The 288358-nt window shown below is 45.9% G+C and overlaps 1 protein-coding gene across 1 annotated transcript; it reads right to left on the minus strand.

The window, feature by feature from the left end:
* Positions 1 to 98435: 98435 nt before the first annotated feature.
* LOC147729445 (fish-egg lectin-like) lies at positions 98436 to 192708 on the minus strand. The gene is made up of 4 exons (XM_086959056.1): positions 192603 to 192708; positions 145437 to 145679; positions 119164 to 119503; positions 98436 to 98580 (listed from the first exon to the last, which is right to left on the minus strand). Exons 1-4 carry the CDS (start codon positions 192706 to 192708, stop codon positions 98436 to 98438), a joined length of 834 nt encoding a protein of 277 aa, XP_086815182.1.
* Positions 192709 to 288358: the final 95650 nt, after the last annotated feature.

Below are 288358 nucleotides of genomic sequence, written 5' to 3' on the forward strand. Positions count from 1 at the left end.
CATCTGCAGAGGGCAGGCCTCACGATCAAGGCCAGTAAGTGCCAGATCGGGCTGGGCTCTATGGTGTAATTGGGACACTCGGTAGGAAGTGACCAGGTGGTAAAGAAAACAACAAACCTTCTCATAGGTCCCACTGATACTTGTTCCTTTTAAACCAACAAAGAAGAAATAAGCACAGAAGCAGGTATATAAAAGAGCATCTTTATTAACCTCAAATGAGTGAGACTACGTCACACAGAAGCCTTAGCTACTGAATGAGGCAGTCTAAGGAGTACAGAAAACAGAGGCCTTATATATGCTTAGGGTTACATAGTCATCATAAGACCAAGGGGCAGTCCTGGCACATGTAAGCATGCAAAAATGACTAATATGGGCATACAAGATCCGCTTGCTCAACAAAGTGGGAGGAGAGTTACTTCTCCATACAGCAGCAAAAATAGCCTGACAGTTATACTAGAGAAGCAGGTGCATTCTACTAGCTAGGCTCTTCTGGGCATGTGCGAAGGTGGACGATGCTAAATATCATTTGTTTCTAGGCAGATTACAAGAGCAGTCAACACTGAGGGAGGACAGAGCACATGACGAGCATGTGGCAGCACATTGCTAACTAAAATGGCTGCCAGAAATACAAAATGGCTTTCAGCTCATGTTAACAAATCCGTCCAACATTTAAAAGTGGCGTCCCTACAGCCCAAGATTGACACCATTCTGGCTTAGGAGCCCCCCAAGACCCAGACGGAAGTGAGAAGCTTCTTAGGTCTCACCGGTTACTCCAGGAGATTTGTTAAGGGCTATGGCACCATTGTTGCCCCCTTAACAGAGCTGAGTTCCACAAAACAGCCCAAGAAGGTCATCTGGACTAGTCCTGCCAGAAAGCTTTTGATGCCCTGAAGGCAGCCATGTGCACGGCACCCGTGCTCAAGGCACCCAACTTCTCCAAGTAATTTGTAGTGCAGGCTGACGCCTCAGAGCATGGTGTGGGAGCGGTGCCCTTACAACTGAATGAAGAGGGCCTAGACCAGGCGGTGTTGTTCTTTAGCGGGAGACTACTCCCCAGGGAACAGAGGTAAAGTGCCATAGAAAGAGACGCTTTTGCTTTGGTCTGGGTGCTGAAGAAGCTAAGACCCTACAGATTTGTTACTCACTTCTGAGTTCAGATGGACCACAGGCCTCTCAGATGGTTGATGCAAATGAGGGGTAAGAACCCAAAACTGTTGAGGTGGTCTATTTCCCTACAGGGTACGGACTTTACGGTGGAACAGGTAGTACTTAGCTGCAGGAGACATGTGTTAGACCTGGCATTTTTTGGCATGTTTTCACTGTCATTTTGCTTTCTGACCACCCGGTTTTAACTCTGTTTATGCTTGTTCAGTGTCTATGTACACTTTCTCACTGCTGTTCAGTGTTGCAGTGGAAGTGCTCCTGTTGTAAATTGTGTAAATTGTGTAATGGATTGGTGTTTCCATGTCTGGCATATTTGATTTACTTGTTAGTCCCTAGTACAGTGCCAGGGCATGTAAATGCTACTAGTGGGCCTGCTAAGAAACAAGGGGGGGGTCCTAGCCATCACATTAGAATGCTGATAAACCAATTAAGCAGACAAAAGGCCATCAATTCAATTGATATGGGCTTGAAGCATTTATTTGCTCCTTAATTCTGTGCACTTTATTCCACATTCAATCAAGGGTCAGTTAAGTGCGGATACGTTTCAGTCAAGAGCAAATTATACATATTAAGGCAACAAAGAAAGGGAAGACATACAGGCGTTGTGATGAAGTAATGTGATGTAACAAACAATACATGAAGTGTGATACATAACAACAGTTATCTAACATTATAGCACCAGTCTTAGTTCATAAACAAAGCAGCTCCTAGGACAACCTTTATCATCAACATTGTGCACCAAATTCAAAAAGCTGCTACCCACGGGGAAAAGAGACATTAGGCACAGGAGTGAGACAATTCAAATAACATTACTGAGGGAAACCTAATAAAAAGCGAAAGTGCCTTTGTTGTGTAAAGCCGATGCGTTTCGATTCCCAAGGTGGTTTATGGGATTCTCTTTGGGGCGTGGACCTGTTTATCTAAGAAACAAAAAGAGAGAATGAATTGTACACAAGGAGGGACTCTAAACTTCCCAATTACTCAAGTTATGTAACGTGTGTATTTGGGAAGTTTAGAGTCCCTCCTCGTTCACTTTCAATTAGGTTTCACCAAGTAAAACTTTTATTTGAATGGTCTCACTGCTGGGGCTAATGTCTCTTTTCCACGTGAGTAGCAGCTTCTTGAATGTGTTACACAATGTGGATGCTCTTACCTGACCCTCCATTAAATGTGGAGTAAATTGTGCAGAACAAAGTAGCAAATACATGCTTCAAGCCGTTATCAATTGAATTGATGGCCTTTAGTCCATTACATTGGTTTAGCAGCATTTGAATGTGATGGCTAGGACACCCCTCCCCTTTTTTCTAAGTTCAGTACGGCCCGGTCCAGCCGCCTAGGTCTAAACCCCTTATTGCTAAGACACTAGTGGGCCTGCAGCACTGATTGTGCCACCCACAGTAGTAGCTCGGAAATATGTACCTCAGACCTGCCACTGCAGAGTCTGCACACAATGTATAAACTGCCATGTTGACCTGGCAAGTGCACCCCCTTGCCAGGCCCTAATCTTCCCTTTTCTTTCATGTAAGTCACCCCTAGGGTAGGTCCAAGGTGCCTCTGTGGACAGGGTGTTGTGCATGTTATAGGCGGGACATGTACTAGTGTGTGTGACACGTCCTGGTGGTGAATTACAGTGTATTTTGTTTTTCACCACAGCAAGGCTATCTGTCCCATAGGAAGGAATCAGAGTTCTTATAAGCATAAATTTCTATTGGGACAAGACATGGAAATGGAGGTTAGTATGCCTGGACTCAGAATGTAAATGTAAAAATACATCTTTTAGCAAAGATGATTTTTATGTTCTGTGTTTGAAAATAACACTTTTAGAAAGTAGGTATTTTCTTGCTTAGCTATCCTGTGTGCCTCTGCTGGGCTTGTGGATTGACTGTCTGTTTTGGAGTGACAGGGGCTGGGGATGTGCAGTGCTCCTGAGAGTCTCGATGAGTCAGGGCTGGGCTGAATAGACCTGGGTTGCATTTAGGGAACTGGGATTAGATTCCCTTGCACCTGAATGGGCCTGCTCTGCCTTGGACAATGCTGTCTCTGCTCCTTCGGGGACGCTGGGCCAAAGAGGACCAAACTGGTTTGGACTAAGCACAGACACTCTCTGCCTGAGGGCTGCAGGCACGTGAGGGTAGCAGGCACGTAAGAGCAGCAGGGCATGTGAGGGCAGCATGGCATGTGAGGGCAGCAGGAACATGAGGGCATCAGGCACATGAGGGCAGCAGGCATGTGAGGGCTGCACGGACTTGAGGGCAGCAGGGGCATGAGGGCAGCTGGGATGTGAAGACAGCAGGGTACGTGAGGGCAACAGGGATGTGAGGGCTGAAAACATGTCAGGGCAGTAGGGCATGTGAGGGCTGCATGGCAAGTGAAGGCAGCAGGCACGTGAGGGCAGCAGGCACATGAGGGCGGCAGGGCATGTGAGGGCAGCAGGGCATGTGAGGGCTGCAGGGCATGTGAGGGCTGTAGGCATGTGGGGGCTGCAGGCATGTGGGGGCTGCAGGCATGTGAGGGCAGCAGGCACGTGAGGCTTGCAGGCACAGGGGGCATCAGGCATGTGAGGTCAGCAGGCATGTGAGGGCTACAGGCACATGAGGGCTGCAGGCACGATAAGGCTGCAGGGCACTTGAGGGCAGTAGTCATGTGAGGGCAGCAGGGCACGTGAGGGCAGCAGGCCACATGAGGGCAGCAGGCAGATGAGGGCAGCAGGCAAATGAGGGCAGCAGGGCATGTGAGGGCAGCAGGGACGTGAGGGCAGCAGGGCACCTGAGGGCAGCAGGGCACGTGAGGGCAGCAGGGAATGTGAGGGCTGCAGGCATGTGAGGGCTACAATGCATGTGAGGGCTGCAGGCATGTGAGGGCAGCAGGCATGTGAGGGTTGCAGGGCACGTGAGGGCAGTAGGCACTAGAGGGCAGCAGGGATGTGAGGGCAGCAGGGCACGTCAGGGCAGCAGGGCACCTGAGGGCAGAAGGCACATGAGGGCAGCAGGCACGGGGGGCGTCAGGCATGTGAGGGAAGAGGCATGTGAGGGCTACAGGCACATGAGGGCTGCAGGCACCTGAGAGCTGCAGCGCACGTGAGGGCAGCAGTCACATGAGGGCAGCAGGGCACATGAGGGCAGCAGGCAGATGAGGGCAGCAGGCAAATGAGGGCAGCAGGGCATGTGAGGGCAGCAGGGACGTGAGGGCAGCAGGGCACCTGCGGACAGCAGGGCACCTGAGGGCAGCAGGGCATGTGAGAGCAGGAGGCATGTGAGGGCAGCAGGGCATGTGAGGGATACAGGCATGTGAGGGCTTCAGGCATGTGAGAGCAGCAGGCATGTGAGGGCAACAGGCACGTGAGGTCTATAGGCACATGAGGGCTGCAGGCACATGAGGGCTGCAGGGCACGTGAGGGCAGCAGGCACCTGAGGGCAGAAGGCACATGATGGCAGCAGGCAAGTGAGGGCTGCAGTGAGGTTCCGTGACGGTTCCGTGATGACTTGAACCCGTGTTTTCAAGTTTGTCGGAAATACATAACATTAGTATCAGCGAACCGCAAATGATCCATTTAGCATATCCTGGTGTTTTCGCTACGTTACGAGCAAGAGCACTCCTGTTATGAACACATTTCTGATCTACCCATGGCATACATCTTAGATCATGGCCGCCATTTTGTGTTTCCTTGCCCTCACATATGCAATAGCCTCTGATCACTTCATTCACTCCACTTTGATTAAGGACACGTAGTCCTAACCGGAGATTCACCTCTTACATGACACGTACACCTTAAACCAGATCACACTGAAGCTGCATGACTCGACAAAGGCTGCCTCCTCTGCCCGAGGCCAGCCCACCTGAACTGGTTCTCGTGTCCATTGTCCCGATCATGATTAGGCGGCCGAAGCCGGTAGCCTTGCCCATTTACAACCCACAAACATCTCTTATCCCGCTTTCCTATCTTTTGCACCTGGCTCTGCTCCTTTCCTTCTGGGCCTTTATTAGGGGGAGGTAACGAACTTTACGATGAGGCGGTCCGGCTCTTGAATGCAATATTGACAAGGGATTGTGATGGACTAGTGGGAACCCCTCTTCGTGATGTTTGGTATCAGATATTATCGACAGTTCCTGTGTAACGCCAAATATTTATTGTTTAGAGACACAAAGGTTTGGGAGTGTACCGACATGTGAAATATTTGCCTAGAGCATAAATTTTGGTATATAAGGAGCAACCCTCAATGTACAAATCGAACAGGCTCCTGGGTACTGACCGTGTGTAGTATCTATGACTTCTGTGTCCCTGCAGTAATAAACCTTTGGTCTTTGACGCCACCATCGAGAAGCCCGTGTTTCTGTTCATTTGCGCACCAAGGCAGGTGGAACTCCGGGGTCTTTGGGTGTTGTTCCCTGACACCTCTGGACGGAACCAAAAAGTCCAGAACTCCAATTGGCGCCCAACGTGGGGCGACGTCATTCGGTACCGGTCCAAAAGCCTGAAGAGTTCGAGAAGCTTCGTGTGAAGATTCCTGAGGGAGGCGCCCCACTTCATCGATCCCGGCATATCGCAAAAGTGGCCCTGAAGTTCTCTTCCACGAGGGTTCCCGTTCAGGACGGCTGCAGTGGGCCGTTGCCTTGACCGTCGCCCTGTCTTGGACCCGAGGTGCAGTCTTAGTACAGCGAAACGTGACGGGTTTCTCCTTGGTGACGTCTTCAGTGACTCAGTTAAGTATTTAGTGATAGCTAGCTGGTTACTTTTGTGAGGATTGTTAAAAATCCTTGATCGGTTCTTGGTTTGGTTTGGTTTCGTAAGATTATCACTAGTTGTTCTGGTTACGATAATCTATTTGGTTCAGTTTTGGGTATCGATACATTAGTTTGTTTTTGGTAGGCCTAAGTTCTTGGTTCAAGTGCACAATTTGTTCCGTGTTTGTTTGTTTTGTGTTCCAGACTGAAAATGGTAAGTCGGAAAATGTTGTCTTGTTTTAGTTGCAACAGTGACTCACAATTAGAGGATTCTTGTCTGGTTCCTCCGATTGGGACTCCCCTTTATGATTTATACTGTAAGTATGGTGTGGGTCCTATAACTTATAATGAAATATGGGTCCGTTATTGTAAGAAGGATGGTGTCCTTAGTTGGCCACTACATGGTAGTTTTGAACCCGAGATCCTTGATAATTTAGAAGCGAAATTGTTTAGGAAGAAAGCCCGGCCGGCAATGTTTGACTCTTTTCGTTATTGGCGGAAAGAATCCAAACAGAGAGAAATGAAAAGGTTGAAGAAAGAACAAAAAGAACTAGAGGAGTTAACTCTAGAGCAAGCAACTAAACAACTGCAAAATAATGAGTGCGAAAAGGCTATAGATGTAGCAATTAGAGAGCATAACTTAGCGATTGACAAGTGCTACCCTGCCTTGCCATCGAAAATGGCTAAGATACTGGAGGATTCCGAAAACGATCCTCTGCTATCTTATCTGTTACGGTCGCCTCCACCGTATGCACAAGGTGCTACGGCTCCACTGATCCCGAATGTTCAATTGCCGGTTGCTGGACAACCTGGTGTTCTTGTTCCTCAGAATCAAGTTCCTATACCTCCTGTGGTGAATGTAAATGTTCCTACAGCTCCTCCTCTTCCCGCACTGCCCGCTCCTATACCTACCACTGTACCTACTGATCCTCAAACTATTTTTTCCGATACTCCTACTGTTTCGTCATCTATTCCTACCTCGACTGCATTCTCTATGTCTGCGAGTGTACTAACTCCACTTTCTGTTCGTCGAAGAATCACTGATTCTGTTACTAATATGCTGTCTCCTATATATAAAACCTTGATTAAGACTCCTACTCCTGACTCTGTTCAGAGACGGAGTCAGCTTCCAAGTACTGAAGAACGGGGAGTTTTAGACTCCACGGCTCTCAGATGGATTTCGAAGGGTAGAAGATATAGTACGAGAGATGTATTAGATACATTTATGCAGTGGAAAGAACCAACGCAACGATACGTTTTTGATGAGATGTGCTCGTTGTTACGTGAGGAAATAGAGGAAGATGATGTTGAATCAGACTTGGAGGATTTAATTAAAGTGCAGAAAGAGTTTGCTGCAGGAATGATAGTGGGCGATAATATAAAGGAAGCGATGGAACTCATTTTGAGTTTTAGGAATGATCCATCTCTTCGTTCCCCGAGAGATTTAGAGAAAGGTAGAATGAAGCCAAGTCGCCAATATCCTATGAGGGAAGTTCCTCCAATTTGGCGCGAGGCAGTACAACGTGATGATAATGCGGGTATTGCAGCTGCTCCAGCACAGTTCCAACGAGTGTGGATACACATTCCATGGAAGCGAGCTGAAGTACTAGCAGTGAAACAGGCCTTGCCAGATCCACGTAAGAATCCAGCCGGATATTACAAGGAATTGACACAGACAGTTGAGGCTTGTATAATGAACTTAGCCGACATTGATATGTTGTTTGGTAATGTAGTTCCACAACCAGTGTGGGCTAAAATTCGTAGAGAGGATCATCAGGCTGCTTTAGGTGGTGATTGGGCAGCTATCACTGCAGCAGATGCTCAACAAATAGGTGGTGCGAAACCCGAACCTTTGATTGCTAATCTGCCAGGTAGAATAATAGATTTAATGAAGACTCTGATGCCAGCATTGCGTGTTAATTGGGATAAATTATCCGCATGCAAGCAGAAGAAAGACGAAAGTGTCTCCGACTTCTTCACGAGGTTCGAAGAGACTTTTGTAGACCATAGTGGTCAGGATATGAGCACTGAAGGAGGACAGAGATTGTTTGTCGATAAATTTGTGCATAATTTGTTACCTGAATTATGCAATAAATTGAAAGACTCAGAAAGTGCGTGGGCTGTATCTACGACAGCGCAAATACTTGCGACTGCACAGTACTACGAAAATAGGGATAAAGAGGAAAAGGAAAAATCAGAGAAGAAAACGAAAGATTTAAAAACTAAAGTTCTTTTACAGCAGGCATATCCGCCTCGCACGAATCAGGCTAATATGCAACAGAATTCGTATCAAAAAACAGATTATAATTCGACCAGGCCTCAATATCAGTGGAATCAGTGCGCGTATTGTAAGAAAGAGGGTCACTATAAAAATGATTGTCAAATTTTAGCGCAAAATAATGCGGCAGCAGCTCAGAGAGGTCGTGGTGGTTATGCACAAAATTCTAGAGGACGAGGACGAGGTGCTATGCCTCCGCAAACGAATGATCGTCCTTCTAATCACTTTGATCAACGAAATGTACAGTCAGCTCAACAGAATAGATCTCAGCAATATCTTGTTGAGGATTATTGTGAAGTTGAAGAGGGATTTCAACAAAATGGGTACTAGGACAGCCATGGACAGAGAGAGGGAGTAGTATCAGTTCCAGTGGATCAGAGTGGGCCTTATGTCGCAGTAGCAACATCAGGTGTAGTCGAACCGTTTCTGTTGGATACTGGTGCCGCGAAAAGTTCTATAATTCATGCGAAACTCCCTGGCGCACCTTTGTCTGGCTCAACAAATGTTTCCGTAGGTTTTTCAGGCGCCCCTGTGTACAACCCGATATCTGGTCCTTTGTCTATTTCTGTTGGACCGTGTCAATTGAAAGCACCCTTGATTTTGACGACAGGTTGTAATGAAAATCTGCTTGGTTTAGATTTGTTAAAACGACTATATGCGACATTGTACTGTTCTCCGGAAGGAGTACAGCTTACTTTGGGTAAAAGACTCACCTCTCCGATGTACTTGTCAATGGACGCACTCCCGCCGGAGCTACGTTCACTCCCAGATTCTCTTTGGGCGACTGGTCCCAATGATGTAGGCCTTTTGGAAATTCCACCATATGTAGTAACTTTGAAAGCGAATGTAAAATTTCCAAGAATTCCCCAATATAAAATATCGAGTGAAGGAGAACGTGCACTTTTACTGATTGTGCAAGATTTGATTAAGAAAGGTGTGGTTGAAGAAACGCGAGGAAATGTTTGTAATAGTCCTGTATTGCCGATCTTGAAACGAACAGATCCTACAAAGCCTCCAGTCTATAGGTTTGTCATAGACCTTAGAGAAGTTAATAAGATTGTAATTCCGCAGTTTCCTGTAGTGCCAGACATTACTGCCTTGCTAACATTGATTCCCGCTACAGCCAATTGGTTCTCAGTCATCGACTTGAAGAATGCCTTTTTCAGCATTCCGATAGCCGAGGAAAGCAGAGATATTTTTGGCTTCTGTCTAGGAGGTCGAAGCTTCAGATTTAAACGCGCTCCACAAGGCTATTGTGAAAGTCCATCCATTTACAGTCAAGCTTTAAAAAGTCAGTTGGATTCTTTTGTCCTTCCTCCAGGTTCTGCCCTAGTACAGTACGTAGACGATCTTTTGGTGGCTGCCGATGGCAAGGAAACTTGCAAAGCGGCTACGATTTCACTATTGCATCATTTGTCTAATTTGAATCATAAGGTGTCACCTTCCAAAATGCAATACTGCTGCCAAGAAGTAACCTACCTAGGTCACCTCTTATCAAAGGAGGGAAGGAAGTTGACCCCAGAAAGAATAAAAGCAATTACGCAAATGAGTGTTCCACGCACACAGAAGGAAGTACGTGCCTTTCTAGGTATTACCTCCTACTGTAGGCAATGGATCCCAAATTTTTCACTTTTGGCAAAGCCACTGGTAGCTTTGACTGGGAAAAATGTTCCGAGTCCGGTGCCATGGTCTGATGAATGTCAAGAGAGTTTTACTGAATTACGAAAAGCATTGTGTTCAGCTCCTGTATTGGGCACACCTGATTACAGTAAGCCATTCACGCTCTACGTTCACGAAAGAGAAGGTTGCGCGTTGAGTGTCCTGACACAGAAGTTTGGTGATAAACAACGCCCTTGTGCGTATTTCTCATCAACATTAGATCCGGTAGCTAGAGCATTGCCTAGTTGTTTGAGGGCTACAGCGGCAGCTGCAGCTTCCATTCGACAATCTGCTGGTTTGGTGATGAACAATATGCTAGTGGTCATGGTTCCTCATGCAGTGGATACACTCATGAACCGAACGAAGACACAACACCTTACTAGTGCGAGATTATCTGGTTACGAGCTGACGTTATTAGCGAGTCATATTCAGATCAAAAGATGCAATGTATTGAATCCAGCGACACTGTTGCCGACTGATCTAGAGTCGAGTGATTCCGAGCCACATGACTGTTATTTTAAAACGGAAGAAGAGACAAAAGGACGAATTGACCTTAAAGATACTCCCCTATCCGACCCGGATGGTACGCTGTATGTGGACGGGTCATGTTTTAAATTGGAGAATGGTGATGTGACTGCTGCTTACGCGGTGACGACTTTGAAGACGATTGTGGAGACTGCAAGAGTGAGTCAGAATTCTGCCCAAGCTGCAGAATTAATAGCTCTTACGAGAGCGTGTGTTTTAGCTGAGGGAAAGAGAGTGAATGTGTTCACAGATAGTCAGTACGCATTTGGCGTGGCCCATAGTTTTGGCCGGTTGTGGAGAGAAAGAGGTTTCATTACGTCCCATGGGACTAAGATTCAACATGGTCAGCTAGTTAACGACTTGTTAGAATCTTTAACCTTGCCGACTGAAGTTGCGATTGTGAAGTGCAGTGCTCATAAAGCAATCACGGATGATGTTGGTCGGGGAAATGCCTTTGCTGATGAAACAGCTAAACAGACAGCTAGAGACATGATGAGTAGAATGTATGTTGCTACGTCTGCAAGATGGATTGCTGAGTCTGGGATGTGTGAAGACACTATGGAAAGTGTGAAAGAGATTCAGAAAGAAGCGACTGAGGAAGAGAAACGCGTATGGAGAGAAAGTACGGGCAAATTGGACTCGAATGGATGTTGGATCGATTTGACAGAACAGCAGCGTTGGATGTTACCTGATGCGTATGTGCTTGCAGTAGTGACGATGGCGCATGGAGTGGCGCACATAAGTTCTAAAGGGATATGTAAGATGTTAGCTCCGGTTTGGAAGAATGAGGGAATCAGTAAGTGTGCAGAGAGAGTAGTGAAAAACTGTATGGTGTGCTTGATGCATAATCCTGGCAAGGGAACTCCAACTCCAGCTGGTCATTTCGCTCCTCCTTCCTGTCCATTTGAAGTGATTCAGTTAGACTTCATTCACATGGAACGCTGCAACAATTTAAAATACGTCTTAGTGGTGGTTTGTGCTTTTTCCAGGTGGATAGAAGCATACCCACTAAAGGACAATACTGCTCTATCCACTGCCAAAATTCTTCTCAAGGAATATTTCCCTAGATTTGGAATGCCACGGATTGTATGGTCAGATAACGGAAGTGAGTTTATAGGGAAAGTTATGCAGAGTGTGTGTGCTGGTCTAGGATTGAAACAAAAATTTCATAGTGCGAACCATCCCCAGTCAGCTGGTCTAGTGGAGGGTTATAATGGCACCCTCAAGCTTAAAATAGCCAAAATACAAGCATCCACAGGTTTGGCTTGGCCAGACGCACTTCCTTTGGCCTTGTTATCAACGAGAGCAACAGTGCATTCTAGAATAGGGCTTTCTCCATATGAGATTGTTTTTGGCCGCCCGGCAAATGTCTGGGGTGTGCCAAGGCCTAAACAATTTTGCTCCATTGAGTATCCTATGTTGATAGACTACCTTTACGACTTGACTGCTAAATTAAGTCTTATTCATCAACAGGTTTTTGATGCTTTGCCAAAGCCTCCGGAGAGTCCAGGGCATCAACTGAAACCGGGTGACTTCATAGTGGTCCGGAACTTCGCGAGGACAAAGAATCTTCAGCCTCGCTACATCGGCCCCTTCCAGATCCTGCTGGCAACGAGAACAGCTGTACGTGTTGCTGGCCGGAAGAACTGGATCCACGCTTCTCACGTAAAGCGTGTTCCACTGCCGCTGCCCTACGACGACTGGGTGAAGAAGGGAATTGGTGCCTCCGAATCTGAATTAACTCCAAAATTTGTCCCTTTCAGCGATGCCAATTTGATTTCTGACACTTTGAAACGTGATTCTCCTCCTGAAAAGACTGTTTTGAACATTGAACATTTGTCTCCAGCATCAAAAGAAACTTTGCCATCTGCGAGCGTAAACTCTGCAACAGCTGCTAGTGATACACTATTTTCCGATCCAACAGTACCAGCAAAGAAAAGATACAATCTTAGAAGCTATAAAACGAACTAATAAAGCAGGCAACTGCATATTGTGCTTTGGATACACATATACATTGAACTTTTTGCTTTTCAGCCAGGAAGTTTGCTATTGTTTATTGTTTTTTTAAATTGCCTTGCCGTCTGGGTAGCCGTAGGGTCGTGGCTGTGTGCCTAGTTTGAATTTGCAGGGGTCTGACACAAGGTCGATCTTTCTGTTAGTTTTGGGAACTCCCAGGGCTGACAGAGGCATTTTCATCTACGTACACATCATCAGTGGTCGCGAGCGGATTGTAGAAGATGGAACTTCCTGCGCTGCAACGAAAGAATGTGATTTACGTTCGCAGAAACAGACTTAATAGAATTCTTCACAGCAAATGTTTCTTGATGCAGTGTGCCATTACATTTTTGATTGTTTTAACAACATTGGTGGGTGGAATTGTCTTTAGCATAAACTTGATTTTTGTGCCAGTTTCTACAGTGCCTCCCCTTGATCCAGCCATTTCTACTGTTTCTTCTATACACTCTTTTCACTCATTTCCAGAACATGAGCAAGCTCGACGCTCAGAATTCATCAACAACACTTTTGTACAGCTCTTACACCAACACCAACTGGTAGTTAACACTACAGACTGCTGGGTGTGTGGCTTAATACCTCACACCATGGATAAAGGTATTCCCTATCTGGTTTTACCTTTTAGCTACAATGGATCATTTCAGGCCCTTCAAACCATTTTTGCTTATGCCCTTGAAACCTATCCTCCACGTCCACCACGCTCCACTAAATATAACTCTGCCAACAAAGCTTTAGTCCAGGGAATTATTGACATGATCAAGGACGTCAATAATACTCCATCATACCCTAGAGACGAATTGCGAGTATATTTAAGTTGGAATACTTCAGAGTATCGCCTTAGTTTAGGAGAAAGCAAGCGTAAAAGCTCAACTCCAATCTGGGTCGTACCTCACCGAGGTCAGGTCTGTTTGCAAGGTAACGGGAGAAATCCGAGAGCTCAGCTAGGGAGAAGTGAGTGCGTAGAGACTTATGTGTTTCCGGCTAACTCTTCCCCTGCCTTCCTTACTGCTAGGGGTACCTACTTCATCTGTCAAGACAGAGCTTATACATGGTTGCCTGCTGACTTCTCAGGTTCATGCTATATTGCTCGATTGTTGCCTCCAACATACACTGCTTCACCGGATTATTACAGAACAAGAGTAGCTAGAGGTGTTTTTAGTGAGAAAGATACCGCTGGTCAGGAAGCTGGAGACTTCTTCAAAGGCTTCCTTCCGTTCTGGGGGCCTATGGCCAATAGTAGAAACATACGTCAGCTAACACGGGTAGTTGAATCTACTATTACCGAAACTACTGGTGCCCTTAGCAATCTGACAGCTGAGCTTCAGGCGGATAGACTCATGACATTGCAGAACCGTATGGTTCTAGATGTTATCCTTGCAGACCGAGGTGGGGTATGCAGAATGATCCAATCGAGCTGCTGTGTCTTCATTCCTAATAATGCTCCAACAGTTTACGAGGCGATCTCTAAGTTGCACAAAATTTCGGATTCCATACATGTAGATGAGGGAAACTGGTCCTTTATGGAGTGGGTTTGGACTCTGATCTCAGCGTGGGGATGGAAGGTTCTACTGGTCATTGGTATCATCTTAGTATTCCTATTCTCATGTTGTCTGATTATCCAGTGTGGTCCTGCTCTGTGTAGTCTTTGTGCTGCAACCTGTTTTAGGAAACCACCTGCATTTGGAGAAAAGGCACGAGAAAGGATGATGATACAACAGCATGTCACTGACCTGATGAGCATAGAACTAGATTCAGACATAGATTGAGTAATTGCCTATGTAAGGGCAAAAGGAGGGTCTGAGGTTCCGTGACGGTTCCGTGATGACTTGAACCCGTGTTTTCAAGTTTGTCGGAAATACATAACATTAGTATCAGCGAACCGCAAATGATCCATTTAGCATATCCTGGTGTTTTCGCTACGTTACGAGCAAGAGCACTCCTGTTATGAACACATTTCTGATCTACCCATGGCATACATCTTAGATCATGGCCGCCATTTTGTGTTTCCTTGCCCTCACATATGCAATAGCCTCTGATCACTTCATTCACTCCACTTTGATTAAGGACACGTAGTCCTAACCGGAGATTCACCTCTTACATGACACGTACACCTTAAACCAGATCACACTGAAGCTGCATGACTCGACAAAGGCTGCCTCCTCTGCCCGAGGCCAGCCCACCTGAACTGGTTCTCGTGTCCATTGTCCCGATCATGATTAGGCGGCCGAAGCCGGTAGCCTTGCCCATTTACAACCCACAAACATCTCTTATCCCGCTTTCCTATCTTTTGCACCTGGCTCTGCTCCTTTCCTTCTGGGCCTTTATTAGGGGGAGGTAACGAACTTTACGATGAGGCGGTCCGGCTCTTGAATGCAATATTGACAAGGGATTGTGATGGACTAGTGGGAACCCCTCTTCGTGATGTTTGGTATCAGATATTATCGACAGTTCCTGTGTAACGCCAAATATTTATTGTTTAGAGACACAAAGGTTTGGGAGTGTACCGACATGTGAAATATTTGCCTAGAGCATAAATTTTGGTATATAAGGAGCAACCCTCAATGTACAAATCGAACAGGCTCCTGGGTACTGACCGTGTGTAGTATCTATGACTTCTGTGTCCCTGCAGTAATAAACCTTTGGTCTTTGACGCCACCATCGAGAAGCCCGTGTTTCTGTTCATTTGCGCACCAAGGCAGGTGGAACTCCGGGGTCTTTGGGTGTTGTTCCCTGACACCTCTGGACGGAACCAAAAAGTCCAGAACTCCAGCAGGGCACAAGAGGGAGGCCGGCAAATGAGAGCAGCAGGCACGTGAAGGCTGCAGGGCACGTGAGGGCAGCAGGGACATGAGGGTAGCAGGGCACTTGAGAGCAGCAGGGCACGTGAGGGCTGCAAGGCACGTGAGGGCAGCAGGGACGTGAGGGCAGCAGGGCACGTGAGAGCAGCAGGGCACATGAGGGAAGCACCTCACTTGAAGCACGTGGTCGTAAAAGGCTTAAACTCCAGGTAACATGTCCATGTCATATCAACGCATCGAACTGATATTCAAACACCCTCCCTTTACGTGCAGCATGTGCATGAGGGTTTTATCACTTTAATAGTACTATTTCATTGGTTTGACTTTTTGATCCCACAATGCCTGGGCCATCCCCCGGCCTCTGGTCCTCTTTGTGCTGCTTAGGTGACGTCACAAACAGCATAGGGGATGACATCACTTGAGCCAGAGAGACATATTAGATCTTTTCCATATAAGACACCCCGAGGTCCCAAAGCATTGCTATGGATGTGCCGGGACCCCTGATGCTGCAATCACCAGTGCTCTGAGGGGTCACAGAGCCCCTGGAAGTCTCCAACATCCATGGGACGTAGTTTTAGCCGCTGAATCCTGGGGGCCACTCCAGGCTTTTCAAAGGTGATTCCACACAGAACCATCTACAACCATCCCATTAAACCACATCAGTGGTGTAACACTACATGAAGGGCCCCCTGCAGAATGTGATGATCCGGCGTCTTGCAGATCGCTCAATGTGGGCCCCCTAAATATTTGGGACCCGGAAAGTTTTGAGCCACGCTGCTTTACCGAGCAGTGGCCTGCTCGGTAGAGCAGATTGGCTTTCACCTGCGTTTAACTACTTCTTAACCACAGACATCCCTGGGGAGTTGGGGTGCTGCATGAGGTGCTAGGGGGGTGCAAGCGTGAGGTGCTGGGGGATGCATGTGTGAGGTGCTGGGGGGATGCAAGTGGGAGGCACTGGGGGTGCAAGCGTGAGGCGCTGGTGGATTGCAAGCATTAGGCGCTAGGGGGGATGCAAGCGTGAGCCGCTAAAGGGGTGCGTGAGGTTCTGAGGGGGTGCAAGCATGAGGCACTAGGAGGAGGGTGCAAGCATGAGGTGCTGGGGGTGCAAGTGTGAGGCACTGGGGGTTGCAAGCGTGAGGCGCTGGGGGCATGCAAGCATGTGGTGCTGGGGGTCCAAGCGTGAGGTGCTGGGGGGTGCAAGCGTGAGGCGTGAGGGGGTGCAAGCATGAAGAGCTGGGGGTGCTGAATGAGGCACTGGGGGCAAAGCATGAGGCACTGGAGGGGTGCAAGTGTGAGCCGCTGAAGGGGTGCAAGAGAGAGGTACTGAGGTGGTGCAAGCGTGAGGCGCTGGGGGGTGCAGTGTGAGCCGCTGAGGGGGTGCAAGCGTGAGGCGCTGGGGGGCTGCAAGTGTGAGCTGCTGAAGGGGTGCAAGCATGAGGCATTGAGGGGGTACAAGCATGAGGTGCTGAGGAGGGGGGTGCAAGCATGAGGCATGTGGGGATGCAAGTGTGAGGTGCTGGGGGGGTGCAGCATGAGGCGGTGGAGGAATGCAAGTGTGAGCCGCTGAAGTGGTGCAAGTGTGAGGCGCTGAGGGGGTGCAAGTGTGAGGTGCTGGGGGGTACAGCATGAGGAGCTGAGGAGGGGGGTGCAAGCATGAGGCGCTGAGGGGGTGCAAGCATGAGGTGCTGGGGAGGGGGGTGCAAGAGTGAGGGGCTGGGGAGAGGTAAGCAAGAGTGAGGTGCTGGGGAGGGGGTGCAAGCATGTGACACTGGTGAGGGGGTGTAAGCATGAGGAGCTGGTGAGGGGGTGCAAGAGTGAGGCACTGGGGAAGGGGGGTGTAAGTGTGAGGCACTGGGCAGTTGCTAATGTGGGGCACTGGGGAGGGGCATGCAAGAGTGAGGCGCTGGGGAGGGAGTGCAAGAGTGAGGTACTGGGGAGGGGTTTGCAAGAGTGAGGCACGGGGAGGGGGGTGCAAGTGTGAGGCACGGGGGGTAGAAATATGAGGCGCTGGGGACAGGGGTGCAACAGTGAGGCACTGGGGAGGAGGGTGCAAGAGTATGGTGCTGGGGAGGGGGTGCAAGAGTGAGGCACTGGGGATGGGGGTGCAAGTGTGAGGTGCTGGAGGGGTGCAAACGTGAGGAGCTGAGGAGGGGGTTCAGGCATGAGGTGCAGGGGACGGGGTGCAAGTATGAGGTGCTGCGGGGTGCAAGTGTAAGGCACAGGGGAGGGGGGTGCAAGTGTAAGGCACTGAGGAGGGGGATGCAAGAGTGAGGCACTGGGGATGGGGGTGCCAGTGTGAGGTGCTGGGGGGTGTAAACATGAGGCACTGGGGAGGGGGTGCAAGTGTGCGGCGCTGAGGAGGGGTGCAAGAGTGAGGCGCTGGGCACTGCAAGCATTAGTCGCTGGGGAGGGGGGTGCAAGCATGAGACACTGGGCAGGGGTGCAAGCGTGAGGCACTAGGGAGGGGTGCAAGCATGAGGCACTAGGATGGTGCAAGCGTGAAGCACTGGGGAGGGGTGTGCAAGCATGAGGTGCTGGGGAGGGGTGCAAGCACGAGGCACTGGGGAGGGGGGTGCAAGCGTGAGGCATTAGGGAGCGGGGTGCAAGCGCGAGGTGCTGGGGTGTGCAAGTGTGAAGCGCTGGAGAGGGGGTGCAAGCATGAGGTGCTGGACAGGGGTGTGCAAGCGTGAGGCACTGTGAAGGGGGGTACAAGCATGCAGCACTGGGGATGGCGATGCAAGCTTGAGGCTCTGGGGAGGGGGGTACAAGCTTGAGGTGCTGGGGAGGGTGGTGCAAGCGTGTGGCTCTGGGGAGGGGGGGTGCAAGCGTGAGGCGCTGGAGAGGGTGGTGCAAGCGTGAGACACTGGGGAGGTGCAAGCATGAAGCACTGGGGAGGGGGGAGCAAGCATGTGGCGCTGGGAAGGGGGTCATGTCAAGTCAAGTCAGAGAATTTATATAGCGCACTACATACCCAGAGGGTCTCAAGGCGCTTAGGAAGACAGGAGATTACTTGTCAAATATCCACGTTTTAAGTTTCTTTCTGAATGCAAGGTGGTTCTGGGTAAGGCGAAGGTAAGCGGGGAGTGAGTTCCATGTTTTAGCAGCCAGGTATGAGAAGGATCTGCCTCCCATGGTAGTCCTGTTGATGCGAGGTACAGTGGCGAGGGCTTGGCTGGAAGAACGTAGTTGGCGGGAGGGGGTGTAGAAGGACAGTCGTGAGTTGAGGCATTCTGGTCCGATGTCGTAGAGTGATTTGTGTGCGTGTGTTAGCAGTCGGAAAGTGATTCTCTTATTGACGGGTAGCCAGTGGAGGTCTTTCAGGTGACCAGAGATGTGTTTGTTGCGCGGGATGTTTAATATGATCCTGGCTGAGGCGTTTTGGATTCGTTGGAGTTTCTTCTGGAGTTTAGCGGTAGTACCTGCGTAGAGGGTGTTTCCGTAGTCCAGTCGGCTCGTGACCAGAGCATGGGTGACTGTTTTCCTGGTTTTGGTGGGGATCCAGCGGAATGTTTTTTTGAGCATACGAAGAATGTTGAAGCAGGATGAGGATACGGCGCTGACTTGTCTGTTCATTGAGAGTGAAGAATCCAGGATGACGCCTAGGTTCCGTGCGTGGTCTGTCGGGATGGGTGCTTTTCCAAGGGCTTCCGGCCACCAAGAGTCGTCCCATGCAGAGGGGGATGTACCTAAGATGAGGACTTCTGTTTTGTCTGAGTTCAGTTTCAGACGGCTTTGTTTCATCCATTCGGCAACTTCTTTCATTCCTTCGTGTAGGTTAGATTTGGCGGTGCTGGGGTCATTGGTGAGAGAAAGGATTAGTTGAGTGTCATCCGCGTAAGAGATGATGTTGAGGTTGTGTTGGCGGGCGATGGCCGCGAGGGGGCTCATGTATACGTTGAAGAGGGTGGGGCTGAGTGAGGATCCTTGTGGTACGCCACAGATGACTTCAGTGGCCTTGGATTTGAATGGTGGAAGGCGGACTCTCTGGGTTCTTCCGGTGAGGAACGAGGTGATCCATTCAAGTGCTTTTCCTTGTATTCCGATGTTATTGAGGCGTTGTAAAAGGGTGCTGTGGCAGACTGTGTCGAAGGCTGCAGAGAGGTCGAGGAGGATGAGGGCGACTGTGTCTCCATTGTCCAGTAGAGTTTGAATGTCGTCTGTTGCTGCGATGAGGGCGGTCTCAGTGCTGTGTTTTGCTCGGAAGCCGGATTGAGGTTCCGTGACGATTTGAACCCGTGTTTTCAAGTTTGTCGGAAATACATAATATTAGTATCAGCGAACCGCAAATGATCCATTTAGCATATCCTGGTGTTTTCGCTACGATACGAGCAAGAGCACTCCTGTTATGAACACATTTCTGATCTACCCATGGCATCCATCTTAGATCATGGCAGCCATTTTGTGTTTCTTGCCCTCACATATGCAATAACCTCTGATCACTTCATTTCGATTAAGGACACGTAGCCTTAGCCGGAGATTCACCTCTTTCATGACACGTACACCTTAAACCAGATCACGCTGAAGCTGCATGACTCGACAAAGGCTGCCTCCTCTGCCCGAGGCCAGCCCACCTGAACTGGTTTTCCTGTCCATTGTCCTGATCATGATTAGGCGGCCGAAGCTGGTAGCCTTGCCCATTTACAACCCACAAACAACTCTTATCCCGTTTTTCTATCTTCTGCACCTGGCTCTGCTCCTTTCCTTCTGGGCCTTTATTAGGGGGAGGTAACGAACTTTACGATGAGGCGGTCCGGCTCTTGAATGCAATATTGACAAGGGATTGTGATGGACTAGTGGGAACCCCTCTTCGTGATGTTTGGCATCAGATATTATCGACAGTTCCTGTGTAACGCCAAATATTTATTGTTTAAGACACAAAGGTTTGAGAATGTACTGACATGTGAAATATTTGCCTGAAGCACAATTTTTGGTATATAAGGAGCAACCCTCAATGTACAAATCGAACAGGCTCCTAGTCTCTGCCCGTGTGTAGATTCTGTGACTTCTGTGTCCCTGCAGTAATAAACCTTTGGTCTTTGACGCCACCATCGAGAAGCCCGTGTTTCTGTTCATTTGCGCACCAAGGCAGGTGGAACTCCGGGGTCTTTGGGTGTTGTTCCCTGACACCTCTGGACGGAACCAAAAAGTCCAGAACTCCAATTGGCGCCCAACGTGGGGCGACGTCATTCGGTACCGGTCCAAAAGCCTGAAGAGTTCGAGAAGCTTCGTGTGAAGATTCCTGAGGGAGGCGCCCCACTTCATCGATCCCGGCATATCGCAAAAGTGGCCCTGAAGTTCTCTTCCACGAGGGTTCCCGTTCAGGACGGCTGCAGTGGGCCGTTGCCTTGACCGTCGCCCTGTCTTGGACCCAAGGTGCAGCCTTAGTACAGCGAAACGTGACGGGTTTCTCCTTGGTGACGTCTTCAGTGCCTCAGTTAAGTATTTAGTGATAGCTAGCTGGTTACTTTGTGAGGATTGTTGAAAATCCTTGATCGGTTCTTGGTTTGGTTTGGTTTCGTAAGATTATCACTAGTTGTTCTGGTTACGATAATCTATTTGGTTCAGTTTGGGTATCGATACATTAGTTTGGTTTTGGTAGGCCTAAGTTCTTGGTTCAAGTGCACATATCTGTTTCGTGTTTTGTTTGTTTTGTGTTCCAGACTGAAAATGGTAAGTCGGAAAATGTTGTCTTGTTTCGGTTGCAACCATGACTCACGATTGGAGGATTCTTGTCTGGTTCCTCCAATTGGGACTCCCCTTTATGACCTATATTGCAAATTTGGAGTGGGTCCTATATCCTATAACGAGGTGTGGGTCCGTTACTGTAAGAAGGATGGTGTCCTTAGTTGGCCACTACATGGTAGTTTTGAACCTGAGATCCTTGATAATTTAGAAGCGAAATTGTTTAGTAAGAAAGCCCGGCCGGCAATGTTTGATTCTTTCCGTTATTGGCGAAAAGAATCTAAACAGAGAGAAATGAAAAGGTTGAAGAAAGAACAAAAAGAGAAAGAAGAGTTAACTCTAGAGCAAGCAACTAAACAACTGCAAGATAATGAGTGCGAAAAGGCTATAGATGTAGCAATTAGAGAGCATAATTTAGCGATTGACAAGTGCTACCCTGCCTTGCCATCGAAAACAGCTAAGATACTGGAGGATCCCGAAAACGATCCTCTGTTGTCTTATCTGTTACGTTCACCTCCACCGTACGCACAAGGTGCTACGGCTCAACCTGTACCGAATGTTCAATTGCCGGTTGCTGGACAACCTGGTGTTCTTGTTCCTCAGAATCTAGTTCCTGTACCTCCTGTGGTTAATGTGAATATTCCTACGGCTCCTCCTCTTCCTGGGTTGCCGACTTCTATACCTGTATCTGTCTCGCTTACACCTACTACTTCACAAACTATTTTCATCGATACTCCTACTGCTTCGCAATCTGTTCCTACCTCTACTGTGTTCTCTACGTCTGCAAGTGTATTAACTCCACTTTCTGTACGTCGAAAAATAACTGATTCTGTCGCTAATATTCTGTCTCCTTTATATAAATCTTTAATTAAGACTCCTACTTCTGATTCAGTTCAGAGACGTAGTCAGCTACCAAGTACTGAAGAACGGGGAGTTTTAGATTCCACGGCTCTCAGATGGATTACGAAAGTTAGAAGATATAATACGAGAGATGTATTAGATACGTTTATGCAGTGGAAGGAACCAACGCAACGATACGTCTTTGATGAGATGTGCTCGTTGTTACGTGAGGAAATAGAGGAAGATGATGTTGAATCAGACTTGGAAGATTTAATTAAGGTGCAAAAAGAGTTTGCTGCAGGAATGATAGTGGGTGATAATATAAAAGAAGCGATGGAACTTATTTTGAGTTTTAGGAATGATCCATCTCTTCGTTCGCCGAGAGATTTAGAGAAAGGTAAAATGAAGCTAAGTCGCCAATATCCTATGAGGGAGGTTCCTCCAATCTGGCGCGAAGCAATACAACGTGATGATAATGCAGGTATTGCAGCTGCTCCAGCACAGTTCCAACGAGTGTGGATACACATTCCATGGAAGCGAGCTGAAGTGCTAGCAGTGAAACAGGCCTTACCAGATCCGCGTAAGAATCCAGCCGGATATTACAAGGAATTGACACAGACAGTTGAAGCTTGTATAATGAACTTAGCAGACATCGATATGTTATTTGGCAATGTAGTTCCACAACCAGTGTGGGCTAAAATTCGTAGAGAGGATCATCAAGCAGCCTTAGGTGGTGATTGGGCAGCTATCACTGCAGCGGATGGTCAGCAAACAGGTGGTGCAAAACCCGAACCCCTAATTGCTAATCTTCCAGGTAGAATAATTGACTTAATGAAGACTCTGATGCCTGCGTTGCGTGTTAATTGGGATAAATTATCCGCATGCAAGCAAAAGAAAGATGAAAGTGTCTCCGACTTCTTCACGAGGTTCGAAGAGACTTTTGTAGACCATAGTGGTCAGGATATGAGCACTGAAGGAGGACAGAGATTGTTTGTCGATAAATTTGTGCATAATTTGTTACCTGAATTATGCAATAAATTAAAGGATTCAGAGAGTGCGTGGGCTGTTTCCACAACTGCGCAAATACTTGCGACTGCGCAGTACTACGAAAATAGGGATAAAGAGGAAAAGGAGAAATCAGAGAAGAAAACGAAAGATTTAAAGACTAAAGTTCTTTTACAGCAGGCGTATCCGCCTCGCACGAACCAGACTAATATGCAACAGAATTCGTATCAAAGGACAGATTATAGTTCAACCAGGCCTCAATATCAGTGGAATCAGTGTGCGTACTGTAAGAAAGAGGGTCACTACAAGAATGAATGTCCGATCTTAGCGCAAAATAATGCAGCAGCAGCTCAGAGAGGTCGTGGTGGTTTTGCGCAGAATTCTAGAGGTCGAGGGCGAGGTGCTATGCCTCCGCAAATGAATGATCGTCCCTCTAATCACTTTGATCAACGAAACGTACAGTCAGCTCAACAGAATAGATCTCAGCAATATCTTGTTGAGGATTATTGTGAAGTTGATGAGGGATTTCAACAAAATGGGTACTAGGACAGCCATGGACAGAGAGAGGGAGTAGTATCAGTTCCAGTGGATCAGAGTGGGCCTTATGTCGCAGTAGCAACATCAGGTGTAGTCGAACCGTTTCTGTTGGATACTGGTGCCGCAAAAAGTTCTATAATTCATGCGAAACTCCCTGGCGCACCTTTGTCTGGCTCAACAAATGTTTCCGTAGGTTTTTCAGGCGCCCCTGTTTACAACCCGATATCTAATCCTTTGTCTATTTCTGTTGGACCATGCCAATTGAAAGCACCCTTGATTTTGACGACAGGTTGTAATGAAAATCTGCTTGGTTTAGATTTGTTAAAACGACTATATGCAACATTGTACTGTTCTCCGGAAGGGGTACAGCTTACTTTGGGTAAAAGACTCACTTCTCCGATGTACTTGTCAATGGACGCACTCCCGCCAGAGCTGCGCTCACTCCCTGATTCTCTTTGGGCGACTGGTCCTAATGATGTAGGCCTTTTAGAAATACCACCGTATGTAGTAACTTTGAAAGCAAATGTAAAATTTCCCAGAATTCCTCAATATAAAATATCGAGTGAAGGAGAACGTGCACTTTTATTGATTGTGCAAGATTTGATTAAGAAAGGTGTGGTTGAAGAAACTCGAGGAAATGTTTGTAATAGTCCTGTATTGCCAATTCTGAAACGAACCGACCCTACGAAGCCTCCAGTATATAGGTTTGTCATAGACCTTAGAGAAGTTAATAAGATTGTGGTTCCGCAGTTTCCTGTGGTTCCAGACATTACTGCCTTGTTAACATTGATTCCTGCTACAGCCAATTGGTTCTCAGTCATCGACTTGAAGAATGCCTTTTTCAGCATTCCGATAGCCGAGGAAAGCAGGGATATTTTTGGCTTCTGTCTAGGAGGTCGAAGCTTCAGATTTAAACGCGCTCCACAAGGCTAGTGTGAGAGTCCATCTATTTACAGTCAAGCATTAAAAAGCCAGCTAGATTCTTTTGTCCTTCCTCCAGGTTCTGCCCTAGTACAATATGTAGACGATCTTTTAGTGGCTGCCAATGACAAGGAAACTTGCAAAGCAGCTACAGTATCGTTGTTGCATCATTTGTCTGATTTGAATCACAAGGTGTCACCTTCCAAGATGCAATACTGCTGCCAAGAAGTGACCTACTTAGGTCATCTCTTGTCAAAGGAGGGAAGGAAGTTAACCCCAGAAAGAATAAAAGCAATTACGCAAATGAGTGTTCCACGCACACAGAGAGAAGTACGTGCCTTTTTAGGTATTACCTCCTACTGTAGGCAGTGGATTCCAAATTTTTCTCTTTTAGCGAAACCATTGGTAGCTTTGACTGGGAAAAATGTTCCGAGTCCGGTGCCATGGTCTGATGAATGTCAAGAGAGTTTTACTGAATTACGAAAAGCCTTGTGTTCAGCTCCTGTATTGGGTACACCCGATTACAGTAAACCATTCACGCTCTACGTTCACGAGAGAGAAGGTTGCGCGTTGAGTGTCCTGACACAGAAGTTTGGTGATAAACAACGCCCTTGTGCGTATTTCTCATCAACATTAGATCCGGTAGCTAGAGCGTTGCCTAGTTGTTTGAGGGCTACAGCGGCAGCTGCGGCTTCCATTCGGCAATCTGCTGGTTTGGTGATGAACAACATGCTAGTGGTCATGGTTCCTCATGCAGTGGATGCACTCATGAACCGAACGAAGACACAACACCTTACCAGTGCGAGATTATCTGGTTACGAACTGACACTACTAGCGAGTCATATTCAGATCAAAAGGTGTAATGTATTGAATCCAGCAACGCTGTTGCCGACTGATCAAGAGTCGAGTGATTCTGAGCCACATGACTGCTGTTTTAAAACGGAGGAAGAGACAAAAGGACGCATCGATTTGAAAGATACTCCGTTACCTGATCCGGATGGTACGCTGTATGTGGACGGGTCATGTTTTAAATTGGAGAATGGTGATGTGACTGCTGCTTACGCGGTGACGACGTTGAAGACGATTGTGGAGACTGCAAGAGTGAGTCAGAATTCTGCCCAAGCTGCAGAATTAATAGCTCTAACGAGAGCATGTGTTTTAGCTGAGGGAAAGAGAGTGAATGTGTTCACCGATAGTCAGTACGCATTTGGCGTGGCCCATAGTTTTGGCCGGTTGTGGAGAGAAAGAGGTTTCATTACGTCCCATGGGACTAAGATTCAACATGGTCAGCTAGTTAACGACTTGTTGGAATCTCTAACCTTGCCAACTGAAGTTGCAATTGTAAAGTGCAGTGCTCATAAAGCAATCACGGATGATGTTGGACGTGGGAATGCTTTTGCTGATGAAATTGCTAAACAGACAGCTAGAGACGTGATGAGTAGAATGTATGTTGCAACGTCTGCAAGATGGATCGCTGAGTCTGGGATGTGTGAAGATACAATGGAAAGTGTGAAGGAGATTCAGAGAGAAGCAACTGAGGAAGAGAAACGTGTATGGAGAGAGAGTACGGGCAAGTTGGACTCGAATGGATGTTGGATTGATTTGACAGAGCAGCAACGTTGGATGTTGCCGGATGCGTATGTGCTTGCAGTAGTGACAATGGCGCACGGAGTAGCGCATATAAGTTCTAAAGGTATCTGTAAGATGTTGGCTCCGGTCTGGAAGAATGATGGGATCAGTAAGTGTGCAGAGAGAGTGGTGAAAAATTGTATGGTGTGCTTGATGCATAACCCTGGCAAGGGAACTCCAACTCCAGCTGGTCATTTCGCTCCTCCTTCCTGTCCCTTTGAAGTGATTCAGTTAGATTTCATTCACATGGGACGCTGTAATAATTTGAAATACGTCTTGGTGGTGGTTTGTGCTTTTTCCAGGTGGATAGAAGCATACCCACTGAAGGACAATACTGCCTTATCAACTGCCAAAATTCTTCTCAAAGAATATTTCCCTAGATTCGGTATGCCACGGATTGTATGGTCAGATAACGGAAGTGAGTTTATAGGGAAAGTTATGCAGAGTGTATGTGCAGGCCTAGGTTTGAAACAAAAATTTCATAGTGCGAACCATCCCCAGTCAGCTGGTCTAGTGGAGGGTTATAATGGCACCCTCAAGCTGAAGATAGCTAAGATACAAGCATCCACAGGTTTGGCTTGGCCAGACGCACTTCCTTTGGCTCTGTTATCCACAAGAGCGACTGTACATTCTCGAGTGGGGCTTAGCCCTTACGAGATTGTATTTGGTCGTCCTGCCAATATTTGGGGGGTGCCAAGTCCAAGGGAGTTTAGACAGCTGGAATATCCTATGTTGATAGACTACCTTTACGACTTGACTGCTAAATTGAGTCTTATTCATCAACAGGTTTTCGATGCACTACCAAAGCCTCCGGAGAGTCCAGGGCATCAACTGAAACCCGGCGACCAAGTGGTGGTCAGAAATTTTGCGAGGACAAAGAATCTTCAGCCCCGCTACGTCGGCCCCTTCCAGGTCCTACTGACAACGAGGACAGCAGTCCGTGTAGCTGGCCGCAAACACTGGGTACACGCGTCACACGTAAAGCGTGTACCCTTGCCGCTACCTTACGACGACTGGGTGAAAAAGGGAATTGGTGCCTCCGAAACTGACAGCACACCAAAGTTTATTCCTTTCAGCGATGCCGAATTGATTACTGATACTCCAAAATCTGACTCTCCTCCTGAAAAGACTCTTTTTAACACTGAACATTTGTCTCCAGCATCAGAAGACACTTTGCTATCTGCGAACTTAAACTCTACAACAGCTGCTAATGATACACTATTTTCCGATCAGACGATACCTGCGAAACAGAAATACAATTTGAGAAAACGTAAAACGGACAAATAAAGCAGGCAACTGCATATTGTGATTTTTGATATATTGAACATTTGATATTGAACATTTGCCTTCAGCCAGGAAGTTTGCTATTGTTTGTTTTATTAATTGCCTTGCCGTCTGGGTAGCCGTAGGGTCGTGGCTGTGTGCCTAGTTTGAATTTGCAGGGGTCTGACACAAGGTCGATCTTTCTGTTGGTTCTGGGAACTCCCAGGGCTGACAGAGGCATTTTCATCTACGTACACATCATCAGTGGTCGCGAGCGGATTGTAGAAGATGGAGCTTCCTGCGCTGCAACGAGAAAATGTGATTTATGTTCGCAGAAACAGACTGTACAGAATTCTTCGTAGCAAATGCTTTTTGATGCAATGTACCGTTACATTTTTGATTATTTTAGCAACACTGGTGGGTGGAATCGTCTTTAGTATAAATCTGATTTTTGTGCCAGTTACTACAGTACCTCCCCTTGATCCTGCTACTTCTACTGTTTCTTCTATACACTCTTTTCACTCGTTTCCTGAACATGAGCAAGCCCGACGTACAGAGTTCATTAACAACACTTTTGTACAGCTCTTGCACCAACACCAACTGGTAGTTAACACTACAGACTGCTGGGTGTGTGGCTTGATACCCCACACTATGGATAAAGGTATTCCTTATCTGGTTTTGCCTTTCAGCTACAATGGATCATTTCAGGCCCTTCAAACCATCTTTGCTTATGCCCTTGAGACCTATCCTCCGCGTCCACCACGTTCCACTAAATATAACTCTGCCAACAAAGCTTTAGTCCAGGGAATTATTGACATGATCAAGGATGTCAATAATACTCCATCATACCCTAGAGACGAACTACGAGTGTATTTGAGTTGGAATACTTCAGAGTATCGCCTTAGTTTAGGAGAAAGCAAACGTAAAAGCTCAACTCCAATCTGGGTCGTACCTCACCGAGGTCAGGTCTGTTTGCAAGGTAATGGGAGAAATCCGAGAGCTCAGCTAGGGAGGAGTGAGTGCGTTGAGACTTATGTGTTTCCGGCTAACTCTTCCCCTGCCTTCCTTACTGCTAGGGGTACCTATTTCATTTGTCGAGACCGAGCTTATACATGGTTGCCTGCTGACTTTTCAGGTTCATGCTATATTGCTCGATTGCTGCCTCCAGCATACACTGCTTCACCTGATTACCACAGAACCAGATTAGCGAGAGGTGTCTTCAGCAAGGAAGATACTGCTGGTCAGGAAGCTGGAGACTTCTTCAAAGGCTTCCTTCCGTTTTGGGGGCCTATGGCCAATAGTAGAAACATACATCAGCTAACACGGGTAGTTGAATCTACTATTACCGAAACTGCTGGTGCCCTTAGCAATCTGACAGCTGAGCTTCAAGCGGACAGACTCATGACGTTGCAAAACCGTATGGTTTTAGACGTTATCCTTGCAGACCGAGGTGGGGTATGCAGAATGATCCAATCGAGCTGCTGTGTCTTTATTCCTAATAATGCTCCAACAGTCTATGAGGCGATCTCTAAGCTACACAAGATTTCCGACTCTATACACATAGAGAAGGGAAACTGGTCCTTTATGGAGTGGTTTTGGACTATGATCTCAGCGTGGGGATGGAAGGTTCTAATGGTCATCGGTGTCATCTTAGTATTCCTGTTTTCATGCTGCCTGATTATCCAGTGTGGTCCTGCTCTGTGTAGTCTTTGCGCTGCAACTTGTCTCAGAAAACCACCTGCGTTTGGAGAAAAGGCACGAGAAAGGATGATGATACAACAACATGTCACTGACCTGATGAGTATAGAACTAGACTCTGATATAGACTGAGTAATTGCCTATGTAAGGGCAAAAGGAGGGTCTGAGGTTCCGTGACGATTTGAACCTGTGTTTTCAAGTTTGTCGGAAATACATAATATTAGTATCAGCGAACCGCAAATGATCCATTTAGCATATCCTGGTGTTTTCGCTACGATACGAGCAAGAGCACTCCTGTTATGAACACATTTCTGATCTACCCATGGCATCCATCTTAGATCATGGCAGCCATTTTGTGTTTCTTGCCCTCACATATGCAATAACCTCTGATCACTTCATTTCGATTAAGGACACGTAGCCTTAGCCGGAGATTCACCTCTTTCATGACACGTACACCTTAAACCAGATCACGCTGAAGCTGCATGACTCGACAAAGGCTGCCTCCTCTGCCCGAGGCCAGCCCACCTGAACTGGTTTTCCTGTCCATTGTCCTGATCATGATTAGGCGGCCGAAGCTGGTAGCCTTGCCCATTTACAACCCACAAACATCTCTTATCCCGTTTTTCTATCGTCTGCACCTGGCTCTGCTCCTTTCCTTCTGGGCCTTTATTAGGGGGAGGTAACGAACTTTACGATGAGGCGGTCCGGCTCTTGAATGCAATATTGACAAGGGATTGTGATGGACTAGTGGGAACCCCTCTTCGTGATGTTTGGCATCAGATATTATCGACAGTTCCTGTGTAACGCCAAATATTTATTGTTTAAGACACAAAGGTTTGAGAATGTACTGACATGTGAAATATTTGTCTGAAGCACAATTTTTGGTATATAAGGAGCAACCCTCAATGTACAAATCGAACAGGCTCCTAGTCTCTGCCCGTGTGTAGATTCTGTGACTTCTGTGTCCCTGCAGTAATAAACCTTTGGTCTTTGACGCCACCATCGAGAAGCCCGTGTTTCTGTTCATTTGCGCACCAAGGCAGGTGGAACTCCGGGGTCTTTGGGTGTTGTTCCCTGACACCTCTGGACGGAACCAAAAAGTCCAGAACTCCAGGATTGTGAGGAGTCGAGGGATTTGTTGGCTTCGAGGAAAGCGGCGAGCTGGTTGTTGACAGCTTTCTCGATGACTTTGGCCGGGAATGGAAGGAGCGAAATGGGGCGGTAATTTTTGAGTTCGGTGGGGTCCGCTGTGGGTTTTTTCAGAAGGGCGGTGAGTTCAGCGTGTTTCCAGTCTTCCGGGACGGTGGCGGAGTTGAAGGAGCAGTTGATGACGTCTCGGAGGTGCGGTGCTATGACGGAGTCTGCTTTGTTGAAGATGTGGTGAGGACATGGGTCTGTGGGGGATCCTGAGTGGATGGAATTCATCAGGCGGACGGTGTCCTCAGTGGAGATTGGGTTCCAGTAGTTAAGGGTGTTCACGGGGGGAGAATGTTCAGCAAATGGTTGGGTGGGTTGTTCTCCGGGTTGGTTGTCGAAGCTGTTGTGGATGTCTGCAATCTTGTTGTGGAAGAATGAGGCTAGGGAGTCGCAGAGGGCTTGAGAGGGGGTGATGTCATTGGAGTTGGCCGAGGGATTGGAAAATTCCTTGACGATGTTGAAAAGTTCCTTGCTGTTGTGGGCGTTGTTGTCAAGTCGATCCTTGAATGCTGTTTTCTTGGCCTTTCGGATTAGTTGGTGGTGAGTGCGGGTGGCGTTTTTGAAGGCGTCCTTGGTGCTGGTGGTTGGGTCTTTTTTCCAGGCCTTTTCAAGGGAGCGGCAGAGTTTCTTGGACTTCTTAAGATCATCGTTGAACCATGAGGCCTTCTTGCTGGCAGGTTTGCTTTGACATTTTTTCAGAGGTGCTAAGGTGTCGGCGGTGTTGGATAACCATAGGGTGAGGTTGGCGGCGGCTTGGTTTGGGTTAGAAGAGTGGGCTGGGGTGTTTAGAAGGAGCGATGCGGAGATCTGGTCGGTGGTGATTTTGTTCCAGTTTCTTTGCAGAGTTGGTTGGAGGTGGTTGGTGGGTTTTGGCTTGTTGTAGGTGAAGTGAACGCAGCTGTGGTCAGTCCAGAGGAGATCCGTAGTGTGGCTGAAGGAGACATGATTGCTGGAGGTGAAGATGGGGTCGAGTGTGTGACCTGCGATGTGGGTGGGGGATGTGTCTAGTTGTTTAAGTCCAAGGTTGGCGAGGTTGTCCAAGAGGGTGGTGGTGTTGCGGTCGTTGATCTTTTCAAGGTGAAAGTTGAGGTCTCCCAGAAGGATGTAGTCTTTGGAGGGGAGCGCGTGTGGAGTGATGAAGTCCGTGATGTCTTCACTGAATTTTGCGCGGGGTCCTGGTGGTCTGTAGAGGAGGGTGCCTCTGAGTGTGGTCTTGGGGTCGATGTGGATCTGGAAGTGAAGGTGTTCGGAGTTGGCGAGGTTGGCGTCAGAGCTGGTTGAGATGCGGATTGATTTCTTATGGACGATCGCGATTCCTCCTCCTGTGTGGCCGGTACGGTCCTTGCGTGTGATCTTGTAGTCTTCAGGGATGGCAATGGTGATGTCTGGGGCGGAGGAAGCGTTCATCCATGTTTCTGTTAGGAAGGCTACGTCTGGAGAGATGGTGTCTAGTAGATTCCATAGGTCAATGGCGTGTCTGTGGACCGATCGGGTGTTGAGAAGGATGCATTGTAGGTGGTTGGGGTCGGGAGTCTGTGGAGTGGTAGTAGCGGAGTAATTGTCGGAGCCGCTGAATTTGCAGGAGTAGCAGGAGAAAGGTCCATGGGTGTGTCCAGGAGCTGCTTGGACGCAGTTGGGGGCGCGACCGAAGGTGCGCCAAAGGTAAGCCCGTCTACGCCCATCCGCGCCTGGACCGCGCCCAGCGCCAGACCCCCTGCCCCTCGCGCTCCACAGCCCTCCCGCATTACCTATGATGCCGCCACCCTCCTAGCCCTTGACCCCGGTCGCGCCCCCAACTGCGTCCAAGCCGCTCCTGGACGCACCCATGGACCGTTCTCCTGCTTCTCCTGCAAATTTAGCGGCACCGACAACATCTCCGCTACGACCACACCACAGATTCCCGACCCCAACCACCTAGAATGCATCCTTCTCAACACCCGCTCGGTCCACAGGCACGCCATTGACCTTTGGAACCTACTTGACACCATCTCTCCTGACGTCGCCTTCCTAACGGAAACATGGATGAACGCTTCCTCCGCCCCTGACATCGCCATCGCTATCCCTGATGACTATAAGATCACACGCAAGGACCGCACCGACCATACAGGAGGTGGAATCGCTATCGTCCATAAGAAAACAATCCGCATCTCAACCAGCTCTGATGCCAACCTCGCCAACTCCGAACACCTTCACTTCCAGATCCACATCGACCCCAAGACCACACTCAGAGGCACCCTCCTCTACAGACCACCTGGACCACGCGCTAAGTTCAGTGAAGACATCACGGACTTCATCACTCCACACGCGCTCCCCTCAAAAGACTACATCCTTCTGGGAGACCTCAACTTCCACCTTGAAAAGATCAACGACCGCAACACCGCCACCCTCTTGGACAACCTCGCCAACCTCGGACTTAAACAACTGGTCACTTCCCCCACCCACATCGCAGGTCACACTCTCGACCCCATCTTCACCTCCAGCAACCATGTCTCCTTCAGCCACACTACGGATCTCCTCTGGACTGACCACAGCTGCGTTCACTTCATCTACAACAAGCCGAAACCCATCAACCACCCCCAACCAACTCTGCAAAGAAACTGGAACAAAATCACCACAGAGCAGATCTCCACATCACTCCTTCAATCCTCCCCAGCCCTCTCTTCTAACGCCAACGAAGCCGCCTCCAACCTCACCGTTTGGTTATCCAACACCGCCGACACCTTAGCACCACTGAAAAAACGTCAACACAAACTTGGCTTCAAGAAGGCCTCATGGTTCAACGACGACCTCAAGAAATCCAAGAAACTGTGCCGCTCCCTTGAAAAGGCCTGGAAAAAAGACCCATCCACCAGCAACAAGGACGCCTTCAAAAGCGCCATCCGTACTCATCACCAACTGATCCGAAAAGCCAAGAAAACAGCATTCAAAGATCGACTTGACAACAACGCCCACAACAGCAAAGAACTTTTCAACATCGTCAAGGAATTTTCCAACCCCTCGGCCAACTCCAACGACATCACCCCCTCTCAAACCCTCTGCGATTCCCTAGCCTCTTTTTTCCACAACAAGATTGCTGACATCCACAACAGCTTTGACAACCAACCCGGAAGGCAACCCACCCTACCATCAGCTGACCATCCTCCCCCCGTTAACACCCTTAACGCCTGGAACCCAATCTCCACTGAGGACACCATCCGCCTGATGAATTCCATCCACTCTGGATCCCCCACAGACCCATGCCCCCACCACATCTTCAACAAAGCAGACTCCGTCATAGCTCCGCACCTCCGAGACGTCATCAACTGCTCCTTCAACTCCGCTACCTTCCCAGAAGACTGGAAACACGCTGAACTCACCGCCCTTCTGAAAAAACCAACAGCAGACCCCACCGAACTCAAAAACTACCGCCCCATCTCACTTCTTCCATTCCCGGCCAAAGTCATCGAAAAAGCTGTCAACAACCAGCTCTCCGCCTTCCTCGAAGCCAACAAATCACTCGACCTATCACAATCCGGCTTCCGAGCCAAACACAGCACTGAGACCGCACTCATCGCAGCAACAGACGACATTCGAACTCTACTGGACAATGGAGACACAGTCGCCCTCATCCTCCTCGACCTCTCTGCAGCCTTCGACACAGTCTGCCACAGCACCCTTTTACAACGCCTCAGAAACATCGGTATCCAAGGAAAGGCACTGGAATGGATCACCTCGTTCCTCACCGGAAGAACCCAGAGAGTCCGCCTCCCACCATTCAAGTCCGAGGCCTCTGAAATCATCTGCGGCGTACCACAAGGATCCTCACTCAGTCCCACCCTCTTCAACGTATACATGAGCCCCCTCGCGGCCATCGCCCGCCAACACAACCTCAACATCATCTCTTACGCGGATGACACTCAACTGATCCTATCTCTCACCAAGGACCCCAGCACCGCCAAAACTAACCTACACGAAGGAATGAAAGAAGTCGCCGAATGGATGAAAGAAAGCCGTCTGAAACTGAACTCAGACAAAACAGAAGTCCTCATCTTAGGTAAATCCCCCTCTGCATGGGACGACTCGTGGTGGCCGGAAGACCTCGGAAATGCACCCATCCCGACAGACCACGCACGGAACCTTGGCGTCATCCTGGATTCTTCACTCTCAATGAACAGACAAGTCAACGCCGTATCCTCTTCCTGCTTTAACATTCTTCGCATGCTCAGAAAAACATTTCGCTGGATCCCCTCCGAAACAAGGAAAACAGTCACCCACGCGCTAGTCACGAGCCGACTGGACTACGGAAACACCCTCTACGCAGGTACCACCGCTAAACTCCAGAAGAAATTACAACGAATCCAAAACGCCTCAGCCAGGCTCATATTAGACATCCCACGCAACGAACACATCTCTGGTCACCTTAAAGACCTCCACTGGCTACCCGTCAATAAGAGGATTACTTTCCGACTGCTTACCCACGCACACAAATCACTCTACGACATCGGACCAGATTGCCTCAACTCTCGACTGTCCTTCTACACCCCCTCCCGCCAACTGCGCTCTTCCAGCCAAGCCTTCGCCACTGTACCTCGCATCAACAAGACCACCATGGGAGGCAGATCCTTCTCATACCTGGCTGCCAAAACATGGAACTCACTCCCCGCTTACCTTCGCCTCACCCAGAATCACCTAGCGTTCAGAAAGCAGCTTAAAACGTGGATATTTGACAAATAATCCACCTCCCCTTCCTAAGTGCCTTGAAACCCTCTGGGTATGTAGTGCGCTATATAAGTGTTTTGACTTGACTTGACTTGACTTGACCGGGGTTAAGGGCTAGGAGGGTTGCGGCATCGTAGGTAATGCGGGAGGGCTGGGAGGGACGGGGGCCAGGGGGTCTGGCGCTGGGCGCGGTCCAGGCGCGGACGGGCGTAGACGGGCTTACCTTTGGCGCACCTTCGGCGCGGATTGGGCGCGGTCGCTGCGCGTAAACGCTGCACGCGGGAACTCCTGTCATATATGGAGAGTGGAGGGGGAGGGGCGAGGGCGTCTCAGCTGGGAGGCGGGGCGGGCACACGAGGACGACGACAACAACAAACAAAATGGAGGCGGAGGGGGGAAGCACAGCGGAGCGCTACAGGCAAACGCGCTGATAACGTTATGAAAGCAGTCACAAAAACACAGAGCGCAAATGAGGCAAATCGCTAAAATGGCACAAAGCAGGCGAAATGAAATGGCAAAATTCGAGCATATACACAGAGCGCCAATGCAGTTCACAATTCAGGCAGATAAACAGAGCGCAGATGAAGCAAAGCGCTACTTCAGTACACAGCAGGCGAAATGAAATGGCTAATTCAGGCAAACGAAGCAATGCAGCGCTGAGGCAAACGAAGCAATGCAGCGCTGAGATACCAGATGTCTGCAGGGACACTGGGAGCGACCCCTCAGCCCGTGAGAGAGGAGCGAGTCATGGCGCTTGCAGGGGGAGAAGATCTATTTGTGGACAGTGGGAGGGCGTCTCAGCTGGGAGGCGGGGCGGGCACACGAGGACGACGACAACAACAAACAAAATGGAGGTGGAGGGGGAAGCACAGCGGAGCGCTACAGGCAAACGCGCTGATAACGTTATGAAAGCAGTCACAAAAACACAGAGCGCAAATGAGGCAAATCGCTAAAATGGCACAAAGCAGGCGAAATGAAATGGCAAAATTCGAGCATATACACAGAGCGCCAATGCAGTTCACAATTCAGGCAGATAAACAGAGCGCAGATGAAGCAAAGCGCTACTTCAGTACACAGCAGGCAAAATGAAATGGCTAATTCAGGCAAACGAAGCAATGCAGCGCTGAGGCAAACGAAGCAATGCAGCGCTGAGATACCAGATGTCTGCAGGGACACTGGGAGCGACCCCTCGGCCCGTGAGAGAGGAGCGAGTCAAGCATGAGGTGCTGGGGAGAGGGGTGCAAGCGCGAAGGAACTGGGGAGGGGGTTCAAGCGAGAGGCACTGGGGAGGGGGGTGCAAACACGAGGTGCTGGGGGGTGCAAGTGTGAAGCACTGGGGAGGGGGTGCACGCATGAGGTGCAGGGCAGGGGTGTGCAAGCGTGAGACACTGGGGAGGAGGGTACAAGCATGCAGCACTGGGGATGGGGGTGCAAGCATGAGGTGCTGGGGAGGGGGGTGCAAGCATGAGGTGCTGGGGAGGGGGTGGAAGCGTGAGGCGCTGTGGAGTGGGGTGCAAGTCTGAGGCACTGGGGATGGGTGTGCAAGCATGAGGTGCTGAGGAGGGGGATGTGGAAGCATGAGGCGCTAGGGAGGGGGGTGCAAGCCTGAGGCAATTGGGGAGGGTGGTGCAAGCATGAGGCACTGGGGAGGGTGGTTCAAGTGTGAGGTGCTGGGGAGGGTGGTGCAAGCATGAGGCACTGGGGAGGGTGGTGCAAGCCTGAGGCGCTGTGAAGGGTGGTGCAAGTGTGAGGTGCTGGGGAGGGTGGTGCCAGCATGAGGCACTGGGGAGGTTGCAAACCTGAGACAAGGGGGAGGGTGGTACAAGACTGAGGCGCTGGGGAGGGGGGTGCAAGCGTGAGGCACTGGGGAGGGGTGTGCAGGCAGGAGGCGCTGGGGAGGGTGGTGCAAGCATGTGGCACTGGGGAGGGTGGTGCAAGCGTGAGGCACTGGAGAGGGTGGTGCAAACGTGAGGCACTGGGGAGGGTGGTGCAAGTGTGAGGTGCTGGGGAGGGTGGTGCAAGTGTGAGATTCTGGTGAGGGTCCAAGCCTGAGGCACTGGGGAGGGTGGTGCAAGTCTCAGGCACTGGGGAGGATGGTGCAAGCCTGAGGCGCTGGGGAGGGGGGTACGAGAGTGAGGCACTGTCAAGGGTGGTGCAAGCCTGAGGCGCTGGGAAGGGGGTTGCAAGTCTGAGGCGCTGGGAAGGGGGTTGCAAGTCTGAGGCGCTGGGGAGGTTGCAAGCCTGAGGCACTGGGGAGGGTGGTGCAAGCCTGAGTTGCTGGGGAGGGGGGTGCAAGCGTGAGAAACTCAGGAGGAGGGTGGAAGCGTGAGGCGCTAAGGAGGGGGCTGCAAGCATGAGGCACTGGGAAGGGTGGTGCAAACGTGAGGTGCTGGGGAGGGAGTGCAAGCCTGAGACACTGGGGTGGGGGTGCATGTGTGAGGCATTTGGAGGGGTGGTGCAAGCATGAGGTGCTGGGGGGCTGCAAGCGTGAGGCGTTGGGATGGGTGCAAGCGTGAGGCCCTGGGAGATGCCGCATGAGGCGCTGAGGAGGGGGGTGCAAGCATCAGGAGCTGTGAGATGCTGTGTAAGGCCCTGAGGAGGGGGGTGCAAGCCTGAGGTGCTAGGGAGGGGGGTGCAACCATGAAGCACTGCAGCTTTTGTTCCTGGGGTCCAAATGTACCGAGACTGACTCCCAGCACTGCAAACCCTTCCAGCCTCCGAGGAAAATGCCTGATGACCGGAACGGCCAGTCGGACTGTGGTGGAAGAGGCCCCTCCAAATCAGAATAAACCTGCGGCCTGCGACCCCCCACTCCCTTATGCTGCTGTTGCAGTCATTTTTTAATCCAGTTTTTAAAAACCGATTTAGATGATACTACCTCGCAGGAGCAGCTGGGAGCTGAGCCGGAGAAGCAGGAAGAGACTCGGGCCGGTACAATATGTTACACATTAACACCAACAGAAGCTCAGCCCTTGGGAGAGCTTGTGGAGGGAAAGAAAGGATGGAATGGATCAACCTCTGGGGTGGATCTCTGTTCTGGGGTGGATCATAGCCCTGGGATGGATCATAGCCCTGGGGTGGATCACTGCCCTGGGGTAGATCATAGCCCTGGGGTGGATGATAGCACTGGGGTGGATCACTGCCCTGCGGTGGAACTCGGCCCTGGGGTGGATCGCTGCCCTGTGGTGGATCATAGCCCTGGGGTGGATCATAGCCCTGTGGTGGATCATAGCCCTGTGGTGGATCATAGCTCAGGGATGAAACAAAGGTCTGAGGTGGATTCCTGCCCTGGGGAGGGTCACTCCCTGGGATGGATCAATGCACTGGGGAGGGTCACCCCCTGGAATGGATTTTTATACCCTGGGGTGGATCACTGCTCTGCGGATGGTCACCCCCTGGATGGATCACAGCCCTGGGGTGGATCCCTGCCCTGCCAAGGGTAACCCCCCTGGATAGATCACAGCCCTGGGGTGGATCACTGCCCTGTGGAAGGTCACCCCCATGGGGTTGATTGCTGCTGTGGAGATGGTCTCCCCCCTGGGGTGGATCACTGCCCTGGGGAAAGTCACCCCCCTGGATAGATCACAGCCATGGGGTGGATTCCTACCCAGGTGAGGGTCACCCCCCTGGGATGGATTATACCCTGGGATGGATTATAGCCCTGGGGTGGATTGCTGCCCTGGGGACAATCAGAACCCTAGGATGGATCAAAGTCCCACTGGTAGATGGCAGCCTGGCATAAACCACTGCCATGGAGTAGATGACAGTCCCTAGGGTGACCCACTCACTTCCCCAGAGGTGGACTGCATCGCTGAGCTGGGTCACAGCCCTGGAAGAGACCTCCTTTCACTGGATGGATCACAGACCTTGGCGGATCACAGCCCTGGAGGAGGCCTCCATTCACTGGGTGGATCACAGACCTTGGTGGGTCGCTGCCGGTAGGGTGGACTGAAAGGGATGTCATGGTGAGCTGACAAAGGCACACACAGGGTAACATTTTACAATCGAAAAACATTCAAATTTGTGCAGAATAGTCCAGCACACCTCCATCATGCACTGCCTACGACCTCACATATCACATCACTTATGTCATGCTGACTGAAATCATTGTGATGTAATCTCAGATTACATCATTAGACTAAGTGATTAGTTTATTTTCTGAAGCCTACTTTCTGGCTTCAGTTGACATGATTCCATGTGAAAGTCACAAACTATTGCACACAACATTCTTAGATACAAAACAGTTGTTCAGACTTATTTTCAAGCTGTACGTGTCTACATTTCTCACACTTAGGACTTGGTGTACGGCAGCGATGCAAGTCTTCTTGCTCCACTGCCATGCACCAATGTGAAAGGGCAGGAATGCACCGTACTTATGAAATACCGTGCATTTGCAGCGTTTTCACCTGCGCACACACTGCGCTGCATCGCGTCAACATACCAACCCCAGAACAATCTTACAATCTTTGCTGCATCATTTCTCCTCACTACACCTGCTTCGGGGAGGCATACATTTTTGCGGCTGCCCCATATTTACTTGATTAATGAACTCTAAGGCAGCTTCAAAATCCATGGGTGTTGCATGGGAAACCCCCCGTAACGCCCATAGAATGGCTCCCTGGCACAGAGTAAAACAAAGCAGAGACTTGTGCCGGCCTACTTTGCTGTACTTATATGAGGCCGTGCAATGCCACGTACAGCGCCTCAGCGTCACCTCATATATATGATTGGGAGGTTTGCACCGCCAGAGCATTAAAAAGAGTGACACAAGCCGTTCATAAATAAGCCCCTTAATTTTGAAATTAACTCATCAGCTCATTTCCTGAACTCAATGCACCACTGCGGTCGGCACACAATAACCCATTTCTTTCCATGCTGTCTGAAATATGTTTCTAGGAGTTTTCACATGAGTTTCATTGAAGTCCATTTTTCAGGATTTATGAAAGAAACTAAAAATCTATTTAAATAGAGAATGTTGCAAGTGTGTTACACTCAAATTCAAACTCTGCTTACCTGCTACCACATTAACTTCATATGTTTCTTCCCTGTGGCCCTCGGGTGCGCTTCATTAACAGGTTTAAGAAATCTGTGTAAGAACGCAGGGCAAACAGCTCCACTTTTAGAGTACATTCTGATGTTTCTCCTATAGTAAGCATCATGCAAGTCATTACAGATTAATGACTTGCATCATTTTTGGGCCTTATTTCAGCCTTTGCTTTGCATCATTTCGTAGGATAGTTGTACCCAGATAGTTGTACCCAGATAGTTGTACCCAGATCGTTGTACCCAGATAGTTATACCCAGATAGTTGTACCCAGATAGTTGCAGTTGAGCTGCTCTTTTTGTCCTTTTGAGGGTCCGGTGACATAAAGTACATGACGAGGAAGGGTGTGGACTCTTGTTCACTGATGTCCACAGCTGGTGTCTCTCTGATTATCTCTCCACCTATCCTGGAGAGCCAGGGGAGGAGAGAGGTGGAGACTGTGGACATGCATACAGCAATGTAGAAACCCTTGGAAGTATCAGGATGCACAGTCTGCTGCCGGTCCACTGTCTTCAATGGAGCGCTCAACATTCCAACCTTCTTCCATAGGTTTGCAGCTCGTCATACCCGATTGTATCAGACATTAAAAGACCACATCAAGGGTCGACCCTTGCATCAGAAGTGAAAGCCTACGGTGAGTGAGTAGGGCTTCGGTGAGTATAAAGGACCTGCCTACCCTGGAATAGAACATTACTAGAAGTTTGCAGCCCATGAGGTGGGCTTCCTTGTAAACACTTCTCACCTCCTGCAGTGATTGTAGCAGCAAGAAAAGGACTGCTCCAGTGTTAGATGACCGAGCCGAAGACCAAGATCTGTACACACGGAGTAGGACCGTAATGAGGAGCAAAACCTCCTGGAGCAAAGTATGAGATACTAACAAGACAATAAGTGTACAGTGTCCTAATTAAAATCAGAGGGGGTAAGTGGAGGTTCAGCAGACAGGGTGCCGCATCTGAGGTTCCGTGACAATTTGAACCCGTGTTTTCAATATTGTCGGAAATACATAATATTGGTATCAGCGAACCGCAAATGATCCATTTAGCATATCCTGGTGTTTTCGCTATGCTACGAGCAAGAGTACTCCTGTTACAAACACATTTCTGATCTACCCATGGCATCCATCTTAGATCATGGCAGCCATTTTGTGTTTCTTGCCCTCACATACGCAATAACCTCTGATCACTTCATTTCAATTAAGGACACGTAGGCTTAGCCGGCGATTCACCTCTTTAGTGACACGTGCACCTTGGAACAGAACACGCTGTAACTGCATGACTCGTCAAAGGCTGCCTCCTCTGCCCGAGGCTAGTCCTGCTATACTGGTTCTCGTGGTCGTTGGCCTGATCATGATTAGGCGGCCGAAGCTGGTAGCCTTGCCCATTTACAACCCACAAACATCCCTTATCCTGCTTTTCTATCTTCTGCACCTGGCTCTACTCCTTTCCTTCTGGGCCTTTATTAGGGGGAGGTAACGAACTTTACGATGAGGCGGTCCGGGTCTTGAATGAAAACTTGACATGAGATTATGATGGAAAAGTGGGAACCCCTCGTTCGTAATGTTTTGACATCAGATATTGTCGACGATTCCTGTGCAACGCCAAATATTTATTGTTTAGGACACAAAGGTTTGGGAATGTACTAACATGTGAAGAATTTGCCTGAAGCCCAATTTTTAGTATATAAGGAGCAACCCTCTTTGTACAAATCGAACAGGCTCCTAGACACTGCCCATGTGTGGTTTCTGTGACTTCTGTGTCCCTGCAGTAATAAACCTTTGGTCCTTGACGCCACCATCGAGAAGCCCGTGTTTCTGTTTATTTGTGCACCAAGACAGGTGGAACTCCGGGGTCTTCGGGTGTTGTTCCCTGACACCTCTGGACGGAACCAAAAAGTCCAGAACTCCAATTGGCGCCCAACGTGGGGCGACGTCATTCGGTACCGGTCCAAAAGCCTGAAGAGTTCGAGAAGCTTCGTGTGAAGATTCCTGAGGGAGGCGCCCCACTTCATCGATCCCGGCATATCGCAAAAGTGGCCCGAAGTTCTCTTCCACGAGGGTTCCCGTTCAGGACGGCTGCAGTGGGCCGTTGCCTTGACCGTCGCCCTGTCTTGGACCCGAGGTGCAGTCCTTAGTACGGCGAAACGTGGCGGGTTTCTCCTTGGTGACGTCTTCAGTGCCTCAGTTAAGTATTTAGTGGTTGCTAGTTGGTTACTTCGTGAGGGTTAAAAAAAATCTCTTTTTTTTTGGTTCTTGGTTTGGTTTGGTTTTGTAAGATTATCACTGGTTGTTCTAGTTACGATAATCTATTTGGTTCAGTTTGGGTATCCAGTTTGCTTTTGGTAGGCCTAAGTTCTTGGTTCAGGTGCACATATCTGTTTCTTGTTTTGTTTGTTCTGTGTTCCGGATTGCAAAATGGTAAGTCGGAGAAATTGTATGTTGTCGTGTTTCGGTTGCAACAGTGATTCACGATTGGAGGACTCATGTCTGGTTCCTCCGATTGGGACTCCCCTATATGATTTGTACTGTAAGCATGGTGTGGGTCCTATATCTTATAATGAGGTGTGGGTCCGATACACTAAAAAGGATGGTGTCCTTAGTTGGCCACTACATGGTAGTTTCGAACCAGAAATCCTTGACAATTTAGAAGCGAAATTGTTTAGGAAGAAAGCCCGGCCGGCAATGTTTGATTCTTTCCGTTACTGGCGAAAAGAATCCAAACAGAGAGAAATTAAGAGGTTGAAGAAAGAACAGAAAGAGCAAGAGTTGACTTTAGAGCAGGCGGCTAAACAACTGCAAGTCAACGAATCTGAAAAGGCCGTAGAGGTGGCCATTAGAGAGCATAATTTAGCGATCGACAAGTGCTATCCTGCCTTGCCATCAAGTACAACTAAGATACTAGAGGATCCCGAAAACGATCCTCTGTTGTCTTACTTGTTACAGTCACCCCCACCGTATGCACAGGGTATTGTGGCTCCACCCGTACAGAATGTTCAATTGCCGGTTGCTGGACAACCTGGTATTCCTGCTCCTGCCCCTCAGAATCAAGTTCCTGTACCTCCTGTGGTTAATGTGAATATTCCTTCGGCACCTCCTCTTCCTGGGTTGCCGACTTCTCTACCTATACCTGTGTCGCTTACACCTACAATTCCACAAACTATCTTCCTCGATACTCCTACTATCCCGCTATCTATTCCAACTACCACTGTGTTCTCCGCATCTGCCAGTATGTTGACTCCGCTTTCTCTTCGTCGAAAAATTACTGATTCTGTTTCCAGCATTCTGTCTCCTCTCTATAAAACTTTAATTAAGACTCCTACTTCTGACTCTGTACAAAGACGCAGTCAGCTTCCAAGTACTGAGGAACGGGGAATCTTGGATTCCACGGCTCTCAGATGGACTTTTATGCAGTGGAAGGAACCAACGCAACGATATGTTTTTGACGAGATGTGCTCCCTGTTGCGTGATGAGTTAGAAGAAAATGATTCTGAATCGAACCTAGAAGAATTAATTAATGTTCAAAAAGAGTTTGCTGCAGGAATGATTGTAGGCCAAAATATAAAAGAAGCGATGGAACTGATTTTAAGTTATAGGAATGATCCATCACTTCGTTCTCCGAGAGACTTAGAGAAAAGTAGTACGAAGCTAAATCGCCAATATCCAATGAGGGAGGTTCCTCCAATTTGGCGCGAAGCTGTGGAAGCTGATGCACCGAATGGTATTTTAGCCGCTCCGGCGCAATTCCAGAGAGTGTGGATACACATTCCATGGAAGCGAGCCGAAGTGCTAGCAGTGAAGCAGGCCTTGCCAGACCCACGTAAAAATCCTGCCGGATACTATAAGGAATTAACACAGACAGTTGAGGCTTGCATAATGAATTTGGCAGACATTGACATGTTATTTGGTAATGTAGTTCCACAGCCAATTTGGGCTAAAATACGTAAAGAGAATCATCCAGTTGCCCTAGGTGGAGATTGGGCAGCTATCATTGCCGCAGATGGTCAGCAAATAGGTGGTTCCAAACCCGAACCTCTAATTGCTGATCTTCCAGGTAGAATAATCGACTTGATGAAGACTCTGATGCCCGCATTGCGTGTTAATTGGGACAAGTTGTCCGCATGCAGGCAGAAGAAAGACGAAAGTGTCTCCGACTTCTTCACGAGGTTCGAAGAGACTTTTGTAGATCATAGTGGTCAGGATATGAGCACAGAAGGAGGACAGAGATTGTTTGTCGATAAATTCGTACATAATTTGTTACCTGAACTATGCAATAAATTAAAAGATTCTGAAAGTGCGTGGGCTGTCTCTACAACTGCGCAAATACTTGCAACTGCCCAGTATTATGAAAATAGAGATAAAGAGGAGAAAGAGAAATCAGACAAGAAAACGAAAGATTTAAAGACTAAAGTTCTTTTGCAGCAGGCGTATCCGCCTCGCACGAATCAGACTAATACGCAGCAAGGTTCGTATCAGAGGACAGATTATAGCTCACCCAGGCCTCAGTATCAATGGAATCAGTGTGCATACTGTAAGAAAGAAGGTCACTACAAAAATGAGTGTCCGATCTTAGCGCAAAATAATGCAGCAGCAGCTCAGAGAGGTTGTGGTGGTTTTGTGCAAAATTCTAGAGGTCGAGGGCGAGGTGCTATGCCTCCACAGACGAATGATCGCCCTTCCAATCACTTTGATCAGCGAAGTGGACAGTCTTCCCAACAAAATAGAACTCAACAGTATCATGTTGAAGACTATTGTGAAGTAGATGAGGGATTTCAACAAAATGGGTACTAGGACAGCCATGGACAAAGAGAGGGAGTAGTATCAGTTCCAGTGGATCAGAGTGGGCCTTATGTCGCAGTAGCAACATCAGGTGTAGTCGAACCGTTTCTGTTGGATACTGGTGCCGCAAAAAGTTCTATCATTCATGCGAAACTCCCTGGCGCACCTTTGTCCGGCTTAACAAATGTTTCTGTAGGTTTTTCAGGCGCCCCTGTTTACAACCCCGTATCTGGTCCTTTGTCTATCTCTGTTGGACCGTGTCAATTGAAAGCACCCTTGATTTTGACGACGGGATGTAATGAAAATCTGCTTGGTTTAGACTTGTTAAAACGCCTATATGCGACATTGTACTGTTCTCCGGAAGGAGTACAGCTTACATTGGGCAAAAGAATCACCTCTCCGATGTACTTGTCAATGGATGCACTCCCGCCAGAGCTGCGTTCACTCCCTGATACTCTTTGGGCGACTGGTCCTAACGATGTAGGCCTTTTGGAAATACCACCATATGTAGTCACTTTGAAAGCAAATGTAAAATTTCCACGAATTCCCCAATACAAAATTTCTAGTGAAGGTGAACGTGCACTTTTACTGATTGTGCAAGATTTGCTTAAGAAAGGTGTGGTCGAAGAAACTAGAGGAAATGTTTGTAACAGTCTTGTATTACCAATTTTGAAACGAACTGATCCTACGAAACCTCCAGTATATAGGTTTGTCATTGATCTCAGGGAGGTTAACAAGATTGTGGTCCCGCAGTTTCCTGTGGTACCAGACATCACTGCCTTGTTAACATTGATTCCTGCTACAGCCACATGGTTTTCAGTCATTGACTTGAAAAATGCCTTTTTCAGCATTCCGATAGCCGAGGAAAGCAGAGACATTTTCGGCTTCTGTCTAGGAGGTCGAAGTTTCAGATTTAAACGCGCTCCACAAGGCTATTGTGAGAGCCCATCTATTTACAGTCAAGCATTAAAAAGTCAGTTGGATTCCTTTGTCCTTCCTCAAGGTTCTGCTTTAGTGCAGTATGCAGACGATCTTCTAGTGGCTGCTGATGACAAGGAAACTTGCAAAGCAGCTACGATTTCGTTATTGCATCATTTGTCCAACTTGAATCACAAGGTATCACCTTCGAAAATGCAATACTGCTGCCAAGAAGTGACCTACCTAGGTCATCTCTTGTCAAAGGAGGGAAGGAAGTTGACCCCAGAGAGAATAAAAGCAATTACGCAGATGAGTGTTCCCCGCACACAGAGAGAAGTACGTGCCTTTTGGGGTATTACCTCTTACTGTAGGCAATGGATCCCAAATTTTTCTCTTTTAGCGAAACCATTGGTAGCTTTGACTGGGAAAAATGTTCCGAGTCCGGTGCCATGGTCTGATGAATGTCAGGAGAATTTTACTGAGTTACGAAAAGCATTATGTTCAGCTCCTGTATTGGGTACACCTGATTACAGCAAGCCATTCACGCTCTACGTTCACGAGAGAGAAGGTTGCGCGTTGAGTGTTCTGACACAGAAATTTGGTGATAAACAACGCCCTTGTGCGTATTTTTCATCAACATTGGATCCAGTAGCTAGAGCGCTACCTAGTTGTTTGAGAGCTACAGCGGCAGCTGCGGCTTCCATTCGACAATCTGCTGGTTTGGTGATGAACAACATGCTGGTGGTTATGGTTCCTCATGCTGTTGATACACTCATGAATCGAACCAAGACACAACACCTTACCAGTGCGAGATTATCTGGTTACGAGCTGACATTACTAGCGAGTCATATTCAGATCAAAAGATGTAATGTATTGAATCCAGCAACGCTGTTGCCGGCTAATCAAGAGTCGAGTGATTCCGAGCCCCATGATTGTTGTTTTAGAACAGAGGAAGAGACAAAAGGACGAATTGATTTAAAAGACATCCCATTGTTAGATCCAGATGGCACGTTGTATGTGGATGGGTCATGTTTTAAATTGGAAAATGGTGATGTGACTGCTGCTTATGCGGTAACGACTTTGAAGACGATTGTGGAGACTGCAAGAGTGAGTCAGAATTCTGCCCAAGCTGCAGAATTAATAGCTCTAACAAGAGCGTGTGTTTTAGCTAAGGGAAAGAGAGTGAATGTGTTCACAGATAGTCAGTATGCGTTTGGCGTGGCCCATAGTTTTGGCCGTTTGTGGAAAGAAAGAGGTTTCATTACGTCCCATGGGACTAAGATTCAACATGGTCAGCTAGTTAACGACTTGTTGGAATCTCTAACCTTGCCGACAGAAGTTGCAATTGTAAAATGCAGTGCTCATAAAGCAATCACGGATGATGTTGGTCGTGGGAATGCTTTTGCTGATGAAACTGCTAAACAGACAGCTAGAGATATGATGAGTAGAATGTATGTTGCTACGTCTGCAAGATGGATTTCTGAGTCTGGAATGTGTGAGGATACAGTGGAAAGTGTGAAAGAGATTCAGAAAGAGGCAACTGAGGAAGAGAAACGTGTATGGAGAGAAAGTACGGGCAAGTTGGATTCGAGTGGGTGTTGGATTGACTTGTCGGAACAACAGCGTTGGATGTTGCCTGATGCGTATGTGCTTGCAGTGGTGACAATGGCGCATGGAGTAGCGCATATAAGTTCTAAAGGAATCTGTAAAATGTTGGCTTCAGTCTGGAAGAATGATGGGATTAGTAAATGTGCAGAGAGAGTGGTGAAAAATTGTATGGTATGCCTGATGCATAATCCTGGCAAGGGAACTCCAACTCCTGCTGGTCACTTCGCTCCACCTTCTTGCCCCTTTGAAGTGATTCAGTTAGACTTCATTCACATGGACCGGTGCAATAATTTAAAATACGACCTGGTGGTAGTCTGTGCTTTTTCCCGATGGATCGAAGCATATCCACTAAAGGACAATACTGCCCTATCAACTGCCAAAATTCTTCTCAAAGAATATTTCCCTAGGTTTGGAATGCCACGGATTGTATGGTCAGATAACGGAAGTGAGTTTATAGGGAAAGTTATGCAGAGTGTGTGTGCCGGTCTGGGCATCAAACAGAAGTTCCACAGTGCAAACCATTCCCAGTCTGCTGGTTTAGTTGAGGGTTACAATGGCACCCTCAAACTAAAACTTGCTAAAATACAGGCATCCACGGGTTTATCCTGGCCAGACGCACTACCTTTGGCTTTGTTATCTACAAGAGCAACTGTACATTCTAGGGTAGGGCTTAGTCCTTACGAAATTGTTTTTGGCCGTCCGGCAAATGTGTGGGGTGTGCCTAGGCCGAAGGAGTTTTGTTTTCTGGAATATCCTATGTTGATCGATTACCTTTACGACTTGACTGCTAAATTGAGTCTTATTCACCAACAGGTTTTCGATGCATTGCCAAAGCCTCCGGAAAGTCCAGGGCATCAGCTGAAACCCGGCGACCACGTTGTGGTCAGAAACTTCGCGAGGACAAAGAACCTTCAACCGAAGTTTGTTGGCCCCTTCCAGGTATTGCTTGCGACAAGAACCGCTGTTCGTGTAGCTGGTCGCAAGCATTGGATACATGCGTCCCATGTCAAACGTGTGCCTCTACCACTTCCTTACGACGACTGGGTGAAGAAGGGAATTGGTGCCTCCGAATCTGAACAAACGCCAAAGTTCATCCCTTTCAGCGATGCCGAATTGATTACCGACACTCCGAACTCTGACTCTCCTCCTGAAAAGACTCCTTTGAACTCTGAACATTTGTCCTCTGCATCAGAAAAAACTCTGTCATCTGCGAACCTGAACACTGCAACAGCTACTAGTGATACGTTATTTGCCGATCAAACAGTTCCTGCAAAATTAAGATACAACTTACGATCTCGTCATATGGACAAATAAAGCAGGAAACTGCCTATTGTGATATTTGAAATCTTGAACTTTTGCCTTCAGCCAGGAAGTTTGCTATTGTTTTATGGTTTTTTTAATATTGCCTTGCCGTCTGGGTAGCCGTAGGGTCGTGGCTGTGTGCCTAGTTGAATCTGCGGGGGTCTGACACAAGGTCGATCCTTCTGTTGGTTCTGGGAACTCCCAGGGCTGATAGAGGCATTTTCATCTACGTACACATCATCAGTGGTCGCGAGCGGATTGTAGAAGATGGAGCTTCCTGCGCTGCAACGAGAAAATGTGATTTATGTTCGCAGAAACAGACTTTACAGAATACTTCATAGTAAATGTTTCCTGATGCAATGTGCTATTACATTTCTAATTGTTTTGATAACGTTGGTGGGTGGAATCGTCTTTGGTATGAGTTTGATTTTTATGCCAGTAGCTACAGTACCTCCCCTTGATCCTGCTACTTCTACTATTTCTTCTATACACTCTTTTCACTCGTTTCCGGAACATGAGCAAGCTCTTACACCAACACCAACTGGTAGTTAACACTACAGACTGCTGGGTGTGTGGCTTGATACCCCACACTATGGATAAAGGTATCCCCTATCTGGTTTTGCCTTTCAGCTATAATGGATCATTTCAGGCCTTTCAAACCATCTTTGCTTATGCCCTTGAAACCTATCCTCCGCGTCCACCACGTTCCACTAAATATAACTCTGCCAACAAAGCTTTAGTCCAGGGAATTATTGACATGATCAAGGACGTTAATAATACTCCATCTTACCCTAGAGACGAATTGCTAGTATATTTGAGTTGGAACTCTTCAGAGTATCGCCTTAGTTTGGGAGAAAGCAAGCGTAAAAGCCCAACTCCAATCTGGGTCGTACCTCACCGAGGTCAGGTCTGTTTGCAAGGTAATGGGAGAAATCCGAGAGCTCAGCTAGGGAGGAGTGAGTGCGTAGAGACTTACGTGTTTCCGGCTAACTCTTCCCCTGCTTTTCTTACTGCTAGGGGTACTTACTTCATCTGTCTAGACAGAGCGTATACATGGTTGCCTGCCGACTTTTCAGGTTCATGTTATATTGCTCGACTGTTGCCTCCAACATACACTGCTTCATCCGATTATCACAAGACCAGAGTAGCAAGAGGTGTCTTCAGCAAGGAAGATACCGCTGGTCAGGAAGCTGGAGACTTCTTCAAAGGTTTCCTTCCATTCTGGGGGCCTATGGCCAATAGTAGAAACATACGTCAGCTAACACGGGTAGTTGAATCTACTATCACCGAAACTGCTGGTGCCCTTAGCAATTTGACAGCTGAGCTTCAGGCGGATAGACTCATGACGTTGCAGAACCGTATGGTTCTAGACGTAATACTTGCAGACCGAGGTGGGGTATGCAGAATGATCCAATCGAGCTGCTGTGTCTTTATTCCTAATAATGCTCCAACAGTCTACGAGGCGATCTCGAAGCTACACAAGATTTCCGACTCTATTCATGTAGACAAGGGAAACTGGTCCTTCATGAAGTGGTTTTGGACTCTGATATCAGCATGGGGATGGAAGGTTCTAATGGTCATTTGTGTCATCTTAGTAGTCCTATTCTCATGCTGCCTGATTATCCAGTGTGGTCCTGCTCTGTGTAGTCTTTGTGCTGCAACTTGTTTTAGAAAACCACCTGCGTTTGGAGAAAAGGCGCGAGAGAGGATGATGATACAACAACATGTCACTGACCTGATGAGCATAGAACTAGATTCTGACATAGACTGAGTAATTGCCTATGTAAGGGCAAAAGGAGGGTCTGAGGTTCCGTGACAATTTGAACCCGTGTTTTCAATATTGTCGGAAATACATAATATTGGTATCAGCGAACCGCAAATGATCCATTTAGCATATCCTGGTGTTTTCGCTATGCTACGAGCAAGAGTACTCCTGTTACAAACACATTTCTGATCTACCCATGGCATCCATCTTAGATCATGGCAGCCATTTTGTGTTTCTTGCCCTCACATACGCAATAACCTCTGATCACTTCATTTCAATTAAGGACACGTAGGCTTAGCCGGTGATTCACCTCTTTAGTGACACGTGCACCTTGGAACAGAACACGCTGTAACTGCATGACTCGACAAAGGCTGCCTCCTCTGCCCGAGGCTAGTCCTGCTATACTGGTTCTCGTGGTCGTTGGCCTGATCATGATTAGGCGGCCGAAGCTGGTAGCCTTGCCCATTTACAACCCACAAACATCCCTTATCCTGCTTTTCTATCTTCTGCACCTGGCTCTACTCCTTTCCTTCTGGGCCTTTATTAGGGGGAGGTAACGAACTTTACGATGAGGCGGTCCGGGTCTTGAATGAAAACTTGACATGAGATTATGATGGAAAAGTGGGAACCCCTCCCTCGTAATGTTTTGACATCAGATATTGTCGACGATTCCTGTGCAACGCCAAATATTTATTGTTTAGGACACAAAGGTTTGGGAATGTACTAACATGTGAAGAATTTGCCTGAAGCCCAATTTTTTGTATATAAGGAGCAACCCTCTTTGTACAAATCGAACAGGCTCCTAGACACTGCCCATGTGTGGTTTCTGTGACTTTTGTGTCCCTGCAGTAATAAACCTTTGGTCCTTGACGCCACCATCGAGAAGCCCGTGTTTCTGTTTATTTGTGCACCAAGACAGGTGGAACTCCGGGGTCTTCGGGTGTTGTTCCCTGACACCTCTGGACGGAACCAAAAAGTCCAGAACTCCACATCATAAGTATATCTTGCCGTCCAGACCCTTGGTGTGCCCACCTCGTTGCAAGCCAGAGAATACTTCAGCGGTCCAAGCCGAAGACATGGCCCGCTGACCTGAGGGTGTATCAAGAAGATGGGCATCAGACGGGCACAATCAAGAGTCCCACTGCTGTGACGGCATGACACCCTACACCAGGAAACTGAGTGTCACATCCCATGGTAGCCGAGTCTCCCTCATGAGTGGGAAGAATATGTCCTTCCTCTTCCTGTCGACGGTACCTTTGTAAAGTCTTCCAAAGTGACATTTTAAGTGGTATTTATTGTCATAAACACATGCTACTGGTATATGTCATGCTCGGGCCTCAGCACACATTTGATATTTTTCTGTACATAGGTTTGCTGACTCAATATCATGCAACCAGAAGTCCCTACTGATAAACTGTAACATTTTCCCGTGTCCTGTATGTCCTGATGCTAATTAATCGTGACTCCACTGTAAAGGAAAACAGGCACTTGTTGTAGCTCCTGGGGGTTTTAGATGTATCACGCATGTTTAATGACAAAAGAGCCTGTATCATTTAGATAGTGAGAACGTGTATTAGCAAGTTTATTGTGTACCTGTGCATTTTCAAAATGATGTAAACTGTATATATTCAATGTAGGGTTAAAAGGTTTTATGACTGAACTTCAATGTAATTTCCATATTAGTTTGCACTCATCTTTTATATAAATATACAGGCTAAATGTCAGGCCTCTCAAAGGGTAATATTTACAAGCCCCTTTTACAAACACAGTGTCACTTTTTCAGATGTAGTGATGGCGATAGGGGCTTTGCCTTAGTCAAAAGGCAGTGTTAAGCCAATTATTTTGGTTTAACGCCACTTTGTGAATAAGCCCCCCTTTCTTGCTGTACTTGGCGTAAAAAGGGTGGTCGATGGGTGTTACAGTGGGTGTTCCACTGCACCACCCATTGATTTGGATGCTGCCCCATATTTACAAGGGCAGAGGAAATATGAAACAGATGCAAAATTAAGACCAGGGAAAACATTGTCTTAAACAGGCTCATTGAGGAGAAATTGTCATTTCTCCACACTTTTGCTGTTTCTATGTGTCCTGCACCTAACATAGAAACAGCAAAAGGCCATTGATTACATAAACAAGCAAATTCTATGTGTGCTGCAATAAGCTAGTTTAGTGCATTCCATCATTCCTAAAAATTCCATGCATGCCCAAAACACAGATTATTGTTACAGATACAGCCCATGTGATGGTCTCTGATGGATGCAGAAACCATTTTATTAACATGTTTCCTGGCTTTGTTAATCTCTGGACAAACTTGACTTGACCACTTTCATTTCTGTCTTTGGCATATATTAGAGTACACCAAAACAGTGTGAGGGAAAAGCGATTTCAATTCTTCATAGTTATCTTTCATTAGAATTTCCATCACTACCTCTGGCGTGTGCATAGGTTGTTGCCACCACAGTGCACAATCATGAGGTGAGGAGCTCAGCAATCTATAATGAATTTAACCAAAGCCAGCAACTGATGAAACTTTAACCCTCTCTGGCCAAACCAAGTAATCTCCACATTTGGCAAACCCAGGTCTCTGTCAATACCTCTCTTTTTTGCAGCCTCTTTAGCCTAATAGACATAGCTGTGGCCAATAATCCACACTCTAAGCATTGTGAAATAAGGAGCAGTAGCAGTCAGTAGAAGGCTGGAGCTAAATGAGGTAGTTTTCTAAATGAAAAGCAGTTAAAATGGCGGTGTTTAAAAAAATATATATTTAACTGGCTGCTGTCAGCATGAATGTGAAAAGAATTAGGTAGAGTATTGGATGCCTTAGCAAGAACTCCTATTATTGGCTGTTGTTTAAAAAAAGAAATGTAATACAGACATGGATATGGTTTTGAATCTGTGGAGTAAACTGCACCTGCTGTATCTCATTTGGAAGTAGCTTATTCCTTCTGGACTGTGCTGTGAGCTTGTGACCTACTGGTTCCACTGGGTTACTAGGTACGCTGAGCTTAGAGTGTATTGGAGGGGAAGGGTGTCAAATAGACAGGCTTTTTTTAAAGAGTTGCAAACCTTAATTTCCAATGCAGGACTATGTAATAAACAGTTGTTCAGTATTTAGTTAAACAAAACTGAAGGTAAATATTGCTGTGTACTCTCGTCGTATTTACAATTATACATAAAAGCATTGTGAACATGCTGATACAGGAACCTCATTTTGAAACAGAGGGAAAGGGTTAACAGATGCTAACTATTCACAAGTGGAGATGCAGTAGTCTAAAATGAAAGACCTCCACTCTGTACATGAGAAGCTAGGCCCCTGCATGTCAAAAATAGCTGATGTAAATGCTCCCTGAATTTAAATGGGGATAAAACGGAGCTTATGTTCCTGGGAAACCAGACAGTACCCAGGAACACTATCAGCTGGCCAATCCACCAGGGTGAACCCCCAATCCCCAAGACAGCCATCAAAAATCTGGAAGTCTGGCTAGATGATAATATATTTACAACAAGGGGTGGTGAGGGACAGAGTCTCTGAATTAAGCAGAAAGCTCTCACCCAGTCAAGAGATCAGGGCTAGATCCAACACCGTTTTTTAGCTCACTGCACCATCCCAGTTTCAGAACCTGGCTGTATGCAAATTAGTCTGTTCCTGTCCCCGTGCATGATGGGAACAGGGCAAACCAAACTACAAAAGCCAATTCTTACACTGGGAAGGAAACAAGCTCCCGGGGACCGGTTTCTGGCATTACAGCCGTCTTCGGCCCGGTTTGCTTGAATCCTGATGGTGCAATGAGCAAGGGTCTCACATCTGAGAATACCCTTCCACGCTTAGGGTGGACAAAAATATTTACAACAAGGGGTGGTGAGGGACAGAGTCTCTGAATTAAGCAGAAAGCTCTCACCCAGTCAAGAGATCAGGGCTAGATCCAACACCGTTTTTTAGCTCACTGCACCATCCCAGTTTCAGAACCTGGCTGTATGCAAATTAGTCTGTTCCTGTCCCCGTGCATGATGGGAACAGGGCAAACCAAACTACAAAAGCCAATTCTTACACTGGGAAGGAAACAAGCTCCCGGGGACCGGTTTCTGGCATTACAGCCGTCTTCGGCCCGGTTTGCTTGAATCCTGATGGTGCAATGAGCAAGGGTCTCACATCTGAGAATACCCTTCCACGCTTAGGGTGGACAAAAATATTTACAACAAGGGGTGGTGAGGGACAGAGTCTCTGAATTAAGCAGAAAGCTCTCACCCAGTCAAGAGATCAGGGCTAGATCCAACACCGTTTTTTAGCTCACTGCACCATCCCAGTTTCAGAACCTGGCTGTATGCAAATTAGTCTGTTCCTGTCCCCTGGTGAAGAATTGGCTTGGTAGTTTGGTCTGCCCTGTTCCCATGATGCACTGGGCCAGGGACAGACTAATTTGCATATAGCCAGGTTCTGAGCTGGGATGGGGCAGTGAGATAAATAACGGTGATGGATCAAGCCCTGATCTTTGGACTGGGTAAGAGTGGTCTGCTCAATTCAGACACTCTGTTCATCACCACCCCCTTTTCTAAATCGTTTTTGGCCACTATAAGTGTGGCAGGGTATACTCAGACATGAGTCCCTTTCTCACTGCTCCATCAGGATTCAAGCAAGCCGGGCCGAAGAGGCTGAAATGCCAGAAACCGGTCCCCGGTAGCTTGTCTCCTTTCTGGTGAAGAATTGGCTTGGTAGTTTGGTCTGCCCTGTTCCCATGATGCACTGGGCCAGGGACAGACTAATTTGCATATAGCCAGGTTCTGAGCTGGGATGGGGCAGTGAGATAAATAACGGTGATGGATCAAGCCCTGATCTTTGGACTGGGTAAGAGTGGTCTGCTCAATTCAGACACTCTGTTCATCACCACCCCCTTTTCTAAATCGTTTTTGGCCACTATAAGTGTGGCAGGGTATACTCAGACATGAGTCCCTTTCTCACTGCTCCATCAGGATTCAAGCAAGCCGGGCCGAAGAGGCTGAAATGCCAGAAACCGGTCCCCGGTAGCTTGTCTCCTTTCTGGTGAAGAATTGGCTTGGTAGTTTGGTCTGCCCTGTTCCCATGATGCACTGGGCCAGGGACAGACTAATTTGCATATAGCCAGGTTCTGAGCTGGGATGGGGCAGTGAGATAAATAACGGTGATGGATCAAGCCCTGATCTTTGGACTGGGTAAGAGTGGTCTGCTCAATTCAGACACTCTGTTCATCACCACCCCCTTTTCTAAATCGTTTTTGGCCACTATAAGTGTGGCAGGGTATACTCAGACATGAGTCCCTTTCTCACTGCTCCATCAGGATTCAAGCAAGCCGGGCCGAAGAGGCTGAAATGCCAGAAACCGGTCCCCGGTAGCTTGTCTCCTTTCTGGTGAAGAATTGGCTTGGTAGTTTGGTCTGCCCTGTTCCCATGATGCACTGGGCCAGGGACAGACTAATTTGCATATAGCCAGGTTCTGAGCTGGGATGGGGCAGTGAGATAAATAACGGTGATGGATCAAGCCCTGATCTTTGGACTGGGTAAGAGTGGTCTGCTCAATTCAGACACTCTGTTCATCACCACCCCCTTTTCTAAATCGTAGATGATAATATAGGCATGGAAACCCAAGCAAAGAAACTCTCAGGTAAATGTTTTGGATTACTACATATGCTCCGAATTACGGGAATTCCTTATACCTGGGCACCCCAAAATATCTCATCCATCGGCTCCTGGTGGTTCAGAATGCTGCAGCACGGAACTTGCTTCAGATTCCGAGAAAACATTCAGCCAAAACCACTCTAAAGACTTTACTTTGGCTCCCAGTTCAGGCAAGGCTCCCCTTTAAAGCACTCTGTATCACCCACAGAGCCATGAATAATAGAGGACCTGTGTAACTAAGAAAACTGGTTTCCCACTACTTCCCAATCAGGGACTTAAGATCCTCAAAAGATCTTCTCATGCATCAAGGCAGAATAAAAAAGGGCGGATGGGGAGGAAGATCTTTCGTTCACCTGGTTCCCAAAATCTGGAACTCGCTGCCCAGAGAGACTGGTGAATTAACCTTCAGGAAGTGACTTAAAACACTCTCCTTTCCCTACAAACTCTACCTGGTGAACTGAACAAGACCACCGTTGTCATGCCCTCCTAGCGCTTGGAAGCTAACGGGCAGCCATGCGCTTTATAAATCCATAAACATAACCATAATTTCTTTGCTGCCTTTTTCATGATAATAGAGTGGAAAGTTGAAGAGGTTGTGTACCATTTGTGGGCTTAGTTTTTATAAATCTTACCAGTGTCAAAACTATCCAGCAAGAGCTAAAACAATAATATAATCTACACACTCACTTCCCTGGTATGTATATAACTTTTTATTTAAAAAATATACATTCAAAATGAAGATGTATATGGAAGTTCAATTAAAAAGAGTATCACAGTGACGTGAACAACAATATATCAGATGAACTGTACCTGGCAGCAGGTATGTGTTTAAGATTTTAGTACAGTTAAAAATTAACATGAGCAATGCCTTTAAAAATGACCACTTCTAAATGTCTAAGAATTATTTGCAGAACAGTTATATCTATATCGTTTGCATTCTGTGAGTTGTGGTAGTTTTATTCAATCAATCAATCAAAGCAACTTTATTTGATTCACAGAATCATCAAAGCGTAAATAAAATACTAAAAACATTGTTAAAAGCAGGTACAGTACATTACTTAATATTTACAGTTATCACCAACAAAAATGTTGTAACGGTACACTATATTTACACAATTCAGGTTTTCAGTTAATTCTGTCGCGAAGACTTGAATCCCAATTTACAATTTTGTTGTGATATATTCCATAAAGTGAGAATTGCAAATTCATTGAGGCTTCTTTAACCATCCATGATTCAAAAATAAAAAACTGCTTCAATGATATTGAAGAATACATTATAACAGGGAGTCTAAACAATGTGTATCCAAGAATGCACATTTTAAGCAACCTACTACCTTATCACTAAAATCAAGCGTCAACCCCAATAAAAGCAGTATACGAAAGTTTAAGCCCTTTCTTCCTACTCATAAAATTAATAGTCAGTAAAAATCTACTGACACCAAACACAATGAGCTTGGAGCTATCAGTTTTTAGCACACACAACACATTGATGTATTTTCTGACACTAAAACTCCTGCCCAAATGTTTTATCCATTTTCTTCTGGCATTTACATATGCAGGCAGAAGAATAAGACATGTGCGATATCCTCCTTGGTTCCTAAATGGCATAAGGTACCATTACAATCTTTTTCCTCATCCTGTGATTTTCCCCATTTGGATGTGAAAGCCTTTATCTTGAGAAAGCCATATCTAAATTTCAGATATATCATCTTTGCCAGTTGGGGTTCAATTTCCTCTAAAAATGGCTCAAAACAAGGAGTCATTTTAAACATCAGGAATTGGGTCGTGAGGGTTCCAGATGTGCAATTTAAAGTGACTCTGTGCCAAATAAAATTTCAATAAATGGTTTTAATTTTCCGCTTTAAGTAATGTAAATGTAATGTAAATTGATACTTGTATAGCGCTCTACTCACCCGGAAGGGTCTCAAGGCCCTTGTACGAATACCGCTGTGGAACCCATCCTGGCTTTCCCTGTGAGGCGTCCACTCCGGGACACCTCCAAGGTAGAGGCCAGGCATCCTTTAGCGTTGTGGGGGCTGTGGTGGGGATTAAGCAAGCTATTGCCCAGAGTTGCAGAGTGGGACTCCGTGATTGGAAAAGGCAACAAGGCGAGAATAATCAGGTCCGTGGAATTTTGACCCCAAGACCCGCCGAGGCGGGGAATTGAACCCTGGTCTTGGGCTAGACCTCTGCATCAGGGTCCGGCGTCAGCATTCTTGGGTTTTTCCAGAATCTTCTCAGGCATAAATCAAAAAGCCATTCACGGATATGAGCTAGCCAAGGAAAAGTAACATGAATGTCAAGTGTCAATAGTTCGCACAATGTTTGTCTGAAATGAAATGAAATTAGATTTATAAAGCGCATGGCTGCCCAAAAGCGTCCCAGCGCTAACAGAAAATAGAACAAAAAGCAGACTGAGGAAGAAACCAATGATTAGGGGTCCTTGGGAAAAAGAATAGTTTTAAGTGCCTTTCGAAACTTCAGATGACAAGGTTCTGCACGGATCCAGTTGGGGAGAGAATTCCAATTTTTTGCTGCATTTAAAGAAAAACGGCGACCCCCTGTACGTTCCTTCCTAGCTCTGGGGACCCTTGCAAGATTGCCACACTCCGACCGGAGAGCCCGGGATGGTTTATAAGGGCATATCAGGCTCCTGAGAATCGGAGGTCCTTTGCCCTGCAGAGCCCTGTGGGTGACGCATAGCGCTTTAAAGATGACTCTTTCGCGAATTGGCAGCCAATGGAGTGCCCTCCGGGCCGGTCTGGCCGAGGATCTTCTCGATGTGCCTGCAAGCATCCTGGCTGCTGCATTCTGCACCCGTTGAAGAATGTTAAGGGTGGCTTCCGGGGATGCCAGAAACAGGGCGTTACTATAATCAAGTCTCAATAGTATTAACCCCTGAATCAGAAGTGTCCTGGACTGGGGAGGCAGGAGAGGGAGAACTTTCCGCACTGAACGGAGCAGTCCGAAGCAGGTCCCTGCAACTTTCTGTGCATGGGCCTTAAAAGTCAGATCGGGCTCAAGCCACACCCCTAGGCTTTTGATTTTTTCTTTTGGAGTGGGCAGCTCACCTAGGCAGGAAGGCCAGGCAGCTTTAGGGAAAGATGTAAGATGATGACCGAGGAGCATAATCTCAGTTTTCGCTCCATTGAGTTTAAGCCGCGAACTGGACATCCAAGAGAATATCTCAACAAGGCAGGCGGAGAGGTTATCCAAACATCCTTCTTGTTGGGTTAGCGAGACGACTAATTGGGTGTCGTCCGCATAGGTGACTGTTTTAATCCCAAAGGGGGCGACTACTTCCTCCAGTGGGGCCATATAAACGTTGAACAGAGTAGGGCTCAATGAAGAGCCCTGAGGGACACCACACTGGAGGGGGGTGGATTTGGACAGCAGACCACCTTCCCAAACTCTGAAAGATCGGTTATTCAGAAAGGATGTGAGCCACTTAAGGGCCATTCCTGCAACACCCACCTTGGCGAGATGGTGCGTTAGAATTTTATGATCCACCGTGTCAAATGCAGCGCTTAGATCCAGGAGGATCATAACAGCGGATCCTCCTGAATCTAAGATGCACCTTGCCTCTTCTGCTACCACTAAAAGGGCTGTGTCTGTCCCTTGCCCCGGTCGAAAGCCAGTTTGAGAATTGTTCAGCAGTTGATTATTTTCCAGGAATCCAGAAAGCTGCTGATTTACCATTCTTTCCGCGATCTTACTAAGACCGGGTAGCAGTGAGATCGGGCGGAAGTTGGCCAGGTCCATGGGGTCGAGCCCTGGTTTTTTTAAAAGGGTTTTAACCCTTGCCTGTTTCCAGCTGGGTGGCACGACCCCACAGGAGAAGGAGGCATTTAGGAGCTCTGTTGCCACTGGGGCAATCGTGTCTGCAATCTTCTTAAGTACATACATGGGCGCAGGATCGGCCGGGGAGACACTTTTCATGGAGGATAGGGCTTTACAAAAATCTTCCCTAGTAATACTGCTCAGAAAATCAAGCCGGGGGCCAGAGACGGCTGCCAAATCTGAGTCAACATCCGGCGTAGAGAGATTCTGTGGAAGACTCTCAAGGATGTTAACTATCTTGGAGTCAAAAAAGTCTGCAAGTTGATTGCATATTTCTTCTGAGCAATCTAGGGTGTTAATAGGGGAGGGCACCTTAAGTAGTTGTTTAACTATCTTAAAGGTTTCTCTCGCAGAGTTGGAGGCCGAATTGATTTTAGTCTCAAAAAAAGCCATCTGTGCTTTTTTCAGGGAGGTTTTATATAGTCTTAGAGCAGAGCGATATGCCTCTTTGTTGTTAACTGCCCAATCTTTCCTCCATCTACGTTCTAATTTTCTGCAGATTTTTCTAAGGTCTCTGAGCTCTGGATTATACCATGGAGACTTAAAAGTGCAACTTTTCTTTATTAGTGTTTTCAGCGGTAATACCTGATCAAGGGAGTTGTTCAGCCAGTTACAGAAACTGATATCTGCGGCCAATGGGTCTGGTTCGATATTAGGGGCAGTTTGTTCAAGTGCTCGAGTCAGCTCTTCCAAAGATAGTTTGGGCCATGCCCTGTCAAGAGTACGAGGCGGCACTGGCCGATGTACCTCTATACCTGTTTTCCAGGAAAATGGGACTAGGAAATGGTCGGACCATGGTACAGGAAGGGGGGAGTAGAGAAGAGCTGATTACAGTTTGAGAAAATAGGGTCTAAAAGATGACCCTTATTATGAGTTGCCTCTTTATTTACAAGCCTTATCTTGAGAGTTTTAAGATCTGAACAGAGATCAGATGAAACCTTATCATTAGGATCATCGAAATGAAGATTCAAGTCTCCTAGAATCAAAAAATTAGGAGAAAGAGCTGTGAGTCTGTAAGTTTTTAATTTCTCTGTGGTCCATATTCTCACCCAGTATGACAAAGTCATCCAGATCGCCTTATGTTTGAGTCGTTTTATACCCTGATCATACATTAAGGGGATCACAGGTGTATTTTGGGGAAGGACAATTAATCTTCTTAAGACCTTATTTTCCTCCACAATTAAAGGAGAGAGGGATTCCCCCCCCTCCCGCCACAACTCTGAACCATACAATGCAGCAGTTTGGGCCATAGACTTATAAACTTCTAAGGCTGGAATAACTGCCTTTGTCATAGTTGCATACAGTTTCTTTATAACTGGTGCTGAATTTTGCAATAAGATAGATTTTGATTTCTTTATCTGTGGGTTCCATGAGAGTTTTGAATAAATGGTTACCCCAAGGTAAACGAAACTAGAAACATGCTCTAGAATCACTTCATTCAGCATTATAATATTTTTGAAGCATTTATGGGGTCTTATAGACATATATTTAGTTTTAACTGGGTTTATTTCCAAGCCTTTTCATCAAGCGTGTTTAAAAGATTTTGCAGTCCTTTTGGGGTTTGAGACAACAAGATTGTGTTGTCTGCAAATGTTAACGCACAGGTATGAGCCCATCCTAGGTTTGGGGAATCATGTTGGGATTTTTGGAGGACTTAAATCATGTCATTAACATACAAATGAAACAGAGTTGGTGCCAGGACACAACCCTGGTGTACACCTCCCTTAACTTGTATCTCGTCTGTGAGTTCCCACCCTTTGCCCCAACGGACTTTTGCAAAATTGCAATCATGAAGCCTTATCAGCTGGACTAAACGCTCCTTTGGTACCCCCTGCTGCAACAAATTTGTCCATTATAAATCTCTAGGGATTGAGTCAAATGCAGCCTTAAAGTCGATAAAGGCAACATATAAATAGCCAGATCTCAACTTTGTATATTTCCAGGCTATAGTTACAAGCCTAAACACGTGATCTTTTGTACTGGTTTTCCTTCTAAAACCTGCTTTGCATGCGGAAAGTACATCCTTTTTATTCATCCAGTCATTTAGCTTATCTAAGATGTGCTTGGCATTATATCTATCAGACTAATAGGTCAATAGTTAGCGGCCTCCAGGATTCTGGAAAGAGCTGCCCTCTGGCAATTGCATTGCATAAGAGATTTATGTATGGGGCCCACACCCCTGGTGCATGTTTAAGCATGTCCCGTGGTATCTTATCGGGACCTGGGGCTTTAGATGACTTGATAGCAGCTAGAGCAAATGTGGTATCTTCTATGCTGAAGTGTAATCGTGCAATCTCATTTGAGGTCACTCAATACTACCTGAGGAATCTTTGACCTTTGCGATTGGGGGGGCACACAAATTAGCAAAATGTCTTTGCCTTGTGCAAGGATCTAAATTATAGTCTTGGACCAGATTAGTAACTTTACTACTAATAATCCGCCAGAACAGGGACTCGTCACCGGCCTTTGAAGCTATTATCAGGTCCTCCCAACTAGCATCTTCCCAACTTCTATGGTATATTTTCAGGGTTTTATTATATGCATTTCTTTCATGTCAAATCATGGGTTTGTAAGGCCCTAATAAGGCATTGTTTAGCCACTGCACATTCTTTGTCAAAGCATGGATTGGACAACCGCATCTTTTTCCTATGATTAGTCTTCCCAGTCTGGGAAATATTTAGGTAAGGTTTTATATTTTCTACCAGCTTCTGATGGATATGTGTTATAGGTATGACTATCAAAAAAGGGGTTTAGAGGTCACTAAAAATATTATATATATAAGTGAGAGGTTCTACTTGTTCCAGTATAGATGGCTATTTTACTGACCTTTTGTTGTCACTCACTATGGGCAGTATAACCTCTATACCCAGTTCAGGTTGTATTGATGAGTGTGGCAGAAAACATTTTCCAGTGAGATCTAAACACAGTGGGAAATGGTCACTTTCTCGTCTATCATCAAATTTAAAATCCTGTACATAAGCCAAAAGGGCTACACTTATCATGATATAATCTATACGGGATGAGGAAAACCCCCTCAAGAAGGTATTTGAACATTCAAGATCTAAGGGGGATCTGCCATTACAATACCTTAGGCCTTTCTCTATAGTGAAATTAAATAGTTACATTGCAGAGACAGAACACCCCATAGTATTTTCTGTCCTAAGAAGTGGGATCCCCATTGCTAGGTCTTCTTCCTTGAAAATGGTATCTAATCCCGACAAAGGTTCGTAGCAGCAGTAAAGTCGCCCCCAACTATATGGGGCTCATTTGATTTAATGGAGCCAAGGACTTCTTCTAAGTGATGTATTAATGGTGATTCTTTCTAACGCTCCCTTAGTCTTATGTTCATATTAAAAAAATACATCCAAGACGTATTTGGTAACTTGAATTTTAAGGCCAGAATATCATTTGAATCAGTGGATAAAGTTTCTAAAGTAGCATTTATGTGATTTTTTATCCGGATTAGAAGACCACCTGGTAGTCTTCCTCTAATTATTTGTTGGCCCTCTGTACTGAATGTTCTATAGCCTACTTTATCTAGTGGCTCCCTTGCCCAAGTCTCTTGAAAAAGACAAAAATCAAAATTATCAATAAAACCCTTCAAATCAGGTTCTTGGAGTTTTTTTGGAGCCCACCTATGTTTCAATAAACCATCTTCACACATTCTGGTGTTGAGTATGTTGGCTTATTGGCAGGATGGTCAAAAATAGTTATGCAATTAAGCCCTTATGACTCAAGAACATTAGTTACCTGGCTTCCATCAAGGTTGTACCCTTTACAATATACATCCAATCTAAGTTGGTCATCCAATTTAATTGCATCTTGATTCCTAGTAATTGGACACGATATACCCCCCACTGTGGGATACAATTTTTCCTCCTGGTTCAGTAAATCTACAGCTTCAAGATTGTTTTGCGCCTTTGTAGCTTGTGTGGCAATATTACATCTGTCTATACAGGTTTTGTTCTGCCTAAAGAAAATTTTTGAGTTAAAGGAAGAATGAGTTTGTAAGTTCATAGTTAGTAAATTATCAGCGATAGTTTCTGAGTAAAATTTCAATTTTACATCATCCATATCCCATCATCTGCCTGTATCCGTTCAGCGTTTTTTATATTGGATCTTATTACAGAGAGGCACTGCCGTTTAGTTGTAATCTAATGTGTTTATTAGGGAGTCCTTATCCTCCCTAGTACCCCGCTTTAATCTTGGGACATTGGTAAGAAACACATTATAAGGGTTTGGTTTCCCCAGTGTTGAATGGTGAGTTGCCTGGTAGAGTTCATGCCTCCATTTGGGACGCCTATACTCCCACCCTATTCCTGGGTAGCTTGTATCGGCCTATTTGTGAGTTGATACTGTGTATGTGATTGTACGTAGCACCTTTTGATGCAATCTGGGCACTCTAGAGTGATCATACGTGCTAATCGCATGGTGCTTTAAACTAGATGGGGGATAGGGTGTTAAAGTCGTATATTTACTCTGATTTAAAGTTTGATTTTGTAGGTGTTTTTTGGTATTGCTCTGGATGACATTCTAGTTAAAGTGTTCTCCGCCTTAATGTGGTGAGATTTCTTCTCAGTTTGCTCTCTATCCTCCAATACATTGGTAACAGCTAACATGTTTACGTGTAAATGTGTTGGTAATACCTCAATCATTCATTTAAGAACCAGGACTGCTTCTTGATCTCCATTTACTTTTTGTGCAAAGATCCAACACAAGTGTATGGGTATCAATTGACTGTGTCTGAGTCTCCACTGTACTCTGGTTAGCTACGGATTATCCACTACCCACTTTTAAATTTGTTGCTCTATCTGTATTTCCTCCCGGTTATCTACTAGGGGTAAATATCTATTAGAGCACTCTATATTTAGATTCTCTCTATGTATCGGGCTTCCCTGGTTCCTATCTGTGTTATCCGGTCTAAGGGAGGTTAACGAGGAAGGACTGCATCCTGTCTTCAATGGAGGTGTAGTTGATGGTTGTAAATGTGTCATATTATGAGCTTGGTGGACAATGACAGTTGGGCTGTTTGGTCTTACAATAATCACTTTGTTCCTTCTACTATAGTAGGATGAGATGTTGCTTTTTCCCTTAGTCCTTGACTTTTTACTGTTGGAAAACATATTTTTTCTACCTCTTCTATTAGATGGTAGTTTTAGTCACATTATTAAACAGGGTAAGTGTTGTCAGAAATAAAAGTTAAGAAAATGTGCAGCGTCTGTAGATGAATTATAAAGAAGTAATACTTAGGTATGTATTAGAAAACATTTGTCAATGTGGTTTTTAACTTATATGACCAGCTTGTATATGCTTACATAGTGAGATATAGTTTTTGTGGTTGCAGATAGGTACATGTACAATGAGACTCTTGCACCTACTTAAAGATGCAGAGAACTATATATTTTTGTAAAGATGGCCTGAAAGTGTATCTTTATTATGAAATCACATATATGTTTACATGGAGATTTATGTTGTTTAAGGCTTTTGAAAGTTTCATGTATGTGGCGAGGGTGGTGTATTCCTTTAAACATGCTGGGCCCGATTCACAGAAGTAAACTGAGACGAAAGTCTAACTTTACGACTTTTGGTATTCACAAAGCGCATTCACGAGTAGTAAAGTTAGACATTTGATCTAAGTTTACACCGAAATTCTAACTTAGACCAACAGTTTAACTTTACTATTACTAAATTTAGGCTTTTGGTCAAAGTTAGACTCCCTGCGAGGCCAGGCTGTTGGCATCAGTGGCTGAGACAATCAACCTAGAGGTTAACACTCTGATCAATCTATCCCTGAGGACAGCCACTGTGCCTTTGACATGCAAGCAAGCCAAACTCTTGCCTTTGCTGAAAAAGCCATCACTTGATCCTTTCATTCCTATAGGCTACCAGCCAATTTCGCTACTTCCAGCCGTGCCCAAAGTCTGTGAGAAGGAGGTAAATAAACCACTTACTGCCTTTGTGAAAGATGAAGGCTTGATCCATCCAGCTTGATCTGGATTTAGGGCCAATTATAGTACAGAGTCGGCCTTGGTTGAAGTGACTATGGCCATAAGAGAGTTTTTGGACATGGGCAGCAGAGTGGCTCTGATTTTATTAGACTTCCCTGCGGCTTTTGATACCGCCCCTCACTCACTGCTTCTGGCCTGATTGTTTGTCATTGGGGTGACAGACTCAGCGCTGAGTTGGGTTGGCTAATTTTTGGCCGCCACAAAATCTGTCCACTGGAGTCCCTCAGGGTTCTACCCTAAGCTCTCTCCTTTTTAACATTTATATGACTCCTCTCATTTACTTGGCAGAGGAGCTGGGGGCCAAGATCATCGCCTACGCTGATGACACCCAGCTCCTTTTCACTTTGAGTAAAGATGACCCGTTTCAGGCCAGAGCTTAAGTGCAATGAGGATAAGTCCAAAATCCTCTTGTACTGTACCTTTCCCTCTCAATTCAAAGAATCCCTATATACTAAGGTAAGTCGATGTGGAAGTACCTGTATGGGTAAGTTAGTGTGTGTGTATATGGTGTATAGAAGAGTGACTGGGTATTTAAGAACCTGTCTACATGAGATAGTGAGTGTGATAGATTTTGTATTGGTGAGAGAGTGGATGTATCAGTGGATGAATGAGTAAGTAAGTGGCTGTGTGAGTATCTGTATAGTCAACTGAGTTGCAATATCAGTGGTTATAAATAGTGAATGAGAGGGTGCATGTCTCACATGGTGTTCCACAGGGCTCGGCCATCAGCCCCATTTTGTTTCATATCTACCTGAAACCCCTGGTGAATGTCATTAAGCGTCATAACATTGATATTGTTAACTACGCGCATGACACTCAATTAATTCTTTCTTTGGAGGGTGCTCAGTCAACCTCCCTTGATGAGTTTCACAGCTGCATGCGAGATACTACACTGTGGCTGAGAGACAACTCACTCCAATTCGATGCGTCTAAGACTGAGTTGCTCTATTGCTCCCCGGAAAGAATCCCCTCCGGGTCGCCCAGTCATTTTTTGCCCTCTGATCCCTCCAACCTGGTTCAGCCTGTGAAGTCAGTCCGCAACTTAGGGGTGACATTTGACTGTAATCTCACCTTGGAGGCGCATGTGACGAAAGTAGTAGGTTGCTGGCTGGCTATTATCCGCTCTCTTCAGAAGATCCTACCTCTGCTGCCCCCTATGGCGCACTCTTTGATAGTTCGGAGCACGGTACTTAGCAGAGTTGATTACTGCAATGCCCACCTCCTTGAGTCACCAAAGTTTTTACTTGCTAGGATGCAGAGGTAACAGTCAACTGCAGCTAAACTAGCACTAGGCTGGTCTCGACGGTCCTCTGCCTCCTTGGCCTTGGCGGAGTTTCACTGGCTGCCAGTGAAACAAAGAATCCAGTTTAAATCACTCTGCCTGGTATTTAAGGCCTTGCATGGAATGGGTTATTTCTAGTTGCAACGCAAATTTGAGTGGTATGTTCCTGCTAGAACATTACGCTCCTCTGGGGCAAAAATGATAAAAATCCCTAGATTTAAAAAAGTTAGAGCTGGTGGTATATCCTTTGAGGTTGCAGCTGCTAAGCTCTGAAACATCCTTCCTTTTGAGCAGAGGCAAATTAGTGAGCTCTTTCTATTTAGAAGGAAGATGAAAACATGGTTATTTCCTACGATCTAGGATGTCAGTAGGTTTCTGAAGGAGGTAGGCCAGGTCAATTCACTTTTAGCGCCAGGATGCCTGACAGGTGATAGTGCGCTATAGAAATGCAATAAATAATAATAAATAATTAGTGGCCGAATGAGTATTTGAGCAGATACATAAATGTCTGTATGGGCAAGTGAAAGGGTAAAAAAGTGTCTGTCTTGGTGCATCAATGGGTGTTTAAGTGGGTATATGGATGCGTATGTTAGTGACTGTAAGTGCGAACAAATGAGTGTTAAGCCATTGTATGAGTGAGCAAGTTATTGTGAGAGAGGTTGCATGGGAAAGTATGAGGCTCTCTCAGTCACTGTATAGGTGAGTGAGTGTATATATATACTTATATGTATAAGCAACTGGGTGGCTGTGGGAGTAGTTGTATGGGTGAGTTAGTGTCTGAGAGAGTGAATATGTGGGTGAGAGAGTAGGTGTTAACTCATTTACTGTGTCAAAAGCTGTATATGTGAATGAGTGGGTGTGTAAGTGGTTCTATGACTCTAAGACTAATTCAGTGACGGGCTGTAATGTTAAGTGTGTAGTTGCATGAGTGCTAATATATGTGAGTAAGTGGTTCTGTTAGTAGCTCTATGGGTGAGTTGATGTGTTACTGGCTGTATGGATGAGTGAAAAGATGTGTGAGTGTTTGTATGGCATCTGTGAATGAGTTTGTTAGTGATTGTATGGGAGTGGGTATATGAAATGTTGTGTGGGGATGTAAGTGGATGTGTCAGTGTTTCTCTGTATTATGTCATCAGTGATGTAATTTATATGTCATCAGTGATGTCATGTGAGATGTCATCTGTGTTGTCACTGACCATGTCATGAGTGATATAATATGTGAAGTCATAAGCCGTGCATTTTAGGGACGTGAGTTATAGTTAGCTCAGGTAACTATAAGTGCTGAATTTCACTGCTTTTGCACAAGTGAAATCTGAGCCTAACTATATCGTCCCTGTAACCTTTGTTTTTTTCAGTTACTGTAGGATATGGACACCCTTCCTTATAAAGGCATCACCAATGGTATGCAGTATTATGTCATTGAAACGGAGCCTAGATGACCTTAAACTGCACTATTTCAGTTTACTAATGGTAATCCTTCTTGGAACTTGATAGGTTATGATGCAATGTTTGTTTGATTGTGACTTTATTCTAATTGCATGTTTCAATCCAGTTTAAGTTCTTAAATATAGATTTCAGTATCCAGTTATAAAATTAACTCCTTTATGAACGATGACAGCCTAAGTAGTATTTGTTTATGCAGAAATAATTTTGATCCTGGTTCATACTTTGGAATGTCCGCTTTCAATTTAGTGCCATCTGCTCTGTATTGTATGATTGACTGCACAAGAGGCTGTTAAAAGTGTTGGAAAAACATCACTCCTGGTGGCCGTATGATATCATAAGCAGTCATAATAGAAGTGCCACATCTATACAGTTTCACTTTTATAATCATAACCCTCCTTGGAACTTAGGTTCATGAAACAGATGAAAATAACTCGGTAGCTTAAAAGACAGTCTCTGCTTGAATTTGAGGTTGCTCTTGTTATATTTGTTCGATGCAGTTATAGTTTATAAATAGATGGTATAGTATCCAGATGTAATACTAACTCCTTCATGAAAAACAAAAGCCATAGCGGTATATGTTTTTACTGAAATCGATATTCGTCCTGCTTTAAAATTTGCAATTTCTGTTTCTAATTTACTTTCATCTGCTGTACATTGCTGTAGCATTAGAATGAGATATTTCCACTTTTTTTTATATGCCAAGATGACAGAAGATCTGATTAACAATTCTTGCTGGTATTGGTCTGTTAAGGTTCTTTAACCCCTCCCATGCTCATGACAAGTTCAGCTAGTCAAGAGCCACTGTGGCTGTGTGCTCATGACGAGCTGAGCTCGTCATAACGGTCACAACGCTCACACGGTGGGCTAATTCCCCCGCTGTGCTGAGCGTTCTAAAGAAACGGGTGTGGCTCATCATGAGCACAGCGCCACCATGCTGCGTGACTAGCTGAGCTCGTCAAGAGCATCGGGGATCTGTGCGCGCCCCCCAACCCCCAGCACAGCCGGGGAATTAGCCCAGCAGGGAAGGGGTTAAACAAACTGTCAAATTTGACTCTTTTGTTTTCTAGTAGCGTTAAGTAAATACATTGCTCTGAAACTATTTCTGTAGTTGATGTAGAAGAACAATTTTCACACTCATGGTACTGTGAGTAACTAAGTCAAAATAGATACTGAAGATTACCTTTAGAATTTATGTGCATCTTCTTGAGTCTTTTAGGTGAAGAGTACAGAGCCAGTGCATATGTCTAGAAGGTCTAGAATATGAAATGCACTATGTGTTTTAATTCTATCACTCCAGAGGTGTTGTAACTAATCAAACAGCGTGGAGCACAATCTCTTGTCTTTTCTCTGTTTATTTGCATAAACAACATGAGGTATTGTAAAAAGTGTGTTGAGAACCACATGAGTATAGCAGTTGACACCAGAAGGGTTTTACAACTGGTAAACAATAATATTTCCGGGATTGTGAGGTTTTTTTCTCTAAAGAATTTCACTAGTTCTCTTTCTTACACATCTTCTCAACAACATTCCTATGATCCTTTGAAAGCTTTCACTTTGGATAGATGATAGGTTTTTCATAAACTGGTTACTGTCCTAAATGAGAACAATAAACACTTCTCAATCAGAAATACTCTTTGACACAATGTGAATATGAATTTGCTTTACTGTCATCAAGGTCAAACAAATTCAAACTGGACAATGTTCTAACTCGTGATAAGGCTACATATGACATACCTTCCTTAAAGAAAGTGGTACCATTTTTAATGAATGTTGCATCTCTAATTAAACTATGAGATTTATGAATAGTCACAGCATATGCTAGAGAAACTATGGAGTGGTTCCTCCATCGTTCACAAGCACCAAATGTGCAACAGTCATTATAATCTGTTTTACACCATCAACCTGATTTCATATATAGGTATTCAACCTCATTTCTGTTAGGAAACCACATTAAATGAATTACTTTACCCATAGCACCATTAACTATTCTTTCCTTAAAATTTAAATTTTGACACAAAATTACTCCACAGGTTTTAGAAACAGATAACACTTTGCTAATACCACAGTTCCTGAAATAGATTTCTCCAATGAATCAAGTTTTGCTTGTAGTTTTTCGCTTAGGAACACTGTCACACTCTGGAATTCCATTTTGTTGATTACTGTTATTTCCAAAATGTCTTCTATCTCCATTTTTACTATATTTTTATTAAAAAGGAGCACTCCTGAAGTGTAGGCATTAGGCAGACAATCAATTTCTCTTCTTGACTGGAATTAAACATTAGCTGTACTGCTGTCTTGTGTGTAGGAAATAGTTTCATTAAAAGTTGGCTTTCTAAACAATGGTTCACCTTTTTTTGCTAGAACTCCTACGCTAATATTCCTCACTATATTTTCATCTTCCATGTTAGATGTTTAACACATAATTCTAAGTAGGTTTTTGCATTGGAAGTTTGATCAACTGTTTATGTTTCCAATACTTCTCAAGAAATTCTTAGTTTCATCATGGATTAGTGCCTTACACACAGGCTGTCCTTTCACAGGATTTAGTTGTCCTTAAAATCTATTGCATTCTCAAGTATACAAAGACAAGCATTATATTTAAGACCATTCTCACCTCATCGATGAATAAAAGTTTCAATGCTATCAGTTCTCTTGAGACTTCATGACAAGCTTCACCAGATAACATTTGTGACTACAGTTAGTTGTCATGTTCTACAGGTAGCATATGTAGCCAATGTAAATTAATACTTTTAAGGTTGTATGGAGCTAATTCAGTTGACGCTGTTAGTACACATGCCAAATTAGAGTCTGCAGGCCGCTGTAGGTAAGCAGTGAGAACTTGAATTAAAAAGCTTTTTCTAGTGCCAGTTTAACCACTGATGTATGCTAGTATTGACTTAAATGATATGCATTTACACTCTTTCTTCTCGAGGAGGAATCCATGTTCTTTTTTCTCTTTCACCTCCATATATATTTATTTCTGGTCATTAATCAGTTGTCTAACTAACTGTTCCAAATCAACTCTTTCCTGTCTTGCTTGTTGCATTGCAGTCTCCACCTCATTCATGGCTATGGCAACTTCATTTTCAATAATTAGCTGTGCAAGATGATCTTGACTTAGAGGTCCTTAAATGTGGCTGCTTTGAGAACTCTCCTTAGCTCTCTTTGCAGCAATTGTTTCCTCCTGTTCAATCACATCATTCAACATTCTCAAATAGTTAAGAAACTCTGATCACTGTATACTATTCTTCACAGTGTTGAAAGAATCTTTGTAGCAGTCAAAGTCTCTGAATAATTCTGATTCAGAATGACAAGACTTGAGCAGTTATAGAAGTGCCAATGGAAAACTCTCTTTTATCTGTTTGGCAACTTAGTTTTCTGTGGTTAATTAGACTTCTTGTTGTGTGTCAAGCCAAATAACTGTCACAACCAACTATCGCATATTTCCCTTCATCTACCTTTTCTGTTATATCATTTCTATGTCTGTAGCACTGACGTATTTCATAAAGACACATGTTTTCTAGATGTGAGCTCCTTCTTGAGTATATATATATCCAACATATTTGTTTTCACAATGTCTGTAATTTCGAGAATATAATCTGCTAGGTCCTGACTTTCCTGGAAAGACTTCAACTCTCTATTTCACATGCGTGTATGACGTAGACTTACCAAAACAACTTCCCTTGACTTCAAGTACAAACTAAACTATTTGAGTGTGGCCTATCACAGCATTCATAGTAATCTATCTCCCTATGTGAAACATTTTCAAACTAAAGCTGCACAATTTTTGGGTTAGACATTTTTCACTAGAAATCTCCTCCCACATCTCCTTCATCTCTGTCTTATCTGATTTTGTTATGTAGGAAGTCACATAACGATCAACAGTAAAAGAGTTGTCTTTTTCAGCCAAAATGTATATTCACATTGGCATTCGACATTTTGAGAATCACAGGATTATAGTCATTAATATATTTGGAGACCTATGTTCTTCTTAGGTTGTATGTATTTTTGGTAGATTTGCGAGTAACTCTGCGTCTCACCTCAGATAAAAAACTGTTCACTCTTCCTTTGGAATTCACAGGTTTTGGAATTTGGAAATCCAAACCTTGTGTAAAAGTTTACTTTGGCCCTGTGTTTTTTATGACAAAACTTGCCATATATATGTGTTTTTTTGAAGCTCAGAACTTGTATCCCTGGCGCTTTGATACACCTCTTTAAAAAAATAGATGTCCAGAGATTTTAATTTTTGATTTCTGTTCTTGGTTCATTAGAGAAGTAATGTAGCTTGGGTCGACATTGCTAATCTGAGCCAAGTTTTTCTGGATGACATTTAAAAACATTGTGGATGTGTAGCAGTGATGATGTAATATTTCTGGAGCCATGAGACTTATATACTTCAATTTGATATCGAAAGACAGTTTTTGGGGGTAAAGTACTCGTATGGAGACAAAAAATAATTCCTCTGAGCAACCCTTCTGCCATGCTCTATAATGATGTTTAAAGCCATCATATAGGTAATTTATTTTAATGTTGTTTTTGTTGCAGGTTTCCAGTTGATTCAAATGCATAAACATGAGCAAATCAGGTGGCAGCAGAAGAGCTTTACCTTCTGACAGTTGGTTTCTAACAACAAAATCTGAGGGCAAAAAAATATGTGTCATATGCCAAACTTATCCAAAAGAAAAGCTAACATCAGCTGCCGCAGGACAGAAGCAAGTTTGAGATGCTACAGAAATACGGCAAGACAAAATTCACAAAAGATTTAAACTGATGGATTAATAGACACAACTATTTTATCATTATAACAACAATATCTACAAGTCATATACAGTGGAAATAGGTCTGGAAAGGATTTGTAAAAAAAATAGCAGAAACCCATGACCCACAGCAAGAATCCAAGTTGTAGGAAGCTGGCTCTCTATATAGTGTTTTAAAAGGAAGAGCCCTGAGCAGAGACTCCAGAGAACCCCTAGTTGGTCCGAAGAAGAAACACAGAAAATCTGAAGGCTATTTTATCTGGAAGTCTGGTCAGATCATTACTTAGTTCCCTTCAGTTTAAAGATCCAAGTTACCGACACAAAAAGAGGACAACATAGGAGCTACCCCCGTCGCAAATGGAAACACTTCTCACATGACAAATTTAGCAAATTGCTGCAGGAAGGGGGTCCACCGGTGGATGGTGATAGTGATAGCGCGAACTACAGGCTACAAGAACGCATTCTTAGTGACCTTAATGCAACAGGCCGTTGTATTCATCTAAGGCTACAATTAGAGACAAAAAGTCAGCCCCGTGGTTTACGTCCGCTCTGCAAACCGCCAAATCTTAATGCAAAAGATTTGAGCGCGGATGGCGGGTTGACTTCTGCCCTCAATCAAAGTTAACCTACAGGGAGGAACAAAGGAAGTACCAAACTATGGTGCGGGAGCCAAAGCCACCCATTATAAAAATCGTATCGGAAAGGCCGAAAACTCCTCGAAAGAACTCTTTAAAATTTTTGAAGAGATTTCCATGGTAGCGAGCTCTAACACCCCAGCTAATGACTCGGTAGGAGAATGCAACAGTAGTAGCAGAATACTTCGCAGGTAAAGTCAGGGATATTTACGCCTCCTTCTCAAACAAGCCTGGAAATGGGTTAGACTTTGTAGAATGGACAGGCGTAAGAAATACGGAACACCGTCTGGAGTACTTTACGGTCCCTCCCCCGGAGGTATTATGCAAAATCTGTCAAGGGGTTAAGTCAGGATCCCCTCGTGACCCAGCCCCCCCTAAGGTGCTGAGTGAGAGCCTGGTGACTTTAGAACCCTACATCAGGCACGTACTTCAGACATCTTTTGCCTCCCAAACACTCCCGGACGATTGGAAGAAAGCAGTAGTTCTTCCCATTAAGAAGAAACCCAATATAAGCCATGAAGTGCTTGAGAATCTGAGGCCAATCTCCTTATTGCCTTACCTAGCTAAGGTGGCTGAGAAAGTGGCCAACGCTCAACTGATGGCTTACTTAGAGACAGCTAACATCCTACACTCCTCCCAATCAGGCTTCCGGTTGGGCTACTCGACTGAGACTGCCCTTCTTAGAGCGACTGAGACCCTCAGAAAAGGAGCAGATGCCGGACACACCATGGCGCTGGTGATGTTAGACCTCAGCGCAGCATTTGACACTGTAGCTCACTACATCTTGCTGCAGTGTCTAAACCTGGCGGGCGTCACAGGCTCGGCCCTGGGGTGGCTAAAATCCTTTCTCACAGGCTGGAGCTTTCAGGTTCAATGGGGCTCATTCAGATCCTCAGAGGTAGTGCTGGAACAGGGGGTGCCCCAGGGCCCTGCCCTGAGTCCAACCCTATTTAAATTATACTTGGCCCCCTTAGCTGATGTGGTGCAAGCGTATGGAGTGGAATTAGTCTCCTACGCTGATGACACCCAACTACTAATCTCCCTATCGCAAGCACCTTCAACTGCGGCATCCAATTTCAAAGCCTGTATGCAGGATCTGGCCACTTGGATGAACTCGCACTGCCTAAAGTTAAACGGTTTCAAAACCGAGGTACTGGTGGTTGGTGGTGCTAGCCTGAACTGGACAGCCAACTGGTGGCCATCTTGTTTAGGTCCTGCCCCCACTCCTTGTAAGGAGGCTAAGACCTGGGGATATGGGTTAACCCCACTATATCCTACGAGGGCCACATTCGACGCCTAGTGGGGAAGTGCTTTGGGGTACTAAAAACACTCAATCAAACCTTAGATCTTCTTCCCTTTGAAGCCAGACGCACCTTGACACAGGCACTCGCGACATCCCGTATGGACTACGGGAATGTTCTGTTTTTGGGTACCACAGAAAAAAGTTTGGGACGCTTACAAGTCCTTCAAAACTCGGCAGCCCGATTAGTTCTGATACTCCCGAAAAGAGCAGCGTCGAAAACTGCTCTTGCGGCTCTACACTAGTTGCCAGTCAAAAAGAGAGTAATGTACAAATCTCTCCTTACATGTCATTGAATATTATACAAAGATACGAGCCAAGAAGAGCCCTACGCTCTGTAGGCAGGGGCCAGCTGACGGTTCCCTGTGTAAATAAAGCCAAACTTGGGGGCAAATCCTTTAGGTCTCAGCAGCTCAAAATTGGAACAAACTTCCGATTTGCCTCAGACCTGAAAAATCTGAGCTTAAATTCAGAAGTCTCTTAAAAACTTACCTGTACAACTCATAAGCTTTATGGCGAATGGGTTGTGGCCTTGTATGCTGCTTGCTGCTCTCTCTCTCCCTCCATAGCGCGGGGACACGCTGAGATGGCGTCACCAAGCACTTTACAAACTACTTTATTATTATTATTATTATTATAGTGTGGGCCAGCAGCTAGGATTATCAGAGGGTAGTGCTAAGCATTAAATGGGATGCACACTCAAGAATAAATCTGATATTAAATTGTAAAAATAAAGATGATATTTGTATGTATTTTTAGAAACCAAAAACTCTGTTCTAAGGTAAGTACTTTTTGAGTTACGATTTCTAAAGAGTTTGGAAAATATATCAAATTTGTGCATAATTATGCACCATAGCAATCAACGAGAAGAAAATAGAAAGTTACATATGAAATCAGAGAATGCTTCCACGAAGTTCACATTCTAGTTTTAGGTTGATAGTGAGACTAGGGCCAAAGTTCCAGCAAGAGAAGTGCCCTGGATAGGGTAGTAGCAGAGTTCTGAGTGTCCTGGAAACTGGTGCACTAGGACAAAGGGGGTCACATGAACATACACTGCACAGGCGGACTTACAGGTAGGTCTAATGGGAAACCTGAGAGGGAATAGGTCCCAAGGGTCTGGGAACCACAGCAGCTGAGCTGATTGGTTGATGCTGGGGATGGTGGAGCCGGGGGCAAATAAAACATGGAAGCAGGGCATCGTGCGCCTTCAGCGTCCTCACGGTTAGGAGCAGGAAATTGGAGATGTTGTATAGAGTTTTAAGATCCTGCTGTAATTTTCCTGATTCATGCCCTTATATAGCCATAAAGTACTGTATCCTTATATAGGCATAGAAATCATAACCATGTTAAGACAGCGCATGCAGTCATAATACGCCATGGCTACTTCCACTAGTTTTAAAAATCTACAACAATTTCTTGGAAAAACCCACCTTCAGCTGTCAGGAACTTTCCCCTGCTTGAGTATTGATTTATCTAAGAACTCGTGGAGTTTTCAAAGAACTGAGACTCTTTGATGATGTCTTATGTCCAACATTACGTCAAACTTGGCACCTTCAATGTATAAATATGCCCACACTTGCACAAGCAAACACACGTTGGCTTGGAGCAGTTCGACTATCTACTTGCCCAACGCATCTCGCTGCAGCAAGTGCCGAAGGCAGCGACTCTCCAGCAGACGCACTGAGAGAGACGCTGTCTTTTCTCCTGCTGAGAAATCCAGCTCCAGTGTTTCCAAGCTACCCTTGCAGTTTGTTGGGAAATAGCGTCCTGAGAGAGAGATACCAGACCTCCTTCATTCTAAAACCAAGGGACGGAGCTAATTAGACCCTAAGAGAAATCTTGGTTAGATTCTTGGCAAAAAATACTGAACTGAAGCTACACCTCACTTACTTCTTCCCTCGTACTAGACTTAGATTAGGTACATCGGGGTAGGCGTATTTTAGAAGCACCAGTTGAGTACTTTTAGGGGCAGATTTACAAGCCCCTTGCGCCTCTTTTACGCCGCCGTTGCATCACTTTCGTGATGCAGCGGCAGCGCAAAAGATGCGCCATGGTGCGGGGTATTTACAACGTGACGCATCTGAGAGATGCGTCATGTTGTGAAGCCCTGTGCCACATGAAACCTGCGTCAGGTTTCATGTGGGCGTTTCCACGAAGGGGAGGGTGTTCCGTCGCAGGAACGCACCTGGAAAGTGACCCAGTGAAATCTGCAAGATTTCACTGAGTCACTTTACTAACGCTGATGCGTCAAAACCCTGCGCCTGCTTGAAGCAGGCGTAAGGCTTGACGCACCAAGTTAATAGATAGGGCAAGTTGGAAAAGTGCTGGAGTTGCGTGCCACATGCAACACAAATTCAGCACTGCGCCAACTTCACTCCCTAGATGCGACACGCATCTGTTTATTCCTGCGCCATTGTGCGCCACATTGTAAATGCGGCACATCATGGGTGGCGCAAGGATAAACTTGCCTGCTGTATCTTTCCTAGCGCATCTCTGCTGATTTGCAGAGATGCGTCAGGCAACATAAATCTGCCCCTTCGTCTTTATTTATTAATGTATGTATTCTATGTATTTTATGGCTTAGAAACCATATTATGATTTTACAGTATTATTTTATAATACTCTTCATACTGTACACAATGTACTTTGCAACCAGTATTACGATTGTAGCAGTTCATTTCTTCTGTATGAGAAAGAAGACTGTTAAAAAAAATGCTTTTATTGAAAACGCCTGTCTTTCTATTTTTCTGCACCTCTGGTGAAACGAAGCATGTACGATTGACTGAGTTAAATAACTATCTATTGTTTCCGCGACTCTAGAGATACATTTCTTATTCTTGGGAAACCAGGTTGTCAGAAACTAATCCCATCTTGTTTATTCGAGAAAGTTTCTAGTGACCTCTGAGCTAGCTGGCACTCACAATTAAGTCTAATATATTCGATAGAGACCTAGTCGACCTAAGTCCTACGTCACATCTATAGGATATATTATTCCAATGCGCAGAGCCTATTGGGAATATAGGAACTACACTACAGAGAGGCTATCTCAAAACAGCCAGGCAAGTCAGGTAGAGGGTCTTTGGCGTCTCAACATCTCTCAACTGCTGCTTGCAACCGGTGCTTTTGGATTCCAGAATGGACTTTTCTGCTTTGTTTTTACTGTTGGTGGTCCTCCTGTACCCCAGGTATCGGTATTCTGCTGTCCCGGTAAATCCTGGTGCCTCCAAACTTGGTGGAGAATCATATCTGACTCTCTGGAGCTGTTATATACATTCTTCCTTTGGTGCTGTATTGAGGTCATTGGGGAGCAGAAACCTGACAAAGGGAATTTTGGGGGATAGGTGTCACAGTGGGCAGGGGAGTGATACCTTTATTCTAAGGGAGTTTCTCAGTAATTTCTCAAAGACTGGAGGTGATTCGGGGCTCTTGGAGACTTTGCACATTTCAGGATGACATAGCAGCAGTGATAAATCAGTCCTTCTTGCAGCTGGCAGTATCTGCTGCCTTTTCTTTCTGCAGCAGGGCTTCTGTTCTTGCATAGAAGGTGTTCTTTTGCCCTGATCTTTTTTTGTAGATTTGTATGCCCACCAGAATTGCATGCATGCATACATTCGAAAATGTGACTGTACAATGAGCTCCCAGCAGCAGCGTAACCACCAGCCTTCAGTTAAGTTGACACTCTTTAAAAAAAACAAATAATGTTTTAAAACCACTCAGTGAGATCAGTGAAGTAATGGAAATAATGAATAACATTGATGAAACTGTATTGCCTCTCCCCTTCGCATCCAAAGTTGCAGAGAAAACAGTCAAAAGGGAACTGACACGATTCATCGAAGAGAACACCATCCTCGACCCGTCTCTATCCGGATTCCGAAGTAATGACAGCACCAAGACTGGCATACTCGCTGCCATCAGTCAACACCTATGAAGACTTCACTGGCTCCCTGTGGACAAAAGAGTCACCTGCAAAATCCTCACTCATGCCTACAAATGCATACACAACATCGGACCCAAATACCTCAATGAAATAATCAATTTCCACGTACCCAAAAGACACCTCTGATCCTCCAACATTGCACTACCCGAGACCCTGCGCATCCACAGAGCCGGCAGAAGATCCTTCTCTCACATCGCAGCCTCGACCTGGAATGAGCTACGAGTAGACATCGGATGTGCCCCCTCCCTGAACATCTTCAGAAAGAGCCTCAAGACCTGGCTCTTCGGCTAAAACAGATCTGGGGATCCCCCCTCCACAGCGCCTTGAGACTCTCGCGGGTGAGTTGTGCGCTTACAATCCCCCTGATTGATTGATTGATCCATAATAATGAAATTAAGATTTTTCTGATGAGAATGAACAATGACAGAACTTTATTTAGCTGGAATAACAAAAAGAAGGAGCCACTTATAGTGTTCTCTGCTGATTGGACTCCTAAAGTTCTTGCTGTGAAAATAAAACAATAGGATGCAGTAAAATCAACAGGAACCATTTTAAGAAATGTCCTTAAAATTTTAGGGCCTGATTCACAAAAGTAATCTGATTCAAAATCCTAACATTAGGACTTTCGGTATTCACAAAATGCATTTAGGCGTAGTAAAGTTAGGAATACTAACTTTTACCCACGCACTCATCACCAGCAGACTGGACTATGGAAACACACTCTACGCCGGCATCACAAGTCCCTACGGCAAACTCCAGACAATACAAGTTTTTTCCCTCGCTCACTTTTGTTGTGAAAAATTCAGTGAAAGCTAAAATAAGGGGTCAGGCTGAAGCTACTCTGACCCCATGTTTGAGAAATGGGGGTGTTAGTGACACAAGTTATGTGTACAAAATAGATTTTTCTAATCACGCACGATATTCGGGACAACAGCGCGACTGTCAGTGCAGCCCCCCAGGGTACCGTCGCAGGGATGTTGTGATTATAGAGCAACATCGCGATGACCACATTCCACCTTCTCTTTCCAGCAACAGAAGCAGTTGTAACCTGCCAACCACTGAGTTCACTTCAAGTTCCTAATTTGGACTTCAAGGCACCGGTTAATTAAATCTTTGCTCCTGAATACCCTCTTCCACCAATGTGACTAGCTCTCTTTTTCTGTCCTCTACACAGTCAGTACTGCGTGATTGTGTGGTTTTTCCATTTTCTTCATAATTATGGACCTATTGCACTTGTCACATGTTCCTCTCACTGCTACACAATTTGTATATTTCAACAACAAAAAATGCAACTACCTCAAACAGATCAAAAGTTAATTAAAATGTCTTTATAAATGTCACACATGATTGATTGGTCAGATATCTATTTTTTGTTGTTGCAGTTTTATATATCTCGAACTAGACCCAAAAGTTGAATTACAGATGGACACATTTTCTTTGTATATAAATATATAATTTTAGGCAGGGTGAGATTAACTGATTTGCCCAGAATCACAAGATGTTTGAGCATCCTGAGGTGCCGGGTTTTTAGAGACCCGGTGGTGCCAGGGGATCACACCCGAAGACCTCTAGGTTCTCCCTGTTCTGGACTTACAGAAACACAGAGTCTTCTAGGTGAAGTCAGTGATCGAGTTTTATTGGCTGCAACCAAGTAACATGCGTCCTAGAAGTACGACAACACGGGCCGTAAGTTCTCAGGAGACTGTTCGTTTTTACAGAACCAGACTTCTCCTTATATACACAAATAACAGCTGTAGGCAAGAATTCTTAAGTTTACGATACGGCAATACAAATATTTCCACAATAATACAAAGAGCGAAGTCATGCTGGTCAGCACATATTTCAGATGTCCAGTTAGTGATGGATTACTCCGCCAGATCCAGAACTCCCATCAGATATCGATGAAATGCCAATAAGGTCTAGCACCCTCCCATCATAAACGGGTCATAAACAAGAATCATGGACAGGTGTGTGTGTGTATGGGAAAACAGGGTCTGTATGCAGTGAAGGGTTTATGACATGTTGTGCCTTGATGATATCTGGCTTGGCCACTGGGTGAGGAGTTGCCCAAACAGGCTTGGCTGGAGGCAGTGGAGTCAGCTCGGCCAGGTCATGGGGAAGTCAGCTACGGTGGATGTGTCCTTTCAGATCAAAACTCGGCCTTAATCAATTGATTATATGAGGGCAAGTCATAAGATGGATGCCGTTCACAAAATGGCGTCCGAGGGTTCGAGACGGAAACCACGATTTAAGGGTGTCAGCATCACTCGATCGTGACGCAAATGCATAGGGATGATGTCCTTAATCAATACCGGTCCGTAGATACCAAATTCGTCATGTTACGACGACATTTGTGACACGAGTGTGCGGACCCCGAGGCTGGTGAAACGAAAGGGTCCAAAATTGCAGTACCACAGATCCTCCTTTTGCCCTCATATAAGGCAATAACTCTAATCTGAATCCAGATCTGTATTGACGAATTCCTGGAAATGCTGTTGGAGCATCATTTTGTTGCTCAGTTCGTCCCTCGATACAGGCTTCCTTACACACGAAGTGGCGCAGAGGCCACATATTGCAGGAGCGCACTACACAAACAGGCAGAACACAAACAGAACGGCTAAGATCATACCAATGAAGATCAGAGTTTTCCATCCCCAGGCAGAGATCAGTTCCCAGAACCACCCTAGCAGAGACCAATCCCCTTTTTCCATGTGAAGGGAATCAGAGATTTTGTGTAGTTTGGAGATGGCCTGGTACACTGTCGGAGCATTATCGGGGATGAAAATGCAGCAACTAGATTGGATCACTCTACATACACCACCACGGTCTGCAAGGATGACATCTAGGGCAACCCTGTTCTGAAGGGTCATAAGTCGATCCGACTGAAGCTCTGCTGTCAGGCTGCTAAGGGCACCGGCCGTTTCAGTCACGGCGGACTCAACTATCCTCGTTAATTGTCGAATGTTCCTGCTGTTCACCATAGGCCCCCAAAATGGCAGAAAACACTTTGCGAAGTCTCCAAATTCTTGACCCGCAGTGTCGTCTTGACTCACGACACCCCTAACTGTCCTTCTCCGATGGTAATCTGCCCCGGACGTGTAGGTGGGTGGCAGCAGAAACGAGATGAAGCATGTGCCTGAGAAGTCGGCAGGCAACCAAGTGTATGCCTTGTCGTGGCAGATGAAGTATGTACCCTTAGCCGCAAAGAATGGAGGGGAAGTTCGGGAGGCAAACACGTATGTTTCCGTGCATATGCTCTTCCCCAACTGTGCTTCGGGATCCCTGCCAATACCTTGCAGACATAAGTGACCACGGTGGGGTACTACCCAGACTGAGGATGATTTCTTTGATTTCTGGCTCTCACTTAATGAAATCCCATACTTGGTGATGTTCCACCTACTGTATGGGGTAAACTCATCTTTGGGAGTGGCTCTGATCGTGTCAATATCTCTACTCATGTTCTTGATTCCTGCTATTAGTGCCTTGTTGTTTGAGTTCTCCCCCCGAACGTATGGTTCAAGGGAAAACAGGAATATGGTCTGGAAAGCCCACAAAGAACCGTAATAACTGAAGGGCAGGACGAAGTAAGGGATACCCTTATTGGTTGTGTGCGGCATGAGTCCACATATCCAACAGTTCGTGTTGTTCATAACAGATTGGTGCTGGTGTAGGAGTAGGACAAATGAATTATTTACAAATTCGAGTCTTCTGGCAGACTCGTGTTCAGGTAGGGGATGGAAGGAGTGTGTGGAAATGGTAGGAGAAGGTGTGAGCGGAGTGTGGTATATGAATGGAACTCGAAAGATCGATAGAGCATAGCCAGTTAAAAACATTATTATACTACACAACATTGAGATGCTCAACACTAGAAAACGTCTCTTTGCCATTATAGTGCATATTTTCTTTTCAAAATTCATACGTCTAGCAGGTCTCTCTACCCTCGGAAACTCCATCCTCTGGTTGCTGCCCGCGGTGGGAGGTTGTTTCTGCCAAGATGTGCGCTCTGTCCAATCCGGGGTGATTCCCTCAGACTGACCAGAACCGTTGACCTAGGCGTCCCCGGCTGCACTCCTCAGACTTCATCGCAGCCTTAGCAGCAGAACCGGATGGCGGTTCGAAAATCAAAAATGAGCTAGTTCCCTGGGCGAGAGAGCTGTGGAATCAAAAATAGTTTATGGGAAAAGGGAAGATCGCACTAGTTCGAGTATGTCAGTTCTTGGGTCTTGACCTTAGATTATATCATTCTTTTCCAGGCACGGTGTGATCTTCAAACAGTGTTTCAGGTTTTGTAGTGTCCAACTGCAGCGACGGTGGCACAGATCCTTGCAGAATGCAATCGCTCTCTTTGTTGGTACCAGTTCCTTTTATTCGTGCATCGCTGAAGGGGACAAAACGTGGTACAGACTCAGTCTCGGAATCAGCGACTCCTTGCTGGACCCATCGGTCGTATGGAAGGGGCAACGGGACCCTTTTGCAATGGGCGCCGTGCACCCAATGTTTCTTGCCGTGGACACGTACTGCAGAGCGGGTAGACAGTAAAACCTGGAAAGGTCCGGTCCAGTGAGGCTCCTCGTTCTTCACTCGTCTGAAGTTGCGAATCAGGATCCAAGAGCCAGGTTCGATAGCATGGCCTGGATCGTCAGATGCCGGTGGAGAGGAGCTGTGGACCTATTGATGTAAAGCATGCAGTTTAGTCGTCAAGTCGTGCAGGTAATTAAACAGTGCAGGGTGCTCTATCTCACTGAGCTTTCTAGGCCTCCGTACTCCCCATATATTTGCGGGGCGCCCGAACACGATCTCGTGTGGGCTAAGTCCCAGTCGAGAATGGACAATCATCCTGGTAGACAGGAGTGCTAAAGGCAGGGCGTCTGGCCACTTGAGACCTGTGCTAGCTTGGATCTTGGCCAGTTTCAATTTAAGCGTGCCATTATAGCACTCTACCAATCCTGCCGATTGGGGGTGGTTTGCAGCGTGGAACTTCTGGCGGATGCCTAGACACTCACACACTTTCTTCATCACTCGTCCCACGAATTCACTTCCGTTATTACTCCAGACAATCCTAGGCATGCCGAATCTAGGGAAGAATTCCTTGACAAGGACTTTGGCAGTTGACAATGCATTGTTGTCCTTAAGGGGGTACGCTTCTACCCATCTAGAGAAGGCGCAAACAACAACAAGCAAATACTTCAGGTTGTTGCACCTCTCCATGTGGATGAAATCGAGCTGCAAGACCTCGAACGGATACGTTGGGGGTGCAAAGTGACCAGCTAGGCTTGGGGTTCCTCTACCGGGATTGTGCTTTAAACATACCATGCAGTTTCTGACCAAATTCTCTGCACATTTCGGGATACCACTATTCTGCCATACTGGGGCCAACAGCTTACATATTCCTTTCACACTGACGTGTGCCATTCCATGGGCCATTGTCACCACTGCGAAAACATAAGCGTCCGGTAACAACCATCGCTGGTGTTCTGACAGTTCAACCCAACAACCATTCGCGTCTAATCTACCCTTGCTTTCTCTCCATTCATTCACCTCTTTCTCAGTCGCGTCAGCTTGTATAGATTTCACGCTCTCGATGGTGTCCTCACACATACCCACATCAGGGGTCCATCTAGCAGGACCTACAACATACATCCGACTCATTGTGTTCCTTGCAGTCTCTTTCGCGACCTCGTCGGCAAATGCATTCCCTCGATCAACATCATCTCGGATCTTTCTATGCGCACTACACTTCACGATCGCAACCTGTAGGGGCAAGGTCAGTGACTCGAGAAGGTCTTGTACTAGCTGTCCGTGTTGAATCTTTGCACCATGCGACGTCAGGAACCCATGTTCACGCCACAATCTTCCAAAACTGTGGGCTGCGCCAAAGGCGTACTGACTATCAGTGTACACATTCACTCGTCTTCCTTTCGCCAACACGCAAGCTCTTGTGAGTGCGACTAACTCTGCTGCTTGTGCGGAATTGTGGGGGACGCGAGCTATCTCTACAATCGTGTGTAATGTTGTCACGGCATATGCTGCAGTCGTATCACCATTCGGCAACTTGAAACATGAACCATCAACCCATAAATTATCATTACCTTCAGGGAGAGGAGTGTCCTGCAAATCTACTCTCCCTTTTGTCTCTTCCTCTGTCCTAAAACAGCAATCATGTTTGTCGACCTCATCTGTCTTTGCTGGAATGGGTAATAATGTAGCAGGGTTGAGTGTATCACACCTCTTTATGTGAATGTGACTTGCTAACAGGGTCAATTCATAGCTGGACAGTCGAGCACTAGTTAGATGCTGTGTCTTCGTCGTGTTTAGTAAAATATCTACTGCATGTGGGACCATAACGGTCAGAGTATTATTCATGACTAATCCAGCGGATTGTCGAATACAGACAGCTGCTGCGGCAGTGGCCCTCAAGCAACTCGGTAATGCTTTAGCTACGGGATCTAGAGTCGCGGAGAAATACGCACATGGGCGTTGTTTGTCCCCAAAGTGCTGCGTCAAGACTGATAATGCGCAACCTTCTTTCTCGTGGACATATAATGTAAACGGCTTGCTGTAGTCGGGGTTGCCCAATACAGGAGCCGAACATAATGCCTCACGCAACTCATGGAAACTCGCCTGACAATCTTCAGACCAAGGCAAAGGATTGGGTGTGTCCTTACGCATTAATGCCAGCAAAGGTTTGGCCAACAGTGAGAAGTTCGGTATCCATTGTCTACAGTACGATGTAATGCCCAAGAAGGCACGCACTTCTCTTTGTGTCCTTGGGACACTCAGTTCTGCAATCGCCTGTATTCTTTCTGGGGTCAATCTCCTTCCCTCCTTCGATAAGATGTGACCTAAGTAGGTTACTTCTTGTCGGCAAAATTGTAGTTTGGAAAGCGAGACTTTGTGCTTCATGTCACATAAATGACGCAACAATGACAATGTGGCTTGCTTGCAAATCTCTTCAGTATCTGCAGCGATTAGTAGATCGTCTACATACTGGATCAGAGTCGCACCACCAGGTAGAATAATCGTGTCTAGTTGTGTTTTCAGGGCTTGACTGAATATCGATGGGCTCTCACAGTAGCCTTGAGGAGCGCGTTTAAAGCGGAAGCTTCGTCCTCCTAAATTGAAGCCGAAGATATCTCTGCTCTCCTCGGCAATCGGGATGCTGAAGAAAGCATTCTTCAGGTCAATCACCGAAAACCAATTGGCTGAGGCTGGAATCATTGTCAATAAGGCAGTAATGTCGGGAACGACTGGAAACTGCGGTACAACGATCTTATTCACTTCCCTTAGATCGATCACAAATCGGTACACAGGGGGCTGTGAAGGATCGGTACGCTTTAAGACAGGCAAAACCGGACTGTTACAAATGTTGCCTGTAGTTTCTTCGATGACATCTTTCGCAATCAGATCATAGACGATCGCTAACAAAGCCTTTTCACATTCGTTTGATATTCGATATTGGGGAATACGTGGCAACCTAACATTAGCTTTTAATGTTATGACATACGGTGCTATCTTTAAATGACCCACGTCGTTAGAACCATTTGCCCAAAGTACATCTGGAAGAGATGACAAGTCAGTCGGAATTCTTTCTCTTGACAAATACATCGGGGAAATCACTTTCTTACCAAGCGTAAGTTGTACTCCCGAAGGGGAACAGTACAAGGTCGCATATAGTCTCTTCAGTAAATCCAAGCCTAACAAATTTTCGCCACAACCTGTGGTAAGAATGAGGGGTGCTTCTAATTCGCATGGGCCAACAGAAAGGGGCATGAGGCTGGAGATCGGGTTCCTAACGGGGGCGCCAAAAAAACCTACTGAAACATTCATTTCGCCAGACAAAGGTGCGCCAGGAAGTTTTGAGTGCAGAATCGAACTTTTTGTAGCACCAGTATCCAGCAGAAATGGCTCTGACACTCCGGATGTAATCACCTCAACGTAAGGTCCATTCTGGTCTACTGGAACTGAAACAACTCCCTCTCTTTGTCCATGGCTGTCCTAGCAACTATTACCCTCATTCTCGTTTTCTGCGTAATAGTCATCAGCATAGTACTGGGCTGTCCTGGAAGACGCATTATTCTGTTGGTCAAAGCTATTCATGGAATTTTGAGGCGGGAAAAAAGTTGTATTCTGGGAGAAATTTCCACGGCCCCTACCTCTAGGAGCCTGTTGAAGACCTCTACCTCTTGCACCGGAAACACCATTTAAGCGTCGCGCAAGAGCTGCACGATTACTTTTGAAATGACCCTCTTTTTTGCAATAGGCACATTGATTCGGGCCATACGGAGAACGCTGATGGGAAAACTCGTTTCCTTGCGCGTTTCTTGAATACTGCTGTGGCTGTTGATAATTGGGCTGACTAGCCGTGCGAGGCGGATAGGCTTGCTGGAGAAGAACTATAGTTTTTAACTCTTTAGTCTTCTTCTCTGTCTTATCTAGCTCGTCTTTGCGCCTATTTTCATAGTACTGGGCTGTGGCTAAAATCTGTGCTGATGTGGAGACAGCCCAAGCACTCTCTGAATCTTTCAATTTATTGCACAGTTCGGGAAGCAGATTATGTACAAATTTGTCTACAAACAGTCTTTGGCCACCCTCGGTAGCCATGTCCTGACCACTATGATCAGTGAAAGTCTCCTCAAATCTCGTGAAAAAGTCGGACACATTCTCATCTTTCTTCTGTTTGCATGCGGATAGCTTGTCCCAATTTACACGCAATTCAGGCATTAACGTTTTCATGTACGCAATAATCCTACCAGGAAGTTCTGCTATTAAAGGCTCGGGTTTAGAACCACCAACTTGTCTAGCGTCAGTAGCGGTAATATTAGCCCATGAATCACCTAGTTCTTGATCATGATCTGCATGACGAATTTTACTCCATAAAGGATGCGGAACAACATTCCCAAACAACATGTCTATGTCTGCTAAATTCATTATACATGAGCTGGCAGTTTGTGATAACTCCTTGTAATACCCTGCAGGATTTTTACGCGTATCGGGTAATGTCTGTTTGAGTGCTAGAACTTCAGATCTTTTCCAGGGGACATGTACCCATACTCGCTGGAAATGCGGTGGAACAGGTGGTTGTGCATTCGCATCACCTTCCCTCCATACTGGAGGAACCTCTCTCATGGGGTACTGTCGCGCCTTTTTCCAATATGACACATCATCTTCATACAACAATCTCGAAACGTTTCCCTTACTCCTGTAAGATAACAATAAATCTATGGCTTTTTCGACATCGGACCCTACAATCATTCCCTTATAAAACCTAGCACGCATACGAAATAACTCATTCATCTTGCGTTTGGGATCGTTTGTCTCCAAATCGTCACAAAGATATACACACATCTCCTCAAAGACGTACCTTTGAGTGGGCGCATCCCATTGACTGAAAACTTCCATAACAGACTGAACATCATATTTAGCAGTGTCAGTAACCCATTTGCGTGCTAACTCATTTAGTACTTCTCTTTCCTCGTAATCAGGCAGTTGACTACGCAACTGTCTACGTTCTGTTTTAGGGGTCGTTTTGGGCGACCCGAAGAAAGGTGCTAATAGACCAGTGACAGTACTTGTCACTCTCTGTCTGACAGAAGGAGAAGCTTGCGGCGAGGCAGATATGCCAGAAAAGACAGGCTGATGTAAAGAGGAAGTCAAGGCAACAGCAGAGGAAGTTGAAGCAGTAGCAGACGTAGTATCATAGTGAATAGTCCGAGCAGTAGGCAAAGTCGTAGAAGTAGATGGAGTATGTAGCAAAGGCGGCGGCCCTTGAGAAGGCTGCGCCGGAGAAGTAGGAACCAGCTGAAGAGAAGCTGGTGCTTGTGCAAGAGCTGCTTTTCGTGCGCCAGGGCGCGGTATAACAATACGTCTCGGGGGTCCCACAACACTCGATGTATATGGCGGTGGTGAATTCAATAAATGGGACATTAACGGATCTTTCTCTGATGTTCCCTTTGAGTCTTGTCCCCCATGTGGTAACATCGGGTAGCATTTATCTATTGCTAGTTTCTTGCTTCTGAGCATTTGTTCACTTTCCTGCTCTTCCTCATTATCCCTGCATGCGATGGCAGCTTGTACCATCGACATACCTCTTTTGTTTTTCTTCGCTAGTTTCATTTCTTTCCGTTTGGCTTCTTTGCGCCATAAGCGAAAAGAGTCAAACATCGCCGGCCGGTCTTTCTTCTTGAACAATTTGACCTCGAGGTTGTCTAATATTTCTGAGTCAAAACTACCATGTTGGGGCCATTTTAAAACACCGTCCTTGCGGGTGTATTTTATCCATACCTTATTATACGTGATAGGACCTACTCCGTGCTTTATATATAACTCATATGTTGGAGTTCCAATCGGAGGAACCGGACACGAATCCTCTAATCTGGAGTCCTTACTACAACCAAGACAAAACAAGTTTCCAAGTCTGCTAAGACCAGGCATCTTTGCTCACTAGTCTAGCTTCAAACTTCAATGGATTATCTAATTATGATATTTTCGTGAATACACAAATCCCTCGGTTTTGGTGCTTGCAAGTACCAATATACAAACCGTATCTCTGGGATACCAAACTAAGAAGGGAACTAAGAACTAGGAGACGCTCCACTTATACTTAACTGAGTATTGAAGATCGGTGACGTCACTAGAAGACTCGTCTATCGTTTCGCTCTACCAAGGATCACTGGGTCCAAAACAGGGCGATAGTCAGGGCAGCAGTCCTTCGTAGCCGTCGGGACGCGGGGAACCTCGCAGCAAAGACCTTCGGAACCACGTCGACATGCAGGGGTCGCTGAAGTGGCTGGCCGTCCTCCGGAATTTTCAGACGAAGCTCCTCACGAACATCTGGCTTGGACCGTCACCGCTTGATATCGCCTCGAGTTGGGCGCCAACTGAGGTGCCGGGTTTTTAGAGACCCGGTGGTGCCAGGGGATCACACCCGAAGACCTCTAGGTTCTCCCTGTTCTGGACTTACAGAAACACAGAGTCTTCTAGGTGAAGTCAGTGATCGAGTTTTATTGGCTGCAACCAAGTAACATGCGTCCTAGAAGTACGACAACACAGGCCGTAAGTTCTCAGGAGACTGTTCGTTTTTACAGAACCAGACTTCTCCTTATATACACAAATAACAGCTGTAGGCAAGAATTCTTAAGTTTACGATATGGCAATACAAATATTTCCACAATAATACAAAGAGCGAAGCCATGCTGGTCAGCACATATTTCAGATGTCCAGTTAGTGATGGATTACTCCGCCAGATCCAGAACTCCCATCAGATATCGATGAAATGCCAATAAGGTTGAGCACCCTCCCATCATAAACGGGTCATTAACAAGAATCATGGACAGGTGTGTGTGTGTATGGGAAAACAGGGTCTGTATGCAGTGAAGGGTTTATGACATGTTGTGCCTTGATGATATCTGGCTCGACCACTGGGTGAGGAGTTGCCCAAACAGGCTTGGCTGGAGGCAGTGGAGTCAGCTCGGCCAGGTCATGGGGAAGTCAGCTACGGTGGACGTGTCCTTTCAGATCAAAACTCGGCCTTAATCAATTGATTATATGAGGGCAAGTCATAAGATGGAGGCTGTTCACAAAATGGCGTCCGAGGGTTCGAGACGGAAACCACGATTTAAGGGTGTCAGCATCACTCGATCGTGACGCAAATGCATAGGGATGATGTCCTTAATCATTACCGGCCTGTAGATACCAAATTCGTCATGTTACGACGACATTTGTGACACGAGTGTGCGGACCCCGAGGCTGGTGAAACGAAAGGGTCCAAAATTGCAGTACCACAATCCCTGCTGGGACTGGAACGTGCTGCCCCATTTTTAAACTCTTTACCCATCTACTGGATCAAAACAATTCCTGCATTATTAATGCGAAATCTACTTACAAAAAAGATAGTGTTATGAAAACTGCAGTTATTTAAAAAAGAAACCTGGAGGTACAGAAAAAGTACAAAACATTGTACGTTTTTTAAGGTTGGATGTCTTCAAGCCTGCCAGTGTGCCACTAATATTAAACCTATGAAAGGTGACCTCAGGTCTCAGAAGGATACTTTTAACTAGAAATAATTGTTACTAGGAGTCCACAGTGTAGACTGAGACCAGAAAAATGTACATCAGTTTTGAAATGTAAGCTATGTTAGACAAAAAGGAGTAGGGCAAGTCTTATTACATGAAGTGTTCATAAGTAAGTTAGTATTCTGCTGAGTGAACACTAGTGGGAGTTACACAAAATATTGTATCCTGGGAGGTAGAAGGGGCATTGTTGCATTTCAGGTGACGCATCTCAGGGTCTGATTAAAACCAAAAATCAATCCTGGAAAAAAATGGCCAAACCAAATTCAGCCTTGTTACATTCTTGCTTTTTCTGTGCTTGTTTTCTTTCCCCATGTTTCACCTCATTGTTGCTGGAGCCTGGAATGTATGATGCGTGTATGCATCTTGCATCCTTGGTTCCAGATTCCACTTCAACTCTTTTATTCCCTGCTTGTACTGCCTAACGGATGTGCTGTGCTTCTTCTGTGGAAACCTTCACTGAAACTCTGTGCATTTTATTACTAGACTGCCATCTACTGGATATTTTTATTATTTATTTTCTTTGCATGTATTAATTTTGTTTCTGATAGTTAATTTGACATTTACTGCATATTCTGAATCTGAACATGCAATTTGATCCACCATCAAAATTTTTACAATCTAAGGGTGATCCACCTATTCCATGGACAAGATGGAAGGAGGAATTTTTTACATATCTCAAGGCTATGGATGGAGAACGCATGTCTGCGGAGAGGAAAAAGAACATATTTCTACACTGCCTTGGCTCAGAAGGGCAATTAGTGTTTAGAACCCTGCCTCCTGTAAGATCGGGTGGTGATAGTTTTGAACCTTTCTTACACAGAAGGTAAACTCCCCCAGCAATGGAAAGAGGCAGTGGTGAGTCCTATTCGGAAAAATGCCATCTCCCCTTGGACAGAGCTCTCCAACCTCCGTCCCATCTCTCTGCTGCCGCTCCTGAGTAAACTGGCTGAGAAGCATGTTAATACCCATCTGTCCAGGTTCATAGAGGCGACAGGGGGCCTGGACCACTCTCAATCTGGGTTCAGGCCCAACTACAGCACCGAATCAGCTCTCCTCTCCGTGACCGATAACATCAAGATGTCACAGGATAGAGGAGGCTCAATGATTCTGGTGCTCACAATCCGTCAGCCTGGGACCATACCGCTCCTCTTCCAGGATGCTCACGAAGGGGGTGCCACAGGGCTCATGCCTAAGCCCCACATTGTTCAATGTGTACGTGGCCCCCCTTGCTGAGATTGTGAGAAAATATGGATTCACCCCGGTGTCCTACGCTGACGACACCCAACTTCTTTACCCTTTCCATTCTCTTAACTCCAATGTTAGGGATAACTTCGCGGAAGGCATGAGGGCCATCTCCAATTGGATGGCTGCCAATCGCCTCCAATGCAACGTTGGAAAAACGGAGCTAATGCTTTTTGGAAAAGCATCCATACTATGGTCCCCCGACTGGTGGCCCTTAGACCTGGGACCAGTACCCACCCCAAAACTAACAGTAAAAAATCTGGGGGTGAAGCTGGATCAAAATCTTACCTTGAAGGAACATGTGAACGCAGTCGCTGGGGCATGCTTTCACACAATTGGTCTGTTAAGAAGAGTCTTCCCTTACCTTTCAGACAACTATAGAAAGACCCTAGTGCAGACTATGGTGATAAGTAAAATTGATTACTGCAACGGACTCCTTATACAAGCCAACGAGAGCGCTATTAATCGCCTCCAGGTAGTCCAAAACACAGCAGCAAGACTGGTCTTGAATGCCCCTCCCAGAACCCCCTCCAAACCCCTGCTGCGAGAACTGCATTGGTTGCCAATACGACAACGCACCAAGTTCAAGATCTGTTGCATTGTTCACAAATGCCTGTTCGGGAAAGGCCCCAATTATCTGTCCCAAAAGCTACCCCTCTATAAACCTGACAGAGCCTTACGGTCAAGCAACCAATTGCTAATAAAAACTCCACTGGTAAAAAAAACCAGACAAGGTGGCAGAGCCTTTTCTCTGGTAGGGCCTAAACTCTGGAATAACCTTCCAATTGGCTTAAGACAAACCTCCAATCATTCCTCCTTCAGGAAGAAACTAAAAACCATCTTATTCCAGGAAGAATAAATAATCCAACATCAGTAGACAACCACAACATCTGGTAACACCTGCCATTCCATCCTGCGAGCAAAGCGCGGAGATACCTCGGAAGGGGTCGATTCTTGCGCTATACAAGAATATAAAATAAAAATAAATAAATAGCAATGTTTATGATGAAGCTGTTTATAGAATTGAAGGGAGATTCAAGCCTATTACTAGTGTTGCACTAAATAGATTTAAGTTTTATACCAGGGTTCAAGATGAAAAAGAATGTTTTGATGATTTTCTTACAGCATTACGTGCGTTATCTTTACATTGTAATTTTGGCCTTATGACAGACGAAATGATCAGGGATCAGATCATTGTACATGTGAAAAGTAAGAAAGTTCAAGAGCAGTTGTGGATCTTAGGTGATCCTAGTTTAGAAACAGCGATCAGTACTGCTAAAGCCCTTGAACAGTCTGATAAATGGATAAAATCATTAGATAAAGCATCTTCTACTTCTATTTCTTCTAGTACTTCTACCTCTTCTAGTGAAGTTAGTGTAGTCAAGCCCCAGGAACAAAGAAATGTTTTGTATTTCAACAGGAATGATGGAAAAAGCTGAACAGTTCTTTTGTTTTAGATGTGGTAATCCTGACCACATTGCTTCTTTTCCACAATGTCCAGCTATTAGTAGACAATGTAATAAATGTGGACGCTCTGGACATTTTTCCAAAATGTGTAAAACTCCCACAAGACCGTTCCAAGACACAAAAAAATCTTATTTTTCTACACCTAAACGTCCTTCTGGTAATGACATGTCACAAGCAGACACACTATCTTCTCCTAAGAGTTGTGTTATCATTTTGGGTAAAGTATTAGAGCTTATGGTTGACTCTTGTTCCCCTTGGACCATTATCACACATGAATATTGTATAAAGTCTTTTGGGGATCTAATTGATATCAATACGTTATCGAAACCTGATATCTGTGCTTACAATTTTGATGGATCCAAGATCAATTTTATTGGTTTTAAGGAAGTTTTGCTTACGATCAAAAATAGTTCTGCAAACGTGAAACTTTATGTTGCATGGAAGGGAGTAAATGTCTTGGGGTGGAGGGACCAAGCGAAGCTAGGTGTTACATTGAACCCTAGACTTAAAGATCCTGTGTTAGTCCTTGCCATATCTAATGGGGAGTCTACTGAATCACCTGAGTTCACAGAGATCTCTTGTGCTTTTCCTAAGGTGTTTTCTGACAAGTTGGGCAAGTTGAACGGATTCAGTCACAAGATCAAAGTCAAGCCCAATTCTGCTCCTGTTAAACAAAAACTAAGGGGTGTGCCTATTAGTATTAGGGACGAACTTAGAGACATGCTTGATACCATGGTGAAAGATGATATAATTGAGGAAGTGGAGTCGTCTTGGGTTTCGCCCATAGTTTTGGCCATTAAACCTGACAAAAGTATTAGGCTATGTGTAGATATGAGGGCACTTAATAAGAGTTTGGTTACGGATTGTCACCCTCTGCCTAATATTAATGAAATGCTATGCATGTTAGATGGAGCCAGTGTATTCTCTACATTAGACCTTAGATCTGCATATCACCAGATCGAACTCACCGAAGACTCCAAACAATTTACTGCATTCATCACCCCTCATGGGTTATTTCAGTTCAAGAGAATGCCATTCGGTCTGTTTCAGCTGCTTCAGTATTTCAAAGGGCAATGTACCATATTTTTAAAGACCCTACATTCGTTAAGTGTTTTCAAGACGACATTCTTGTATTTTCTAAAAATAACTGTGAACATCATTCTCATCTTAAGGAAGTCTGTTCTAAGTTAGAACAATTTGGTTTAACTATTAAGGCCAGCAAGTGTAAATTTTTCTGTAAATCTGTTGAATATTTGGGACATACCCTTTCGGGAGAAGGTGTTGTGCCAAAGAAAAATCTTGTAGATGCCATTACAAAAGCACCAGCCCCTGATAGTAAAGAAAAGTTACTCTCATTTGCTGGATTATGCGAATATTACAGTAAGTTCATTCAAAATTTTGCTGACAAGATGGAACCCTTAAGAGAATTGACTAGGAGTTCTGCCAAATTTGTTTGGACGGACAAGCAAGATATCGCTTTCAAGCAAATTAAGAATGAAATTGTCAATGCCCCTACACTCAAATCTTTCTGTATAAGTAAGAAATACATCATCACTGTTGATGCTAGTCTTTATGGCATTGGTGCTGTTTTGAGTCAGACTGCTGGTAAGGATGAGTGGTGCGTGGCTTTTGCTTCTAGAACCTTATCTCCAACCGAAAGAAGATACTCAGTTATTGAAAAGGAGTTACTAGCCTGCATTTGGGCTGTGGAACATTTTTGAAATTATGTGTGGGGAAACAGATTTATTTTGAGAACCGACCACAAACCGTTAGTAGGAATTTTGTCTCCTGGTGGTGGTTGGAACTCAACTGCAAGGATTGCTCGTTTGTCTTCACGTCTTCAGGAATACGATTTTGAGATCATGTATGTGCCTGGAAAAAACAATGTCACAGCAGATTTTCTTTCCAGGTTACCATGTAGTGTTGATAAAGTTCCTACCATTGACTTGGATGTAGATGTGGTTGCTTCTATTGCAGATTGTTTATCTCAGGAGTTCTTAACGTTAACTGAGGATGAATGGTTTAAGGAGATGGAAAAAGACTCTGTATGTCAACAAATTTTGGATTTTGTTAAAGTTGGATGGCCCAATAGTAAGTCTACTCTTTCTGGCTTAGCTTCTTTTTCTCAGGTTGCTTCTGAAATTGAAGAGTTTGGTGGTTTTCTCTTCAAAACTGGTAAGTTAATTCCTCCTGTCTCCTTACAAGAGAAGATTTTGTTGTTAGCCCTCCAAGGTCATATTGGTATGTCATCTATGAAACGGTTGGTTAGAGAAAACTTCTGGTGGCCTGGCTTTGACAAAATGGTTGATAGAATGGTAAGGGAGTGTTCTCAGTGCATTAGCAGCGATAAAATGCTTCATTTGTCTTCTGCTCCCCTTAAACCTGTAGCTTGGCCTAAGTTCCCGTGGCAAAAGGTGGCTTTTGACATCTCCGGTCCTTTTAAACATTTGCCTTTGAATGCCCGTTTTGCTTTAGTTTTGGTAGATTACCATTCAAAATGGCCTGAAGTTAAATTTGTAAGTAATGTTTCTTCTCAGGCTATTTTGCTTTTCTTGAAAGAGACCTTTGCTAGAGAAGGTTTTCCCGAGACCTTTGTCACTGATAATGGTACACAGCTGATTTCCTCTGAGGTAGAACAGTTTCTTGACAGCTGTGGTATTAAACATCATACTGTTTCATTATATGAGCCTAGGGAGAATGGTCAGGTGGAACGTTTTAATCGTGTTCTCAAGGATTGCATTACTGTTATAGGTTCTTCTGATGATTCTTGGTTGGATGTGGTCAGGAAAAGACTGTGGGTCTATCGCATCACTCCTCACTCCTTCACAGGTGTAAGTCCTTTCAAACTTCTGAAAGGTAGGGAACCCTCTTCTGTCATTTGTCCTTCGTGGGTTAAGAAGCTAAACAGGAATGCTTCTAAAATTGATATTGAGAGTGTTGCTAAACGTGTTGAAGATAAACAACAGTGTATGAAAGTTGTGTTTGATTCAAAGATGAATGTCAAACTTCATGATTTTGTTGTAGGTGAGTGGGTGAGAGTAAAAAAACCTAGATTTCTGGTTAAAGGATTTTCCAAATTCTTTCCTCCCATTAAAGTGGTCAAAGTGTTCAAAAACAGTGTTGCCACTCAAGATGGAAGGATTTGGAATGTTCGCAGGGTGGCCAGATGTCCTAATTTCTCTACGTCCAGTTCTCCTAACCCACTGCCATCACGAGCGCAGGCTAATGTGTCACCTCATGTGCATGTTAATGCGTCTCCGCTAAGTTTTCCTCATAAAGATTTGTCCATTGCTTCTAGGGTTAAAACTGATGTTAGACCCAAAAGAATGCCTAGTAGACACCTGTGTTAATTTTCTTTTATAGGGATAAGATGTGTTACATTCTTGCTTTTTCTGTGCTTGTTTTCTTTCCCCTTGTTTCACCTCATTGTTGCTGGAGCCTGGAATGTATGATGCGTGTATGCATCTTACATCCTTGGTTCCAGATTCCACTTCAACTGTTTTATTCACTGCTTGTACTGCCTAACGGATGTGCTGTGCTTCTTCCATCCGACTTCTAATAAATCGACATATTTTTATATAAATGAGACTCTTACTTTTTTCAAGCCTCCAGGGGGCAGTGACTATGATGGGGCCCCAGGGACATGGTGGGTCATGGGAGGCCATCCTGATTCCTATAGCAGCACTGGGCGTGGAAAATACCAGGGAAATGCCAACGCAGCACAATGGCCAGTCCAGTCTTGACCAATGCTACAATTCTAGCCTCCCCTTTGATTGACACTTCTTTGTGCCCGTGGATTCATGCCCTGTGAGGTTATTAATTAATAGGATCAATCCTCTGCCTCCCCAAAAGAAGGAAAATGGCTCCAATTAATTTTTGGGTTGCAGTTTTGCAGAGAAGCTTTAGCCTCCTTCCAGGGGCTCAACAAGTCAAGGGGGCCCTCCTGCAAAGTGCATGCAGGGCCCCCCTCGCCCAAGAGACAGTCTGGAGCTCTCAGACCCCCTGTGCACAGTACCATAGGGGGGCCACCTAGTGCTCAGGGGACCCCCGCTCCGCAGGGGCTGCGGGGACTTTTGTTATGTCACTGCCTCCTTCCTACCTCACTAAAGTTATCAAGTGTGCATCTTAGTTGACAGCTATGTTTCCTCCAGTAAAGATAACATTGAAAAGATTTTAGGATGCGTGACCGCTCTTTCCATAGGTCACCAGGACCGGCTTGACCATTTCTAGACAAAGTTTTGAGCATTCACAATCTACTCATGTAGTTCTGTATAAAGGGCTCAAAAACTCCACCCACCTCTAATGTATTCTCTGGTTTTGTGAAGAGCCGCTGGAGATCTTGTAAACTGCTTCTACCCACATGCACAGTGGAAGTCAGATCAAAAAACAACCATCAAACGTGGAAGATCTTAAGACAAACAGGTTCATTGGTAAGGATTCCTTCTGCAATAAACTTTAGTGCTGGCTTTTATTTTTAAAATGTTTGAGAATTTTATTGCAGAGTTCAATAACACAACATCAGATGGTGTGAGTGGGATTGTAGAAAGGCAATTCATTCGGTCAAGAACATGCAGCGGCAAAAGAAACAGTGTAAAAATGTGATAAAAAAGAGGGAGGTTGGAGGGCAGAGAGAGAGGCATCAGGACTGGGGATCCATGAAAGAGACACTTGACCTGGAGCAAGAGAGAGGAGGACATGTCAAGGGCAGTGAGAATCATGCTGATGGTGGATGCAGATGCTGGGACCTCTTCACTCGCTTTCGATTTAGACAAGGCATATGTAGACCTTCTGATCAAAGAGGACAAGCAAGAGCCGGTCCATATCTTCTGACACGTGTTTGATCTTGAATGATTTGAAGTTCAGCTGTTCCCATTCTGTTCCAATAGGGTTATCATCGGTTATTCCCGCCCTAAGAACAGGTCAGAAGATGCTTATTGTAGAGATCTGCTGGCACAGAATCAACATTTACAGTAGATGCACCTTTAGGACTCTGCAAGCCCGCATCCACCCCACAAGAGGCTTCTCCACCTTGGCAACAGACATTTGACAAGCCACATACTGGCAGAAGAATACTGTATAATAGAGCCCCAGACTCAGCAAGGACTGATCAAAAAACATTGTACTCAATGTTCTATGCAAAGAGGTTAAAGCAGTATTACCCACCAAATTAACAATTCTCAGAAAATGAAAGTGATGCTGAGTGGGTGTTCTTGTGACCACGGTGGATGTGTAACCCATTGTTACAATCCATTGGGTTGTGGCGTGCTCTGCTGTCTGAGGTCATGGTGAAAAAGTTGCAGAGATCTGTGGGGTCAGACATTACTGCAATGTGTATCCTTTCAGTATGAGAATCAATGTATAGACATCAAAGAGTCCACTGGAGAAGTGTGACTCAATGGTTAGAGCGGCAGACCCTGATGCAGAGGTCTAGCCCGGGACCAGGGTTCAATTCCCTGCCTCGGCGGGTCTTGGGCTCAAAAAAAAAAAATTCCACGGACCTGATAATTCTCGCCTCGGTGCCTATTCCAATCATGGAGTCCCACTCTGCAACTCTGGGCAATAGTTTGCTTAATCTCCACAACGTCCCCCACAACGCTAAGGATGCCTGGTCTCCACCTTGGGGGTGCCCAGGAGTGGACGCCTCACAGGGAAAGCCAGGATGGGTTCCACAGTGGTATTCGTACAAGCGCCTTGAGACCCTTGCAGGTGAGTAGTGCGCTATACAAGTATCAATTTACATTTACAGCAAACATCTGAGCGACAGAGTAGGTACACATGGACACATGGCAGGTACATGGGAAGACTGTCAGACTTACACTATGTGCACTGCAGTCTTTTGGGGTAAAAGACAAGGTTTATCTATATAACACTTCAAACAATTGTGGAATTATTAGCAAGAACTCCTGGTGAAATGAAGCCATGCAATTCTGTCAAAGCCCAACAGGTCAGGTCAATGCACAGGCAATGTGCAGCACAATGCGATGGCTACCAGCATAACAAAGGACCCTGTCTGTTATAACAGAAGACACTGACCAGAACACCATTGGTGAGCTCATAAGCAGCATCACTGATGACATCATGTGGGACACAGTAGGAGACATTGGCAAAGACGCCACCTATTTTACAGCAAGGTCCATGACTGATCACTGGAAATGCTTTTGGGGTGCCCTGGCATTGAACTTCTCTAGTCTCTCTTGCTTAGCCACACTCACCTGATCTTAATTGAGGATTTTAATTACCAGGCAGAAATTCTTAAGGTGGGAGTCGAGGATAATGAATTTCTGGAGCTACTCTTGTCCCAACATTTCACCAAACTGTTCCATACTCCGAGTCGTGACTCAGGTTACATTTTAGATACAATATGGAAGTGTAATATTAAAGGGACAGGGTCTTTTTCCTGTACAAGATCTGATCATTCCTTAATTAGGATACAACTTGCAGCTTGATATTTGCTTAGTGATGCACTTGTCCAACTGGTGCCTTCGACTAAGGAATGAGATAGGAAAAGGCGTAATCGGCACCTGGGTTTAATGATGAACTAAACTCACAAAATCAATCTACTCCACTTAGAAAGACAGTGGCACAGGCAATAAAACCTCATGGCTTTCAGCTGCATATTTCTATTGAGACATATTAGGATATAAGAACCTTTCTAAAGGCTTGAGGCGCTCAATATGGTGCTGTAGCCTTCATTATCTGAAAACTCCATTATACCAAGTCACTGCACCCGCGTCTCCCCCCTACAGTGGTACCTAGGCTACAGGTTTTCAAGAACGAAGCTGCACGCCTTGTACAGAAAACCCCAAGACAGTCCATGCCACCCATTTACTTAAACATCACTATTAGCTAGCTGTTGGATTTAGGGTGCAATTTAAGGTACTCTGTTTGTCTTCAAGCCTCTAAATAGCCTTGGTCCTTCATTCATTTCCAAGAACGTTATATGATACTCTCCATCCCACACTCTAAGAGCCTCTTCTACACTCCTCTTGTCTATCCAAGAATTGTCACATATATATTAGAAGGAAGGACCATTTCGGTCTGCACACCATTCATTCACTGCCTTAGCAGCCTGGCTCTTCCCGTAAGCCTTTGCATGTCAACCCAAGTGAGACTCGCACATTATTAAAAGTCTCACACAGTCTCACACTTTAGTGATTATCAGTACCACTCTGGCAGTCTGTGCAATTGTAAGATCAACCTCTTTGTGGCTGGTGCCAAGAAAACTTTTGTTGAATGTGCATTTCTCAAATATCACCAACATAACATCACACAGCATCATGTGGAGTGTCACTTACAGCGCCATAGGTGACTTCACAAAGTAGGTCCCCATCACCCGCACTGCAATAAATCTCAGTGACTCCAGTGTGGTATGAGTACACCGGAATCTAGCAGTATTTCCATATCAAACCTCTATGGGATGTGGGATATCTGCAAGCACTGAACATGACAACCCTGACCCCTCAGGGAAATATACTGAATACACAATGGGACGTTTTTAATATTTTTATTAAACCAGTGTTATTCTTCTATAAAATACACATGCTGCAATAATTAGTCGACAGAAGCAGATGAAAGTGATTACGAGCACCAAATTAGTAAACTGCAGGTATAATTCCACCATGGTGTTAAAACAGTGTGTATATGGAGGCATATCAAACAGGGTGGTAATTAAGCTTGGGCACAGATTACTGAGTTCCGCTACGCGGGACTCTGCAAAGTGCAAAAAAACTCTGCTGCGCTATGTGGAGCTCCGCAAGTGGTGAAGTTATTTTAGATAAATTCTGTTTGCAGTGATTTTCAGTGCCAGGTGCTTGTCCACACTGTCCAGTCATCGCAAACTGCATCACGCACAGTACAAGCAGGTGCTGCTTCCTTTCTGCCGCTCGAGTACATTTTTACTCGAGCAGCAGCTTTCTCAATGAAAACGGGCAGTTTTTCAACGCAAGGGTAAGAGCATACATGACCACTCGCAAAGAGAAATCTGATTGCCTGCGTTGAGAAATCTCGCCAGGAGGTTGATTTTCCCCGCTCGTGCTTGCCAACTTGATATTAACGAACGCAAATGAGGAAAAATCTTGCCGGGAGGTGGATTTTCCTCGCTTGTGCAAAAAAACTTTGCCGCACGGACCTCGGCAAGTGAATCAGTTTCTTAAGATAAATGCCATTCGCAGTGATTTTCAGTGCCAGGTGCTTGTCCGCACAGTGCAATCATCGCAAACGGCATCATTGACACCGCAAGTGGGCACTGCTTCCTTTCTGCCACTCAAGTGCATTTTTCCTCGAGCAGCAGTTTTCTCAATGGGAACAGGAAGTTTCTCAACATGAGGGTCGCAAGCCTACGTGACCACTCGCAATCAGAAATCAGACTGCCTGTATTGAGAAATCTCACCAGGAGGTTGATTTTAGATGCTCATGCTCACCAACTTGCTGTTAATGATCTCGAACTATGAAAAATCTCGCCCGGAGCTTGATTTTTTTGCTCACGCTTGCCAACTTGACGTTGGGGAACGCAGGCGAGGGAAAAAACTCTGCTCTGCTATGTGGAGCATAATTTTTCGGAACTCTGCGAGCTCAACTTAACACAGAGTGCATAAAATTATGCAAAGTTTGCGAGCGACGCAGAGTTCTCTGCCCAGAGTTATTGGTAACTGCTACTCTATGTGGAGGGGCTCTACTAGTGATGTGAAGGTATGCACCATGTGGAGAAGCTAGACGAGTGGTGTGAAGTTATGCATCCTGTTGCAGGACCAGTGATGTGAATGTGAATGTATTGACAGTGCTGAGGGTCTGGGCCACTGGTGTGAAGGTACTCACCATGTGGAGGGACTGCAGTCGTGATGTGAGGTATGCATTCTTTTGCAGGGCTAGACCAGTGATGTAAATGTATAGATAGTTCTGAAGGGCTAGACCAGTGATGTATATGTATATATCATGTGGACAGGCTGGACCACTGATGTAAAGGTACAACCCATGTGGAGGGGTTGGACCAATAATGTGAAGGTATACATCCTGTTGAAGAGCTGTTCCACTGAGTTGAAGGTATACATTGTGTTGACAAGCTGGACAAGTGAGATAAAGGCATACCTCCGATTGTAGAGCTGGACTTACATTCTTCCCTACACTACATGCATAATGGTTTTTGGGGACTGACTTTTTACTTAAATAACATATTATAACATGTGTATTTGTAAAGTACACGTTTATCACTTCGGGTATCTTGGCGCTGAATAACAGATGTTTGCTGTTACCCAACTCAATGGTACTCATTTTATCAACCTCAGATGGAGGAAAGGCTGAGTGGACCCGCCGGGATTTGAACCTGTGACCATGAAGTCGAACACAGGCCCCTGCAGTGGACGCATTAGTCAACTGAGCCACTAGACCCGGGTCTGCACTTAACGCAGGACGCTGGGTTTTCCTTAGTAAAAGCCTCATATATTATGCATGAGGATTCTTGGAAACTCAGCAGGACTACTATCTCCTGCATAATAACTATGTATAAAGTTCAGTCGTGACTTCATCCTATATCCGACACTGGCACAGGACGGTAGAAGTGCTGAGGAGACCTGTTGGTATATATACATTGCATCTCACTGAAATAGAGGAAATCAGGACTTCCATGCGACTCACTGACACGATATGCTGAGGTTCATGAAAGCGGACACTCCAGCTCGCAGTGGTGTGACATCCCTTGCGGGGTATCCAGCTTGAGACCAAGGCAGGGTCACACAGTATCTCACTTCAGGTAATGGGGTTGACTTTATCCTAAAGGGATTGTAGTGTAGTTCCTATATTGCCAATAGGCTCTGCGCATTGGAATAACATAAACAGTAGTTTAGACGTAGGACTGAGGTCATCTAGGTCTCTACTGAATATGTTAGACTTAATTAGGTATGCCAGCTAGCTCAGAGGTCACTAGAAACTTTCTCGAATGTTCAGGAAAGGGTTAACCATCCTGATTTAGACAAGAAGGGATTAGTTTCTGACAACCACATAAACATGACAACTTTGCTCCCCCCAGAATAAGGAGTATATCTCCAGAGTCGTGTGAAAACAATAGACAGCTATTTCACTAAGTCAATTGTGCATGCTTAGCTTCACCAGGAGTGCAGAGAAATAGAGAGACGGGCATTTTCAATAAAAGTTGTTATTTATTGAGCAGTCTTCTTTCTCATGCAAGAGAAATGAATTGCCACAATTGCAATACTTATCATGAAGTAAAGTGCGTACAGTAAAAGGAGTATTATGAAATAATACTGTAAAAGCATTTATATAGTTTCTGAGCCATAAGATACTTAAAACGGATAAAATATATACATACTTAAAATCATTGACTAAACGTGCTCAACTGGTGCTTCTAAGATACGCCGACCCCGGTGTACCTAACCTAAGCCTAGTACATCGGAAGGAGTAAGTGAGCTGCAGTTTAAGTTAAGTTATTTTTTGCCAAGAATCTGAATCAAGAATTCTCTAAGGATCTAATCAGTTCCATACCTTGGTTATAGAATGAAGGAGGTCTTGTATCTCTTTCTCAGGACTCGATCTCGCAGCAACCCGCAAGGGTGACTGGAAACACTGGAGCTGGATTTCTCGGCAGGAGAAAAGACAGCGTCTCGCTCAGTGCGTCAATGAGAGGGTCGGCTTCCTTCGGCACTAGCATCAGCTGGGCTTCGGGTAAGTAGATTGCCGATCTGCTCCAAACCAACATGTGTTTGCTTAAGGCAGAGGCTGGTATTTTTATACCTGGAAGGTGCCGAGTTTGACTTAAGGTTGGACTTAAGACGTCACTAACAACTGGCAGTTCTTTTGTGATTCCAGGAGTTCTATGACAAATCAAAACAGAAGCAGGGGGAATTCCCGGGCTGCTGGAGGCTTGGTTTGTTTAAAGAACGCGTTGTACTTTCTAGGAGTCTAGGGGAGTAGCCTTGACGTATTTGGACGGCATTGGCTATGACTAAATATGGATATGATTCTTATGCCTTTATAAGGATTTGATTTGTTATAACCACATAAGGGCATTAATCTGGAATATTTAATTAGGGTCCTAGATACGATTACAACAGGATTCTGGCTGAACACCTACACATATGCTAGGTACACCTAGGTACATCTAGTTAGGGTTGCATCGTAGGAGTACGCATTTTGTTGTCATGTATTATATATACCTGCCTATATTTTTTGATTTTAGCATAATAGTAAAACTCTACCATCCTTTTACTTTCCTAGTGCTTCTAATCATTTATATCTGTTACTGTCTTATGGTTATTTCAGCACACCTATTTTACACTAGAATAATAACTGATCAATAAAGGCATTTTGAAAAACATCTGTTCTTCTGTGTAACTCTCTGACACGAAGTGAGCACGAGTGACTGAGCGAAAAATATTGCACTGTTTCCATAGTCCTGAGAGATCAGGGTTGTCGTGTTCGATAGTTGCCAAGAACTATTCTCTCCTTGGTAAGAGGAGTTTCTAGTGGCACTGTGAGCTAGCTGCTACACAGGCCAACATACTCGTTATGGGCGCTTAGAATCAGTCTGGCACCAATCCTACAGCATATGTTGTCTAAACTTGCATATCTTAAATAGGTTTTATAGGAACTAAACAAAAAGTAATTGTAAAGGTATACATCCAGTTGAAGGGATGGACCAGTGTTCTGAAGGTATAGATTGGACTGAATACCATAACCCATGATTTAATGTCATACATGGCGTTGAATACCTAGATCAGTGATGTAAATGTATGCTCAAGGGCTGGACTAGTTGAGTCAAGATATACATAATGCTGAAGACCCAGTGTCAGGGATCTGAAGTGAAACTCTTACCGCCAAGACTTGCACCGGAACAGAGTCGCTAATATCCCAACTCCCTCCGAAGGATGCCCCAGAGTCCATTAAAAAACATGACCCTCAGATACCCCAGGGGGAAGGGGGTGTGGATAAAATGAGAAACAACAGAGGAGACCGCTCTAGGACTGTTTTTTCTTCTTCTCTTGCTCAGTCTGTTCCGCAGACATAAATTTCGGAGAAGCCTTCAATTATATCAAAGAACATACATTAACACATTTCCTAACCTACTCTATACTCTATTTCTATATATTATCTATTATACCTTATGTTCCAGATAACTTGCTTCTCCTCTTTTCTTATTATTTGCTCTCTTGTCTTTTTTCACTGATGACAGCTCTTTTAACAAGATAAAGATTACTTTGGTATTCCAATTTAACTGTCTTTTTAAATGGTCTTATAAATTTATATTTACCATCTAGTTTTTACTTCGTAGACTTTTAGTCAACCGACATTCTTCTTTTAAGGGATCTGTAAATGATATCCTCTTGAACCTAAATTCCTAGCTACTTGAATTATGAATGTCTGACTAATATCCTAAATACCTAATTAACCTATACTAAATTATGCGTGCAAACTAATTTATTCTAATTACCTACATATTACCTAACCTATGAATTGTATTCCTAACCTGTATAGTTTGAATAACTATGTCCGTTTCTTTATCTTCTTTTAGGTGTCCAAAAGGTCGCTCTTCTCAGGTAAGTACTCTTCCTGGATTGTCTTTGCTTTCTTAATTTTCTTGATTAATTTTTAGAGTTCAAATCATCATTGCCTTTATATTGAACGTAGCATTAATGAACTTATCTCTGTTTATCTTCTGCTCCTCAGGAACCGCTGCTGATGGAGGCCTCTTGTTGAAGATACTACCAGAAGGTGGACTGAAGAAGGAAATTGCGAGGACACGCAATTTTCCTCTGGCAGGTAACGCTGGGTTTCTTTTAAGATATCATTTCCCCTTGCGCTATCTTTAAATACGCGGCGAAAGAAAATGTTGAAAACTGCCACAACTACAGGAACAAGGAAAATATCTCGGAGCTCAGCAAACATTTGTCCAACTCGGAAAACTTCTTTAGTGAAGTGTGCATTAGTTAGCGCTTCACCTAAGCTCAACACCCACCGTGCTCCCACATTACCAGCGGGTTGCAGTAGCCTTCCCTGTGCTGTGGGACACACCTTTTCTTACAGGCTGTGCTTGACTTGCAAGTGGGTGAGGTGAGTGTGCCACTCACGTCAGATCCACTCTCCGCATGCAGGCCACCTACGGGTGGAGAGGCAAAAAATCCATTGGGGGCACACAGCGCTCTGGGGACCAGGCTGAGCTTCCTCTCTGTTGTGTCTGGACTCCTAACAACACTCTCCACAGCAGTGAGGTAGTCTGACTGCTTCAGGCCAGAACAGTTTCCTTTGTAAGATGGCTTTGCAGGCAGAGTCCTACTGGGTGCTGCGCTTAACAGTCTCAGCCGGGTGTATGTCCCTTGGGCGTCGCTCACCTCTTGCATGCTGCTGCCTGCGTTGATCATCTCAAGCCCAGCGGGTAAGTGGTCTCTGCATCTGGTTCACCTCTGCCTTACTTGGGTCATGGCAGCAACATTTCTGACTGCTGCTCTGCTGCTCTTCCTCTGACTGGCCCCTTCCTGCAAGGCTGGGCAGTGCTGTGCCAGTGGGTCATCCGCTTACAGGTGCTGTTGTTCTCACTAGTGTGATGGCAGCATGCGGAAGGGGTGTCTGGTCCACAGGCTATACTTCCCCTGCAACCAAACAAGAAATGGCCGACAGCACATGCACGGGGCTTGACCCGCTTGTCGCCATTGTGGTATCCTGGGCGCTAGGCCCACATACTAGTAGTAGTAAAAGCTTTTATTCGACATTTTGTCATTAAGCCAACATACATGTAATACACATACTGTTTCATAAAATAAAATTTGTTACAGTGAATACAAACTTTAAAAACATTCATATTGTGCAATAGCGCTAATTAGACAAAGTGCAATTCTGGGCTTATTCATTAATCATGGGTTTTAAGGGGGATATACATACCAGGGTTTTATACTCGACTAGTTCAATCAACTTTTTTTTGTGTCTCTTTAAAACAGTTAAATACAATAGTAAAAATATTAAAAGACTAATATTAAAATCAATTAATCTTAAAATGGTAATCCAAGCTTCTTTCTAATTATACAAACACCATGGAGAAACCTACTCAGACCAAACACTAATAGCCTACTGTTAGAGGATCTGAGTATGCGTTCTGCCTCTTTGAATGAACGTGTCCCCATATTTTTACATAGAGGCATGATCCATTTTTTTCGAGATTTAACGTATAATGGACAAAAGAAGAGGATATGAGCCTCATCTTCTTTCTGGTTTAATACACATGAAGTACAATGAGGATCTTTACTTACTCCTCCCCACCGGCAGGAATTTTATTTAATCTGTAACACTCCATATCTAAATTTGAGGAAGACAGATTTAGCCAGGGGTGGCTCAATTTCATCCATAAAAAGTTCAAATGACGGAAGATCCTTGAATTGCAAGAATGTGGACGTCAGTTGTCCAGTGGCACGTTCATATATATGATTATTCACATAGTTCCAGTAGGCAGATTTTACCTGGATCTTACAACTATTAGGCAAGGTGATAGATACAGCTGGTGTTTCCCAATAGTGTGATAGGCCTATTACTTTAAACCAGTGGGATACATGTCTCAGCCACTTAATTGTATTGAATGAATCTAATTCCATAATTTCCAATAAGCCTGCTCTATAGTTACTTAGTTCTGGGGTAGACCATAATCGCACCCAATAAAGCAATGGTCGCAAAAAACACAAGAAATCAGTGCGCTTTACATCAATGTCTAAGTAGAGTGGCACCAAAGGTATTCTTTGGGGCAGTCTGAGTAGGCGTCTGAAAAACTTGTTTTCTACAATGTCAAATGTTTTTATAGAATAAGGCCCCCAAATTTCGGCCCCATACAGGGCGGCGGATTGGGCTTTTGCTTGGAACACGTCAATCGCAGGTGTAATAGCTTTAGATGTACTCCCACCATGAATCTTTAAGATGGGCAATGAATTCTGTGTAAGTGTTAGCCTGCTTTTGTCGAGTTGGTTCGCCCAAGACATTCTGCTATCCAGCCTAATGCCCAGATAGTCAAATGACTCCACATATTCAAGTTTGTTATTATTTAGGACCAAGTTCTTCTTAAAGGATTTGGAGGGATTAATTGCCATATATTTCGTTTTGGATGAATTCATTTCTAACCCCTTCATTACACAATAACTATTAAATTTATTTATTAGATTTTGCAAGCCTTTCGGAGTTTGAGATATGAGGATGGTATCATCCGCGAATAGTAATGCAGTGACAGCCTCGCTGCACAGTTTGGGCGAATCATGATTGCATTGAGCTAAGTAATGGGGGATATCATTTACGAACAATGAAAAGAGGGTTGGTGCTAGAACGCACCCTTGTCTCACACCTCTTTTCACTGGGATGGATCGGGTTAGTTCTCCATTTCTACCCCACCTTACTTTAGCAAAGTTATCTGTATGCAATTTTATAAGATTACCCAACAAATCATCCGGGACGCCCATCTTTTTTAGGCACTCCCATAACAAGTGGCGGGGGACAAGATCGAACGCAGAGCGTAGGTCCATAAATGCAACATATATGCTACTCTTCTTAATATTAACATACTTCCAGCATATACACATAAATCTATACACTTGGTCCACAGTGCTAGTCTTGGATCTGAACCCTGCTTGATAATTAGATAAAATTTCAGAGTCATCAATCCATATTAAAAGCCGATTTAAAATGTGTCTAGCAAAAATTTTCTGTAAAATATCGATTAAACTAATCGGTCTATAGTTCCCTGGATTGTAACGATCCCCTTTTTTGTAGATAGTTATAATTTCCGCCCCTTTCCATGTTTCAGGGATTGGGGTGCCCAATAAAATTGAATTGCACAAAAAGTTTATGTACGGGCTCCATACCTCCAAATTATGGGTGAACAAGTCGCCAGGTAACTTGTCCGGACCTGGAGCTTTCCCTGCCTTAACTGCTTTTATGGCACAGAGAGTTTCATTAATACTAAATTGCACCGGAGTTGTGCACTGAGTAAGAAACCCGGGGTCATTATATACACCAGAGGACCCTACTTGATCATACAAACCCACAAAATGGTCAAACCAAACCTTTTCATCCAGAAAGAGATCCCTATTGGAACAGCCTTTTTTGTTATTTTTGGCTATTAAATTCCAGAAAGTGCATTGATCATGTCTCCTAGCTGCACTCAAGAGTTCTTCCCAGTTTTGATCGTCCCATTCCCTTTTTGCATTAAACATAAGGGTTTTATAAGCTTTCCTACACTCTCTAACCCGCATCTGATCTTTAGATTTCACTGCAGTTATTAAGTTCGATTTTGCTATACTGCACTGTTCGTTGTACCAAGGCGTTTCTAGTTCCAGTTGCCTATTTACATTAACTTTTTTAGTAGTACAACATTTACTCAGGAGGGGAGTTAGAGATTCCACTAGGTGATAATGCATTTCCAAAACCTCGTGGGATCCCAGCCTTATGTTTGCATATTGGGGGATGATATCTGAGAAGATGTTGTAAATCCCCATGAGTGTCTCTTCTTTTGCTAGAATGTGGGGCCATTTAATTGCCTTCCTATTATTAGAAATAGCAACCTCAGCTACCCCGTTCTCAATTTCCGTCCCGCAGTCTTGCGTCAAAAAAGGGTCAGCTAATAGTCCTAGCTGTAAGTGGAAGTGGTCACTTTCGGGTCTGATCACAACCTTGAAGGCCAACAATAGGTACCAGAGGTTTATAGAAATTAACATAAAATCGATCAGGGATTTAGACAAACCTTTACTAAAAGTAAAATTGGCCGGTTTATCTGGGTTTAATCGACCATTACATGCCCGCAATCCATACGATACAGTCAGTTCATAAATTTGCATAGCAGCCACTGAACATTTTACAAGTTTTGTATTATCCAAGGGGGGGATGTCAAGCGCTCTATCTTGTATTTCTAGTAATTTTTCGAGCCCCACTATGGGTTCGAACTGGCAGTTGAAGTCCCCACCTATGTATATTTTGGAATCCGGCTCTATGTTTACTAAGTAAGAACTGAGTTGTTCAATAACCAATGATGCCTTATTTCGTGGGGAGGGTCTATTATAAACATTTATCATATATACATCTCCCATATTTTTCGTGGTTATCTTAACACCTAGTAAGTCTTTAGAGGGGAAGTACAGTGGTGATACAACAACGTCCAGGGAGATACTTGTCCATATTATTAGACCCCCAGAGGGTCTACCTCTTAATGATGGAATTGCCCCCTTGAAGAACGTTTTGAAGCCAAGTCTATGTATAATATTGGTGGCCCATGTTTCCTGCATAAGTATGATGTCATGCTCCTCGATGAAGGAGCTCCAGTTTCTGTCGCACAGGTTCCTGGACAACCCTGCAATGTTCCATGACAAGATCTTTAGGTCACGCTTTGGCTTGCGGGGTTCATGACCAATGGGTTCTTGATCAATTAGGTGGCTTATAGCCGAGAGATGGCTCTCCTTGGGGACCTCCGGGATTGACAGTGTAACTGCCTGAGACCAATGAGCTTGATTGTGCAAGGGACGTGGAAGGGAGCCGTGGCCCCCAGTGCTGCCTTCAGCGATTGCGGCTTTCCCTGCCTGCAGATCCTTATGGAATTGGTGGGCAGGCAGACCTTTGGGTGCAACCTCTTTGTTTGTTTGTCAGTAACCCCACCATGACCAGTTCTTATCTGACCCTGCGATTAACGGTGGTATTCTTTCAAGTGGTGTCGGAGGGTCAAAAAAGGAATATTTGTTAGTCGTCATCCCATGTTGAAGTGGAACTCTGCTTGTCTGTTCCCCTTGCATCGGGTAGAAATAACTAAGGTCGCAGGTCCCAATTCCTCTATTGTTGCTGCATGGCTGTTGGCTATAGACAAGTTGGGCAACAGAGGGGTCTTTAAAGTTCACCAGGATACAATCTCCTTCAATGTCTTTTAATCTTGTTCCCACCCAACTAACTCTTCGGACGTGGATAACCTGGCAATTTACTGTGTAGGGCAGAGGTCTATTTTCTTTTAGCCAATATAAGGTCTTATTTTTTAGCTCGTCGTATGACTCCCTTTTATTTGGTTTTAGTTGTGGAACCCCAGTGAGAACTACCACATACGGTTGGCATCCTGGTGGAAGATGTGCATTGTAAGCCCTTTTGGGCTTATGCGGAACAGTGCTACAGTCAGATGTTTGGGCATTGATGTTATTGCAAGTGGCTGCAGCTTGCGTTCCCTTTATTGGATTAGCAGGTGCCTTGGTTTCCAGAGTGGTAGACTTTGATGTATGTTTAGTTTTACGTGGAGCCGGTTTTGGTGGGTCAGCCGGTTTCGGTCTATCACTGGTTATTGAGTTTTTCGGGGACTCCATACCTGGTCTTTCCTGCACAGTATTTGACCTACTCGAGGCCGCCTGCTTTTTTGAGTTCATTGCCCTGTCTTTCATAGCTGGACCAGGTTGATGTGCTGGTCTAGGTGACATTAGACTTTTTTCCGATCCCACATACTAGCTTAATGACAGCACAGACACACTGAGTAGGGTACTGTAACTGGCCTAGGACACGTGCGCCCAGCCCCTTTTATTGACAGGGTCACCTGACTTGTGACGCCTGGGACAGGTGGGTGTTAATGTTTGCCTAACAGGGTAAAACACTAGAATGTGTCCAGCTGGACACTATAGGTGTGTCAGACAGGTGCGCAGGAGAACCAGCTTGACTCCGAGGCTCCAGGACAGTGTGGCACACTAATCCCTGGCTGCAGGAGGGCACAAAGCTGCCTGATAATGGAGTAGGAGACCGGCGTGGCTGAGCCTTGCCTGCAGCAGTAGCCAAAATCGGCCTCGCAACATGCTGAGACACTGTACAAGACCCGGGACACAGGCAGTAGGACAAGAGGAACCCAGGACAAGATGAGCAATCCTTCAGGACAAGACTAGCAATCTGTCAGGACCAGACTAGCCATCTGTCAGGGCAAGATGAGCAATCCGTCAGGACAAAACGAGCAATCCATCAGGACAAGATGAGCAATCCGTCAGGACAAAACAAGCAATCCATCAGGAAAAGATGAGCAATCCGTCAGGACAAGACGAGCAATCCATCAGGACAAGACTAGCAATCTGTCAGGACAAGACTAGCAATCTGTCAGGGCAAGATAAGCAATCCGTCAGAACAAAACGAGCAATCCATCAGGACAAGATGAGCAATCCATCAAGACAAGACGAGCAATCCATCAGGACAAGACTAGCAATCTGTCAGGACAAGACTAGCAATCTGTCAGGGCAAGATGAGCAATCCGTCAGGATAAAACGAGCAATCCATCAGGACAAGATGAGAAATCCGTCAGGACAAGACGACCAATCCATCAGGACAAGACTAGCAATCTGTCAGGACAAGACTAGCAATCTGTCAGGACAAGATGATCAATCTGTCAGGACAAGACTAGCAATCTGTCAGGACAAGACTAGCAATCTGCCAGGACAAGATGAGCAATCCATCAGGACAAGACAAGCAATCCATCAGGACAAGACTAGCAATCTGCCAGGACAAGAAGAGCAATCTGTCAGGACAAGACAAGCAATACATCAGGACAAGATGAGCAATCCATCAGGACAAGAGGAGCAATCTATCAGACCGCCACTAATAGCGAGTCCTCACCATGTGACAGCAGATACAACGCCAAAAAGACGACAGGAGGGCACAAAAGGAGACCCTCCAAGTGGAGACGTCAACCAGCAAGACTCTGACCTGCCCCCAGCTAATTCTTAATCCCAGAAGCGCACAGGAGGCATAAGCATGTTACAACCAGAGACTAGACAGTGGAGGATACAACCAGGCACCCTGAAACCAGCAGAATGCCTGGATATGGCAGGTATGGTGGACCTGGGGAGGGGCCGGGGAAGAGGGGATCGGGGCATGACTGAGGAAGAGGGATGCTAAATACCTGGACTTCATTCTCTTCCACTTTTCAGCCATCAGGTGAACTGGGGGGCAAAATGGCCCCCGAGATATGGGCAGATGAGGCCGGTGCCCCCTGGTAAACAGAGGGTCAGTGAGCTGTGTTGGCCCACTAGACAAGTTGGGGCATCCAACCCCTTAACATTGTTAAGCTACAGTTAAGGGTGACAGACCCTCTGCAAATTGGAGAGTCGGGCAGTTTTAATCCCACAGTGCAGGGTTGCAGGGAAGGGGGAGTTGAGGGAAAATTTCACTTTCTTAAAGTTTTAGCAGCAGTTACATGGGACATAGTGACTCACAAGAGAACACACGCCGTGTGCATGGGGAGTGAACTCACACCAAGATGAGAGATCCAGTTCAGGAAAGGTATAGCTCATGAAACACTTCAGAATGAGGGTGCACAAACAAACTACACTTAAAATTATATCCTGGAATGTCAACAGCTTGGGGTCCAACATTAAGCATACATTGGTGTTAAAATAATTAAGACATCACAAATTCAATCTAGTCGTCCTGCAGGGAAACTCACCTGGACGGGCAAAATTGCTGGGCCTTGGACAGGTGGGGGTACACCCTAATGGTGCACGGGGGCAACTCGGGACGGCAGGGGGCACAGGAATCCTCCTTCGTCCACAACAGTATATACCTGGCAGAACCTGGAGAGACCCTCTAGATAGATTTGTACTCCAGACGGGTTAGGGATCTGTAGGTGCCCTACCAGGAATGCAGGGAGACATCTCCTGCTCCCTCGGTGTGGCACTTCTCGATCCACAGTTAGGTTCTTGAATATGGAAGGAGACAATGGCATGTTTCTGTTGGAAGACAGATGGCTGGAAAAAGGAGATACCAGGAGAGGAACCCCCTTTTAAACTTTTGCAGAGGCAGTGGAGTGGGCTGACCTATGGAGGACCTAGAACATGATGGAATGCCAATACACACACCTATCAGCATGACACTGCAGACTTTCAAGACTAGATTACTTATTTACCTTCAGGGAAGGAGTAGGGTGCTTCTGCAACACTTGATGTGAGGCATTTCTATCACTCTCCAGTGGCAACATTGTGCCTGGGACATGTGATGGACAATGTCCTACCACCCCGCATGGCAGTGTGGCACTTAATAGATAGGAAATTTGAGTTTCATCTAGTAGAGGGCACCGAACGGTACTTCCAACATAATGAGGGGTCCATGGAATCATACTGTACCCTCTGGGTGGCATACAAAGCGGTGATATGGGGACAATTCTATGCCATAATTGGGGTAAAGAGAAAGGGAGACAGGCTGCGACATCAGACACTATAGTTAAAGATAAAATCCATAGAAGCAGATATAATAAAGGAAGGAGAGCGGGACAGGATTTGTTAAATCATTTGCGCTCCCGGCAACAAGAGTTAAAAGACTTTGTAGAAAAGGCAGGTAGCAGTGCAGAGAAGGCTCTATAAAGCGGGGGACAAAGCTACAATACTCATTGCCTGGTTGGACAAGCGGGATAATGGCAGAGGCTTGGTGACAGAGATCCACAACCCTGAAGGCGGTGTATACAGATATAGCTGAGACATTTGCAGTCCACTACGAAGACACATATGCCTCTAAGTCTGGGGCAAATTGTGCAACACTCCTGGAAAGTATGACATTAATTGCCCTGTTCGGAGAGGACCGGGAGACTTAGAAGGCAAATTGACAATAGAGGAAATAGAAGGAGCACTCCTGGGGTTGCAACCGGGGAAAGCGCTAGGACGTAACAGCGTACCCCTTGAGCTGTTTAAGAGGGTGGCCCAGAAAAGTGTGCCCCGCCTCCTTAATATGTTGCTAGCTGCCAAGGACTCTGGGACCCTCCCAGAGGATTAGAGGACAGCCACAATAGTAGTAATCCCAAAAAAGGGGAGACCAGTGACAGACTGTGCCTCATGCTGTCAATCAATCAATCAATCAAAGACATTTATAGAGCGCACCCGTAGGGTCTCAAGGCGCTGGGGGTGGGGGTGGGCGGGTGCCGCTACTGCTCGAACAGCCAGGTCTTCAGCTTCTTCCTGAAGGAGAGGTGGTCTTGGGTCAGGCGCAGGTCGGTCGGGAGGGAGTTCCAGGTCTTGGCGGCCAGGTAGGAGAAGGACCTTCCTCCTGTAGTCGCTCTACGGAATGCGGGGGACGGCGGCGAGGGCGTGGTTGGCTGATCGGAGGTGGCGTTTGGGAGCGTAGAAGTTGATTCGGCTGTTGAGGTAGCTCGGGCCTTGGTCGTGTAGGGCTTTGTGTGCGTGGGTGAGGAGGCGGAAGGTGATTCTTTTGTTGACGGGGAGCCAGTGTAGGTCTCTCAGATGTCCGGAGATGTGGCTGTCCCATCTTTCTGCTTAGTATTGAATCTAGAGTGCTGGCTAAGGTCCTCGTAAACCGACTGTGGGGGGGGGGTCATACCATCAGTGATTTACCCGCATTAATCCAGGATTATGCTGAGATGGAGCCCCCGTCTTAAATATGCAGCGTCTATTTTTGGTACTCTACCTGATAGAGCAGCAGAGAATGGAGGATGCAGCCGTCCTCTCTCTAGATGCACAAATTGCATTCATTGCCGTTGAATGGGATGGCATCTTCGCGGTACTGCCCTGACTGGGATATGTCCCTAACTTCTGCTCCTTGGTCCAACAGCTAAACAATGCACCACTGGCCAGTGTGCAGATGAACAGCTTCACCTCCTGCATCTTCAAACTGGGCAGGGGCACACAACAAGGATACTCCTTGTCACCTATCATCTTTGCCCTGGCCCTAGAGCCCCTGGTAGATTGGGTCTGAGGAGACCCTCTAATTCAGGGAAATACTGTAGAAAAGGACTGTGAGGAATTGATATCCCTCTCGCTGATGACATCCTGCTCTACGTGACAAATCACTGTTTCTCAATACAGAGATTTCTTCACATATTTGATCTCTTCAGAAGCTACGTGGGATACCAAATTAACTGGGATAGGTCCCTGATTTCCCGCTCTCGATGGGTGAGATGACCCTGCCTTCGTCGGTGCCCACCCCCGGGGGAGAGGGAAGGTTTCAGATACCTGGGATCTACATAACCAGAAATGAAAAAGACTTTCTGGATCACAACTTGCTCCCCCAGATAGACTGCTTCCATGTGGAGGTGATTCACTGGCATACATTACCCCTTTCGTTAATGGGAAGGGCCGTCCTCTTCAAAATTATGACCCTCCCACGCATGCTCTACAAACTCCAAAACACACCTTACAAAATCAGCAGCATACAGAGGTCACTATTGTGGGACGGAGGCGCAGCACAAAATCTCCTTAACAAAATGACATTGCGGAGTCTTTGACGTTGACCAAGACGTCCCAGACCTCTATGCTTTCTATTGGGAGGCCCAGCTGGTAATGGTGATTGAATGATTAGTCTTTGGAGGGAAAGGCAAACCAGTATACAGGTGCGATCACTGGGCCATGGGGAAAAGAGGCTACCCAGCACTCCTCTACGGGAGGGAAAAGAAGGGATTGCTCCAGTTCCACACTCAGACAGTACTGCAGGCATGGAAAGCAACCAATCGAGGTCTGGGGCGGAATGAGAAACTAACTGTGGAAACCCAACTATGGGATAGCGCCAGCTTGGGAGAGGTGAGAAAGCTACCTGTACACACACTATGGCCTACAATAGGAATTGACAAATTGGGAGATGTTTGGAGAGCGGGCACACTGCTATCATTCAGAGAACTGCAAAACCGATAGAGCCCTGGATGGAAACCGTGGGCCCCTGGAAGATGACGAGTTGAGTAAGGCTCTGCAGTGTCCCAGAGAGATAGCCATAGGAGCACTATCCCGCCTGGTTCAGCGTTGGGTCCTACATAGGTCGCATCTCTCTAGGTCCAGAATATACGACATGGGCCATAGAGAATCAGCTGAATGCAACAGCACAGGCACATTTTACCACACACTCTGGACCTGCCAACTCATGAAACATTTCTGGAAAGGGGTGATAGAGTTGATGTAGAAAGTAACAGGTCTATCAGTCCCACTAGAGGCCAGGTGGCTGTTGCTTGGCATAACGGGTGGCCAGACACTCACACACCTGGTTAAACCCCGCTACAGGGGTGGCAAAGCGCAACCTGGCTTGACTCTGGGGATCCACGGTTCGGGACAAGGAGCAAGACCTTGACTGGTGCAAATTAGCTGAACGCCAAACATACTGGGCCCCAGGCTGCCCTGGCAAATTCGAAAAGAATTGGGGGCCATGGATGCAATGCAAAGGAGCTAATGTAGCAGGAGGAGGAGGGAGGTAGGGGGTGATGGGTCACTGAGGTGAACAGAACATGGGTCAGCAGCCCACCATACTATGCAATATGTTACTCACGGGGAGCGGGGAGTGGGTAACACATTGACAATCGTCGATGTCCAGGACCCCTGTGAGCGGCATACAATGTTGTCGCTAATCTACCCGTTAATGGTCTGTGGTTCTCAAATAACTGCTTAATAAAAAGGATGTTTAAAAAAAATAAAAATAATTCAAAGTACATCCTATGTACATCTGTAGTAGACAAGGGGGCATCTACCCCTCTTGTTGATGCCTCTGTATGTCTATAGTAGATAGGAGTGCACACAACCGCCCTCTGAGAGGGGAGTTAGGGAAAAATAATACAACGTACCTTCGGTGTATATCTATAGTACTACAGGGGAATGCAGGCTCAACCAGGAAACATTCGTTACAATGCTGTTATTACTCCGCAGGTAGGTAACAACACGGTTGTTACAACAACTATGTTGTTACCACGCGGGGCTTTACATCGCAAGTCATTTCTATCACTTGTGCTAGGTGGTGCGCAACACCAGGGAATGCGTCGGATTTTAAATCCAACACATTCCCTGCTGTTGCGCAAACCGGAGTAGGAATAGTAGTTTATATTATGCCTACGTCCAGCGCGCCATCTAGTGTGCAAGTCATATAACTGACTTGCGATGTAAAGCCACACGTGGTAACAACAACGACCGCACACCCTAGTAGAGGAGTGTCAGGGTAAATTAGTTCAACCTACCTTCTCTCTATGTCTATAGACAGGGGTGCACATAACCGCCCTCTGAGAGGGATGTTAGGGAAAAATAATTCAATGTACGTCCTGTGTATATCTGAAGTATCGAAATTGTGCATAGACCCACGTTCTCAGAGTAGAGCCAGGGTGAAATACTTCAGGGTACCTCCTGTGTATATCTATAGTACTACAAGGGAACACCAATCCACCTGAGTAGAAGAGCGTCTGAGTTAAATATTATAGCCTACTTCCTCTATATGTCCATTGTAGACAAGGGTGAACATAACCACGCTCTCAGAGCGGAGCCAGGGTAAAATAATTCACTATACCTCCAGGGTATAGCTACCTTGTGCAGGGGAACACAGAACTCTTGGCCTGGCCTCTGATCAGTCTCTGTGCCCAGCTTCCTGAAGATAGTGCATGGAAATGGATACTGTGTCACCTCTTCTGCAGCACAGTCAAGAGATGAATAGACGCGGCTGCTGCTCCATACCTGCAATTATTAATTACTTATCCAGGTACTCTGCTTGTACAAGTGAATGGTAGTACTATTGGTTACATCATAGATGACTACTTTAAGACTGACTTTACCTGCGATACAGGCCCCCTGCGTTGTTCACCCCATACACAGAACCTCTACTGCCAACCTCAATCATGTTGAGGTTTCCATCAACGGGTTGCCACTTGGTGCCACCACAAGCTTCTCGCTCAGTGCCAATCCGGTAGGAGATGCTGTTGGCGTCATCCACGCCCCAGCAGCCTTTAGGACCACAGCTGTAGTACTTCAATTTGCCTTCAATCTTGGTCCAGGGCAGCACTGTTTGGGACTTTGCAAACAATGTCTCATTGTGACTCAGGCAAAACACTTCATTTGTGAAACTGACACCGGCTAGAAACCCATCTCCACCGGCATCGATCTTCTTAAAGCGTTCTGAAAAGGAGTGAAGAAGAAAGTGTGTGAGTTCAAAGTGAAGGCTGTGGATGCTTCTCATGCAATCCTTCATTGAACATCTTCCCAAAGCAGAGAATAATTCACCATTGTGGTCAGGCAGACAGGATATCTTAATTCCAGGGAGGGTGGTTGAAAGTCCCCCCACCAGCCACATGTTGCATAGATTCCCATTGAATATCACAATTTCAAAGTCAAGAATATTGACCTGCACATATACCAACTCATAGCTAACACCACCAGCATATTGTCAAGATAGGCATATAAAGGGAAGTATAGGTTTACTATTCTTAACTTCATATTTACTTACTCTGAAGAGGTATTTGATGTTGTGGAGAAGATAGAAGTACAAGTCAGTCATTTGACAGGCACTATGTGAGTCAAACTCTTCATTTTATGAGAGCCACCATTGAATACAAGATATCTGGCTTCCAACTGCATATTTTTGTGGTTACTTTGCATCATCGTAAATCATATTGTAGAAAACGTTGGTACATCACAGTGCAACAACATTTCTGAAATGTTTAAAAATTGGGCATGCCCTTGCAGGGGAAACAGGAGCACTAACATGCTACAATGAGAGCCTTACTTGATTTAAATTAAGATGGAAGCCGCCTGTCATTCATTCCGGGCTCCCACGCCTGAGCACATACTCTCCCCACAAGCTCGGCAGAACACAGCTCAGTTGTCATGTATTAGAATATTCTCTGTTGTTCTTGACCTGTTTAAGGTGAACGTTCCTAACTTGGAAGTAAATTGCAAAATGTACCACATCCCTCGGCTTCAATTAAATTGTATTTTATTGATTCTAATGCTTTGGGAGGTGTTTTAAAACAAGGGAGGAGAAGTTGGCCTAACGGCTAGGGAGATCGACCTCAAATCTGGGGAAACTGGTCCGAGTCTCTGCAATGACGCTGAACATCCTGTGATTAAGGGCAAATCACTTAATATCCCTGTGCCTATCAAAAATGAATTTTTGTCCTCATTTAACGTAACCAGTGCTATGTAAAGTGCTCTGATACCCGATCTAGGTCAAGTTTGTGCTATATAAAACACTGCAAAAAACAAAAAAAAAGGGTGCACGTTGCCTCATTAAATTGAAGTTTACCAGTCTTCAATCTAACGTGGGCGAACTAAGGCAACATTTGGGCTGTCTTAATTTTGGGGAACAGTGTTTTGCTCTAACATTGAGGACAATATGTAAGTAAAGATGGAAAACAAAGTGAGGAAATCTTTCCAAGAGAGCAGAGTAGAAGCGGGGGGGCCCTGATCAGGGCTTAAATTCATTACGAGAAGCCTGTCCAGACAGCCGAGGGCATCTTTTGTTGCAGTACAAAGGCTGGCTGGGGCCAAAAAGGGCTGCAACCAAAGCCACTTGTCGCTGCTCTTTTCGTCACGGAGTCTTCTGCGTATCCAAGGGCAGGTGCCAAAAATGCACTTTCACATTGGCATCACCCGCCCTGGCACCCAGCCTCTCCACAACAAAAGAGCGACAGCTTCAGAACAAGGGGGCGTATTTCAACCCACGTGCACACACAACTGTAAAGTACCAGTTTGATCACGCTGTTTTTATACAAAGAAGATAATCCACTGTTGTGTAGTATCATTCCTCAGGCGAGTGTCGCTGAGGGAAGAAGCTGTTTTGGCCAGTGGACATGTTGGCACATCACTATGACAGTCTCAGTGACTGCCACTACTACAGGCAGGAAGGACATGTTTCCAACACTTTCACTACAACGTGCAGCTGGCCGATAAATCACACACTGTTGGAAGCAAAGTCAAGTCTTTTTTGTACTTTAATGAGCGCAGCGCCTTCTTCATGGACACCGCACTATGCAATGCAATAGGTGTTGCTTTTGGGATTGTAAATACCAATGGCTTTACATTTTTTATAAGGCATTGCCATTTACAATACCATTAGCTCCAAAATGTGCAGTTCCGAGACCTATTGCATTGTAAATGCTTGTTCCTTCTTTTGTAAATATACTTCCCCTGTGAGCGCATGAACCCTCAAGCGCCCCTTTTTCCTTTCAGCCGGTGCCCTGTGACCCCACTTGTTCTCTCCCCACCCAGCAGTGTTATCCTGCTTCACTCAGCCTTCCCCTTCCCTAGTTCTCACCTTTGTTTATCAGCTTCTGGCAGCTCCTGTGTACTGCACTCCGCAGCTAACCTCAAGAGCCTGGAGGCACCGCTGACCTGCATCTGAACTCTCTCTTCCTGATAATATCTGCATTTCTGAACTGGGTCATGTCTGGAGAAATTTAACCCTCTCCTTGCAAGTGTGCGGTGAGTCTGCCTTAGATCACTTTTTCTGTTCGTATTCCTTCACCTTAGGGCACAGATGTTATTATTTCTTCTCTATATATTTCAGCCTTTCTACAACAATAATTTTTAATGTTGTTAATATTTAGTTAATCATCTGTTTTCAACTCAAGTTAAATGAGAAGAGTGGTCTTAAAAGGCTGGCTGTTTCAAACCCTTCAGTAAATTCAGATCCTAAGGATGCTGACTCCTCTGTGAAAGAGGATGGCCTGGAAGTGCCTTCTAGGCAGGAGTCTGCCTGTGATCAACCAGTTATAGTGCTGGATCTAATTCAGTCCACTGTTTGGGCATTGATGCAGGACAGATTAAGGTACTCAATTGCCACCTCCTTTCAAAAGCTAATAAAATATTTACCCCCTTATCCAAGACAAGACTTTCAAGTGCCTCTGGGAGATGGGCCCCAATATGCAAAACAGCCAAATGCCTCTCCTAAAAAGCGAATGGCTGAGGCGTCTCAGTCCCAGGGGTCTTCTAAATCCTTGTCCTAGTCTCCCTGTGATTGTCCTCCCTCACAAATGAGAAAGGTCTTTCTCTGACCCCATACACACCACAGATAATCACTCAGATTCTGATAATTCTTACTCTGTCAATCCTGATTCAGATGATGACAATGCAGAGGATCTAATCCCGCCACAGGTTCCAGACACGGTTCCCGCACCGCCGTCTGAGGCCCTCCCGGCTCAGATGGCCTCTCGATATTTTCTTGACACAGATATCATTCCTCATCTTACATCATGCGATGGGACCCAGTCTGCTCTTAATGCTGCAGTCCTTGCTCACTGGATTCGAAAGTCCATGGGAAAATTGAATCACAATAAACTGCAAGCAGAGTGTCCCAGACCTCCTCTCCCTCATAAATTGGCATCTACCCTAGACATCGACTCAGCTATGGTTGCCTTCCTTTCTAAAAAAGGAAAACATCTCAAAAAAGGAACTGATAAAGTGTTTAGTCACTGCCACAATAAATGATTAGATAACCTGGGTCTTTTGACACAAATTTTAGAAATATCAGAAGATGCTCATAGGCACTCCTGTCAATATGCCTCTTATCAGAGGTTGGAGCCAACAGGCTATCTGTCTCTTGGGCAACGCCAATGCTGCTCTATCAGTGGAGAGGAGGAAACCTATCCTCATGAGAATAGATCCTGAGCTGGTGGACATGTCACAGAAGGAGCGTGGTTCTGAAGCTGAAGGTCATCTCTTTGGTGGTCACTTTGATAAGGACACATCTGCCGACGTACACACCTTCACCTCTGGACCAGGCACAACAAAATCTCAAGAAATTCTTTCACAGAGCTGTATGTGGAAGAGCTTGCTCCAATGACAATTCCCAACATAGCTCATGCAGACCATCCATTTATGCCCCCAGATGTGGGCACACACCTGGATTCAGTGAAAAAACATGATATGCTCCTCTCTAGCTGCAAAAAGGGACCAACTACAGAGGCTGTTAATTGTTGCAGGTTTTTTACCTGTATTTTTATTTATCACACAGGTGATTTTTAATGGGGTAGAGGAAGATCATATGCAAATACAGGTAGGTCATGTTGTTTTAAATCGTGTTTCTCCAAGAAAGCTGGGTGACAGACTTGATGTCTTTCTAAACAACTGGAGACAAATTACTTCAGACCAGTGGGTTATATAAAAATGTTAAATCATTTCAATCCAACTGGTCCCTCCTCATCTAATGAAGTTCTGTTCCCAAGATTCTGATCTAATAGCTCAAGAGGTTCTAGATTTGTTATTCAAGGGAGGAATAAATAAAGTCCCCTCACACTACCAGGGGTTCCTCAGCAATCTCTACCTAGTAAAGAAAGCAAACAAAGGGTTTCAACAAGTAATAAACCTCAGATCGCTGAACCGTTTTGTTTTGTACAGATATTTCAAGATGGAAGGGATATATTGCCGTAGAGGCTCCCTTCAGGGGAACAATTAGATGATCAAAATAGATCTCAAGGATGCTTCTCTATCTGTTCCCATTCATCATTTACATTCTCGTTGTCTACAATTTATTTGGTATGACAGCAAGTTCCAATTCCTCTCATTACCTTTCGGCCTGTCTTCAGCCCCCTACTGTTTCTCCAAACTCCTGAAGCCAGTGGTAGCCTTGTTACATCTTCTTGGAGTATGATTAATTATATATCAGTACGATATGATAATATTGGTCAATTCCAGGAAATTGCTACAAACACAGACAGTGTGGGCAGTGTCTCTTCTCCAGAATCTAGGGTTTGTAATAAATCAAAGGAAATCAATTCTAAGTGCATCTGAGATAATTCAGTTGTTAGAATTATCAGAAGATGCTTATAGGCACTCCTGTCAATATGCCTCTTCTTAGAGGTTGGAGCCAACGGGCTATCTGTCTCTTGGGCAACACCAATGCTGCTCTATCAGTGGAGAGGAGGAAACTTATCCTCATGAGAATAGATCCTGAGCTGGTGGACTTATAGACTTCAAGAAATAAGCTCTCTTTCTTCCTCTGAAGAAGATCAAAGGAATCAAAACAAAGTTTAATTCTGTTCTAAACCTAAATAAGCATTCGCTCTGCAGGCTTGCAAGAATTGTGGGCCTCCTTTCGGCATCCATTCAAGCAGTGTTTCCAGCTCCTCTTCATTATTGAGCGCTCCAACGCCCCAGGGCTCATCATCTTCAAGGGGGCCTCCCTTACTCAATGTTAGTTTCCCTTTCAGCAGATGCACCGGACGAGCCAAAGTGGTGTGTTTTTCAGAATGAGGAATGGAATGGAAGATCCATTTTTGGCCAGGCCCCAGATATCCTGTTAGAATCCGACACCAGAAGATCAGGCCGGAAATCATGGTGCGGAAATGTTGTAGCTGGAGGACAATGGTGCCCAGAAGAAATGCAATATAATATGAACTGTTTAAAGCTGCATGCACATTCCACTGCGGTAAAAAAAACTATCCCTGTCAACAGTACAGTGCTGTATTCTTCCGGCCCTCACAAGTGTGGTTCCCTCAACTTCTAGAACTCTCTATGGACTTCCCGAGAATAATTCTGACATTTCCCAAGTCACTCTTGTCCCCTAAAGGTCATCTTCATGTTTCGATTATCAAAGGACAATTGCATCTGATGACCTAGAAAATGTTAGGCCAGCCTGGAATGTCTCAGGACTTTGGTCACACTAACTTTGGTCAGTTATCAAGGATTCCTGGACTCTTTCCATTCAATCCAGTTATAAATACACCTGGGCTTCCTGGGTTAGCTGGTTTGTGAAGCGAAATGTTATTCCCATTTGTGCATCTCGTGTAGGCATGGTCAAATTTCCTTGCTACCCTTTTTTGTGGATGGAAAAGCCTACAGAACAGTCAGTTCTAGCTGCTTAGCTATTTCTCCAGGACTTGTTCTTTTGAAAGAAGAACCAGCAGGTAAACATTGTTGGTATATAGAGCTCTTAAATCAATCAGACTCATAAATCCCCCACAATCCAAATAGTAATGTCTTTGGGAGATGGCATTGTATCACTTTCTTTCTTGGCCTCATATTGAATTCCTTTCTTTGAAACAATTGTCTACAAAATTAACAATGCTCTTGTGTTTGCTCTCTTTCAGAAGAGATTCTGATGTTAAAGCTTTTGATGTTGATAATAAATTATTTTCTACACAGGGGATAGCATTTTATCTTACTAGACGTACACACTCAAATTCATCCTACCTTTTTCACCCTGCTTTCTGTGAATGTGAGAAGTTATGTGTTATCTCTTGCCTTCATTGTTATGAATTCCAGACTGCTGCTTTTCCCCCTTCTGCAGTATTCCAACTGCTAATATCTTTCAAGAAACCTGTGTCTCCTTCTACTTTGGCCAGGTGGGTTAAATGGATCATGGCAGAGGCGGGCATAGACATTACCTTGTTCGGCTCCCATTCAGATGGGAACCGAACAAGGCCTCAAACGCCTTTATTTCAACAGGCCATCTGGAAGATATCCTTAGCTCCACAGATTGATCGAGAGCGTTCACTTTCTGAACATTCTTTTTAAAACAATTGATCATGTTTCTTCTAATGTTATTGCACAGCTTTGAACTTGTCATAATTGATCCTCTGGTCTTGTAGTAGAATGTAAATCTACCCAACTAACATGAAAGAAGGTTTGGAATCTGTTAAAGACACAGGGGTAAAAATGATCACACCCTTCCCTCCCAAATAGTTAGCAATACTTTTATCTTCTGCCATTGGTGGATTCAATGTTGTCTTAGATGGTGGCCTTTTCAGGTGGATACATTTCTACAGTCGAATGTTTCAAGTTTATTGCTTATATTACGAGTCAAGGCATGTCTAAGATGGACTGCTTGGACTGCTCTGCTATTATAAAGAAGGGGATGGTTGCTGCTTACCAGGGATAATTATTCCAGAGGCTTTCACTGATTGGAAGATCACACATGAGGTCACAGCTGATCTAGAAAGCTGACCTCCTTCATATCTTGCTTATATTCTTTCTTCCATGGCAGTGCTTCCCAAACTTTTGACTCCTGAGGACCCCCACTGAATCACTACTGGAAGTCGGGGACCCCCAAGCAATTTGTACAATTTAAATTTCTTTTAAAAAAAATGCCTTTTGAAGCAGAGGCAATTTCAAGAGGGAAACTGCCTGAACTGGGTCTATTGGCATGGACATGTACGCATACAGCAGTGTATTATTTAGTGGTACCCAAGGGCTTGTGGAAAGTGAGCAATCAGACAGCTGCCCGAAAATCCTACTGCTGATCCTGGCTGCATCTATTTTTACCTGCCTGCCAAGTAATGGTAACCTATACACATGTGTCTGTCAACGTTGTATTGCTTTTATTGTATTGCCTCTATTTTCAGTGTTGTGTCTGTGACTGCTGTTGTCTGTCTTCCCCCGCTGCCTGTACCTGGTCCGTGCCCCTTTTTCTTCCCTCTGTTCCCCTCGCTGTCCCCGTGCTCTCTCTCCCCGGTCTTTCCTTCTGTTCCTCTCGCTTCCCCGTGTCTCTGCCCGGTTTTCCATTCTGTTCCCCTCGCTATCCCGGTGCCTCTCAGCCCGTTCTGCCTTCTGTTCTTAGCTGCCCCTATATTTCTGTATTCTGTATTTTGCCTCTGTGCCATTCGTTTTTTTATGCCCGTCTGCCCTCTGTGCCACTATTTTTTCCTTTGTTTTGTGCCCATTTTGCCTTTTGTTCCACTCATTTTTCCCTCATTTTTTGTGCCTTTCAGCACTCTGTTCCACTCATTTTTTTTGCCTTTCTGCCCTCTGTTCCATTAATTTTTCCCTTGTTTTTTGTGCCTTTCTGCCCTCTGTTCCACTTGTTTTTCCCTCGTTTTTTGTGCCCTTCTGCCCTCTGTTCCACTCATTTTTTGTGCCTTTCTGCCCTCTGTTCCACTCGTTTTTTGTGTCTTTCTGCCCTCTGTTCCACTCATTTTTCCCTCGTTTTTTTGTGCCCTTCTGTCCTCTGTTCCAATAGTTTTTTGTGCCTTTCTGCCCTCTGTTCCAGTCGTTTTCCCCTTATTTCTGTACCCTTCTGCCCTCTGTTCCACTCATTTTTTGTGCCTTGCTGTCCTCTGTTCCACTTGTATTTTGTGCCTTTCTACCCTCTGTTCCACTAGTTTTTCCATCGTTTTTGTGCCCTTCTGCCCTCTGTTCCACTCGTTTTTGTGCCTTTCTGCCCTCTGTTCCACTTCGTTTTCCCCTAGTTTTTTGTGCCCTTTTGCCCTCTGTTCCACTCATATTTTTTGTGCCTTTCTGCCCTCTGTTCCACTAATTTTTCCCTTGTTTTTTGTGCCCTTCTGCCTTCTCTTCCACTAATTTTTTGTGCCTTTCTGCCCTCTGTTCCACTCATTTTTTGTGCTTTTCTGCCCTCTGTTCCACTCGTTTCCCCTCGTTTTGGTGCCATTCTGCCCTCGTTCCTCTCATTTTGGTGCCTTTCTGTCCTCTGTTCCACTCATTTTTTGTGCCTTTCTGCCCTCTGTTCCACCCGTTTCCCCTCATTTTTGTGCCCTTCTGCCCTCTGTTCCACTCGTTTTTTATGCCTTCCTGTCTTCTGTTCCACTCGTTTTTTGTGCCTTTCTACCCTCTGTTCCACTCGTTTTTCCCTCATTTTTGTGCCCTTCTGCCCTCTGTTCCACTCATTTTTGTGCCTTTCAGCCCTCTGTTCCACTTCGTTTTCCCCTCTTTTTTTGTGCCCTTCTGCCCTCTGTTCCACTCATTTTCCCCTTGTTTTTTGTGCCCTTCTGCCCTCTGTTCCACTCATTTTTGTGCCTTTCTGCCCTCTTTTCCACTCATTTTCCCATTGTTTTTTGTGCCCTTCAGCCCTCTCTTCCACTCGTTTTTTGTGCCTTTCTGCCCTCTATTCCACTCATTTTTTGTGCCTTTCTGCCCTGTGTTCCACTAATTTTTCCCTCATTTTTTGTGCCCTTCTGCCCTCTGTTCCACTTTGTTTTCCCCTCGTTTTTTGTGCCCTTCTGCCCTCTGTTCCACTTGTTTTTTTGTGCCTTTCTGCCCTCTGTTCCACTCGTTTTTTGTGTCTTTCTGACCTCTGTTCCACTAATTTTCCCCTTGTTTTTTGTGCCCTTCTGCCCTCTGTTCCACTCATTTTTTGTGCGTTTCTGCCCTCTGTTCCACTTTGTTTTCCCCTCGTTTTTTGTGCCCTTCTGTCCTCTGGTCCACTTGTTTTTTTGTGCCTTTCTGCCCTCTGTTCCACTCGTTTTTTGTGCTTTTCTGCCCTCTGTTCCACTAATTTTTCCCTTGTTTTTTGTGCCCTTCTGCCCTCTGTTCCACTTGTTTTTCGTGCCTTTCTGCCCTCTGTTCCACTTTGTTTTCCCCTCATTTTTTGTGCCCTTCTACCCTTTTGCCCTTCTGCCTTCTGTGCCACTCCTGTTTTACTTGTTTTTGTGCCCCTTTTGCCTTCTGTTCCGCTTGTTTCCCCAGCCACAGTGCCCACTGCGGCCCCGCCCCCCTGACTTCCCTCTGCCCATTCACTGCCCCCGCCTCCCAATTGTATTGTTGTAGACTCGCTGCCCCTGCGCCAACATTCACAGCTCTTGTGTGCTGTGAGGATGCATTGGTGTTTCATTTTTCACTACGACAGGCACTGGAGTCCTGCGAACCCCTTAGGAATGTCTCATGGACCCCTAGGTGTCCGCGGACCACAGTCTGTTCCATGGTATGTTATATTTCACTTTGCTGCAAGAGCTACAAGTCAATACGTTAAGTCATATTTTTCGCCTCTGTGTTTTTAATAAAATCCAAACCTCCTGTCAATTTAGTGGGGGAGATTTACAATATGTGTGAGTTAAACATCGACTTGTGATATTTGTAGGCACCTTGAAGTTTGAGTGTTATGTGATATTTTCACTCTTCATAAATGCAAATGCAGAAGTGTCTCTTGCCATACGCTTCTTTTACAGATAAGAGTTCAGGGGCATATTTACAATGGGATTGCTCCACAGGAACGTCACTTTTATCAACATTCAGAACTCTACTTTGTAGATATGGGGACCCTTTCACTCAGTTTTCTGCATCAAAGTCGTGTGCAATTTTGACGCTGCCCCTGGTTTACAAGGATGTGTAAATTTGAGGCAATGCCAAAAAATAATGTCATGCAATAGCAGGCATTAGAATGGCGCAGCGAGGAAAATACCTTAATTTCTCCTTGTTTTTGCTTTTTCTATGTGTGCTCCAGAATGAGCAAAACACCATTAACGGTTGTTTATGTGCAGGAAGGTGTACCATCCTGCACATAAGTAATCATTAAATAATGATGATTTGCTGCTTCTATTTGTGCTGCAGAATGCAGTAAATATAGAAGTAACAAATCACCATTACTGATTGTTTATGTGCCGGATGCGACACCTTCCTGCACATTAACAATCATTCCCTGCACTGCAGACACCCTTGCAATATGGCGCAAGGGTGTCTGTGTGGGTTCGAGATAGCTAATTGTAGTGCCTGTGCTCAGGAAAACACAAGGGTGCTAAATATTATTCTGAATACGATGCTTCCCTACGTTTTGAAAAAGGGAGAACTCTGCGTTGCAAATTTGGCTGCAGCTCCACTCTCCATCATTTCTATGTAAATATGCCCCTCAGTTTGCAGGAAGGTATATATTTTTTTTCAGATGGTGATGTAAAACCTGGGGTCATATTATCAACAAATAGTGATATCAGCGAAGTAGGGTTAGCAGCAAATTTTTTATCGCCACGCATCACGGGATTTTATCGCTGAGATAACGTGCGATTAGCTACGTTTATCTCAAAAGCGATAAAATCCCCGTCGATAGCGACAAAATCCGTGAATATCGCTGAGAATACAGCAATATTCACACATTATTGCTAACAGAGTCTTAGCCATTATATCCACCTCCTATTGGATATCATGGCTAAGAACTGGTCTGAGCAAGTGTTAGATTTTGGAGATATTCGCGCTTAGCGCGAATATTTCCATCGCTACACCTGTGTTGGTAATAGGCGATAGGGATGTTAGCAACTACTTTCAGTCGCTAACAGGTTGGGTACGGCCACTTTGCATGTCATTAGCGATAAATATCGCTGACATGCAAAGTGGGCCCCAAACCGCTTGCTTTTGCCTACAAGCTGTAGCTAACTGCTTTTAGCAACAGCTTGCTAATAGGGCGATAGTATTATCGCCGCTTAGCGGCCGAAAACGGCTATTAAAGCGGTGAAAATTGCCTATCGCCCCCCCTTGATAATATGCCCCCGGATTCCTTAATGAGTCACAAAAGCAAGATTTTGCACTAGGAAGAGATCAGTTGGAGGCACACTTCAGCCGCTGTTGGTGGCATGACCTCCTAAATTCAAAATAGGGTGGTCATACAGTGTAAAAGTGGATCATATACTTCACATACAGACCTTCTCTGAGATCTAAGATTTATTTTTTATTTTATTTATTTTAAAGGTTTTATATAGCACTGGCTAGACCCGGAGGTATCGGAGCTCTTTACATGAGTATCAGACCATAGTTGCAGGTTACATCGTTACAAAGGTTACACAGTTATTAGAGCATGGCACATAGTTACATGTAAGGTCGAGAAAAACAAGAAGGACATATACGTAAAGGAAAAAGCAGGCAAGGAGAGAGATTCAGGGTAGGGGGTAGGAGCAGGGGAAGTAGACAGAGAATGGAGATGGGTAGGGGAGGGTGAGAGACACAGCACGGAAAGATGAGGGGGAGGGAAGGGTGACGGGACACAAACCGGAAGACGAGTCAAAGCTGCGTCCAAAGTCCAGTAAACTGTGGTCCCAGGGAAAGTGGTATCATTTCCCCATCTCTGTTGTGAGAGGCTCCCTATACACAGTGGACTCTCTCAGAGGGGTCTCTGAGACTCCAAGGTCTACATACTGGATCCTTCCCCAAAAAGGGGAGAGGGAGTGCTTTGGCAATGGGTGCCATACCATACCTCAACTGTGAGTGGCTCCCTTGGCGCTGTGGACTCTCTCAGCGGGTTCGCTGAGTTTCCAGAGTATAAATATTGGATCTTTCCCCAACAAGGGGAGAAGGAGTGCTTTGTAACAGGGCACAAAAGGGGGGGCTATGTGGTGTAGCAAGCAAGGGGAGAGATTCAGGAGAGAGGGGATGGGAGCAAAGGAAGTAGACAAAGTAAGAGAGAGTGCTAAATGGGAACAAGCAGCATCAGTTTGGGGCACAGACTGTTTTGTCTCTGTGGCCATGACCTTGCCCCATCTCTAAGGTAAAAGCCTAGCAAGGGCCATTCCAGGACATAAAGCACACAGTTAGCAATTCAAACTCTTTTTTTTACGATTCACAGAAGTTTATAGTAAACTGCATATCAGCAATCCAAATGTTATCATAGTAAGTTCTTGGGTGCAGAGGATGATGCGCAGCTCACCATGTTGTTTTCCCCTGTTGTCGGCACCTGTGAGTTTTTGGCGGCTGTGATCGAAAAGAATGTCTGACATAATATCGACAGACAGAATATCGAACTACAAAAATATCGGAACAAAAATATCGACATCAAAAATATCGGAATCATATCTTCATAAAGGTAAGTACAAAAATATTGAAAAAATAATATCGTAGTACAAAAATATCGGAATTAAAAATATCGTTTTTTTAAATGTATTAATAATAATGTAAAAATAATATTAAAATACATATAATTTTATAAATATTAAATAAAAATATTAAAACAAAATTAAAACTAATACATATACATTTAAAATAAATAAAACACTTAATAATTTAATGTAATTTTATTTTTTTTAATGTTATTTAATTGATTTAATGTAATTTTTATTTGTTTTTACCCTGTACGCCTGTACCCCAAAAACCCAAAACTGACCCTGAACCCTAAAAATATCCCTGTACCCCAAAAACCGAATACTGACCCAGAACCCTAAAAATACCCCTTTACCCAAAAACTGAAAAATGACCCTGAACCCTAAAAATACCCCTTTACCCAAAAACTGAAAACTGACCCTGAACCCTAAAAATACCCCTTTACCCAAGAACTGAAAACTGACCCTTATTCCTAAAAATACCCCTTTACCCAAAAACTGAAAACTGACCCTGAACCCTAAAAATACCCCTTTACCCAAAAACTGAAAACTGACCCTGAACCCTAAAAATACCCCTTTACCCAAGAACTGAAAACTGACCCTGAACCCTAAACATACCCCTTTACCCAAAAACTGAAAACTGACCCTGAACCCTAAAAATACCCCTTTACCGAAAAACTGAAAACTGACCCAGAACCCAAAAAATACCCCTTTACCCAAGAACTGACACAAAAGGGGGAGCTAAGTGGTGTAGCAAGCAAGGGGAGAGATTCAGGAGAGAGGGGATGGGAGCAAAGGAAGTAGACAAAGTAAGAGAGAGTACTAAATGGGAACAAGCAGCATCAGTTTGGGGCACAGACTGTTTTGTCTCTGTGGCCATGAGTTTGCCCCATCTCTAAGGTAAAAGCCTAGCAAGGGCCATTCCAGGACATAAAGCACACAGTTAGCAATTCAAACTCTTTTTTTTACGATTCACAGAAGTTTATAGTACACTGCATATCAGCAATCCAGATGTTATCATAGTAAGTTCTTGGGTGCAGAGGATGATGCGCAGCTCACCATGTTGTTTTCCCCTGTTGTCGGCACCTGTGAGTTTTTGGCGGCTGTGATCGAAAAGAATGTCTGACATAATATCGACAGACAGAATATCGAACTACAAAAATATCGGAACAAAAATATTGACATCAAAAATATCGGAATCATATCTTCATAAAGGTAAGTACAAAAATATCGAAAAAATAATATCGTAGTACAAAAATATCGGAATTAAAAATATCGTTTTTTTAAATGTATTAATAATAATATTAAAATACATATAATTTTACAAATATTAAATAAAAATATTAAAACAAAATTAAAACTAATACATATACATTTAAAATAAATAAAACACTTAATAATTTAATGTAATTTTATTTTTTTTAATGTTATTTAATTGATTTAATGTAATTTTTATTTGTTTTTACCCTGTATGCCTGTACCCCAAAAACCCAAAACTGACCCTGAACCCTAAAAATATCCCTGTACCCCAAAAACCGAATACTGACCCAGAACCCTAAAAATACCCCTTTACCCAAAAACTGAAAACTGACCCTGAACCCTAAAAATACCCCTTTACCCAAAAACTGAAAACTGACCCTGAACCCTAAAAATACCCCTTTACCCAAGAACTGAAAACTGACCCTTATCCCTAAAAATACCCCTTTACCCAAAAACTGAAAACTGACCCTGAACCCTAAAAATACCCCTTTACCCAAAAACTGAAAACTGACCCTGAACCCTAAAAATACCCCTTTACCCAAGAACTGAAAACTGACCCTGAACCCTAAACATACCCCTTTACCCAAAAACTGAAAACTGACCCTGAACCCTAAAAATACCCCTTCACCCAAAAACTGAAAACTGACCCAGAACCCTAAAAATACCCCTTTACCCAAGAACTGAAAACTGACCCTAAACCCTAAAAATACCCCTTTACCCAAAAACTGAAAACTGACCCTGACCCTTTAAATATACTCCTTTACCCAAAATTAATTAATATTATTTAATTACCAATTAATTATCAATTAACAATAACAATAAAGTAGATATATTAGCACATTAGCTGTAATTAATTTAATTTAATAATTAATATTTTTTTCACAATTAATTATTTAAGAATAACAAAAAATTATATAATAAAAAATTACTATAATTAATGTAATTAACTAATTAATATTAATTAATTACCAACTAATTAATAAATAAAAATATGTACAAAATTATATTAATTAATTAACTATTTAATATAAATTAATTACCAATTAATTATTAATTAAAACATGTACAAACTTATAATAATTAATTAATTATTATTAAATTACTTCCCACCCTATTCCCCTATAAACCCATAACCCGCTACAGTAGTAAAAGACAATATTTAATTAAATTACATTAAAAATAAATAATAAAACATAATAAATACCATATAATATACACTAAATTTATTTAAAAATTGATATTAGTAACATCAAAGTTATTTATTTCGATATTATTGACATCGATATTTCAAACTTCGATATTACTGATATCATACTAATATCGATATTAAGACTGTCGATATTACTTACCTTCGATATTTTGTCCCATCGATATTTAAACTTCGATATTATTGTATATTGATATTTAAAACTCGATATTTTGTCTGTGTATCGATCGAAAAGTAGGAGGAAACTATTCTGCTGATTTTTTGGCAGCATAAACGAGCCCTATAGCAGTACCAGTCTCCCTGGTGTCCAGCTTCTCCCCGAATTCAGTGGTGTTGGGACCTAGCAACCTCACCTCTTTTCTACCTACCGCCGGTGATTCTTTTAGTGGGGTGGAGTCATTTTGGGGCCTGTCTTAGCATCCATCCTCCTGCTGTGCAGTATGGCTCTTCTCCCTTGTTGCCACAGTGCTCAGTTGCCCCTCACCTCTTCATGATGGGTCTGCCATTAGTCCTGGGGGCCAACCTAATGTGCTCTTGGTGTTCACTGCTATTTCCCAGGTAGGGGTGGTTGAGTAGGTGCCCACAAGGATGATTGGTATTTTTGTTTCCCCTATTGATGCCAAGGAGTCACTGTGTAAATTGTTGCTTGCTCCTTTATCTATGAAGCGTCTTATCCGGGTGCCATCTTTAAGTCAGGCACCCAGCTTCTACCGCCTCACAGCACCCTGCCAATGGGTCCCAAACAGTCCTCTAGACCCAGAGGGGCTCTACCGCCTCACAGCACCCGGCCAATGGGACCCAAACGGTCCTCTAGACCGAGAGGGGCTCCGCGTACTCACTCACAGCACTGGGTGTACTCCTGCCGATGCACTGCTCCAGGTTGCTCAAGCCGGTCAGCCCATTGCATCCAAAATGGCAGGCGCTGTTTGCAGTTACCGGATCAAAGTCCGGGTAAGGCTGCTCTCGGCAGTATGCACCATTGCAGCCCCAGGCCCATCCCAGGCATCGACAGCGACGGTGCGGCAGGCTTGGTTGTATAAGGAGTTGCTGTACTCAGTGACTGTACGCTGTACTCAGTCCCTACTCAGAGTGATCTATAAATACATTTACAACTTCATTGGCTAATATTCAAGAAAGATTACTGTGGCATCCTTGTCCTGTGTGTCTCTGCCTCATGACACAGCTGCGCTGATGTCATGAGACACTGGATTCTCTGATGGAATGTTATCCTTTGATCACTAAGCAGTTGCTATCCTACTTTATTGCTGGCTGGATGTTCACCTGTGGATGGGATCTTTTCTTCAAATAAACCTCTACTTTTTATCTTCAATTTGTGGATCCTTATTTTACATTTGGCGACGCAGGATGGGAAGAAGAAGATAAGATCTCAACACCTATCTCAAGATTTTTTTTTTAAAAAAAGAACTTGTTCCTTTTGAAATTCCTGATACTTGGAACAACCTGAGATACTTTGGTGACATTCAACTTTCAAGATGGAAGATATTTGATTTACCTTGGACTGGATTTTAGGACTGCATCTTAAAACAAAAGAAACTTCCATTTCCACTTTCAGGGTAAGAAGAATTCAACTTAATTTTAGCAAGAAAACAAACCACTTTGTTTTCTTCCTACATATTTCTAATGGTATAACCTAGCGGTGTTAACTTTTTTGAGCTTTATTGGCTTTTTAATTACTACTTTGGACACTTTTGCGACTATTTTATACAGCGCATTCGATCTCTGCAAGTTGCATCTTTCGATTCTCCTACCTGCCAACGTCCTCGCAAGCGTCTCCACGAGCGAGCGTCCTCACGAGCGAGCTGCCTCTTGCAAAAGAACGCCATTGCCAGAATATCGAAGCTTTAGAAAACAAACATCTTGCTTCGCCTCGCTTCTGGACTCTTCGCAAAGCCGGCCGGGAGGCACGCAAACGTGCCGCAAGGCATCCTGGGAGTCACGCAAACGTGGACGCCATCTTGGATTGGTGAATTCTTCGGTTTTCACCTCACAACATACGCGTTACTCTGTAAACGCGTTATAAACACCGCTGGTCATCGCTATTCTTCCATTTTACCCTGAACTTTTGTTATCATCACATTTATGGTACAAACTTTGCCAAGTTCTCTCAACGATTTAAAGGTACTGTTTTATTTAATTCTTTCTCCTGACACACTCACTGGGAACTCCTGTTGTGTATTCTACCGCTGTGACACACACACAATTTAAGCAAGCTGTTGTGTGTCCTGCCACTTGCTCTTGTGTGTCCTACCACTGTGACACACACACATATTAGACAATCTGATATTAGTCAACCTGTTGTGTGTCCTGCTACTGTGACACACACACATTGTAATTGGATACACTTACTTGGAACTGACTTTGTGTGTTCTACTGTGACACACACACATAATAGACATCTCTTTTCTTATTTTCATTTTGTGCTCTATTTCTTTTTGGTTAACAACAACATGCAAAATGTCACTGCTCCCCCTTTCTTTTTGTCCTCACCTGGGGATCCTCCTATTAGATGGAAAAAATGGCGTAAAGTGTTTGAAAGGTATGCAAGGGTGTGTGGTTCTAGCTTGAGTGCTGAAAGGAAGACAGCCCTACTTTTACACTGTTTGGGGGCAGAAGGACAAGAGGTATTCGATCATTTGCCTGACATTGATGACAGTACTTTAAATGAATACGAAATTTGTATTGCAAAACTAGATGAGCATTATCTTCCTAGAGTCAGTACAATTTTAGAAAGATATCATTTTGGTCGAAGAACACAAATGGAAGAAGAAACCATTGAGAACTATATTACAGCTTTAAGGAAACTTGCTTCCTCATGTAAGTTTGGGGCAAGTCTTGATGAGCATATTAGAGATCAGTTCATGCTTGGGTGTTATATTGAAAAGGTGAGAGAAGAATTGTGGCAAAAGGATGAACCTTCTTTAGAGGAAGTTCTTACTATTGCTAAGAGGATAGAACATTCTATTAAATGTGTAGAAGTCATCAAAAAGAATGGTGACAACAAAACTACGAAAGAAACTGTGAATGTTGTGAAATCTACTGCTAGAACAAGTGAAAATCAGCAAAAAGACTCTAAAAATGAAAATGTTTCCAACAAAATTCCGTATAAAAAAAAGGAGAACACTTTGGATTTCTCCCAAGTAAGATGTTACAGATGTGGTAAAATGGGGCATTTTGCCACAGATAGACAATGTTCTGGTTGGAAAGCTTATTGTAGTAAGTGCAAAAGGAAAGGACACTTCACCTCATGTTGTAAAGGGGGAAACTATAGAGGTAGAGTGAATGAGATATTTTATGATTTTGAAAATGAAGATAATCTAGATGAACACCTAGATTGTGGGCAAATTTATATTCAAACTGTAAGTGCTGAGGAAGCAAAGAATTCCCCTTGTGATGAAATTTTGGTGGAAGGTTATCCCACCAAAGTTTTGTTCGATTCTGGGGCAAAAATTACTATTGTAGCAAAAGATTTTTTTTTGAGTAAGTTGGGACATAAACTTGAGCTCTCACGCCCCGATATAAGACCATTTGGTTATGCTGGTCAACCCATTAAACTACTTGGGGTTTTTGAAGGTATGATTAATTATAAGAATAGGTTGGCCAAGGCAAAAATTTATGTTTCTCAAAAAGGAGATAGCATAATAAGCTGGTTTGCTATTAAAGATTTGGGTGTTATGCTTGATCCAAACTCAACACCTCCTATTCTTCTAAAACAGCCCTTTCCCTGCACACCTCAGATTGTTTCAGTAGTTTCTTGTGATTTCACTAGTGAACTGAAAGCCAGATTTCCTAAAGTTTTTTCGGAAAATTTAGGATGTCTTAATGACTATTGTCATCGTATCATCTTGAAGAAGGATGCTGTACCTGTCTGCTGCAAAGTGCGAAATGTACCTGTAGCAGTCAGAGAACAAGTTAAAGATGAACTTGATAAGCTGGTCAAGGGAGGCATCATAGAAACAGTAGAAGGAACGGAGTGGGTTGCCCCGATTGTCGCAGCCAAGAAATCGGACAACTCTCTCCGTCTCTGTGTTGATTTAAGAGAACTCAACAAGTGTGTAGTTACTGATCATTATCCTCTACCCAAGATTGCGGACATGCTTATGCTACTTAAAGGTGCTAAAATTTTCAGCACCATTGATCTAAGGTCCGCGTACCATCAGATTAGGTTGGAAGAAGATTCGAAAGACTTAACCTCTTTTGTGACACCTTATGGCACTTTTAGGTTCGTTAGACTACCATTTGGTTTAGTGTCAGCCGCATCGGTTTTTCAGAGGGCATTAGAGAAGGTCTTAAAAGGTTTACATGGTGTTAGAGTCTATCAGGACGACATTCTTGTGTTTGGCATAGATAATCCTCAACATGATTTTAGGCTATTTGCTGTTCTAGGGAGGTTGTGTGATGCAGGTTTGACTGTCAAGATTGAGAAGTGTAAATTTAGAAAAACTTCCATTGATTATCTAGGTCACACTATTACAGAAGGAGGAATTTTGCCTAAGGAAAATCTGATCTCTACAATTTCTAAGATGTCTCCCCCACAGAACAAGGAAGAGTTGATGAGTTTTTTGGGACTTGCTGAATATTATAGCAAGTTTGTGAAAGACTTTGCCTCTTTGTGTGCCAATATGAGGTATTTGTTGAAGAAGGGTGTAGATTTCATTTGGGGAGAGAAATGTCAGCGTGAGTTTGAGGTCATCAAGGAGAGGCTAGCTTCTGCTCCGAAATTGAGCAGTTTTGATCCTTCTGAGAAATCTATTTTGATTACTGATGCAAGCCTGAAAGGTTTAGGTGCGGTGCTTGTACAGAAATTTGAGGGCATTGAGAGGGTCATTCTTTTCTTGTCAAGGAGTTTAAAGGGAGCTGAAACTCGATACTCAGTGATTGAGCGTGAAGCTCTTGCTGTTTACTGGTCAGTCAAGAAGCTTAAAAACTTATTGTGGGGAACCAATTTTGAGGTCAGGACAGATCACAAGCCGCTTTGTGAAATTTTAAAGAAAAAAGGTATAGATGCGGTGTCTGGTAGAATCACAAAATGGGTTGTTGGTTTACAGGATTATGATTTTAGTGTAAAGTACCTACCTGGAGTAGAAAACAAAGTGGCTGATGCTTTGTCCCGCCTTGTTCCCAGTTCTGAGGTTGAGGATGAGGAAGATTGTGATGTTGATGATGAGATGGTTTGTGTTGTAGAAGAGGCTGTCATTGATAAAGAGAGGTGGTTGAAGATGCTTCAGGAAGATTCGACTCTGGTAGAGGTACTTAAACTCCTAATGACAGGATGGAAGATTAAACCCAAATGTAATGAAGGTCTTGAGAAATTTTGGCATGTCAAGGATCAGCTTTCTGAACAAGATGGCTTACTTTTTAGAGGAACTAGATTGGTTCCACCCCTAGCTCTTCGGGATGAGCTTATGTCTGTAGCACATATCGGTCATTTAGGAATCTCTAAGACTAAGGAGATTTTAAGGAGCTCATATTGGTGGCCAAATATGGATTTGGAAGTAGAGCGCAAAGTTAGGGATTGCATTGACTGTGCTCTTAGTGAGAAGGTAGCAAAACCTAAAGTCCAACCCATGGTGATTAGAGACAGACCGGATGCGCCCTGGAAAGAAGTGGGTTTGGATATTTTGGGGCCTATTACATCAGCTGGTTGTGAGTGGTATGTTCTTGTTCTTGTTGATTTCTTTTCTAGATGGCCAGAAATTGCCATAACTCGTGGTATCGAGACTAGGCATGTGGTGGATTTTTTAACTAAACTTTTTGCTAGAGAGGGCATCCCTAACGCCATCCTCACAGATAATGGTCCCCAATTAGTCTCTAAAGAGATGGAAAATTTTCTGTTAGAGCAAGGAGTTAAACACAAAAGGTCTTCCCTTTACCACCCAGAAACCAACGGTATGGTTGAGAGATTTAACCGTGTCCTTAAAGAGACTATTAGAATGGCTAAGTCTGCTGGCACAGATTGGAGAACAGATGTCTTTAAGAAGGTTAAGGTTTACAGGTTATCTCCCCATGCCGTTACTGGAAAGACTCCTTTTGAACTTTTTAGATCACGCACTCCTAATACCCTTGTGGTACCGGCATGGGTCAATGACTTGCAACCACCTCCTCGTGATGACTCTGATGAGTGGATGTTGCGTGAACTTTCTAGAATTGAGTCTAGAAAAAGGATGTTTGATGAGAGACATTCTGTTAAGGTCACACCTGTTAAAGTGGGAGATTGGGTACTTATTAAGAATCCCTGCAAAAACAATAAGGCTCTTTCTGCTACCTTTAAGAAGCCTATTCGTGTCATCAAAGTTTTCAAGAACGCCATCAAAACTGCTGATCATCGTGTTTGGAATTTGAACAGGGTGGTGGTGGTTAGCAATGATCTTGTGGAAGCTTCTTGCAGTCGTCATTCTCAAACTCCTGGAGTTGAGTCCTCCTCACTTCTTCGCAAGTCTGCAAGGGTTTCTCATTCTCCTAAATATTTAAAAGACTACGTCACTGTGTGATTAATGTTTTAGCATTGTTTTGTTTTCTCTTATAATTTTCTTGTTGTTGTTAGAAGGGAGATGTGTGGCATCCTTGTCCTGTGTGTCTCTGCCTCATGACACAGCTGCGCTGATGTCATGAGACACTGGATTCTCTGATGGAATGTTATCCTTTGATCACTAAGCAGTTGCTATCCTACTTTATTGCTGGCTGGATGTTCACCTGTGGATGGGATCTTTTCTTCAAATAAACCTCTACTTTTTATCTTCAATTTGTGGATCCTTATTTTACAATTACATCATGGTCCAATAAACCTAGGTTGACCATGTGACTCCATGTCACCAGCTTTCTACTCCTCCACTATTCTCTTGTATGTCTGAATGTATTAGTACTTGTAGCTGAGTTGGTTTTATGGTTCTGAAATATAAAATTTTACAAAATGTACATATTTTACAAATTATATCTTGGGCCTGAAAATGTGGTTTTGAAGAAAAAAGACCCATAAAGTCACTGAAGAACAAGAGTTAGAATAAGGAAATCCCTCTTTGTGCATGATCGACCCCAAGCTGTGGATGGATGCGGCTCCCTGCTAAACAGACCTCAGTGCCAGTGTTCTAGCCCCTTGCAAAGTGAATGTTGAATTGGCTACCCTCAATTGGCATAAGCTGACTTAGTAATACAGCCCCACCCCAAGGCTGCGGCACTGGCTGTGCCAACCTGTGTGTCACAAAGTGCAAAAATGGCTCCCTGCCTGTCTCTGCAGCTGGAAGAGCAGCTTTAAACTGCTATTTCGACTTTGTCATTCAAACAAATGGTAAAGCACCTATTTCCCTTAACACTATATGTAAGTCTCCCCTAAGGATGTCCTATGGAACCGTGGGGTAGAGAGATGTATATCATTAAGTCAGACATATACTTTTACTATATCCTAATAGCAAAGCTTTCCAAATTGTTATTTTTGATGTGAAAATGTTATCACCCCAATTGGCTGACACACAACTAAAGGATGCCCTCTCAGCCCCCAGTCTTCTGAATGGAGCTACAAAGTGGTACTTCAAGGTATTAAATCCATTGTAGCATTAAACCCGACTTGATGCCCAAGTCAAATGTAATGTCAGTTTTAAGGAAAGGCTAATTTAGAAAGTTGTCACTCTGTTGCATTGTTTGAGCAGTGGCCTCACACAGTTGCTGGCCACCAGACAGTTTTCCTCCCTTCTGGGGAGTATTGTGAGTGACTCCAGGCTCAGGAATAATAGAAGCTTGCTACAGGGACAGGTGTTACCTCCCCTTTGTAGGAAGCCACTGAGGGTGGTTTCCCAAAATGTGAGCTTCAAAGGTGAAGCTGCCTTTGGTGGGAAAAAGGCAATCAAAAACCTAGAGGCTTGCCTCTTTGTTCAGATAGACAAGCTGGCAGTGGGAACAAAGAGAGGAGACCAGTGCCCAAATCCGTGGATGTGTAGCCTACCGGAAGACACACCTCTAGGCTGGGTAACCAAGCTCCTAACATATAAGGAATGGTTCTGAATTCTTGGTAATGGCCACAGTAGTGCACCCTGGAATTGCTATATGTGAGACATAGCCGGAAGTCATCAAGGGTAGGAGACATCCTGGTAGCCCAACAGCTAGTCAAAGCCTCATCCCTTGAGGGCACTTTCTAAGCATAAACATGGTATCCTTGGCACCCAAAACATCAGATCACAATGAAACTGTAGAAAGGACCAAAGAAGGACTACCCTGATATCCACTGGACCTGGAAACAGAGGCTGCACTGATTGCTGGACTACACCTGATGCACCTTGGGCTACCAAAGACAGGACTGTGCCTGTGGCTCCTGGCAAGTGAAAATGTCTCTCTTGAGCCAAACCGAAGAAGTGAATCTGAGGGTCAGTGGTCTGCCCCTCTGGAACCAGCACCAGGGCATTCAACGCTGAAGTAGCCAATTCCGGCAAGTCAGCAGCAACTTTCTATTAATTGCCTCTGGCTGACACTGGGCACCACAAAAGACTGAGCCTTGATAGCCAACAGTTCCTTCCGAGTCTGCTCAACCTGGGACTGACTTCAAGCCCAGATTGGTCACCAAGAGGGACACCAGCCTTCACCAATAGATGCTGCTGGACGTACTTTGTACAGAGATTGGTAGTCCAGCCGCAGCTGGTTTTCAACTGGTTCAAAGAGGTCTTCGAGGAACGCCGACCCCTGTTGCCAAAGTCGCCCTACCTTATCTGTGGACCAAGAAATAACCACAAGGACACCTCATCGACCGCACAGCCCTAGAGCCTTTTTGACAATCCTAAGCATTCTGCATCCTCAGCATCAGAATCACTCCATTAAAGTCTTAGGCAATCTTGAAGTAAAATGTGGAACTGGATTTAAATTTCCTTGGTGATCAGGTAACTGTTCAAATTATTCTCGGTGGCCTCACTGACCTTGTCCATGTCAGATCTATTAGCCCCATTTGGGCCAGAGTAGGCAAACACAACTCTTTAAAACTTTATAAAAGTTTCTAAACTTTACAGTTCCCAATGCTTGTTTGCACTTTGGACTCAAAAGCTGAGATTTACATTTTACTTGAAATGCTATAGTTGTGGAACTCTCTGGTGGACGTTGCTCATCTTTGTGTCTATGAGTTTGTAAAAATATGATTTATATTTATAAATTTGTGTCAGATTTCTTTTGTGTTGTGTGGCCTTCTTATTTTATTGTTTGGTGCTTCTGTATAATTTACACTAGTTCCTTTGTTTAAGTCTGACTGCTCAAAGCCACAGCTACTAAGGCTTGATCTAAATATTTTACAAATTATTGACTAGACCCAAGACAGTTTTGCGAGTGTATTACACAGTTTGACTTCACATCCTTGCCACATAAGACACCACAGTTCTCATAGTGAGAGTTAGGCTAAGATTAATAAGAATAATATTAGTAAGAGTTAGAGTAAGAATAAAGTTACAATTTTAGTAGGAATACAAGTTAGAGTAAGAATTTGAGTTAGAGTAGGACCGAGTGTAAAAGTAAGAAAAGAATAATAGTAAGATTAGGAGTAGAAGTACAAATGAGAATAAGCATACTAATAAACAGAATAAGAATATTAGGAATATAGTGAGAATATGAATAAGAATAACAGTGAGATCAAGATTAAGAAAAAGAAACAATAAGAATAAGAATAAGAACAATAATAAAAAGAAAAATAGGAATATTAGTAAAAATAAGAAACATACTTAGAGTAAGAATAAGAATGATAAGAATCATATTAAGATTAGATTAACACTAAGCATTAATATAAGAGTAGGAGGAAAAATAAGAATAAGAGTAAGAATAACAATATGAAAATGAATAATAAGAATGACAGTTAGATTAAGAATAAGATTAAGAATAAGAATAAGAAGAATATTAAGAAGAATAAGAAGAATAATGATTTAAGATTAAGAGTGAGTGTATGAATAAGAGTAAAAATAATAATAATTGTAAGAGTAAGACAAATAGTAATAGTAAGAATAAGAATAGGAATATGATTTAGTGTTAAATATATATTTAAAGTAAAACTACACTATGACTATGACTAACTATGACTAACTAGAATATGAGTAATGGTGAGAATATTAAGAATAATAGTACCATTAAGATCACACATAATAATAAGAGTAAGAGTAAGAATAAACAGAATAAGAATACGATATTAAGAATATTAGTAAGATTAAGAATAAGAATAAGAATAATAGTAAGATTAAGATTAAGATTAAAACTAAGTAGAAACATAAGAGTAGGAGTAGTAATAAGAATAAGAGTAAGACGAAGATTAAGAGTAAGACTAAAAAGAAGAAGAATATTAATAATACTATTCAGAATATGAAAAATTGTATGAATGAGAATAATAGGAACAACAGTAAGATTATGAATATGAATATTAAGAATAAAAATAGTAATAAGAATAAGATTAAAAATAAGAATAGAAAAAATAAAAGGAATAATGGGAATAAGATTAAGAGTAATAATGATAATAATAATAATAATAATAGTAAGACAAATAATAATAGTAAGAATAAGAATAGGAAAAAGAGTATAAAGAGTAAAAAAAATATTAAGAATAACAGTAAGATTAAGATTAGATATAATAATAAGAGTAGGAGGACGACTAAGTGGAAGGGTACGAATAAACAGAATACAAATAAGAATAATACTAATAAAAGTAAGAATAGGAATAAGAACAAGACTATCAAGGATAATATTAAGAATAATAGTGAGAATATGAATAAGAATAAGAAAAATAACTGTAAGAGTAAGATTACGAATAGGAATATGAGTTAGAGTTAATGTTAGATTTAGCGTAAGACTAAGAATAAAAAGAATAGGATTAAGATCAAGACTGCAAATCAGAATAGGAAACAGAATAAGAGTAAGAATAAGAGTAAGCATTTGGGTAGTACCTTTTATCGAGATATTCATACTGAGCTTCTATTCTTTCTAAGGTTTACAAATAGCATGTGTATCAATTTTATTATAATCAAATTATTCACGTCAGAAAAATAGGAGGTTGAGTTTGTCACGCTGAAAATTGAGTCTGCGACCAGCAGATGACTACATGTGTTAAGGGGTTCTGATCATTGAATATAAATGTAAATAATGATCCACCCACCTCCCTGGGTCTTGACCCAGTCTCCACTTATCATCTTGAAGGGATTGTTATAGGCGCCGACAGCCCACACTCCACCTGCACCAACAGTGACATGGAGGAATTTTCCCTGGAGCTTAGTCCAGAAAAAATTGTTCAGGATGAAAATATTTCCAGCTTCATTCCTTCCGAACACCTGGCCATTGCCGGCTTCAATCTGCACCAGGGAACCACTGATTTGATCACACTTCAGAGATATAACAGCACCTACAGGGTGAGAAGAGGAAGAGGACACCTGAGCACTTAAATTATAGACAAAGGACACATGCTCTGCCTATTGTTACCAATTCTTTAAAATAGACATGGAGTTAGATTTTGCTCCACCCAGACCAGTAGTACTGCCTCACTTCATGCTATTAGCTGTTGGTGTAAAATTCCTCTTCCTAAAGAGCGCTTGTGTTATTGAGGAACTAATATCCATGTGCAAACTCCACTCATTCATTACGCACCCAGTGTTATTACCACATACATGCATTTTAAGCAGAAAGCAATCTGTTTCTATTTTGCTTTTTTGTAACCAAAAGCATTTTAAAATGTTCTAACAACACCATTAAACAGCATCATCACCGCAATACCAACATTACTGCCTGTGGCCTCATGGGAGGAAAGTCCTGAGGGGCTGAGCTGTGAGCTATGCTGTGTTATGGGGTTTCAGGGGTGGCTGAGACATCTAGCTCCTCAGTTTCTACATATAGACGTGGGCACCACTACGGTCTATTGCTATTAGATTCTTCATGATTTTTCTGACTTACTTGTATTCAGTGTCTTTCTTCTCTTTCACAGGAATTGGTCCTACCGAGGGTGTGACATACAAAACAGATCTCCCTCAGTGTGCATCTATCCAACTGCTATTGATGTACTGTGAACGTGAGCAGATAGCTGCATGAAAGGGTGTGATATTTACAAAGTGGCATTAGGCCACGCAAAGAGGCTTAACATTGCTTTGGAAATATGGAGCAGGGGACGGCGACACTGAAGCCTCCTAAAACGTGACACTCCGGTGGCGCAATGCCCATGTCAATATGCACCCTAATGCACACAGGTGAAAATAGTGTCAACAGATGTTAGTGTAGGTATGTAAATTATTTAAGAAGCACACTGAACACCATGGGGGTGCAATAGAATTGGGTTTCATCACAGGTATCATGATATTTACTACAGATGTACAAACATGTCTTTGTAAGTGCAACCATAAACTGGATGATTGTCACTGATAGAAAAGGGAGTTGGGCATATCTCAAAAAATGTGCAATTTTTAAACTTCCATGTAGATCCTGCCACATTTCTTCCAATCCTCTGAAAAGAAGAAAGTCCATATGATTCACTGAGATCAGGGCATCTTCTGGGTTCCTTCATTAACATCTGTACTGCTGTGGCGCAATTGAAGTTTAAATGATGGGTGTGTTGAGGCTCGTAAGTTTTTTTTCTTGAACTGCCCTAGTGTGGTTGAAGTAATAACATAATTTGCCCTTATGTAGATTCCCAGATTGATTCTGTGGATTTGCAAAATCCCATTTACACGCCATTACCTAAATTGCCCTGCATTACTTTTTGCACGTGCATCAGTTCATGGCTCAACGTTCTTGAGGTGAGGTAGGTACAGATCCAAATGCATCAAAACGCATTGCTCCATCATAGAGGAAGATTCTGAAACATGATGAACAGAATTATTTTAAATTTGGCAAAGAGATAGAACTTTACTCAGAAAGCCTGATTTTTGTGACTTGCCGTACATCTGTTCAGCTGTTTTCAAGAAATTTGCATTTATAAAAGTGTTCAGGTGGTCATGAAGGGGTTTAATCTTGCAAAATGATAGACAATTCCGGACCATTGGTGTCCAGAAATACTCTGATTGGCCAAACCAAAGTGGAGAGCTGGATCCTGATTGGATGATCGAAAACATGGAAAATATATTGAGGCAGTTATTACAGGACTCAGATGCATTGGTCCCCAAGTCCTGAAAAAATAAATGAAAGACTTCTTAAGAGGTAGGGGTAACCCTGACAAAAACCGTGATAAGCAGAGGTTAGGCACTTGTGGTAGGATGGGTATAGTGTCGGGCCATAAGCTAGGTCCTACGCCCAGCCTTCTATTGCGCCATGCCAACGGCTGTGTGCAGCAGAGGTTAGGTACCAATGGGAGGATGGGTACAATGTCTAGCCATAGGCTAGGTTCTAAACACAGCCTTCTATTTACCCCTGCCAATGGCTCTGTACAGCAAGGGGAGCCTGGCTGTCTATGGGCTGTTGGGTATGGGGTGTGGGCACTGGATAGACGGTGCACCAAAAGCCCCACAGGATACTGTTGAAGGCCATGAGAATACAAGTTTGGACCTCCCCAAGGTGATAAGCGCAGGGTATAACTCGAGTTTGGGTGTCAGCGGGGGGTTTAGGCACTTAAAAAGGTTTGGGTGCAGTGCCTGTCCAGAGTCTACAGCTATATCCCTTGCTGTGCACACCCATTGGCCATGTGTAGTGGGCTAGGAACACCCAAGTGGGACTGGGCTTGGGGCCTGGCTGGTAGCTGTGCACCCACAGGGGTTTAGTGCATGGCCTGACTTCCTAGCCACACCCTGCTCCAAACCCCCCCACTGCAGACAGCCAAATGTCATGCACAGCAGGTGTTTAAACACGTGCCTGGGGATGGGTGGAGTTCCTCACAAGAGGCTGGGTACCAGCAGGTGGTTGGGCCCCTCTGGAGGTTTGGGTGCAGTTCCTAGACTTGCACAGGCTTAAATGTCATGTGATGTATGGTTTGGGGCAAATGTGGGGGAAAGCTTACAAACTCTACCCAGAAATGTGGGTACTTAGAGGGGCTTAGGGATTGAAAGTAAGGTCTCACTAGATATGAGAGCATTTGGAAAACTCCCCCCACTGAACATGGCCAAATGCTGTGCGTAGCTGGTGGGGGGGGGGGGAGTTTGACACTGGATTTCTAGGAGGGTTGGCATATACTCAACTGTGAGGATGATAAAAAAGTACAAACATTTTAAAGCAAAAAGTCAAAAATTAAAGAAATGTTGTAGTTAGGTGTGGTAAACAATTTGTAGCTTTTGATGAAAAAACCCTAGAAATTATAGCTTGGTGTTAAAATGGGAAAATAACTAACTCTGTCTTCTTTCTCTAATGCCTGTCCTCCATGCTCCATTGGTTGCCCCCTCTGCCTGTCTTCCATGGTCAGCTTGCTGTACCAGCCCACTCTCACCTGCCCTCTCTCCAATGTGTGCTGCCCCAGCCACTCCAGCTTGGTACCACAGTACCAGTACTGGTCACTAGGTGAAAAAGGACCAAGAGAAAAAAGCTCCCTGGTACAAATCAGAAGGTCCCATTTTTAGGCTTTTCCTGCACAACATTTGCTCTGTGCTTTTGAAATCTATTGTATTTATGATACATTTTAAAAGGGGCTTGCATCCTGCCTCTTTGCTTTATTAGCTTTTCATGGTTCCTGTGCTTGCCACTTACTTTCCATCCATTTCTATAGGCTGCACCATGCTGTCTCCTGCTTTACCAATGCTTGCTACTGTGCTGTTCCTCATGTGCTTCTCTTATCAGTTTCATGTTTGCCAAAGTACTGTTTCCATCCATGTTTCCGCAACTATTTTCTTTGCCAACAGCCATCATTCCCCTTCCTCTATCGTTCTTGCCATATCTGCTGAGTTCCTGGCTCACCACAGTGAGTTTCCGAAACTCATGTTGATCCCCCAAACCTTACCCCTCCTCCTAAGGACCACTTTGATTACAAAAATCTCCACTTCCATGTCCCTATGTCAGAAAGCCGCCATATTGGAGTTAGCCATTACTTTTAGAATCACAAATTTGTAGCCTGCTTTATATCCCGCTGTTTAGATAACAGAATAGTATTACAAACACACAAGTTATACTTATTTTTGTCTCAGTGTTATGTTGCCCAATAACCTGAGATCCTAGATTTTATTGTCCAATATGATAGATGCGCACTCAGACACAGTCCTTTTTCTGTGTCTATAGTATTTTCCCAGTGGCTGCCTCTTCTAACGTGTAGTCCTCTTTCTGTTTCCAACCTGGCTGGTAGGCCCACCTTCATCTTGATTCTTTTTTAGTTTTGCAAACTTGCGAGCCTAGGCACCTCTGTTTATGCAAGACTGTGGCTTTATATCATTGATACAGAAGCATATTTATATTTTTATATTTTATTAGAGCAGAATGTTGAAAACCCAAAGAGAATGTATCTTTTTTTAGTGGGGTGTTCATGACGAATTTCTTCTACAGAGGAAAAAGATGTTCTTCAGTATTCAAATGATTAAATATAATGTTGACCATGTGATAGGTGTGGAGACTTTCTAGAATTTGTCAATCCAGCTAAAATTCTATTATTTAAATTATTTATATTATTTATGGTGCATTCCTGTCCTTTTTCCTTGTGTTGGTGCACAAATTGCTGACTAGCACCAACACAGGCAGGATTGTTTTTGGACAGGACGGGGCACCTTCCTTCACAAAACCAACCCAGAGAAGTGTTTTCCACTTTCTATGTGACCTGCAGAAAAATGGGGAGAAATACTATGCAGACTACACCCAGATTGTTGTGGCATCCTATAACAAACAAACTGCTCCCCATCTTCTGTTCCAGAACTGCAAGAGAGAAGTCGACAGATGAATGAGACAGCACTGTTTAAAGCTTAACTCTGAAAAGACCGAGGGCATTATCTTTGGGGAGCCAGAAGCCAGATGGAACCATCTGTGGTGGCCTGTAGAGATGGGTGAAGCGCCTAAATCTGTGGCAAAGGAAAAAATGTAGGCATGTGGATTGACAACAAGTTAGCATTATCTCAGCAGACCAATGCTACTGTCACCGCCTCCCATTGCATGTTTAAAATACTTAGGAAAATCATGCGTTATATTCCCACTGAGTCTAGAAAGCTGGTGGTTATCACGCTGATCCAGACCAAATTGGACTATTGTAATAATCTCGATTTGGGCATGCGTAAGCATCTTCTCCAAAACACGGCCACGAGATTGTTGAACAATTTCCCCAAATATGATTCTATTACAAAATAAATTCGCTGAATTCCTTGGCTTCCAGTTGCCAAAGGAGTTGAGTTTGAGGCTTTGAACGACACAGGACTTTGGTCACTCAAAAAGCAATTTGTTAGTATCATCCGGCCAGACAGCTGCGGTCCTCAGGGACCAAAATGATGAAGGTACCTAGCATAAGCACTTTGGGTTGGTGGGTCGGTCAGAGTCTTTCTTATGGCACCGCACAGCTGTGGAAAACACTTCCAGCCGAGTTGAGAGGAGTAGTTTCTCTTACAATTTTCATAAGAAAGTTGAAAACCTGACTTTTCCAAAACTAAACAACCAGGAGGATTTACGGCAGTCAACAGCGCCAAGACACCCCCGGCTATTCGTACGCTCGACAGATTTCATTAACATTAACATTAACAAATGAAAACATTTCTTCTCTTCATGCCTCCACGCCCATTTTTGGAGCTGACATAGGTTCATGTGAACTGGTAAAAATGGAGCAGCATGAACCTCCTCGACGCTGAGTAAGGCAACTCAGTGCCTTGCGCTGCTGTGTCTTACTCCATATCTCTGAGGACATGCAAAGCCTTGCAGGGTGACTTTGCACCGGCTCTTAGGTATCGTTGATACGCTTGCACCACCGGAGAGTGCTGGTGATGAAAACCTCTATAAATAAGACCTAAATATTCTGTAAGTTTTTTAGGTCTTTCACCCTCAGGTATCTACTTATAAAATAATGGGCACGTAAGTGAAAAACAAATTTCAAATGGTTTTACTAAGTGGGAAATGCACTGTAATACATTATAAAACCTCTATTAGTTAATGCAATGCAGAGGTCTGTGTGTAACCAGATAGACCCGAATTAAATTGTGATTGGTGCAGTGGAGAATAGTGCTGTGTATTGATAGTGCTGTGAGATCACAGCCTGTGACAGCAAACTCTGTAAAGATGTAAATCATTATTTTATATTTAAGTTACACAGAGTGTGAGATAGACTGCTGCAAAATGTGCAAATTGTTTTACGATAAAATGGTGCTTCCAAAAGGTAGATTTTAATAATACCTGAGCATATGTATTGCAATTTTGTTAACTCTTTTCACTTCCACTCCAAAAATCAAATCTTTGTCAACACAAAGCTTGGAGTGAATTGATCAATTAAAGCCAGAACAGCTCCCAAGCATCCTTTACACTAGCAGATTAACTGATAGACACATTCGCATTTCATTCAGGCAAGCAGTGGATAACGATCTAAATTGGCCATCACAGAAGGCTGTCTTGTTCCAAAAGGAAGGCAAATGTTTTTGATTGCAGGGACAAGTCGTGCTTCAGCCAGCACCCCGCACAGCTGATTGGAAGCTGTCGCGGAGAGGAGACACGCCCATTCGATAGGCCACACCCCCTTCTAGCACTACATAGGCGCGCGCTGACTGAAAGCGGCGCTTAATCAGACCTAGCCCTCCTGAGGCAAAAAGCCGGGAGACGCTCTACTTAACTTTTTAAAACTGTATTTTGTGCTCACCTGTGTGTGTTTGTTGTTTTGATTTTTAAAAAACCTCACTCACCACCACTCGCTTCGCGCTTCAGCCAGCACCCCGCACAGCTGATTGGAAGCTGTCGCGGAGAGGAAACACGGCCATTCGATAGGCCACGCCCCCTTCCACTCCTCCCCCCTCCCGTATATCCATGCTCAACCATAGGACGCGCAGCGGACGAGCGCAGCGGGCGCGCCGATTGCGCGCCGATTGCGCGCCGAAGGCGCGCTTAAGGCAAGCTCGTCTGCGCTCGTCCACGCCCGGCCGGGCCCAAGGGCCACATCCCCTGGTTCCTCCAGAGGCGACAGACTGGTATATAGCCCAGACCTCCTATGCCAGCTACGGCCACCTATTTCTCCCAAGTGCGGCACTCTCCTACACCCCCTGGAGATCCCTCGACACTGTAAGTACTGCAATTTAAATCTATGCACTACAACTACCAAACCCTTAGTCGAGCTAAAGAACTACTCCATGCTTCTTCTGAACTGTAGGTCCCTTGTAAAACACTGCCTAGAGATCTCCCTATTACTAGAGGAACACTCCCCAGATGCAATGTTCCTGACCGAGACATGGCTGAACCAAGATTCTCAGCCAGACCTAGCACGAGCTATCATCCCAGGATATCAGATAGCGCGAGCCGACTCACCACTGGGCAGAGGTGGCGGCCTCGTGATCATTTATAGAGAAAGCTACACCTGTCGCCACCTATCGGAAGATATTGAGGATTGTGAAAACCTCTCTTTTTCCATAGAATTTTCTCCCAATGCCTGCTTCACCGGCATCCTTATTTACCGCCCTCCCGGCCCCATAGGACAATTCAATACATCCCTACTCTCGGTGACCTCCCAGTCGGTTGTCTCTCCCTCCAACTTCTCCCTACTCAGAGATTTCAACATTCATTTCGACAACCCACTAGACCCCTCGGCGCAAGAGACCCAGTTAAGCCTGGCCGCATGTCAACTCGAGCAACGAGTGCCATCTGCTACACACGAGAAGGGGCACCTGCTAGATCCTATCTTCAGCAACTGTGACCAGCTCAAAGTAGGGAGCATAACCAGACTTCCTTGGTCAGATCAATTTTTAATAGCTTTCAACTGGACCACGAGTAAACCACCCCCCTCCTTATTTACCACAAGGAAAACCCGTAATTGGTCTAAACTCCCCATTGACAACTGGGTACAAGCTCTGTGTACCACAAGACCCTCCTTCTCCCAAGACCCAACCTTTAACAACAAAAAATACGAGGAATGGATAACCACCTCTTTGGACCGAGTCCTCCCAGAACATGCACCAAAATCCAAGAGACACAGCAAAACAGCTCCCTAGTACACAGAAGAGCTCAGGAACCATAAACGTCTCTGTAAAAGACAGGAGAGAAAGTGGCGCACTTCATACAATCCCGAAGAAAAAGCCACCTATAGGGAAATGATCAGGAACTATAAGCTGGCCATTAAATCTTCGCAAGCTGCCTTCTACAACCTTAAAATAACCACGGCAAAATCCAAATCCAAAGAAATTTACCGCATAGTTAACTCCCTGATCAAACCCCCGCCTCCGGTCACAGACAACAACAACTCACTGACCAAGTGCAATGATCTGGCGGAATTCTTCTTCCAAAAAATTAATAAAATGTATCTCTCCTTCCCTAATCCATCTACCGACTCCCCCGGCCAAAACCCGCACTTGACATCAAACCCGACCAAGTGGTTGGAGTCTTTTCCCCTGATAACACTGGAAACAGTACAGAAACGGGCACAACAAATAAAATCCGGTTCCCCATCCGACCCTGCTCCCCCAGGCTCACTAAACCTTGCCAGCACTGCTATTTTCCCCACGCTCCTGGATCTCATGAACTCCTCTATAACCAATAAGACGGTTCCTCCAACTTGGAAGCATGCAATGGTACGGGCTCTATTGAAAAAACCTTCCCTTGACCCGGCCAATCCCAGTAATTATCGCCCGATCTCGTTACTCCCTTGGGCGTCGAAAATTCTGGAGAAACATGTCAACACCACTCTGACAACGTTTTTCGAGGAAAACCATCTCCTCGACTCCTCCCAAACAGGTTTTCGTACCAAACATGGGACAGAGACACCTTTACTGGCTGTGACTGAGGAGGCAAGGCAGCTCCTGGATCGAGGAGGATCAGTGGCAGTGATCCTCCTCGATCTAAGTGCCGCATTTGACACGGTACACCATAAAATCTTGCTAACCCGCCTTGCCGACTTAGGAGTGACCGGAGATGCCCTGACATGGTTCAACTCTTTTTTGTTTGACAGAACCTTTCAGGTCTTCGACGGCACATCCCGCTCATCCACTCACCCCCTGGGATGCGGAGTCCCCCAGGGCTCCTCTTTAAGTCCTACGCTCTTCAACGCATACATGAGGCCACTGGCTGAGGTTGTTCGTCCGCATGGTGTCAAGATCATCTCCTATGCGGACGACACCCAGCTGGTGGTCTCCCTTGCAGAGAAGAGCGGCCTCCAGTCACCACCAGACCTAGCGGCTTGTCTGGAGGACGTAAAGAAGTGGATGATGAGCTCATGCCTAAAGCTAAACGATGATAAAACTGAGCTGATGATCCTGGACCCAGCCTCCCCCACCTCTATAGAGCTGATCTGGCCATCAAGCATGGGAGTGGCCCCACCCCCCAGAGACAACACCAAAAGCTTAGGTGTTTGGCTCGACAAGTCTCTGAGCCTTAACACACAGGCCACTAAGATCTCAGCCACTTGTTTTGGCCTCCTCAGGGTGATCAAGAAAGTCCTTCCCCTCCTCTGCTTCGAGGCCAAACAGATAATTATACAGGGCCTCATCCAATCCCGTTTGGACTTTAACAACACCCTCTACTTGGGAGCCCCAGACTACACCCTACAGAAGCTCCAACGCACCCAGAACTGTGCTGCCAGAGCGCTGCTGGGAATCCCCCGGAGGACCTCAGTAAGAACCGGCCTAAAGACCCTGCACTGGTTGCCTGTCAGGGACAGAGTAAAATTTAAATCGCTCTGTATCGCCCACCAGACATTCTGGGAAACGGGCCGAGACATCAATCGCTCCCTGATTTCTCCCTACAGGCCCAACAAATCCCTCCGCTCCTCAACAGCATTCCTGGCCGAGATCCCCAGAATCCGCAGAGCCAGAGCAGGAGGACGCTCCTTTTGGTACAATGTTTCCAAACTCTGGAACTCCCTCCCTCTGCAGCTGAGGAATAACCCCAACCTGACAACTTTTCGCAAACAGCTAAAAACCCTGCTGTTTAATGCCTAATATAGTAACCTCAAGAGGGTTCTCTCAGTTTCAGCGCCTGGATGCCTCAGGGCAGCTGCAGCGCTCTACAAGTCACATTTTCATTTCATTTCATTTCAAGTGAAGCTGAGGAATGTGTGTCACCCTTTCCAGGACTCCATGGCCCCCTGGGGGTCTTGCCCCACAGATTGAAGAACTCAGTCTTAGCCACGGTGTAAATATAGTATTTCTGTAGTACCGGCGCTTGATTCAGCAGTTTGTTGAGGCTCAGAAAAGGTTCTCTTCAGTTTCTCTATTACCTGATTCTCCACATGAGTAAACCAGGGCAGTACCGGCTGTACCGGGCATCGGGCATTTTCCTGGGAGCCTGGCAGGGTGGGGGCTGGTGTTGTTATTGGGGGCTGGTTTTGTAAACATTTTCAGCCTCCTGGACCTGGCAGTGATTCCCCAGGGGTGTCACATCCGATAGGCTAATCCTGTCATGTATGCCCCATTTTACATCCATTGTCCCATCCACACAACAATAACAGTTCTGAAGTGTGACCTTTTACCTAGTACTTAGCTCTGTCGCTTTCTGAATAGGCACTTAGTATATTATCAAAATAACACTGTACATGATGTCCAAAAACATGTCCTCACCACTTTTTTCATCCTTGGCCAACAGGCCCGCTGTCCATGACAGCATTTGTTTTGAAAAACATTTATGACTCTTTGCCAAACATTTATGATTGTTTTCAAAACATATCGACTCTAGAAGGAACCCTGGAGTGACCACTCTTATATATAAGACCCTTACCCCCCACTGCAAATTAGAGGAGAATTCCCACGCTGACACGGGGTCCTGCATGCTGAATCTTCGAAACCGCAGCAGTCTGACATCGCTTGCGGGATGTCATCCTAGGAGCAGAGAAGGGGTCCTTCAATCTCTACCATCAGGTGAGGGGGTTGGAGCTTCCCTAGGGGATTCTTGGCTACCTACATACATATACATTCTACACCTACATATCTAGGCTAGGTACAGTTAGGTAAATTAGGTAGGGCACCCATTATAGGAGTAAGCAAGTGCTAATGTCTTATATGAACTGTATGTGATCATCTTTTTAGTACAATGCTAGAAATGTGTCTACTGTTTACAGTATTGATACTCGCAATTTCCTTCATATGCTTCTGTCTCCTTATTGTCTCAGAAAATATGTTTTACACAAGACTGACACTTGAGCAAGAAATAATTATTGAAAATGTCCCAATTGCCATTCTGTGTATTTTCTGAGAATAAATCAGCAAGAGTGACTGAGCAAAAAGTACTGTGCTGTTTACCACGATCCCTGAGGTATATGGATTGTTATGTTCAGTGGTTGCCAGAAACTACCTACACCACTGTAAGATACAGGGGGTAGTAGTAGCACTGTAGACTTAGCTAGTCTAATGGCTGACCTATCCTGTGGGGGTATCCAGAGTCTGTTTGTACACCAAGCCCTCAGTTTAGGTCATCCAAAATGTGCAGGTCCCGGAGATTCCTAGGAACTACATGACATGGCACCACCAATGTTGGTTTTGTTCTTTTATTAACAGCAAAAATATGAGTAGTTCAGTCGTTCTTTCTCAGAAAGCCCTACTTACACTTTTCAGGCATGACTGCAGGGGGAAGGGAAATCCGCCTCACCTGAGCAGATATACCCTGTGTATTAGCTGAAGGATTAAACAAGCTTGTACAGATAAAAAGTCCCAACATTGTGCAAAAACTCAGCTCTTAAACTTTTTCTTTCTTCTCCTTTTTGAGAATGACTGCTCCAACAAGTGGCAGTTTAGGTACAGGGGAAGACGAATTTGCAAACGCTCTCAATATTTCAGAAAACTGTCCACATGCAGTAACTGTAAATTTGTTAGAACACTGCGTACCCACAACAGGTGGCTGTGTCACCATTGTGACTGAGGCTGTCTAGGTCTTCGGATCAGAGGTATTCTATTCTTGGGTTCAGTTCCCGTCTGCAGATCCCCAGTCTAAATTGTTTCACTCATGCATGTTAGTTGAACTACTGGAAGGATACATTCCAAATGAAGACATTGAAGTCCTGTTAACCTACCAGCAACACAGAATCTGTTTTAAAGGCACCCTCCAACACACAACATCGGTTGTAAGACTCGGCCCACTCAGCACAGAAGGAGTGACCTGGCCGGTGTTAGTGGCATACACTTCACATCCTGAGATAGTCGACTAACAGTAGACAAAGTCCATGCACTATATAAAGACATAGTCCGGCTATACAGACACATTGTTCAGTTTGTCATGCAAACATTAACAGTTTAACACAAGAGAAATGCTCCAGTGTGGCCACATCAGACCACACCATCAATTAACCCAGAGACACTGAAATCAGTAATGGGGACAAACCCCTCCAAACTGGAGCAAATTCAGTTTTGGAAAGCACCAAAAATTGCACAACTGGAAGCAGTATTTCCCCAAACTGTTAAAATATAGAATGCTAAAGGAATGTCTGACATAATATCGACAGACAGAATATCTACATACAAAAATATCGACACAAAAATATCGAAATCAAAAATATTGGAGTCATATCTTCATAAAGGTAAGTACAAAAATATTGAAAAAGTTAATATCGTAGTACAAAAATATGGAAATTAAAAATATCGTTTTTTTAAATGTATTAACCACATGGCTGCTGGCAGTTTTCCCGTCCTGTGCTGAAAAATTCAGGATGCCATTAATTCATGACGAGCTCAGCTCGTCATCAGCACATGACACCCGTGGGTGATGACGAGCTGAGCTCGTCATCAGCATCAAAAGGGTTAATAATAATGTAAAAATAATTTTAAAATACATATAATTTTACAAATATTAAATAAAATTTTTAAAACATAATAAAAAAATTAAAACTAATACATATACATTTAAAATGAATTAAAAACTTAATAATTTAATGTAATTTTTTTTTTAATTTCATTTAATTGATTTAATTTAAATTTATTTTATTTTTACCCTGTACGACTGTACCCCAAAAACCCAAAACTGACCCTGAACCCTAAAAATACCCCTTTACCCAAAAACCCAAAACTGACCCTGAACCCTAAAAATAACCCTTTACCCAGAAACTGAAAACTGACCCTGAACCCTAAAAATACCCCTTTACCCAAAAACCCAAAACTGACCCTGAACCCTAAAAATACCCCTTTACCCAAAAACTGAAAACTGACCCTGAACCCTAAAAATACCCCTTTACCCAAAAACTGAAAACTGACCCTGAACCCAAAAAATACCCCTTTACCAAAAAACTGAAAACTGACCCTGAACCCTAAAAATACCCCTTTACCCAAAAACTGAAAACTGACCCTGAACCCTAAAAATACCCCTTTACCCAAAAACTGAAAACTGACCCTGAACCCTAAAAATACTCCTTTACCCAAAATTAATTAATATTATTTAATTACCAATTAATTATTAATTAACAATAACAATAAAGTAAATATATTAGCACATTAGCTGTAATTAATTAAATTTAATAATTAATATTATTTTTTCCCAATTAATTAATTAACAATAACAAAAAATTATATATAAAAAAATTACTCTAATTAATATAATTAACTAATTAATATTAATTAACTACCAATTAATTATTAATTAAAAATATGTACAAAATTATATTAATTAATTAACTAATTAATATTAATTAATTACCAATTAATTATTAATTAAAAATATTTACAAACATATATTAATTAACTAATTATTATTAAATTACTTCCCACCCTATTCCCCTATAAACCCACAACCCGCTCTGATACTAAAACGCATTTACAAATTTTCAAACATACATTTCAAAACATGTTTAACAAACATATAAACAACATAATAAAATACATAACAATAACATTTTTTCGATATTAGTAAAATTCGATATTAGTAACATACATACCTTAAAAAATCGATATTCTGTCTGTCAATATTTTGGACATCGATATTCTGTACTGTCGAAATTAAAACATCGATATTATTGTATATCGATATTTTAATTTCGATATTTTGTCTGCCTACCGTGCCAAAACTCACCTTAGTACCCAAAATCCTCTACCAGATGAGCAATCAGTGTCTCATTGGTTCTTACAAACTCCCAATGTTTAGAAAAACCAGAACATGGACTTAGAACACCTCAGGTAATGTGGAACAAATGAACACTCTTTCGTTATTCTAACACACCAATCCAAAACGAGGAGTAAATGAAGACACGTGCAAGTTTGAAATGTGTATTTCTAATGCAGTGTTCTAAAGCGCAGGATCTTGGCTAATACAAGCAAACATATTATAAGAAACAAAGTAATCAGCATAGTTACGAGTCCATAAAATACAAAGGGAGAAAGCATGTTAAAACACTAAAGGGAAAAAGGCTAAATGGCACCTAAGTCTTACCCTCCCTTGCTAGTATATTATATTATATCTAAGAAGGTTTCTTTGGGTTTTAGAAGGGCGGCCCCATACCTCTGATCCTAGTGGAAAGGGATCACATCATCTTCTTCCAGCTCTCTGCATGCAAAATTCATCAAGTGTGTGTGCATGCTCAGCGCAGTGCATTCTTAAAATGCGCCTAAAGCCAGAGTTGGCCACAGCTGCATATATGTTATGTCTAGAACGTGCGAAGATCGGACCTCACAACAACCACTGTGTTGAAATAACCTTGAAGGCCTCAGCACTCACTGTTCAGACAAAGCTTACCAAGCAAAGCTGATACACTAGCAAAACATATCATTCTCATGTGAAGCAAAATATTCTACTAGGCTCAAAGCTCTAATAACAATATGTGCAGTGTGCAGAAGCAGCAGAAAGGTAAAATGGCCTTTAAACTTCTAATAAGCTCATGCTAACTTAACACAGTGTGCAGGAAAAGCATATCTATATGACAAAACATTTGCTTACCAATGGGGATGGTTCCCTTGATTGAGGATTGTATCACATGGGAAACAATCTTTGATGCTGTATACATCAGAATACACAGTACCCCTTGGATAGCAGTCTTTCCAGAGGTATTGAAACAGATACAGATTGAATACGGGGCAGGACCTGCCCTGGACTTGGGGATGAAACTAATGGGAAATTGTGCCCAAGTCTCTACAATTATGCTGAGCAATATAAAAGGGGAGGCAGCAGCAGTGGCCATTCACCAGTGCCTAAGGGCAGTAGCTCCTATAAATAAGGAGCGGGAGTTACCAGAAATTATGGAAGAAACCTATGACACATTAAGTAGAGATAATTTGGGAGTCAAACCTCGGGAGCCATGAATGGCGGGTAATCCTGACAAGGACCACTCAAACCAAACACCCTCTTCTTCCAAAAAGAAATGGGATAACAAGCAATCTAAAAATAACAATAAAGAAAATAATTCCTAAAGAAGGGGTGGGTCTCCCCTATGGGAATCCTCTGAAAAGAGTTATATCCTTAGGAATCGTGCTGACATTAGGAAACCTGACAGGTACCAGGACACTGATACGCATTTTTTTCGTTCCTTTCAGGGTTCATCGAAAAACCCGGAGAGGGACGAGAAATCAGATCAAAAATAGGAAGATCAACCAAAAATGAAAAAGGAAAAAAATGGCAATTCAAATTAAATTATCAAGCAGGGAGAGCAACCTAAAGCAAAGCCTCAAGACAAAAAGAAGAAAGTAGATGCTTGAAAATTAGACATGCCCATGTTACTGCGAACTCAGCATCTGAAAGGGGAATGGGCTCTGACGATACTAGACAATGTGGCAGAAGTAACAGCAGATCAACAGAACCTGAAGGCTTTTCTGGTAACTGCAGTATTGAATGAACATATCACGGTGTAAACACCTGATACCAGTGTTAGTGTCCCACATAGAGTATACAAAATTAAACTACAAGTAGGGGGGACATCTCAAGAAAAATTGGGAGAACTTAACTTTGGATATGACATCCAGGGAAAGCATAATTGGTCTGCTTTCTCTGACCTTGTTCCAGAATCTTTAAAACATTCATACTTGCAGGAGTGGGCGCTAGCACTAGCTCGGGCATTATACCGCAATCATGTAGGAGGGGACATGGAGTCTAGTCACCACGAGATCCCATTACTCCGAATCCATAGAAACAGTACTCTATAAAAATTATGCAAAAATACCAAGGTATGACTGAGACTTGCACCTCCCAATGAACAATCGTTTGTTTCCCATACTAAAACCTTTGGATTACCGATATTTAAATACATGCCCACGAACATTTGCAGTTCAAGACGCAAATAGTGTTCCATTGATGAATAACAGTGTGTGGAAGAAATACAGAACAACTTTAGATATAACAAATAGATTCTTCTGCCAAAATATAGCTCTAAAAAGCAGATATTTGACACATTTTCTGCCCTCGGCACTCAGCGCCTATGCTGTTGTTTGCCCCAAGGGTATAAAACATCCCAGGGCAAGAGTGTCAGAGTTATTATATACATGCGACAAGGAGGCAGTATCCTATGCAAATTACATCTATCTGATGGACAATTAATTACTTGAACACTTGTGCAGCATGAACAACATATTTGTGGGGTTGGGCTACAAATGTAAAACATTTTAACAAATAAAAATAGCACATCTCAATGTCTTATTTTTGGGATATGAGCTATCAAGTGAAGGCAAGAGCCTGGCAGCCAACGTTTTAGAAAAGTGCACGCTGCTTAAACCTTCGAAGACTATGAAGGATTTGCAATCCATTTTAGGATTTCTGAATTTTGGCTAAACATATATTCTGTATTATGCAGAAAGAGTAAAACCTTTCTACGACTTAATCAGACCTTCAGTGGACACACAAATATACTGATACTCTCAGTTCCGTTCAGACTGACATGAAAGCAACAAAACATTTGCACACATGTCAATTCGAGCAACTTGGTAATCCGGGTAGTCCCGGGTTTATCAGGATATACATATATCACTTTCAATGAAAGTGAGACAGTCCCGATTGCATACAAATCACATTCATACACAAATGCTGAAATGCCATTTGTGAATCACATTCATACACAAATGCTGAAATGGCCCCAGAAAAAATACTGACAGTGGTACAGACTGCTGTAATGAGAGAAAGGATTCAGAAAAGGGGGTGGTGATGAACAGAGTGTCTGAATTAAGCAGACCACTCTTACCCAGTCCAAAGATCAGGGCTTGATCCATCACCGTTATTTATCTCACTACACCATCCCAGCTCAGAACCTGGCTATATGCAAATCAGTCTGTCCCTGGCCCAGTGCATCATGGGAACAGGGCAGACTAAACTACCAAGCCAATTCTTCACCAGAAAGGAGACAAGCTACCGGGGACCGGTTTCTGGCATTTCAGCCTTCTTCGGCCCGGCTTGCTTGAATCCTGATGGTGCAGTGAGAAAGGGACTCATGTCTGAGTATACCCTGCCACACCTATAGTGGCCAAAAACGATTCAGAAAAGGGGGTGGTGATGAACAGAGTGTCTGAATTAAGCAGACCACTCTTACCCAGTCCAAAGATCAGGGCTTGATCCATCACCGTTATTTATTTCACTACACCATCCCAGCTCAGAACCTGGCTATATGCAAATCAGTCTGTCCCTGGCCCAGTGCATCATGGGAACCGGGCAGACTAAACTACCAAGCCAATTCTTCACCAGAAAGGAGACAAGCTACCGGGGACCGGTTTCTGGCACTTCAGCCTTCTTCGGCCCGGCTTGCTTGAATCCTGATGGTGCAGTGAGAAAGGGACTCATGTCTGAGTATACCCTGCCACACCTATAGTGGCCAAAAACGATTCAGAAAAGGGGGTGGTGATGAACAGAGTGTCTGAATTAAGCAGACCACTCTTACCCAGTCCAAAGAACAGGGCTTGATCCATCACCGTTATTTATCTCACTACACCATCCCAGCTCAGAACCTGGCTATATGCAAATCAGTCTGTCCCTGGAGTTTAATTCTAGCTAGTTTAATTCTAGCTAGTTTAATTCTAGCTGCACATGAGGGCATTGGGCTCAGGGTCTGGGCTTAGCACATGCAGGAGTCACTTCAATAATTTCATTGTTAAAGCAGCGATGTAGGTGGCCAGGTTTGTCTAAACAGACCAAGGGTTATGTCATAAAGTGCGACATCTGTCAGCAGATTAAAGATTCCACCGTTGCACGAACACCACAAACAGCAGTAACTATTAAGCACAGACCTCTCACATGTGTCTATTTAGCCCACTGAAGCCCCCTGAATTGAGGTGAGGCTTACAAGTACATCTTGGTGGCAGTGGAGTCATGCTCTAGATTCCTATGCCCAGTTATCAATGTGTGACTTTTTTCACCTTATCAAATGTATGACTTTATCAAAACTTCTAAATAAATACTTCTATGTCCGGCTGGACACTGAAGAAGAAAAATACACAGTCCTTAATTTAAGCCTGTGCTTATAATTTTTTCAAAGCATTGTTAAAGCCTAGCACCTTTGTTAAATAAAAATAAATAGATTCCTATGGGTTTGGCCTCAGCATTAGACTGACGCCCAAACTCTTATAAAGTATTTGCAAGTTTTTATCAGGACATAAGCAATTGGCATACTATTATCCGACTGTGGCCCTGTGTTTAGCTCACTGACTTACAAGGAAGCCATGGAAAGTATGGCATGGCCTTGCGGTACTCCTCCCCCTACCACCCTGAGGGAAATTTGGTGGTGGAAAGGAGAAACCAGGACCTAAAGCAATCTTTAACATCACAGGTATTTGGTGCAGGTGGCTGTTGGGTCAATCACCTGTATGGGGTCCATAGGGCACCTATCAAGCATTTCAAGAATATCCTTGGGAAGACGTACACCTTTGAGATCCTGTAGTGTAGTTCCTATATTCCCAAAAGGCTCTGCACATTGGAATAATATATCCTGCAGCTTAGACGTAGGACTTAAGTCGACTAGGTCTCTGCCGAATATATTAGACTTAATTGTGAGTGCCAGCTAGCTCAGAGGTCACTAGAAACTTTCTCGAATAAATAAGAAGGGATTCGTTTCTGACAACCATATAACATGACAACTTTGTTTCCCAGAATGAAACGTATCTCTAGAGTCGCGTAAATAATAGACAGCTATTTCACTCAGTCAGATGTGCATGCTTCGTTTAATCAGAGTTGCTTAAAAAATAGAGAGACAGGTGTTTTCAATTAAAGTATTTGTTGAACAGACTTATTTCTTAAGCATAAGAAATGCACCGCTACAATTGAAAAGCTAGTTAAGAAGTACAATGCATATAACAGGAATAGTATTATAAAGTAGTACTGTATAAGCATGATATGGTTTCTAAGCCATAAACATAGAATACATAAAATGCATAAAATACATACAATGATAAAATAGCGGCTAAAAGTACTCAACTGGTGCTTCTAACATACGCCTACTCCGGTGTACCTAACCTAAACCTAGTACGAGGGAAGAAGTAAGTACGGTGTTGTGTAAGTTTTAGTATTTCTCTGCCAAGAGTCTGTTCAAGAATTCTGTAGAGATCTAATCAACTCCATACATTGGTTTTAGAATGATAGAGGTCTTGTATCTCTCTCTCAGGACTCGATCTCCCAGCAACCCGCAAGGGTAGCCTGGAAACACTGAAGCTGGAATTCTCGGCAGGAGAAAAGATAGCGTCTTTTCAGTGCGTCAGTTTGGAGGGTCGTCTTCCTTCAGCACTTGCAGCAGCAGGGCGTCAGGCAAGTAGTCAGTCAATCTACTCCGGAACCACCGTGTGTTTGACTGAGCAAATGTAGGAATATTTATACCCCTGAAGGTGCCGAGTTTGACGTAAGATTGGACATAATATCGTCACTAGTGCCTTAGTTCCTTGAAAACTCCCGGATATCTTGGAGAAAATGAGTATTCAAGCAGGGGGAGGTTCCTGACTGCTGAAGGCTGGATTTACCACGAAATCAATGTGGATTCTCGGAGTTTAGTGGAAGTAGCCATGCTGTATTAGGGCTGTGCAGGCTATAACTAAATAAGGCAATGATTCTTTATGCCTGTATAAGGACTGGATGGTTTATACCTATATATGGGCATGAATCGGGAAAAATTACACTAGGGTCCTAGATTTCTGCATGACAATCCTGTTTGGGAGAAGAATGTGGGCACCTGACCTCTATTGTGCCAGTCCAGTGGCAAATTCAAAACCATTTGATTTGAATGATCATTTGGCTGTTTTGCAAGAACTTAATGAATTTCAGGCAATACAAAGCAATGTCCAAGGAAAACGCACTGCAACTGGGGAAGTAAAACCAGTTCCGGCAAGACCTGCCTGGTACCCGAAGATTGGGGACCTGGTCAGAGAAAAGATCATGGACAAGAAGGAATTTGGGCCATCTTACAGAGTACCCGTAACTGTTCTGGCAGTTGAAGGAACAAGAACAGTCCTTCTTCTGCCTCCTGCCAGAGAAAATGAAAGAAGATTTTGTCTCAATTGATCTGATTAAACCTCACTGTGTGGCCTATTCTCAACAGGAGGCTGTGTGGGATCCTGAGTAGCTGCAGAACTGCTCTTGCTACTATACAGGAAGTTCATATGGAAGAACTAATAATGTTTCAAGACTTCCCTGTGCAAAGTGCAGGAGTATCCAATAACGGAGTGTGAATAACACCGGTTGCAGTTGTAAAAAGATCCAAACATGAATGAAACGCAAATTGCAATTTGGCATAACAATGATGTTTACATCAATGTGCCTCCACAAGAGTCGCTTTCCAGTTCTACGAATGCTGCAGAGCTACGAAAGATAGATCAAACTGCCTCTGGTTACTTCAACAACTTTGAAGACTTTTTTTCGGATCCAAGTGAACCTGAGCAAACGCCATCCATTTCCACTCCAAAAATGTTTGCCAATTCTATCTCTGGCTGAAAAAACGTAGGGCCTCATTTCTGAAAAGTGACGCTTTGCTGCGTGAAAACAGTGATGCATCACTTTTCCTTGCGCTCTCCTTTGGACATGCTTTGGACATGCTGGATGCATCATATTTGCAGTATGACGCATCATGTAGCAAGGATTCACAGACACGCCAGTATTTCTGACGTAACTTTAGGTGAAAGTAACACAACTTCATTAATGGGTAATTTCACATGGGTAAGTCCCATTTCAAACGTGCCTGCATCAGTCGTATGCCTGCTGTGAGGCATCCATAAGATATTGATGCATTTGCATCCCAGAAGTGACACAGTGAAATCTTATAGATTTCACTGCGTCACTTCTACGAGGCTTACATGCGACGCAACATGGCACATTTTTTACCCTGCTGGTGCATCATAAAAAGTGACGCGCCTGCAGTACAAAAGTGATGCAAGGGCTCATAAATAAGTTCCTTACGTTGTGTCCCCTTGGTTGCATCTTTGGTTTGAAATGGTGATCATGTTCCTGGTAATTTGGATTGGTATAGTAACTGTCTTTTTCCTATTACTGAATGCATATTACCTCCCTGCAGTAAAATCTGTGAACTTGGGTCTGAAACCACATATGTCATCCCACCGTACACAGGGAGACCTGTCCTTGTGAACATTACACCAATTCCAGAACCTGATGTTATATTTTGGGATAGGGTTTCATATGATGTATTTGGTCCAATTGAACATTTAAAAATTCCACATTTCATTCATTGAATGATTTCATTACCATGAGTGCACTCTTTGATGATTGATCAACAAAGTGGATGAGCAGCAACTTCCTTCAGTTGAACGCATAAAAAATTGAAATAATGTTATTTAAAGATGCAATAACATGCTGGTCACCCAACTGGTGGCCTGAGGAACTGGGACCAGCACCATTACCCAAAACAGTGGTATATAATCTAGGGGTCCTAATAGATAACAAACTAAACCTGGATGAGCGTGTTGCACCCACCAAGCATGCATGCTTCCATGAACTCAGCCTGATTCGTAAAGTCTTCCATTTCCTCCCCTCTTCCACACCTAAGACCCTGGTACACGCTCTGGTTCTAAGCCGCCTGTACTACAGTAACGCCCTGCTAATCTCTGCAAAGGAAACCTCCCTGAGCAATCTGCAGGTGGTCCAGAATACGGCTGCCCGCCTACTGACCAGTGCTCTCCCCAGAACACCCTCACTCCCCCTGCTTCACAAACTACACTGGTTGCCCATTCACAAAAGGATAACATTTAAAATCAGCTGTATGGTGTTCAAAGCCTTAAATTAAATGGGACCAAGATATCTGGCGGACAAACTGGTCAGATACACTCTCTCGCGCACCCTCCGGCAAGGACCTCCTTTCCGTACCTCGTATAAAACAAACCAGACTAGGAGGAAAAGCCATTTCCTACCTAGCGCCTCAAACCTGGAACCATTTTCCTTTGGACGTTTGTCAATGCACCAACTTCATGACCTTCAGAGAAAAACTAAAAACCTTACTGTTCTGAGCCACCTACCTCACTGTCTCATTTGCGGCCTTAGCGCGGAGATACCCCATCCGGGGTGATTCAAGTGCTCTACAAATGATATGAATAAATAAATTGGGACATTGAAACTGTAAATAGTATGCTCTCAGATTTAAAACAGCTTCTGCATTTTCTTAAAGGGAATTGTATGAAGATACAACTGATGTTGACACCATGTATTTTTTACCAGCATTATGGTCATCACTTTTGCACAAAACAAGCTTTCCACGCACTTTTAACACTTACCATCAATGGGAACATTGCCCAACACCACAAGAAAGCCAGTTCTGCTACATTTGCACAGAAATGTGCATACTTTTCCTGGTTCAATACATCAGACCCAACGTCATATTACTATAAGCTTGCACAAATAAATGCAACTGCAAAGAAAATTATGCCAACAAACACCAAGCTGATATATCCAGCTCCTTTCATCCCCAAATGTCTATACAGGGTTTCGACTATTGGAGGGACACAATAAATACAAAATCTATCTTTGGGACGATAGCGTGGCAGGCTAGGAGAACTGAGGCTTTATTTAGAGCTTGCCTGATTTTCCTGAACAGAACAGTGCAACAGACTACCTGCTACAGGTTTGCAAAATTTAAAGACCTGTAACCACTACGCTGTAGAGATAAAGGTGTAGAAATAAGGACCCTGAAGTTTTCTTAAGAGGTAAGCAGTACAGACTGTGAGAAGGATTTAAGTGGGTCTTTAGTCTGAAAGGAGGTCTCGCTTCAGCATGTAATGCTTCATTAGCTAACTTATCTTGCTTCTTGAAAGGCTCCCATCTGCTGTGATTGATACTCTATAAAGGGAGTCGTTTAATGCTGAATGATCAAGGCTGTTGCGGGATTGCTCCAGGCATCGTGCATCTAGTCACAGTAAACTCCAGGGTTGTTTGTTGTAAGCAAGTATTGTTTCCCCTGGCTCGCACAGTTAGGCAGACACCACTGTGGCCTTCATTGAATGTTTCCAGTATAAGGTTTGATTCACAGAGCAGACTGAAAGCCATGCCATTTAGACAAAATGTGACCTTAACTTAAGCCTGCGAGAATTTTGAGCTCCGGGTTGCAAGGTCTTCGGCAGAGATACAGGTAATGGTCCGTATGTAATTCCTGCTCTATTTCGTAGAGATGGTTCATCATATATTTAACATGTCTGATACTAGAGGGAATGCACACTTATTTAAGCATAGTGGATTAGGTCTGTTTACCACCTTTCAGACCATCTTCGGAGTAATTACAGGTTTCATACACTCCGTACCTGGAAGCATTTTTGGAGGTGAGGAAATATAAATTTTATGGTCAAGAAATGTTCCCTAACGTGTACCCCACCGTCTCCATGTACGAGCTTAAAGTGCATGTAACTTCCCTCCTGTGTCAGCTATGAAGACGCAAATACATTTGCGTCCAACGTTAACGTGTCCTCTTTCAGATCCACCCTGAATGGGTCGGATATTCCGTTCCTAAATATGCCTTGCCACCGTCTTTGTATGGTGCACTTTCACGTATTCCTGGCTCTGTGCGAGTTAGGCCCTGTTTTCTGTCATCGAACCTCTTTTCAAAGCCATCTCTGCCTCCTGAAACTGCAACGTGGGATGCCCCCCCCGTGAACTCTGTCCTACTCCCTGCGAGGCGAGCGGAGCCTGGCTCGGCCTGCCTGCCTGCCAAAGACAGTATTTTACCTTCACGCTATCAGTATAGCCAAGCTCAGCTTCCCGAAAACACATTCCAGTCTAGCAGAATAGATAAACAACCCTCAGCTGCAGAGCAAAGGGCCCGGCCTTTCTGTCTCCATGCAAGTAATTCATAGCTCCCGTTACCATGGTAGGCCCATGGCCCCCTCGCTTTACACACAGACACGTAGGCACATATGCACGCATTCATAGTCAGTATAGGATAGCCTCTGCCCAAGAGACCTTTCCTTCTAGATAATATGGTTCCCAAACATCAGATATCAGATATGATATAGGAACGAGTTGATCTGACATGCCAGACTTCTGTCTCTTTCCGCTAGTGTAAATGTCAAGTCCCCTGCACCCTCCAGCTTCATGTCAATCACACGTCATGCAGCTGCGCGCGCATCCAGACCTCAGATTTCTGCTGACATTGCAAGATTCTGCCATGTACCCACCCACTTGTGACACTTTCATATGACGTTTCTAGCACACACCTCTGTGCACGCTCTAGTTCACGCCTTCTGATTACGTATTGCTAACACGTGTGTGCTCTTATCTTGTTTCTCTCAGCTGTTACGCCTTCTGCATTGATTTTCATTATGTGCATTAAGTATAAAAGTTATGTATTGTCAATAAAGTATGCTCTATCCCTTCCTGAACCCCAGTGGTGTCAGGAATCCGATGTCCGGTTCAAGAACCATTCCTTTTTAAGGAATAAAACCCCTAAGAACTCTAACACCACGGACTCTGCTCCTTTCTTTCCGATTGAGTTATTTTATTTTAAGTACTTACCTGCATAGAAATTAGGACGGTAATTAAATATTTACCACAGTAATTTGGTGCCCGAATAGGTACCCCTCCCCCACCCCACGCGCCGGTTGGTGCGTTGCAGCCTTTGCCCCCTGCCACAGTCAAGACGGACAACTACGCGTACCCGCAGGATTTCCTGTATCTCCCTCAGGCCTACGGAGGTGACGGAGACTGCGATCAGCACCCAGACGAGGCGGTGAGGAGTGCGGAGGATCCCGACCAGAGCCTAGCCGAAAGAAGCAAGGTCCGAGGTGTCAAGAGGCCCACCAGTTCCGAAGTATTCACGTATCGAGTCGAGTCCAGTCCGGTCCAGTCCAGTCGAGTTTTCCGAGGCCTTCTGTTCCGTGCTTCCCGGTGAGTACCGTTGCTGGGGACGCATCTAGACGGGTGCATTATCATGTATCCGGTAAAGACGGGTTTGGGTACACAAACACGGTCTGCACTGTTTTAGACAGTGTATCTGTGCTGTTTAGCAGTACATCAGGCATTCAAGTTCTTGCACTGTTCTTGGCAGTGTATCTGTACTGTTTAGCAGTATATAAAGTATTCAAGGTTTCGATTTTTGTTCTCGTTTTTCTAGAATTCAAGGGTAGTCCATATGTGTTCAAAATGTTTCATGTGATAAATGTCATGGTATGAGTGACTGTTTGATGTACATTACTGTGTTTTTGTGTAACTAGTTGCGTTCAGAGTAAGTAACAAGTATCGAGTGACCAGTACCACGTAACAAGATGCCGTTTTTCAATAAATTAAGACAGATAGGAACTAGGAAAAGGATACTAGAGGAAGAAATTCCTGTCCCCCCTAGGGACACTCCTGGAAATTTTATGTACCATAAGCATGGCTTAGATGCCATACTGTATCTAGATTTATGGGCTGATTATACCAAGCACCTGGAAGAGAGACACAGGTGGCCTGCTACAGGAACATGGGATGCCGAGTGCATCATGAGAGTAGAGGAAGCGCTATGGAAAAAGAAAGCCAGACAATCCCAGAAAGATGCCATAGAATTGTGGCGTAAAGAATCGCATAAACGTACAGAAAAAGCACTCCGAAAAGCAGAAAAACATAAGGAAGAGTCAGATGAGGTCCGAGAAAACGAATTAGTTATTGAAGGTATCCGAGTAAAAGCAGAACAAGTAGACCGCATGCGAAACACTCTTGCAAATGGCATGTATTTAGTGGCCGAGGGTTTGCCTAAGGCCACTCCAGAAATACCGAAAGATCTGCCGCCACCATTGGTTCCGACTAAAGTAAGTCACAGGACCACCAAAGACATATTCCTTGCCTCCTATCTGGACGATGTAGCTCCCGCTTACACCAATTCACGTACCAACGTACCGCCTACTGACGGTGACGGTGGTGGCAACCCACTCCAAGACAATGCCCAGCCCGTACCGCAACAGAGTTCACCTGTTTGGAATCCTGTTCCACCTGTTCCTCCACCACTTCCTACACCTAAGATGAATACACTGAATCCGTTTGGGGCTGATCCTGGTAAAACACAAGTTCAGTTACTTACACAGACTCCGTAGACAAGTCATGCTCAAGCCTCCGCCTCAGGAGGTGCGACAGGAGGTCTCCAGACCCCGCCACAATCACACAGGTTAAACCTTAGGGAAATATTAAAGCAACGTACACCCCGAACACCAAGTTACGACATGCTTAAAGAACCCCCTCCAATTTGCAGATACGATCCAGTACCCGGTAAAGACGATAGGATGTTGTTAGCATCTCTACGCTTACGAAAAGTTACAGATTACTTAGTGTTATTCCCAGGAATGACTGAATACCTAGATAGAATATATCATTTTATCCAGACTGGGGAAGATCCTGAAAGTATTAAAGAGGCCCTGGCTCACCAGAAAGCTGACACTCAAGGTTGTATATTACGCTTCTTCATAAATTGTTTAACAAGAGAACAAGACAGGCCTGGAGTAGACAAGGACGAGATGGACGCACTAAACAAGTGGGGTCAGAATATAGCCGATGGAAAACACGACAAACAGAGTTGTATAGCAAGTATGTATAAAAGAATCAGGAAAGAAGTAATAGAAATACACGAAAGAAAGGAACAAGAAAAGGATGGAGATAGCGACAGGAATAACTCCTCCGAGGAGGACGAACCAGAGGAACAGGACTCGGCTAAAGAAATAATAGCATATGTAGGTAAGGGAAATTACCTTAAGAAAGGCATTCGTCCAGAAAGCAAGAGAGTTTTTCTCTCTGGCATCCCGAAAACGAGTTCTCCTGAATATCTGTTTCAGGTTACCGATAAAATTCTTCAAGAACGAATGGGGTACCATGTACTCAATTCTATGGACGAACAAGAACTAGCCCGGTCCGCAGTACTATGGGCTGACAATTCTAACACATATAATGATGATACAGTAGCACAGACATTTTTGAACCTTTCCCCAGACGAGCAGAAATTAGCTGGTATATACATGATTCAGCATCTCATCACGTTATACAGACATCAACATTCTGATCCAGGTCCTTTACCTGATACATTAGAAGCACTACTTATGAATAGATGGAGAGGCCTAAGTACCAGGTTAATTCAAATCATTCTAGAACAACGGCACAGATATAACGCTTTCTTAGGCCCACAATATGTTCCAGCTCCGCCCCCAGAAAGGAAAATGTTTCATTTTGACAGGCAGAATCCTTTACGAGAAGTACACCCAGTTATGAATACTGATAATACCCTACGACGTGTGTTTGTGTACACACCTTTAACAAAGTTGGAATTGTTAGAAATGAAGAAACTAGTGCCCTGTCACGATAAAGACCCTGCAGGTTTTCACCGAGAACTTAAGGACATGTTACTCATGGGAGATTACACGTATACGGATATTATGAAATTGTTAAAAGTACTGCTGCCCACGGGCATTTACGAGAAACTCAAGGAAAAAGAATGGGAGGTGGGAGACAAAAAGATTATTTGGACTGAAATAGAAGACGAGGAAAAAGGTCGTACTCCAGGGCTAGGCCTTGGGGACAAAGCTAAAGCATTACCAGGTTTAATAGTACAGGTTTTGCCAAGATTACTGACAACTAAAAAGGAAGATTGGGACGCAATCTCAGCTTGTAAACAGAAACACGATGAAGATACTAGTGACTTCTATTCAAGATTCGAGAAATGTTTCATTATTAATAGTGGCCTGAAACCAGGTAGCGAGTCATACCCGCACCTTTTTGTAACAAAATTAGTCGAGAATTCCCTGACACAAGTTAAGAACCATGTATATAAAGTCGAAAGTACATGGCAAGCAAATACGCCATCCCAGATGTTACAAATGTTACAATATCACCAGAACAGAATTAGAGAAGAACAAGATCACGAACAGAGACGTATGAAAGACACGAAAATGAAAATGCTAGTGGCCCAGTCGGTTCCAGCCGACGGTCAGAAAAGGGGTGTGACCCAGACAAGTAATTCAGCAGCTCCTGTTAAAGGGACATGCAACTATTGCAAACAACCAGGTCACTACGTAAACGAATGTCCAGTCCTGAAACACAATATATCAACAGGTAAAACTAAAGAAAGACCGCGTCAGCCTAGACAAGACCAGGTCCAGCAACAGACTTCACAGAATATACAGCCTATGCATGCTCCCCCACATACAGTACAGACCGTAGCGGTATCACAGCCACAGCCCATTGCCGCGACGCAGCAAGTTTCGCAGCAGATGTACCAGTATGCCCAATCTGATTATCCCGATTATCAGCGATACACATGAAATAGCCTAGAGAGGGAGGTTGACTTGCCTCTTATTGAGATTCCTGTAGATCAAGAGGGTCCTTATGTACATAGTCAAGTATTAGGAAAAGACAGAAAGTTTCTAATTGACACAGGGGCAAGTCGCACCACGATCAGTCACGACGAAGTTCCAGGGGCACCCCTCTCAGGCTCACAGAATGTTTCCCTTGGTTTTTCAGGACAGCCTATTGTAAATGAAGTATCAGAACCTGTCCCCCTAGCAGTAGGTCCATTATCACGTGTTACAGACCTGTTACTCACAAAATCATGTCCAGAAAACTTGTTAGGTATCAAGACACTGAAGGCTCTAGGAGCAGTGATATGTTGTTCTCCGGAGGGAGTTAGACTTTTCCTACGTGACTTTAAGGGTCACTATGTATTACGGGAGTTTGATGTCAGATTGAAAAATGTACCGAAACACCTGTGGGCACAAGGCCCAACCGATGTAGGTTGTATGCACATTACACCATACCGTGTTACACTCAAACCAGGAGTTGTTTTACCCCGAATCAGACAATACAAGTTGCCGCCCGATGCTGTAGTGGCTTTACTGGAAATCATTGAAGAGCTCATTGCCCAAGGAGTGGTCGTAGAAACCGACTCCAATATCTGTAATTCCCCTATCATTCCGATTCTTAAACGTACTGATCCCAATGCACCGCCAGTATATCGGCTGGTGATTGATTTACGAGAACTGAATAAATGCATTGTACCACAGTATCCTGTGGTTCCTGACATCTCATCCTTATTGACTGCTATTGATTCAGAAGCGACGTTCTTTACTGTAATTGACCTCAAGAACGCCTTCTTCAGTGTACCCATTGATCCAGAGAGCCAATATCTTTTCGGTTTCAGTTTAAATGGCAGAAGCTTCAAATTTTCACGCGCACCTCAAGGATTCACAGAAAGCCCCAGCATCTATAGCCAAGCGCTAAAAAGACAACTTGACTGTATTCAAATCCCAGTTAACACTGCCTTGCTCCAGTACGTCGATGATCTGCTGATCACCGCACGAAGCAAACCCGAATGTGAACAAGCATCACTGACAGTTTTACATTTTCTGGCCGACAAGGGACACAAGGTGTCTCCTTCGAAGCTACAATTCTGTGTTCAGCAAGTGGTGTACCTTGGGCACTTGCTGTCCAAGTGGGGAAGACAGCTCACACCTGATCGAGTTCAGTTAATTGCACAGTTACAACAACCCAAGACACAAAAGGAAGTGCGGGCCTTTATAGGCCTCACCTCGTACTGCAGACAATGGATTCCTCAGTATGCATTTCTAGCTAAACCACTGATACAGTTGACAACACAGGAGGCAGCAACTTCGACTGTCCTCCCTTGGACTCAGGAACATACACAGGCTTTTGAGGAATTAAAGAAAGCTTTATGTCAAGCACCAGTTCTAGCGACACCATGTTACAGCAAACCTTTTACACTTTTTGTTACAGAACGTGATGGTACAGCGTTGTCGTGCCCCTGGTACGATAGTGCCCTTCGGGCCCTAAAGGGTGCCTGTAGACGGGCTGAGAGGGCCTGGAGGAAAACCTATGGAGCTGATCTAAAAGCTGCATACGCCAGGTCCGTCAAGCTCTACCATCGGGCTATCTGTCGAGCTCGAGCGGCTTTTTATGCCGCGGAATTCCGGAACAGTACTAATCCGTCGAAAGCCATCTTTAAGGCCGTAAAAGATCTTATGTCAAAGCGGACTACCTCTACGACCGTAAGCTCTCTTTCCCACTGTGAATCCCTTGCTTCCTACTTTCTGGGGAAAGTCCAAGCTATTTATCGGACATTCCCTAGCATAGGGTCCGGTCGGGAAAGTATCAATGGGACCCACCATCAGTCTACTCTGCTTGTCTTCCCCCCCCTTACCTTGGACGGGTTTGATAAACTTGCGTTGCAAGTCAAATCTGGATCTCCATCCGATCCAGTAAGGCCTGCTCTCTTTCGAGATCAGGCTTTTATGGGACGTGCAGCTGTATGTTCCCTCGTCAACCTTTCCTTGGAAACGGGAGTAGTTCCAGCTAAGTGGAAGCAAGCTGTGGTGTCCCCAATTATCAAAAAGCCCTCCCTGGACCCGGCCAAGCCTGAAAGCTATCGCCCCATTTCGTTGCTACCTTGGCCAGCCAAGATCACTGAGGCCCATGTCAACTTGGCCCTGTCTGAACATCTTGTACGGACCAATGCCCTCGACCCCACACAAAACGGATTCCGTGCCGGCCACAGCACGGAAACCGCGTTACTTGTGATGGTGGAATATCTCCGTGCAAGGTTGGATGCTGGTCAAACGGCGGCGCTTATATTGTTAGACCTTAGCGCCGCCTTTGACACGGTAGACCACAGCATCCTCCTGCATCGGCTTGAGGAGACCGGCATTGGCGGTCAGGTGTTGCAATGGTTCCACTCCTTTCTAGATAACCGCTCCTTCTGTGTTGCCATCCCTCCCTTCAAGTCCAATTTCCAACCGCTGGCCATGGGGGTTCCGCAAGGGTCCTCGCTGAGTCCCACGTTGTTCAATCTTTACGTGAGACCGCTGGCTGATGTCGCTAGGCAGTGGGGCCTAACTTTGGTCTCATATGCCGATGACACACAGCTGGCGGTTACTCTCAGCGGGGATGCGGAGACTGAGGCCCCCAGGTTTCAGTCTGGACTGAAGGCGGTGGCTAGCTGGTTGACAGGCAACTGCCTTCAGCTAAATGCCACAAAAACGGAGGTGATGGTTGTCGGTAAGGGAGTGGAGCTGTGGGGTGACCAATGGTGGCCCTCTGAGCTGGGACCCACTCCGACCCCGGTATCTGAGGTGAAAAACCTGGGGGTCTGGCTGGATGCGGGCCTCTCCTTTGTAGGGCATACTAAAAAAACTGCGGCCTGTTGTTTCGGTCTCCTAAGGGGCTTGAGACCTGTTCTCAAGTTCTTTGACGCCCCGACCAGGCAGCTGGTGATCCAGGCAACTATCATCTCCCGCCTGGATTATGCCAGCTCTCTTCTGGCTGGGGCTAACCAGGCCGAGCTAACCCGTCTGCAGCGGGTTCAGAATGCTGCGGCGAGGGCGATTGTCGGCCTGCCCAGATACAGCTCGGTGGCAACTGTCCTTCGTACCCTACATTGGCTCCCTGTCAGGAAGCGCATCCTTTTTAAGGTCTTGTGTCTCGCTTTTAAGATTCTGAGAGGTATTGGCCCGGAAATCCTATCCAGCTGTCTTTCCTTTTATGTTCCCACCCGCACCCTCCGTTCCCAGGGTTTGGCCCTTGCGGTGGTCCCCAGATTTAGGCTTAGTCGCATGGGTGGCAGCTCGTTTAGTGTAAAGGCCGCGTCAGCATGGAACTCCCTTCCTGTTGAAATTCGTCTGATGGAGGACCTCTTGACTTTCCGGAGGGCTTTAAAAACTTTCCTGTTTTAGCTGCTTTCAGGTTTTTAGTTTCCTGTTGTGTTATGTTCTACCTTGTCTCTGCGCCGGGACGCCCCTTGGCTGGGGTATCTGTGCGCATAATAAATCAATATAACATAACATAACATAACATAACACAAGATCAAGCAGGTTCACATAAGCCTTGCGCTTATTTTTCAAGTACATTGGATCCAGTGGCCCAGGCTCTGCCTGCGTGCTTAAAATCAGTTGCAGCGACAGCCTTAGCAATCAGACAAAGCGATTCAATAGTATTAGGACACCAATTAACAGTACAAGTTCCACATTCTGTAAAAGTCCTTCTAAACCGAACGCAGACTCAACACCTGACTATAGCACGACTGACAGGTTATGAACTGACACTATTCCAGCCACACATAGAAATCAGACGCTGTAACATTCTAAATCCTGCCACATTGTTACCCTCGGTTATGACAGATTCAGCCCCGCATGATTGTATAGAGATCATTAATGCAGTAACAAAGCCCCGACGAGACTTAACAGATGTTGCACTGACAAATCCAGACCTGACACTTTACGTGGACGGTTCATGTATGAGAACAAACACAGGAGAACTAGTGGCCGCATATGCAGTGACCACCGAAACTGAAGTCAAAGAAACACACCGTATTGATATACTGTCCGCTCAAGCAGCAGAGCTTATCGCTCTGACTCGAGCCTGTATACTAGCCAAGAACAGAAATGTTAACATATACACAGATTCACGTTATGCTTTCGGAGTTGTACACGACTTCGGAATGTTATGGCAAGAACGAGGTTTCTTGACCTCTCACGGTGCCAAGATCCAACACGGCCCCCTCATTCAAGCACTGTTAGAAGCAATACATCTGCCTTCAGGCATATCCATCATGAAGTGTAAAGCACATACTAAAGTTACAGACTCTATTTCCCAGGGTAACGACCTGGCAGACCAAACAGCAAAATATACCGCATTGACTCACACCCAGACAACTGATGTGACAAAGACAATAGTACCGACACATTGTATGACAGTTAGGGATCCCACACTAGATGTAATCGATATTCAGACACATGCTACTCCAGACGAAATCAAGAAATGGACTGAATTAGGAGGGGTCCAGACAGATCAGGGATGGATGACGAAGGGAAAATCTACATGGTTTCTCCCCGACTCTATGGTTCAAGTCATAATAAATACAGCACATAGCCCAGCACACCTGGGAGAAAAAGCTATGTTAGACAGTTTACAGAATCTCTGGTTCAACAAACATTTACGAGCAGCAGCAAAACAGAAAGTGCGTACTTGCATGATCTGTTGTCAGTTCAATCCAGGAAAAAGCGTCCCTGTAGAGCAAGGTGGATTTCATCCTCCCGATCACCCTTTTGAAGTCCTCCAGATGGATTATATCCAGATGGAACGTTGTCGAGGATTCAAGTACGTCCTCGTAGTTGTTTGTGCACTTTCCCGTTGGACCGAAGCATATCCAGTCCCAGATTACACTGCCCCGACCACTGCCAAGCAGCTGGTTCGAGAATTCTTCCCACGGTACGGCTTGCCTCGTATCGTGTACTCAGATAACGGACAGCCATTCTCATCCGAGCTCATGAAGCAGGTTTCACTCCTGCTAGGATATCAGTGGAAATTCCATTGCGTCCGACATCCCGAGGCAGCTGGCCTTGTAGAGAGGCACAACCAGACACTGAAAACTCGTCTTGCAAAAATATGTAAAGAGAAAGGGGTCGACTGGATAGTCGCCCTGCCAGTTGCACTATTCTATATGAGAATGGTCCCACATTCGAGATCAGGGCTATCCCCGTGTGAGGTGGTCTTTGGCCGGCCACCAAATATGTGGGGGACGCCCATGCCTAAGAAAATAACCGATGTTGACTGTAATATGCTGACAGATTACCTTGCCTCCTTGATGTCTGCACTCCAATCATGTCGTTCACAGGTTGCCGCAGCTTTTCCCGACAACACTGACGTGAAGCCACACGATGTCCGTCCCGGAGATACTGTCCTGATACGTAATTTCGACAGGAGGAGTCCGCTGGAGCCCCGTTGGCAGGAGCCGAAGCTCGTCCTTCTGACCACGAGGACTGCAATCAAGGTCGAGGGCCGCAAGGGGTGGATCCATACGAGTCATATTAAAAAATGTAATGAACTGTTGCCAGAGACCGACTCTTCCACCCCCTCAAAGGACTGCCCAGATTCTAGTGACTCTAAACTCCCCATGGTAGAGAAAACTCCACAAGAAGAGTATAAATTAAAATTGCGGTCTAGCAAGTCAGACAGTTTAATTGTTTAAGTCCTCCCCTAGGTGAATCGGTTAAATAGTTTCTGACATGTATCCCCTAGACCCCAATAGAGAGAGAGAGAGAGAGAGAAACAGATCAAGAAGCAACGATATTGCAAATCTCTCAAAAGTTACTGTATTGTTACCTTATGGATTATGTTTTCTTTAAGTCTTACTATTATTGTCACAAGTATAATTTTGCATATCTATTTTCCTATTGCTACACGTGCACATTCTTTTTCTCATAATACTGCCGAGCATTCTTTTAGTGAGTTACCCCCTCACGAGTTGTCCTACCGACTTGCGCTGCGCAACAATACATTCATTAGTATGTTACATCACTCTCATCAGACCAGCAACGCTACTAATTGTTGGATATGTGGCCGACTCCCTCCCTACCAGAAATACAGGGGAGTTCTGCCCCTCTTCCCGTACCCGTTCACACACAATGGTTCATGTGGAGCCTGGTTTAGTTTGATTCATTCCTTAGATTCAAATTCCGTAGTTTATCAAGGTAACTGGGTATGGGGAAACCTGAACACAGTTTTGCATAAAATATGTTATCCTGACAAAGAGGGACTTCCCAAAAGGACAGGGACTGATCTAGAAAACGAAGTATATGGATTAGGAAAGTTTACACTTAATCTCATGATTCTGAATGTTGAATCCGAAACCGAGCCAGTCTTGCCCACTATGTCAGTACTACCAGTCAAAGGTGAATTATGTGTCAGAAAGAATGGTTCCGTACACCTAGGTCATAGTAAATGTACTACTGTGGTCGAATTTAGTGATAAGGCGAAGTCCACATTCAAAGCTACACGTCATTCCTATTTCATATGTGGTCAGACAGCATACATACGTTTGCCTCTAGATTGGGATGGGACCTGTTACATTGGATTCTTACTGCCACCTGTTTTCCTAGCTCCACCTGATTATCATAGAAATTCCCGCCTAGTTCACAGACCCAAAAGAGATCTCCCAATTGTCGATTATACTGAGACAGCATGGGAACAGTATACAGATTTCAATAAAGGTTTCTTTCCCTATTTAGGAGCTATTTTTAATAGTAAGTCTATCCGTCACTTGACCAGAACCCTTGAAGCAGTAGTAAAAGAGACTACTTCCGCCCTAGGTAACTTGACTGAGGAACAGTCTGCTATGAGACTTGTCGTTCTTCAAAATCGTCTTGTTATTGACGTCATACTAGCCGATCGCGGAGGAGCCTGTAAGGTCCTCGGGTCAGCTTGCTGTGTTTTCATCCCAGATAATGCTCCGTCCGTATATAAGGCTATTACACGTCTCCATAAGATAGCTAGTCAGATACATCAAAATCCAGGCACTTGGACTTGGTCCGGCTGGCTCTGGACTACTATTTCAGCTTGGGGATGGAAAATACTGTCACTCCTTGGAACAATACTACTTATAGTGTTCAGTTGCTGTCTATGTTTACAATGTGGGCCAGCGATTTGCGGCTTGTGCGCCACATCCTGCACTCCCCATTCAAGTCAACGTTCTAAAACCCTTGTGAAAAAGGATGAGCAGATGATGCTAACTACTCAAATAAATGGATTAATGAAGATTGATATATCATGAAGGGTCCGTAGGGAACAAGGAGGTAATGAGGAAATATACATTTTATGGTCAAGAAATGTTCCCTAACGTGTACCCCACCGTCTCCATGTACGAGCTTAAAGTGCATGTAACTTCCCTCCTGTGTCAGCTATGAAGACGCAAATACATTTGCGTCCAACGTTAACGTGTCCTCTTTCAGATCTACCCTGAATGGGCCGGATATTCCGTTCCTAAATATGCCTTGCCACCGTCTTTGTATGGTGCACTTTCACGTATTCCTGGCTCTGTGCGAGTTAGGCCCTGTTTTCTGTCATCGAACCTCTTTTCAAAGCCATCTCTGCCTCCTGAAACTGCAACGTGGGATGCCCCCCCGTAAACTCTGTCCTACTCCCTGCGAGGCGAGCGGAGCCTGGCTCGGCCTGCCTGCCTGCCAAAGACAGTATTTTACCTTCACGCTATCAGTATAGCCAAGCTCAGCTTCCCGAAAACACATTCCAGTCTAGCAGAATAGATAAACAACCCTCAGCTGCAGAGCAAAGGGCCCAGCCTTTCTGTCTCCATGCAAGTAATTCATAGCTCCCGTTACCATGGTAGGCCCATGGCCCCCTCGCTTTACACACAGACACGTAGGCACATATGCACGCATTCATAGTCAGTATAGAATAGCCTCTGCCCAAGAGACCTTTCCTTCTAGATAATATGGTTCCCAAACATCAGATATCAGATATGATATAGGAACGAGTTGATCTGACATGCCAGACTTCTGTCTCTTTCCGCTAGTGTAAATGTCAAGTCCCCTGCACCCTCCAGCTTCACGTCAATCACACGTCATGCAGCTGCGCGCGCATCCAGACCTCAGATTTCTGCTGACATTGCAAGATTCTGCCATGTACCCACCCACTTGTGACACTTTCATATGACGTTTCTAGCACACACCTCTGTGCACGCCCTAGTTCACGCCTTCTGATTACGTATTGCTAACACGTGTGTGCTCTTATCTTGTTTCTCTCAGCTGTTACGCCTTCTGCATTGATTTTCATTATGTGCATTAAGTATAAAAGTTATGTATTGTCAATAAAGTATGCTCTATCCCTTCCTGAACCCCAGTGGTGTCAGGAATCCGATATCCGGTTCAAGAACCATTCCTTTTTAAGGAATAAAACCCCTAAGAACTCTAACACCACGGACTCTGCATCTTTCTTTCCGATTGAGTTATTTTATTTTAAGTACTTACCTGCATAGAAATTAGGACGGTAATTAAATATTTACCACAAAGGGCTTCCTCTGGTCCTAATATCAGTGGCTGGCACCCTGATTTTAATCTTATTGCTTCGCAAAGGACATCACAATCCCTAAAGACATGGAGAGAACACTGCTGGGACGACGTTGTCTTGAAGAATCATGGTTGTCAAGTCCAGTGGTTATCAGAAACTACCTACAGCTCTGTAAGCTACAGGTGGGTGGTAGTGGCACTATAGAGCTAGCTGATCTAATGGCTGATGTATCGTGTGGGGGTGTCCAGAGTCTGTTTCTACACCATGCCCTCAGTTTAGTTCATCCAAAGCATGCACATCCTGGGGATTCCAAGGAACTACACAACAGGGGCTTATTTGAGAAAATGGCCAGGGCAGCTTTAGGTTCCCAGAGTGTCCCTGGAGATCAAATGTGGGCGCTAGAAATTTCTTGGCCCTTCCACTTCTACACTGAAAATGAAAAGTACCTCTCCAATGCTCTGCATTTATAGTAGAATCCTCTGGGCCGAAGCTTGCTAGTGACGTGCCAGGGTCAAAAGGGGAGATACTAAACGAATAACTGTTAGTTCACACCAGGGGATTGGAGTGGCATGTCTGCCCCTGCAAGACATGTTTTTTCCTTAATAGGCATGTGCTGTTCCTAATAGATTAATTAAACTGGTATAAAAGTTGATGCCCAGCAGAATTCCCATTTTTCTGTTTGGATTTTGTGCAGACAAAGAAATCGATGAATGTAGTGTAGATAATTTAACCATTGATGCATATGCCTATGACATACTTTCTACAGAGATGCACAATTAACAAGACCTAACCCTCTTCTCTTTCTGGCATAGTCTGTGGAACCCATCATCTGGACGAGCTTTGCCACATCAACAGGGTAGACTTCAATTTATGATGCAGAGTGGTTTCTCAGAACCAAAGCCCAAGCCTTTCCGTTAGTTTCCTTCACCTTTTTCATTGAGAAACTTCAGACCAATCAGGGTTGGCAGTTCTGATGGAAACGGTCCTGTAAGGTACCTCAAAGGGACAGATCTAGTATGCCAGATGAAAAATGCTTTTGAATTCTGTCACAGATTGTAAACACCGAGGATTGAGGTGCAATGCTAGGTAGTAACAGTGAAGTTCAGGTGCTAATGCTGCTCAGTCAGCAGGTTTGTGCTGCTCTTAGTAGAGACTTTAGTATTAGGGACTCATGAGGGCTATTGCTGAAGGACTAGGGCCCCTCTGAGTGTTGGATGAGGAGTTGGAGTGGGCTTAGGGCCGGGAGGCCGTACTATTGTCTGAATATGGGATATACACAATGCACAAAACCTAAACCATACAAGTTACTTCAGACATATTCTGCTTACCTTTAGAATGTATTTAATGTTTCGTATTTCAGCTAGGGAAAACACACACAAGGTAACACGCAACATCACATTTGTAAACGTGATTCTGTGTAACTTCTGGTGTTTTGATCTCTAAAAGTGCTTCCAGTTTTCTTCAGCACACCCATGTGCACTTTGGGGACAAGGGATAGCGGGTTTCATAATGGTCTGCAGCTGACTTTTTGGAAAGGGGCGACCGAATCGGTCCCCCCGAACTTATGGCCGAGTGCCTCGATCCCCCCGGGAAGCCATTTTGGGCGGGAGGCGCGTCTCAGCTGGTATGCCCGAAGCGGCGTAGCTGGGGCGCGCTCGTTCCCGCCCTAGAGTGGGCTGGCCTAGACACCGACGCAGCCAGCCACGCCCTCAGGGGCAGGCAGGGGCGGGTATACGCCCGCCCTGAAGACGGATAAAAAGGGACGCAAGACCAGAAGACATCCTCTTGTTCTTGTGCTCTGAAGCTGCACCTCCTCGCTGCACGTGAGCTCGGGACAGAACGAAGAGCCAATTTTGAGCGTTTTAATCTCTCTCTTTGTCTTTTAGATACTTCGTCGAAAGGATGCCCAAGAAAGGAGCAAAGAGAATGTCGACTGACCAGTTGGTTCGGGCACTCATGAAGGACATGTCCGAAATTAAGAAGCGGTTGGCGGAGCGAGACGGCGAGGAGGGATCGGGGCGTCCACCGGCCGGAGGGAAGCCAAAGAGGCCAAGAAGGGGGCCGGTCGGGGGAGACGTCCCGGTTCCCTGTTCTCCGCTCGAGGCGCCAGCCCCGGTACCGGCCCCGGTACCGGATGAGGGGAATCCGATTCCCGTGATAGTCACCCCGACGTCTGCCGGAGATATGCCTCCCGAGTTGGCGGCACAGTTAGCAGCATGGTTGGGGGACAGTAATGGGGGCGCCATGGCTACCGAAGCGCAAGCTCTCATAAAGCAGTTGCGCGAGAAACGTGATACAGCCAAGGTGCCCGCGCCGGATGCGGCGATAGACAAGCCACGAGGGACGGAAGCAGCGTCCGGTGCAGGTAAGCGGCCATTGCCGATTGCAAGGGATGAGTCAACACCCTCTCGTAGAGAAAGATTGGGGCAACATGTTCCTTTGCCAATAAAGGAAAAGATTTGGGCGGGGGAATACGTTAACATTTTCTCCCTGCTCGTTGATCACTATGAGGTCGAAACTGTTAAAGGTCAAAAGGATCTGATGCATCCGAGTGTTTGGCGCGCAAAAATGGCCGCCTTTAAAGTGAATGAAAATATTGGTAACTGGGGTAATGCTTGGGGAATTTTCACGGCAATTTTGGGGGAACGTAGGCCTGATTTGCTCCCTGAATTTCCAGTATATCAGTCACGAATTATGGGGTACTCGACATCACACCAAGGTAACCAATGGTTCTGTTATGACAACCTTTTCAGGAAAGCGATGGAGCATAACAAAAGTTTAACCTGGGACTGTTACGATTCTTTAACATGGAATAAGATGAAAGAGTCGGGAATGTTGAAAGTGCCATTGGTGGGGAGTGCTGTTAGTGAGTCCTCCCGCCAAAATGGGGGGACGCCCTTTCGGTCGGGTACGGGTACAGACGATTACCCGAGACCCGCCGGCAATACAGGGAAGGGGGGGTTCTGTTTCAATTTCAACAGAAGCAAATGTACTAGGCCCCCGGGATCTTGTAAGTTCAAACACGAATGTAGTGGTTGTGGGGCACCCCATCCTGAGTCCTCGTGCAGAGCCAAATCGGGTGAAAATGGGGGTAGAGGAGGCGCTAAACAGGTCTAATTTAGTCCGAGGGGCGCCTTTACCAACCCCGATTGATACCCTGGCGATGATTCCCTGGCTCAGCGAATACCCAGATCGTACTTCTGCTGGGGTGCTACGGAACGGTTTTTCATATGGTTCCCGCATCCCGGTGGGTAGCTTTCAGGGTGTCGGGACGTGCAAAAATCAACTTTCCGTCTTGCAGCATACTACTGTAGTACAGGATAAGATCCGGAAAGATGCAATTAATCCAGAAATGTGTTCGGTGCGGTACGCATCCTTCGATGAGGCCGTAGCCATTTTGAATCGCCTGGGGCCCGGGACGCTGATGGCGAAATCAGATATCGAGTCAGCGTTCCGTTTGCTCCCGGTATACCCAGATGACCAACGTTTGTTGGGATTCATGTCTCAAGGTTTGTATTACATGGACAGGTGTATGCCAATGGGGTTCTCAATATCTTGTGCTTATTTCGAGAAATTCAGTAGTTTTCTGCAATGGGTTTACACGAAGAAAACAGGTTTTCGGAAGGTGATGCATTACCTCGATGACTTTCTGTTCCTTGGGGCCGCTGGGGAGGATGAATGTGCCCGGGCCTTGACTGAATTTTGTGTTTTAATGAATCAATTTGGCGTGCCGTTGGCACCAGGTAAAACTGTGGGTCCCACGACTTGCCTCGAGTTCCTCGGGATCGAGTTGGACTCTAGTGAGGGTTGTTTTCGTTTACTTGGTCTGACAATGTGACCGTCGTGGAATGCATTAATAGTCAGGCAGCGCGTTGTAAAATGATTTTGAGGCTGCTTAAAGAAATTGTCTTACTGTGTATGCAACCGAACGTGGTATTCAGAGCAAAACATGTCCCGGGGGTGATGAATCAGGCTGCTGATGCACTGTCTCGTTTTCAAATGCAGGCTTTCTCGGGTTTCCTTCCCTCAGCGGACCCCGAGCCAGCACCCTTTCCCGAAGCTCTCTGGTCTCTCGGTGCCCCGAACTTCGTTACCTCGTGGGAGAGAGTCTAGCACCAAGGACGAGGAAGGCATACGAAGGGGCGTTTCGGGCTTATTTGGCCTTTTTGGGGACTGAGAGAGGGGGACTTTGGGGGCATGAGGATTGGGTAGTACATTTTCTGATGTCCTTGCGTAAGGCTGGGAAGTCGGTGGCTACAGCCCAGAGGCATCGTGCTGCCATCTCCTTTGTTGCCAGGGCTCATAATATCCAGGACCCGACAGCGTCTTTTGCTGTACAGAAAGCGCTGCGTGGGTGGCAACGCCTTGAGGGTCGCAGAGTAGATGAGAGGCGCCCGATAGGTCTGGATAGGTTGTCCCAGTTGCTGGCCACACTCCCCGGCATATGCTCGTCTCAGTTCGAGGCCTGTTTGTTCCGAGCCGCTTTTACGCTTGCATTTCACGGGGCTATGAGGATAAGCGAGCTGGTGGCAAGGAGCAAGCGGGATGTGGCGGGGGGTTTGTGCCGGGAACACGTTCAGATCAGGGGTGAGACTATGACGGTATCCTTTGTCAAGTCAAAAACCGATCAAAGTGGGGTGGGAGACTGCATAGTCATTCGCAGGATTCCAGGGTCCTCCATGTGTCCGGTGAGGTGTTTAGAGGATTACCTAGCACAAAGGGTGGCATCATGGGGGGGGACAATGTTGAGACACGCGGACGCCACCCCACTGACAAAGTTTCAGTTTCAGCGGGTGCTCGCGATGTCAATTACCGCAGCAGGCTTGGACCCGGGTGAGTTTGGGACCCATTCCTTTCGGATAGGGGCTGCCACTGAAGCTGCAGCCAGGGGTCTTAATGTGGAACAAGTAAAACGAGTGGGGCGTTGGTCCTCCAATTGTTATAAGAGGTATGTGCGGTTGCACATGTTGTGAAGCTGTAACAATGTACTCACGCTTCTTGTCTTTTGTTTGGTTTTCAGTTACGCAAGCCTTCGAGGCGGGGCGGACTATGCAGTCGACCCAACACCAGGCCAGCGGTCAGACATCACCGGCTGTGAGAAAGGAGGTGTGGGTCGTGGGCCACTCATACGTGAGGCGTGCCGCAGACGTATTCAAAGCAGGTGACATGATTCACGTAGCTGGGGAATACGGGTACAGGATGTCCTTCTACGGAAGGGGCGGTCTCTGTATTGACCAGTTTCAAGCTTACTTTGAGGGTTTGTTAGGGCGGATGAGGTCACCGCCGTCTATAGTCATAGTACATTTAGGGGGCAATGATTTGGTCACCACCGGTAGACGACTTCTCCTGGAGGCAATGCTTTCCACCGTAAGTTGGTTGGCGAGGAGAGTTCCGGGGTGTATAATTGCGTGGTCTCATATGATCCCACGAAAAGTGTGGCGGGGGGCTATTTCGATCCCTGCTTTGAACCATTCTGTTAGGAAACTTAATAACAAAATGAGTAGGTTGTTCCGTTCCAGGACATTGCATTCTATCTCGCACGGTTGTATTACTGATGACAGTATGTATATGGGGGATGGTGTGCATTTGTCTCGGGTGGGAAATGAGTTACTCATAGGAGACTTCTTAGCATGGTTAAAAACGTTGGAGCATGACCTTTAGCTAGGAGTTTTGGTGGGGGGCCCGGATAGCCGGTCAACTATCCGGGCCTGTGGCGGTAAGGTCATGATCGGTGAGCACTAATTAGTAGATCCCTATGAGTGGGCGTCACCCAACACGGATGGGAGCGCTCGGGAGAGGTGGCCATTGGCCCCTCAATGGGGAGGCGGTCCCTTCTAAGGATGGGTCGCCGGAAGTAAAGGAAAGGCGGTCAAGGCCCCTTCCTTTGTAGGAGGGGTTACAGCCCCCTCCTGGGGAATTTCCCGGGGCCAGTGACATCTGCGACGGCAGATGCGGTAAGTTGTGTGGGGTTGGGATAAGGGCCACGATACCTTATAGATACCTCACACGAGTATTCGAACGACCTTTAACTGGCGTCGAGTTTTAGGTGCCCCCGTCAAGTCAAGGGAAATTGGTAGTAGTTGCACTTGAGGTACGCCTCCGTGCTGTCGCCCATCCCAAGTGGGAGGGGTAAGTCCGGTTAGGGATCTTGACACCGGTTATGACCTTGCCGTTGGCCCTTAAACGTTAGGTTGTACAATTTCAATATGTCAAGAAATGTTTTGTAGGTTGCTAGTTCGGCTAGGAGAACCTCTGTATTAGAGAATCTGTTAAGGTTAGCCAAACATCGCAATATGGTAATGAAATTGTACATAACATGAAACGTTTAATGTTTTAATTTTGTTTTAATAAATACGGCCGGGATGGTCACTCCATCCCACTTCCAAAAACTTCAAGAACTGTTTCCGGTTTCACTCCTTTTGGGGATTGTGTTGAGAGGGGGTGGCGGGTATCTCGGCTATATGGAAAGGGGCGACCGAATCGGTCCCCCCGAACTTATGGCCGAGTGCCTCGATCCCCCCGGGAAGCCATTTTGGGCGGGAGGCGCGTCTCAGCTGGTATGCCCGAAGCGGCGTAGCTGGGGCGCGCTCGTTCCCGCCCTAGAGTGGGCTGGCCTAGACACCGACGCAGCCAGCCACGCCCTCAGGGGCAGGCAGGGGCGGGTATACGCCCGCCCTGAAGACGGATAAAAAGGGACGCAAGACCAGAAGACATCCTCTTGTTCTTGTGCTCTGAAGCTGCACCTCCTCGCTGCACGTGAGCTCGGGACAGAACGAAGAGCCAATTTTGACCCACCCACCAGCCCCTGAAGACAGCCAGTTGTGTATAATAAAGTTGATTAATTTTGTTTCGTTTTCGTTTCCAGGTTGTAGTGCCATGTTGATTTTGAATTAATAAAGACTGTTCGTTTTGAGTATGTTTGCCATTAAAGATATGCAGTTAGTGTCGAATTTTGATGTATGCTCTTTCGGTCATAGTGGCCAATGTATTCTTAGGTTAATTTGCACTGTCGTATTTATTTTGGTAGGCGGTAAGGTCATGATCGGTGAGCACTAATTAGTAGATCCCTATGAGTGGGCGTCACCCAACACGGATGGGAGCGCTCGGGAGAGGTGGCCATTGGCCCCTCAATGGGGAGGCGGTCCCTTCTAAGGATGGGTCGCCGGAAGTAAAGGAAAGGCGGTCAAGGCCCCTTCCTTTGTAGGAGGGGTTACAGCCCCCTCCTGGGGAATTTCCCGGGGCCAGTGACATCTGCGACGGCAGATGCGGTAAGTTGTGTGGGGTTGGGATAAGGGCCACGATACCTTATAGATACCTCACACGAGTATTCGAACGACCTTTAACTGGCGTCGAGTTTTAGGTGCCCCCGTCAAGTCAAGGGAAATTGGTAGTAGTTGCACTTGAGGTACGCCTCCGTGCTGTCGCCCATCCCAAGTGGGAGGGGTAAGTCCGGTTAGGGATCTTGACACCGGTTATGACCTTGCCGTTGGCCCTTAAACGTTAGGTTGTACAATTTCAATATGTCAAGAAATGTTTTGTAGGTTGCTAGTTCGGCTAGGAGAACCTCTGTATTAGAGAATCTGTTAAGGTTAGCCAAACATCGCAATATGGTAATGAAATTGTACATAACATGAAACGTTTAATGTTTTAATTTTGTTTTAATAAATACGGCCGGGATGGTCACTCCATCCCACTTCCAAAAACTTCAAGAACTGTTTCCGGTTTCACTCCTTTTGGGGATTGTGTTGAGAGGGGGTGGCGGGTATCTCGGCTATATGGGTTTGGGCGTCCTGTGTCCCCCTCATCTTGCCCCTTCTTTCTCTTTTTTCCCACCCCTGTAACCACCTCTTTATTCCTTCTCTTTCCCTCTCCACACTCCATTGTGTTCTGGTCTTATATCCTCTCACTGACAGGAACACAAACCACCTCTGTGTATTTCTAGCCGACATATGAAGCATCTGCGTGAGGCAGGGGTTGTGTCTAGGGAGTACTTTAGCTGGGCCATAGAGGTTTCTCTAAAATCTGCTGAATGCATTTTGTGCTATTTCAAAAAGCATAGGGAGATGTAATAAGAGACAGACTATCAGATGCATAGATCAATGCTGCTTGTTTGGTTAGCTTTGAGAGATCAATAAATACTGAGTTAGTAAATAACGTGGCATGCCCACCGTCCTCTTTACCCTAGATATTTACATTCCTTTGTATAAAAGTGTGTAATAATTATGTTTATAAATATATAATTTATCTGCCTAAATGTACATATTACGTTTAGTTATATTATTCTATGCTTAACAAGTATATAGGTCGCGGCATAGTTTTCATAGAAGATACATGATTAAATGCTTATAGTTCCCTAATTATCTCTCAACAATGTACATTTTATCATAACTATTGCGTGTAATTGCTTCATAATTAAATTATTAACGGTAAAAACATTTAATTAAAATAAATAAATTAGCTTAAAGTACAGCACCACTTAAAAGTCTGAGTTTATTAAATACAACTTAAACGTTGATATATTGACTTCCTCATACCTTCCATGTACTTAAAGTAATTTAATATATTTATGAAGCCTAGCTACCTCAAACAGAGGTGTCCCAGTGCTGTAGCAGACAAGCAGAAGAGAGAGGTTGCCGTGGGTCTAGCTCAGGCTGAATAGCCAGGTCTTCATAGCTTTCCTGAACTCCAATTCAGATTGGATTAGGCGTAGTTTAACCGGAAGTGAATTCCAAAGTCTGATCGTAACCGCAGTGAAAGATCTACCCCCAGTGCATGCCTTTGCATATCGAGGTAGGCAAAGCAGATTGTGTGAGTTCAATCTTAATGAACGTTTTTGTTGGGAGAGTCAAATTTTCCTGATGTAGCTGGGAAAGTTGCCTCTCAGTGCCCTGAAAGCTATCGTCAGGGCCTTGAATTCTATCCATCTTGCTACTGGTAGCCAATGGAGCTGTTTAATATGTGGATGAATTTGTTGTCTAAATGGTACTCTTCTAATTAATCTTGCAGCCACATTTTGCAATTTTGCACAATCCGCAATCTCTTCATCAGATGGGCAGGCAGCCCCAGGTAGAGGCTATTCGCATAATCAAGTCTCAATGTTACTGAGGCATGTACCATGATTCTGCGGCAGTTCTCTGGTAATAAATGTAGAAATTTGCACAAGCTTCTCAATATACTGAAGCATGAGGTTGCAATATGATGTACTTGGGTTATGAACAGCAGATCGCTTTCCCATTTTATGCCCAGGTTTGTTGCCGTGGTTGAGGGGCTGGGAGAGAGTCCCATTTCATCCGGCACCACAGTCTGGCCAACAGGGGGGATGCCTTGCCAAAAAACAGGACCTCAGATTTCTCTGCATTAAGCGTTAATGTCTTATTATTCATCCAGCAGGAGATGTCCTTCAGACATCCCCTGAACCTGGAGAAGGAGTTCACGGAGTGGTCCTTAAAGGAGAATACCAACTGGGTGTTATCCGCATTGGAAATGTTTTTTATTTCCTATTTGGCAATGAGTGAAAAGAAGGGAACCAAATATATTTTAAAGAGTAAAGAGCTTAAGGCCGATCCCTGTGGCACCCTGCACCATAGTGGTTTTGCTTCTGACTTAAAAGGTTGGAGAGTGACCCTTTGATTACGGTCACTGAGATATTACTGCAGCCAGGAGAGTGCCGCTCCCCCCTCAATCCTGCACGTTTAAGCCTTGCTAGTTGGTGATCCACCTTATTGAAAGCCTGCGGACAAGTCCAAGAACACCAGCATAACTTAAGCTCCTGTGTCCGCAGTCATGCTTATAGACTCTGCCACCTCCAGCAGAGCAGTCTCTGTGCTGAAATCAGTCCGAAATCCGGACTGCGTCTCATGTAAAATACATGCCTATCAATGAAATTGGACTGTTGACGTTGAACCAATTATTCCAGCATCTTAGCCGGTGATAGAAGTAGTGAAATCGGGTGGTAGTTGTTGAGCTCTCCCGGAACAAAATTGGGCTTTTTCATGAGAGGCAGTAGCATAGCATGCTTCCAAGAATCCGGGAAGATGCCCATGGCAAGTGAAATATTCCTTAAGTGGTTCAGGGTAGGATTGATCAGGTGGGCCAGTGATCTCCACAGTTTGGGCTCTAAGACATTCTGGGGTCCCTCATTTACATTTCAGGATCTCTACCAAAGATTCCTGCTGTGAGATGAGGGAAAATTCTGAGAAGGATGTCTCCCCATTGTGGGTTTCCACATCGTCCATTTCAATTGTTTCCATTCTAGTCGTGAAGGTGTCATAGACCTTAAAAAAAAATTCTCAAGGAAGTCCGATAGTTTTGCACACAGTGAAGGTGACGGGGAGATCTTGCTCTCAAATGTTATTGGCTTAGTGAAGGAGCTAGCTAGCTTGAACATTTCTCTGCTGGAGCTCTCTGTGGTATTAATTCATTTTACAAAGTAGTCTCTTCTAGCAAATGTCATAGATCTGTAAAGTTTAATTAGAGCTTCCTTGTAGATTAATTTGGTTGATGGACAATATTGTTTCCTCCAAAGGCGTTCTTTTTGTTTACATTTACTTTTTTCCACTCTGTAGGGGAACTTTCATATTGGGATAGATTTGCCCCATTGAGTGACATAATCAACTGCGATGCATGGGTGCACTTGGGGTCAACAATATGTAAATTAAAGCCTCCTAGAGCCGCATAGTTGGCATATTGTAGTGACTTCTGGGCAATTAAGTTACAGAGATTTAAGGTTAAGGTTAGGCTAGGAGACCAGCCTTGGGGTCAGAAAATCAATAGTCCTGCGAAGGAGGATGTGGGTCCTATAATTATACAAAAAATTCAGACCTTTCAATCGAGCCAATGTTTTGTAGCTCAGTAGAGCAGGTCTCCCATGAGTCCCTCACAGTGATGGCTACTCCACCTCCTCTTTTATCTCCTCTTATGTTTACATAACCTGCTCTAAAACCTAGTGGGATAGCTAGAGCCAGAGCCGGTCTGGATTCCTCTTTTAACCAGATTTCGGTCAGCAACATCATATCCCATAATGGATAGTGATATAGAGATGTCGTCTGCATGTTTGGGCCGTGACATGCAATTAATAAGGCAGGCTCTTATTCTGTCTCCTGGTTTCTTTTGCACTGAGTTCAAGGGGATTGCTCTCTTGTTTCCTTGACATCTCTCTGTTTTCCTGATGACAAAGTCGCAGTTTTGTGGGAGTATAGTATAGAAATGGGGGAGTATAGTACTCACTAGGTCAATATCATGTCCTGTTGGACAAGCGTTCTTCATTAGACTCAGAAGGGAGTGTCGTGTCCAGGAGATATTTATATTGTTGTTACGAGGGGCAGCATGGCTGGTGCTGGCCACAGTCCAGACGCGGACGGGCACAGAAGGGCTTGCCTTTAGTCCACCTTCGGCATGCCAGGGGCGTGCCTGTTGCCCTCCTCCGCTGCGCGTTTGTATACACATGTGACTTAAGTAGTGTACTCTAACCAGAAATTAGGCAAGCCTGGATACTTATGTATCTAAATATGCATTACTGTACTCCTAATGTTAAAATAAAAGTCAGCCTCTCCAATGCATTACCCTATATTTCACCCTATACATCTCTCAATATATCCTCTACCTCCACTCTTTGACTCATCAAAAACCTCATTCTACTACTATGATCCCCAAAATAACCCTTCGTAAAATCTTCCCTTCTCTTCGCCTCTTTGCTTCATTTCAAACCTCTTTTCCTATTCATAAAAGCCTTTCTAAACCCTTCCCTCATTTGTCCCTCCTAGGCACATCCAATACCTCATCATCTTTCTCCCTAATCCACTTTCTAGAGAGTCTTCCCCCTCCATCTCTCCTTTACTCATCCCAAACCTCCTCGTGCTGCTATGATCGCCAAATGAACCCTTTCTAGACCAGCCCTCTTCTATGCCTCCATTTCAATCCTACTTACAGACTCACCCGTCCACCACACACATTAATTCATATTCCCTTATACTAATTCACCACTAATCCTTTTTAGGTTCCAGAGTAGTGAGCTACTCTCAGAAAATCACTTCAACACCGTGTCCGGGGTAGTAAGCGCTATTTAAATGCAATTACACGTACTGCTTATGAAATGGGGTGTAAGACATTGATTTTGTTGGCCTCTCCACCAAAATGAGTATGTCTTGCTATTCACAAGAAATGTTTTCCCATTACATATTGACAGGTTGTAATAGTATTTTGCTGATTTGCAGCATATTTTTCCATGTGTACACATCTCTGCAATAGAATCCAGTCTGTGCTTCACTTGTCAGCAAACCTGTGAAAATAGCAATGTTTGCAGCATCCGCGACACTCCTAGTGATGTGATACTGAAGGGATATGGCAAGTCATCCGTAATGTTGTTAATGTTCTCATTTCTTAAATCACCTGTGAATATAAATTTAATTCCTGCTGCAATTAAAAATACTAGCAATATCCTTGCAACATGCTTATAGTTGCTACATATAAAAACCGACTTCATTTACTTCTAGTGTCAGAAAACAAATCTCAAAAAGGCAAACACAACCATGCTCCAGTGAAGATATTAAGTAACTGGTGCCTTTATTGGCGAACCCAGTGATGTCATCTTTGAAGCCTCCTGTGTGACGTGTGAGGTCCTGGGTAGTGCGTTGAAAGAGTTACACGTGCCTTGGGCATTTAAAATGATGACTTTCAGTGGGGCGGCCCTGCTCCAGTCAGAGAAGTCTCATGAGGGAACTTTAATGATCTTTTAAATAAGATTGACTAGGCACCCAATAACAAACTATAACCTTCCTCTATAAAAGTTATCTGTGATTCTTTCGAGTCTTCTTTGGTATAGTTCCACAACTCATGTAACTCGCCACTCCCTCTGCCCTCAGCATCTGTCAGTATCCATCAACACCTAAGCTCTTTTTATGACACTTGCCCCAGCCTCCTGCAGCTATAGTTGTCCGATGAGCCAACAGGGTCCACAACAAGGTTTTTGACCTTTTCCTGCAGCCAGTTCCTTGTTCTCAGGGTCCACTGGGTGCTGGGGGTAGGGCAATGCTGATAGCCTCTGTAGGAAAGGGCCCCTTATACGGTTTCGCCTGCACAGTGCTTGAGCTGTAATTTGAAATCTCTTGTTAATATAGTTCTTGATGGGACTTGCTTTTCATTTGTTCCTGTGCTTCTAACTTACATTTCCTCTGTTTCTATTGGCTGTAGCAGACTATTTCCTGTTGTTCCTCGTGTCTTTCCTGTATCAGTCTCCCGTCTCACCTTTGACACACCTCTCACCCGGCACTCTCATTCCTCTCACCCCTCCACACACACCTCTCACCCTGAACTCAAACTGCTCATCCTGCACTTCTACTATTGACATACTTCTCACCCTATACCCACCCACCTCTTACCTCGTGCAAGGTAACATCTCAGACAATGTACATGTAAGGCATTTACCAGTGCTTGTTAAAATGTTGCCCCGCTGGATCAACTGTCAAGGTATACCTATGTTTAACACTTTTAAGTCCATACTGAACACTTCAATATATGCAAATTCCTTAAAAAATGTCTGAACAGAATTAATCAAAATCACAAAAAGCACACTTTCTGAGTAAAGGTCTAACTTTTTGCCTAATTTAGTGTAATTCTCCTGGGCTGTTTTTTGTGTAGCTGCAACAGATGTTTTCCATGGGAATTAACACGGCAAATCAGTGTTTTGGGACCCTTTTTTCTTGTCCTTCACTTTATGGATTGGCACAAAACTTTCCAGGATTTAACTTGGTATTTTCAATGCTTTTAATGCTTCGCTCTAAACAGGCAGACCGATATCTGTAGCCAGCACTTCTCCCCTTCTTCAACTCATGCGCTGCATTTACCCATCGCATCAACCCCTGTTTTGGAACATTAAAGGATCCTACCTTTGAGATACAAAAAGAAGTTCGTGAAAGGAGAGGTGTTATGGATACCAAGTTAAAACCACTAAGTCCACAATGCAATGGGCTAAGTAAGACTTTCATCGAAACAGCCTCTTCAGCTTCTTCAGCGTCTTCAGACCCTGATTTGTATATGTCAGAAAAAGAGTCATCAGGTTCCCAAGGTTTGGGATATACCCTCAGAAGCAAGGAGGGGAAGCAACCTATGTTAAATGTCTCGTCAGATTCCCCATCTTTAGCTAAAACCAAGGCAAAATCTTTAAAGAGAACTGGAAAAAAAAACATCAAAGCACAGAAAACAGTTGAAAGGGTAAAACCACCTCCGTCTTTGAAGGCATATTTTAAAACCGCACCTTCAGTTTTGGAACTTAAATTGTCCGACGAGGTCACAGCTCGGGCGCCTATAAAGGGTGTTCTAACTGCCAACAGATATCAACCCTTAGAAGGTTTAGAGATGGATCCGGGGCTTGAACAAGCGATTGAGTCAGCAGAAACCTCAAAACAAAATCACACGCATAGTTCTGAAGATAAGGAACCTGAACCTGAATTAGAGGGGGAAGTATCAGCACAAACAATGAATACAAATAGTGAGGATGACGTATTTGCAGTTCTCTTAAAAGCAGAAACTATGGACCAGTCGGTTATAGCAATGCTAAGAGCCCTGAGTTATGAAGTAAAAAGTGGTTTTGAAGCTACACTAACCAACCAGCAGGAGTTAAAAGAGAAATTTGATCATTAGCTACTAGAACTACTGAATTGGAGTCTTCAGTAACAGAATTAAAAAAGCTTGCCACCCAGCATACTAAGAAGCTTGAGGATCTAAGATTAACCCCTTCCATGCTGATGACGAACCCCAGCCGTCATGCACTACGGTGCTTGTGTGCTGATGACGGATGGGGTTCGTCATGGCCCGCCCCTGTTCGTGTTATTTACAGCACACCAGGGGAATCGCGGCCACATGGAAAGGGTTAAGGGAGCAAGGACTCCAAGAAAAAATTGAGTCCTTAGAAAATGCGCAAAGACAAAATAATCTCTGCCTACTGAAAGTCCCAGAAGGGGCAGAGGCGGGCAATATTAAGGAGTTTGTGGCCAGATTGATTAAACAAACTATTGAGCTGGAAGTATCAGAAGAGGAAATGATAAAAGATATTCAGCGAGTTCACAGAGACCCATTCAGGTTGAATCCGAATAAAAGCAGACCTAGAAAGATCCTGGTACATTTTCTGACCTACACTTTAAAAGAAGAGATCCTTAATAAAGCCTTAAGAACCAGGGAACTTTCGTCAGATGGATTTTCTTATCAGATCAGATCTGATGTCACCTCCATTACAGCGTCCAGGCAGTGGGAACTTGGTAAGCTGTTAGAACCCTTTAAACAACTAGGCGCTACTGCTCAGCTTAAATTTCCTGCATCACTGAAAGTGATGTATAAAAATAAAATGAAAGTTTTAAAAAGGTTGGATGAGGCAGAAGAGTATCTTCAATTACTCACAGACGACAATCAAAGAAATTGTAAAAATTGTAAATTGATACTTGTATAGCGCACTACTCACCCACAAGGGTCTCAAGGCGCTTGTACGAATACCGCTGTGGAGCCCATCCTGGCTTTCCCTGTGAGGCGTCCACTCCTGGGCACCCCCAAGGTGGAGGCCAGGCATCCTTAGCGTTGTGGGGGCCGTTGTGGAGATTAAGCAAGCTGTTGCCCAGAGTTGCAGAGTGGGACTCCATGATTGGAATAGGCACCGAGGCGAGAACTATCAGGTCCGTGAAATTTTTGAGCCCAAGACCCCCCGAGGCGGGGTAGTGAACCTTGGTCCCGGGCTAGACCTCTGCATCAGGGTCTGCCGCTCTAAACTTTGAGCCACACTTCTCCAGAGCAAGCTAATAAATATTGAAATTAATGAAGACCCTAGATGAGGCCACCACTCTCAACTTAAACAGATGATACACCCGGGTGGAGGAGTCTCAATGGCCCAGCTGGCCAAGAAAAGGAGGGGGATTCTCCAGGGGAGCACGGGAGGGTCAGGGTAGGGGGAGGGGGGTGGGAGCACTGGGTGGGGAGCATCGGGAAACAAATTTAAAAAAATGTCCAAGTTGCCAGACTTTAATTTCATTTGTTTATACCTTTGTCAGGACAAATAGCCAAGGTAGGGTAGCATTAGCATCATATATTAAGATTTTATCATGGAATGAGAACGGGTTACGAGTCAAACATAGAAAAGAGAGAATCATTCAGTACTTAAAAGAGGCACCTGAAAATATATTCATCTTACAAGAGACCCACTCTACTGAAAAAGAATTAAGAGATATCTTTATGAAAAAAAAATGGATTCAGCAGGTGATAACCTCTTCACAACAGACTTCCACCAAAGGGGTTGCCATATTGATCAAATCTAATTCAGAGATAAATTTGATACAGTCCAAGTCTGATAAAAAGCGGAGATGGGTTATAGCAAAAATAAAACAACATTCGTATAAATTTACGATTGTAGGATATTATGGTCCTAATTTAGATGACCCCCTCCCTCTAAAAGACCTTTTGGTTGAACTCTTAGATTTTGAGGATCCAGTCATTCTTGCAGGGGATTTTAATCTTGTACTCGATCCAAAGTTGGATAAAACATCTGCTGCTAGGTTCTCACATAATCCTAAAACCAGGGCTGTATTGTCTAATGTGGTTGCTCAGTTTGGCTGGAAAGATATTTGGTGACAAAAAAATGGTACAAAAAGAGAATTCACATTCCATAATAAGAAATTGCGTCACAAATCTAGATTAGATTTTTTTCTTATTGCAGAACACCTAGTTCAACAAGTGGAGGAGACAAAACACCTTGGTGTCCATATTTCCGATCATTAAGCGGTTACTCTTACCTTAAAATTGTCAGGCCCCCAGCTGGCCAAGAGATGGACTTTAGATGGAAGCATTCTTTTGGAATAAGAGGTAACAAATAAATTGATTGAGGAATCAAACGAGTTTTTCACTCCTAATCTAGGTACAGCTACACTCCCAGTTGTTTGGGACACGTATAAAGCCTTTTTGAGAGGGCGACTACTAGCATATCAGATTGTAAAACATCGAGCATATAGGGCACAAATCTCACAGATCGAAGCAAGAATAAAGGCCCTGGAACAAGCTGTGCTAGTCCTCAGTCTTCCAGACAAAGAGAACAACAATAAAAAAGATTTGTTAACTTGTAAATTACAGCTAGAGCAGGTATTAGATGGAAGGCTGAGGAAGCGCTGGCAGGCCAGCTCACTAGCTCACTTTGAATATGGAGAGGCTAGTGGAAAGCTCTTAGCCTGGAAAACAAAAAAGGATGGCAGTTCTTGGGGCCAAGGCCTGGAACACACTTCCCATAGACCTACGTTCAATATCCTCAGAACAGACTTTCAAAAAATCCTTAAAAACTTGGATCTACGGACTCCCAGAATCCAAATGCATAACTATGGTCTAAATTATTCTCAAACCTTCCCAAATGCAGTCAAAACATTGTACAACCTGTCAGCAATGAAGATAAAGTGCCAGGATGCTCCCTGGAGTGACAGAGCGCTATATAAAAACCACCAAACATCAAACATCAAACATCAAACTCCATAAAGGAAGTACAGATCACAAATAAGGATGTGATTTCAGATAACAGGCTAGATATTGAGCAGGCCTTTTACCATCACTTTGATGAAGTCTATAGAGAAGATTTATTCCCACAACAACAATTAATATACTCATGGCTTCACCAATATCAGGTTCAAGCTCTAGATGACCAGGCTTCGCACAATCTTAATAGAGAGATTAGCTCCATTGAAATAGTTTCGGCGATAGACTCCGCCAAGAAAAGTAAGGCTCCGGGCCCTGATGGGCTACCTTCAGAGATCTATAAAGTACTAGCACCGGTAATAACACCAATTCTGAAACGGTTATTTACTTTTATATTTGAGGAAGGAGGCAACATCCCTGTTTCTTGGAATGACGCCATAGTGGTTCTTATTTTAAAACCAATGAAGAGAGCATTTCAGTGTGACTCATACAGTCCAATCTCTCTTCTTAACACTGATTATAAGCTCATGGCAAATATATTAGCGAAAAGATTGAACGGTACTGCAGCTAAACTTTTACACTTAGATCAGAAGGGCTTTATCAGGGGTCGTTCTATACAAGATCTCACACAAGCATTGGTGGGTGCAATAGACGTTGCTTCTCAATACAAAATCCCACTAGCGGTTATTACATTGGATGCCGCAAAGGCTTTTGATCGCGTCAATTGGGAATTCCTGGCCAAAGTATTAGTAAAGGTTAATTTGGGAAATAACTTTTGTAGGGTAATAGCAGCATTTTACCAAGCTCCGATAGCTAGATTATTAATAAATGGCAGTTTATCTTCCCCTATAAAAATCCAAAGAGGGACAAGACAAGGGTGCCTGTTATCACACTTATTATTTGATTTATAGATGGAATCACTTGCAGAAAAGATTAGACAAGACCAAGATACTCTACTCTTTAAACATAAAAACTGGATGAAAAAAGTCGCCCTTTATGCGGACGATTTGATGTTATACACTACTGACCCTATCAAATCAATTCCCCTCATTTATAAAGCTGCAGAGCAATTTGGCCGAGTTTCTGGATATCTGATTAATCAAGCTAAATCAGAATGTATGTGTTGGAATATAACCCAGGCTAATCACATTCCAATTCTGAAAAATCAAATGAGATACCTGGGAATTCAAATCACACAAGACATAAATCAACTTGCAGAAAAAAACCTTGAAAAGATCGATAAAGAAATGGCGGAATCCCTAAAAAATTGGTCACTCCTGCCTTTGACTCTAATCATTAGGATCAATATAGTAAAAATGATGTTGCTACCCAAAATAATATATATACTTCAGAATATTCCACTTGCTTTTAAAGAAGCTAGACTAACTAAGATACAAGCCAAATGGAATTCGTTTAACAGGGCCTCAAAAGGCATAAGAATCTCTTGGAAAAAGCTTCGTAGGAAAAAGGCAAGGGTGGACTGTGAGCACCTGATTTTAGAGTGTATGCCTGGACCCTATTATTGAAAGCTGGAATAAGCTTATTTGATACTTTAGGGGGGACAGAAACAGACTTTATGTTTCAAAACATGCTATCTGAGATTCAGGGAGGGTCTCATGCATTTATGTTTAAGTTTGGAGATATGCGTTTTTTCAAAAAAGTGCGATTAAAGGTTCTTAGAGATATGGCATATGTGTGGGCCAGAGTAAGGAAAATGCTGAATATTCCATATTGCGCTGCTATAGCGCCATTTTTGGACTCCCCAGGCTCTCCAGAATGGACCAAAGATCTATTATCTATAGCTCTGCAGAGCGCACACATCAGATTATGGGCCCAGCTATTGCCTGAAGGGAATCTTTTGAGTTGGGAAGACATTTCTGTTCTAACAGATAAAAACTTATCTAAATTCAAGTATTTACAAATCAAAAGCTGGGACCAGGCTGTCTTAGAGGATAAAGGTGCTAAATCTATTTTGGATGAACTATTAATGAAGAAAACAAGATTGCGTAAATATCAGTGCTTTACTGGACAATACTCGAGGGAGAAGATGGAGAGCTCAGCCTTCCAGAACAACTATGGAGGGTGCAAGTCTTGGATGTCGACTTGCAGAATCTATGGCAAGTATCCTTTGATTTATTACACCTTACTGTCTCACCTGCCAATTTAAAGCGGAATCACTTGTTTTCTCTCCATAGGGTATACTGGTCCCCGGCTAGGATTGCCAAATTTTCAAAGGGGCCTACTCCTTGCTGTCCAAAGCGCTATTTGGAAAAAGCAGATGACCTCCATATGTTTAGGACCTGTCCCGCACTTACACAATTTTGCTTTGAAGTACAAGAAGTTATGAAAGCCCTCTTTGGGTATGAAATAAGGGTTAGTACACAACAAGTTTTTTTTGGAATTCCCTCCAATTATGAGGAAGTACCTCAAGACAGTAATAAGTTATTTCTTTATTTAATTATCCTAGCCCGTAGGGAAATATGTAAATTGTGGGTGAGCACTAATTTACCAACATATTTAGATTGGGTTGGGGCAATCAGGCACACTCTTAGTTTAGACAAAGTGGTATGGAAGAGAAGGAAGCATTTGTGGACCCCTTGTATTAATTGGCTCGATGGACTATGAATCAACTATGTCCAATAATTATGCCTTTTTGCGGAATGAACCACCCTAAGATCAGTCCAAGGGTCTGTTAAAATGAGAGACTGAGCTGACTGTTGACATGGTGGTACCGTGAGACTTATACAGGGTGTCTGCAAAAAGAGCTTCCATAAAGATTCTCTGTATAATCATTACCGAAAATATCTTTACTGGCGTATGAGGACAAAAAAAAAAAAAAAAGAACTTTCCAGGAAGTGCAGGTCGATTAACTCTTTTTGGAAAGTGTTGGGAAGATTCTCAAATAGCACCAACGTTATAGAGAAATGTAAAACTATCTTCCAGTCGAAACTCTCGCCAAATTATAGCTGCACTTTGGCCAGGGGTGTCCATTACCTGTGTTCTATTTGCTTTGGTCATGGAAGCACTGGCATGCCTGTTAAGGAAATATCATCACAGAAAAGAAATGTGCTTTGGAAAAAACAGCCTGCTCTTGTCGAGGTTCCCTGATGATGTCCCCCTCCTGATTAAGAATCCTGTCTGCAACAAGAACACTATGATGTGGGGGGACATGTTACATACAGATGATGGTCAGGATTATAAATAAACTGGAGTCAATACAATATTGACTTATTATTGTTGAAGTAAAAAAAATCAATTGAAAATAAGTAGAGAAAAACAAATGTGACATTTTTGTCTATAATTCTTTTGCCCCAATGGCTGTTTTGTAAACATATTATACCCTTACATTCAGCAGACTCATCTAGTTGAAGGACTTTACAGAGTTTTTTTGTTCTCCACGAACGCGCAATACCCAGAGCCGTCAATTGAGCTTCTGCTTATGTTATGTTTGAGGACTGACCATACATCAATTCATATGATATTTATGCCCTGGAGCCTCAGAGGCCCCTCTGAGAGAGTCCACAGCGTAAAGGGAGCCACACCCAGCGGAGGTGTGGGAATTACAACATTTCCCCTGTGATCACAGCAGACCGGACATTGGACACTGTTTTTTCTCGTCTCCCGATTCCGTTTCCTTCACCCCTCCACCTCTTTCCACCTTTCATCCTTTGTCTATCTCCTCTGCTCCTATCCTATCTCCCCTGAATCTCTCCCCTTGCCTGCTTTTTCTCTTACGTATATGTTTTTAACACATGTAATTATGCTCCAGCAACTTGTAACTATGCTCTGAAACTGTGTAACTTGTAACTATGTAACTGGTAACTATGCTCTGGAACAATTCTCGTCCTCATGTGAAGTGCTCTGATACCTCCGGGTCTAGTCAGCACTATATAAAACTTTTGAAATAAAATAGATAAATAAATTATTGTGCCCCAGATGGATTCCACTAAAATGCCAAAAATCTAGGGCAATATTCATGGCCAAGTCAGGCAGCACAGCACAGCAATCCACCTCGCTGTGCTGCACTGCATGACTGGGAGAGGGCAGGAATGTGCTGTATTTAATTCAACATCGTGCATCGCTGCCTTTTCCCCTTCGCTGGCTCCTTTTGGTCGTCTATTGCCAATGCAGGCACCCTTGCATCATGGTGAGGGGTGCCTGCATTTATGCAAGATTGATTCTCTGCACAGATAGAAAGAGGCAGTAAGGAGGAGAAGTAAGGATATTTCTTCTTGTCACGCCTCACCTGGGGAGGCGTAGGTTTTTGGCACATTCTTAGGTCTACCACTTCTAGCAAATCTTGGAATTCTTCAAAATCCAGGGCTGTGGCGTGGGAATACCTGTGCAGCACCCATGGAAATGACTCCCTGGTGCAGAGTAGGGCACTGGGGTGATTTGTGCAGCGTTGCATTAGTAGTGATTTATGAAGCCACTCATGCCCCTGCAAGGTGGCCTTGTGTGGCTTTATATAACTCATTTTAAAGGGGGTCTCTCCTGTGGCACAAGAACGACACAAAGTGGCACATAAATAAGCCCCCTTTGTTTCCATGTACTGGAGGACTGACCCGGTAAGAAACTTTTGAATAATGTACCAACGATACATTGATACCATCATAGTGGAGATTTATGGGGTGTGTGGACTTTGTGCCTCGTTTATTTTGCTGACGGAGACTTCCCTGCCTGCGCTGCAGCAGCCAATAAACAGCACTGCAGTTAGAGGTGGCAAAGTGTCTGTGCGCGGGTGGGGAGGGGAGAGGAAGAACAAAGGACAACCCCCTTAAAAATATAAATGGCAATCACTGTGTGGCAAACACTGGCATTGAGAGTGTCAAAGTTCAAAAGTTCAAAGTTCAAAAGACCTTTATTCGAATTTCATAAAATTCATAAAAGTACCACATTAAAACAATCCAATTACATAACAGATCTAAATTACAGAATTCATAATTATTAAAAAATCGAATACAAATCTCATGAGACTATTTTCAGGGGTTTTCCATCATTTTGCGTACGCGTGTTATAAGTCTCAGAAAAGTGCAAGTGTGGTAAATTAGTTCATCTGTGTCCAGGGAGAGCAACATTGTATAAGACTCCCCTAACGAAAGGGGTCTTTGTTTTCTAAAATAAGGAGTTAAAAGCCAATTAATATAGTTTAAATAAAATTTACAGAAGAATAGAAAGTGCAAATCATTCTGTTTACTAATATCATCACACGGACATCGATTGTATTGTGTTGTGTTGATAACCCAAGGGAAAGCCCAGTAGGAATTTCACTGAACCCACCCTTAGCCGAAACAACAGTGATCTCTCCCAATTGGTCATGGGTAAAGTGAGGTAGGGTGGATGTGGTCTCCTACATAATTCATTCCCCATGTAACTCACAACAGTTGATTTGAGGGTTTCCCTTTCATTCGTTCTGAATTATAAAGTGCATACAGTGCTTGTTTGACCTCAATTTTATCTTTGGGCTCAATCTTGCTTGGGTCGGAGAAAAGATCTCCCCTGTCCACGGCACTCAATGTTTTTAGGACTCCCGCAAGCCAGGGGATCGCCATGCCATGGTCACATTTAAGACAGTCTTTTATAATATTTTGCGTTAGAGTGGCTGATTTATTCCTCCAGATCCTGATCCAGAATAGAGCTGGTCTAGTTCTAATAAAATCACATACATAGGGGAGGTTTAGTTCCTCATCACAAATGAATTCGGAAGATGAGATTGGGGTGCCCAGTATTTTTCTACAGAATCGACCTTCTTCTCGCTGGATACTTGGATTTTTTCCCACTCCCCTGACCTCAGCCCCGTATGTAGCTACAGGTAAGCACTGTAGTCTAAAAATGTTTAAAATAGCTCTAGTGGCACCTATTTTCTTTGGACGGGACAAGCTCAAAATAGAATTGGTGGCTTTCGAGAACTTGCCGTTCGCAGAGAAAACCAGCCCTAAATATGGGAATGTAGTTACAGATTCTAATTTATCTGTCCCTATATGTATGGTGTGGAGCTTTCGTTTCCTGGGTCCACGTGGCATAATAAAAGATTTTTTTAAATTTACACGCAGATCTAAGCCCTCCATGTATTAGACAAAACTTTTAACAAGTAAACGGAGTGCATTTGGTGTTCGGCCCATGGGGACCGCATCGTCTGCGTATAATAAAACTGGTAATGGTTGCCCCTGGATTATTGGTGCATCACTAGTCACTTGTTTTAGGGTTTTGGCTAGACCATTAATGTAAATAATAAACAACAGGGGTGCTAAAACGCACCCCTGTCTTACCTCTCTGCCAATGTTGATAGGTCCAGATACTTCTCCACCCATCCCAATCCTGACTTGTGCCTTGAGATCGGTGTGGAGGTACGCCAGGAAGTTAACAAGAGCCTCATCCAGTCCATAATTCAGGAGGATTGCCCATAGTTTAGATCTATTCACTAGATCAAAGGCGGATGAAAGATCCATAAACGCAAGGTAAATAGGAGACGATCGGACAACGCTATACTTATCAATTATCAATTTTAGATTCAAGCATTGCTCAACTGTCCCCACCTTGCTCCTGAATCCCATCTGACACCGGTCCAATAGACCTGTATCTTCAGTCCACTCTACCACCCTATTATAAATTACTCGCCCCAAGATTTTTAAGGTATTGTCCAAAAGGGAGATCGGACGGTAATTCACTGGGTCCGACCTCTCGCCCTTTTTAAAAATTGGGACTATAGTACTAGTTGCCCAGGTAGTGGGCATGGGCACTGTTGGCAGACTATTAAAAACATTAAGGAGGATTGGTGTCCATAGATCTGGACTATGCTTAATAATGTCTATGGGCAGTCCATCAGGACCTGGGGCCTTGTTCCCAAGGCTCTCTTTGATAGCTCTTTCCACCTCATGGAGATCGATCTCTAATCCGCGGAGCTGTCCAGGGGCAAAGCTAGTTTATTCCTCAAGTGGTAAGGCATAGATTTTGGAAAAATGGGCCTCCCAGGAGCTGCTAGTTATATTGCAACTGATTGGGGTTAATTGTTTGCCCATTTCTCACATTTTTCTGACAGCTGACCAGAAGGGGCCACTGCTTTTCAAGTTTGCACTTCCAACCAGCGACTCCCACTGTTCTGTCAATAATGTAGCCTTTCTTTCAGCTAATTTAAAATTTCCTGGCTGCCTGTACCTCCATTAGGCGGCTTGGTTTAGTGGTTAATGCCCTGCGCAATTCCCTGTTAGCTAGTGAGCAGGCAGAATCAAACCACCTTGGCTCTTTCCCTTCCTTTGGCAATGGAACTGACAAAGAGGTTTGTATGGCTAGACACAGTTTACCAAAGTCAGCGATTATCCTGTGACAGTTCCCATCCATGGATAAACAAGAGTTGATTAACTGGGGATATTCCCTTTTTACACTTTCCAATATTGCCCCGCTGTCAACTCCCCTCCATTTTAATCGCAGACCGTCACCCGAGGGTGTGATGTCTCTTGCGCCATTTAAATTAGCATATACCTGGCTAGGGCCTAGGTGCAGAGTCACTGTGAAGGGGTTATAATCGCCAAACGATGTTTCCATAACTGTGAATTTTGTTACGCGGTCTAATAAATGGGGGGACATAAAGATAAAGTCAATAGTAGAAAAGCAATCCATACCTCTGAACGTGGGAGCATGATATGTGCTAGGAGTGTAACTTGTATCCATAGCATTGCTGAGAGTGTGCTCAGTTAATATGCTAGCTAATTCAATGCCCCTTCGTTCAGCTTGATCTAAGTGATTTCTATCCTCGGTCCAGCAGTTCTTTGGGATTTTCGCATTAAAGTCCCCCACGATTAAAATCCCTATCTCCTCCTCAGTTTCTAAACTGGCTTCAAGATTTTGTAAGGTCTTAGAGAGTGCTTCAAAGTTCTTGTTAGGTACAGAATAAAAATCGTTATTATAAAAGTTAATTAAATAAATCCGGGTCGTTCGCATAGTGGCTTTGCATAACATTGTAGATATGAGATAGAGAGGCTTGAGCCGCCGGAGTGTCAAAAACAGTGACGCGATGGCGGCGCAGGCTGCTTGTAAATAAGCCCCTTAGTACAGAGGTTGATTAAACCCTCTCCAATGTAGTAGTATTAGTATAAGCTTTATTTGATAAAGATTTATCATAAAAGCATATACATCGAAAATTCATATTTAATAAACATATAATACAGCATAATAAATAAGTCCTACTATACATCATAGAACTACAATTAAAAATGAGTTAATCTAATGCTCTAATGGTAAACAACTGGATCGCACTGATGAAAAAGGTGGTTCTGTCAAAGTTTCTGTACCTCTTTCACACATTCCTCTTACACTAAAGTAAGGGCTCTTTACCCGTCTTCAGCTACTCATGTTTACTCTGGCCTGGAATCAAACACATCTTAGCTGGTCCAAGGTACAAAAGCCAGACAAACAGGGTTGTTCTGATGCTTCAATATTTGAGATTTACAATTTCTTGGCACAGGTGCACTTTGCTAATCATTCGATACATTACTGTAGAAAGGCACCAGAATATGACTTGGAGTGCAGCCCGGATGGGACGCTCCCTAAATAGACTGCCAGAGGCCGGCGTGTCCGGACCATGAATACAAACAGTAAAGTGCTTGGGGTGGGAGTGGGGGTGGCTGGCTGTGCAGGGGGTAAGCCGTTGTAGTACTTTCTGCAGGCTGAAATCACACACTTCCTTTATGCTAAGGTGGGTGATAAATTCCACTCCGCTGGCAGAGTTACGCGTATAATTCGGAGTTCTGGCAAAACTCCACCAACCAAAAGTGCCGAGACACCTCAGCGAAGTAGTGCGCTTTATACATTTAATTTTCATTTCATTTCAACCTCCACATGGCAGAGCTTTTTCTTACCGTCAGCTTGCCAGCGTTAAGTTGTTGAGCGACAATTGGCATCCCCTAGCACACATTTCAGGCACTAGGATGGCACCTAGTGATATTTTCTCAACGCAGGTGGTCGAAACCGCTCATGATGAGAAAGCTCCAGTTTGAGTAGAAAATCTACTCCAACGGTAGCGAAGAAGCAGCACCCTCTGGCGTGCCTTGTGGGGTCGTTCATGCCGATTTTGCAGTGTGCAACAAGCTCTTGGCACTAAAAATCAGGATGTATGCCGATTCTGCCTGCTTAACAAACTCTGCATGTCACACTATTAACATACGAGCGTCTACCCGTACATATGCCCCAGGCGTGCAAAAATGTGGAGAGAACTCATTTTCAGGGCACCGCAGTGATGTCGTAACACTTTACAGATGTAAAATACAACACAAGTCAAAACCAACAAAATGAGGCCAGAAACTGTACAAAAGGTGCTCATAAGGTCTAAAACTGGCTTGTGTCACCTTTGTGACCTGTGTGGTGTAAGAGTCAGGTCAAAAAAATGGACTTCATGATTTTTGCACCTGTGTTGTGTAAGAAAGACTAATGCCCGCAAACTGCAGCTCATTATTGTTGCACCTGTGCTGTGTAAGAAAGAGTAGGGCACGCAAACTACACCTTGTAATTGTTACACCTGTGTGGTGTAAGAGTCAGGCCCATAAACGTCACTACATTATTGTTGAACCTGTGTGGTATAAATGTCAGGCTCACAAACTGCACCTCCTTGTTGTTGTTCCTGTGCGGTATAAGAGTCAGACCCACAAACTATACCTCATTATTGTTGCATTTATACCACTGAATCCCTTCTAAGCTCCCCTTGTCCTACAGCACATGCACAGGTCTAGGCAGACTGTGTGTGGTCCTCTCCCCACAAAGCCATGCTCAAAGCGTTGGATGCGGGACCTCACCTGAGCATTCCACCATCAGGGCCAGAAGCAGCAAAGTTACGGATGGCGCCATTGTCTGTCTGTCCGTCTGTTTGTCTGACCTGTCCACCCTTCAGGAACTTCTGCAAGATGAGGAGAGAACTGTGTGCTGGGCCTTTAATAAGCTGCTATTCCCAGCCCCACCCAGGAGGTGGGACCCGAGGATACATCTGATTGGGCATCAGCCCATGTGCATCTGAGACTCAGAGATGCTGAGAAAGCACAGGTTCAGCTGCAACAAAGCAAAGCTGCTGAGAGAGTGACAAAGAGAAGCTGCTTCCAGATGTGACAGAGAGAAGCTGCTGCCAGAGTGACAGAGAGAAGCTGCTGCCAGAGTGACAGAGATAAGCTGCTGAGAGAGTGACAGAGAGAAGCTGCTGCTAGAGTGACGGAGAGAAGCTGCTGAGAGACTGACAGAGAGAAGCTGCTGCTAGAGTGTCAGAGAGAAGCTGCTGCCAGAGTGACAGAGATAAGCTACTGAGACAGTGACAGAGAGAAGATGCTGAGAGAGTGACATAGAGAAGTTGCTGCCAGAGTGACAGAGAGAAGCTGCTTCCAGAGTGACAGAGAGAAGCTGCTGAGAGATTTGCATAGAGAAGCTGCTGAGAGAGTGTCAGAGAGAAGCTGCTGCCAGAGTAAAAGAGGGAAGCTGCTGCAAGAGTGACAGAGAGAAGCTGCTGCCAGAGTGACAGAGAGAAGCTGCTGCCAGAGTTACAGTGAGAAGCTGCTGAAAGAATTTCAGAGAGAAGCTGCTGCCAGGGTGACAGAGAGAAGTTGCTGCAAGAGTGATGGAGATATGCTGCTGCCAAAGTGACACAGAGAAGCTGCTGCCAGAGTGACAGAAAGAAGCTGCTGAGAGAGTGACTGAGAGAAACTGCTAAAAGAGAGACAAATAGAAGCTGCTGAAAGAGTGACAGAGAGAAGCTGCTGCCAGAATGACAGAGAGAAGCTGCTGCCAGAGTGACAAAGAGAAGCTGCTGAGTGAGTGACAGAGAGAAGCTGCTGCCAGTGTGACAGAAAGAAGCTGCTGCCAGAGAGACAGAGATAAGGTGCTGCCAGAGTGACAGAGAAGAACTGCTGAGAGAGTGACAGAGAGAAGCTGCTGCCAGAGTGACAGAGAGAGGCTGCTGACAGAGTGACATAGATCTTTTCTGGTACAGGAGATTCCTCTGGTCAAAGAATGCAGCAAGGCCAGGCCAGGGTAACTCTGAGGGTCTGACCCACTGATGACATCAGCAGACGAGAGTTATGACCCTGGTCTGTGGAAGTGGAACAAGGGGTGCTGGGCGCTGCTGCACCCATCGATTGATGGAGGGACAGACACAAGCAGAAGGATATACCTCCAGGCAGAGGCAGCATTTCTTTTGATTGATCACGTGCTGGATCCTTTGGGTGAAATTAAACCCACACACCATGAGCAGTGTTTGTTGAGAACTCACTGGGACTTTTTATTTATTGGGAAGGTACAAATGTGTCAGAAAGTAAAACTCTTGAATGTTGCAGACTTCCTACAAGAGAGACACTCCTCAAAAGAGGGACACTCCTCACAAGAGGGATACTGATCACAAGAGGAACAATAACCACAAGAAGGACACTCCTCAAATGAGGGACACTCCCCACAAGAGGGGCACTCCCCAGAAGAGGGAAACTCCCCACAAGAGGGAAACTCCTAATAAGAGGGGCACTCCCCACAAGAGGGACACCCCCCACAAGAGTGGCACTCCCCACAAGAGGGAAACTCCCCACAAGAGGGAAACTCCTAATAAGAGGGACACTCCTCACAAGTGGGACACTGACCATCAGAGGAACAATAGCCACAAGAAAAGCACTCCTTAAAAGAGGGAAACTCCCCACAAGAGGGACACTCCTCACAAGAGGGAAACTCCCCACAAGAGGGACACTCCTCACAAGAGGGACACTCCTCACAAGAGGGACACTGACCACAAGAGGAACAATAAACACAAGATGACACTCACCTCAAGAGGGACACTAACCACAAGAGGGACACTGACCACAAGAGGGACACTCCTTGCAAGAGGAATACTCCTCACAAGAGGGGCACTCCTCACAAGAGGGACACTCCTCGCAAGAGGAACAATAACCACAGGAGGACACTCCACACAAGAGGGGCACTAGCCACAAGAGGGACACTGACAACAGGAGGGACACTGACCAAAAGAGGGACACTGACCACAAGAGGGACACTCCTCACAAGAGGGACACTCCTCACAAGAGGGAAACTCCCCGCAAGAGGAACAATAACCACAGGAGGACACTCCACACTAGAGGGGCACTATTTTATTTATTTATTTATTTTTTGCACTTGTAATGCGCGCAGATACCCACAAAGGGTTTCCCGGCGCCAGGACTGGGAGGCTGAAAACACAGAAAGCAACCTGGTCAAAGACCGCAATTATTTATTGAAGAGCCAAGTTTTAACGCCTTTCTTAAAACTGGCGAGATTTTCCTCCTTACGCAAGGCTAAGGGAAGGGAGTTCCAAAGGACTGGTCCCAGATGGGAAAAGGACTTTCCCCCCACACGGGCCAGTTTAAATCTAGGAACCACAAAGTTTGCTCCATTTAGAGAACGGAGGTTGTGTGCAGGAACATAGGGCCTAACCAGTTTTTGCAGGTACTTTGGTGCGGTCCCTGCCTTGATCTTAAACATGTAGGTCAACGCTTTGAACCGAACCCGGTTCTCAACTCTAAGCCAGTGCAGGTCCTTAAGGTGCTTCGAGATCCTTGCTGTCCTAGGGATCTTACATAGCAGCCTGGCTGCGGAGTTCTGGACAAGTTGAAGCCGCCTAATCACAGCTAAATTGGAACCCAGATATAAGATGTTACCGTAGTCAAGCCTAGATGTAATCAGTGCATTGACCACGGTCTTCTGGGTATCCACAGGCAGCATCCAGATAATCTTCCGCAGCCATTTGAGGATAGTGAAGCACGTACCAGCTACTTTATTGACCTGCTGTTTCATCGATAAAGAATCATCGATGCATGAAATGAAATGAAATGAAATAAGGTATTTATAGAGCGCACGGTGGCCAAACGGCTTCCTGGCGCTGGGAGCTCTCCTGAACGGAACAGACAGGGCCGAGGGAGTTTAGCGGGGGTAGGCCTGGGCAAACAAGAATGTTTTTAGCGCTTTACGGAAGTGTGAAAAGATGGGAATGGAACGCATGGAGAGAGGGAGAGAGTTCCAGAACCGGGGGGCGAGGACGGAGAATCTGGTTCCACCAGTGCGGGATTTACGAAAGCGGGGAACAGTGAGGAGGGCAAAGGAAGATGAGCGAAGGGTACGAGCAGGGGTGTGAGTAGAAATCAAAGAATTAATGAACGCCGGAGCAGAGCGATCAACAGCCCGAAAAACTAGACACCCTAGTTTAAACAGGGATCTCTGTAGAACGGGGAGCCAATGGAGAGATTTGAGGACAGGAGTGATATGGTGAGTTTTGGGAAGATGAAAGATGAGACGGGCAGCCTGATTTTGGATTGCTTGGAGACGATGGGTTTCGTAGGCGGGAATGCCCACGAACAAGCTGTTTCCGTAATCAAGACGAGAAGTGATGAGGGCCGAAATGATAATTTTAAGGGAATCAAGGGAAAAGAAACGGGAAATTTTACGAATCAAACGAAGGGAGAGAAAGCAGGAGGACACTACAGAACTGACCTGGCCGTGCATTGACAGGTCATGGCTGACCTTAATGCCCAGCGTTTTGACGGAAGGGACAGGGATAGGAGGGGGACCAAAAATGGGGGGCCAGAAAGCGGAGGACCAAGGGCTGGATGAGCCACCCGTCAGGACAAGCTCAGTCTTGTCTGGATTGAGCTTGAGGTGATTGGCGCTCATCCAACCAGAGATGAAAACCAAAGTGGAACGAAAAAAGGATAAGGAGTGAGAAGAGGAAGAAAGTTTAAAGACGAGCTGGAGGTCATCTGCGTAGTTGTACACAGAGACCCCCAGTTCGAGAAGAGAAGCAATAAGGGGGCGAATGTAAAGATTGAAAAGAAGAGGGGAGAGAGAGGAACCTTGGGGAACCCCACAGGACACCGGGAGGGGAGAAGCAGAGAAACCAGAAAGGTGAACAGCTTGCGAACGTCCTGAAAGAAAGGACGTGATCCAGGAAAGAGCGGAGCCTCGGATGCCCGCTGCGCTGACACGGTCAAGAAGGATGGTATGGTCGACCGTGTCAAACGCAGCGGAGAGATCCAGGAGAACCAAAGCTTGAGGAGAGTTGGTGTCAGCCTTTGCCTTCAACTCGTCGAGAACCGCAAGCACCACTGATTCGGTCGAGTGGCCCGAGCGGAAGCCTGCTTGGTGGGAAGCAAGGAGATGATTCTGCTCAATATAAGAGGAGAGACAAGAGGTAACATAGCTTTCGAGGATTTTAGCAAGATAAGGAAGAAGAGAAATAGGCCTGAAATTAGAAGGGAGGGAAGAATCAAGACCAGGTTTTTTAAGAATGGGAAAAACAATCGCAGATTTAAATGTAGAAGGGACCAAACCAGTGGAGAGGGAAGCATTAAGAAAGGAAAGAGGAGTAGTGGGGCAAGAGGTGAAGAGGGTTCTCAGCACGCGGGCAGGGGCACAATCAGCAGGGGAGCCAGACTTGATTTTGGTAAGTAAAGCTAAGAAGGAGTCCAAGGAAATGGGTGGAAAGAAGGCAAAAGAAGAGTTAGACACAGGAGGGGCAGGATGGGGAAGAGGGAAGGGTGTGGTAGGAATGTTGGACTTGATTTTTGCGATCTTCTCGATAAAGAAGTCGTTTAAAGAAGAGCAGAGGGCCTGGGAAGGGATAAGCTTGGGACAAACACGATCAGAAGTGGCCAGATTAGTGACCAAGGAAAAGATCTCTTTGGATTTATTAGCAGATAATGCTACCTGCTCAGAGAAGTACTTGGTCTTGGACACAAGAATAGCTTTCTTGTAATCATTAAGAAGACGTTTATATTTGGCCTTAAGATCGGGGCAATAACTGCGGCGCCAAAGACGCTCAGAGCGTCTAAGTTCCAGTTTAAGGACCTTAAGTTCAGAATCGAACCATCTATGGGCCTCGTGAGGGCAAATAGACTTAACTATTTTAAGAGGGGCAACTAGATCACAACCAGAAGATAACCAGTTGCTGACTGCAACGGCCTGAAGATCAAGAGAAAGACTGTTGAGGTCAGGAAGGGAGGATGCCAAGGAGAGGGAAAGGGAGGGGAGGTCCACGCGATTCCAGCTGCGTGCAAATATGTTCTTGGGGCGGGAGGGTTTGTGAAGGGAACCGAGATTAATAGTGAAGAAAATGAGAGAGTGGTCGGACCAGGTGCAAGGGAGAATGCTAGGGGGAGAGACAATGTCCTGAGATGACCAGACTTGGTCCAATGTATGACCAAGGTTGTGGGTGGGAGCAGAGACGTGAGACAGGAGATTGAGACATGAGAGAGTGGCCGTGAAGTCCTTGGACGCCAAATCCTCCCTGGGATCACCAGGCCAGTAATTAAAGTCTCCCAGCAGGAGAACCGAGGAGTTGTTAACTACTAGAGTAGCAAGGAGTTCCTGCAGGGAGGCCACAAACAGAGGCATATTCAGGGGGGGGCGGTACACAAGGACAACTGTCAGAGGGGCAGGAAGGTTAGTGGAGCGGGCAACCAAGAAATCCACTCCAGCTATGGAAGATTGAGGGAGAAGCTGGAATTGGAGACTGGCCCGAACAATCATGGCTACACCCCCTCCGATCCTGCCGTCAGGGCGATCAGCCCGGAGGGCGTAGTAGGAATCGGGGAGGATGGCCAGGATGTCAGGGAGTGAAGCCTCCGAAAACCAAGTTTCTGTTAAAAACAGAATATCAGGGGAATCGGAGGTAAGAAGGTTAAATAATTGCAGTTGGTGCTTGCCTGCCGAGCGGGTGTTAAGGAGGCAGGCAGAGGCAGTGTGAGAAGTAGAAGGAGTGGTGGTGGAAAGCGTAGGATCCTGAGAAGGTATAGAAGATATAGAGGAGGTAGCTCGCGAAGAAATGACACGGTCAGGATGGGGGGCGTAGATACCTAGGGAAGTGAGGTGCTGCGTGAGGGAATGGGAAAGGGGCACATCAGCAGAGCAGGAGAGGAGTTGAGCAGAGGAGTATGCGAGTAGGGAGGCAAGGGCCGAGGCCCCTGGTCCCGGCCTGTCGCGGACGGGCGCAGACGGGCTTGACTTAGGCGCAACTTCGGCGCGCCTTCGTCGCGCCCGCTGCGCTCGTCCGCTGCGCGGCCGGGATAGGAAAGTCATGATATAGGCTGCCGGAAGTAGTAGGGGCGTGGCAGGGGGTGGAGGGACAGAGGAGCTGCCCCACCAACCACAGAGCAGGCCAAGATGGTGGCCACGCCCGTCCCCGCCCCAGTGACCTGCCCGTCAGAGGGGGGAGAACGAGGAGCGTGGGGCGCTCTGGCAACGGGAGGCAAGGAAATGAAGGGGTGCGCGATGTCCAGAGCGCAGCCCCTGAGCTGGAGAAGGTAGGGTTTAAAAAATGTCTATGCCGTTTTTAAAAACAAAGTTGCGCCACACCAGGTAGCGTTGTTGCTCCCGGCGAAGCCTCGGGAGATCTGGACGTCCGTGAAAGCTGGGGCGGGACTCAGCCGATCCGATGAAATTGCCAGGGGGGGATACCCCTAAGTTTCTGACCTGGGTAGCCGGGCTAGGAAAAGCACCCAGGGATGGCGGCCAATGGGTATCCTGCCATAGATCTCTCTTTTTACCTAGGAGGAGAATCTCCGTCTTCTCCCCGTTGAGCTTCAGCTGGTTCATTGACATCCAGCTGAAGACTTCGTGAAGACCTAATTTCAGCGCAGAGGGAGATGAAGGCTTTGAGTTGGTAAGAGAAAAAATAATCTGCGAATCATCCGCGTATGTCATAAGTTATAGACCTACTCGCTCTGCTAAATCGGCGAGAGGGCGGAGGTACAGATTAAAGAATAGCGGACTCAAAATTGAGCCCTGAGGCACGCCATGGGGTGAGAAAAAGGTGTCTGACTGAGCTTGCGAGGACGAGATCTGAAACGTCCGGTTGCTCAAGTAGGACGCGATCCAGTCCAGCGCTTTCCCTCCGACACCATCATCACTCAGACTAGTAAGCAGTCTATTGTGTGAGATGGTGTCGAAGGCCGCGCTTAGGTCAAGTAAGACAAGAGCAACCGTTTGCCCCTCGTCCAAGAGTCCCCTGATCTTCTCGGTGACTCCCAAGAGGGCGGACTCGGTGGAATGGCCCGCCCTAAAGCCTGACTGGGAAAAATGGAGTAAGTTATTATTCTCCGTATATGTTGAGAGTACACCGTGGATATGCTTCTCTAAGATCTTTGAGAAAGTGGGCAACAGGGATATTGGGCGGTAGTTGGCCAGCACCTCAGGGTCAGCAGCCGGCTTTTTCAATAGAGGGCTGACCATGGCATGCTTCCAAGCCGCTGGGACGGTTGCCAGATGAATAGAGGCATTTAATGTTTCAGCAATAGTCCCCAGGGCTGAGTCATCCAGTTGGCTCAGAATACTGATGGGGAGGGGGTCACAGGGAGAGCCTGATTTGATGGAAGCAGCTAAGGATTTCAGGGTGTCCAAGGAGATGGGTGGCCAAGAGTCGAGCCCTTGTCCTGTTGGATTTACAGAAGATGGAACTTCCCTGTCATCCCTCACCAGGGGATTAATATTGGCAATAATGTTCTCGATCTTTTCCACAAAGTATGTGGCAAGATTTTGACATTTCTGAGGGGTAAGGGGGGGTGCGGCCGCCATAAAATTAGCTCCGGCTAGTTCTTTGACTGTATTAAAAAGAGTCCGTGCTTTATTGGCGGCAGTGTTGATGGTCTCTGTTACATAGCGTGCTTTAGCTCTGGTGCAGGCCATATGGTAGAGGTTTCTGGCTTTACGATATATTTCCTTTTTTAGAGGATCATAATGTTTGCGCCATTTCCGCTCGAGTGCCTTACACTTGGTTTTTTCTAGCTTCAAATCTTCATTGTACCAGGGAGCTGGGGGACGATGAACATTCCCTCTGCACTTGGTAATGGGCAAACAGGTGTCAACTGCTCTCTCCAGCCAGGTGTGGGCTTCTCGCGTAATTGTTTCCATGTCAGCACCCAGAACAGGGGGGTGTGTTTTTAGTGCATTCTGCAACTCTGTCAAGTCCAACTTTTTCCAATTTCTCATGAAAATTGGAGGCCGAGCAGAGTATGGCAGCTTAGATTCAGTAGGAGTAATACTAAAAAGAGTTAAAAAATGGTCTGACCAGCAAATAGGGTCAGTTTTCAACCACTAGCCACAAGAGGGACACTGACCGCAGGAGGGACACTGACCAAAAGAGGGACACTGACCACAAGAGGGACACTCCTCACAAGAGGGACACTCCTCACAAAAGGGACACTCTACACAAGAGGGACACTCCCCACAAGAGGTTTTCTCCTTACAAGAGATTCACTCCTAAAAAGAGGGGCACTCCTCACAAGATAGACACTCCCCCACAAGAGTGACACTCTTAACAGCAAGGGCACTTCTCACAAGTGGTACACTACTCACAAGATGGACACTTTCAAAAGTCTGACGCACCCCACAAGAGGGACAGTCTTCATGGGAGGGACATTACTAACAAGAGAGGCACTCCTCTCAAGAGGGACACTCCTCACAAGAGGGGCACTCACCACAAGAGGGACACTACTCACAAGAGGGACACTCCTCACAAGAGGAACAATAACCACAAGAGGACACTCCTCACAAGATGGGCACTAACCACAAGAGGGACACTGTCCACAAGAGTGACACTCAACACAAGAGAGAATCTCCCCACAATAGGGACACTCCGCACAATAAAGAAATATAAACCTTCTAAGGAGTTCACTGATACACCTGGTCCTTTTAACTAACAAAGGATAAATTGGGACAAAAGCTGTAATATAAAAATAACATTTTAAATAACCTCAGATGAGGGAGACTATATTATACGGTACCCTCAGGTCAGTGTAGGAGGCATTCTAAGGAGTACAGAGAACAGGGGCCTTATATATGCATAGGTTACATTAGTCAGCATAAAACCAAGGGGAGGACCTGGTACATGTAAGCATGCAAAGTGACTAATATGGGTATACAAGATCTGCTTGCACAACAAAGTGGGAGGAGAGACCAAACTGAGCACATCAGAGGGAGAAGGCACATGGCAAGCACATGGCTAACTAAGATGCCTGCCAAGTACAAAATGGCTTTCAGCTCATGCTAACAGCCATTCTTGCAATCTTCTCACAAGAGAAAACCTTCCACAAGAGGGAAACTCCCCACAAGAGGGACACTCCTCACAAGAGAAACCCTTGCACAAGAGGGAAACTCCCCACAAGAGGGACACTCCTTACAAGAGAGAACCTCCCTCAAGAAGGATACTCAACACAAGAGGGATACTCAACACAAGAGGGACACCCCTCACAAGAGGGAAACGCCCCACAAGAGGGACACTCCTTACAAGAGAGAACCCCCCTCAAAAGGGACACTCCTCACAAGAGGGACACTCACTCACAAGAGGGATGATACTCACAAGAGAGACTATCCGCACAAGAGGGACTCTCACACAAGAGGGACAATCCTCACAAGAGAGACACTCACCACGAGAAGGACACTCCATACAAGAGTGGAATTTTCAATAAGAAGAACACTCACCACAAGAGGGACACTCCCCACAAGAGGTTCACTCCTAATAAGAGATTCACTCCTAAAAAGAGGGGCACTCCTCACAAGATAGACACTCCCCCACAAGTGTAACACTCCTAACAGCAAGGTCACTTCTCACAAGTGGGACACTACTCACAAATGGGACACTTCTCATAAGTGGGACACTACTCACGAGTGGGGCACTACTCACAAGAGGGACACTTCCAATAAGTCTGATGACCCCCAGAAAAGGGACACTCCCCACAAGAGGGACATTACTAACAAGAGGGGCACTCCTCTCAAGAGGGACACTCCTCACAAGAGGGACATTCCTAACAAGAGGGGCACTCCGTTCAAGAGGGACACTCCTCAAAAGAGGGACATTCCTAACAAGAGGGGCATTCCTCTCAAGAGGGACACTTCTTACAAGAGGAACATTCGCAACAACAGGGACACTCTTCACAAGAGGGTCCCTCCTCACTAGAGTGACACTCCTAACAAGAGAGAACCTCTCACAAGAGGGACACTCACCACAAGAGGGGCACTAACCACAAGAGGGATATTCTGTACAAGAGAGAAACTCCCCACAAGAGGGACACTCCTCACAAGAGGGACACTCTTCACAAGAGGAAAACACGCCACAAGAGTGACACTCCTTACAAGAGAGAACCTTCCACAAGAGGGACACTAACCACAAGAGGGACACCCACCACAAGAGGGACACTCTGCACAAGAGAGAAACTCCCCAAAAGAGGAACACTCCTTACAAGAGGGAAACTCCGCACAAGAAGGACACTCCTCACAAGAGAGAACTTCCCACAACAGGGACACTCCTTACAAGAGGGATACTCCCCACAAGAGGGACACTAACCATAAGAGGGAAACTCACCACGAAAGGGACACTCCTCTCCTCACAAGACAGACCCCCCCACAATGGAACACCCCTCACAAGAGGGAAATGGTCGACAATAGGGACACTCCTCACTAGATGGGCACTCCTAAGAAGAGGGACACTCATTCACAGGAGGGACAGTCCTAAAAAAAGAATACTCCTCGTGAGGGACGCTCCTCGCAAGAGTGACTATCCGCACAAGAGCGACTCTCACACAACAGGAACGATCCTCACAAGAGGGACACTCATCACAAGAGGGACACTTCCAATTAGAGGGACACTAACCACAAGAGGGACACTCCTGACAAGAGATTTGCTCCTAAAAAGAGTGGCACTCCTCACAAGAAGGACACCCCCCAAAAGACTGACACTCCTAACATCAGGGGCACTTCTCACAAGTGGGACACTCCTCACAAGAGGAGCACTACCAATAAGACGGATGCTCACCACAAGAGGGCCACTCACCGCAAGAGGGACAATCCTCACAAGAGGGACACTTCTCACAAAAGGAACACTTGCAACAAAAGGGACAATCTTCACAGGAGGGACACTTCCCAGAAGAGGGACACTCCCCTGCAAGGGGTACACTCTTCACAAGAGGGAACCTTCCCACTAGTGAGACACCTCTCGCAAGAGGAAAACTCGCCACAAGAGTGATACTCCTCACAGAGAAACACTCCTGACAAGGGGGACACTCCCCACAAAAGGGCCACTGCAGACTAGAGGGACACTCCTCACAAGAGGGACTCTGCATACAAGAGGGACCCTCCCCATAAGAGGTACACACACAAAAGGGACTCTCTCCACAAAAGGGATACTTCTCACAAGAGGGACACTCCCCGCAAGAGGGAACCTTCCCACAAGAGGGACACTCCACTGCAAGGGGAACACTCACAGAAGATGGAAACTCCCAACAAGAGGGTCTCTCATACAACAGAGACAATCTTCAAAAGACAGACACTCCCTAGAAGAGGGACAATCCTCATCTCACAAGGGGATGCTCCCCACAAGAGGGTCACTCCTCACAAGAGAGAAACTCCCCACAAGAGATACTCCTCAAAAAGGGAATTACCCACAAGAGGGACACTCCTCACCAAAGAGAACCTCCCACAAGAGGGACACTCACCACAAGAGGGACACTAACCACAAGAGGGACAATCACCACAAGAGGGACATTCTGCACAAGATAGAAACTCCCCAAAAGAGGGACACTTCTCACAAGAGGGACACTCCCCACAAGAGGTACACACACAAAAGGGGCACTCTCCACAAAAGGGACACTTCCCACAAGAGCGAACCTTCCATCTAGAGAGACACCTCTCGCAAGAGGGACAACTCTCACAACTGGAAAACTCGTCACAAGAGTGACACTCCTCACAAGAGGAAAACTTGCCACAAGAGTGACACTCCTCACAGACAAACAATCCTGACAAGGGGTACACTCCCAAAAAGAGGGCCACTCCAGACTAGAGGGACACTCCTCACAAAAGGGACACTGCATACAAGAGGGACACTCCCCACAAGAGGTAAACATGGGAAAGGGACATTGTCCACAAAAGGTAAAAAGGACACTTCTCACAAGAGGGACAATCCCCGCAAGAGGGAACCTTCCCACAAGAGGGACACTCCCCTGCAAGGGGAACACTCACAGAAGATGGACACTCCCAACAAGAGGGACTCTCATACAACAGAGACAATCTTCAAAAGACAGATACTTCCCAATCAATCAATCAAAGACATTTATAGAGCGCACTACATACCCGTAGGGTCTCAAGGCGCTGGGGGTGGGGGGGGTGCCGCTACTGCTCGAACAGCCAGGTCTTCAGCTTCTTCCTGAAGGAGAGGTGGTCTTGGGTCAGGCGCAGGTCGGTCGGGAGGGAGTTCCAGGTCTTAGCGGCCAGGTAGGAGAAGGACCTTCCTCCTGTAGTCGCTCTTCGGATGCGGGGGACGGCGGCGAGGGCGTGGTTGGCTGATCGGAGGTGGCGTTTGGGAGCGTAGAAGTTGATTCGGCTGTTGAGGTAGCTCGGGCCTTGGTCGTGTAGGGCTTTGTGTGCGTGGGTGAGGAGGCGGAAGGTGATTCTTTTGTTGACGGGGAGCCAGTGTAGGTCTCTCAGATGTCCGGAGATGTGGCTGGTTCGTGGGATGTCGAGGATGAGTCTGGCTGAGGCGTTCTGGATCTGCTGGAGTCTCTTCTGGAGCTTGGCTGTGGTACCGGCGTAGAGGGCGTTGCCGTAGTCCAGTCGGCTAGTGACGAGGGCCTGGGTGACGGTCTTCCTGGTCTCGGTGGGGATCCACCAGAAGATCTTCCGTAGCATGCGTAGGATGTTGAAGCACGCCGAGGAGACGTTGTTGACTTGCCTGGTCATGGAGAGGGAGGAGTCCAGGATGAAGCCCAGGTTGCGTGCATGGTCTGTCGGTTTGGGTGCGGTGCCAAGGGCGGGAGGCCACCAGGAGTCGTCCCAGGCGGAGGTTGAAGAGCCCAGGATGAGGACCTCCGTCTTGTCTGAGTTCAGTTTCAGGCGGCTGGTCGTCATCCACTCGGCTACCTCTTTCATCCCTTCGTGCAGGTTGGCTCTGGCGGCGGCGGGGTCGTTGGTCAGGGAGAGGATCAGCTGGGTGTCGTCGGCGTAGGAGATTATGCTGAGGTTGTGTTGGCGTGCGATGGCCGCGAGGGGGCTCATGTAGAGGTTGAAGAGGGTGGGGCTCAGTGAGGATCCTTGAGGGACGCCGCAGATGACTTAGGTGGCCTCTGACTTGTACGGTGGTAGGCGGACTCTCTGTGTTCTTCCGTCGAGGAAGGAGACGATCCATTCCAGCGCCTTGTCCTGGATTCCGACGTTGCTGAGGCGCTGTACTAGGGTGCGGTGGCAGACAGTGTCGAATGCCGCGGAGAGGTCTAGGAGGATGAGGGCCGCTGTTTCTCCGTTGTCCATCAGGGCTCGGATGTCATCGGTGGCGGCGATGAGGGCGGTCTCGGTGCTGTGGTTGGCTCGGAAGCCAGACTGTGAGGGGTCGAGGGATCCATTCGTCTCGAGGAAGGCGGCCATCTGCTTGTTGGCGGTCTTCTCGATGACTTTGGCTGGAAACGGGAGCAGCGAGATGGGGCGGTAATTCTTGAGTTCGGTGGGGTCCGCTGTGGGTTTCTTGAGTAGAGCGCTGAGATCGGCGTGCTTCCAGCTCTCAGGGAAGGTGGCGGTGTTGAAGGATGTGTTGATGATGTCTCGCAGGTGGGGTGCGATGACAGCGTCGGCCTTGTTGAAGACGTGGTGAGGGCAGGGGTCGGTCGGTGATCCGGAGTGGATGGAGTTCATCGTGCGGATGGTGTCTTCGGTGCTGATCGGGGTCCAGGCGCGGAGGGTGGTGGTGGGGGGTGGTTGTTCGGTCGTGGTGTGCGTTGGTTGGTTGTTGAAGCTGTTGTGTATGTCCGCGATCTTGTTGTGGAAGTATGAGGCGAGGGAGTTGCAGAGGTCTTGCGATGGGGTGATGTCGTTGTTTCCTGCGCTGGGGTTGGATAGCTCTTTCACGATGTTGAAGAGTTCCTTGCAGTTGTGTGCGTTGTTGTCCAGCCGGTCCTTGAATGCAGTTTTCTTGGCGGCGCGGATCAGCTGGTGGTGCTTCCGGGTGGCCAGCTTGAAGGTGGTCCTGTTGTCTGGTGTAGGTTCCCTTCTCCAGATTTTCTCGAGGGCTCGGCAGTTCTTCTTGGAGCTCTTGAGTTCGTCGGTGAACCATGGGGCTTTCTTGCTGCCGGGTCTGCTGGGTGGGGTCCTCAGCGGGGCGAGCTCGTCCGCGCAGTTGCTGATCCACTTCGTGAGGTTGTCGGCGGCCTGGCTGGGGTTCGCTGAGCTGGCAGGAGGGTGCTGGCTCAGGGAGGTGGCGAGCTGGTCTGCTGTGATCTTGTTCCAGCTTCTGCGGGCAGCCTGTTGCTGGTGGTGGTGGGTCGTCGTTCTTTTGAAGGTGAAGTGGACGCAGCTGTGGTCCGTCCATTGAAGCTCTGTGGCGTGGCTGAAGTCGATGTCTGTGCTGGATGAGAAGACTGCGTCAAGTGTGTGTCCGGCGAGGTGGGTGGGGGTGGACACCAGCTGCTTGAGTCCAAGATTGGCGAGGTTGTCGAGCAGGGTGCTGGTGTTGCGGTCGTTGTTGTTCTCCAGGTGGAAGTTGAGGTCCCCCAGGAGGATGTAGTCAGCGGAGGGGAGGGCATGCGGGCTGACGAAGTCGGTGATGTCCTCGCTGAATTGGGTGCGTGGTCCCGGAGGTCGGTAGATCAGGGACATTTCTCATCTCACAAAAGGGACGCTCCCATAAGAGGCACACTTCCCACAAGAGGGACACTCCTCTCAAGATTGTGTCACTCCACACCAGAGGGACACTCCCTAAAAGAGGTACACTTCCCTGCAAGGGGGACACTCACACAGAAAGGACAATGCCCATCAAAGGGAACACTCGCACAAGAGAGAAACTCCCCACAAGAGATACTCCTTACAAAGCGAACTACCCACAAGAGGGACACTCCTCACAAAAGAGAACCTCCCACAAGAGGGACACTCACCACAAAAGGGACACTCACCACAAGAGGGACATTCTGCACAACAGAGAAACTCACCAAAAGAGGGACACTACTCACAAGAGTGAAACTCCTCAAAAGAAGGACACTCCTCACAAGAGAGAAACTCCCCACAAGAAGGACACTCCTCACAAGAGAGAACTTCCCACAAGAAGGACACTCACCACAAGAGGGACACTAACCACAAGATGGACCATCACCACAAGAGGGACACTCCTCTTCTCACAAGACAGACCTTCCCCACAATTTAAAACCTCACAAGAGGGGTACTCCCAATAAGAGGGACACTCATTCACAAGAGGATCTATAAGCACAAGAGGGACTCTCACACAAGAGGGACACTCACCACAAGAGGGACACTCACCACAAGAGGGACACTCCTCACAAGAGGGACACATCCATTAAGAGAGACACTTCCCAACAAAAGGGACACTCCTGCCAAGAGATTCACTCCTAAAAAGAGTGGCACTCCTCCCAAGAAGGTTATCCCCCCAGAATAGTGACTCTCCTAACAACAGGGGCAATTCTCACAAGTGGGACTCTCCTCACAAGAGGGACACTCCCAATAAGATGGAGGCTCCCCACGCGAGAGCCACTCACCACAAGAGGGACACTTCTCACAAGAGGGACACTGCTCAGAAAAGGAACACTAACAACAAAAGGGACACTCTTCACAGGAGGGACACTTCCCAGAAGAGGAACACTCCCCTGCAAGGAGGGCACTCTTCACAAGAGGGAACATCCCCACTAGAGAGACACCTCTCACAAGAGGAAAACTCGCCACAAGAGTGACACTCCTCACAGAGAAACACTCCTGACAAGAGGGACACTCCTCACAAGAGGGCCACTCCAGACTAGAGGGACACTCCTCACAAGAGGGACACTGCATACAAGTGGGACACTCCCCATAAGAGGTACACACGCAAAAGGGACACTCTCTACAAAAGGGACACTTCTCACAAGAGGGACACTCCCCGCAAGATTGAACCTTCCCACAATAGTTACACTCCCCTGCAAGGGCAACACTCACAGAAGATGGAAACTCCCAACAAGAGGGACTCTCATGCAACAGAGACAATCTTCAAAAGACAGACACTCCCTACAAGAGGGACACTCCTCACCTAAGAAGAGGGACGCTCCCCACAAGAGGGACATTCCCCACAAGAGGGACACTCCTCACAAGATTGTGTCACTCCCCACCAGAGGGACACTCCCTAAAAGAGGTATACTCCCATGTCAGAGGGACACTCACACAAGAAGGGCACTGCCCTGCAAATGGGACACTCGCACAAGAGGGACATTTCTCATCTCACACGAGGGCCACTCCCCACAAGAGGGACATTCCTCACAAGATTGTGACACTAACACAAGAGTTTCACTCCTCACACACGTGGCCCTCACACAAGAGGAACACACCTCACAAGAGGGAAATTCCCCACAAGAGAGACACTTACCACAAGAGGGACAGTTCTCACAAGAGGGACACTCCCCCACAAAAGGGACACTCCCGACACAAGATTGTGACACTCCCCCAAAAAAGGGACACTACATACAAGAGTGACACTCCATACAAGAGGGACACTCCCCTGAAAGGGGGATACTCCCAACAAGAGAGGCTGTCATACAAGAGGGACACTCTTCAAAAGAAGAACACTCCTCAGAAGAGGGACACTCCTCATCTTACAAGAGGGACTCTCCCCACAAGAGGGACACTCTGAACAAGAGGGACACTCCCAACAAGAGGGATACTCCTCACTGGATTGTGATACTCCTGGCAAGAGGGACACTGCATACAAAAGGGGCACTCCCTGTAACAGGTACACTCCTCACAAGAGGGACACTCCTCACAGAGAAACACTCCTTACAAGATAGACTCTCCCAAAAGAGGGACACTACCCAAAAGAGGGACACTCCCAAAAGAGGGACACTACCCAAAAGAGGGACACTCTCCACAAAAGGAACACTTCTCACAAGAGGGAAACTCCCCACAAAGGGAACAATCACAGAAGATAAACACTCCCAACAAGAGAGACTCCTTTACAACAGAGAAAATCTTCAAAAGACAGACACTCTCCACAAGAGGGACACTCCTCACCACACAAGAGGAACACTCCCCACAAGAGGGACACTCCCCACAAGAAGGACACTACTCCCAAGATTGTGTCACTCCACACCAGAGGGACATTCCCTAAAAGAGGTACACTTCCCTGCAAGGGGGACACTCACACAAGAAAGACACTTCCATGCAAAGGGGAAACTCGCACGAGAGGGACACTCCTCACCTCACACAAGGACCACTCCCCACAAGAGGAACACTCCTCACCTCACAAGAGGGACGCTCCCCACAAGAGGGACACTCCCCACAAGATGGACACTCCTCGCAAGATTGTGTTACTCCACAAAGGAGGGACACTCCCTAAAAGAGGTACACTTCCCTGCAAGGGGACACTCACACAAGAAGGACACTGCCATGGAAAGGGAACGCTCCCGACAAGAGGGACGCTCCTCACACATGGGGCACTCACACAAGAGGAACACTCCTCACAAGAGGGAAATTCCGTACAAGAGAGACAATTACCACAAGAGGGACACATCTCACAAGAGGGACACTCCCCCACAAAAGGGACACTCTTGACACAAGATTGTGACACTCCCCAAAAGAGGGACACTACATACAAGAGTGACATTCCCCACAAGAGGGACACTCCCCTCAAAGGGGGACACTCACACAAGAGGGACACTCCTCGCAAGAGGGACACTCCCACAAGAGGGACTCTCCTCACACATGGGGGCCTCACACAAAAGGTACACTCCTCACAAGAGGGAAATTTCCCACAAGAGAGACATTTACCACAAGCAGGACACTTCACACAAGAGGGACACTCCCCTAAAAAAGGGGCACTCCCAACAAGAGGGGCTGTCATACAAGAGGGACACTCTCCAAAAGAAGGACACTCCACAGAAGAGGGCCACTCCTCACCTCACAAGAGGGACTCTCCCCACAAAAGGGACACTCCTCATCTCACAAAAAGGCCACTCTCCACAAGAGGGCCACTCCCAACAAGAGGGACACTTCTCACAGGATTGTTAAACTCCCTGCAAGAGGGACACTGCATACAAGAGGGGCAGTCCCTATAAAGCAGGAACATTGCTCCCAAAAGGGAAACTCCTCACAGAGAAACACCCCTGACAAGAGGGACACTCCCATCAGAGGGACACCCCCAAAAGAGGGACACAAGCAAAATGGACACTCTCCACAAAAGGGACACTTCTTACAAGAGGGACACCCTCGCAAGGGGAATACTCACAGAAGATGGACACTCCCAACAAGAGGGACTCTCATACAACAGAGACAATCTTCAAAAGGCAGCCACTTCCCACAAGAGGGACATTCCTCATCTCTCAAGAGGGACACTCCCCACAAGAGGGACACTCCTCGGAAGATTATGTCACTCCACACCAGAGGGACACTCCCTAAAAGAGGTACACTTCCCTGCAAGGGGGACACTCACACAGAAAGGACAATGCCCCTCAAAGGGGACACTCGCACAAGAGGTACACTTCTCACCTCACACGAGGTTCACTCCCAAAAGAGGGACACTCCTCACAAGATTGTGACACTCCCCACAAGAGGGACACTCCTCACACATGGGGCCCTCACACAAGAGGTACATTCCTGACAAGAGGGAAATTCCACACAGGAGAGACACTTACCACAAGTGGGACACTTCTCACAAGAGGGACACCCTCCACAAAAGGGACACTCCTGACACAAGAATGTGACACTCCCCAAAAGAGGGACACTACATACACGATTGACACTCCCTACAAGAGGGACACTCCCCGGAAAGGGGGACACGCACAAAAGAGGGACACCCCTCACAAGAGGGACACTCCCAACAAGAGGGGCTGTCATACAAGAGGGACACTCTTCAATAGAAGGACACTCCTCAGATGATGGACACTCCTCACCTCACAAGAGGGACTCTCCCCACAAGAGGGACACTCTGAACAAAAGGGACACTCCCCACAAGAGGGCCACTCCTCATCTCACAAGCGGGCCACTATCCACAAGAGTGCCACTCCCAACAAGAGGGACACTCCTCACAGGATTGTGATACTCCCTGCAAGAGGGACAATGCATACAAGAGGGACACTCCTTATAACAAGTACACTCCTCACAAAAGGGACACTCCTCACAGAGAAACCCTCCTTATAAAAGTAATGCTCCCAAAAGAGGGACACTCCCCAAAAGAGGGACACACACAATAGAGACACTCTCCACAATAAGGACACTTCCCACAAGAGGGACAATCCCCTGCAAGGGGACACTCACACAAGAGGGACACTCCTCACAAGTGGGCCTTCACACAAGAGGGGAAATCCTCATAGGAGGGACACGACCCACAAAAGGGACACTTCTCAAAAGAGGTACTTTTCTCACAAGAGAGGCACTCCATACAAGAAGGGCACTCCCCAAAAGAGGGACACTCCTCACAAGAGTGAAACTCCCCACAGGAGGGACTCTCTTCCCAGGAGGGACACTTCCCACAAGAAGGACACTCCCCTGCATGGGGGACACTCACACAAGATGGACACCCCTCACAAGTGGGGTCTTCTCACAAGAGGGAAACTCCCCACAAGAGGGAAACTCACCATAAGAGGTGCACTCCCCACAAGAGGGACACACACTACAAGAGGGATACCTCTCACAATAGAGGCTTTACCAATAAGAGGAACATTCACTCACAAGAGGGACACTCCCCTAAAGAGGACAAGATGGACATTTCCCACAAGTGGTACAATCACAGAAGATGGATACTCCTCGCAATTGAGGCCCTCTCACAATAGGGACACTCCTCACAAGAGGGACACTCAACACAAGAAGGACACTCCACACAAGAAGGGCACTGCCCACAAGAGGGACACTCCACACAAAAAGGGCACTCCCCACAAGAGGGACACATCTCACAAGAGGGACACGCCTCTCCTAACAAGAGGGACACTCCCCACAAGAGGGTCACAGCATACAAGAGGGACACTCCCCACAAGAGGTACACTCCTCAAAAGGGGGACAATCTGCACAAGAGGGGCACAGCACAAGATGGACACTCCCCAAAAGAGGGACACTTCATCAAAAAGGGACACTCCCCACAAGAGGGTCACTCCCCACAAGAGTGGCACCCCCCACAAGAGTGACACTCTGCACAAGTAAACACTTCTCACAAGAAGACACTCTTCACAAGAAGGACACTCCATACAAGATAAGCACTCCTCGCAAGAGGGACACTCCCCAGTAGAGGTACACTCCTCAAAAGGGGGCCACTCCCTACAAGAGGTTAACTCCTAACAAGAGAGACAGTTCCTCACAAGAGGGACACTCCATACAAAATGGCCACTCCTCGCAAGAGGGACACTCCTCAAAAGGGGGCCACTCCCTACAAGTGGTTAACTCCTAACAAGAGAGACACTCCAACACAAGAGGGGCACTCTTCACAAGAGGACACTTCCTACAACTAACACTCACTCACTCACTCACTCAACGGGTTATAGGCAGTACGCATGAAGCAGGGCACACTCTGGATGGTCTATTTACTAATGACAACAACTTACACATCATGGAGATCCTCCCCTTAGGATGGAAAGACCACCATACAGTAACATTCACCATTCCATCTAACTCACTTTCTCACACGGAACACATCACCCGCACCACAGAGACCATTAGATCGTGGAAAAATATTGATCATCAACAACTTCGAGAACTCCTATCTGCTCCAAAGATCAATCTCTCTCATAACCCCAACAACACAGCCAAAGAATATTCAAACTGGCTCACTTTGGCCCTAGACAAATCAGTCCCCACTAAAACCATCTCCATGATCCATTACAAATCGCTAATCCTACATGCTAAAAGTAGTTTTTATTCCTCTAAAATTGAGCAAGCTAAAAATTCAAACAAGGAACTCTACCAAGTGGTAGCCAAATTGTCACACCTGCCTCCCCAATCAACCCCCAAACCAACCCAAATGTTCTGCAACAGCTTGGCTACCTTTTTCTTTGACAAGGTAAACAACATATACACCAGTTTTTCGGAAAAAACCTACATAGGCTCAGATCTTACTGCAGCCCCCATTGATCACCCCACTTTTCCACAATTTCACAATACAAACTCTACCCTCGTCGCCAAAACTATGAACACTAATAAATCAGGATCAGCCAAAGATCCTTGTCCCGCATCTATTCTCCATCCTATTTCAGATGTCATTGCACCTCAACTTACCAACATCTTCAACACCATGTTCAACACTGGAATATACCCAGCAATTTGAAAGGACACTCTCCTCAAACCCCTGCTGAAAAAGGCCCATATTGATGCAGAGGATTCTAACAACTATCGACCAATAGCCAGCCTGCCATTTTCAGCAAAAATCACCGAAAAATTGATGAACCTCCAAATCTCCCAATACATAGAAGAACATTCCCTCCTTGACGATAGCCAATTCGGCTTTCGTAAACATCACAGCATCAAGACCGCACTCATAAAAACCACCGATGAGATAAGAATGGCACGTGATCAAGGAGGAGCGGCAGTACTTATCCTGCTGGACCTCACTGCGGCCTTTGACATGGGCGATCATAACATTCTGATCGACTGTGTCAATGATATAGGCATCCAAGCTAAGGCTAAAGATCTTTTGACATCTTTCTTAGCCCACCGCACTCAGACGGTCCAGTTAAGAACATTTCTATCTGAACTATTGGTTCTACCCTGTGGCGTCCCTCAAGGCTCATCCCTCAGTCCAACCCTATTTAACATCTATGTCACTGACTTGGCAAGGGTCATTAAGGACTGGGGGATGAGCCTAACATCATACGCGGATGACACCAATTGGTTCTCACCATCAAAGAGAATGGAGACAAAATAGCGGCCAATTTTCAGCAGGGCATGCAGGCCATCAGCAATTGGATGTCAGTCAATTGCCTCAAATTAAACTCTAACAAAACTGAGGTCATGACATTCGGCAAGCTTACCCTATCCTGGCCAGATACATGGTGGCCCACTAACCTAGGCCCTCCCCCCTTCCAGTTACCAAGGTCAAAAACCTAGGAATACTCATTGATGACAAACTCACCTACTCTGCTCATGTCAACTCCATTGTCTCATCATCTTTTTTCAAACTTAAAGCCATAAAAAAGATCCTCCCTTTTCTTCCCCCTAACTCTGGCAAAACTCTGGTTACCTCATTTGTCATGTCCTCAGTGGACTATTGTAATGGACTCCTGGTTAATGCCCAAAGCAAGGTCATTAAAAGGTTACAGTCCCTACAAAACGCGGCAGCCAGATTGCTCTCAGGCACCCCTAAATTCCAAACTATTGCCCCTACTATCAAAAACTATCACTGGCTAGCAGTGAAAAACAGATAAAGTTTAAAGCTCTCTGTATCGCCTATAAAGCCTCTCACAAACAAGGCCCGAGATTTCTTCTCAACCCTTTCACATTTCATGTCCCCAAACGACCACTTCTCTCAATGAATACATCTACCATGACAGTCCCATGCACCAGAACTGTTGCCTGGGGGGACCGCAGTTTCCATGTATCAACGGATAAGCTCTGGAACTCCCTTGAACCCAACATTAGGCCCGCCCCCACTCTGACCATCTTTAGAAAAAAAAAAAAAACTTGGCTTTTCAACCAATAACTCTTTCTCCTCCCCCCCTTAGTTTGCTTCATCCACAGCGCCGAGACGCCCTTGGGCAATTGTTCACGCTATACAAATCGCAAAAATAAATAAATAAATAAATAAATAAATACAAGAGAGCCACTCCCCACATGAGGGACACTCCCAAGAGCAGGGAGGATCCTTAGAAGAGGGTTACTCACCACTAGAGGGACACTCTCCACAAGATGGTCTCATTCCCCACAAAAGGGACACTCCCCACAAGAAGGACACTTCCTATAAAAAGGACACTCCTTACAAGAGGGACAATTCCCCCAAAAAGTACACTTCCCAAAAGAGGGACACTCCCCACAAGAAGGACACTCCTTATAAAAAGGACACTCATTACAAGAGGGACACTCCCCCCAAAAAGTACACTTCCCAAAAGAGGGACACTCCCCACAAGAAGGACACTCCTTATAAAAAGGACACTCCTTACAAGAGGGACACTCTCCCCAGGAGGGACACTTCCCACAAGAGGGATACTCCATACAAGAGGGACACTGACCTGCAAAGGGGGACACTCACAGAAGAGGGACACTCCTCACAAGAGGGAGGAAAGTGAAACGAGGAAATAACTAAAGAACTTTGTTGATCAGAATTTATAAAGTAGACATTTTACATCTTAATATTCTACTTATCGGGATTCGTCTATTGGGAGATTTCTATCAAGGCACTCAGATCGCCTCTTTCTCTAGTTTACAAACAGAATATAAACTGTCTAGAAATGACTTCTTTAAATATCTCCAGGTACAGAGTTTTTTGGATCATTTATGTATGAATAAAAATAATATTTTAGAAACTAGCAGAAGGGTAAAAAAAATAGGCTTAGTTTACCAGATGGCTATTAAACAAATGGATGACGATCTGAGTTTGATTGAGAGTAAATAGCAAAGGAAATTTGAAATCGAAAATGTTGATATAGTTAGATCTATTGAATTATCGATTAGGATGCTATTTAATGGCTCACTTCAAAGTCAGCACTTTATGTCAATTTATGACCTTTACTATTCCCCGGCCAAATTACCTAAATGGAAAGTTAGAAATAGTGATGAATGTAAAGGGTGTGATGATACAGCCGCTGATTCTATTCATATGTTTTTTAAATGTTTGAAACTTTTGCAATTTATTGCAGATGTTGAACTCTTTTTAAATATTAGTTTGGGAATCTCTGTAAGATTAACTACCAAAATGGTTATTGTAGGTCGTCAAACGGATCAAATTGGAATAAGGTCAGCTGCTGAAGAAGCTTTTATATTTATTTGTGTGGCAGTTTTTCGTTTTCGTATTACTTCTCGCTGGTTAGACCCTGAGCCTCCAGTTTTTAATCACTGGCAATCCAAATTGTTGTCCATATATCAACTAGAAATGGCAATTTATAGATCCAAGGGTTTAAAAAGGAAAAAGTTTGGACAAAAAGTTTGGGCCCCATCTCAAAATGGATTTATTTTTATTTGATCATATTATGTTATGCCAAATGCTCTCTATAGATATATTATTTACCCATCGATTGTTTAAACAATTATGTCATGTATCATGCTCAATGTACAACTGATTGCTGAAATAAAATTAAAAAAACAATAAATATATATTCTACTCATCTGGGGACTAAAATCTTTATTAGTACTTAAATGGAACATTTTATGTTTGGGCACTCTGTGGGATGCACATCGGGGTAAATCCAGTCAGCATTTGTGTTGCTCTTTTAAAATCCTCCCTTTCTCTGGGGACATTGACACCAGCACATGTTCACACATTAAATCAGTGTATTTTCTGGCAAGCATTTCGTCCAAACACAACATTTTTCATTAATTAATGTTCTACAACAAATTCCTCCCGTGCATTTGCTTAGAAATATTAAAAACAAAAATCATCCTGATAGGTGGTATTGCTAGATCTTGTGTTTTTTCTGATGGCAAATATAATTTCTCATTCTGAGATTTGCTGGTTACGGAATTATATATATTTTTTTACATTTGCATGTCGTGAGCAGCAAACCTTGAGTTGCAATTGTTGTTCTCCACGCAAACGTTGGCAAGTATCGCCTGGCAAAATGTGAGTGGGGCCATAATCCTGGGTAGCCATGTGTTTGGCATAAGCGCTGTTAAATTGAGCACAAATAAACATTTGCACCAATCTATTGCTAACAGGTAATCTTCATTACTCCGACTCATTGTCTTTCTCGTCACAGTTGACAGAAGCCCTGAACTAAAGGAAGGTGAAAAGAATGCCTCCATTTTCCAAATACACGATGTCCTTTTTAAATAGATTGACAGAGCAGAGCTTCCTGCTCCAACAATGGCACATGCTATAAGGAAGAAAGAACCAGGTTTTTAGAAACATGAAAAGAAAAAGAAACTTTGGACAGAAAAGTAGGACCCAAACGCCTCATAAACCTTCAGAATTCTGCATAGAGGAGGCGACATCAACAAATCAGCCTTATGAGTCCAACCTACTCCTCTAAATTCCCAGATCGCCAGAGACAGCCAGCAAAGTGAGATCTGTGAGAGCGTCAGGAATTAGAATGGAGACAGATTCGGAAGGAAGACCCAGGCGTTTCCACCGCAAAAGGAAGTTGGTGAGGGAACCATGGTTGCCGTTTCCAGGACGGAACCACTAGCAGGACCTCGCCCCCTTCTTTAGAATTTTGCCGGAACTCTTCTGATTAAGTAGAAATGGGGAACAGTGGAGAGCAGACTCTTGGGCCAGGGAAAGCTCATTGCATCCATCCTTCAGGCCTCCTGAGAAGGGAAGAGAGTGAACAATCTGGGAAGATTCTCAGGAGAAGCCAACAGATCAAGCCATGAAAACCCCAGCCAATCTGCTATCTTCCAGAAGACAGAGAGGGGGAGTTCTAGGAGGGGAGACCCCAGCTCAAGGAGTCTGCAAGCCCATTCTCCCTCCTTGGCAGATACTTTGCCAAAAGAGAAATTGGATTCACCTTAGCCCAGGAATCTCTTATGCCAGAGAGGTAGCTTGGGAGACCTGCGGCCCCTCAGGTGGATCGCATAGGGCTCTGGCCACCTGACTGTCTATTCTGATCTGTACTCGACACATATGGATCCCAGGGGCGAAGAATGGGAGAGCCCTGAAACATCTGCAGCAACTCCCTCCTGTCGGGTGAATTTCTGGCCTCTGCCATTTGTCTACCGACGCTGGGCTGAGCAGTTCTCAGTATGTTGCTCCCCAGCTGATTGAGCTGACATATGTAGTAACCACCTAAGGAAGTGCGGAAGAGAGCACAACCCCTTTGCTTAAATTCCCCATCCACCATTGTAGCTTATGGCAAACAGTTGATGAGACTTAAACTGCAGATTTCTAACCAGAGAGGCACTCATACTAGTAATATTGGCTTTGGTCATCTCCAGGGTTGACTTCGCTAACATCCTGTATGTGGGGATTCCTGTCTACCAGCTTCAAAAACTTCAGTTAATTCAGAACCTGGCCGCCCGTTTGGTGTTCCACCAACCCAAACACCAGCATGTTTCCCCCCCTTCTGAGGAGCCTTCACTGGCTCCCAGTGGCTAAACGGTGCTCCTTCAAGCTCGGTTGCACCCTATTCAAATCCCTTCATAACCATGCCCCTGAGTTCATTTCCTCCAAGCTTAAGCAATACTTTCCAACTCGCAATCTACGATCCTCCGCCGACAATCTTCTATGCATTCCATCAATCCGCCGTAAAAAACACGGCGGTCTACGCTTCTCTTTTTTAGGCCTTACCCTCTGGAACTCCCTCCCTTCCTCCTTTCGCCATTGTCCCTCATATGAGCTGTTCCGAAAAACCCTGAAAACCCATCTTTTCAAGGCGGCCTATGAGTAACACCTCTGCCCTGGCTAGCTATGTTTGTTTTGAGCGATAAGAAACCGTCTCGGTGTACGTGCGCGGTATAAACTTTTTAACATAACATAACATAGGAAGTCGTAGTCCTGAGATCCCACAGAGAGAGGAGATTTTACGCATCCTCTGAACACGCAGCCACTCTCTCTTGCCGGGACTTGCCAAAGAGACAAGAGGTAAGATAGGTGGAACATCCGATTCTGCTGGTATCTTGTGAAAGGAACACTTTTCTGAGCATTGTATTAATAAGAGCTCTGATGACAAGTAACTCCCGTATGGGAACCAACAGCTAGATTCATCAAGCATTTTTGGGGGCGCAATCGGTGAGAATCGCTGAATTCGGCCGTTTGCGCCCGCAAAAATGGCATTTGGAATTCATCAGTGGGTCATGAACTCGCAATTTGAGAAATCTCAAAAAATTGCGATTTTTCAAATTGCGATCGCATTTAAGGAATCTCAATTTGAGATTCCTTAAATGCTATTCACGAACCATTAAAAAATTGCGATTTCGCTATTTTTTGCCGCTATTTACCGCAAAGTCAGACTTCGTGGTAAATAGCGAAAACTGAGAAAAATGCACTTTTGTGCATTTTTCTCAGTTGTATGTTACACACAGACATGTCCTTTGGACATGTGTGTGCGCAACATAAGTCTACATTTTCATTTCAGGGGTGCTACAGGGTGTCCTTTGGACACCCTTGGCACCCTTGAAATCGCATCTTTATTTGCGATTAGCAAATTGCTAATCGCAAATAAGGAATAACTAATTTGCTAATTGCAAATAAGGAATGTGTAGGAATCGCAATTTATTTAGCGATTCCTACATGAATCCCGTTTTGCTAGTCCTTAATAGCGATTCCTTAATAATCGCTATTAAGGACTCGCAAAACGGGACAATGATGAATCTGGCTGATAGTGAGACTTTTCTGAATTTAAAAAACATGACTTTTGAGGGAGGCAGAACAGATGAACAGCTTGCTAGGCCTTTGAAAAAGAATTTGCACAGATTAGTCAATCATCCATGTATGGAAACACAACTCAACACCAACAGACCTAAGGAATTAAGTTTTCCACCAAGCGTGCCAGAGACCTAGTAAACACTTGAGGTGAGGAAAAAAATCCTAAAGGAAGGACAGAAAATGTCAAGTGGTGTCCTAACACAATGAAACATAGAAACCATTAGGAAGAAGGATGAATGGGGATGTTCAGCTAGGCAATTATTAGATCTAGTGAAGCCATAAGCATGCCCTTTTAAACAAGAGACAAGATAGTGTGCAAGCTCATCGTCTTGAATCGTTGATAGGGACACCGCCAACTAACACTAATGAGATGCAGAGTAGGCATTCCTGTGCGAAAAACACATGAGAAACCACAACACCACATTCACAACGAACTGCAAGATCTGTGTGCCTTTTGCTGGTGTTAAGCAGAATGACTACCTGCAGCATGGAAGGAAACAGAGCCAGGAGCCTTATAAGATGCAGGTATTGCAGATGGAAAGTGTCTGCCTAAGTTAGCACCACTAGTATTTTTAGTTAAAACAAATGGTCAGACTTCGAGGAAGCAGATGTCTGTGGTCACCATGCTGCCCGTCTCACAGGGACACCTGGATTCCAGCAGGGGCAGTGTTGGGCCTGGAGCTAAAAGTAGTGATGATGGGATGTTGCAGCCGATTATCGGCCATTCACAACATATCACCGGCTAACGCAGGATTCTAATTTGCCATCATGATGATTAGTACGTAGGTTTTGACACCCCTTCCCTGTTACTATCGCCATGTTCCGCTGGCTTGAAAATAGCCTACTAATATGGTGATATTAATCAGGGTTAGGCAGCATTAACTTTTCTTGCGATGACTGACGATGGCGCCCGTCTTTGTGAATATACCCCTAAGCGTACCTACATGCTTAATAAAGTTTTTATTTTTTTATTTTTTGTTTTCATTTTTAAATGACTGCATATGTCTGCAAAGTAAGTGCATGATGCAATTCTCTGAAGTTGTTAGATATCTGTATGTCATTAATTCTTTTACAATCTAATTTCAACCATGCTGTATACACATACGTTATGAAGGCATAACCAATGCAAAAGGTATACCACTGTGATGCATATTTAATATCTCTGCATCTACTATAGTGATATTTGATTACTACCCATAGTGTTTCTTCTCTCATTCCTTAGATATGTGGTGTTGCTGGTTGACTTAATCTTTCCTAAATTTAGACAGGGAGGAAGAGGGGATTCATAATGGTATTACAACTCCAACTGGTATATGCCATCGGAACGATGAAGGACACATTTATAAGAACTCATTCTGTTACATTGTTTTCTTTTATAAACAGAGAGAAATATAGACATGCCCCGATAGGCACATGTTTTGCAGCTCAGACATCAGTGGACGCTTTCTTCTTTTTCCCCTTTTCCCCATTGGTCAGGATTGACTTTGTCCTGTAGGGTCATCTTGGCTGATTGGGAGGTCGTGACCTTGCATCGAGACCTCCTCTCTCTCCCACGGAAATCAAGGTGAGGTTCTGACCGATACTAGTGTAAGAGTTTAAGATAAGTAAGAGAGTCAAAGTAGGGGCAGTGTTGAAAGGGTTTTTTATATCCCCCATATTTCAGTAGATCAGCACTCATACATTAATTTCAAAAATCATATTCATGTATTGTGACAGATAAGTGTTACCATAGGAACAAAAAACATAAGCATACACTTGCGAAATTAGATGTTGTCTATATGTTGGTCTAATTATAAATGATGAGTATAAAATTATGTATATATATTGCTTCCCAGAAGGCCGGCAAAGCTGTGTTGCGGTCGCCAAGCATGTGGGTGCAAGGCACCTTGCTGCACTTCCCCTCACCAAAGTGAAAGGGCAGGAATGCACTGTTTTTTTTTGTAAGCATTGGCAGGTCAAGCTGCTGCAGCACAGAAATATGAAGGAAATCTCAAGGAGAACCAGATTTAATGCGGCCCGGATGCAATTTAAGGGACGTTATATTCAATGATGACCAATTCTCTACTTTATTGATGGTATTTATATCAGGCAGATCTTTACCAACAGATGGCACGGTTAAATAACTGGGGACTAATGGTATTAACACGGGGATGATGACAAACTCTCAGTCAGATTAGAGTATATTACTTTCACTTTATTAGTAAAGAATTGAGCAAGGTCTTCGCATTGTGTTTCGTTCAGATTAGCGGGAGTGGGCTGTGTTGTGGCACCTGATAGTTCTTTAACCATTTTAAACAATGTTTTAGACCAGTTCTAAGCATCGAATAAGGTCAAGGAAACATTTTTTGCACGCGTAGCCCTACAGACAGAATGATATTACCTTTTAGCATGTAGGTAAGCGGTTTTCGCTTCGGATGCATATGCCCTTCTCCACCGTCTTTTCATATTTTTACATTTGGGTTTCTCAGCTTTAGCAAAACTGAGAACCAAGGGGCTGGAGGACGGTGGTTGTTAATCCTCTTACAGGAGGTGGGTAAGCAAATCCAGTTATGAAACGTTGCTAGATCAATTTCAAGATTATTTTTTAAAATGGTGGGCCGTATGACAAAGAATTTTGTTAAAATTATTTATATCCAGCTTTTTCCAATTCCTTGTTAATTTTAAAGTACCACAAGACGCCACATGTGCATTGTCTGTAATCATTAATTTGAAATCTACCAACAAATGGTCGGACCAGCACAAGGGAATTGCAATAGGACATACAATATTGGTTACATTTCAAGTCAAGTCAAGTCGGAAATTTATATAGCGCGCTACATACCCAGAGGGTCTCAAGGCGCTTGAGGAGGGGAAGGGAGTTACTTGTCGAATATCCAGGTTTTAAGTTGCTTTCTGAATGCTAGGTGGTTCTGTGTGAGACGTAGGTGGGTGGGGAGTGAGTTCCAGGTTTTAGCTGCGAGGTAGGAGAAGGATCTACCTCCCATGGTGGTTTTATTGATGCGAGGAATGGTAGCAAGGGCTTGGTTGGAAGATCAAAGCTGGCGAGGGGGGGTGTAGAAGGAGAGTCGTGTGTTGAGGCATTCGGGTCCAAGTTCATAGAGTGCTTTGTGGGCGTGGGTTAGGAGTCGGAAAGTAATCCTCTTATTGACGGGGAGCCAGTGGAGGTTTTTCAGGTGGCTAGAGATATGGGGGCAGATTTATGAAGGACTTGCGCCGCCGGTGCGTCACTTTTTCCCATGTTAAAAATGACGCACCGGCGGCGCAAGGCCTTCATAAATCTGCCCCATGGTCTTTGCGTGGGATGTCAAGTATGAGTCTGGCTGATGCGTTCTGGATGCGTTGTAGTTTTTTCTGGAGTTTTGCGGTGATACCGGCGTATAGGGTGTTTCCGTAGTCCAGGCGACTTGTAACCAGTGGATGGGTGACTATCTTTCTGGTTTCGGTGGGGATCCAGTGAAATGTCTTTTTGAGCATGCGGAGGATGTTGAAGCATGAAGATGAGACTGCGTTGACTTGTCTGTTCATCGAGAGAGAGGAGTCCAGGATGACGCCCAGGTTTCGTGCGTGGTCCGTCGGGTTGGGTGCTTTTCCAAGGGCTTCTGGCCACCAAGAGTCGTCCCAAGCGGAGGGGGAGGTGCCTAAGATAAGGACTTCTGTTTTGTCTGAGTTCAGTTTCAGACGGCTGTGCTTCATCCATTCTGCTACTTCTTTCATGCCTTCATGTAGGTTGGTTTTGGCGGTGTTGGGGTCTTTGGTGAGTGATAGGATCAGTTGGGTGTCGTCTGCGTAGGAGATGATGTTGAGGTTGTGTTGGCGAGCGATGGTTGCGAGGGGGCTCATGTATACGTTGAAGAGGGTTGGGCTGAGTGAGGAACCTTGGGGTACGCCGCAGATGACTTCAGTGGCCTCGGACTTGAATGGTGGGAGGCGGACTCTCTGGGTTCTTCCGGTGAGGAATGAGGTGATCCATTCCAGTGCTTTTCCTTGGATCCCGATGTTATTGAGGCGCTGTAGGAGAGTGCTATGGCAGACTGTGTCGAAGGCTGCGGAGAGGTCAAGGAGGATGAGGGCGACTGTGTCTCCGTTGTCTAGTAGAGTACGAATGTCGTCTGTTGCTGCGATGAGAGCGGTCTCCGTGCTGTGTTTGGCTCGGAAGCCGGACTGTTAGGAGTCGAGGGATTTGTTGCTTTCGAGGAAGGCGGCGAGCTGGTTGTTGACGGCTTTCTCGATGACTTTGGCCGGGAATGGAAGGAGCGAAATAGGGCGGTAGTTTTTGAGTTCGGTGGGGTCAGCTGTGGGTTTTTTCAGAAGGGCGCTGAGTTCGGCATGTTTCCAGCTTTCCGGGAAGGTGGCAGAGTTGAGGGAGCAGTTGATGACATCTCGGAGGTGTGGTGCTATGATGGAATCTGCTTTGTTGAAGATGTGGTGAGGGCATGGGTCTGTGGGGGATCCTGAGTGGATGGAGTTCATCAGGCGGATGGTGTCCTCGGTGGAGATTGGGTTCCAGTTGTTAAGGATGTTCGAGGGGGGTGCAGGTATGGTAGAAGATTGGGTGGTAGAAGATTGGGTGGGACGGTCTCCGGGTTGGATGTCGAAGCTGTTGTGGATGTCTGCAATTTTGTTGTGGAAGAATGAGGCTAGGGAATCGCAGAGGGCTTGTGAGGGGGTGATGTCATTGGAGTTGGCTGAGGGGTTGGTGAATTCTTTGACGATGTTGAATAGTTCCTTGCTGTTGTGGGCGTTGTTGTCTAGTCGGTCTTTGAATGCGGTTTTCTTGGCAGTCCGGATCAGTTGGTGGTGTATGCGGGTGGCGTTTTTGAAGGCGTCCCTGGTGCTGGTGTTTGGGTCTTTTTTCCAGGCCTTCTCCAGGGAGCGACAGAGTTTCTTGGATTTCTTAAGATCATCATTGAACCAGGAGGCGTTTTTGCTGCCAGGTTTGATTTGACTTTTTTCGGCGGTGCTAGGGTGTCGGCGCTGTTGGATAGCCATTGGGTGAGGTTAAATGCTGCTTGGTCGGGGTTTGAGGAGTGGGTGGGTGGGTTTTGAAGAAGCGAAGAGGAGATCTGGTCGATGGTGATTTTGTTCCAGTTTCTTCGTAGAGTAGGTTGAAGTCGGTTGTGAGTGGTGGTTTTATTGTAGAAAAAGTGTACGCAGCTGTGGTCCGTCCACTGGAGGGTGGTGGTGTGACTGAAGGAGACATGTTTGCTAGAGGTGAAGATGGGGTAGAGTGTGTGACCTGCGATGTGGGTGGGCGTAGAGACAAGTTGTTTGAGTCCGAGGTTCGCGAGGTTGTCCCGAAGGGAGGTGGTGTTGCTGTCGTTGCTCTTTTCCAAGTGAAAGTTGAGGTCTCCCAGTAGGATGTATTCCTCGGAGGGGAGGGCGTGTGGGGTGATGAAGTCGGTGATAACGTCGCTGAATTTTGCACGGGGTCCTGGAGGCCTGTAGAGGAGAGTGCCTCTGAGTGTGGTCTTGGGGTCGGTGTGGATCTGGAAGTGAAGGTGTTCGGCGCTAGCTAGGTTGACGTCTGAGCTGGTTGAGATGCGGATGGAGTTCTTATGGACGATAGCGATGCCTCCTCCTGTTTGGTCGATGCGATCCTTACGGATGATCTTGTATCCTTCCGGGATGGCAATGGTGATGTCAGGGGCTGATGAGGCGTTCATCCATGTTTCTGTCAGGAAGGCGACGTCGGGAGAGATGGTGTCTAGTAGATTCCAAAGTTCGATGGCGTGTCTGTGGACTGAGCGGGTGTTGAGCAGGATGCATTTTAGGTGGTTGGTGTCGGGTCTTTGCTTGGTGTCGGTGGATGAGGAGTTGGTTTTGGTGCCGTCGAACTTGCAGGAGTAGCAAGAGAAGGGTCCATGGGTGTGTCCAGGAGCGGCTTGGACGCAGTTGGGGGAACGGCCGGGGTTAAGGGCTAGGAGGGTGGGGGCGTCGTAAGTGATGCAGGAGGGCTGGGCATTGCGAGGACCAGGGGCTCTGGTGCTGGGCGCGGTCCAGGCGCGGACGGGCGTAGACGGGCTTACCTTTGGCGCACCTTCGGCACGATTGGGGCGAGGTCGCTGCGCGTGGACGCTGCACGTTGGGTCATTGGTCATAAATGGATGGTGGAGGGGGCGGAGCGTGGGAGGGGCAGCAGCTGGGAGGCGGTGGCGGGAGGAGGGGCGGACCAGGGGAAAACAACAACACAAAATGGAGGGTCAAAGGCGAGCACAGCAAGGGGCAGTAAATGCACAGCGTGTAATGAGAAAGAGCCTAAAGCGCACAAATCAGTATCAGTATAGCGGCAATCACAGTTACAGACTCAGCGAGGTCGCGCTACAAATTAATAAATAATTAATCGACAGTGCAGCGCGAGTAAATCAATAAAGCGACAGTGCAGCGCTGTAATTAAATAAATAGTTGCGTGCAGCGCTAGGCGAGCAGAGAGCTGCAGAGATGCAGGGCAGGAGATCCAAACGATACCAGCGTGTTAGGAAACAGGAGCGTGGAGGAGCAACCGGACTGAAGGAGAGTCCAGGCGGTCACAGCGAGCTCAGGAGCGAGTACAGGAATTAATCGTGGGTGGGAGGGGCAGCAGCTGGGAGGCGGTGGCGGGAGGAGGGGCGGACCAGGGGAAAACAACAACACAAAATGGAGGGTCAAAGGCGAGCACAGCCAGGGGCAGTAAATGCACAGCGTGTAATGAGAAAGAGCCTAAAGTGCACAAATCAGTATCAGTATAGCGGCAATCACAGTTACAGACTCAGCGAGGTCGCGCTACAAATTAATAAATAATTAATCGACAGTGCAGCGCGAGTAAATCAATAGAGCGACAGTGCAGCGCTGTAATTAAATAAATAGTTGCATGCAGCGCTAGGCCAGCAGAGAGCTGCAGAGATGCAGGGCAGGAGATCCAAACGATACCAGCGTGTTAGGAAACAGGAGCGTGGAGGAGCAACCGGACTGAAGGAGGGTCCAGGCGGATGAATATATAGGATACCTAAAGTGGCCAGCTTTGTGCGTAGGTCCAGTGTTATGGAGCAGAATATTAATTGATGCTAAGTCAGAAATAAGAGTGTTACTAATGGTCCAGGCAGGATCCTCCAGATGGAGATTGAGGCCCACTAGAATTGAAAAATTAGCCGATCTAAGTAGGAAAGTAGAGACCAGGTCAGAGAAGTTTGTGTCCCAAGAACCAGCAGGCCCGGGAGGTCTATAAACCAATATCCCTGAAAAAGTGAAGTGTGGAGTTAAATTGAGTTTAAGCAAATCAAATCAAATCAACAAAATTTGTATAGCGCGCTATTCACCCGTAAGGGTCTCAAGGCACTGGGGGGTAAGGGGCGCTACTGTTCGAACAGCCAGGTCTGGAGTTGTTTCTTGAAGGAGAGATGGTCCAGGGTCAGCCGTAGGTGAGTGGGGAGGGAGTTCCATGTCTTGGCTGCCAGGTAGGAGAAGGATCTTCCTCCGACAGTGGATTTCCGAAATCATGGGACGGAGGCGAGGGCGAGGCTGGTGGATCGGAGCTGGCGGGTGGGTGTGTAGAATGTGAGGCGACTGTTGAGGTACTTCGGGCCCTTGTCGTGGAGAGCCTTGTGTGCGTGATTGAGGAGTCTGAACGTGATCCTCTTGTTGACGGGGAGCCAGTGCAGGTCTTTCAGGTGGGCAGAGATGTGGCTGTGGCGAGGGATGTCCAGGATGAGTTGTGCTGAGGCGTTCTGAATGGGCGGGAGTCTTTTCTGGAGTTTGGCTGTGGTTCCAGCGTAGAGGGTGTTCCCGTAGTCCAGACTGCTGGTGACAAGGGCCTGGGTGACCGTCTTCCTGGTTTCGGTGGGGATCCACCAGAAGATCTTTCAGAGCATGCGCAGGGTGTTGAAGCAGGATGACGAGACGGCGTTCACTTGCTTGGTCATCGTGAGGGAGGAGTCCAGGATGAAGCCCAGGTTGCGTGCTTGATCCATTGGTTTGGGTGCAGTGCCCAGGGCAGGGGGCCACCAGGAGTCATCCCAGGTAGAGGGAGATGGTCTGAGGATGAGGACTTCCGTTTTGTGTGAGTTCAGTTTCTGATGGCTGATCTTCATCCATTCTGCAACGTCTTTCATTCCTTGATGGAGGTTGGCTTTGGCGGTGGCGGGGTCGTTGGTGAGGGACAAGATCAGCTGGGTGTCATCGGCCTAGGAGATGATGTTGAAGTTGTGTTGGCGAGCGATGGCGGTGAGAGTGCTCATGTAGACGTTGAAGAGGGTGGGGCTGAGTGAGGATCCTTGAGGAACGCCACAGATGACTTCGGTGGCCGCGGATCGGAACGGGGGGAGGCGGACTCTTTGGGTTCTTCCGGCAAAGAACGAGATGATCCACTCCAGTGCCGCTCCTTGGATTCTGGTGTTGCCGAGGCACTGTGTTAGGGTGCGGTGGCAGACAGTGTAGAAGGCTGCTGAGAGGTCTAGGAGGATGCGGGCCGCAGTTTCCCCGTTGTCGAGCAGGGACCTGATGTCATCAGTAGCTGCGATGAGAGCGGTCTCAGTGCTGTGGTTTGCTCGGAAGCCGGACTGTGAGGGGTCGAGGGAGCGGTTGGTCTCGAGGAAGGTGGAGAGTTGTCTGTTGATGGTCTTCTTGATGACTTTGGCTGGAAAGGGGAGGAGCAAGATGGGGCGGAAGTTCTTGAGGTACGTGGGGTCCGCAGTGGGTTTCTTCCGGAGGGCGCTCAGCTCGGCATGTTTCCAGCTCTCCGGGAAGGTGGCGGATGCAAAGGAGCTGTTGATGATGTTCTGGAGTTGGGGTGCAATGATGGAGTTAGCTTTGTTGAAGATGTGGTGTGGGCAGGGGTCGGTAGGGGAGCCGGAGTGGATGGTGTTCATCAGGCGGGTGGTGTCTTCGGTGCTGACAGGGGTCCAGGTGCAGAGGGTGGTGGTGTGGGATGCTGGTTTGGTGGTTGGGGGCGTGGACAGTGCGCCAAAGCAGTTGTGTATGTCGGTGATTTTGCGGTGGAAGAACGAGGAGAGGGAGTCGCAGAGGTCTTGTGAGGGTGTGATGTCGTTGTTGCTGGTGCTGGGGTTGGAGAGCTCTTTAATGATGCTGAAGAGTTCCTTGCTGTTGTGGGTGTTGTTGTCCAGTCATTCTTTGAATGCTGTCTTCTTGGGTGTGCGGATCAGCTGGTGGTGTTTGCGGGTGGCGTTCTTGAGGGCTGTCATGTGTTCTGCTGTCTGGTTGTGGCGCCAGGCTTTCTCGAGGGTGCGGCAGGTTTTCTTGGAGTTTTTGAGGTCGTTGGTAAACCACGAGGCTTTCCTGCTGTTGGGTCTGCTGGAAGGATTCTTCAGTGGTGCGAGTTCGTCGGCGCAGTCGGTGAGCCACTTTGTGAGGTTGCGGGCTGCTTCGTTAGGGTCCATCATGTTGGTGGGTGGGTTCTGGCTGAGGGCGGTGGTGAGCTGGTCGGCGGTGATCTTGCTCCCGCTTCTGTGGGGAACTTGTTGCGGGTGGTGGTTGGTCGTGGTTCTCCTGAAGTTGAAGTGGACACAGCTGTGGTCTGTCCAGTGTAGTCCGGTGGAGTGGCTGAAGGAGATGTGTTTGCTGAAGGAGAAGACGGGGTCAAGCGTGTGGCCAGCGTAGTGGGTGGGGGTGTTCACCAGTTGCTTGAGTCCGAGGTTGGCAAGGTTGTCCAACAGGGCGGTGGTGTTGCAGTCCTTGTTGTTCTTCAGGTGGAAGTTGAGGTCCCCTAGGAGGATGTAGTCTGTGAAGGTGAGGGCGTGCGGACTGACGAAGTCTGCGATGGCTTCGCTGAATTGTGTGCGTGGTCCCGGGGGTCTGTAGATGAGAGTGCCTCTGAGGGTGGTCTTGGGGTCGGTGTGTATCTGGAAGTGAAGGTGCTCGGTGGCGGTGAGGGTGTCGTCGGAGTTGGTCTTGATGCGGATGGTGTTTCTGTGGACGATGGGGATGCCTCCTCCGGTTTGGTTGACGCAGTCCCTCCTGGTGATCTTGTAGCCCTCCGGGATGGCTATGGTGATGTCGGGGGCTGAGGAGGCGTTCATCCAGGTTTCTGTGAGGAAGGCGACGTCTGGTGATGTTGTGTCGAGGAGGTTCAAGCGTTCGACGGCGTGCCTGTGGACTGAGCGGGTGTTGAGCAGGATGCACTTGAGGTGGTTGTTGTTGGTGCTTGGCTTGGCGGGTGCGGTGCAGGTCCGGAGGCAGGTGAATTTGCAGGCTTTGCAGGTGAAGGGTCCGTGGGTGTGTTTCGGGGTGGCTCGGTAGCAGGCGGGGTTTCGGCCGGCATTGAGTGCGTGGAGGGTGGCAGCATCGTAAGTTCGGCAGGTGTGCTGGCATCGTCGAGGACCAGGGGTCCTGGCGCTGGGCGCGGTCCAGGCGCAGACTGGCGCAGACGGAGCAGCTTCACAATCAGTGACCTTTAAATCATCAAGCTTGCAACTATATTCATTTTTAAAGATTATGGCAATCCCCCCACCTCTTTTATCCTCCCTATCCTTCCTAACTATAACATAGTTAGAGGGCAGGGCAGCCACTATATCGGGACCGGAACTATTGTTTAACCATGTCTCTGTAAGAAAGATGGCGTCCGGTTGTTTGTCCATTAGTAAATCAAACACATCAGCCTGATGTTTAGAGAGTGAACGACAGTTAATATTAAAGAAAGAAAATTCCTTAGTAGGTGCTAAGTTATGTTCCTATTGCGAGCTAATGAGTTGTATAACAGGAGTAGGAGATATTGTAGCATTAAATACCTTGTATAATCCTAAGTGAACTATCAGTTTACAACACAGACTCTTTCTCAAGGTTAAGGAGCATACAAGCAGAATATGAGTCAATACGGTAATCCCACAGTTGTTTCAGAGAATAAGTTACACTGTCCCTGTTAGATGATGCAAGGGTCTTGGCCCCGGGTCCCGGCCTGGCGCGGCTTGGCGCGGCCTGGCACGGACGGGCTTGCCTTTGGCAGACCTTCGGTGTACCACTGCGCGCGTCCGCTGCGCGGCTGAGCAACCGTGAAGTCACAGAACAACAAGCGTTAAAATGCTTAAGGCTGACAAAACAATTAAAATACCACAAACTGGCGTTTAAACGCACTGTTGTCTTCCGCTATGCGGCCGGGCACCCGAGGGGATTTTATAGAGCCCCCGGTGGCGGAAATGAGGGCAGGTCAGTGGAGCTGTGTCCTGCTACTGATAGCAGTAAAATGCAGCTAGAGGATCGGAACTAACTGGGAAGCTAACGAGAAAGCAGGTGAGTGTGGGTAAGCCTTATTAAAAGTCACAGAACAACAAGCGTTGAAATGCTTAATGCAGACAAAAAAATTAAAATACCAAGAAGACAAACTGGTGTTTCAACGAGCTGCAACATAATGCATTTCTGTCCTTTCTGCTTGTGCTGCTGTTGTTTCTTGAGCCTAGGGCCAAAGTAGGCACGCCGCACCATCAATCCGTCAATCAATCAGGAGTTTGTTAAAGCGCGACTACTCACCCATAAGGGTCTCAAGGCGCTAGGGGTGGGGGGGCGTGGGGGGGTGCAGGTTCCATTCCATCAAGGAGGGGGTCTGTCGAAGAGCCAGGTTTTGAGGTTCCTTGCGAAGATGGGGAGCGATGTTGTCTGTCTCCATGGTGTAAGGGTGCCTCCAGTGCTTGCAGGATTATATTTGTGAAGAAAGTGAAACCTTCCTGCACAAAAACAATCCTAGGAGGCATTTTCCTCTTTCCATGCGTGCAGCAGAATTATTATATATACTATTTATTATTTATACATTTTATATAGTGCTAGCTAAACCCGTGGGTATCAGAGCGCTTTACAACATGAATTAATTAGATTGGTTAAAAACATGGTGCAAGGATTCATGAAGAGATATGCATAACAATAAACATTTTATGACAGAATACATTAGAGGGATAAGTCAAATGATAGCTTAGGTGGGTGAAACAGCCAATTAATGATGGTCTAGATAGTAAGGATTGTCACCTGGGTTATCAGAGCTTCTTGTCCAGGGTAATGCCTAGTGGCTTTCTCAGTCAGAGATGATGAGGGAGAAGTTTAGGGCATCCAGATTCCTGAGGCCAGTCTTGGATTAGTAGGTGGTGGTTATTTTTTGGAGAGAACAATATTAATTCCATTTTGTCCGTGTTCAGCTTTAGGTGGTTTGAGAGAAACCAGGATGGTATCTCAGTTTGTGTGTCATTGCTGTGTTGAATGTCACAGGGCGATTTGATTTTATAGTAGAGCTGTGTGTCATCTGCATATCGGTGATATTTAACTCCAGCTTGCTTTGGTATTCTTGTGAGTGGTTCCATGAAGAGATTGAAGAGTGCCCGGGAGAGGATGGAGCCTTGGGGGACATCAAACATGACTTGTGCAGGCTTAGAGAGGCAGGAGTTGATTTGAATTTGTTGTGATCTGTGTTGAAGGTTGGAAGTAAACCATTTTAGTACTGTACCATCAATGCCAGAGCGCCTTTTTACAATCTCAAATAACGCAGTATGATTTATTGTGTTGAACGCCCCAGAGAGGTCAATAGGAATGAGAAGACATTATTCACCTTTATTTATTTAGTTATTTATTTTTGAAATTTGTAGAGCGAAACAAATGTCCACGGGCGTCTTGGCGCTGCGGACAACAGACAGAGGTGATGAGCAAATCATTGATTGAACAACCAGGTCTTTATCATCTTTCTGAAGACTAACAGAGATTGACAGGATCTAATCTCCAGCGGGAGGGAGTTCCAGAGGGTTGCCACTGTGATAACAAAGCACCTATCACCCCAAGAGACAGTTTTGGTACTAGGTACTGTAAGATGAAATGCATTGGAAGATCGTAGTGGTCTGTTGGAGATGTAGGTGGCTAGGCGATGTATTAAAAACTGGGGACCTATCTTGCGGGAAGCTTTATAGCTTTATAACCAATGCACTGACCAAGGTTTTTCCCTCATTCAAAGGAAGAAATGGTAAAATCTTTTTTATCATTTGGAGTTTATAGAACGAGGAGATTAGAGATAGATCTGAGGTTGTTGAGATTGTTAGGGTCAGCCCCTGGTTTATAGAACGAGGCCGAATTAGCATGAGGTGCAAAAGTCAGTCTGTCATCGAATATGACGCCTAGATTCATGACCTTAGTGACTCGGTTCGGTGGGGAAACTAGCACTGGTGGCACCTTCATGTACGGATCTGTGGATATCATCGGAGATATTGAGCAATTGCTGTTTCAATGCTACAGCCCTTTCTGAAATCCAATTAAAAGAAATCAAAGAAGTTGAAATTGTCAAAATGTTTGTTGAGATGTTGCAGAAGGCATTTCTCTAGGGTTTTAGCTAGAAACAGGAGATTAGAGATAGATATGAGGTTGTTGAGATTGTTAGGGTCAGCCCCTGTATTTTTTAGAATAGGTGTGATTTGTCCTATTTGGAGGGAGTCTGGTACACAGCCTGACGTGAGAGCGGAGTTAATGATTTTTGTCTAGAAGGCGGCGATGACATGGTTGAGATTTTGTACTGTTGTGGAAGAGAGGGGGTCAGTGGTGTGGAAAGTGGGATTAGGGTTTGTAATAATATTGAAGACTTCTTTTGCGGACATGGTCTTCAATTCCGACCAGTGTGCATCATTTTTTGTATGGGTGGGTACCAGGTTATCCTTGGCAGGAATTAGATCTGATTAATCAGAAGCGAGCATAGTGGGACAGGTTCGAGGGGAGTTAGGTTCACGCTTTGAAAGATTAATTGATCAATTTTTGTGACCTTATCTGTGCAGAAGCTGGTGAATTTCTTTGCAGTGTTCATTGGTGGCTATTAAGTCCTGCGCTGTTAGTTTGTCTTTTAACAATGTTGAAGAGTTCCCTGGGTCTATTCTTAGCCTGGTCCAGCTTTCTGCAAAAAAAAATGCCTTTTCTCTGAAAATGTAATACGCAAGGAAAACACTAGGAGAAATTAATTTATTTCTCCTTGTTACGCCTCACCTCGGAAGGCGTTCGGATTTGACCCTCCCCCAATTTTACAGCACTTTGTAAACATGGGGCACCATAAAGTTCCATGGGTATTGTTAGTTTTGAGGGTCTCTGGTTGGCACAGGTAAGTATTTGTGACAAGCAGGGACCCTCTCCTCTAGTCAGGCAAAGGGGATTACACACCTAAAATAACCCCTGCTCACCCTCCAGGTTGTGTGGTGCGAGCAGTCAAGGCATATTTCAGAGGCGTTGTAAGTTAAGCAGCTGTGACCACATACAGTAATCCAGTGACAACACTACAAATGGACACCACACAGGTTTTATATAAAAAATAAGTAGACTTTATATAGAGTTACCACAAGACCATAAATGACAAAAATACACACTATGATTACTTTAAGATGGTAGATTTAAGCTTAGCTCAGTTCAGTTCTTAGATGCGACACTCTGAAGTTGCGTTGTGCTTCCACGACAAGCAATGTCTCAGTGATTTTATTTATTTATTTATTTATTTATTTATTTATTTATTTATTTATTTATGTGATTTGTTGAGTGCCAACAATTGCCCAAGGGCGTCTCGGCGCTATGGATGAGGCAGAAAGTGCAAGGGAGGATTGGTTATTGATTGAAGAGCCATGTTTTTATTTTTCTTCTGAAAATGGTCAGAGTAGGGGCGGACCTAACATCTAAATCAAGAGAGTTCCAGAGTTTTGCCGTTGAAACGTGGAAACTGCGATCACCCCAGGCAACAGTTCTAGTGCGTGGAACTGTCATGTTGAAGTTGTTCATTGAGCGGAGTGATCGTCTGGGGACATTAAAGGTGAAAGGGTCAATGAGAAAGTGCGGCCTTGCTTGTACGCGGCTTTGTAGGCTATGCAGAGCGCTTTGAACTTTATCCTATTTTTGACTTTAGGCCAATGATAGTTTTTTATGGTGTTGGCGATGGGTTTGAATTTAGGGGTGCCAGAAAGTAGTCTGACCGCGGCGTTTTGTATAGATTGTAACCTTTTGATGACCTTATTTTGTGCATTCACTAGAAGTCCGTTACAATAGTCCACTGAGGACATGACAAATGAGGGGACCAGGGTTTTGCCAGAGTTGGGGGGAAGAAGTGGGAGAATCTTTTTTATGGCTTTCAGTTTAAAGAACGAAGATGAGACAGTGGAGTTAACATGGGCTGAATAAGTGAGTTTATTGTCTATGAGTATTCCTAGGTTTTTAACCTTGGTGGCTGGGAGGGGGGGCGGGCCTAGGTTCGTGGGGCACCATGCATCTGACCAAGAAGGAGTGAATTTGCTGAAGGTCATGACCTCTGTTTTATTAGAGTTTAATTTAAGACAGTTTGCTGACATCCAGTGACTAATGGCCAGCATGCCCTGTTGGAAATTGACAGCTATTTTTCTCTGTTCTCTTTGATGGTGAGAACCAGCTGGGTGTCATCCACATAGGATGTTAGGCTCATCCCCCAGTCATTGATTACCCTTGCCAGATCGGTGACATAGATATTAAATAGGGTTGGACTGAGGGATGAGCCTTGGGGAGCACCACAAGGTAAGGCCAGTTGTTCTGATAAAAAGGTGTCTAGCTGAACTGTCTGGGTACGGCTGGTTAGGAAAGATCTTAAAAGGTCTTTAGCTTTCGCTTGGATGCCGATGGCATTGACACGGTCGATCAAGATGTTGTGATCGACCGTGTCAAAGGCCGCCGTGAGATCGAGCAGGTTGAGGACTGCCGCTCCTCCTTGGTCAAGTGCTTTCCTTATCTCATCAGTGGATTTGATGAGTGCGGTCTCTGTACTATGACGTTTGCGGAAGCCAAATTGACTGTCATCTAATAGAGAGTGTTGTTCTATATATTGCGATATTTGGGAGTTCATCAATTTTTTTTTTGACTGCGGCATAGTTCAGGTGCAAAGAAATAAAGACGTGAAGATCTTCCAGATGCGGCACGCTTCTCAGGGATGCGAGAAGTTCTCAGTCTGATGCGTGAACTACAGCAGCGACATCTATGATGCGACAGCAGCAGCTCCAGTGGCGACGCTCTTCTCCCATGATGCGTGAAGCTTCGCTTGATGTGACAACTACAGCGGTGACATCCAAGTTGCGACGGCAGCAGCTTCGATGGCGGTGCACTTCTGGGGGATACAAGGTGCTCTTAGTAGATGCGGTGCAATGCAACAGTTCCAGCGGTGACACCCTCCTTCGGAGTTGCGACGGCAGGCACAGCAACGGCTACACTCTCCGACCTCATTGCGAGATTCTTCTCCTGATGCGGTGCAGTGCGACAGCTTCAGCGGTGACACCCTCCTTCTTCGGAGTTGCGACAGAAGCAGCAGCGACGGTGACATGCTTCCTCTTCATTGCGGCACGCTTCTCTCTGATGCGGTGCAGTGCGATAGTTCCAGCCACGACACCCTCCTTGCTCCAGAGTTGCGACAGCAGGCACATCGACGACGACGCGCTTCTTCTCGTTGAGTCGCGCTTCCAGCTCCTTGCGACACGCAGTTCCTCAGAAGGCCTAAAAAAGCAGCAGGCACTTCCAAAAGATCTCTGGGGAGCTGGGGGGTGAAGTCTGTTGTCCCTGATACTTCAGCAGGAGGCAAGCTCTTTTCCAAGCCCTTGGAGATCCTTCGCAAGTTGAAAGCAAAGTACACAAAGTTCCTTTCTCCTTCCTTTGGCAGTAAGGCAACCACTGCAGGCCAATCCCCCAAGCAGCACTTCAGCTTGGGAATAGTCTCTCCTCAGTTTCTTCAGGTTCCTCTCCTCAGTCAGGGTTTCTTGTTGTTGTTCAGAGTGATCTAATTTAATGGGAGCAGGGTCCCAATATTTATACCCCCAAATCCTTTGGAGTCTGAGGGGAGAGGAGCCTGTGCCTAGTCCAAACCAGTTCCTGAGCACTTTGTTTACTAGACTTCTCCTTTCCTTTCACAGTGCAGGGCAGAAACATCAGACGCCCCACAGGAGGTGGAGCGGCATTGTGGAAGGCAAGTACGGTCTTGGAGCACTGTGTTGACAGGACTCCTTCTCTTCTTTCAAAGTGCAGGGCAGTGACATCAGCCGCTCCCCATGGGGTGGAGCCAGCATTGTGGAAGGCAGGCACAGCCCTATTCAGAGTTCAGGTGCACTCCTCCCTCCCATCAAGATGCAGATCTCTCTATTCACCACTGGGTGACTCAGCCTGACTCCTAGAATTCCCCAGCCCTGTCACTTCATGAAACCAGACATAGGAATACACATCCTAGCAGGGGCAGGTTTAAATGGTTAGACAAGCAAAGACCTACTTTCTAAAAGTGGTATTTGCAAACACAGAATATTAAAATAAACTTTACTAAAAGATGTATTTTATTATTCTGAGTTCAGGCATACTAAACTCAAATTTCTACCATGTTCTCTGACCCTGTTAGGATTATAAAATGTAACAATTCTAACAGCCCATTCTGGCCTATGGAGAACAGGTAGCCTTGCAATAGTGAAAAACGAAAGTGGCTGTAATTCACTATTAGGACATGCCACACACACCAGGGCTTGTCCTACCTTATACTTACAATGCACCCTGCCCTTGGGCCTTCCATAGGGGTGACTGCCATGAAGAAAAGGGAAGGTTTAGGGACTGGGAAGTGGGTGCACTTGCCCAGTCAGCATGACTGTACCAGACTGCACCCAGACCTTAGACACATTTTACAAGGCTGCTTCTGTGGGTGGCACAACCAGTGCTGCAGGCCCACCAGCAGCATTTGGATTACACGCCCTGGCACACTCAGTGCACTAGACTAGGGTCTGACAAGTAAACCAAATAGCCAAACATGGAACCACTGATTCATACATCAATTTACAAAAAGGAGCACTTGCACTGTGGCCCTGGACAGTAGTGGCACAGTGCCCAAAGCATCTAACACCAGCAAAAAATACATGAGGCAACAGCAAATATGGAAGGGAGACCAATGCCAATGGTGCCAGGTCTAACAGGTATTACATGGAAAACCCACTACAGCACACATGTGATGCCTCCCGGGCAGAGAATAAGGCAAAGCAGTGATTTGCACTGCATCTGCTTATTCATGATTTATGAGGCCAATCAAATTCACACAGGGTCAATCAATCAATCAGTGGTTTGTATAGCTCGGTACTCACCCATGAGGGTCTCAAGGCGCTATGCGGCTTCATAAATCTTTATGAGAGCCGTGAAATACACATGTACAGCTTTACGTTGTGCAAAAGTGATGAAGGCCCCTCATAAATGAGCCCCTATATGTGTGAAGTTTACCATTTTGCTTATTGTTTTTATTTGACCCTAGTTGCGGAAAAAAGGTCCTTAAGTGCTGTGCTTGGTCAAAAAAGCCTTTGATTGGCGCTGTAATTTGCACTGCATTTCTTCTAGGCCTGGGTGGAATTTCAGTTAAGCAGGCCTAAACATAGTATGTTTGGAAATTCTGGATTACCCTTTGAATCAGATTAATAGATAATTATGCAATTACTCCAGTTTCATTCAATAAATCAATCACTCATGCGTTTGTAAAGTGCAGCTACTCACCTGCGTGGGTCTCAAGGCACTGGGGGGAGAGCACAGGTCCAGGATGTTCAAGGAGATCCATCGAAGAGCCAGATCTTGAGGTCCTGCGTGAACTTGGAGACTGTTGGCGTTTGTCTGAGGTGGAGCGGGAGCGTTTTCCATGCCTTGGCCAAGAGAAAGAAGAATAATGGTCCTCTTGTTCTGGTCCTCTTGACACAAGGTACCGTGGCAAGGGAGAGCTGGGCTGAGCGGAGGGATCTTTGGGGTGCATAGAACGTGAGTCGGTGGTACAAGTATGCAGGTCAGGTGTTGTGTGGGCGTGGGTGAGAAGCTTGAAGGTGATTCTCTTCTAGATGGGGAGTCATTGTTGTGTACACAGGTGTTGGGTGATGTGGCAGTCGTACTGTAGGTTGTGGAATAGTCTGGCAGGGGCGTTCTGACCATTCTGGCGTTTACGGGTGAGGTACTTGTTGATCCTGGCGTAGAGAGTGTTGGCACAGTAGAGTCTGCTGCTGGTGATGGTGTGGGTGACTGTCTTTCTGTGTTCGAGGGGGATCCATTTGAGGTCGTTCATAGGAGTTGGAGGGTGTGGAAACAGGAGGATGAGACTGTGTTGATTGTTGAGCTCGAAGTCCAGGATGATTTCAAGGTTGCTTACATGGTCCGTGGGGTGGGCATGTTCCCGAGGTGGGGGCCACCAGGTTTCGTTCCAGGCATTAGGGTGTGGGCCTATGATGAGTACTTCGGTTTTGTTTGTGTTGAGTGTTAAGCAGCTGCTATACATTCACTTGGTGACTGCTTCCATTCCTTCTTGAAAGTTATGTCTGGCTAGGTTGGGTTTGTTGGATAGGGAGAGGATGAGCTGTGTATTGTCTGTGTAGGATACAATGTTGAGTCCATGAGATCTGATGATGGGGACGAGCGGGCCATGTAGATGATGAACAGGGTGGGACTGATGGAGGATCTTTGGGGACCTCCGCAGGTGATCGGAGTGGGATCCAAATGAATGGGTGGGAGTCTGACCTGCTGTGTTCTGCCATAGAGGAATAAGCGGATCCAGTCAAGGGCCTTGTACTGGACAGGCCAGGGCATTGTTCGCAGAGTTTGCCACGCAGAACTCCACCAAGTTACATAAAAACTCTGCAGTGTTCTGCAAGTGGTGGAGTGCAGTACGAACTGCAGTTTGCGCTGGTATTCCTGCCTCCCGGGTAAAATTCTAGGGGTGGGCGGCCAGCTACGCTCCGTGCACGGAGTGTGCGTAGTGCCGCCTACTCCGCATTTTGCGGAGCGGGCGTAGCCAGGCGGCACTACGCACGCTCCGCATTTTCTCGTGAGAAATGCGCATGCGCGGCCGCCCGCGCATGCGCATTAGTAAAGAAGACAGAAGACGGAAGATAGCGAGCCCCGGGGACGCGGCGGGCAGCGGCAGGCAAGGTAAGTGCGTTTTAAATTATTTGACTGCTTTAATTTAAAGTATTTAGGGAGGGCGGGAGGGAGGAGGGTGGCGGGGCTGGCGGCCAGTGGTGTTTGAGGAGCAGGGCTACGCGGAGTGCGGAGGTGGGCGTAGTTTCTCGCCCACTTCGCGTAGCTCCGCGAAGCCCCACTCCGCCAACTCCGCCCAGGGTTATAAAATTCTACCCGAGCGTCAGTTCGCATTCGCAAACTTACCATTCACGATTGTGAGAGGGAAAAAAACTCAGCTGCACTACGTGAAGGGTAGATTTCTGCAATCCGCGCTCCGGGAACAGAGTGGAGTTCACCGCCCAGGCCTTGTACTGGATCCCTGCATCGAGGAGTCTGCTTACTAGGATGCGGTGAGAGACTGTGTTGAAGGCTGCAGAGAGGTCCAGGAGGATCAGATCCCCAGTCTCCCTCTGTTGAGGAGGGAGCCGATGTCGTCTGTTGCGGTGAGGAGGGTGGTTTTTCCTAAAGGTATTGAGGATGTTGTTTTCTTTAATGAAGGAGGTGAGCTGGCGATTGATAGCTTTTTCAATTACTTTCACCGGAAACTGGAGTAGAGAGATGGGTCTATAGATTTTGAGGTCGGTGGGGTCCGCCGAGGGTTTTTTCAGGAGAGGGTTGATTTTGGCATGTTTCCAGTCACCGGGAAAGGAGGTGGTCTCAAGAGAGCGGTTGATGGTTCGACAAAGCTCAGGGGTGAGGATGCTTTTGCCTCTGTGGTATATGTGAGGGGGCAAAGGTCTGTTTGGGCCCCAGAGTGGATTGACGCCATCATCTTTAGGGTGTCTTCGGCGGTGAGAGCGGTCCAGCTGGCAAGTGTTGGCTACGTGGTATAGGGTACGGGAGGTGTGGGTTCTGCATGATGGTTTTCATTGTGTACGTTGTCGTAGATGGTCTTGACTTTGTGGTAGAAGTAGGAGATGCGTTTATTGCAGAGGTCCTGGAAAGGGGGATTTCTGTAGTCTCAATGTTGGGTTGGGCAAACTCTTTGATGTTGCTGAAAAGTTCCTTGTTGTTGTGTGTATGTGGGTGGAGATTCTGTTCTGGAGTGCTTTCTTCCTTGTGTTTCTGATGAGCTGGGGGTGGCTGCTTTGAAGTTGTTGTGGGCTACTGTTGTTTCGGAGTTTCTCCAGTTCTTTTTTGAGGTGTCTGCAGAGTTGTCTGGATTCTCGGAGTTCAGTGGAAAACCAGTTAGCTCTCAGCGTTTATGTAGATGGTTTTCTTTAGGGGGGGCGATGGTGTTGACACAGTCGGAGATCCATTTGTGCAGGGTTCAGGCTAGGGTGTTTGGGTCATCTTACGCGGTGGTTGGAGTGGAGCTGCTGAGGGAGGCGATGATCTGGTAGTCGGAGATCTTGCTCCCGTTTCTGCATGGGAGCTGTAGTGGAGGTTTGGGGTTGTTGGTTGTTTTGAAGGTGAAGTGGATTCAATGATGGTCTGTCCATGGGATTTCGGAGATGTGGTTGGAGGTGATGTAGTTTCCCTCTGTGAAGATGAGGTCCAGGATGTGTCCTGCCGAGTGCATGGGTTCTAGTACGATCTGTTTGAGTCTAATGTTGAGGAGGTTGTCAAGGAGGGAGGAGGAGTTGTGGTCTTGGAGGTTGTAGAGGTAGAAGTTGAGGTCTCCCAGCAAGGTGTAGATGATGTCAGTGATGGAGTCGGTGAAAGGTGTGCAGAGTCCATGAAAAGTTGCATTCAATCATGGCAGCATTTGTTGAGTGCTTACTCAGTGGAACTAATAGGTTTTAGGGGGGTGTGAGATGGTGCACAAGCTTTGGGCACAGTAGTGATGCTCTTACTTAATCTGCCTGCTGATGTGGAGGAAGTGATGGTGGTGGAAACACAGCCACAAAGTGGCCACTGCTCCAAGCAGGCAGAAAGAAGAGCAATAATGTGTTTGTGGCGGGAAACATGAAATGGATTGCGTGAATGACTCAGCCTAACTACTTGTGTAAAGGAAATTAAAACCATATTTAAAATCGTAAAACATGTGGCATACCTAATCGCAGTAAAGTATACTTGAAAGTGATGGATAGAATGCTTGATTTAATCTCAGCCACTGGTAGTCACTTTGGCCGCATCCCAATCCATTGTTATTTTACCCACCATGCCACCTCAGCTTGGAATCTGCTACATGCAAATCAGTCTTGACACTGCTCCAATAGGAACAGTCAGCCCAAACTTCCAAGCCAGGCCTTCCTGAACCGAAGAACAAGCATGCAGGACCAGTTTTGCCCTTGTAATGGGCTCATCAGCCAGATACAACTTTGTTCCAGTGACACAGTGTGCACGGGACCCACGTCTGGGTATACTCCTCCCACTTTGGGAGACACACTTTAGTATAAAAGAGGTGATGGAAGGAATCCTTGAATTAATCTCAGCCACTGGTAATCACTTGGGTTACATCCCAGTCCATTGTTACTTTGCCCACCATGCCACCTCAGTTTGCTCCCAGCCACATGCACATAAGGAGTTTTGTGATAAAGATCGATAAAGTACTGTGCTCGGTTACACTTTGATCGCATTGTCGTTTGCACTGCATTGCCTCTAGTATTGCCTGATTTATTATCTTAAGCACTCGCCTCTAATCTTTGTCAAATAATCTTTGTCCCGGCTTCGATGGGAACAGTCCAGCCTGACCTGTCCGGGCTGGTCATCCAATCTAAGCGAGGTTTCACCCTCTTTAGGGCTCATCAGCCAGGCATAGCTTGGTTCCAGAGGCACCGTGTGCAGGGATCCCATGCACCCTGGGTTGCAGCCCGAGTCATTTCCAGTGGCCGAGATGAATTCAAGCATTCCAACATCACCTTTTGAATACTTTAGTGTGTCACCCTAAGTGGGATGGGTATGCCAAGATTTGCGCCATGCACACAGTTCCGCATGATGGAATTTCTTGATCACATTACTGTGAATGTGCTGCCTCTCTGTTCGGTCACCTGTCGTAATTCTATGTCTGGCTTCCTCTTCTGGTTTAGTTTGACCACTACTCAGTCACCTGCTGTGAGGTTCATCTCTTGGGTGCATCGTTTAGTATCAGCGTATGTCTTCATCTTCTTTTTCTCTTTGTGACCTTAAGTTTATCATTTTCCATTGAGGAGACAACCTTGGGTGTTTGGTGTAAATGGGTCTCCCAAACATGAGGGTGAATAGACACGCCTCCATCAGGAGTTTGATATGCACTCAGGACCTGGCAGAATGCTCTCTCTCTCTCATTAATGTCGCACCTCCTGCCATCACTCATTGCACTGTTCTTTTTAGTGGACCCATGAACCTTTACACCATCCCATTGGCTTGTTGCCACACTGGTATTATCTTTCTGTGATTGATGGCTAGCTGTGGCTGGGCAAGAAAGTGTCCGAACTCCCCACTGGTCAATGATGGGCCTTTGTCCATCTTTAGGGTCTTTGGGTGTCCCCATACTGCGAAGATGTCACGCAGGGTATGAATAACTTTTGTGGCTGCAATGAAGAAGGCAACGTCTACCGTGGGGACTTGGAAGATTCCTAGAATGTACTTGCCTGAGGACATGGGGCAAAAGTGGGCATTGGCTACTACCTCTGGTGCTCCTTCAGGTAGTTCTAATGGTGTTGATGTTGTGGCAATGCTCTGTCATGTGTGACACATCTGTAGCTTAATTCCAATCATGTCTTCCAGTTTCGAGTACAACAGCCATATTCCTAATACTCTTTTAGTGGTGGCTATCCTGCAGCATCTTTCATCAGTGATTTCAATCACTTGATTTCAAAGACTCATGGAAACAACAATTTAAGATCAATCAATCAATAAGAGTCTCATAAAGCATGACTAATCACCTGTGAGGGTCTCAAGGCACTGGGTGTGAAGGACGGTCTGGATATGTGGTTTAGTCAAAGAGACAGGTCTTGAGGTCCTTCCTTAATTGCGGCAGCAATGGTGATTGCCTGAGGCGCAGAGGCAGGTAGTTCACAGGTCTTAGAAGCGAGGTAGGGGAAGAATCTTCCTCTAGCCATGGTCTTGCAGATCCATGGAACGGACACCAAGGTCAGTTTGCCAGAGCGGGGATGTCTAGTGGGAGTATAGAAGGAGAGGCAGTGTGTGAGTTATGAAGGTCCGGCCATGTGGCGGGCTTTGTAGGTGAGAGTGAGAAGCTTGAAGGTGATTCTCTTGTTGACACGTTGCCAGTGAAAGTCTTCAAGGTGACTGGTGATATAGTTGTGGATTCAGGTGTTCATGATGAGCCTGCTGAGGTGTTCTGGACTTTTCTTTGGAATTTCTAGGTGGCACAGGCATAGAGTGTGTTGCTGTAGTTTTGTTCACTGCTGATAAGTGCATAATTGATTGTTTTCCTGGACTCAGTGGAGATCCACTTGAAGATCTAATTAAGGAGGTGAGCATGTGGAAGCAAGAGGATGAGATGGCGTTGATTTGGCGGTTCATTGGTAGCGTGAAGTCCAGATGGGAGTGGGGGTTATTCTGACCTCTGCTGGCAAAACAGAGTCAGCCCTGGTGGGGGAGGAGGAGCTCAGCATGAGGACTTCAGTATTGTCTTAACAAAGTTTGAAGCAGCTGTCCTTCATCCAGGTGGAGACTGCCTTCATCCCGTCATCGAAGTTGATCTTGGTGGCAGTGGGCTCCTCTGTGAGGGAGAGAGTCAGCTGGGTGTCGTCGGCACAGGAGACAATGTTGAGTCTGGCTTCTGAAAATGGCTGCAAGTGAGGCCATGTAGATGGTAAAGATGATGCGGTTCAGGGAAGATCCCTGAGGCACTCCGCTGTTTATCTCTTTGGGTTCTGATTTGAATGGAAGAAGTCTGACTCTCTGCGTTCAGCAAAGTGAGGAAGGAGCGGATCCATTCAAGGGCTTGAAGAAGACGTGGAAGTGCTCACAGGCACAAGTTTCCTTTCTATTTGTGAATGCACTCTTTCCGTGTCTGACAGGCTCGAGCTGGCATACACCACCACTTGTCAAGGGGATTCAGGCCTTCTGTACATTGTGCCAATATAGCCCCTGACCCTATTGGTCTGGCATCCACTGCCAATTGTGTCTGCAGTTTGTGATCGAAGTATGCCTTTACTGCTGTTTCTATGATTTCTGTGATGCTTCTAAAGGCTATCTCAGATTCAGGTGCAAATTGAATTCTGCATTTTGTTTTGTGAGTTTTGTAAGAGGTGCACTTGTGGCGGCGTAGACATTGGTATATTTGGTGCAATAGGTAGCCATGCCTAGAAACATCCTCAAGCATTGAGGGCCTTTATTTTGTTTGGGTCTGCTGCCATCCCTTTCCTGGGATGATGTGCCCAAAGAAGCACAGTCTGGTCTTGTGAAATTCACATTTGTCTGTGTTAAGTAACCCTGGGCGTAAAATGCGCTCTGCTCATGGAGTTAGCAGATTTTTGGCAACTCCATGGTCTGCGTAGAATGCAGAGTTACCCCAAAAATCTGAGCTCTGCAACAGAGCAGAGTTTTTTTTGTTTTTTCGCGCTCAAATGCGTTTTTACCTGCGTGGGAGCGACTTACCGAGATGCCTGCATTTGCTGACAAGATTTCCTATCCACTCGCGAGCGCCACAAGATTTGGTAGCCCGCCGTATGGTCCTGCGAGTGTGTGAGATCGCGAACACGTCTTTTGGGTGCCAGTCTATAACAAACAATGAGGGGAACCTCTATACTGACCTACATTTCTTTACATCTGAGCATTAAAGTCTCTACAAGGTTACAATTACGATGCTGCCTAAGAACAAGAGATAATTCATTAGGACATGGAATGTATATTTGATTTCTTTCATTTATTTTATATCTTTTGCATAACAAAATATTTTTTTCTTCATTTTCTAGTGATCATTTTATCAAAGTTACAAAACAGTGACATGGTAATATATGTATATATAATTAAAAAATGCATGGTTGGATCATGTCTAAACACAACCCCCTAAGCAATACATATAAAATAACTTTCACTCATACCTTCATTCATACAAATTCAAACTTTCATACCCATTATTCTAACATTACTGACAATAACACAAAACAGTGAAAAAAAGTGAACAACATGTATTGTGTCCTCCGATAGACTCCTCAGAATATGGCTAGACCCCGTTATCTTATTTCTTCCTTTTTGTTTTGAGGGTTAGCAGTTTTTAGTGCTCATTTCCTTTCCTTCTCCAGATTTTGATTTCTGATTTAAACTGAGGGTGTCTGATACGTACGGCCTACGTACGTTTCGGTGATGTGCTTAGTTTGATTCACCTTCTTTAGGGCCAACATGTAAATGGACAACAGACAGGTGCATACATACAGTTAAAACCAAGGGGTTTTCATTATCTGTGTCTGCGTTGACACTATTAGGACCCTTTTAGGAAAACAGATTTTATGGACAGTCGTGTCTCTGTGAAGGTAGCTTCCGAAGAGTTTTGGATCCTCCAGATGTATCTGCGGTTAGGATTAAAAGCTATAATGCGAGTTCTCTGGGCCTATATTATCGGTCATTATTTCTTTGGGACCTATATGCAGAGAAAACTACTCGCATCCATGGGCGCCTCCGGCCGATGTCACTGCCACTGACTTAATTATATATACATATGTTACCATGTCACTGTTTTGTAACTTTGATAAAATGCTCACTAGAAAATGAAGAAAAAAATAATTTGTTATGCAAAAGATATAAAATAAATGAAAGAAATCAAATATACATTCCATGTCTTAATGAATTATCTCTTGTTCTTATGCAGCATCGTAATTGTAACCTTGTAGAGACTTTAATGCTCAGATGTAAAGAAATATAGGTCAGTATAGAGGTTCCCCTCATTGTTTGTTATAGACTGTCACTCCCTCCTCTAGACCTTAAAGTATCACAGGGAGTCCCCATTCACCTATGTCACGTCTTTTGGGTGCGCCATCAGACTTCCGACGGAAGTTCAGTGAAGATCGCAATGCTGAACGCGCAGAAAAATATCTCTTGAGCAGCATCAAAACCTTCTCAAAATGATGATTTGGATTAAAAAAACTCCTCAGATTGCAGTTTGGCTGTACTTTTTCTTTTTTACTTTTTTAAATAGGTAGGAAGTGCCCCACAGTCTCCAACATCTTGTTCCTGTCCAGCAGGCTCCTCCCAGTGCTTTGTCTATCTCATCTCCTGTTCACTTTTTATTTAGATTTGGAGATGGAAGGATCACTATTTGTGTCTGCTGAATCATATATCATTGGATTTGAGGACTTTAGGATTTGAGTTTTAAGTTGGAAAATTGATGTTGTTGTTTGATTTGGGCATTGCACCTACATTTTCTTTTCTTTTAATCGTTTTTTAAAAATGCATGGTTGTAGCCTGGGTGGCCCGTATTTTCAGTAGGAGACTAGTTTGTTGTTTCTTTGTATGGTATTTTTCTACTAGTTTTCTTTTATAAAGGAAACTTGTTGCAAAGTTCACTACATATTCTCCAACTTTTGCAATCGATTTGCAATATTTATTTTTATTCAGCCCAGTAGTCTGCCTATGGGCCTTTCAGCCAGTAGGCCTAGAGCTACTTATTAGTGAATGAAACAACTGTTTCTGTGGTGTCTGTTGAATTTAAACATTATTTAGGGCATGGATGGCATTAAATTGAATTGCAACATGTGTTTATGGGGGTATTTCACTTTTTGGTGCCTGTTAAATAAATGCATTTCTTGGATGTCTGTGGTGTGGTTTTGTGTAACTTGCAAACCTTTTTTAGCCCTGACAATTTTTGTTTTTTGCATTGTTGCATTAAAGCTGTGTTGTTTAGCATGTCTCCTTTGTCTGTCCATATAGGATTGCTTGAGTTAATTGTTGTAAAAGCCTCCTGCTTGTTGTGACTGTAAGTGACTATGTGGCTGGTGGCCATTTTGTAGTGGTAGTTAGTGTGCTTTTGCCATAGGCCTGCATGTATTTCCTTTGTTCCTCTTGGCTTACTGCTTCTTGTTGTTGTGCCCTGACCATATGTCTGGCGGCCATTTTGTGAAGACAACCAGTGTGCTTTTGTTTTGCCATAGGCCTGAATTGTCTGTCCTCCCTTTCTTTTTGTTGTGGTGGAATGGCCATTTGGCTGGTGGCCATTTTGTGAAGGCAGCCAGTGTGCTTTTGCCATAGGCCTGCATTGTCTGTCTTCCCTTTGTTTTTGTTGTGGTGGCCTGGCCATGTGGTTGGCTGCCATTTTGTGAAGGGAGCCAGTGTGTTTTTACCATAGACCTGCAAGATTTCTTTTTGGTGACCATGCCTTGTTTTTGGTTTGCATGCAATTTCTTTCTTCTTTTACCCAGCAAAAAAAATGCAACACAGTTCACTATATTTTCTAATACATTTGCAATATTATTGATTTGAATGTATTCACTATGTGGCCTAGACTGCCAATGGGTTTTCCAACCAATAGACTCAGAGCTACTCCTTTTGGGTGCATGAAGCAACTGTTGTTGTGGTGTCTGTCGACTTTAAAAATCATTTAGATCATGGATGGCATTGGATTGAATTGCAAAATTAGTTTTTTGGGGGTATTTCACTTTTTTGTGTGTGTTAAATAAATGCCTTTGTTGGATGTGTGTAGTGTGGTTGTTGTGTTGTGTTTTTAGCCCTGTGGATTTTCGTTTTTGAATTGTTGCATTAAAGCTGTGTTGTTTAGCACGCCTCATTTGTCTGGCCATATAGGCCTTCTTGAGTTCATAGTTTTGCAGGCTTCCTGCTTGTTGTGAGTGACCATGTGGCTGGTGGCAATTTTGTGGTGGTAGTTAGGCTGCTGCTTTTTCCATAGGCCTGCATGTCTTCCTTTGTTCCTCTTGGTTTACTGATACCATCCCCATTGCCAGCTGCAGCTTCATGAATGTTGCATTCCATGTGATGCACAATGTCAAACAGATTCCATTACATTTGTATTTTTGTTTTTGTTCTTCTGTCCTATCCTTCCTGAGTGTACACAGTACACCATGAAAGCCCTTGCTGTCAAAGTCTCACAAATGGCTACACTGTTGTTATGTTTTTTAATAACTAAACTGAATTAATACAATTAAATAATATCAATAATAACACTAAGAAGTGTGACCAAACACTAAGTTAAATATCATATTTGTTTGTTTGTACTGGTAGTAATTGAACCACAACAACAAATGCATGTTTTACTGATGTTCTTCGGGCTCCTTTGCTTTTAGGTGCACAAAAGACTGAGGAGGAGGTGTCCTCATAATCCATTGTACTGCCAGGCAGAAGTCCTGCTGTGCATGACATCACGTGACACGTGACCACAGACAGACGTCTCTTCAACTTGTGCCACTGCGTGATGCTGACTTCTGAAGAAGATGACCCCAAAGAAAGGTACCAGTTCCTCCAGTAACAAGAAAGTTGCCAGTGAGAAGAAGGAACTGCCAATTACCAAGACTGGTGGGCTGCCCAAGATGTTTTTTGGGAAACTAAAAACTGCGCCTGCAGCAGCGGTGTGAAAGCTGGTAGCAGCACCCCTGCATTCGTGGACCGACCCCACCAACCTAGGCCCAAGCCCATGTCTGTCACAGAGGCAGCCAGTCTAATCACGACAACACCGGCGAGCAGTGACATTGAAATTAAGTTATTGTTATCGTTATCAAAACAGGAAACTCATATAAGGGAACAACAACAGTCGCAACAACAGCTGCAACCACCGCCCACAATAGTACTTGTTCTTCCCACTCGTTCAGAAGATCCATTGTCTTCCAGATCCCCAGCAAGGAAAAGTAGGGTTAGTCCATCGAATTCTTCTGCAAGCCCTACTTCTGAGGATCGAGATGCCAATTGAAAGTCACCACCTCAGCCTGAGAGTGAGAAACTCCACGAGAGAAGTCTAGGGAAAAGAAAGGTTTCAGAAAGCCTTAGAGTTATGGAGGTATATGTAGAAATTATCCTGGAAATTAGTCCCGCCCAGTACAGACCGACATTACCCACCCCAAATTGCTGTGAGGGATTTGGGAGGGATACCACCAACACAGATAACACCTACACCACCTGCAGCTTCCACATTTGCATTTGCCAAAGGTCCAGCAGCGACCTACATCAATCAATCAATCAATCAGTGACACTTATAAAGCGCGCTACATACCCGTAGGGTCTCAAGGCGCTGGGGGAGGAGGGGGTGCCGCTACTGCTCGAACAGCCAGGTCTTCAGCTTCTTCCTGAAGGAGAGGTGGTCTTGGGTCAGGCGCAGGTCGGTCGGGAGGGAGTTCCAGGTCTTGGCGGCCAGGTAGGAGAAGGACCTTCCTCCTGTCGTCGCTCTTCGGATGCGGGGGACGGCGGCGAGGGCGTGGTTGGCTGATCGGAGGTGGCGTTTGGGAGCGTAGAAGTTGACTCGGCTGTTGAGGTAGCTCGGGCCTTGGTCGTGTAGGGCTTTGTGTGCGTGGGTGAGGAGGCGTAAGGTGATTCTTTTGTTGACGGGGAGCCAGTGAAGGTCTCTCAGATGTCCGGAGATGTGGCTGGTTCGTGGGATGTCAAGGATGAGTCTGGCTGAGGCGTTCTGGATCCGCTGGATTCTCTTCTGGAGCTTGGCGGTGGTGCCGGCGTAGAGGGCATTGCCGTAGTCCAGCCGGCTGGTGACGAGGGCCTGGGTGACGGTCTTTCTGGTCTCGGTGGGGATCCACCAGAAGATCTTCCGTAGCATGCGTAGGATGTTGAAGCACGCCGAGGAGACGTTGTTGACTTGCCTGGTCATGGAGAGGGAGGAGTCCAGGATGACGCCCAGGTTTCGTGCATGGTCTGTCGGTTTGGGTGCGGTGCCCAGGGCGGGAGGCCACCAGGAATCGTCCCAGGCGGAGGGTGAGGAGCCCAGGATGAGGACCTCCGTCTTGTCCGAGTTCAGTTTCAGGCGGCTGGTCGTCATCCACTCGGCTACCTCTTTCATCCCTTCGTGCAGGTTGGCTCTGGCGGCGGCGGGGTCGTTGGTCAGGGAGAGGATCAGCTGGGTGTCGTCGGCGTAGGAGATTATGCTGAGGTTGTGTTTGCGTACGATGGCCGCGAGGGGGCTCATGTAGACGTTGAAGAGGGTGGGGCTCAGAGATGATCCTTGGGGGACGCCGCAGATGACTTCGGAGGCCTCTGACTTGTAAGGTGGTAGGCGGACTCTCTGTGTTCTTCCGTCGAGGAAGGAGGTGATCCATTCCAGCGCCTTGTCCTGGATGCCGATGTTGCTGAGGCGCCGTACTAGGGTGCGGTGGCAGACCGTGTCGAATGCCGCGGAGAGGTCTAGGAGGATGAGGGCCGCTGTTTTTCCATTGTCCATCAGGGCTCAGATGTCATCGGTGGCGACGATGAGGGCGGTCTCGGTGCTGTGGTTGGCTCGGAAGCCGGACTGTGAGGGGTCGAGGGATCCGTTCGTCTCGAGGAAGGCGGCCATCTGCTTGTTGACAGTCTTCTCGATGACTTTGGCTGGAAACGGGAGGAGCGAGATGGGGCGGTAATTCTTGAGTTCGGTGGGGTCCGCTGTGGGTTTCTTGAGTAGAGCGCTGAGTTCGGCGTGCTTCCAGCTCTCCGGGAAGGTGGCGGTGTCGAAGGATGTGTTGATGATGTCTCGCAGGTGGGGTGCGATGACAGCGTCGGCCTTGTTGAAGACGTGGTGAGGGCAGGGGTCGGTCGGTGATCCGGAGTGGATGGAGTTCATCGTGCGGATGGTGTCTTCGGTGCTGATCGGGGTCCAGGCGTGGAGGGTGGTGGTGGGGGGGGGGTGGTTGTTCGGTCATGGTGTGCGTTGGTTGGTTGTTGAAGCTGTTGTGTATGTCCGCGATCTTGTTGTGGAAGTATGAAGCGAGGGAGTTGCAGAGGTCTTGCGATGGGATGATGTCGTTGTTTCCTGCGCTGGGGTTGGAAAGCTCTTTCACGATGTTGAAGAGTTCCTTGCAGTTGAGTGCGTTGTTGTCCAACCGGTCCTTGAAAGCTGTTTTCTTGGCGGCGCGGATCAGCTGGTGGTGTTTCCGGGTGGCAAGTTTGAAGGAGGTCCTGTTGTCCGGTGTCGGTTCCCTTCTCCAGACTTTCTCGAGGGCTCGGCAGTTCTTCTTGGAGCTCTTGAGTTCGTCGGTGAACCAAGGGGCCTTCTTGCTGCCGGGTCTGCTAGGCGGGGTCCTCAGTGGGGCGAGTTCGTCCGCACAGTTGCTGATCCACTTCGTGAGGTTGTCGGCGGCCTGGCTGGGGTTCGCTGAGCTGGCAGGAGGGTGCTGGCTCAGGGAGGTGGCGAGCTGGTCTGCTGTGATCTTGTTCCAGCTTCTGCGGGCGGTCTGTTTCTGGTGGTGGTGGGTCGTCGTTCTCTTGAAGGTGAAGTGGACGCAGCTGTGGTCCGTCCATTGAAGCTCAGTGGCGTGGCTGAAGTTGATGTCTGTGCTGGAAGAGAAGACTGCGTCGAGTGTGTGTCCGGCGAGGTGGGTGGGGGTGGACACCAGTTGCTTGTGTCCCAGGTTGGCGAGGTTGTCGAGCAGGGTGCTGGTGTTGCGGTCGTTGTTGTTCTCCAGATGGAAGTTGAGGTCTCCCAGGAGGATGTAGTCAGCGGAGGGGAGGGCATGCGGGCTGACGAAGTCGGCGATGTCCTCGCTGAATTGCGTGCGTGGTCCCGGGGGTCGGTAGATCAGGGTGCCTCTGAGGGTGGTGTTCGGGTTGGTGTGGATCTGGAAATGCAGGTGTTCGGCGCTGGTCAGGGTGTTGTCTGTGCTGGTCGTGAGACGGATGGTGCTCCTGTGGACGATGGCGATGCCTCCTCCCATCTGGTTGGCGTTTCGGTCCCTCCGGACGATCTTGTAGCCCTCTGGGATAGCGATGGCGATGTCGGGAGCTGAAGAGGTGTTCATCCAGGTCTCCGTGAGGAAGGCAACGTCAGGGGCTGTGGCGTCTAGGAGGTTCCAGAGTTCGATGGCGTGCCTGTGGACGGAGCGGGTGTTGAGCAGGATGCACTTGAGGTGGGTGCTGCTGGTGTTTGACTTGGCGGGTGTTGGTGCGAGGCAGGTCCGGGTGCAGGAGAACTTGCAGGCGTGGCAGCTGAAGGGACCGTGGGTGCGTCGTGGAGTGGCTTGGTGGCACTCTGGGCGTCGGCCGGTGTTGAGTGCGGTGAGGGTGGCGGCGGAGTACGTCAGGTGGGTAGGTCGGGGTCTTCGAGGGCCAGGGGTCCTGGCGCTGGTCGCGGTCCAGGCGCGGACGGGCGCAGACGGGCCTACCTTTGGCGCGCCTTCGGCGCACAATCGGCGCGCCCGCTGCGCGTGACCGCTGCGCGTTCGCACGGTCGCCATTTAAGCCGAAGTGCGCGGGTGGGCGGAGCAGCTGGGAGGCGGGAGCGGGGAGGGTTACAGAAGAGAAAAAAGGGGCGGGGACAAGCGGCGGTGGCGGGAAGGGAGGGCGGGGGGCGGCGAGGTAGGCGGACAACAAGGAAGGAAGGTCAAAACACGGGCCAAATAAAATTCGGCAACACAGGCACAAAAAATCGACAAAACAAGGAAAAAACAGAGGTTAAGCACAACAGGCACAAATGCTAGACAAAACGAGGCAAAAACAATCCCCGCAGCGGAGGCAGCCGGCAACCGGCAAAACGAGGCAACATCCAGCACAACCACCTCAGTAGAAGTAGGTACTGTGTCTGCAAAGAGTCAAACTCCACAACGCCTACCTTCCAATTCATCCAGCATGTTGGACAGGCCACATGAAGGGCCGCTCTCCCCCGGCCCAACCAGGCCCGAGCCCGGTCACACAAGTACCACACACCACCATTGCACGTCCTCCGTCCCCTCAGGGACCCCTGCCCTCGAGCATGTCGACCTCGTGGGTCCGATCCACTGCCGGCCCACGCGCCCATCCTGAGGCGCCATCTTGGACACTCCACCACGAGGCCGACTGGCCCCCGATCGACCTCAACCCTGGGCCTGGCCCGGCCTCAGACATCCCGGCACCACCATCCACCCAGGAGGTGAGCGGGCTACTTGGCAAGTTAATGGGAGAAAGAGGTGTCGATGGCTCTCCCCCGCCAGGTGCCGCTCGCCCATCGCCTCCCCGGGCGCTGGCTCCACCCCCCTGCTGGGTGTCTGGACTCCCTCATCCCGGACCTCCCGACCTCCAAGTGCGAGGGTCCGGACATCAAAGCACACCAGCCCTATAACTGGGGCAGCTCCAGAGCAGGAAGGCAGTTGTATCTTGGAGTCGAGAGACGCAAAGAGGAACTCATCCTAGACGGACTACTGGCGCTGCCGTAGCTCTGTCTTGTGCACCATCGTTCTGCCTGCTGGCGCTGCCGCAACCTTCGCAACCTTCATATCCTTCATCGTCGTCGGGACCTGCTGGCGTGGCCGCGGACCGTTTGTAACCGTCATCTTCACCGGGACCTGCTGGCTCCGCCGCGGACCGTCGTTTTCTTCGTCCATCTCGGGACCTGCTGGCTCCGCCGCGGCCCGATCATCTAGAACGCCGAGCTCGAGGATTGAGAGCTATATCCACCTTTTGGTAACAAGACTGTCCCGCTACCCCTTCTCCCAAACCAGAGACCAGAATCGAGGGGACCCCTGAGTCCAGACCTCCTTGTATCATTTCATCGTAACTTAAAGAATTGCCTATAAAGTCTCGTTGAACTTTAACCTTGTGTGGTGTCTGTCTGTGGGGGGGAAGTTACTGGTCTGTACGATCGCTGGAGACGGCTCTCTCTGGAGACCTCTCCCCTTATTCTCGGCCGACCCTCCCGGTCCGTCTAACATTGGTGGCCAGCGGCGCGATCCGAATCACCGCATAAACGTACAGAGAGTAGCTCACCCCACGACGAAATCACAATGACAACTAAAGAAAGCGGATCAACCGAGAAGTTCCAGATGGAGAAATTGGATGAGTACAGCCATCGTGAACTAAAACAATTCTGCATCGAACTAGGTATCGCTACCACCGGACTAAGTACCAAAGACGATTTTAAGCATGCCCTAGAATCTTGGGCAGAAACCGGGGCTGCCGGAACCCCCGATCAAAGCACCGCAGCAAAAACCACCACGGCCCCTGAAGAGCGAAGAACGGGTCTCTCGCAAGACGAGATCCAGGAAAGAGAAAAAACCCGACTACACGAGCTGGAAATGGCCCGACTCAAAATGGACGTTGAACTTAAGTTGGCCGAACAAAAAATCAACTTAGAGCACCTGCGTATCCGAGAAGAAAGAGAGGAAAAACAGAGACAAAGGGAGCTCGAGGAAAAGAAACTGACGTACGAACACGAGCGGAACCTAGCTGAGATCAACCTACGCAAGCAAAATAAAGGAGTAGGGGTGCCCGAGCAACCCCACACCCCAGGGGCAACAGAGAAAAAGGTACACATCCCCAAGGATGTCGTCCGAGAATACTTCCGAGAGGACGACATCCAGCAATGGTTTAAGGCCTATGAAATCGCTATGACTGCACACCGGATCGATAGAAGCGATTGGGGGGCCGGTCTATGGGGGAGATTCCTCAATGAGGGCCGCGATGCCCTGCTACAGCTCCCGGACCACCAGATGACCTCCTATGACCATATGAAAGCTGCACTCCTCACCCGCTATGGCCTCACACCCGAGATGTACCGTCAGAGGTTCCGAGACTGCACCCGCATCCCGGGTACAACTTGGGTGGACTATGTCAACTACTTTAGCCGAGCCTTCGAGGGCTGGATCAAAGGAAGCAACGTCACAACCTACGAACAACTGTTCAATCTTATGGTATGGGAGCATCTGTCGAACAATTGCTTCATTGAACTCCGCCAGCACCTCCTCGACAGCAAGTTAACGGATCCCCGGCAGCTCGCAGCCGAAGCTGACCGGTGGGAGATCACCAGAGTGGGCCGGAATGGGTCCTACGAACAGAACCGGAACAACAATGGTCAGCACCGTCCCAGAGGAGGAGGAGGGGGCCAAGGACGCGGAAGAGACCACGGGCCGGTCGCCCCCGCTACCAACACCACCCCCCCGGCCAACCGGGGCAGCACCCCGGCACGACCGGGATACCGAGCCAATGTTACGTGCCATCGATGCCAACGAGTCGGCCACTACGCAAACGACCCAAGCTGCCCCCAGTACCAGAGCCCAAGACCCCGCCAAGTAGCCGCTGCTGCTCTCGGGGAGGAACAGATCACAGAGGAACAAGAAGAATATGAACAAGAGCACCAAGAATGGGAGCCAGCCGCCATGACTCTAGCATGCTTAGGGGGGAAAGACATGATCCCGCGGGTTCCCCTACCCGCTAACACCCGGAAGTACAGCCAACGGGTGAGCATCAATGGACGCCGGGCCGAAGCCCTCCGTGACACCGGGGCCAGTGTAACAGCCGTCCGCTGTCACCTGGTGACTCCAGAACAATATCTACCGAACATTCTCTGCCCTGTACGTTCAGCCGATAACTCAGAAAGTCTGTGTCGGATGGCCTGCGTCCCCTTCGAATGGGGAGGGGTCTCCGGCATGTTGAAAGTAACGGTCCGAGACGATGCCCCCGTAGACTGCCTCCTGGGGAATGACCTTGAAAGCTCTCCGTGGGCAGCCGTAGAACGAAGAGAGCACCTGGGGATGTTAGGCGTCCCGGACTGGGCGTGCGTCACCACCCGGTCCATGGCCGCCCGTGCCAACCACTGCCCAGAAGAACCCGAATGGCCGGCGCCACCGCCTCCGGTCGCCCCAGCCGAAACCACCGACCGTGACGTCCCCCCCGAACCAGCTCAAACTTCCGACCTCGCTAACCTCGACCAGTGGCCTCAAGAGGGGGGGCCCACGCAAGAACAATTTCGCCAAGAACAGAAGACCTGTCCCTCCCTCGAGGGACTCCGCCAGCAAGCGCTCGCCCAAAGCGCAGGGGATACCTCCGGAACTCACTGGGTCTACTGGGACAATGATCTGCTGTACAGTGAGCAAAGAATCGCAGAGCTGGGGGCCAGTCGAGTCCTAGTGGTACCACTCCGTTTTAGAGACTTTCTGCTAAACCTGGCCCACGATGTCCCCCTGGCAGGACACCTGGGACAAGATAAAACCTACAGTCGCCTAGTGACCCACTTCTTCTGGCCCAAAATGAGGAACGATGTACACCAGCATTGCCGATCTTGCCCCACGTGCCAAGCCAGTGGAAAGAGCGGCCGCAAACTAAAGGCCCCCCTGCAACCTTTTCCCGTGGTCACCACCCCGTTCGAGAGGGTCGGGATAGACATCGTGGGGCCCCTGGACCCGCGCACAAAACAAGGCCATCGATTCATCTTGGTGCTAGTGGACCACGCCACCCGCTACCCTGAGGCTGTTCCCCTGCGGACTGTGACAGCCCCAGTAGTCGGCCGGGCTCTGATGGGGATCTTCTCCCGTGTGGGCTTCCCTCGAGAAGTCGTCAGCGACAGAGGCACGAACTTTATTTCTAAATATATGAAATCCCTCTGGCAACAGTGCGGGGTTACCTACCGATTCACGACCCCCTATCACCCTCAAGGGAACGGACTCGTTGAGCGGTTCAATCGCACGCTAAAAGGGATGATCGGGGGGTTGGAAGAGCCCCTCCGTCGCCAGTGGGATGTGCTGCTGCCGTGCCTCCTCTTCGCCTATCGGGAAGTCCCCCAGAAATCCCTGGGCTTCAGCCCGTTTGAACTGCTATATGGACAACCAGTGCGGGGGCCGCTCAGCTTAGTCAAAGAAGGCTGGGAGATGCCCCCGCTAAAGAACGCTCCAGATGTCTTCCGGTACCTCCTAACCCTCCGCAACCAGACCCGGCGGTTCAGGGAGCTGGCAAAAGCTAACCTAGAGGCCAGTCAAGAGGACATGAAAAAGTGGTATGACCGGAATGCCTCATCCATTGAATTTGAACCTGGCCAACAGGTATGGGTGATGTCCCCCACCGAGCCATGCGCCCTGCAAGACAAATGGACGGGGCCCTTCAAAGTAGTCGAGCGCAAGGGCCCTGCCACCTATCTCATCGACATGGAATCTTCCCGGAACCCCCTCCGGGTCCTCCACACTAACAGACTGAAGCCCCACTTTGTGCGTACAGAACTCAGCCTCCTGATGGCCACAGACAATGGGGCTGAAGAAGACTCCGAGCCCCTCCCGGACCTCCTACGGACTCGGGAACAAGACGGCTCCGTGGATGGGGTCCGACTCTCGGAGGCCCTCACCAGAGAGCAACGCCAGGAGTGTCGAGTCCTCCTGTCGCAGTTCGCCAGCCTGTTCTCCCTCACCCCAGGTGTCACTTCCTGGTGTGTGCACGATGTGGACACGGGGGACAGCCCCCCTATCCGCCACCGGGCCTACAGCGTGCCAGATCTGGTACGGGCCTGCATCCAGGAGGAAGTAGCCAAGATGCTCACGCTCGGGGTCATCGAGCCCTCAGACAGCCCCTGGGCCAGCCCTGTAGTACTGGTCCCCAAAGCAGCTGCCCCCGGCACCACACCAGAACTCAGGTTCTGCGTCGACTACCGGGGCTTGAATGCGGTCACCAGAACAGACGCACATCCCATCCCCCGGGCAGATGAACTAATCGACCGCATGGGGGCTGCCCGCTACCTCAGTATCTTCGACCTGACGGCGGGCTACTGGCAAATCGGCCTCACACCCCGGGCGCAAGAACGTTCTGCCTTTTCCACCCCCGATGGCCATTACCATTTCACAGTCATGCCCTTCGGCATGAAGAATGCCCCAGCAACATTCCAACGGCTCGTCAATCAGGTCCTGGCGGGGCTCGAAGGATTCAGCGCCGCCTACCTAGACGACATCGCTGTATACAGCCACCATTGGTCCGAGCACCTCCACCACCTCCGAGCAGTGCTGCAAGCCCTTCAGCGAGCTGGCCTCACGATCAAGGCCAGCAAGTGTCAAATTGGGCAAGGATCTGTAACCTACCTCGGGCACCAGGTGGGAAGCGGCCTGGTGGCCCCTCTGCAGCTAAAAATTGCCGCCATCCAGTCCTGGCAGCCCCCCATCACCCAGACCGAGGTACGAGCCTTCCTGGGCCTCACGGGCTATTACCGAAGGTTCGTGAAAGACTATGGTACTATAGTGGGGCCTCTCACAGAACTCACGTCGAAAAATCAGCCCAAGAAAGTCAACTGGACCCCAGAGTGTCAAGCTGCATTTGAACAACTGAAAGCTGCCATGTGTTCCGCCCCTGTGCTCCAGGCCCCCGACTACAGCCGGGAGTTCGTCGTCCAGACGGATGCCTCCGACCATGGCATTGGGGCAGTCCTGTCTCAAATGAACACCGAAGGCCTGGATCAACCGGTGGCCTTCATCAGTCGGCGACTCCTACCACGGGAACAACGCTGGAGCACCATAGAGAGGGAGGCCTTCGCTGTGGTGTGGGCCCTCAAGAAGCTCCGGCCCTACCTTTTTGGCACACACTTTCAGGTGCAGACCGACCACCGACCCCTGCAATGGCTGATGCAGATGCGGGGGGAAAACCCAAAGTTACTACGCTGGTCCATCTCCCTACAAGGTATGGACTTCACAGTTGAACACCGGCCTGGGCCAGATCACGCCAACGCGGATGGCCTGTCCCGGTTCTTCCGCCTCGACGAGGAGAGTCCCCAAGAGGATGGGTAACTCTCCCCGCCTTCAGCTGGGGGGGACGCATGTTGGACAGGCCACATGAAGGGCCGCTCTCCCCCGGCCCAACCAGGCCCGAGCCCGGTCACACAAGTACCACACACCACCATTGCACGTCCTCCGTCCCCTCAGGGACCCCTGCCCTCGAGCATGTCGACCTCGTGGGTCCGATCCACTGCCGGCCCACGCGCCCATCCTGAGGCGCCATCTTGGACACTCCACCACGAGGCCGACTGGCCCCCGATCGACCTCAACCCTGGGCCTGGCCCGGCCTCAGACATCCCGGCACCACCATCCACCCAGGAGGTGAGCGGGCTACTTGGCAAGTTAATGGGAGAAAGAGGTGTCGATGGCTCTCCCCCGCCAGGTGCCGCTCGCCCATCGCCTCCCCGGGCGCTGGCTCCACCCCCCTGCTGGGTGTCTGGACTCCCTCATCCCGGACCTCCCGACCTCCAAGTGCGAGGGTCCGGACATCAAAGCACACCAGCCCTATAACTGGGGCAGCTCCAGAGCAGGAAGGCAGTTGTATCTTGGAGTCGAGAGACGCAAAGAGGAACTCATCCTAGACGGACTACTGGCGCTGCCGTAGCTCTGTCTTGTGCACCATCGTTCTGCCTGCTGGCGCTGCCGCAACCTTCGCAACCTTCATATCCTTCATCGTCGTCGGGACCTGCTGGCGTGGCCGCGGACCGTTTGTAACCGTCATCTTCACCGGGACCTGCTGGCTCCGCCGCGGACCGTCGTTTTCTTCGTCCATCTCGGGACCTGCTGGCTCCGCCGCGGCCCGATCATCTAGAACGCCGAGCTCGAGGATTGAGAGCTATATCCACCTTTTGGTAACAAGACTGTCCCGCTACCCCTTCTCCCAAACCAGAGACCAGAATCGAGGGGACCCCTGAGTCCAGACCTCCTTGTATCATTTCATCGTAACTTAAAGAATTGCCTATAAAGTCTCGTTGAACTTTAACCTTGTGTGGTGTCCGTCTGTGGGGGGGAAGTTACTGGTCTGTACGATCGCTGGAGACGGCTCTCTCTGGAGACCTCTCCCCTTATTCTCGGCCGACCCTCCCGGTCCGTCTAACACAGCATTTCAAGGGGCACCTCCAGCAGCACCAGAAAGTTCAACTCCCCAGTTTGGGACTTCTTTTCGGTTAGCAGTAAGGGAGAGAACGTTGCTATGTGCCCCATTTGTGGACAAGGTGCTGGTCGGGGTAGGCCAAACAACGCATTTGAAAAGCACCACTTGATCCAGCAGGAGGCGCCCCTAAAAGGCCAACAAACTTCACCCATTGCTTTTGGTAGTGATGAAGAAGTGGAAGATACTATCACAATGGAAGGTGAACAAGAGGGAGACATTTTCTCCAGTACACAAAGTAGCCCTGTTCCAAGCAGTGCAGTGGTACCGCTCACATCCTCATCAGCCTCAGCAACATCTCAGTGGCACAAGAGTAAGAGCCAGGCTGAGACACTAAGGCAAGAGAGAGAACCCCAATGAAAAATCGTGTGGCATTGAGCCTAACAACATCTGACACCAAGAAGTCACCTGCATCAGTGGCAACAGAAAAGAAAAAAAACAGCCTACCATTCTCCGCATGTTTAGGTCGGAGGGGCAGTACGAACGCAACCACTCAAAGGCACTTTTGTACGATGCCAAGCTGGCTAAAATGTTAGCGCTTGACCTCCTTGTTTTTCCTTCTGTGGAAGGGATGGGTTTTCTTCAATTTTTAACAGCCATCTGCCCTAAATGGAAGGTTCCCAGCCAGTCCTGTTTTGTAAGAGTTGCTGTTCCAGCACTACATCACGACATGCTAGAATTGCTTGGACAAGATTTGCAGCAGAGTGCTATTCACACTATCCACCTGACAAAAGACATGTGGACCAGTTGCCAAGCCACTGATTACATGTGTATTACTACACACTGGATCTCTTTTGTGGGGGTTATAGAAAAGATATCTGCAGGTGTTGACACTGCTGAGATTTTTAATGCCACTTGGCAACATGTAACTGTAGCCATGTTCGCCATGGAGAAATCTCATACTGCTGCAAACATTTAGAAAGCGTTTAACAGCAAGGTCTTTGAATGGCTACACCCAAGAGGTCTTAACATTGGTTTGATTGTCATGGATAATGGCAGTAATATAGCTAGGGCCATGTACGATGGTGTCTATTTCAGAGTCCTGTGTTTGGTGCACTGTATTAACATTATTGTTCGAGACTTTCTGAAAAAAGAAGCCTGAGTCAGCAATTTACTGGCCACCTGCAGAAGAATCTGCATTCATTTCAGCCATTCTTTTAAAGCTAGGAAGCATCTGAGAATCATTCAACGTGAGCATAGAATGCCAGTTAAAGCACTCATCCAGGAGATGGCAACAAATTGGAACTCAACATATTACATGCTTGAACGTCTGTTTGAGCAGGACAAACCAATCAATGCAAAGAGGGGATACTACTGTGAAAGGCATGACTGTTGAGACTGACCAATGGGACCTAGTTAAATGCCTGACAGAAATGCTACTTCCTTTCCAGCTCTTCACACATTAAGTCAGCAAGGAAGACAGTACTATGGGCCAAGCTATCCCATTGTTTAACATGCTACAGGAACAGCTGAAGGGGGTGTCTGCAATGTACGAAGATGCGGAGGGAAAAATAGAAGTATATGAGTTGGTGGAGAGCTTAACCCTTCGCTTATCGGAAAATACAAGAGTACAAAGAGGCATCGTGTCATCCAACCATTACATTTCTGCCACAATTCTGTATCTACGGTTCAAAGCAGTACTTAAAACTAACAGATTGATTCCTTTTTCAGAAGTGGATATTGCCAAGTACAAAACGTGGAAAGCCGGGGAAGCCAGTCGCTTAGAAAAAGAATAGACGTCATTTAGAAGCCCAATACTCCAGGCCACAACAAGTACTGCAGGGCAGCCGGCATAAAGTTCAACTTCAGAGCCTGAGGGCAGTGCAGTTGGCTCACAGCAGCCAAAACCAACAACAACACCAAGAACAACATCAAACAAGAAAAGGAGCATCACCCCCACCTAAATCGGCACAGGAATCGTTTCTACAGCAAGGGCTTCTTAGGTCTAGTCCTGAAGCTAAGGCAAAAGAGGCCAAGCAAAGTGGAGCACCCCTGAACATTGATCGGACGGTCCAGGCCTATCTGAATGACGCAACAGAGGTCTAAATTGATAAAAACCCATTGCTGTATTGGTATGGGAGAAGGCGCCAAGGGCCAGTGCCAAGTATGCTGGAGATAAACTATCTGGCTTGCCCTGTCCAAAATGCCTCTTCTGAGCGTGTTTTCAGTGCTGCTTGTGCCGTTGTAACAGTGAAAAGGACCAGTATCTTGTCCCAAAACATGGAGAGGTTAACTATGATTAAAATCTATCAGCAGTTTATACCACCAGATTACGCTATACCTAGTAGCACAGCAGGAAGATGATGAGGGCGATTTAAGTCATGGAAGTAGTGTGTTAGATGACCTACTTCTGGGTGAACCACCAGCGTTTGAGGACGAGCTCTACTTCCCTGACAACTAGGCTTTCAACTTTTTACTTTCTTCCTTATTTACTTTTATTATTTGTGTGTGTCTCTGTCTTTCAGGTTTGAATCACAACACATCCATCGCCACTGTCATACTATTTTTATTGCCGTATTGGAGTTGGAACTGTATGCATTTATTAAAGAATTAAGTCCACTCCTCTGTGTCCTGCTCCATCCTGACTCGCCCTAAAACCATTTCCCTCAAGGCAGACATTGGATGGAGAATAGTACAAGAAATGTGTGCTTGCCTAGTCGAGTCCCTCCAAAGAACATGCCTATAGCGATCCTCCTTTCCGAACTGAGATGGACTGCCCCTTAAGAACAACAGGTAATGATGGATGGCATGCATTGGGCGTTGAATCTTAGTGATTGGTGTTTGTGTTCTTGTTGTTGTGTATGAAGAGTACTAGTATTTAATCTACACTCAAAAAGTGAATCAAGTTAATGTTTCCTTTCTTAATGTTTAATAACAAAATTGTACTTCTACTGCAGGTCGATCAATTGCATTTTTGAATGTGGAATCTGGACTCAATTGGCACACTACAGACTGAGTTGGACACCATGGTGATGAAGGCCATACTATACTCATCGCAGTCAGTTAGTAGGATCAGATATGATTGATGGCGGGTGTTTCATGAAGTGGCATAAAAGGTAAACAAGTCAACAACAACCACAGCAGACCTACATTTCTGTGTAGTGGTGGAGTCGAGTGTAGTGGTATGACTGACAGCGGTGCATTGATTTCGTTACTTAATTTGGAAAATGCTATGTTGCTTTATATGTGTGCTCCGTCTGGCTAAACACCCAAGCTAAGTGGAGGTTGGGTGGGCGCCGTGGGCCTGCTCTGTCCTGTTGTTAGTGTAGAGTAATGCTGGAAACAGAGTAGACATGATTTTGCCATGCCGCCTCTGAAAGTGTTTTTGTTGCACTCTTCCGTAATTTATGCATTGCTTTTTCCTTGATTTTGAGAAGCAGGGGGGCGGAGTGGCTGGGGGGTGGTGAGTCTGAGGTGTCGGTATCTATCTAGGGGGCCTGGTTGTTGAAGCTGTCGTGGATGTCTGCGATCTTGCGGTGGAAGAAGGTGGCTAGGGAGTTGCAGAGGTCTTGCAATGGCAGGATGTCATTGGAGTTGGAGGTGGGGTTGGAGAGTTCCTTCACGATGTTGAAGAGCTTTTGCTGTTGTGTGCATTGTTGTCAGTGAGTTCTTTGAGGGAGGTCCTTTTGGTGGTTCGGATGAGTTGGTGGTGTCTGCGGATGGCACTCTTGTAGGCTGCATTGATGTACGGTGTCTATTTGTTGTGCCTTTTCTTTTCGAGCCTACAGCATGCCTGCTTGGATGCCTGGAGGTCGGCGGTGAACTAGGAGGCTTTTCTGTCGATGCGTCTGTTAGAGGGTTTCTTGATCGGGTTGAGAGTGTTGGCACGGTCGTCGATCTATTGCCTGAGGTTGTAGGCAACTGTGTCAGTGTCGTTGGTGTCAGTTGGTGGGTTTCCTGTGAAGGTGGTGATTAGCATGTCTTCAGTGGCTTTGGTCTAGCTGCGTTGGGGGGCCTGTTCTGTGTGGTGGTACGCGGTGGGCTTCTTGAAGGTGAAATGGATGCAGCGGTGGTCGGTCCAGTGGAGTTCGGTGGTGTGGCTGAAGTTGATGTGGTTGCTGGCGGAGAAGATGGGGTAGAGCGTGTGTCCGGCGGAGTGGGTGGGAGTCGTGACAAGCTGTTTGAGTCCAAGGTTGGTGAAGTTGTCGAGCAGGGTGGTGGAGTTGCTGTTTTTAGTGTTCTCGAGGTGGAAGTTCAGGTCCCCGAGGAGGATGTAGTCCGTGGATGCAAGGGCATGCATGCTGACAAAGTCGGCGATGGAGTCGCTGAACTGTGGACGGGGGTCTATAGATGAGGGTTCCTCTGAGGGTGGTGTTGGGGTCAATGTGAATCTGGAAGTGTAGGTGTTCGGTGGAGCTGAGGGTGTCGTCAGTGCTGGTCAATATTCTTAGGGTGTTTCTATGGATGATTGCGATTCCTCCTCCTGATCCGTCGGTGCGGTCCCTGTGGGTGATCTTGTAGCTATCCGGGATGGCTATGGCGATGTTGGGTACCAAGGAGGGGCTCATCCAGGTCTCCGTCAGGAATGCGACGTCTGGGGAAGAGGAGTCGAGTAGGTCTCAGCGTTCAATGGCATGCTTGCAAGTGGAGCGGGTGTTTAGTAGTATGCATCAGAGGTTGTTGCGTCCTTCTCCAGTGAGTGTGGTGGTGGTGAGGTTCCGTGACGATTTGAACCCGTGTTTTCAACATTGTCGTAAACGCATAATTTTGGTATCAGTGAACCGCAAATGATCCATTTAGCATACCCTGGTGTTTTCGCTATGCTACGAGCAAGAGCACTCCTGTTATAAACACATTTCTGATTCATCCATGGCATCCATCTTAGAGTATGGCAGCCATTTTGTATTCTTGCCCTCACATAGTCAATGGACACACAATGACCTCTGATCAATCCATTTCATTTAAGGACACGTAAGCCTTAGCCGGCGATTCACCTTGCTAGTGACACGTACACCTTAGGACAGAAACGCTGTGGCCGCATGACTCGGCAAAAGCTGCCTCCCCAGCCTGAGGCCAGTCCCGCTATACTGGTTCTCGTGTTCGTTGGCCTGATCATGATTAGGCGGCCGAAGCTGGTAGCCTTGCCCATTTACGACCCACAAACATCTCTTATCCTGCTTTTCTATCTTCTGCACCTGGCTCTGCTCCTTTCCTTCTGGGCCTTTATTAGGGAGAGGTAACGAAATTTACGATGAGCGGTCCGGCTCTTGAATGAAAAGTTGACATGAGATTATGATGGAACAGTGGGAACCCCTCGTTCGTAATGTTTTGACATCAGATATTGTTGACGATTCTTGTGTAACCCCAAATATTTATTGTTTAGGACATGAAGGTTTAGAAATGTACTAGCATGTGAAGAATGTTGCCCCAAGCTGAAAATTTAGTATTTAAGGAGCAACCCACTTTGTACAAATCAAACAGGCTGCTAGATTCTGCCCGTGTGTAGTTTCTGTGACTTCTGTGTCCCTGCAGTAATAAACCTTTGGTCTTTGACGCCACCATCGAGAAGCCCGTGTTTCTGTTTATTTGTGCACCGAGACAGGTAGAACTCCGGGGTCTTCGGGTGTTGTCCCTGACACCTCTGGATGGAACCAAAAAGTCCAGAACTCCAATTGGCGCCCACGTGAGGCGACGTCATTCGGTACCGGTCCAAAAGCCTGAAGAGTTCGAGAAGCTTCGTGTGAAGATTCCAGAGGGAGGCGCCCCACTTCATCGATCCCGGCATATCGCAAAAGTGGCCTGACGTTCTCTTCCACAAGGGTTCCCGTTCGGACGGCTGCAGTGGTCCGCTGCCTTGACTGTCGCCCTGTCTTGGACCCGAGGTGCAGACCTTAGTACGGCGAGACAAGACGGGTTTCTCCTTGGTGACGTCTTCAGTGCCTCAGTTAAGTATTAAGTGGTTGCTAGTTGTTTGGTTACTTCGTAAGGGTTTGCTCCTGTTTGGATAATCCTTTTAGTTCTTGGTTTGGTTTGGTTTCGTAAGATTATCACTGGTTGTTCTGGTTACGATAATCATTTGGTTCAGTTTGGGTATCGATACATTTGTTCGCTTTGGTAGGCCTAAGTTCTTGGTTCGAGTGCGCACCTTTTGTGTCTATTTGTGTTCCGGGTTATATAATGGTAAGTCGGAAAAGTTGTATGTTGTCTTGTTTTGGTTGCAACAGGGATTCCCGGTTGGAGGACTCATGTCTGGTTCCTCCGATTGGAACTCCTCTTTATGATCTTTATTGCAAGTTTGGTGTGGGCCCTATCTCTTATAACGAGGTATGGATCTGCTACACGGAAAAAGACGGTGTCCTTAGTTGGCCACTGCATGGTAGTTTTGAACCTGAAATTCTTGACAATTTAGAAGTGAAATTGTTTAAGAAGAAAGCCCGGCCGGCAATGTTTGATTCTTTCCGTTATTGGCGAAAAGAATCCAAACAGAGAGAAACTAAAAAGCTGAAGAAAGGACAAAAAGAACAAGAGTTGACTTTAGAACAGTCTGCCAAGCAGCTGCAACTCAATGAATCTGAGAAAGCGATGGAGGTGGCCAATAGAGAGCGTAATCTAGCGATAGACAAGTGCTACCCTGCCTTGCCATCGAGTGCAACTAAGATATTAGAGCACCCTGAAAAGGATCCTCTGTTGTCTTACTTGTTGAGGTCACCCCCACCATATGTACAAGGTGCTACAGCTCCACCTTTGCCTAATGTTCAATTACCGGTTGCTGGACAGCCTGGTATTCCTGCTCCCCTGAATCACCTCCTGTCATCCCTGTGGTTATCAATGTTCCTCCTGCACCCCCTCTTCCAGGGTTGCCAGCTCCAGCTTCTTTGCCTATACCTGTACCGCTGAATCCTGTTGTTTCACAAGCTACCTTGCCTGCTACCCCTACTGTTACTGTTTCTTCTGTCCCGACTACTACTCTTCTTCAAACTTCTGCAAGCTATATGACTCCGCTTTCTGTTCGTCGGAGAATCACTGATTCTGTCGCTAATATTATCTCCCTTTTATAAAACTTTGATTAGGAGTCCTGTCTCTGATTCTGTTCAGAGACGTAGTCAGCTTCCTAGTAGTGAAGAACGTGGAATATTAGACTCCACTGCCCTTAGATGGATTTCGAAGATGGGAAGATATAGTGTGCGAGATGTATTAGATACATTTATGCAATGGAAGGAACCGACACAACGCTATGTGTTTGATGTCATGTGTTCCCTTTTACGTGAAGAATGGGAAGAGAGCGAATCTGAAGAAGTACCGGATGAATTAATCCAAATTCAACAAAAATTTGCTGCAAGTATGATAGTTGGCCAAGAGATAAAGGAAGCAATGGAGTCAATTTTAGATTTTAGATTCGATCCCTCCCTTCGTTCACCAAGAGAATTAGAGAAACGTAGTACGAAACAAGGTCGACAATATCCTATGAGAGAGGTTCCTCCAATTTGGCGCAAAGCCGTTCAAGCTGATGTGAACCGTGGTATTGCAGCCGCTCCGGCCCAATTCCAGAGAGTGTGGATACACATTCCGTGGAAACGAGCTGAAGTGCTAGCAGTGAAACAGGCCTTGCCAGATCCGCGTAAAAATCCAGCCGGATACTACAAAGAATTGGCGCAAACAGTTAAAGCTTGTGTAATGAATTTAGCAGACATTGACATGTTATTTGGCAACGTAGTACCGAAACCAATGTGGGCTAAAATTTGTAAAGAAAATCATCCAGTTGCCCTAGGTGGTGATTGGGCAGCTATAATAGCGGCAGATGGTCAACAAATAGGTGGTTCTAAACCCGAACCTCTAATTGCTGATTTACCTGGTAGGATAATCGAATTAATGAAAACTTTGATGCCAGCATTGCGCGTTAACTGGGACAAGTTATCCGCATGCAGACAGAAAAAGGACGAAAGTGTCTCTGACTTTTTCACAAGGTTTGAAGAAACTTTCGTAGATCACAGTGGTCAGGATATGAGCACAGAAGGAGGCCAGAGATTATTTGTTGATAAATTTGTGCACAATCTGTTACCAGAGCTAAGTAATAAATTAAAAGATTCTGAAAGTGCGTGGGCTGTCTCTACGACTGCACAAATACTTGCAACTGCTCAGTACTATGAAAATAGGGATAAGGAAGAAAAAGAAAAGTCAGATAAGAAGACGAAAGATTTAAAAACTAAAGTCCTTTTGCAGCAGGCATATCCGCCTCGCACGAATCAGAATAATCAGAATAACACACAGCAAGGGCCATATCAGAGGACAGATTATGGTTCTCAGAGACCACAATATCAATGGAATCAGTGTGCTTACTGCAAGAAGGAAGGTCATTATAAAAAATGAGTGTCCAGTTTTAGCACAAAATAATGCTGCAGCAGCTCAGAGAGGTCGTGGTGGTTCTATGCAAAATTCTAGAGGTCAAGGACGAGGTGCTATGCCTCCACAAACGAATGATCGCCCTTCTAATTATTTTGATCAGCGAAATGGACAATCTACTCAACCAAATAGATCTCAACAGTATCACGTTGAAGACTACTGTGAAGTTAGTGAGGAATTTCAGCAAAATGAGTACTAGGACAGCCATGGACAAAGAAAGGGAGTAGTATCAGTTCCAGTAGATCAGAGTGGGCCTTATGTCGCAGTAGCAACATCAGGTGTAGTCGAACCGTTTCTGTTGGATACTGGTGCAGCAAAAAGTTCTATCATACATGCGAAACTCCCTGGCGCACCTTTGTCTGGCTTAACTAATGTTTCAGTAGGTTTTTCAGGCGCCCCTGTTCACAACCCCGTATCTGGTCCTTTGTCTATTTCTGTTGGACCCTGTCAATTGAAAGCACCCCTGATTTTGACGACTGGTTGTAATGAAAATCTGCTTGGTTTAGACTTGTTAAAACGCCTATATGCGACTCTGTACTGTTCTCCGGCAGGAGTACAGCTTACATTAGGTAAGAGAACCATCTCCCCGATGTACTTGTCAATGGATGCGCTCCCACCAGAGCTGCGTTCTCTCCCTGATACTCTTTGGGCGACTGGTCCTAATGATGTTGGTCTTTTAGAAATACCACCATATGTAGTCACTTTGAAAGCAAATGTCAAATTTCCACGAATCCCTCAATACAAGATATCTAGTGAAGGTGAACAAGCGCTTTTATTGATCGTGCAAGATTTGATCAAGAAAGGCGTAGTAGAAGAAACTAGAGGAAATGTCTGCAACAGTCCTGTACTGCCGATTCTGAAACGCACTGATCCTTCTAAGCCTCCAGTCTATAGATTTGTAATCGATCTTAGAGAGGTTAACAAAATTGTGATTCCACAGTTTCCTGTGGTTCCAGACATTACTGCGTTGTTAACGTTGATTCCTGCTACAGCCACATGGTTTTCAGTCATCGACTTGAAGAATGCCTTTTTCAGCATTCCGATAGCCGAGGAAAGCAGAGATATTTTCGGCTTCTCTCTAGGAGGCCGAAGCTTCAGGTTTAAACGTGCTCCACATGGCTATTGTGAGAGCCCATCCATTTACAGTCAGGCATTAAAAAGTCAGTTAGATTCTTTTGTACTTCCTACTGGTTCTGCTTTAGTACAGTATGTCGATGATCTTCTAGTGGCTGCTGATGACAAGGAAACTTGCAACGCAGCTACAATTTCCTTGTTGCATCATTTGTCTGATTTGAACCACAAAGTATCTCCTTCCAAGATGCAATACTGTTGCCAAGAAGTGACCTACCTAGGTCATCTCTTGTCAAAGGAGGGAAGAAGGTTGACCCCAGAGAGAATAAAAGCAATTACGCAAATGAATGTTCCTAGTACACAGAGAGAAGTACGTGCCTTTTTAGGTATTACCTCATACTGTAGGCAATGGATCCCAAATTTTTCTCTTTTGGCAAAACCATTGGTGGCTTTGACTGGGAAAGGTGTTCCGAGTCCGGTGCCATGGTCTGCCGAATGTCAGCAAAGTTTTTCTGAATTACGAAATGCATTGTGTTCAGCTCCTGTATTGGGTACACCCGATTACAGTAAACCATTTACACTCTATGTCCACGAGAGAGAAGGTTGCACGTTGAGTGTTCTGACGCAACGATTTGGTGATAAACAACGCCCTTGTGCGTATTTCTCATCAACATTAGATCCGGTAGCCAGAGCGTTGCCTAGTTGCTTGAGAGCTACAGCAGCAGCTGCAGCGTCCATTCGACAATCTGCTGGTTTGGTCATGAACAACATGCTAGTGGTCATGGTTCCTCATGCTGTGGACACACTCATGAACCGAACCAAGACACAACACCTTACCAGTGCTAGATTATCAGGCTATGAGCTGACACTGTTAGCGAGTCATATTCAGATCAAAAGATGCAATGTATTGAATCCAGCAACATTGTTGCCGACTAATCAGGAGTCGGGTGATTCCGAACCACATGACTGTTGTTTCAGAACCGAGGAAGAGACAAAAGGACGGATTGATCTTAAGGATACTCCGTTACCAGATCCAGATGGCACGTTGTATGTTGATGGGTCTTGTTTTAAATTGGAGAATGGTGATGTGACAGCTGCCTACGCAGTAACGACTTTGAGCACGATTGTAGAGACTG

This window comes from Lissotriton vulgaris, chromosome 2_1 (assembly GCF_964263255.1).
Source record: "Lissotriton vulgaris chromosome 2_1, aLisVul1.2, whole genome shotgun sequence".
NCBI classification, from domain to species: domain Eukaryota; kingdom Metazoa; phylum Chordata; class Amphibia; order Caudata; family Salamandridae; genus Lissotriton; species Lissotriton vulgaris.

Excerpts from the sequence above, each read along its gene's own strand:
- LOC147729445 (XM_086959056.1), bottom strand. The coding sequence starts at position 192,708 with ATGGAAACAATTGAAATGGACGATGTGGAAACCCACAATGGGGAGACA. Across the intron at positions 119,504-145,436 it reads CTGGGTCAAGACCCAGGGAG|AACGCTTTAAGAAGATCGAT; the intron begins GTGGGTGGATCA and ends ACTCCTTTTCAG. Across the intron at positions 98,581-119,163 it reads GCAGGGGGCCTGTATCGCAG|GGCGGGAATAACCGATGATA; the intron begins GTAAAGTCAGTC and ends ACCTGTTCTTAG.